General features: G+C 53.2%; 2 protein-coding genes and 1 long non-coding RNA gene across 4 annotated transcripts; 1 reads left to right on the top strand and 2 right to left on the bottom strand.

Moving 5' to 3' along the window:
* Positions 1-108,346: 108,346 nt before the first annotated feature.
* KLHL29 (kelch like family member 29) lies at positions 108,347-269,976 on the top strand. 2 transcript variants are annotated; one of them, XM_051974077.1, is made up of 14 exons: positions 108,347-108,541; positions 151,423-151,521; positions 201,381-201,695; positions 205,716-205,857; positions 207,153-207,665; positions 244,367-244,505; positions 254,966-255,162; positions 255,826-256,085; positions 259,616-259,814; positions 260,091-260,273; positions 260,467-260,647; positions 265,310-265,503; positions 266,891-267,035; positions 268,291-269,976. In XM_051974077.1, exons 3-14 carry the CDS (start codon positions 201,426-201,428, stop codon positions 268,472-268,474), a joined length of 2,607 nt encoding a protein of 868 aa, XP_051830037.1. In that variant the 5' UTR covers positions 108,347-108,541; positions 151,423-151,521; positions 201,381-201,425; the 3' UTR covers positions 268,475-269,976. The 2 variants fall into 2 exon arrangements, with proteins under 2 accessions (XP_051830037.1, XP_051830038.1); XM_051974078.1 differs by lacking the exons at positions 108,347-108,541; positions 151,423-151,521 and adding an exon at positions 198,507-198,632.
* Positions 208,016-208,795, bottom strand: LOC127547279 (uncharacterized). Its single transcript, XR_007950145.1, has 3 exons — positions 208,733-208,795; positions 208,590-208,685; positions 208,016-208,298 (listed from the first exon to the last, which is right to left on the bottom strand). It is a non-coding gene; the product is annotated as an uncharacterized LOC127547279 (long non-coding RNA).
* Positions 269,977-278,007: 8,031 nt separating the features above from the next.
* Positions 278,008-279,042, bottom strand: LOC127552314 (saposin-like protein 11). Its single transcript, XM_051982884.1, has one exon. The coding sequence runs from the start codon at positions 279,040-279,042 to the stop codon at positions 278,008-278,010; it is 1,035 nt and encodes a 344-aa protein (XP_051838844.1).
* Between the last annotated feature and the right edge of the window lie 3,641 nt (positions 279,043-282,683).

Genomic DNA, 282,683 nt, shown 5'->3' with positions numbered 1-282,683 from the left:
GCCAGGGAACAGAGGGTTGGGGGAAGAAGGGAGAAGCCGGTGGCTCCTACTTGTAAAAGAGCAGACCTGGAGGAAAGGGGGCCTGTCAGAAGGGGAGAGGCAAGGCAATGAGAGGGCAGTGTTAGGAGCCCAGCAGGAGCAGAACCAAGTTTTCAGCCCTTTGAGCCTCGGAAGAATTGCAGGGGCCGAGTTGGGGAGGGGTCCGAGGGGGAGGAGGGTGCCTGCAGGCTTGGCCACTCAGGCAAGCTCTGCTCACTCGCTCAGCTCCCAAGCAGAGGCTCAGGAGGCTTCTTCAGCAGAGAAACAGAATCCGAAATGAAAGGAAAGGAAAATAAATAAATCCAGGACGGAGCAGGAGGAGCAAGCCCAGCTTCCCCAAGAACAAAGTCTTGCCAAAAGCCCCATCTTAATGAAGCTTCCTTCCTCGGCTGGTTCTGGGTTCGGGAGCTCAGCCCCACCCTTGCTGGACAGCTCCAAGGGCCCTGATTGGAAGCTTCTGATCACTTCACTGAGACAAAGGATGAGGGCCTCTCCCAGACAAACCCCCACCAGTGGAAGGACAGATGGATGGGCTGGCTGCTGGATGCAGAGGCAGAGAGATCGGGCTGGGGGGGATAGAGCTGCGCCTCCTACCAGCTCTTCACCATTTCTCCCTCCTTTCCTTGTCACTCACCGGCACAAATTTACCATGGACCCAGCCAGAATCAGGAGCTAGAAAGATGGGGCAGAAACCCCAGCCTGGCCTGAGGGGCCTGAGACTGGTTCCTCCCCCCTCTGGAACCTGAGCCGCCTCCCCTGTGATATGAGAATGTCAGAATCCCCAGTCTTCCTGGTTCCAAACAGCTCTAGGTCCAAGGGTCACTAAGGAATGGGGGCCTGCTCCAGCGAGGAAGTCCCCACCTTACCCCCAGGACAGCAACTGGGGGTCTGGCTCAGAACTATGAGTAGGGGACCAGGCCTTCTACCAAAGACTGGTCTCGGTCAGGATGAGAAGGGAGGGGAAGAAGGAAAAAATGTTTCCTTTTGGCTTTGTTTTCCATTTCTTCCTGTTTTCAGGGAGGGGAAAATGTCCCCCCACGCCCTCTAGAAAGTGGCCTGCCCTCTGGTTTGGGACCCCCTGGCAGGGTGGGATGGCAGGGATTTCATCTGGGAAGGAAGTTAGGGAAGAGCTCCCAGAGATGTCCTGAGCTTCAGCTCTAATGGCTCTGGGGAGGGACAGAGGAGGAATCAGGGATTCTTCAGAGAAAGGAGACCCATGTTGTCTGCTGGATGTGTGTGTGTGTGTGTGTGTGAGTGTGTGTGTGTGTGTGTGTGTGTGTGTGTGTGCGAGAGAGAGAGAGAAAGAGAGAACTTGGGTGTGAATGTCTGCATGTGTGTGTGAGTGTGTGTGTATAGTTGGGTGTGTTCCCATAATAACTAAAGGAGGGCAGCTACCAGGAGCCTGGCTAGTGATTAAGGAGAAGGTGGCCAGCCTCCTGGAAAAGAGAGGGGCCCTGGGAAATGCCCTGGGTCTGAACAGAGCGAGCCAGCGTAGGCAAGGCCAGCTTCCGAGGACGCGTGCCCAGGCAGAGGGAAGGAGCCCGAGTTCCTTGGGCCCTTCGGAGGGCAGAGTCTCCCTTCCCACCCCAGCTCAGGAGCAGTCCTACCAGCTGCTTCTCTCGGCCCCCTGCCCACAATCCTCTCTCCACCCCCTCTGCATTGTTTGTGGGAAAACAGACTCGCTCCTTGCTTTCCGTCCCCTGGGAAATCAGACTTCTCCAAACATTTTGCTCGGATCTGTGCAGCCGTGGCTGGAAGCCCGACGCCCCTGAGCTGCCCAGCCTGGGGCCTTGTCCTTGGCAAGCAAGACGCCGCCCAGGTGCGGCTCCCAAAGGCCAGACCTGGGCATTAGCAGGGACATTTCTGAGGGAACATCTGGCCCTCTGCAGACCCCACTTGGCAGTTTCTCCTTCTGCCAGGGGGACTCTCTCTGCCAGGGGGGCTCTCTCTGCCAGGGGGGCTCTCTCTGCCATGGGGGCTCTTTCTGCCATGGGACTCTCTTTGCCATGGGGGCTCCCCCTGCCATGGGGGCTCCCTCTGCCATGGGGGGCTCTCTCTGCCATGGGGGCTCTTTCTGCCATGGGACTCTCTTTGCCATGGGGGCTCCCCCTGCCATGGGGGCTCCCTCTGCCATGGGGACTCTCTCTGCCATGGGGGCTCCCCCTGCCATGGGGACTCCCTTTGCCACGGGGATTCTCTCTGCCATGGGGACTCTCTCTGCCATGGGGACTCTCTCTGCCATGGGGGCTCCCTCTGCCATGGGGGCTCCCTCTGCCATGGGGACTCTCTCTGCCATGGGGGCTCCCCTGCCATGGGGACTCTTTCTGCCATCGGGGTTCTCTCTGCCATGGGGGCTCCCTCTGCCCTGCTCTTCTTCCCAGTATCGGTCACACTGGGGCTGCCCCAGCCGGCCGGCAGGGAGCCTTTTTCTGCTCCTCACGAGCCTGCTCAGGCTGGGTCTTTGGGCTTTGGATTCTCACGGCGTCATATCCCAGCAGCGGAACGGTGAGAAAGAGGAACTGGACAGACCACTATCGACTGCCATCTGCCCTTGGAGCCTGGAGCCTGAAGCCATGTCATTTAATGGTCAGAAGGTGGTGGTCAAGGAACCACCTTGACTTTCTTGGCTTTCTCTCCCAGAAGCCACGGCACCGGGGGATGAAGGCTTTCTCTCATTCCTCATATGGGCCCGTGGATTCCCCCCCACAACCACATCCCAGCAGCGGTTTGGGGGCTGGAGCTGCTGCATCCCTGCCAAGGGTAGACTCACAGGAGCACATCTGCAGAGCTGGCCATCAAAGCCAGCCCCCCCGTTTTACAGAGGGGGAAACTGAGTCCCAAAGAGAAGTGACTTGCCCTCCTAGGAGAAAGGAGCAGAGTCAGACTCCCAGCCACAGATCCAACAGTACACGTCCCCTCAACACCTGGTTCTTCTCCCTGAACACGGCCCCTGGACCAAGAACTTGGTTAATTCCGTCAGGGCACAGTCCATTCACAATGGCCCCGGGGGGTGAGCTATTAATGGGACAGCCATCATAAGGGAGCCTTTCCCCACTAGCAGCATCTCCTCCGACACGCCTGGAGACCAAAGGACACTCGGGGAACGAGGGGCTCCCCCTCCCCATACTGCCTAGACCTGGGGCCCGAGATGGTCCCCACTGGCTCTCCGGCATGGGCTGTTAACATCGTGAACTTCCAGAATGCAAAACTGAACAAAGTCTTTTCTCTTAACCAAAATATATTGTTTATGCAGAGGTCTAATGGTCCATAGCAATCCAATTTACATGTAAAATATGCGTGTTCAGATCAAATCAGCTTTATGAGTTTGTGGGCGGCTATATCGAGCAGGAGAGGCAAGGCCCGGCGCCCACTATTGGCAACAAGAACACTCGCAAAAGATTTATCGGGTTTCTGCTCGAGATGAGGGCAATTGATCAGCCCAATGAGAGGAAAGAAAATTGTTCATTTGTTAAGGGAAGGGTCATAGAATCTTCGGGCTCTGGGGGCTCCGAGGGTATCCAGTCCAGCCTCCATTCTCAGAGCATCCAAATCCTGGCAGGATGCCTCTAACGATGAGGAAGTCACTCCCTGTCAAGATCATGAGGTCTGTCAGCCCTCCTCCCTCGGAGTCGGGATGTTCATCGCCGGGGGATCTTGGGGATACATACCAAATTTGGCACCATCTATACCAAATCCCTAAAGCAGATCTCTGTCCATTGCAAGGTCTTCTAGTCCAATTTACTTAGGATTGATTAAAACTGATTGATTGTTCTCAACAGTGACCAAAACGGCATCATTATGTGGGGTGAAGGGACGGCGTGTCCAACTGTGGCTAGTCAGACCAATATGAGCTGGAAAGGCTCTCCCACAGGTCGGTCCCAAATAATCCAGAGAATGTCCCTTGCTCATAAATTGGATTTAACGGAGGCAGAGGTGCACAGGATCGTCACCCTCGCTCTCTCCCAGAGTCACCCAAGTCCAGAGGCGGGACAAGGTCATGAAGAGAGGCAATGGCCTGGGGGGCGGCGGAAAGTCTAACCAGGCTCTAAGCTCAACCACCATCAGGGCTGTTAGAACACAGCGTTCTCACCCGTTCCACTGGGGAAGTTTCCACATACTGGGGAAGACTCCACACACTGGGGAAGACTCCACACACTGGGGAAGACTCCACACACGGGAGAAGACTCCACACACTGGGGAAGACTCCACACACTGGGAAGACTCCACACACTGGGGAAGACTCCACACACTGGGGAAGACTCCACACACTGGGGAAGACTCCACACACTGGGGAAGACTTCCCCCTGACTAGGGAATGGGTTTGAAGCCCATGGATGACCCTTATCCTGCTCCAGCTGCCAAGTCGGTTCACTGGGATGTGGTCAGCGCACGTTGCTTCTGGGAGCAGGGGGGAGATTTGGGTGAATTAGGCGGCTGCTGAGGGCGAAGGAGAGGTCCTGAAAAGCCCTCACACCAAAGCTGCTGGTCCCCCCGGAGTGCCCCCCGCCCTTAGCTGAAGATTAAACACCTACTGAGACTGGCAGCAGGAAGACGGGGACAAGACAGAAACAGCCTCGAAGGGCTCAGATTCCACTGAGTGAATGCAGCTTGAGTGCAGACAAGTAAAGAAATATCATTTGGAAAAGAGAGCGGCGGAGGTATCAAAGAAGGGCTGGCATTTGTGGTGATACCCGAAAGGAACTAGGGCTGCTAAGGGGAGAGAGCATTCGAGGCTGTGTTGGTAAGAGACACTCATCTGCCATCAAAGACAGGACATTTACTTTTCCCAACTATATCTGTGAACCCATAAAGCATCTCTACAGTGAGCTGGAGTACAGCGTGGGAAGTCCCTTCTCCAATGCAGAACGCTGTGACGTGGTGAGTGGGTCCTAGAGAGTTGCCCAAGACCCCTAAATCTTGCATATGTTCAAGGACACACAGTGAGAGCCAGAGGAAGACTTTGAACTCGGGTCTTCCTGCCTCCGAGTCTACTGTTCTTCCCATCCTATTACCTCTGAGTATAGTCAGGGTTACATCAACATGGCAACTATTACATCTTAAAAAGGGAGAAAAATAAGGGGAGGGGAGGGTCTCAATATTGGGAAACAAGGAAGGAGAAACTAGGGCGAAATAATGTTCAGGGTCAGATTAAGCTAAATGAGGAAATAAGATGCAGGACCGTTACTGGGAAAGCGCTTTGGCAAAATTCGGGAAACAAGATGGAAAAGGGGAGAGAAGTGAGGAAGGAACGAGCATTTATTATGTGCCGAGCACCGCACTAAGCACTTCACAGATACTGTTTCCTTTGATCCTCGCAAGAACCCGAGAGGGAGGTGCTGTTAATATCCTCATTTTACAGACGAGGCACAATGACTTGGCTGCGGTCACACAACTAATAAGTGCTCGAGGTCCCATTTTCATTCAAGTCTTCCTGACCCCAGACCCCGAGTTCTATCAGCTGCACCACCCAGTTGCCTCTTCTGAGGGTTTGAATTTTTAGAAGATGGAGCAAATAATGGAGCAAATACTGGGTTTGGCTTTCACAAACAGGGGATGAAAAGAAGAAATCATGAGGGGAAGGGAGACTAGTGGAGAATTTCTGAAAGAGAGGAAGTCAACACAGACAGACATGAATTCTGGATGTCATGAGAACGATTTCAAAGGGTTCAGAGAAGAAATAGGCACGGACACGCTTCAGGAAAATGTACCCAGAGGGACGGAGAATGATCCGAAGACAAAACAAGGAAACGGTTCCAATAAGGAGGGGGGAAAGGGCAAGCTGTCTAAAGAGACCCATGTGGAAACACAGGGAACTTCCCAACCAATATAAGAGATGCTAAAGAGACATGCCCAGAATATGCAACCCATGGCAAACAATGGGGGATGGATGGATAGAGAGATAGATAGATGGATAGAATGTTAGATAAATAGAGGGAAGGAGATAGATAGATGAATACATGGATGGGTTGATGGATAGATAGATAGACAGACAGACAGATAGATGGATGGATAGATAGATAAATAGATAGATAGAATGGATGGATAGACAGACAGACAGACAGACAGACAGACAGACAGACAGATAGACAGACAGACAGGCAGATAGATGGATAGACAGACAGATAGATGGATGGATGGATGGATAGATAGATAGATAGATAGATAGATAGAATGGATGGATAGACAGACAGACGACAGACAGGCAGGCAGATGGATGGATGGATAGATAGATAGATAGATAGATAGATAGATAGATAGAATGGATGGATAGACAGACAGACAGACAGGCAGATAGATGGATAGACAGACAGATAGATGGATGGATGGATAGATAGATGGATAGATAGATAGATAGATAGATAGATAGATAGATAGAATGGATGGATAGACAGACAGACAGGCAGGCAGGCAGATAGATGGATAGACAGACAGATAGATGGGTGGATGGATAGATAGAATGATAGATAAATAGAGGGAGGAAGATAGATAGATAGATGAATACATGGATGGATGGATGGATAGATAGATAGATAGATGGGTAGATGGAGGAATAGGTAAATGGATAGATTGATGAATGAATAGATGGATAGACAAATAGAGATGGATAGGTAGATAAAGAAAGATAAATGCATGGATAGCATAGAGAGGGTGGATTATGAATGGATACCTAGATAGATAGAAAGGAAGAAAGATTGATGGATAGAATATATACACGTATGTATATGTGGGTATGGATGTGTATGCATAAAGGTATGTGTGTGTGTAGAGACAGAGACAGAAACAAAGCGTTCTCATATTGGAAAAGTCACTATATAGCAGACTGTCAGTCACTGTGTTATGCAATGGGGATGCAAAAGAGAGCAAAAATATGGTCCATTGGGGCATCTAAGTGGTGCAGTGGGTAGAGCACCAGCCCTAAAGTCAGGAGGACCCGAGTTCAAATCTGGTTCAGACACTTAACACTTCCTGGCTGTATGACCCTGGGCAAGTCACTTAGCCCCAATTGCCTCAGCAATATATATATATATATATATATATATAGTCCATCACCTATTCTGTATTCTAATGGGAGAGACAACACCAAAATAACCACATAACGCAAGGTGTAGCCAGTGTAAATGGGAGGGAGTCTCGGAGGGAAGGTACTGGTGGTGCCAGGGGCGGGGATTTAGCAGAAGAAGGAGTTGGGGCTGAGTCTTGAAGGAAAGGGGGAGACCATTTCAAGTATGGAGGACACAATGAGCTGGTGGCTGAAGGAAAGAGCAGACTGTAGAATAACTTCAAGGAGGCAAACTTGGATGGCGGAGAGCAGGGAGGTGCCCAGAGCGGAGAGGGGCGGTTTGGGAAGAGGCTGTGAGGGGAGCAGGAGGAGGAGGGGCGTGACGAGCCCTATCTTGGCTGTGCTGACCTGGGGATGCCACGGGAACATGGGGCTGGGGACAGCCAGCTGAGGCAGCAGCTCGGGCAGCCCTGCAGTCAGGCTGGTGGAGACACTCGTTTGCTTAAAACGATCCCTGAAGACAAGGAAACATTAAGAGAGCCCAAGCTGTCCCGGTGCAGTTCAAGTGCTTTAGCCCAGGAGAAAGAGTCTTCCGAAGGGGTGGGGGGGTGGGGAGGGGGGCATTGCTGAGCTGCTGTCCAAGATTCTGAAAAACTGTTGAAATGGGAAGGTCCAAGGAGAAATTGGGGGCGACATGATGGGGATCTCCAAGTATTTGGAAAGCCGACTTGTGGGAGAGGAGCTAGATACTTAAGGATCGGGAACACAATTGGAAGGGACCTTAAGGATCCTCATTTACAGATAAAGAAACTGAGTCACAGAAAGATTTTTTTTTTAGCCTAGAGGAGAGAACTAGAAGCGAAGGTAGAGAAATGGTGAGAAAAGACTCCCACCAACACTGTCTCCAGACAGTGAGCGCACTGCCTCCAGAGGGGTTGAAGACCAAGGGCCGGGCGGCTCTCTGGAGAGGGCCCTCGATCGGGCAAGAGCTGGGCTCAGAGCTCCCCTCCGGCTCAGAGAGTCTGGGATTCCATGCCGACGGCTCCCGGGTCCTCGGCCCCCAGGGTAATTGCCCAGGACTGGTTCTAAGGGAGGTGCCGGCTCTGGCTGCGCCCGCAGGCTCCATCTCAGGCAGGGATGAGGAGACCGATGAGGGAGAAGAAATCACAGGGAGTGGGGCCAGACTTCCTTCCCTCTGGCAGCCCTGGCTGCCCCTGAGCTGGCCCGAGGATGCCCGCCCCGGGCCCACGAGGGCTGCCCTGACATCTCAATGCCTTCGTCCGGCTCTGAGACAGTCTCACCCAGGGCACAAAAAGAAAGCGTGAGAGCTGCTCCCCCCAGGACCGTTTCCATCCGAAGCCCGTCAAAAAGAAGAGAAATGGAAGAGGATGATAATAAAAATGGCACCCACGCCAGCCGCCTGCAGCCAGCCGCTCCCCTCCGTGCCCATCTACAGCTGCCCAGGGAGGCTGCTCCCAACAGGGGAGCCTTTGAGCCCCCTCTGCCCAGAAAGAAGGCTTTGGGCCATTATCATTGATGTTGGCGGGGACCACAAGGGCCGAGGAGAAGGAAGGGGAGGGTCCATGCATAGTGGGTGCTTAGCAAATGTTTGCTGAAGGGACTGTGAGTGAAGACAGCCTCGCAAGGTCTCTCTCTCTCTGTCTCTCTGTCTCTGTCTGTCTCTGTCTCTCTCTCTCTCTCTCTCTCTCTCTCTCTTTCTCTCTGTCTCTCTCTGTCTGTCTGTGTCTCTCTCTGTCTCTATCTCTCTCTGTCTCTCTCTCTCTGTCTCTCTCTCTTTTCCTCCCTCCCTCCCTCCCTCCTTCCTTCTCTCTCTCTCTCTCTCTGTCTCCCTCTGTCTCTCTCTCTGTCTCTGTCTCTCTCTCTCTGTCTCTCTCTCTGTCTCTCTCTGTCTCTCTATCTGTCTCTGTCTCTCTCTCCTGCCCCCTCTCCTCCTCCCAGGATGATATAGCACAAGATTCAACAATTTCCTTCCCTCACTTATGGAAGCAGATGGTCCCATTGGCTCTGCTAACCCTTTTGTTCACACCCCTAGGTCCATTTGCATAATGCGCGCATGGATAAGTTACTAAGCAGCATTTATTAATCACTTACTTTGTGCCAGGTCCTGTACTAAGCGCTGGGGGCACAATGACAAGAGGAAGGCAGCCCATCTCTCAAGGAGCTCACCCTCTGGTGGGGGAGACAACACTTAGGTGGCTTCAGCTGCAGATCACAGGAAAGACCCCACAGGTCTGGGGGTTCGGCAGCAGGTGGAGGCAGACTCGGGAGTCCTTGGAGTGAATCTAACACCTTCCCCGCCACTCACGGTCCCAGGATGACTGGCCCATGATGAGCTCGGCTTCCTCATCCGTGCCCAGGACGAAGGGAGCCCAACCAGGCCCCTCCTTCCCTTCCTGTCCAAAAATCTCACATTCTATTTCCTCTCTGTCTCTCTCTTTCTGTCTCTGTCTCTGTCTCTGTCTCTCTCTCTCTCTCTCTCTCTCTCTCTCTCTCTCTCTCTCTCTCTCTCTCCCTATATGTATATAAAATCTCTCTGTGTCTCTCTCCTTCTCCCCTAAGAAGTTAGCTGGGTTTCTCTCTCCTCCTCCCTCCAGGACATACCAGGGACCCGAGAGATTGGAGGAACCTCTGCCTTTGCTGTGGCTCCTATGGACGAGTCGCTCATGTTGCCTGGATGTCCTCGGGGGGCAGCAGGATTAGCGCTGATGGTCACCCCCGGGTCCCAACGTCTTTGGTAAATGGGACACTTCTAGCCACGGGCAAGAGCAGCCCCCACGTTCCCCGGGCTGAGGGAAGCCCATTTCCCTGAACAAGATCAAACAAACCAGCCCAGCGCGAAGCCCCCTCCCCATACACAACCTGCTAACTTTTAACTGCTTTCCATCAGAAAATCCTCCCTGGAGCTGCCCTAAATCCCTCACGCTGAGTCTGAGCTCCTTTGCCGGCCTCCAGCCCTCAGGGTGATGGGGAGCGGCCAGTGTCCAATCCCTCCAGATCCCCCCTTCTCCTTATTAGCTTCCTCTTCCCCATCCCCAAGTCTTCCCTTCCCAGACATGGATAATCCCTGCTCCATTAACACTTCCTCCTCAGTTCTGTTTTATGGATCCACGACTGGCCACTGCAGCCGGCCACTGCCCCTCGCTAAGCTCGGCCTCTTCAGTGCAGACAAAGCTTGGGCTTGGACCTGGGGAGGGACTGGCGAAGGGGGCCGATGGGTGGCCAGCCCCACAGCTCGGGACATGGATCGTTGGGAGATGTCTGGTTTGGGTAGTGGATCCCACGATCCACTGGCCCCCCAAGGCGGCGAGCCGCCCCACGAAGGCCATTTTAGGGGAAGGGGGAGAATCCACCCTGGATTCTGCCATGGCCGGTTCAGTTCCGCGGTTCACCAGAGGCCAGCGGGCGGGCAGAGCTGGGCAAGAAGCCCCCTCCTTTTCCCCGCCGTGCCGCTGCAGAGCCACTGGGTTTCCCAGCCAGCGCGGGCCTCTCCCCACTCTGTTTGGGAGCTGAGTGTGAGTGGCCTTGAGCAGGAGAAGCGCCTTCATTTCCCTATCCACAGTTCTGCCTCCCTGCCTCCCATAGCCAGAGGCTGCTGGCACCTCCCCTGGCCTCTGGCATGACGGATGATGAGCAGAGAGGCTAAAGCCAAAACTATCCCTCAGCTGGCACAGAGCAGAGGCCGTGGAGGCTGGTACAGAGAGGAGGCCGTGGAGGCTGGCACAGAGCGGAGGCCGTGGAGGCTGGTACAGAGAGGAGGCCGTGGAGGCTGGCACAGAGCGGAGGCCGTGGAGGCTGGCACAGAGAGGAGGCCGTGGAGGCTGGCACAGAGCGGAGGCCGTGGAGGCTGGCACAGAGAGGAGGCCGTGGAGCCTGGCACAGAGTGGAGGCCGTGGAGGCTGGCACAGAGAGGAGGCCGTGGAGGCTGGCACAGAACGGAGGCCATGGAGGCTGGCACAGAGAGGAGACCATGAAGGCTGGGGAGCCTGCTAAGCCAAGCCAGGGGGGCCGGGCCTTTTCTATCAGTCTATTCCATGGCCTTCCCATGGGGCAGGCCTCTGGCAGCGCTCAGGGAGCTCCCCCCCATCTCACTTTCTGCTTCTGGTTATCAGTTTTCCCATCTGTAAAGGGTCAGGCTCGGACTAGGCTATTCCAAGCCCGGTAGTATCCTGAGGGTTGAGGCAGCCGCCTGGTTCTGGCCACACCTTGTCATGGGCCAGTGGGATCCAGATGCCTCGGGCACTTCTCTGGGCCAAAAACCTCAGCATTCTCCTCAGCCTCTGCCCTCCGGCCTCCAGCAGGGCTCACCCCCTTTTTCTCTGCTGGGAAAGTGGGAGCCGGAGGGGCTGCAGGGGAAGGTCCCCACTGGGGCCTGCAGATCCAGGAGGGCAGAGCTCCCCTGCTGAAGCCTGGGCATGGTGACTGACAGTGGAGATCAGAATGAATGGGGGTCTGGGGTCTCCCCCGGTGTCTTGGGAAGCTGAGCTTTCACGGGTTGTTTTTAAGTCTGTTTTTCTTTTCCATTAAATGTAACATCAGGGGAGCCACAAGGGCACCCGGAGACACAGAGGCCCGAGCAAACTGGCCCCATTGAGGGGGTGCCTGGGCGAATATTCTCCAACCTGAAGCCACTTTTGAAGGAACTGGAAACTCCCCAACATCTAAAACCCCCAAAATATATAGGAAATAAGGCGGAGGGAGGGGAACAAGAGTCGGGGAGACGGGTGGGCCAGCCTGGACTGGAGGCTGCAGTGAATGACCCCATAGCCCTGCAATGGCAGCCACAAGGTCTACACCAGCCCAGGTCTTAAGATCAGAAATACTCAGAAACCATCATCGTCAAGATCAGAGCAAGCATTTGTAAAGCGCCTACTGTGTGCCAGGTCCTTGCTAAGTGCTTCACAAATATTTCTCACTTGATCCTCACAGCAGCTCTAGGAGATAATAACAGTTATGGCTCCCATGTACCGGGCACGATGCTATGTGTTTAACAAGTTTTTCTCAATGGATCCTCACAGCAAGTCTAGGAGATGCTCAAAGTCATCACAATCACAGCCATAATATTTACATAGCACTTACTATGTGCCAGGTCCTATGCTAAGCACTTTACAACTATTGTGACTTTGCACAGCTCTCCCTCCTTGATGTCCTAGTCCTCTTCAAGAGTGGAGGAAAAGTACCAGATCTGATGCTGATACCTAAACCAGGTAGGGCTGAAACAGAGAAAGAAAATTATAGATCAATTTCCCCATTGAATATTAATACAAAAGTCTTAAATAAAATATTAGCAAAGAGACCAAAGCAAGTTATCACCACGATAACACACCAGACCAGGGATTCAGGTCTAGTTCAATGTTAGGAAAACTATTAGCATAACTGACTATATCAATAACTAAACTAATAGAAATCATATGATTATCTCAATAGTAAAGCATTTGACAAAATCCAACACCCATTCCTATTAGAAGTACTAGAAAGTGTAGGAATAGATGGAATTTTCCTTAAAATGATCAATAACTTCTATTTAAAGTCATCAGCAACCATTATATGTAACAAGGATAAAGTAAAATCAATTCCCAATAAGATTAGGGGTGAAACAAGGTTGTTCCTTATTATCATTATTACTCAATATTGTATTATAAATGCCAGCTTTGGCAATAAGAGAAAAAAGAGATGAAAGGAATTCGAATAAGTAATGAGGAAACCAAATTATCACTCTTTGCAGATGATATGATGATATACATAGAGGATCCTAGAGAATCAACTAAAAAACTTTATCAAAGTTGCAAAATATAAAACAAATTCACATAAATCATCAGCATTTCTATATGTTGCCAATAAAGTCTAGCAGCAAGAGATACAAAGAGAAATTCTATTTTAAATTATTGTATATAACATAAAATATTTGGGAGTATTCCTGCCAAGACAAAGTCAGGAATTATAGGGACAAAATTACAAAACACTTTTTACACAAATAAAGTCAGATCTAATCAATTGGAAAAATATCAAATACTCATGGTTAGACCAAGCTAATACATTAAAAATGACAATTCTGCCTAAATTAATCTACTTATTCAGTGTCATAACAATCAAACTCCCAAGAAATTATTTTATAAGGCTAGAAAAAATAATTACAAAGTTCACCTGGAAGAACAAAAGGTTAAAAATTCGAAGGGATTTAATGAAAAAAAAAAAAGTAAATGAAGGTGACCTAGCTATGCCAGATCTAAAATTGTATTATAAAGCAGTGGTCATCAAAACCATTTGATACTGGCTAAGAAACAGAGTAGTTTATCAGTGGACATGATAATCAATAGCTATATTCATCTAGTGTTTGTAAAACCCAAAGACCCCAGCTTCTAGGATAAGAACTCACTATTGACAAAAATTGCTGGGAAAATTGGAAATTAGTATGGCAAAAACTAGGCATTGACCCACACCTAACACCCTACACCAAGATAAGGTCAAAATGGGTTCATGATTTAGACATAAAGAGTGATACTATAAACAAATTAGAAGAACAGAAGATAATCTATCTCTCAGATCTGTGGAGAAGGAAGGAATTTGCATCCCCTCCCCCCTCAAAAAAAAAAAACTTGGAATACATTATGAAATGCAAAATGGATAATTTTGGTTGTATTAAGTTTAAAAGGTTTTGTGCATAAAAACCCCAAAACAAAATAAAAGCAAAAAAAAAAAAAAAAAGGATTAGGAGGGAAGCAGAAAACTGGGGGGAAATTTTATATCCAAAAGTTCTGATAAAGAACTCATTTCTAACTGGAAAATGAATGGATGCCCATCAATTGGAGAATGGCTGGGTAAATTGTGGTATATGAATGTTATGGAATATTATTGTTCTGTAAGAAATGACCAGCAGGATGAATACAGAGAGGACTGGCGAGACTTACATGAACTGATGCTAAGTGAAATGAGCAGAACCAGGAGATCATTATACACTTCGACAACGATATTGTATGAGGACATATTTTGATGGAAGTGGATTTCTTTGACAAAGAGACCTAAGTTTCAATTGATAAATGACAGACAAAAGCAGCTATACCCAAAGAATGAACACTGGGAAACGAATATGAACTATCTGCATTTTTGTTTTTCTTCCCGGGTTATTTATACCTTCTGAATCCAATTCTCCCTATGCAACAAGAGAACTGTTCGGTTCTGCAAACATATATTGTATCTAGGATATACTGCAACATATCCAACATATAAAAGACTGCTTGCCACCTAGGGGAGGGGGTGGAGGGAGGGAGGGGAAAAAAATCGGAAAAGAAACGAGTGCAAGAGATAATGTTGTCAATATAAAGTAATCATTAAATAAAAATTAAAAAAACTCATTTCTAAAATATTGCAAAAACCAAAGTTATAAAATTATAAGTCATTCTTCAATTGATAAATCATCAAAGGATATTTCTTCAGATGAAGAAATTAAAACCATTTTTAATCATATGAAAATTTCTCTGAATCATTATTGGTCAGAGAAATGCAAATTAAGACGACTCTGAGGTACCATTACACATCTCTTAGATTGGCTAAGATGACAGGAGAAAATAATGATAAATGTTGGAGGGCATGTGGGAAAACTGGGATACTAATACATTGTTAGTGGAATTGTTAACTAATCCAGCCATTCTGGAGAGCAATTTGGAAGCTCAAAAAGTTGTCAAAGTGTGCATACCCTTTGACCCAACAATGTTTCTACTGGGCTTATATCCCAAAGAGATCTTAAAGGAGGGAAAGGGACTCATATGTGCAAAAATGTTTGTGGCAGCCCTTTTTGTAGTAACAAGGAACTGAAAACTGAGTAGATGCCCATCAATTGGAGAATGGCTGAATAAATTGTGTTATATGAATATTATGGAATATTATTTTTCTGTAAGAAATGATCAGGAAGATGATTTCAGAAAGGCCTGGAGAGGTTTCCAGGAACTTATGTTGAATGAAGTGAGCAGAGCCAGATCATAGCATGGGCTGGACCCCAGTCTCTTGGGTCATCTTGTGGAGTTGGTCTGGAGCCTGGGCAACAATAAGATTATACAATAATCAGTTCTGATGGACACGGCTCTTTCCAACAATGAGATGATTCAGGCCAGTTCCAATGGTTTTGTGATGAAGAGAACCATCTACATCCAGAGAGAGGACTTTGGGGACTGAGTGTGGATCACAATATAATTTTTTCACTTTTTGATTCCTGTTTACTTGCATTTTGTTTTTCTTCTTTTTTTCCTTTTTGATCTGATTTTTCTTGTGCAGCATGATAATAGTGAAAATGTGTATAGAAGAATTACATATGTTTAAAATATACAGGATTGCTTGCTGTCTAAGGAAGGGGATTAGGGGAAGGGAAAGAGAAAAAAAATTGGAACACAAAGTTTTGCAAGGCTGAATGTTGAAAACTATCTAGGCATGTGTTTTTTGGGGGGAAAGCATTACTAAAAAAAAAAAAAAGAATGAAGGATAAACAACAATGGCTATGAACATCTCCTCCCCATTGTCCTGGTCCACTTTAGAATGAAAGACACACAACAATGATTGTTCTGGCATCTTCTCCCCAATGTCCTAGTCCTCTTCAAGAATGAAGGACAAACAACTCAACTTTTTGGGCATCTCCTCCCCAATATACTGGACCTTTTTAAGAATGAAGGACACACAACAATGGCTGTTCTGGCATCTCCTCCCTGATGTCCTGGTGCTATCTAAGAATGAAGGACACACAACAATGACTGTTCTAGCATCTCCTCCCCAATGTCCTGATCCTTTTTAAGAATGAAGGACACAGAGCAATGACTGTTCTGGCATCTCCTCCCTGATGTCCTGGTCCTATCTAAGAATGAAGGACACGCAACAATGACTGTTCTAGCATCTCCTCCCCAATGTCCTGATCCTTTTTAAGAATGAAGGACACAGAGCAATGACTGTTCTGGCATCTCCTCCCTGATGTCCTGGTCCTGTCTAAGAATGAAGAATACACAATATCTCCTCCCTGATGTCCTTTATAAGAATGAAGGACACACAACAATGACTGTTCAAGCATCTCCTCCCCAATGTCCTGATCCTTTTTAAGAATGAAGGACACAGAGCAATGGCTGTTCTGGCATCTCCTCCCCGATGTCCTGGTCCTGTCTAAGAATGAAGGATACACAATATCTCCTCCCTGATGTCCTTTATAAGAATGAAGGACACACAGCAATGACTATTCTATCATCTCCTCCCTCATGCCCTGGTTCTCTTTAAGAACAAACTACAACTATGTTCCAGGTACTGTGTCAAGGGCTTTACAGTCATGATTTCATTTGATCCTCACAATAATCATGGGAGATGCTATTATTAGCCTTCCTTTACAGATGATGAAACTGAGGCATACATGGGGTTAAGTTGAGTTGTTCAGGATCACACAGTAAGTGTCTGAGACAATATTTGAATTCAGATCTTCATGACTCCAGATGTCCAGCACTCTATCCTCTCCCTAAGCAGTTGGGGGGAGGGTCATGCAGAAGGGACCCTCAAATTCCTGGGACCCCCAAGTCCCAAGTCTCAGAGTCTCCTGGTTCCAGCTGAGGGGCATGCACTTAACAGTCACTAGTGAGACTGCACTGAGCCAATGAAGTTTTCAAGAAGACGAGGGGAGAAGAATGGCTTCCACTTTGTCCTTGGACCTCCAGGGAGGTCTATCTGACTGGACAAACTATTTGTGAGCCCCTAAGGGGGTCTGTTCTCCAGCCTGCCTCCATTCTCTAAAGCTTGTCTGTGCCCTGCAGGTGACCCTGAGGGTGCCCGCCTACCTCTGCACTGTCCTCCAGGGAGCTCGGTGCCAGCCGGCAGCTCTGACCAGACCAGCCCCTCCTGCTGGGACAGAGGGCAGCTGAGGTTTGGCCCAGTGCCTCCAGGACTGCGTTGTGATGTCCTGGGGGATGGGTGGTTGAGTCAGCTTGTTCTCTGCCCAGTGGGCAGAGAAGGTTGGACACCAGGACCTTGGGAAAGGCAGCCATGCTGTGGCTCTGCTGGCCATGCTGGCTTGCTGCCCCGTGCTCCCCCAGCTGCTGAGTCAGCAGGCTCCTCTGCTACAACCTTGCTGGGTGGTCTGCCTCTTGTCCTGCCTCTCCCAGCCCCAGCTGATGGGAGCCCAGGGGAAAAGGCTGCCTTGGCATAGCGAGGGGCCTGCAAGCTTTCCCAGGCACTAATCTGATGGGAAAGGACCCAGGCCTGGGTCATTAGCATCCATTGCTCCCTTCTGCATGGCCTTGATAACCCAACCTCATACCCTATTCTAATTCCACCGACTTCCAGTCAAATCCGGCTTTAGTCCTTTCTAGATTGACTTCCATTTTTTACAGAGGCTTTGTCTTTCAGAAAAAGGTCAGGCACTATTTGCCTTCTGTTTGCTCTCCAGAGAGCCAAAGGGACTTATGACAAAGCATTTATCCTCCCGCTCCTGGGAGCTGATGACCCGGTGGCCTTCCCGGGAAGACGCCTCCCAGAGTCGCTAATAGGAGTCAGGAGAGGGGAGGATGGGGTGTCTCAGCCTGATGTGGGCACCAGAGACAGTTGGGCAGTAGCTCCAACTTCCCGAGCAAACGCATGATGGGAGGGATTGAGGACAGCGTGACTCAGGGCCAGCCACAAATTTCATTTCCCCAGGGATCTGCTACTGAGTCAGCACCTTGGACAGAGACAGGCAAATTCCAGTTTCTACAAAGGGACAACTTTGCTACTGTCTGTGCTGGGCACTCTTCAGATCAGGAGACAGTTCAGAATCACTGCAATCAGGAAGATACATCCTTCCAGGCCCATTAGGGGAGCATCCTGGGATGCGGAAGCTAATCCTTTTGACCTTTTTGAGATCTCTTAAGCAGACTGGGGATGAAGTTGGACCTAATGTCCCTTGGGAATGGGGAGAGTTCCACACAGAGCCCAGGTTCCAGACCAGCTCCACAGGATTACCCAAGAGACTGGGGTCCAGCCCATGCTATGACTGCCAGATAGTAGTCTCTACAGAGTGATCTGAGTGTGAGCATTTTCCAGAGGTAGCACAGAGAGGGCATAAAGAAGTAGGGGGATAAGTTTTCCAAAAACTTGGCATCGGAGGCAGGTGAGAAGATCCTTACTTGGGGGAGAAACATTAAGCAGAGGTTTTAGGAAGGCTTTGAGAGACCCAAAGAGTCTCCGTGGCACAGAGTTAAGTAACTAACCTTAACCCTTCATACTGTTGACTGTTTATTGCTGACTGGCTGTACCAACTCCCACTGTCACAGGCAAGTGAAGTCCCCTAAGCATGATTGCTACATCCCATGGCAGGGTCCACCCCGAGAAGTGGAAAACCAGTTTTCTAATGTAAAAAGCTCATAAGCCCCCACCAGTGTGTTTCCCCCCAAGATCATCAATTGTTACCTTTTCAACCCAGCCACATAATTAGCTTTTAGGAAAGGCTATTAGGAAAGAATTTAGGAAAGGCAGAAAGAGTTGTTACAAGCTATCCCATCCCTAAAGTCTGTGATGTGCACATCCGTACATACAGGATCCAAGGGAAAGTGTTCCATCTTAGAGAACAGATGCTCCTGACTACTAGAAGTGCTTTCTTCCCTTTGTGGGGGCTCCAGAAGTTCCCTTTGGGCATGACATAGGGTTCTTGTGAAGCCTGCAGATAGATCCTGACTCCCAGTGCAGACATCGCCTCTGCGAGGCTGCTGACAGGAAGATGTCCACCTGTTGAGGCACTTTCCCAACAATGCTTTCACAGAGGTGACTCTTCTCCACTTCACTACCAAACACACATGATTCCCGATGTATCCCAACTGGAACTATGGGATCCTAGTTAACGACCCCTGAGTTATCACCAAGTTTCCTCAGATTCTGAACTGTCTCCTGAGCTGAAGAGTGACCAGCTCAGACAGAAGCAAAGTTGTCCCTTTGTAGAAACTGGAATTTGCCTGTCTCTGTCCAAGGTGCTGACTCAGTAGCAGATCCCTGGGGAAATGAGATTTGTGGCCTGCCCTGAGTCACGCTGTCCCCAATCCCTCCTGTCATGTGTTTGCTCGGGCATTTCATTCAATAGCTCATCAGAGACATTAAAATTTGTCAAGGTTTTCTCACACTAATATGGAAGACCTTTTATTGGTGTGATTCAATAGAGATGACATTAAGGATACAAAGGATAGAATTTTTTTCAATAATAGCTTTTTATTTTCAAAATACATGCAAAGATAATTTTCAACATTCATTCTTGCAAAACCCTATGTTCAAAAAAATTTCCCCTTCCCTTTCCCCCACCTCCTCTAGATGGCAAGCAATCTATGTTAAACATGTATGATTATTCTATACTTTTCCACAATTATCATGCTGCACAAGAAACCTCAAAAGGGAAAGAATGAGAAAGAAAATAAAATGTAAGCAAACAACAACAAAAAGAGTGAAAATGTTATGTTGTGATCCACACCTGGTTCCCACAGTCCACTCTCTGGGTGTAGATGTCTCTTTTCATCACAAGATCATTGGAACTGGTTTGAATCATCTCATTGTTGAAGAGAGCCATATCCCTCAGAATTGATCATCACATAATCTTGTTGTTGCCGTGTATAATGATCTCCTAGTCCTGCTCATTTCACTCAGCATCAGTTCCTGTAAAGTCTCTCTGAAATCCTCCTACTGATCATTTCTTACAGAACAATAATATTCCATAACATTCATATACCACAATTTATTCAGCCATTCCCCAAATGATGGGCATCCATTCAGTTTCCAGGTTCTTGCCACTATGAAAAGAGCTGCCTCAAACATTTTTGCACATGTGGGACCCTTTCTCTCCTTTATGATCTCTCTTGGGTACAGAAAGGGGTGGGATGTTATCACATCCTTCCTCATATTTGTATTAACCAAAACAAAGTCAGCAATGAGAGACCCTTTGAAAATGCATGTGAGACAACTCTTCATTTAGATTTTCATAGTTGGCTCCTGATGACCTTTTCCCTCCACAAAGGAGAATAATCTCCTTTTTCTGCTCCTTCTTTTTATCTCTCTCCCTTTCCTTCTCTTCTTCCTTTTCCTTCTACACTTCTTTCTCTGCTTCCTCCTCTTCTTTTCCTCCTCCTCCTTCTCTTCCTCCACCTTTTCTTCCTTCTCATTATTCTCAAAACTTACCCACCCTCTCCTCCCTCATAGCAAAGGACTTAGATAATTAAATGAGAAAATTGAGGCCATTCACTGTGATCTTCCTCTCATCCTCAGGTCTCCAGCAAAACCTCCTCCCAAGATCTCTCCTCCTTGGCCCCAGACTCAGATGAAAGAGCCCTTCTCCTCAGCAAGGCAAACCTTTTGCATTTCACCCAGGATCCCATTCCTTTCTACCTCCTCTTAAAGCCAATGTCTTACCCCACTCCTTTAGTCTCCCTAACACTTAATTCCGCCTTCCTGGCTTTCTCTCCAACTCCCTACAGACCCACCCAGGGCTTCCTTGTTTCTTAAAGACTCTCACCTTCCCAGAACCTCTCATCCAGAATCCTCTGGCCTTTCACAGACAAACCCCTGAGATACAATATCTCTTATTTGGTGCTTCTGCTTCCTCATCTCTCACCCGCAGTCCTCTGCAGCCTGACTTAGAGCTGCCCTACCCAGCAGAAGTTACCTTCTCCCATAACTAATGCTTTCTTCTCTGTCACCAAAATGGCAAGACTTTCTCATCCTCATTCTTCTTGCCTTCACATTTCCAAGCTCTGTACCCCCCCCTTCTCACAGATACCTGCCATTCCCTTCATCTCTGTGTTCTGACCCCTTCTTCTGAACCCTCTTTCTGACCTCACTTCAGAAACATCTCTCAGCCCATCCCTTAGGCTTGACTTTCCTCTGAGGATTTGTCTGGAGCCCTCTCCTCTTGACCTTTGTCCCACCATCTATTCATGGCATGCAAAGGAAGGAATGTGAACTTAATCAGAGAGCCAGGTCTGAATGCCGGTTTTGTTATTTCCTCCATATTTTTCCTTGGCCACATTTCTTTTTCTCACAAGGGCTCAGTCAGTCAATCAGCAAACGTTGATTAAGCCTTACTATGTGCCAGGCACCATACTAATGGAAAGAATACAGAGCAAGGAAATAGCACAATCTGCACTCAAGGGGCTCATAGTATAAGGGGGACACAAGATGTAAATGGGGTACCTACAAGATATACACAAAGGAAATGGAAAGTCACCTGAGAAGGCAAGACATGAACAGCTGTGCTGAGGAGGGGAGGGACATAGGGAAAGGTCTCCTGTAGGAAGAGAGAATGAGTCTCCCTCAGTGTCTTCAGAGTCTGTTCAGTGATGAATAGCTATGTCTCCTCCAGTCCACCAGGATCTCCTAGATGAGACAGTGACTTGGGGACATGGCCCTTTTGTGGATGGTTGTCTCTTCCTAATTGTTCCCAGCATCCCTTTCAAAGAGAGAGCAGAGATATAGGCTTTTCACCCCGTAAGGCAGGCAGGGTCACCTCAGTGCCTTTGTTGACAGGGTGATAAAGTGGCTATTTCAGGAAAATGCTGTGGATTTGGTCGGTCAAGAAGATGGATGCTGCCATGTCCTGAGATACATTGGGAATAGACTGAGCAGCCTTGGGTGAAGACTGCAATGCTGGACTCATTCCCTACCCTATGAGAGCTCCCTTTCCCTCCAAGCTCTGTGGCCAAAATCTTTGTGGATTACACATTGGATTATAGAATGAGAGCTAGAAAATGGTTCTTCTCCTTTGTTGGACAGCTGAGAAAATACCTAAGGTGGTAGTCAAGATTTGAACTCAGTTCCTGAGATGAGAGTTTAGAAATCTTGGTTTGGCACCCCATTTCTGGCTAGCAAACTCTGAGGGATACCTGAAAGCAGGTTGGGCGGTAGAATGAGATGACTTTTACTCTGAAATCTCATGACTGTGGATCCTATCACTTCTCAAAATAACTGAACTAGAAATCTTTGTGCATCCCCCAGACACTCCCTTATTCGTGGGTTCTTAGAATGCAGGGCTTGCATTCATCAAGACCCTTCATGGCTGACATCCACTCAGAATCGAAGCTTGTATTTACTTCCACTACAACATATGGCTGCTGAATATGGAAGACTCAACCCCACTGAACATGGAAGGCTCAAGTCACTGAACACGGAAGGCTTGAGCACAGTTTTCATTATGGCCGAGTCTCCAAAGTGCTCTGTAGCTACATTGCTGGGCACCCATTGAAGCTTTCTGCTGTCCTTTGTAAGTTTAGCCCGGGTGTTCCTTTCTTTGAAATCACTCCCAGATATCTTCAGTGGGTCTTCACCTGTGGAGCAACTTCTCCCCCATCAGAGAAGTCCACCGGCTTTTTTATTTTTAGTGCCAGGAGTCCCACCAGCTCTTCTTTGATACAGCCCCAAGACAGCCACATCCAGTCAATTAGCATGAAATTTCCAAATATATGTCTTGAAACCCAACTCCTTTTCCCAGATGGTTCCTCAGAGCTTCTCAATCTAAACTTTTAGTTGAATTAAGGACTAAAAATTTCTTTTATTTCCTGTTGAATCCTAACCCTAGCCCTAAATTCATCAAAATTATCCAGTAACTTATTCAAAGACTCTGTGGCACCCTTTGAATGAGCTCCACGTAGAAACTGCAGTTTTGCTTGAGCGATCTGTCCTGAAGTCAGCCCAAGAGCAGTAAGACCGACTTGGAGATCTCTTGCCCTGTGCCCCACCAGGAATCAGATCACTGTTCTCCCTGTTTCCACAGGAGGATCTGAGCATCACATCATGAATTGTAAGGTCCACACCTGCTTGATTGGCTTTGTGTGTGGTCATCCCCATTATAATGTGAGTTCCTGGACAATGCGGACAGCCTGATTTTTCTGTCTCCCTGGTGGCTAGCAAGGGAAATGCTGGGTACATGTTTTTTAATGCATTCATTTAGATACAGCTATACTTTTTTTCCTTTTTTTCAAACCATAAATCAATAGTATGTCATGATCCAGTGCGGGGGGAGCACTGGTGAATTGGATTGTAGCTTTTCTATTTGCAAATTGAGTCTCCTCAAATTTCTCTGTTCTGAATCTCAACTTCTTGATACACAAACATGATGCTCTCTCGGGGTGTATCTGGGTCTAAATCTGAAGAAAAACTGAACTGAAGGAGAGATTCCCAGAACCGTAAATGTAGCTATAGAGATAAACACATGCTTATATTGAATAAAGCAGATGTTTCAGAGTAACTTAGGAAGAAAAAAACCTCCCTATATACAAGTTGGTACCTTCCTAACTAACCCTAACTGCTCTTTCATCAGGAAACTTGACCCGAATTTAAAGTTGGAGTTGGAAGTCTTCCCCAGAGGTCTTTCCTCCACGTTAATGATTCTTGAAGTATCAAAGGGGGCAAGTCAGCATCTGTCTCAGCGCCAGCTCTGATATCCCTGTGTCAGCCACAGGTGGTCTCCTCGCCCTGCTCGGGCTATTGGAGCTCATTAATGGAAAGTGTCTTTCAAAGACATTGAGCTCACTGCCCTCCCTCCCACTAAGACTCCCCGCTCGCTCTCTCCCATGCGGCAGGAGGGGGAAGAGAAGCCTCAACCCAGAAAGGCGATGTACTTGATAACATAAAAGCATCCCCATCTCTGCTCTCGAGGCAGCTCCCTCCTGCCTCTGCCTCATCAGCTTTCTCCAGGGGGATCTCTTGGCTCAGTCTGCTTATAATCATTCTTGCCTAAAAGCCTGTGGCTAACAGCAAAGTTTTCAGAAGTTGGATCAGGGTCACCAGCCTTTCCCAGAAATCATTTCTTAAGGGGCCAGGAGCCATCAGAGCGACCTACAAGAGCATATTAAACCTGGCTCTCTTCCCGGACACCTCCTGTTCTTTGGGGATGGATCCGAAAATCTTCCCGGCCGGGATGTTGAGAATCTTTGCAGATTTCATATGCTTTTTCAAACCTCCCGGCATCCCGAGCAGCCCAGTGCTGGCTGGACAGCTCCAGGCTCCTGCTTCCAGTTTTTGTCTCTAGCACTATGGGGAGACTTGTCGGTGATTTACCCAGCTTGCTCTGGATGCATGAGGCAAAGGGGTGGAGAGTGATAAGAGGTGACTCAGACACTTTCTGATTGGACATGTCCCTTCCTTTCTTCTCTGAAACTCAGTTTCCTATTCTGCAAAGTGAGATGTTTGGATTGAGTCTGAATGGATGGTCCTATGAAACGGCAGACTCTGAAATGATGTTTGGAACAATTCTTTTATCTGGAAGAATCATCCCACCCCAATGTTGTCTCCCAATCTTCACTTCTAGGAATAGTCTGCCCTGATCCGGAAGCTGCTTCTTCATTTTCCCTACCAGAGCATCCAAATGGACAGTTATCCGTGTCAGCTGAAAAGCCACGCCAAAAAACAGCCAATCTGCCGGAAGGCCTACTATGTGCCAGATACGGGGCCACGTGCTGGGGATTCAAAGGCTCCCAAAGAGCTCCCGTTCTATTTGGGGAGACAACACACAAAAGGATGAGTAGGCACGTGGGTGAGTCCACTGGGCTCTGGGTGCTAAAGACATGAAAAGCAGCAGATCCCGTCCTCCAGGAGTTTGCCTTTTCCTGGAGAGGGTGTATAGGGACCAAACAGAACTAAATCAATTAGGGGGAGCATTAATGCATGTCACTACCAGCCAGCACCCGGGGGCAGGGGGGCAGGTCTTCTCCCAGGCCTCCGGGCTGGGCGAGCAGCTTCGGGTCAGGGGATCCAGGAGGCGGGCCGGGAGCTCACTGAGGGACTAGACCAGGCGCCGTCCCCGGCAGCCCACGATGACTTGCTGGTGCCCATGAACTTTACACAAGCTCGGGGCAGCCTGTTCTCTCGTAATCTCCCCCCTGCTGTCCACTCTTTAATTATGGCTTTAATTAACCAACATGTTAGCTGAACAGCCCGTGGGGGAAAAGTGAAGCAAGGGTCATCAAAGACCCCCTTCCCCTGCACGCTCCCAACCTTTGCAGCCGGGCAGACTCCTCCTGGTGTGAGCCCCCCACCACCGGCCTCATTCAGGGAAAACCTCAGCATCCTGCGGCTCCCTGGGGACGCGTCCCCGTGCTCCGCTCCGTGCTGATGCAAGAAGATTAAGCAGAAACCGTGTCAGATGGCTGCTGGTGTGGAAGTGTGCTTTTGTTCGGGTTTTTCAAAAGGACTCTGGGTCTGGCTCGTTCCAGACCTCCCTGACGTCAGCGGGCTGTCGGAGAGAGCCCCGGAGCGCCGCAGGATGTCCACGGGCAAGCAGACTCGAGGGCTCCGGGGGTGGGGGAGGTCAGAGGAGGAATACATAGGTTTAGGGGAGCCCCCTCCTAGAGCCCGGCAGGGCCAAAGGAAAAAGGCAAGCTCCTATCCTGACTGGGAGGAAGCTTCTGAGGCAGAGATGCATTGATTGAGCACCTGCTATGCACATGCTGCACCTACTATGCACCGTGCTGCCCCTACTATGCACCGTGCTGCCCCTACTATGCACCGTGCTGCCCCTACTATGCACATGCTGCCCCTACTATGCACCGTGCTGCCCCTACTATGCACCGTGCTGCCCCTACTATGCACATGCTGCCCCTACTATGCACCGTGCTGCACCTACTATGCACATGCTGCACCTACTATGCACCGTGCTGCACCTACTATGCACCGTGCTGCACCTACTATGCACATGCTGCACCTACTATGCACATGCTGCACCTACTATGCACATGCTGCACCTACTATGCACATGCTGCACCTACTATGCACCGCGCTCACTGCTGGGAATCAAAGAACAAGTCCACAGAGTCCTGGGACCAAGGACAACACTCCGTGGAGGAGGGCTTGGTGCTGTCACTTGTTCCGGTCACACTGGGGGGTGAATTAGTCCGGGCTCCGTGGGAGGGACTCCCCAGCTCAGCCCCGCCTTTGCTGAAATCTCAAGCCGGAAGATGCGCTTCCAACTTTGAGGCGCATTTATTGTGACTGAGCTGTTATTCATGTCCTAGAAGCTTCCCTGACGCCCGACCCCCCCCCCAGCTTGGACCCTTTTCCCTCCCAGATTCCCCCCGTCCGTCGGGTCCGTCCTGCTCCCTCGCATTCAGTAGGACGGGCTCCGGACGCACCCAGCCGGTCCATCTGCTCCTGGCTGAGGTCCCGAGGGCAGGGGGGGTGACCCCGACCTCGATCTGCCCAGAACGGGGACAGCCCAGCTTCCCCCCACCAGCCCCTCAGAGGCGTCATTCCCCCTGGGATGTGCGGCTCGTGCACAGAATCGCTGCTCATCGCGGTGCTTCTGCGCAGTGGACGGCGGAAACAGGAAGTAGGCGTTTCTCAACTCCACCAATCACGTTTCAGTCACTAAACAGGCGGCTCCTAGTTTGCCTTCTCCAGGGGCCCAAACCAGCCTCAGTCCCCAGCAACGAGCCGCCGCCTGGTTCCACCAGGACCCAAGGGCCCGGACTAGACTCGGTGCAGCCAAAGCGGAGCCGCCTCTCTCCAGCCCCTTCTGTCTGATGTCCTGGCCAGTCCGCCATCACCGCTGCCCAGGGAGCGCAGGGGCGGAAGCAGTGACTGACTGAGCCCCGGGCCCTCCCTGGAGATGAAGCCCTCAGGCCAGCGCCCCCCACGGGCTCCCGGCAGCCTCTTCTGCGTCTGCTGCGGGAACAAAGAGCAGTGGAGCCTTTTCAAATCTCGAGTTCAGCCAGAACCGTTACCCACCAGGTGGCGCTATTGGCCACTAGCCTGATCTCGTGCAGTTATGAGCCCGGAGCTCAGGCTCCTCCCCCCGCTCAGCCCCCAGGACGGGAGGGGGGAGGGGGCGGCTGTGGGCGGCTCAGGGGGAAGGTCTCACTCACCTGCCAGCGTTACTGAGCCTGATGGCCAAGCACGGGGCTGGGGGGGATACACAGCAGCCCCCGCTCATTCTTCTCGCATCCCTTCTGGGAGCGGCCTCGGGCGCTTCCATGAGTCCCGATAAGGGAATAAGGCCAGAGGCGGGTCTTATTCCGTGTTTCATAATCCAGGAGTTCTGCCGGAAGGAGGTGCCCCAGGGGCGGAGCCAGCGCAGAGCTTTGGGCAAGGTCAGGAAAGCAAGAGGATAAAGGGCAACGTCTCGGGGACCCCATTTAATAAAAATGTACGGGAGGGGGAGGGGGCATCGGGAGGCAGCACCAGGTCTCAAGGGGATCCCACCTCACACGGGTCCGGGCCTGCCTCAGTTTCCCCATCCGAGAAAAGAGGGGCGGCCTCTGAGAGCCCTTTTAGGTCAAAATCTCACCATAGTCAGTCTGCAAGTTTACTGGGCTCTCACTGTCGGCCTCTGGCCATACCCCCAGCCCCGGCAGGGGGCGTTCCCCATGTCCCGCCATGACTACTCAGCACCTGCTCTCACCCTGTGTGCGCGCTCAACGGGACCCTCTCCCCCGCGCTCCCCCACGCACGCGCAGACATGCTTGCACACGCACTCCCACACGCACTCACACTCACACACACGCACACACACACTCACACACACACATACACACACATACACTCACACACACACACTCTTACACACACATACACACACACACACACTCCCACACGCACTCACACTCACACACACACTCACACACACACATACACTCACACACACACACTCTTACACACACACACACTCACACACATGCACACACACATACACACCCACACACTCACACACATACACACACACACACACACACATACACACACACTCACACACATACACACACTCACACACACACACATACACACACTCACACACACACACTCACACACACACTCACACATGCACTCGCATACACACACACACACACTCACACACACACTCACACACACACTCACACACACGCACACACATACACACACACACTCACACACCCCCTTACACAAGCACTCACACAGGCTCCGCCCTCTCCCAGGCCTCAGTCTGTAGTCCTCGCTCACTTTTTCCGAGCTCTACATGTCTGCTCCAGACAAACCCAAACCCCGGCGCTGCTCCCGCCCCGCCCCCCCCCTTCCTGGGCACCTCTACCCGGATCACTGTGGGCCCCTCAGACTCAAGGGTCCCAAACTGAGCTTGTTCGTCTTTCCCCAAATCCCTCCCCCCACCCTGGGCAAAAGCCCCTCCCAACTGGCCAGCTCCTTTCAGACCCTGCTCCCGCCGGCCGGGCTCTTGCCCTCGCTCCTCTCCCAGCTCTGCTCCCGGCTGCCCGGGCTCCTCCCGCCTTGCCGCCACCTCCGTCCCTCCCGGAGCGCCCTTGCACCCGAGGCTGAGAGAAGGCCTTCTCCCCCTGGCTTGTAAGGGGGGCGTTGCCTGGCACACGGACTTGCTGGATGGATGCTTGTGGACGTGGTTTCCCGCTGCTGTAAAGGGCGCCTCCCCATCTGTCCCCCCTGACTTCCCGTTCTCTCACCCCCTCAATCCAAGCTGTTGCTCCTCCCTTCACCCCCGCTTCCCTCTCCCCAAGACAAACCCTCTCCGAGACTCCCAATGGCAATAGTTCATCCTCCATTCAAGCATCAGAGGATTGTTAAGGGCCGGGCCGGACACTCCCCACCGGCAAACTTCAGGGCTCCGTCTGCGCTAGGATCAAGCAGAAATCTCCCTGCCCTTCCGAGCCCTTCACAGTCTGGCTCCTCCCAGCACACCCGCTCTTCACGGATTCTTCCGCAACCTTCGCCTCTTTGCCTTCCTCATCCCCCGACAACGATCTTCTTCTGGGGCGCCCAGACTGGGACGTTCTCCCTCCTCATCTCCACTCATCCCAACAGTGCCAAGTGCCCGAATCTGTCTGCCTGAGACTGCTGACCCCCATCTCTCATCGCCAAGGGCCATCAGGACACCTCAAACTGGCCGCCGGGTAGACATCTTCTGGCTTCCTCCACCTCCCCTGCGGCCTTCCTGGGCTCCTTCACATCCCAGCTAAACTCCTCCGCTAGGAGCCTTCGGGAGCCCTCGGTTCCAGTGCCTTCCCCCTGTTTCCTGTTTATTCTGTGCAGAGCTCGCTTGGGATGTGTTTGTTTGCGTGCTGTCTCCCCCATTGCCATGGAAGGTTTGGAGGTCAGGAGCTGCCATTTGCCTCTTTTTGTAGCCCCTGTGCTAGCATAATGTCTGGCAAGATGAGGACAAATCCCTGTCTCTTCCTGGAGGCTCGTTTACTCTCAGTCTTGCTCCAGATCACTTCCTTTTGGACCGTCCATTATTCCCGGGGCTGCCGATCTGGCTGACTAGAAGGATCATTGTTCTTCTGTGTAGTTAGAAAGAGGAAGGTCTACAGGGAAACTTGGTTTAGGGGGAAAGATAGAGTCTGAAGGGGACACATTGAGCTTCTGGTGCCTGTGGCACATCCAGGAGAAAATCGGGGGCTTCCAGGAGGCTGTTGGGGGGGGGGGGGAATTCCGGCACTGAAGTTGGTCCCAGAGTCTCCAGGTAATGATGACCCAGAGAAGTCATGGCAGCTCGCATGTCTGGCAGTGTTTGGAGACAACCCCGCGCCATCCTAGGCCTCGGAGATGATACTCCAAGTAGCTTGGACAGAGCCCACTGAACACGGGGAGGACTTCTATTCCAAATGTACCTCTAGGGAGCACCACTCCCCCGGGGTAGGATTACACAGCAGAAAGGCCTCCCTCTGTCTCCAATAATTACAGCTGGAGTTTGTGTAGCTCTTTAAGACTTTAAAGCACTTTACAAATATTATCTCATCTGATTCTTGGGTCAACTCTGAGAAGCCATTATTATCCTCATTTTGCCTGTGCTGAGAGACTCTACAATGCACCTGAGATGGAGGACAGAACAGCCCTCCTCTCCCCCTCTCCTTTTCCAAGAGAGACTTTAATTCCTACCAGGAAGTTAGGGTTAGAAACCACTCTGCTTTCCTCAGAGAAAGGGGTACCAGGTTGGAATTATATCTAGCTGCCCCTTTAAATATTGTTGATGCAAGGAATATGATCGGGTTCAAGCTAACTTCCAATCACTGTGTCATTATTGGAGGAAGGAGGATCCCAAGCTCTATATCCAAGACTTATTCCCATTCCAACCAGGCAGCACCTCCACAATGAACCAACGTAGGAAATAGCAAAGACATCCATTTATATAAAACGGAAATCAGAGAAAATCTACACAGGAGGACACAGAGCAGAAATAGAGAGGAGTTCTCCCTTAAGTGCAGCCGAGAGAAAGGTCCTGGATCTCACCCAAATGGAAGCTCCCTGCATTCTCTAGGGTAGCAAGCTGGGAATGCAGACGTGATGGAGAAAACCAGCTCCTCTCATGCCTTTTCCTTCGGCAGCCTGCTGTGGGATTTGCTTCCTCCCCTTTCCCTGGAAGCCAGAAGCCAGAGGCACCCAAAGTGACTCCAAAAGTTCCCAGGATGACGTAAGAAAGCTGGAGATTCCCCCCTCCCAGCTCCCCCAGCCTGTCACACAGGGCAAGGCCATCATCTCCACCGATAAGGAAGGGGTCTCCTGACAATAGACTCTGTGCCCAAGCTTGCTTTCAGATGAGGAAACCAAAGCGAATCGAGGTGCAGTGACTGGGTCATACAGTTAGGAAGTGTTTGAGGCTGGACTTCGGCCCAAGGCTTCCTGACTGCAGGTCCAGCATCTATGCACTGCGACTAGTTCCCAAGAAGGAATCCTCTCCTCCTCTGCTCCTGCACTTTCAGCAGTGGCCAGCTCCACCTCCTTGGCTCCCCTACCCCAGCTCAGGTGCAGCATCTCCCCAGTCTTCCTCAGGAAGGAGCAACCTTTGGACAAAACGTGTCCCCTCCTGCTTCTTTTATGGAAGAGAGCCTTCCTGCGCCTGGAGTCTGTGTCTGCCTGCTTCCCCTGCTCCTTGAGAAGGAAGCTCCCTCAGGACATGGCCAGAGCGTAGCCACAAGCGTGCATCAGAGCCAGAAATAATCCCCAGCCCCTGTGGTCCAAGCTGCCTGTGCTCAATGCCAGCCCCTGGGGAAGTCTGCTCACAGCTTCTGTCCTGTGTGGTCTCCATTCCCTCCCCCTTCTCTAAGCTGTGCCTTTGATGTGTGGGAGGAGAGCTCAGTATCTCCTGCAGTCTGTGGGGAATGGCTGAGGAGGGGACAGAGAGAAGAGGGTGTGAGACAGGAAGGGAGAAGAGAGACAAGATGAGATGGAGCAACAGGAGGATAGGAGGAGGGATTCAGGAGAAAAACTGAGAAATAAGGAAAGGAGAAGTGGGAGAAGGGAGGACAGGAGGCAGGAGAGAAAGGAGAGAAAGGAGAGGTGTGAGGAGGGGAGGACAGGAGGTAGGAAAGACAGAGTAAGGAAGCACAGAGGAGAGGAGGAAGAAAGTGCAAAGGATGAGAGGACAGAGATGGTAGAAGAAAGGTGTGAGAGAAGAAGGGACTGGGCAAAGGATGAAAGGAAAAGGTGAGGAGAGAAAGCAGAGACAATGAGGAGAAGCAAGGAGGAAAAGAATGAGGGAGAGAAGAATGGTGATAACCAGAGAAAGAAAGACAACAAGAGGAAAGGGCAAAGAGAGATGTGTAGATAGGAGGAGACCAGCAGATGGAAAGGAAGGGTACCAAGAGGCAGTTGTCAGTAACCACTTGGGCAGCCCCCATTGTAAGGTGGCCCTCCTTGCTGCGACCCTGCAATGTGGGAAGAGTGGAGGAGGAAACTGAGGCTCACAGTGGGAGTGCTGGCGGAGACAGTTCACGGGGTCAGGGCTCTGGCCTCTAAGCCCATCTCTGTCCCCCCACAGCAGGATGTTGGACCTTCTCGGGTCACAAAACATTCGGTAAGTGTGTGTTCAATCTTCCGAGGTGCTCAGCACATTTCTGGGGGCAGGAAGCAAAAGTGCTACGGCTGTTTTTGGCGGCAGCCAGGTGGAGCAGTGGATAGAGCTCCAAGTCTAGAGTCAATCTCAGAGATGGTCCTGGTGACCAGGACAAGTCCCCCAAAGGGCAGAGCTCACACCAATGAGACTGGATCCATTCCCGAGAACCACCTTCTGGGAATGGAGGCATCGGGAGTGCCCAGAGAAGAGGAAAGGACCTTGAGAGCGTGTCAGCTTGGACAGTTTGGAGAAGGGAAGACTCGGAGAGAGGAGGGGGCTGTCTCCAAGGGCTGTCACATGCAAGAGCAGTGAGCTGTGTTCTGCTTGTTCACAGAGGGGAGAACCTCTGTTTGTAAGCTTGGGGCATCCTATGCTGGTCAGGGAACAGAATGGGAGATAAAAGGCAAAGGCAATAGGGAAAGGACTCTCCGCAGGCTCCCACCTTTGGAATGTCAGTGCTGGCCCCTCCACCGGAAGTCCCCACTCTTCACTTCCTTTGACTCAGCTCTTGCAGAGAGCTTCCTCTGAGTACATATTGGGAGGCAATGGGAGGACAGTGGGAGGGGATGTTAGTGAATGTGGTCACCCCACATAAAGCAGCCTTGCCTCAGACAACAAAAGGTTCTCTGACTCGTTTTACCCCGAGGAACAGCAAGAGAATCCTAAATCCCCACGTCAGTCCTATCTTTGGGGAAATTTATCCAAAATGAATAAATCAAAACCATAAGACTCCCTCTCAAATTGGTGAAGCCCCCAGCCAGGAGAAAGCCTGTACTTCTCAGGGACAAGAATTCAAACCCTGGTCTTTTCATGCCAGAGTGCACTGGCACTGTGACCCCTAGCTGTCCCACATAGGTGCTATATAAATGCTTACTCTCTTCCCTTTCCTCTTTTTCTCATGGGTCTTGAGGTCCAACTTAAATATGTCAGACTCTGTGACATAGAGCAGTTGAATTTTATAGTTTCAATAACAAATAAATTTTTTATTTGACCATGAGGAACGTCTTCAGAAATGAAGGAAAGGCAATGAGAATAACGCAAGATTATTCCACATTCACAAGAAATGGGAGAAAGGAATGGAAGAACATGGTCCAAAGTAAAAAGCCTGAATTTCAAATTTGGCAAGGCCTGAGAACTACTCCTGAAAAAAGAAGAAATTCTGGACATGACAGATCTCAGGGTGGACAGACTTGGGGGAGGTAGTGTTGCCCTCCCGTCCCCAGTCCTTGGAATGACAAGCTATGGGAGAATGCCCCCAGGACATCTAGTGAGGGCCAGACTTGGAGAGGATGGCAGGTGTGGAGGTAGACCCTCACCTGTTCCAAGGTGAGCATCTTCAGATGGGCTCCCCGGGCTCAGCCCAGCTGCCCCCTTTACCCATGGCAGTGCACTTCTCTGTATCTCCCATCTCTACCATGACAATTTTACACTAAATGTGGAATGCATGAGCCAGCTTCTCTCCCAAGTCTCACGCCCCAAAGGCAGTGATAGAACATGAAAAAGCCTGACAGCAATGGGGCTGGTAAGGCAGGTGGAGGTAGGTCACGGGAGGACTCGCATGCTGGACCTCCGGTCTTGGGCTCCCCATCGGATCCTCCGCAAGTGGAGACAGGACAGTGTCCCAGGGACTCTGAGGCTGCTAGTGGCTCCTCCCAAGACTTCTTTCTCCAGGACAAACCCAGAATGTCCAGCATCCTCCCTGCTCTTTCCTTCAAAACTTGTCTCAAGAGCCACCTGCCACAAGAGGTCCTTCCTGACTCTGTTTTCTTCCCCCATTAGAATGGAAGCTTTTTAAGGCCCAGGACTCTTCTTTGCACTAAATCTGTATTCTCAGCACTTGGGACAGTACCTGGAACATAGTTGGTGCTTAATAAGTGTGTGCTATTCATTGAATAGCCTCATTCCACCACTGATTCCTGCTGAGTCTGCAATTCCCTTGGGCCCCGGAATCTTTTTCAGGGAAGGGTAGAAGGTGGCTGAAGGAGGGGGAGCAATGTATGTTGGAGGATGGAGTTGGGCCTGGGCTTAGAGGTGAAAAGATGATCTCAGTCCGTGGCATCCAATGTTCTACAAATCCTGTGACCTGAATGCTGCAGGAGAGACTAGTCAGAGCTGATGAGGACCTTGCCCTGTCCACGCAGGGGAGTGATGGACAGCTGCAGGACAGGACCTGACTGGAGGACCGAAGTGTGCTCATTCTGCTTTCCTGGCCAGAGAACTCTCTGGAGGCAACATGGAGGATGAAGCCATGGGTCACTCCAGAAGGAGAGGACCGAGGTGATGACATTTGTGCACCTCTGGGATCCAGTCTCTTCAGTCCCGGCTACCTCTCTTGCTGGATTCAGACCCAGGAGCCTCCCATGCTGGATTCCAGCCTCCATGACCTGGATCGTGCTCATGTGGTCTGTGCACACTCACACACACTCACACACACCCATGCTTTTAAGGGGAGGCATTTCAGACCTAGGATTCTATCAGGCCACATGGTTTATTAGGATAATTACAGATTATTTATGCCATAATTACAAACTGGATTATATGGCCATGTAATTATGCCCATATTCGATCTTTATTAACCATAAAATAGCATTTTTGTTTTTATGAGGAACGTTTTTTTCAAAGATTTTAATTATTTTTAATTTTATACGAATGCACCCTAAGGCTTTCAAATGAAGGATGTGGCTCTAAAAATCCCAGAGATAAATAAACACCAAGATCTGCTTCTTTCCAGAAGCCTGCGGTCTTGAAGAAATAGGCCCACCATGTTTGGAGGGGAAGAATAATCCCTGAGGTAACCTACCGGGGAGGGAATGGTTTATAGTGAATCCCAAGGGGAGAAAGAAAGGGAAGGCGCTGGTGGAGGAGAATCCAGGAGATCTGGCTTCCCTCTGCTACTCTACCTGAGGCCCTAGAATGACCCTTTTTGGGTCCAGCTTCCCCATTTCTAAGGTGGAGGTAAGGCAGCAGGTTAGTGGCTCTAGTTCAGCCCCCCGGGACTGGGTGGGGAAGATCTAGCTGATTTAGAAAAGGATAGCAGCTCAGCTCAGGCCTAGGGAGCTCCCAGACTGGAACAGTGCCCACCTAGAGGCCCACTAAGTAAAGGCAATGCCAGAAGCTTCTTTTTGCATCCCCAAAGGAAGCCATACAATTCCTCTGTGACACCCAGCTACAAAGAACGAGCTTTGTCCACCAACCCAAGTAGGACATTCACTACATACAGGCCAGAGCTGGGAGGACCCTTAGAACCCGGGAGGTCAGAGCTGGGAGGGCCCTTAGAACCTGGGAGGTCAGAGCTGGGAGGGCCCTTAGAACCTAGGAAGTCAGAGCTGGGAGGGCCCTTAGAACCTGGGAGGCCAGAGCTGGGAGGGCCCTTAGAACCCAGGAGGTCAGAGCTGAGTGGACCCCTAGAACATAGGATATTAGAGATGGGAGGGCCCTTAGAATATTCTAGATCACTGATATAAACTCACATGGGAAGTGATCCCTGCTGGCCATACCTTGACTTTTATTGATTATAACATTAATAATTGATTACCATGAATATTGATGACTTAACATTAGCATCTGCTCCTGGTCACAGCTGGAGAGACAATTTGCCACAGCTGCTGCCCCCCCCCTCACAGGGGAAGTCCACGGCCAAAGCCCAGAGTTCCTGAGGCCACCGGGCCCCCCTCCCCTATGGATACAAAACTGGTGGTTGGACAACTCCCAGCCCGTCTGGGCCCTTGCAATCACGCTAACCCCCTGCAGAAAGACCTGATGAAGGCACTCCATTTTCATTTCTGCCTGTGAACAAAAGCAATCTATTTTTAGAAAGCCAGAGGGGATCAGTTGGGGAAATGGTTCCCAGGCTGGGTATTAGCTCTGAATCTTCAGGACTGGTTTTACCTCAATGTTAGGAAATCATCACAGAAAGACCCAAGCCCAGAACTCTGACAAACAGCCCCTGGGCAGGGCATAATTCCCCCTCAGTGCCTAGCCTGAGGCTGGCCCTCATATCCAGGTCATCTCTGTCCCCTCATGGAACCTAGACCCTCAGGGATGCTTCTCAGCACCATGGAGAGCAGTCTCTCTCTCTCTTTTTTTTTAATGTATTGCTTTTTTTTTCTGGTTATACATGTATATTAACTTTTTAATGCACATTTCTTTATGAATCATGTTGGGATAGAAACATCAGAACAAAAGGGAAAAACCACAAGAGACAAAAGAAAGAGAAAAAGGAAATTAACATAGCATGGGTTGTTTTACCCATGCTCTCTGGTTGCTGATGTTTTTTGTTCAAAGTTTACTGGGATTGCCTTGGATCACTGAATCACTGAGCCAAGTCTTTCCTCATTGATCATTATATAATCTTGCTGTTGGACAATGTCTTCCTGGTTCTGCTTGTTTCCCTCAGCATCAGTTCATCTTTCCAGGCTGTTCTGTAATCAGCTTGTTCATCACTTTTTGTAGAACAATAATATTCCACTACCTTCATATCACGGCACTTACTCATCCATTCCCCAATCAGTGGGCATTTTCCAATTCTTTGCCACCCCAAAAATAGTTGCTACCAACATTTTTGCATGTGTGTGTCCTTTCCCCTCCTTTATGATATCTTTGGGGTACAGACCCCCTAATGGCAGAAAAACAGTGATTTTTCTTAAGAACTCTGCCTTAAACCCAAATCACTTTGGCTTTTATTTATCAATTAGTAATAGGTCTCAAGCTTCATTGGGTCATTGTTTGGGGCCCTTTTGGCTCAGAATGAATGCAAATAATAATCATTTCTCTTTTGACCAGAAATCCTGAGGGAATCCTCTAATGTTCTTCTCTAAAAATATAATGTTCTATGGGAGCAGGTTTCTTGGGGGCTTTTGGAGGCACTCATAGTTTCAGTTCAGAGTAATAATCACCTCAAATACAACCAGCTGTTAAAAAATCCAAATCCTTTATTGTCTCCTTCAAAATAGCCTCGTTAGCTTTCTTAAGAGTCCTATCTCTCACCTTGGTTCCAAGAGCTCTTGTTGCTAGTCCTTTGCCTCTGCCAGCATCAGCCTCTCGTCTTCCCAATGTCTCCAGCCAGCACAAAGGTGGAAGTTGGAATGAATCTGCTTCTGAGAGAGTGGACTTGTGGGTCTGGCTCTGAGAGCTTCTTGCTTATATGCTGTACAGTGAGTATACTCCAATCATTAAATCACTAGGAAACCATTATAGTTGTAGGATTAAATCAGTTCGAAACTAGATTTAACCATTGTCTCCTTGATTCCATTTAGTACTTTGTTTCAAGTTCTGGCCCATAACATCTCCTTTTGGATCAGATCAATCATACTGAACCATGATAAATTACATAATTATTGTCTCTATCAATTCCACTGTCTTAGGACATTGTAAGAATTCTAACATCTCCCGCTTTCTTTTGATTTAGAACATAGGTGGTCATGACCTCCCTGACTTCTCAAGGAGGTGAGAACCCCAAAAAGAAGGTGATCACGCCTTCCTTGACTGCTCAGAAAAGAAGTGAAAACACCATAAAAAGGAGGTGATCACACCCTCCCTGACATATCGGAAGGGAGATGAAAACACCAAAGAAAATGGGAAATCAAATCAGATTAGCAGGTTTCTGAAGGGGCTCACTTGAAACAGGTATACATAAATCCATCAATATGGGAGGTATTACACATAATTACATAAATTACATAAGCACATAGTAACATAACACAGGCTAGTAGTGATGTAACAAATAACACGAATCAACATGAGGACTTACACATATTCATAAGTCCCAGAAATAGTCCAAAACCAATCTATTTTCCATTAGTTCATGTGCTAGGAATCCAATAATTCCTGCAAGCTTTGAAGTCCTGCAATTGTCTCATCAACAATTTTTCATCTCATGGAATCCAATGATTCCTGCTGGTTTTAAAATCTTTTAACAGTCTCATTATCAGCCATGCTCCTTCAAGTGTCAGATGCTTTTTAGGTCTTCTCCTTTGTTTTGAGGTTTTTCTCTTTTTCTGTCTCTCTCCAGGTGCTCATTGCCACCCATCTGTTTCCTTCTCCATCTGTAGGAATACAAGCAAACCCTCTTTCCCAAGCAGTTAACCTATCTAGTCCCTTCTATTCACCTCTTTCTAAATCTTTCCTCATCATCTGGCAGTTACATTGGAGCTGTTTGCACTGGACACTGCCCTGTTGGTTTAAAAAGCCTGCATTCTCCCTAGTTGTAATCCCTTTCTGCTATCTGATTGCTTTTTGTCTGATAGATCACATGATTGTCCTGACCTTCTAAAGACTCTCTGGGTATAAGCTCAGCTGCCATCATGCCCCATCTATCTTTTGTATGATATCTTGGGTCTGGGCCCTGCCTCTCATTTCCCTGGGTCAATCTGCATTCTGAGGCCCAGTGGAAGCCCTTGTGGCATTTTAGATATGGGGTTTGGGGTTTTATTCTCTCACTCTTTCTCCATATCTACAATAGGCTCTCAGATGTCCCACTTTTCCACACTGAAAACATCAACGATTTTCTCTAACAGTCCCTTGCCAAGAGGAACCCTGTCTTCCCATATTCATCATAGTCTGGGTATAATAAGCATTTTGCCCACTATGGCACAGGGTCTTATGATCTCCTCTAAAGGAGTATCTTTGTGTAGTCCCCATATAATTCTTTTGCAAATCTCATTAGCATTTTCCTTAGCCAGTTGTCTGATCATTATTTCTGTAGCTCCAATGGTTCTTGTTACATCTGTTTGCAAACGTCCCACAAAATCAGCAAAGGGTTCATTGGGACCTTGCTCTATTTTTGTGAAGGCTTTACATCCATCTTTCTGTCCGGGGAGAGAACCCCAAGTTTTTATTACAGCCTTAGAAATTAGCTTATACACTGTTATGGGATAATTAATCTGTGCTGAATTCTCTCCATATTGATCTTCACCTGCTATTTGGTCAAAAATGATTTGTATGTTAACTCCAGTTTGCTTATTGCATCTGGCTTGAATCCTACATAATTCATGATACTCTGAAAGCCACAACCGGTTTTGTCCAGGTTCTAAACATGTCCTTGCTATGGATTTCCAATCATTCGGGGTTAAGATTTCATAAGACAAGTTATATAGTAACATCTTAACCTAAGAAGATGTAGCCCCATAAAGAGTGCAACCCTTTTTCAAATCCTTAATTTTTTTCCAGATCAAAAGGAATGTATCTTCTCCTTGTTTGACCTGGAGAGTCAAGCTCTTCAATTACAGTGTATGCATTTATAAAATCAGATACATCCTGTCCTTCATTTTTTGCCTTAACCAATGCCTTTTGTAATCTTGTCATAGGCTGCTTAATAAGTGGTTCTGTTTGTCACTGCCTCTCCCCCTCCTCCTCCCTCCACCCATGAAGAGTTAATTGAGGGAAGTAGATCAGGGGAGGGGAAATGCTCCTACTGTGAAGTGCCATACTCAGAATTGTACTTAACTCCATTCTTATCTGATTCTTCATCCTTTTCCCCTAGTTTAATTGGCACCTCCTCCTCTTGCTCTTTCTTCTTTTTCCTTATTCTAACACATATAATTTCTTAAAGCCAGGTTGATTTGGGGGTAAGATTTTTTAAAAAGCCTTAATCTTTGTTTGAATAGGTAGTGCCTCAAACTGAAAGCAGTTGAAGACTTTGGCTTAAAAAGACCAAGCTCCCCCCCCCCCCGGATCTGGGACTATCTCCAGTCATCCTGACCTCTCTCTGAACACTGGACCCAAATGGCTCCAGAGAAGAGAGAGGCTGGAGATCTGGCCCAGCCCTCCCTCCCTTAAATCCAATTCTCTGGCACAGAGAATGCAGAACACACAAAAACCTCCGTGATTGGGAGCTGCCCTATTGGAGACCATCTGGGCAACTCAACACAACTCACCTAGCTTCTGGAACATTTAAGTTCAAAGCCTTTTTCATGTTACCTTTGCATGTGATCAACAAAGACATTCTCCCTAACCCACCCCCCAAAGAAATCTGCCATTGTCTTCTTCCCATCCCCCAAAGGAGTCTGCCATTATCTTCTTCCCATCCCCCAAAGGAGTCTGCCATTGCCTTCCTCCCATCCCCCAAAGAAGTTGGCCATTGTCTTCTTTCAAGCCCAAAGCCCACCTTCTGGTGCCTTTTCTATAACCCATGTTCATATCCCCAACACGCTTGTCCTCTCCCAGCTCCCTGAACTTCCATGAGCAGCAATGAGAAAATAAGGCCAGTATCCTCCTCCTCATATTCTTCAGTGTTTTGACCATTATTTCATGGTTTTGAGTGGTGATTTCTAGGTAACTTCAGGCAGCATCATTGGTACCCTAGGGAATCATCTGAATGGGCAACAGTCATTGGTTAGGGTAATTTCATGTCCTGAACACGACTTAGGGAGACCTCCAGTGCATGAGCAGAGCACCAATGGCTGGAGCCCCTCTTCCCTGGAAGCACCTCCCTGATTGGTCCTTGGAAGCCAAGAAGCTGCTTCTTCCTCAGAGTATCTGGCTCCCTCCTCTTTCCCAGGAGCCTCAAATCTGCTAGCCTAGGATGCCCTCTTCCCTTCTTCCAAAAAAGGACATTTTCCTCCTCTAATTTCCTGGCATCAGGCAGCTTTTACTCAGTCCCTCAAGATTCTTTCTGTTCTTAAACTTTGTTTGCAAATAGAGATCCCTCTTCTGTTCTATTGCTCCTAGAGATGGGATAAATCCCTCTTCTGCTCTATTGTCCCTAGGGATGGGGTAAGAGGTAGAGAAGATTCTCCTCTGCTCCGTTCCCACTTTCTTCGGAGGAGGGAGGCTCCTCTGGCCTGAAGACCCAGTGTTGGTGGACTCTCACTCCAGTTTAAAGAACTAAGCACAAGTCTATGGTGCTAAAATCCCTCCCCAAAGATCAATGGAAATACTTCCTAATACCTTCTAAAGCATAATGCTTTGGGCTCTTTCTGAATAAAGCCCAAGCTGAAAATAAACATTGAAGCAATTAAAATAGACCATTTTTAATAATCTCATCCAGTGGAATAGAGGGATATTTTGTCTCTGTGGACAAAACTCCACGGCCGTCTCCAATTTGAGGCTGTCGGGGCTTTTGCATGTAATATCCCCCACAAAGCCATGATTAGCACTAAGGTCCCATCCTCCACCCTTGACCATCCATTATAAACCACAAAAACGAACTCCGCCGTGGGACCCAGACCACAGAAGCTCCAGTGTGGGACTCAGACCACAGTGGTCCCCAGCTCCCACCACCAGCGACATGCCTTCCCAAGTGATGTATTAAGTCCAATTAGATTAACATTAAACCTAATTCCTGTTCCATTATAATCTGGAAATGCTCTAATGACATCTCACCATCTGAAATGTGAACAGAGCAACCCTATGTTCCAAACAGAGATCTAAATTATCTGGGTGGAGAAAGGCTGGAACAGGGCTGGGCTTAGGGAGGGGTCGAAAGCTTTCTGGTCCCTCTGCAATTGCTCCACTTTTGGGGTGTGGGGACCCTTCTCTCTCCTTCCTTTCCTTTAACTGAGAATTTGTCTGGCCTCCTGTTGGGGGAGGAGTTTCCTTAGAGGGACACCGAGATACCCAAGACGATTACCTCCAAAGGAAAGAATGACTGCTCCTTTCTGTCTTCCCTCAAAGCTGCGTGCTCATGGCTCGGCTGTGGAGGGCCTCATGTCTAAATTCATTTGATCTTCCCCTTACTTTGGGGAAGTTGTGGGATAGAAATCTATGAGATTCTCTTTCATTTAGCTCCTGAGCCCCCAGCAGGGAAAAATCCCACCAGGCTCCCACTGCCTGTCTCTCTCACCCCATCCCAACTTCCAATGCCAAAAATAAGACATATCCCCCTCAGAAGTCAGAGTGGTCCCCACACTGTTTTGCTGCCCCTCATTTGCCAGAATTACAAACAGACCCGAAAGAACAAGCAGCTTTGAACCTCACCCAGGCTCCCCTGAGCTAACCAGTCAGCTTCATCCCGGGGGTTTTATCTCCCTGGTCAAGGCAGGGCTTTGTAATCATCAGCCAGAGGGCGGCACCCAGTCCTGGAGGCTCACCTGCCCACCTCAGGTGTCTCATGGGCTGCCAGTGACCTTTCTAAACAAAAATTCTTCATCTGTGAAAGCAAACTGGACAAGCTCTAGGAGTCTCTCTGGATCTCTGAAATCGTCTCTCCGGATCTCTGGAATCGCCTCTCCGGATCTCTGGAATTTTCTCTCCCGATCTCCGGAATCGTCCCTCCTGGAATAATCCCCTTGCCCAGATAGCTGCCAGCAGCTGCACAATGCCTTTTCTCCTGGTGGGATGACCTTTCTCTCCTACGCTGTATAGATTAGCAGTCGTAGTTAACATTTAGAGAGGGACTTTATGGGGATCATCTCCTTTTATCCTCATGACGGTCCTGTAAGACTAATGCATTTTTGGGCCCCATATTATGGGTAAGGAAACTGAGCCAGGTAGAGTTTAGTGAACATGGCTGGGGTTCCATCTGAACTAAGACCATCCTGACCTCAAGATTAGGACTCTACCATTCTGCCACCTGGCCGGACCCTTTGTCTTTATCATTTCTGTCCCCTCTCCAGCCATGGAACTCCAGAATGTGGGGGTCAGGAGGGGCTGCTCCCATCGGCCGACGGATCTCCCACCTCCGAGATGAGCCAGCCCCAGGAGGGAAGTGGGGGTGGCGGGCTGGCTCAAAGGCGCCTTCCAGACCCGCAGGCCTCGGGGCGAGGGCACGACTGTGAGGACAATAAGCAAGGAACAGGCACCTCCAATGCTTATTGATTGGAGACCTTAGGCCAGTCACTTAATCCTGTTTTACCTCAGTTTTCTCATCTGTAAAATCTACTTAATGACTGAACAAAATGAAGCAAAGAGGAGAAAGGGGGGGCATGGCTCTCCCCCACCCCCGCAACAGCCAACGCGGGTGAGAGCAAGGCTTGGGGGGCCCAGGGGAGCAGCCCATGTGGGGTGTCAGCAGAGCCAGGGTCAGCACTGACCCAGAAGTGTCCCAAGCTAATGAGTGCCCACTCAGTGTCCCCAGCTAATGAGTGCCCACTCCAACTCGGGGACCCCGATCCCGACACCCGAGGAGATCATACCCTTCCCTAGTCTGAGCTGCCTGGGGTCTTCTTCCCCCTTTTAGCTAGATGGGCCCCAGCCCCCTCCCCCAGGGAAGAGCTCTGCAGCCCCTCGAGACAGATGGCAAAGTCCTCCCTCCCTCGGGCCCCGATAGTGGGGACCCGCCAGGGTAGAGACAAAACCAGCTCCGGCCTCAGCCTGGCCAAGGGCATCCCTGCCCCTGCTGGGAGGCAGCTGGGAGCTCCGGGCCAGCCCCCACTGACCCTTGCGCTGGGGTGGCCACTCCCCGGGGACAGTGCTCAGCCACGAGCCCTCCAGGGCCTCCATGGACTTTTCTGAGGACCTTCAGCTGGCAGCTCTGCTCCCCCCACAGAGGCACGTGGCTGGGGCCCCAATGTGAGTTATGGGGGGGAACACAGCCATCCGTCATGTCTGCCGTCTCGAGGAGAGCAGGGACGCCCCCGGACCACGGGCCACCCCGGGCCCTGCTCCACTTCCAAATGCTCTTAGTCCTGAGCAGAGAAAACGGGCCGCTGGCACCCTGCTGGGCAGCTGCTGCCCTGGCTCATGTGCCAGCCCGAGCAGAAATGAGGTGATGGGGAGGGAGGAAGGGAGGGAGGAAGGGAGGAGGGAGGAGAGATGGAGAGAAGAGAGAGGGAGGGAAAGAGAGGGAGGAGGGAGAGAGGAAATAAGGAGGGAGGACAGAGGGGAGGAGGAAGTCAGGACTTGAAAAAGAACATATTGAACTCCCGGAAGGGCTCTCCCCTGCCCAGGTGGCAGGAGCCCCTTCTGCCAGCTTTCTCCGAGGGCACAGGGAGGCCCAGGGGCTGCCCTGGCATCTCCCCCTCCTGGTCTTGTCCCTCCCCAGCACACCCACTCCCTCCAGGAGCCCCTCAGTTCCCGGCAGCCAGGCCCGTTTCTAACTCAGACCAAGCCCCCTCTCTGTCATCCTGCCCCAACCCCCCCACCCCGCCCCCACCTCCCGCCCCCTCCTACCTCCAGCTCTGAAAGCCGTAATCCAATCAACTCGGCTGTTCCTGGAAATGGAGAGTCAATCAAATGACCTCTGCCTCCCCTCTCTCTCTTCCCAGTGTTGTGGGAAGGGGGGGGGGGGGGACGGGTAAGCGCCCAGACAAGGGGGGAAGGAGGGAGTGGAAACCGACATCTCCAGGGGGCTCCAGTAAAGGGCAGAGGGTGGAGGGCAGCCTAGGAAGGCTTCTGAGAGGAGGCGCTTGTCCTGAGCTTTACAGGATGTCAGGGACTGGGACCAAGGAGAGGAAGAAGGCCTGAGGGACAGAGCCTGGTGCACTTGGTCTGACCGGCCCACGTCTAGTCAGGGCAAATGGGGCCTCCGTGGAGTCATGGGAACATCCCAGTCCGTGGGAGGCTGACAGGGAATACAGTGGGTCTGAACGCCGCCTTTCTGGGGAGGAGAGCCCAGTGGGGAGAGCTCTGGGCTCCTTGGTTCCCCCCAATGTGAGCTGAAACCAGGCTAGGCTAACAGGGCTGGGCTCCATGGCCCTGACATGTAAAGGGGGTACTGGAGGCTCCTAAAACAGCTGAGCTCCGCACCCAGGGAGCCAGGCTAAGGAGTTAGTGGGTCCCAGCTGGTAGCTCCCGGATGCTGGAGGGTCTGGTCCCCGCCGTCAGGGGCTCTGCCAGCCCGCCTGGCATCGGGGCCATCCTGTGCCACTGAGCCGGCCAGACCGTGTGCTCCCTGAGGGCAGAGGGGCAACGGGCCAAGCAGATGGCTCCCCATCACTCTGAGGGGGCAGTGCCCCCCTTCCCAACCTCCTCCTGGCCTGATGCAGCAGGACGGTCCGGCGTGACCACCTTGCCCCCCGCAGGAGAAGGCAGCCCCGGGAGGGGCCGGGTCCCCCCTCCTCTCCCCCTCCGCCCCACACTCCCCCCGGCTCTGGGGCGCAGACAATCTCGGAGGTGAGAATTTGTTCCATCCCGTGCCGGCTCCAGCCTCCGCTGTTGACAAAGCCTTCCTGGGTGAGGATAATGAGTGTGACTTCTTCGGGGGCGCTTCTGAGCCCCACCTGCTGCTGCGCTGTCACCCCGAGCTCAGCACAGACCCGGGAAGGCGGAGAAAACAGCCCGAGTCGGGAGAGAAGCGAGCTGGAGACTCAGAGACAGAGAGAAAGGGGGGAAGGGGGGAGAGAGGGAGAGAGAGAGAGACGGACAGAGACAGGGAGACAGAGAGATAGAGACAGAGAGAGACAGAGACACAGAGAGAGAGACAGAGAGATAGAGACAGAGAGATAGAGACAGAGACAGAGACAGAGAAAAAGAGACAGAGAGATAGAGACAGAGACAGAGAGAGACAGAGACACAGAGACACACAGAGACAGAGACAGCGAGGGGTGGGGAGAGAGAGAGGGAAGGAGGGGAGAATCTGAAACCCAAGGCTATACAAGAGTCAGTGTTGAAAAATTATCCATGCATATATCTTAAAAATATAAAGCTTTAAAAAAGAAGAAGAAGAAAATGCACCAGTGAGGAAACTCCCCTGCCAATGAGCTTGGAGCCTCTGCAACGGATGGTCTCAGAGAGTTTTCTAGAGATGACACGAGTTACCCACACAGCCATCGTGTGTCCAGAGAGGGACTCGAATGCAGATCTTCCTGTCTCTTAATATAATACTATCCAGTATTCACATAGAACTTGCTTCAAAGTCTGCCAAGTGATTTACATACATTTTCTCACTGAACAGAGCACCTACTAGGTGCCAGGAACCACTAGGTGGCCCTGTATGATTTCTGAGTAGCAATCATGGAGTCTGAGAACTGAAAAGGACCCTGGAGGCAGCCTCAGCCAACCCTGGTCCAAAGCAAGAATCCATGTCCCCAACTGTGGCCTCTCGGAGCCTTGGTTTGGTGCAGTAGATACCTGCCTCCCTCCCTCCCTCCCTCCCCTTTGTGACCGTCCGCTCTCCGCCCGAGTTCAGACCCTTCTTTCCTCTCACTTGGACTATTTAAAAACCTCAGAATTGGCAGCGTCCGACCTGTCTCACTCCCCTCCAAGGCACTTTCCACCAGCTGTTAAGATACTCTCCCCAAGCCACAAGCCTGACAATGTCACTGCCCTCACTGCATCACCTTCAGTGGTTCCCTACAATCTCTTCATCCTGGAATTTAAGACTAGAATCTGGCCCAACCTGACTTTTTAAATGATTTGCTGGTGTCTACATATGAGTCCGTGTCGTAATATTCTGGAAACTCCTCTGGCAAGTACTCATTGCCACACTGATACACCTCCTTAGGGCTTCAGAGTTAACCCTGAAGGACAGGGAGTGTCTTTTTAATTCTCCAGCTGATGAGCCCCCATCAGTGGGCTTCCCACAATGCTTATTACTTGATATTAATTACTCAGACTCAATTAGCTTTTCGAAAATAGCATTTATTAAATTGGTACAATATGAATAGTTGGTACAAAAATCCTCCAAAAGTCTATGACCCATTGTCCTACTAACAGACACAGAATTCAAGGGGAAATGGTGAAAGGAAGGTGAAAAGAGGAAGAAGGAGACCTAGGCAGAGACCAAAGAGCTCTCTCTGGCCACCCTCCGTCTATTGACCAATCCGTTCTTCCTCAGATGTGGCCAGGAGACTCTGGATCAATATGTACCCAAATCTCTCGGGTCCTAGACTTATACCTTCATTTTATACTGACCCCATTAAGCACTACCAAGTCTCTCTCCCAATTAGAACAGACTTCTTGGCCCAGCTAAGGAGAAGTCCAGCCTGTATTCCAAGCTAGAGAACAGTCCTGATGTATTTGCACCACAGCCATGTAGCTTTATGCCTTCCCTTAAAGGGGAAGGAGTGATTATCTAGGTTGACTCCCATCCTTCCACCAGCGTGGCTTCCCCAAGGACAAATCTGGCCATACTAACCTCAGCTCCTTTTGGAACAGGATCACTAGCCTGGCGCAGCAGTAGGACCCGCTTAGATTTTATCAAAGTATTTGACAAAGGTTCTCATGCTACTCTTCTGGGAAGAGGGGGGAATTTGCAGCCCAGATGATGCTGTGATGAGAAGGATTTACTGGATGGGCTACACCTCCCTCCCTCGTTTAAAAGCTGTCTTTTGTTGGTTAGTCTGCTTACAACTCAGATCTCTCGGGGAAAGCGTATTCCTGATATTTTCTAAACACTGGCCGTTGGAAAAACTGGAAATGGAACCTCACAAAATAAAAGTGGGATTTGGCTGGGGGCTGACAGATAACCACCCACAGAGACACAGACAGACCAAGAGAGCAATAGAGACAATGGGAGAGAGATAGAACGCGAGAGACAATAAGAGACACGTAGAGGAGAGAATGGAGGGGCAAGAAGAGAGAAACAGACAGACAGGGGAGAGAGGAAGAGAAAAAGGGAGAGAGAGAAAGAGAAAAAGAGAGAGAAGAGAGGGAAGGAGAGAGAAAGGGAGGAAGGGAGGGAGGAAGATAGAGAAAGAGAGAGGAAGGGAGGGGGATAAAGATAGAGAAAGAGGGAGGGAGGGAGAGACAGACAGACAGACAGGCAGAGACAAAGACAGAGACAGACACAGAAACAGAAAGAAGTAGGGAGGGAGACAGAGACAGAGAGAGGGAGGGAGACAGAAACACAGAGAGAGAAAGACAGACAGAGATAGAGACAGAGAGAGGGAGGGAGAGAGAGACATAAAAAGATAGAGACACACACACACAGAGAAAGCTATTTCCTGGAAATCTCAAGCCCATGGACTCTAGGGGAAATTCTTAGCTCAATAATGAACTTAGCTCAATAAATCCAGTAGGACTTGAGACCTGTCAGGCACACAGACGACCAGGGGAAATTCTTAGCTTAGAACAAGCAATACAACTCTATCAAAAATGTCTCTGATATAATGAAAATAGAATCCTTAACAAAAATCCTAAAAATAGATGACACATAGTTATTCTGGGGAAAGAATGGCAATGGAGTAATGACCAGTACCTGTCATAGTCTCTGATCAGATCATCATGTGATTGCCTGAATGGGGATAGGGAAATACAGAGCCCACCAGAAGAGAGGAAAAGATGGAGACAGAACCTGTAGCAAAGGTCCTTGAATTCACACCATAGGAGGGCAGCATATCTGTCTCTATGGCTATGAGGGGCACTAATCCAACTTCCGAAATTCTAGACAGTCTCTAACTCTGACCTTGAAGTTGAAGAGGCTTTTGGAAGAAAGAGAGAGATGCCAGAGAGGATCTACCATGAGCCACCACTGATCAGAGTCAGTGAACAGGAGTAAAGATCCAGATCTAAGGTCAATGGGACAGTCAAATTATTGGGGGAGGGGAAGATGCAGTATGAGTTCCTTCCAGTTGAAGGAATATTGAACATTTAGTCTGGAGAAGAAAAGACTTGTTCATGGAAGTTGTGGGGAAATGTTATAGTTTCTTCAAGTACTCGAAGGACAATTCAATTCATTCTAATTTGGAACTAGTTGAATGATCACACCCAAAAGATCATTAATGATTCACTTTCATGTTGAAAAAAGGACTTCAGTGGAGTGCCCTGGAAATCTATAATTGGACCTATGCTTTGGGGCATTATGATCAATGACTTGGATAAGGTCAAGATAACACAGTGAAAGGAAGGAGACCAGTAAGATGAAGCTAAGCAATTGAGTTAAGAAAAGAATATTTTTTTAAAGTGGGGGAGTTTGGGAGATAGGTACAAAGTTCTATGCCAAATAGAAAATGGATTTATTTTATTTTTTACTTAGTTTCAGGAGACAAACCTAAGAGCAATGAATAGAAATTACAAAAATGCAGGTGAAAATTGATATCAGGAAAAACTTCCTAAACAAAAGCTATCCAAGAGGAAAATGGGCTGCTGTAAGAACTGGAGATCCCACCCCTCCTTGGAGGTCTTCATGCAAAGTCAATGTTCGGAAAGAACCAGGTTGGGGAGCACTTTAAAAGTTAAATAGAATATTTGATCCTGAAGGTGAAAGGGAACCACTGGAGTTCATTGAGTAGAGAAGGGGATGACATAGGTAGATTTGTGCTTCAAGAAAATCCTTTAGGAAGTTGTAGAGTTTAATAGAGGAAGGTCTGGCAGGAGGAGAGACTAGAGGCAGGCCAATCTATAATCCAAGAGTGAGGTGAAAAGGACATGTGCCAGTCGGGGAGCATGCATTTAGGGTTAGACTTGAGAGGGTTAGAGTCGGGGGTCCAGAGTCAGAGGTAAGGGAAATGGAGAGTGATATAAGACAAGAGACTGCAGAGGCAAAATCAACAAGAGATGATGTAAAGAAGAAATCAACAAGAGATGATAACAGAGGCAAAATCAATAAGAGATGATGTAGAGGAGAAATCAGCAAGAGATGATGCAAAGTTGAAATCAATAAGAGATGATGTAGAGGAGAATAAGAGATGGTGCAAAGGTGAAATCAAGAAGAGATGATGTAGAGGAGAAATCAACAAGAGATACAGCAGAGGTGGAATCAATAAGAGATGCTGTAGAAGTAAAAACAAGAGATGATGTAGAGGAGAAATCAGCAAGAGATGATGCAAAGGTGAAATCAACAAGAGATAATGCAAAGGTGAATTCAACAAAAGATGCAGTGGATGTGAAATTGGCAAGAGATGCTGCAGAGGTGAAAACAACAAGAGATGATGCAAAGGAGAAATTGACAAGAGATGCTGCAGAAGTAAGATCAACAAGAAATTAAAATCAACAAGACATGATGCAGAGGTGGAATTGACAAGAGATGCTGCAGAGGTGAAAATAACAAGAAATGATACAGAGGTGGAATTGACAAGAGATGCTGCAGAGGTGAAAATAACAAGAGATGATGCAAAGGAGAAATTGACAAGAGATGCTGCAGAGGTAAGATCAACAAGAAATGACACAATGGTAAAATCAACAAGAGATGATGCAGAGGTGGAATTGACAAGAGATGCTGCAGAGGTGAAAACAACAAGAGATGATGCAAAGGTGAAATTGGCAAAAGATGCTGCAGAGGTGAAAACAACAAGAGATGATGCAAAGGTGAAATTGACAAGAGATGCTGCAGAGGTGACATCCAGAGCTGTTGCACCTTATTGGATCTGGAAGGTGAGAGTGTGGAGTGCAGGATGACTCCAGGGGTGTGACCCTGGAGGATGGGAGGAGGGTGGGAGTTCCAATACTTCCATGGGGAAGGATTTAGGGGGAAGATAATGGGCTCACTTCTGGGGTATAATCTTTAAGGATATTCTGTCCAGATACAGGATGGATTAATTGGCTGCCGAAATCTCTTCCAACACTGAGATTATGTGATTTGGAAAAGAGAGAAGAATAAGAGGCAAGAGAGGTCAGTCAGTCAATTAGCATTTATTAATTGCTTATTATTTGTCAGGCACTGTGCTAAACACTGAGGGTCTGATCTCCAACAGGGAGAGAAGAAAGGGGAAGAGAATAAAGATATGGGAAAGGCTGCACCTCCACAGGGGAGGTGAAAGAGAAAAAAAGAGAGAAAGAAAAGGAAATAAGGAGAGGCCTGAGTGCTTGGGGCCACACAGATGAAGAAAAGAGAAGGGTTGAATTGCAGGACACAGGTAAATCACTACAAAGCTAACGTGGTCAATAAAAGGGGATCTGAAGCTACAGAGAAAAGAGGAAATGCCAGGGCGGACAGAGCTGGGAAGGAGACAGCCCTCACAGGACCAAGACAACATCCATCTCCTGCTCTGCCCAAGGTGGAAAATCTGATTATTGAGAAAAGCCCTAAGGGGCACCCAACTCAATAGGAGCAACTCTGCTTTATGACCTTATTCTCCAGTGTCTCCAGACACAGAGAGATAAAATCCACTTTTCAAAGTCAAAATGTGATTTACTTCAAACAGCAGGATTCAGAGTTCTCCCTTCAAGGAGGTCTTTTCTTGGGACCTCATGGCTGTAGGTCCAAGAAACAGACCAGTTCCTTGGGCGTGGAGCACTCTACTCAAGCACAGAAACTACCACTTGAAACAAAGTACTGGAATGATCCCCAGAGAGCCAGAGTTAAAAAGTTCTGAGTTCTAATCTAGCCCAAATATTTACTCTGTATAACTCTGTTTGCCTCAGTTTCCTCATATTCATATATGAGGGATAGTCATATGTCTATATTTATATATATGAATATGTATATTCATATATGAGTCAAGAAAATGTTAGTGCCTACCTACCAGGATTGTGAGGATCAGATGACAGGATATTTGTACTTTGCAAATGTTAAAGCAGCACATAAATGCTAGCTATTATTATTAAATCCAAACCCCTTCTATTTACAAAAGAGGAACCTGAAGAAGGAATCGGTCCAAGGACACACAGGTAGCAAGTAGCAGAGAAAGTCCAAGAGATCATAGTTCTGCATGTTCAGAGCTGACCCAGAGTTATTTGGCATTTTTATTACTTACTTGAACAAAGGCAGGCAAGATCCCTCTGCAGGGTTGGGGGGTGGGCCTGGGAGGGAACCCAGCCTTCCTTGGCAGCCATGTATTTGTCCTCTCACTTCTCCCTTTCTAGAGGCTCTCCCAGGGTCTGCCATCCTCCTTCTCTTCCCCCTTGCCTTACAAAAGCCATGACCTTGTTCTCTAATATATTTTGAATTATCTTTTTCCAGGCCCATCTTTGCTCATTCCATAACTGGACTACAATGCCCCTGAGACAGCAGCCAGGAGGCCAGACCCAGAGATGGTGTCTCTGGCAGGTGTGCCGAGCTGTCCCCTGCCTCGACTCTGTGCCGCGCTCTTTAACAGTTCCTTTGCTTTCCAAGGGAGTCACAAGCTTCTCGTTTCCTGAAAATATAATCCTGGGAGCCCTCTTTGATAATGTGTGAAAGTGTAGGAGGAAATCCAGCTAATGTCATCAGAGACATGAGCTGCAGAATCCCTTTCTCACCTTTGAGTGGGGCAGCTACCGGGTGGTGTGATTTAGAGGTGGAACAACACATGGGCACAGCCCGACACAGGGAGAAGGGGTTTCAGCCCAATTAGAGAGTCAAACTGTTGGGATGGCAGAGCCCAAGAAAGCTGGGACATATTCCTGACCCAGGGAACAGATCCTCTCCCAGCTGACGCCCTTTCCCAAAGACCAAGTTGCGGGGAGGAGTCAGGAAGGTCAGCCCCATCCCTTACAATAACGAGGCTGAGTCGGCTCTGGTCACCTAGGGTTGGAGAGAGGGTCTGGAAGGATCTTGGAGGTCCAGCCGCTCAGCTGACTGAGTGGAAGCACCTGGGATCTTCAAGGTTCTCAGTATCCACTTCTCGACTGGAGGGAAAGGAACACAAAGCTAATGATACCTGGCTCATGGCATGTAGAGCCCTCCTCTGGAGGGATCCCCGCTCTCTGCCCCCATCCCCCTGTCATGTTAATGGACCTGGCTGACTGATGACCCCCACCCAATCAAGACAGCCCCAAATATTGCCTTTGTCTGACCTTTAAGTATGAACGCTTTTTAATTTAAATCAAAATATTTCCCTGTGAACTTCAAGGAAGGGGCATTGATTTTCCTCCGTGGAGACTTTGACAAAGAGACGTCTCTCCCATGACAAAGGTTGGAGCCTATTAACGGCGGGGAAGGGCCAGTTGGCCTCTTCGGGGACATTAATGAGGTGGAAACTAATGGGCAAAAAATTGATCTCTTCATAATTTGTCAAGTGAGATGGAGTTTGGCTGAAAATCTCATTATCAACACGGCTCTGCAGAATGGCACCAAAACTCATCAAAAGTCCACTTTGTGACGGGCTCCCTCCCACGTTCCCGAGACCCTGGAGTGGCCCCCCAAATAGCCCCGGCCCAGTGGAATTACAACAAAAATAGACCTGGGGTGCAGTGAGCTACCTTGGGACAAGAAAGGAGCTCCTGGGCTCTCCAGGAGCCGGGAAGCCTCCGTGGCGGGGCCCCTACCCCAGGGCACACCAATCTCTCGTCCCTGCAGCCGCAGTGAGGGTGGAACCCTGAGAAATGGGGAGAGTTCACCCATCGGAGATGAGCTTGGAGGCGGGCCCTCGGCACCCCTATTCCCACTCTCCAGGGGTACGTAAACTAAAAAGGCGGATGAGGATGAGGAGGACAGTCAGAGGAGAGGGCTGCACAGGTGAGTGACTCTAGGCAGCCTGCCCAACCGGGCAGCCCAAACTAGGCGGGGCCAAAAGAAGAAAAGAGAGAAAATGTGGCTTGGAAGCCTGCACAGAAGAAGGTAGTTGAGGGGGAGGAACCTTCAACCCGGGCACCATCATACAGTCAAAGGGGGAAACAGAAGGCACCGAAGGGAAGCAGGAGCTCTGAAGAGCCACCCAGCTCTGTTCCTTAGGGGCTACCCCGAGTCACACAGACTTCCAGGGGGAAGGAAGGCAGGACCCACAGAAACAGGGAAGTCCCTGCTAATGTTGAAAAGGAATCATGTCTCCTGCCTCCCCAGGAAGCAGTCATCCAGCCTCATCCTCACCAACGAGAGCAAACCCGTGACCTCCGGGGTAACCCACTCCCTTTTGGAAGAAGTCGAGTCACCAGACATTAAATTCTCTTCAAATCCAGCCTCTGACACTTGGCACTTACTGGCTGTGTGACCCTGGCAAGTCAATTAACCCGACTGCCTCGCAAAGAAAAAAAATTATCATAAATTCTCCCCTTTGCTACTCTATTCCTCATCCCACCTCCAGTCTCTCTGTTCTGCCTCCAGGGTCAAGCCGACCACATCTAACCCCTGTGGCCTTTCAGGACCTGAAGGTGACCATGTTGTCCACCCCTGCACGTGGAGCAAATTTAGGCAACAGCCACCCTGGAGTGGACTTCCAGAGCACAAGAACCCAGCAAAGGAAAGTGGGATATTGCTTTTATTTATTTACTTATGGTTTAGAGCTGGGGGATTGTGGGAGTGGAAGTTTTGCATGGACTGTCAGATTCAATTGATGAGGCAGTTAGTTTTTCTGAAATGCTCTTTCTTCTCCCTCTCTTTTATTCTTTGTTGAAGGGAAGGTTCTCTAGGTAGGGAAGGGGGAAGGATGTGTTTGGTAATTAGCATGATGTAAAAACAAATGATGGCAATAAATGTTTAAAAATAAAGGAAATAGGAAAACAAACAAAGGTGTGCCTTCCCCGGTGCAAACTTTGCGGTTTCAGAAATCTCTTTGGATTATTAAAAATTGCTGGAAACCTTCACACACACATGCAAAGAGCTTTTGTTTATGTGAGTGACAGCTATCAACATTCATCAGCTTAGAATTTAAAATGATAATTCATGATCATCATGAAAATTGCTGCTGCTGTTCCTTCTGAACTTTGAGGACCGGGGACCTTGCGGGGTCACGTCTCCACTTGTGCATGAACTGGATTGAAGTGAGACAGGGCTGGACCAAGTTGTTCCTCTCTTGTCCAGAGTCACACCAAAATTCAGACAGGACGGCGCGGCCATTGGAACAGCCCGGTCTCATCGGCCCGTTCCTCTTGGGGATGTTTTCCCACACCTGGGGTAGATGCCCCCTGGGTTTTGGACGTGCTTGGTCTGTTGGCCACCTTTGACCCGGCTTAGCCCATTCCCCTGGAGCATGACCACTGTGCAAATGACCACTTCTTGGGGACACACGTAGACCCCCAAAGTGGATGAGCAGACGTCCCACCAGGGGCGCTGGTCCTCTCCACACCTACATCCCCCTGTCACAGAAATAGGAACCTCAGATGATTCCCTCTCCAATACATATGACAAGAGTTCAACAAGTACCTTCTTGAATTCTGCCAGTCAGGGCAGCCCGATCATCTTTTAGATAAAATTTTATTCATTTCAAATAAAATAAAAATAAAATTTACAAATAATAATAAACAATGATCATCAAACAAAATTTAAAATTATAAAAAGGATGTAGGTACTTCAGGGACACCCCTCCCCAGACCACACTTGGAGAACCGCTGCCCAAAAGGATGCTCTTGTTATGTTGCTACATGGGCCTTCCAGTCATAGGAGAGTCCAGATTTTGCCCAGTATTGGGCCGAGCTTCCGGATTCTCACTTCCTCATGAGGGAATCTGCTGTGCGGGGGACAGGACGCTCCCACCAGACTCCAAATGTTGTGTGTGAGAAGCAAGTGTGACCCAGAGGAGCGGCCGCTCTCTGGGCTGTGGGAGCTAAGTCCACGTGTGAGGGGCCCCTCCTCGCAGGAGCCTGATGGGAGACTGAGGCTGTAGGTGAGCTGCCCATGTGGGCCTTGGGCACCCACACACACACACTTGCATGCACATACACAGAGCTCTTCGGTTTTCTGGCTGAACAGTTAACGGACACGTACCCGGATACACTACACACGGGTACGCTACCTGGGCTGGGCTACATGGAGATGGGGATGATGCATTTTTGAGCACCAGCTGGGTCCCTGGGCTTTGCAGGGGCTCCAATAAGAACCACAGGCGAGTCAGTCTCTGTCTGCCAGGTCATAAGCTGGAGGGGACAGTCCCTTGTGCTCCCAGAGCCTGCAGATCTGAAACCAGACACCAGGAAAAAGCAGCTCGAGATGACCCCACCAAGGAAATTCTAGAAGGTTTAAAGGGGACATTGAGAGCAGACAGCTCAAGATTTAACCCCAAAGCAGGTAAGCCAGGTGCCCCCTTTCTCCTCTGCCAGAGAAGCCTGGCCATGGCGCCAATGTGGACTTCCTGGGCTCAGAGAAGCGATGGCCCCTTGGGTACACCAAAGAGCTCACCCCGAGAGCCCCCAGAGACCTGCCAAGACAAATCAGGATCCATTTCCTTGCTGAGGGGGATCCCAGAGCTTCCCAGTGAGGCAAAGAGCTCAGAGGTGGTACAGGGCAAGCCCCACTCATCTGGGCAGAGACTGAGCACTGGCTGCTTCGTACCAGGGCAGTGCAGCACGTCTGCTGGGCCTCCAAAGTTCCTGTTTCTCAATGCTCGGTCACCCTGTTTGACAGGCAAGGACAAATGCCCGAAATAACTAACTAACTAATAACTAGGAACAGTTGTAAACTATAAATAGCTAACTAATTAAATAAATAATAACTAGGAACAGTTACAAACTATAAATAGCTAACTAACTAATAACTAGGAACAGTTATAAACTCTAAGTGGCTAAATAACTAACTAAATAATAACTAGAAACAGTTATAAACTACAAATAGCCAAATAATAACTAGAAACAGTTATAAATTATAACCAAATAATAACTAGAAACAGTTATAAATTATAACTAACTAAATAAATAATAACTAGAAACAGTTATAAACTATAAATAGCTCCATATCTAATAACTAGGAAGAGTTATAAACTATAAATAGCTAACTAACTAAATAATAACTAGGAACAGTTATAAATTTTTATAAATAGCTAAACACATAACTAACTAATAACTAACACATCTGTGACCTCCCAGGTAATCATACCTGTATGGTGACATAATCTCACCTGTCTAGCCTGGGCATAGCTTGCCCTATTTCCAAGCTATACTTTCCCAGGCATCCTGGCCTGCTCAATCTGTGCTTAGTCTGCAGTAATCCGTGTCATTCTGACCCGGCACAAACCCCCACTCCAGTCTGCTCATTGGCCGGGGAGGCTGGGAAGCCTTGGGAACGTTGAGCCGTATGGGAACGGATCTGCAGGAGCGATAAGCCATGGCTAGGAGGAGAGACTGTTTGTCTGAGAATGGTAAAATTTCTCCTTGAACCCAGCTTTCCCCTATCCCCTTCATACACTGACTGATTTATCTCCTTTTTGTTTTAATTTGTGTTTCCTTAACAAGGTTGTGGCTAGAAAGCATTTAAGGATAGAGTTAATAATAATAAAGATCTTTTCTTTTTTACTTGTCTTCCCTTTGGAAGAACACCGGCGTCTTTTTGTCTTTCTGTCACTTTTCATGATCTCTGTGAGAGCTGAAGAAGCCGGTCTGATTCCAGGCATTTGCACGGCTTGTGCATTCCACACACATCCACCTGAAGGAGGGGGTTCAGGAGGTAACCTGCCTGAAAGATCCCCAATTTTCAGCTTATCATTTATAATATAATGCATATAACCTGCAAGAGGAGAGCATTATGAGTGTGCTCCCCAAGTAAACTGAGGCAGAGAAGGGGCTGAGCCTGTGACAGAGCTACTCTGTTGTCCGATCATGTCTGTTCAGTCATGTCTGACTCTGTGATGCCATTTGGGGTTTTCTTGGAGGAGATACTGGTTTGTTATTTCCTTCTCCAGCTCATTTTACAGAGGAAGCTGAGACAAATAGGAGGAAGGGACCTGCCTAGGGTCCTAAGAATGATGGGTCCAGAATTCGGAGCTGAAGTGGGGCTAATGTGAACTGAGCCCGGCACTAACATGGGGAGCCCCTGGGAAGGGGGGGCCCGGGCCACCTGTGGAGCCAGTCCCTGTTGGACGGAGCAGGCCAGAGTTCCTATATCTGTCACCAGTGGGATCGGGCCCACAAATGGCCACAGGAACTGCATCCTGGGTGATAGAGGGAGGCTCAGACCTACTAAGAACAAAAGGACAGGAGACTCACTACCTGTGGAGAGAGCTGGGCAGCGAGCTTCTTTCTTTGGACTCTTCAGAAACGCCCAGAGGAGCACTGACCAGGGACGTCGCAGAGGATACTCCAGCAGGCTGGGCTGGAGGCAGTCCTCCCCATACATGAAGACTCCGGAATCCTTCCCAAGCGGGAGCACTGATCTCCTTCTGGAGCCACCTGGAAGCACCTCACACAGTGGGATGCACCTGGAAGGATGTCTCTGCCTCCAGCTCACTCACATGCCCAAGACCCCACTCCAATGTGACAGCAGAGCACGGGCCGGGGCAGCAGCTGCCGCTCACCATGGACAGCAGGCTTACCTGGGACGGGCCGGCACTGACCTGCCCTTTCGGACCAGCGCAGAGCATCGTCACATCCGGGGCCAGCTCGGCACAGCCATACCTGCCAGACCTGGGTGGGCTCAGTCGCCGCCCCACGAGAGAATGGACAAATCACAGTCTCACCTGCTCCATTAGGGCAATAACACACAGCAAAGTTTCCAGAACAACCCCCACGTGTAACAGGTGGCGTGTTTCATTAATTAATAAAACCACAGCATATCTATCAATTATCAGCTGAGCTCAGAACCTCTGCACGAGTTCATTAAACATTATTTGATAAACTAGAAAAAAATCTCCTTTTTCAACATCAGTCATTCGTATTTCTTCACATAGCACATACCTTAATCCCCTAACATTAAATAAATATTAAAGTAGCGAATATACAATTTATTAGCAATTAGATAAGAAAAGCGAAATAATTATCAGCAGTGTTTCCGCCATAAGAAGGATTCAATTTGTCACTTCAAATCCTAATTGTAAAGACAAATGACTTCCCTTCTGAGCCCACGGTCCTCCACCATTTAATTCTTCCGGGATAACCAAGTTTCTTCTCAAGGATCCCCTTCACTTTCTTTGCAAGATAAAGTCAAGGATTGTTTTTTAAAGGAGGAGGCAAAGGTCTCTTGGGGACCATCTCACAGCTAGCCAAGTTTTCATTCAGCATTTGGGACCCCAATATGAAACCGGTACCTTCCCCTTTTCCTTCACCTGAAGGCTCTGTGCAGACTCACTCCTCGTAAAATTCTCCATTGTGCTTCTTCACTGGGGAACAGGTAACATAATTCTTACAGAAGGTTTTCTTCCCCCTCCTTTCTTTCTCTCTGTCTTCTCCATAGTTAATCTTAGACGTCCCCCTCGACCGGAATCAGATTCATTCCCACTTGTCCTGATTTGGGAAGAAGCAGCTCATCGAGAACAAGATTAACAGGTGCTATGATCCCCACGGAAATGGGCAACAACTTCTGAGGCCTCCAAAGGGAGACTTTTCAAATAGGATTTAGACACGGAACGGCAACATCGCAGGTAAGCCTCGTCCCAGAGACCCCCTCTGTAGCGCTCTCCCGCCTCCCTGGAAATCAGCTCCCCTCGTTCGCTCGTGAATCGGGGTGGACTTGTGGACTGGACGGAGCCAGAGCCAAATATCAGCAGCAGGCGTTCTGGAGCTTCCCCTAGCCAGAGGAGACTCTCCAGGACCCAGGACGGCCACGTCCACTTGGAGACCGCTCTAGGCGTCAGGAACCGTGCATCCCCCCTAAACGTCCCTCTGTCTCTGCCCTGCCCGCGGCTCCTGGTCTGCTCCTCGGGGCCAAGTTGAGCAAGCTTAGCCCACTCCACAGGACAGACCCTTCCCCTACTAGGGGAATTCTCAGGATCAAGCCTTGAGGCTCCTCTCCTGCAGGGTAACCATGGCAAAAAGGGCCGACCCCTGTGACACAAACCAGGAGCCTTTCACAGTCCTATTTGCTCTGTCCTCCTGTTAGCTTGTGAGCAGCCTTCCTAAAATAGGGGCCCAGGACAGAGTTTCTGAGTGTTTTGGGGAGGGTCTCAGTTCACAAATTGGGAACTGCAAGAAATCTCATCTAGCCCAAATTCCCCAGTTTACACTTGAGGAAACTGAGACCCATGGATGTTGCCCAGATCAAATGAGACAACATCTGTAAACCTCAAAGCATCCATAATGTCCAAGCATCATTCCCCAAGGCTCAAAACATGGGGGATCTTCCAGTCAGGTCCTCGGGGTCAGAGACTCCATCCCACTGCCCCTTGCCAAATCCCAAAGGCTGCTGGGACTTCAATGGCCAGTGAGTGGGCCAGGTGGGAAGCAAACAGCCGAAAGGCCTTCTGTCTCACCTGTGGGGGAGCTTGGTTCCAGGCCTCCCTCCCCCTTCATGTGGGAAAATGGAAAAGGCAAGTGGGGGAGCAGAGGAAGGCCCGCCCCAGGATAGCTCGTCCCAGCTGGGTGATTACCCCATGGGATTCTGGGAGGTGCTTGGAGAACTCAGGTGAAGCCCCTGAGTGGGGCCAGAAGAAAGGCCCAAACAAAAGCTGAAGCTGGAGGGGCCGGCTCCCTGGGAGGATCTGCTTCCGGTTATCCAGACAGTGAGGGCAAGCCCACAGGAGAAGGCTGTCGGGGACCTGCTGCTTTGGTCCTTTTCTCTTTCTTTCTCCTTTGCTGGTGGCTCTTTTCTAAAAGAGAAGCCGCAAGAAAAGGCTGATGGGAGCTAGCCCTCAATAAATGTCAGCAGCTGCTCTTCCCTTGGGGAAGCCAGAGCCAAGGCTTTCACTAGACAAGCTGCTGGAGGCAGAGAGGCTCTCTGAGCCGAGGCCTCCAAGGGCCTGAGGACTCAAAGGCAGAGGGCATGCTGTGCCCTTGACCCAAGCGTCTCCTCTGCATGTCCCCTGCAGTGCCCCCCAGCACCCACAGGCTCCTTGCCCCGTCACATCACCATGAAGGCTTTCAGTTTGGCGGAGAACTTTACTTACGAATATGGTCTTTATAACAGCCTGGGGAGGTAGGTGCTCTCCCTGTGATTCCCATGTTACAGAGAAGGAAATCAAGGCTGAGAAATGGATGCCCCTCAGGAGCTAGGCCGTGTCTGCCCAAGGATTGGAAGTGGGATCTCGCTGATAGGCCAGAACTCCCTCCACAGGGCTGCCCCGGTAGTGGGTGCCCCGCCCTGGAGCCATAGTCTTTCTGGCTTTTCAAGACTGAAAACCATTCTCAGGAGGGAAGACAGACAGAATGAGGATGGATGCGCACTGAGCCCTCCTCCCCCCCTCAGCTCCGGCCGTGCTCCTCTTCGACCAAGATCCCTCACCCCTTCAGGGTCTGAGATCCGCCAGATGGGCCGACACACAGACCAAGGGGGGTGGCGGTAATGGAGCTGGGGCCTCGGAGTCAGAGGGCAAGGGACCGGGCTGGAGCCTCAGTGGCTAATGCGCCTTAGGGGGATTTCTGGGCGAGCCCCTTGACGCCGCACAGCATAGGGGTCTCATAACTGGGGGACGGCCTGGGACCGCTCTTGGGATCGGAGCCGCAGAAGCTTGTCCGGCCTGGGACTCCTGCCATCCGGCCCAGACTCGGGCTTCCAGCCACCGGGCTGGGGTCTAAGGAGGGCCAGCCACGGGCTCTGAGCTCCCCCTCACTTCGGGCAGGCACCTCACCATACCCGTGGGGACAGCGTGGAGAAGGCGGAGGATTCCACCCAATGGCCTGATGAGGTAAGCCCCCGTCGCTCTCCCCAGCCTATTACAAATCGGATTGTAAATGCCCGCCCTGTGACTCCCTAACCCTTTGCGCTCTGAGAGCTGGACGCCAAGGTCAGCTGATTTCAATTCCCGGCTACCCAAGCGGCCGAGGAGCCCCCGCCAGGATCCTCAGGCCCAAGAGGCCAAAGGCCGTCCCAGTGGCCGGGCTGTCCAGCGTGGTCCGCGTCGTTGCACCCCATCCGCCAACAACGCCCAGGTCTGGGGCCCTTTTCGTGCAGTCAGCCAGTTCTTACAATTACTCAGAAAGGGAAAGCGGCTCCAGAGTCCGGTGGGAACTGCGCTTTAAGGGCTTTAAGCAGGTTTGAAAAGCCGTTTTTGCCAGCAAAAGCCGGGGTGCATTTGCAGGCGATACGCTCCCAGGGTTGCCCTATGACAGACGCTGCAGCTTTAAACTCTCACTAATCGCCGGCTTCGCGCCATACTTAGCCGGGTCTCCAGGCACAGCGCACGCGTAGGCCGGATCTAAATGCACATTTCCCCTAACTGGGAATATTCCCGTCTCCCCCATCTGATCTTCAGTGCCTCGGCCTCCTAACATGGCTGACAACGAGCCAACGCCACCTGCGCCAGGCCGGCTCCTTGCCATTCACGTGGCTCCCAGGTGGCGCCGTCACCCGTCTGCAGCCTCCCAGCCCTGGCTGCTTCTGCGAGGGTCCCTTAGCTACAGCTCCTTGGGGTGACCCCGAAAGCCCATGACAGGTCATGGCCAAGCCCAGGAGGCGCAGGGCGCGGACTCCCCCCAGGGCCTACTGTGAAGACGGGCCCAGTCCGAGGGTCGATGTGACCTGCGTGACGAGCATTCGTAAAGTTTAGTCTGTTTTCCTTTTCAGGATTAACGCGTACATGGGCAGGAGAGCCCTAAGCTGTTCTTCCGAGGCCCGGGGCTCGCAGAGCCCATTTTGCTAACTATCGGTCTAAGGTTCCGCGGCTGCTCTGCGGGACTGAGACAGAAGTCAGCCCGGAGGCCGGATCGTGCACCAAGGGCCTGGGGGAGCAGCCTGAACATACCAGGAGATGCCAGTGACCCGATGGAGGGAACAGGAGGGAAAGGAAAGGGGCTCCCCAAGGGAGGAGCCGGCCTGGTGGCCCCCCAGTTTCCCCCTGGCCACAAGCAGTCTCAGGAAGGGTGGAGATGAGTGTTCCCAGGGGGCAGCTCCATTCCAGCGAACCCCAGGGGACAGAAAGGGGATAGACCCAGCAGCAAGGGGCATTTGTGAACCAGAGGGCCCGAGGGCACAGGCCAGCAAAGGACCGGGACCCAGGGGGCAAGGGCCAGGGCCATTTCCTGGGAGGAGGTGGGGAGTGGAGGCCGAGTCACAGCAGGTGGGATGAGGTGAAAAGGGCTTCCTTCTGATTGGGGCCGGAGTCATCCTGGACAAGCAGCCCAGAAAGAACATCCCAAAGAGGGGCCAAGGGTGGCTCCGAAGGCCAGGCCAGGAGAGCGCGGGACCGGGGCGCTCATTCTCCTTCACATTGCCTACTCCCCAGGACGCTGGCAGGAAGCCTCTGGGAGAAGCTCCCGAAGGGACCAGGGGTTCGAGTCAGCAGCAGCAGAGGCGGGAGAGAGCCTGCGCCCCTTTGCCCCCCCAATTATCTCAGGTAAGGACGGGATGGATCCTGCTGCTTCAGAAGGGTCCGACAGAAGAGTGGCTTCTGGACTTGGTCTTCATGGCCAGGGAGCTGGCGAGACCCAGGCCCAACGAGGGCTGGGCTGGCAGCAACAGCAAAGCCTTTCTCGGGGTTTGGTGATTCTACAGAAAAGTCTCCCCCCCACAGAGGGGAGTCTCCCCCTGCGGCCTGGGGCCCCAGCTCAGTGACCATCTGCAGGGCAGTGCAGGCCCTTGTGGCAAAAGGGGGAGACCCTGGCCCTGGGCTAGCTGAGAGAACTTGGGGAGTCACTTTTCTCTGCCTCAGTTCCTCACCTCTAAAACAAAGGGGCTGGACTCCATGACCTTTGAGTTTCTTTCAAACCCAAAGCTAAAGGCCGGCCCTAGGAGCCCCAGAAATGGGAGAGACGAGGACATATGTGGTGGGTGGAGGGAGCTTGGGCTTCAGGTGGGACGAGAAGCAGGTGGGAGCTGAGGAGCATGGGGGTGGACACCAGGGAGCCATGGACGCCAGGGAGCCGTGCCCTCCAGGTTGGTCAGCCAGGTTAGCCCAGGCTCTCTTGCCAGGTCAGTGAGAGCTCTCCGGGCCAGGCAGCTTCCCATTTGGGAAGACAGGGTTAATGGGAGGGAGGGTGGGGAGGGAGGCCCCTTGGGTGTATCTCATTGGTTACTCACCTCAAGTCTAATCGCCAGGGGCACAGGAGGGTCTATACATGGGGGAGGTCTGGGAAAGGAGCAGGGCAAGGCCAGGGTCGCCAGCAGGAAGGGGCATTGGGAGCAGTCAGCCTTTCAGGGCAGCAGACCAGAGGGCTGTCAGGCGCTCAGGATGCCTGTTCCCCCACAAGAGCAGATCTCCTTTTGGGCAGAGAATGTGCCATTTATCATCCCCGGAGTCCCAGAGTGCAGGGCAGGGCCCTTCACAAAGTGGGCGTTTGATGAATGTTGGTGGAATGGAATTGAATTATCTTCCTAGCTCCTCACAGAACAGGGGGTTCTCAGGCAGAGAAGCTTTTCTCTGTCCCCGGCTTCTACAATCTCCACCCAGTCCCAGAAATGTGAGGAGGGGGTGGTTCCGGTCCCCCTGAGCTACAGCTTCCAAGTCCTCCCCAATCCCTGAAATGTGAGGAGGGAGTGGTTCTGCCCCCCCTGAGCTACAGCCCCCAAGTCCTCCCCAGCCCCTGAAATGTGAGGAGGGGGTGGTTCTGGCCCCCCTGAGCTACAGCCCCCAAGTCCTCCCCAGCCCCTGAAATGTGAGGGGGGGGTAGGTCTTAGTCCCCCTGAGCTGCAGCCCCCAAGTCCTCCCCAACCCCTAAAATGTGAGGAGGGAGTGGTTCTGCCCCCCCTGAGCTACAGCCCCCAAGTCCTCCCCAGTCCCAGAAATGTGAGGAGAGGGTGGTTCCGGTCCCCCTGAGCTACAGCTTCCAAGTCCTCCCCAACCCCTGAAATGTGAGGAGGGAGTGGTTCTGCCCCCCCCTGAGCTGCAGCCCCCAAGTCCTCCCCAACCCCTGAAATGTGAGGAGGGGGTGGTTCTGGCCCCCCTGAGCTGCAGCCCCCAAGTCCTCCCCAGCCCCTGAAATGTGAGGAGGGGGTAGGTCTTAGCCCCCATGAGCTGCAGCCCCCAAGATTATGGGCTTGTATGGGTCAGGTCCAATGCTGGGAGCTACTAAAGAGCACCATTCTCTCTCCTTTGTGCATTCTCCCTGCCCAGAGCTGCTTCAGAAATAATACGCTCATGGGGTCCCCCCAAAATTCTTATCTAGATTCCTCATTATCATGTGGAGGTGAACCTGAGCTTCCATTAATTATGCCTACATAGCATGAGCTTAGTCCTGGAAGAAGCCCAACTCTGCCTTCTAAAGCCCAGGCAAATGGTTGTGGAGGGGAACGTCACCCGAGGACCACCCACCAAACAAAGAACAATAAAAAATGTCCCTCTGTGGTAGGCAGCCCCTCTTTCTGGAGCTGTGTTAGGGGCACGGGAAAAGGGAGCTAAGAATCCCACCCTTTTAGCCTATCAATAAATGTTAACTTGACTATCAGTCTGCTAAATGTAAGATCCTTGACCAATGGCCAGATATCGAGCACATCGTTGGAGAATATGAACCCTAGAAATCCCGATACGCGTGCTATAAATGAAGCAAAAAGAGAGAAGGGAGTCCTGGCTAAGACTGTCTCACAGGTCCTCCTGGGAGAGGCAGAGAAAGGAGCTAAAGGACTGGGTTCTATCACACTCAAAAGTTATCCAAAAAGCATCACTTCACCAGAAACATCACAGGCCAAGACTGGTAAGGATTGGCCAAAAGACCACTGATGAAATCATTTCAGATGCTTTACCAACTGTGTCTGAAGAGGAAATGGCCGAGTAAAATTTCAAATCAAATCAGCCTTCACGCTGATACTTGGTGACTTCAGTGCAAAAGTGGAAAAGGGGGAGGAGGGGGACGAGGATGTGAAAAATTTGATTCCAGAAGAACAAAAGGGATAAAAGACTTGGAGATTACACAGAAATGTCTCCCCTCCGTACACACCCTCATATCACAGACACTTTCAGCAAAAGAAAACTTGGCAGATATGAAACAAACAACATCCCAAAGAATAAAACTGACTATATTTTAACCAGTGGAGCTTGGTGTTATTCCCTGAATTAGCTGTCTGTGTACACACAACCAGATCAACAACTTATCTGTCTAAGAGAAGAATTTATAGCCCAGAAGAAAGAATAGTAATGAGAAGATGTGAGTATAATTAGATTTAACTCTAAATTGTTAAATAAGTTATTGACAAAAATAGGAAATGGAAAAAGAGGTGACATCGACACCAACTGCCCAATTTCATCCAGAAGTTAAATTGTTGTAAATGAATTGCTACAACCAGGAGAGCAAAAAGGTACAGAAAGCACCTTAGAAAACGTTCATCTTAATTACCAAATGGAGAGCTATGGCTGCCGCATGCAACACTGGGATAAAATCCAAACTCCTTCATAAAAATCGAAGAAAGGATGACAGAAGATTAGGAACAATGTCATCTCTCCAGAGAGAAGCGATGTTGCTTGGACCGGTCTAAGGAAAGGATGCCCAGCTATCCAGCAAAGCAAAGTCATCGCAAGAACACGCCAGAACAAAGATCGAAAGCAGACAACAAACAATAAAAACGGAGGAAAATATTACTACAAACTACTTTCTCCATTAAAGAGTGGAAATCACACACTAGGATATTAACATCAAGAACACGCCAGAACAAGACAACAAACAATAAAAATGGAGGAAAATATTACTATAAACTACTTTCTCCATTAAAGAGTGGAAATCACACCCTAAGATATTAATATCACCACTTCCTTACAAAGGGCAAAAAAAAGGAACAAAAATAGAGAAAGTAGCTTGAAGAGAATATGGTGCAGTGGAGAGAGGACAGGTCTGAAGTCGGAAAGATTCATCTTCAAGAGTTCAAATCAAGTCAAATCAGATGCTTCGCATCCTGGACAAGGCACTTCACCCTATTTGCCTCAGTTTTCTCATCTGTAAAAAGAGCTGGAAAAAGAAACGACAAACCTTTCCGGTGTCTTTACCAAGAAAACCCCAAACAGGGTCACGAAGAGTCGAACATGACTGAAAAGTGACTAAAAACCAACAACAATAGAGAGAGATGATCCATGCTACAGAGGATGTATTTACAAGGACATCAAAGGTCTGACTCACAAGTTATTGAAAGGAAAGAAGAAAACAAGAATGTTCATTAAGTACTTACTCTAAGCACGTTACAAATTTTATCACATTTGACCCTGATCACAATTCTGGTGCTTTTATTATCCCCATTTTACAGGTGAGGAAACTGAGGCAGTCAGATCGAGGTGACTTTGCCGGGGTCATGCAGAGACTAAGTGTCTGAGGCTTGGTTTGAAATCGGATCTTCCTGATTCTAGGTCATGCTTTTTGCACCACCAGCTATGTGAAGAACAAGCAAGGAAGGTCTCTAGCACGTTGGTTATAACCCTTTGGCAAGCGCTGGGGAGAGCCTAGGTGAGAGCCACGTGAGATGGTCAAGCCTGGTGGGTGACACTTTACATCACTAGAAGAATCTAGGTTCTCAATGAGATCACAGAACGGTGTGAGCGTCCACCTAGTCCAGTCTACAATTGGCTCCAAACATCCAGAGGTGATGCCGCCCAAGGAGGCGATGCCCAGGATGGCACCTGCAGCTCTCCTCTGGCTGTGGGCCGTCTCTCCTTCACCCCGAGAGGCCCTTGGGCTGATATCCCGGGCGTTCCCTGAGCGCCGGGGCGGGATCCAGCTACGTGGCTATGTCAACATTTGGGGGGACCTACGACCCGGAACCAAAGCTCCCATAGCTTGAGACCTCCCCGGTGAGCTTCTCATTTACATTAGGTCAGTTAAACCTCATTAACTCTTACACATAAAACATCTACTTGACAGTAAGGCAAGAGCAAGAATAACCGTAACGGTTCCTCAATATGAAGAAACAATGTTCACAGTGTCCAGAGGGAAAGAGGACGCCCACATAGCGAAACCTTACAGGGAAACGTGTGGAACCCCATGGGCTCAGGCCCACTCTGAATTCTAAGCCTCGCTGTCCGTGGTCCCTCAAGGAATAACTCCCCCCCAGAAAGCCGCACCTTTGCCAGCAGCCCCCCTTCTGGTCTCTCTGTCCCGATGGACGAAGATGCTCCTCTCTCACTCTCTGGGGGATGAAGCCTTAATGGGCGCTTTTTGCTCACAACCACTCTTGAGAGGGCTCCGAGAAAGCAGCGATATTGTTGGAACAAGCACCTCCCTCGAGCATTGCAGTGAGCTGAAGCAGTAGCAGAGTTCCGCTCTCCGCCGCGGCACCTCCAGCCGCCTTTTTCTATCCCGTCTGCAAAGCAATGACTCTTCCAATCCATAGGCTCCCGGCAAAGCTGCTGAACCTTCTCACCCATCATCTCTCCCGGTTTCTGTACACGAGGCTCAACAGCTGTTTTTTGTTTGATTGATTGTTTATGTTCCTCCCATTGTCTCAAATCAAAGCTTTCTGGCAGGCAGGGACTCGTTTCTGCCTTATAAGGCAAAGAGCAAAGTCAAGAAATTCACCGATGAACTCAACGTTCCTTATTCAAGCTTCTCAACGCTTCCAAACAGTCGCTTAATGTAGAGGTTTGTGCCTTATTCCCCGTGAACCTCAAACACGCCCATGGTCACTATTGTCTTGGTTATCTCCATACCTTCAAACAGACCATCAGAGGGGCAGTTCTCTATCTGGTCCGCCTAACAGCAATTGCCTTTCCTCCCTTCTGATCTGAGAGAATGTTTGACTTCCCAGTGATTCCATCCTTTTCCTTGTACAAAAGGCCACGGCCTCCTCCCTCAGCAAACAAGCTGTTCACAACAGAAGCAATATTTCAAATTAGATTGCCAAAAGGGGTGATTGGGGCCCATGATCCTATATAAGCACTTTCACATTAGTGATGGGACATCGCCAGGCACCCTGTCCGGCAGAGCAGATGTGGTCGCTCTCTCTCTCTCTCTCTCTCTCTCTCTCTCTCTCTCTCTGTCTCTGTCTCTCTCTCTCCTCTCTCTGTCTCTCTCTCTCTCTCCTGTTTCTCTCTTTATCTGTCTCTCTCTCTTTCTCTGTCTCTCCATCTCCTCCCTCTCTCTCTCTCTCCTCTCTCTGTGTCTTTCTCTCTCTATGTCTCTGTGTCTCTCTATGTCTCTGTCTCTCTCTCTCTCTCTCTCTATCTCTCTCTCTCTCTCTCTCTCTCTCTCTCACACACACACACACACACACACACACCTCTTCCCCAGAGGTTCTCTAACCACCAGACTATGGACCTGACGAGCTTCACGTTCCACCCCCAGTCTGCCCCCTCCCACCAGAGTCCTCATGTCACCACATTGTGCAAGAGCATGGGGTTTGGGGACTTTCTTGGCATCCGGTCCAAACCAATCCTTTTTGTTGCTCAAACACTCTGTGACATCTTGGAGCTTCAGCTTGTATCTCCCAAGGATGTTCCTCCTTGTCCTGCCAGCCCCGTGGGGTTCTGGGAGTGTGCTCTGTAAGCTGCCAAGGTTTTTCTGGGATGGGGGGGTCTGATTTGCTCTTATTTTGGGGTACTTTGCTCGTGGTTTTGACATATCGTCTCCTCATTGGGTCTTCAAACTCCTCAAAGACTTGTTTCGATCTTTGTGTTTTCAGGAGGTAGCACAGTGTCTGGCATACAGTAAGAGCTTAATAAGTGCTTACTGATTGATGGCCTGATGGATGGATTATCAAAAGGTTAGCCTCTCACAGCATCATAAAGGCTGGTTATTAGAGGGCTGGCTGCGGAGGTGAGAAGCGCATCCGTATCCCCACGAGGTCGTGGCAAGGCTCCCCGCCCTGAGTAATGTCCCTGCCAAGCGAACCACTCCTGGTGCAAGGTACCTTATTAATGGCTCCCAGCATTCCTTCTCCCTTCCTTCCCAGCCTCCCCCCTTTCCAGCAGATCTCATTATCCTGCTGCTAATCGCATGCAGCTGGGCCCTTGATCAAAGCGATTGGTTCCGTAACTCACTCGAATGGATCGTAAGCCACGACATTTATGATCGCCTTCTCCGAGACCCCTCTGATTTATCAGCGCGCAGATCGCCAGCGCCGACTGTCCTGGGGGAGCGGAGACATCTCACTTAGAAACACTCCAAAGGCAGCGGGGCCCGGGAGCCCTTTTTAAGGTGCCCCCTCGCTTCCCTCCCCTGAACTCCTCCCCATACGGACACCCGTACAAGTCCGGGAATCTCCCCTTAGCTTAGCCTCAGGAAAGCAACAGATGGTAAGGTTGGTCGCTTTCCTGAATTTTTTCCACCAAGCATTTGCAAAGCACCTACTGTGCGCTAGGCAGTGGGAAGGTGGGGGGAAATCAACATTGTTAAGCTCCTACTAGCAGCAGGCACTGCACTGAGCACTTCACAAATATTAACTCCTTTGGTCTTTTAACAGCTCTGAGGCCGATGCTGTTCTTAGCCCCATTTTACAGAAGGAAACTGAGGCGGAGGATGGGGAAACATCTTGCCCAGTCACCCAGCTAGTAAGTATCAGAGGCGACATTTGAACTCGGGTCCTCCCGACTCCAAACCCAGAATTCTACCCAGCGTTCCTGCAGCTGCCTCTAGGGGAGCTACACAGTGAACTAAAAATTTGACAATTTTCATCAGAAATGGGGAAAGTTTTAGATCTTATTCTAGCTCCTTCCCCCCAAAAAGGGTGGGAGAGCATTAACACTGGACCCCTCCCCTCCATCTGGACAAAGTCTGTTGGAGGTCGGCTCCTCTCCCATCAATGGCGCCCCCACAAGGGCCTTCCCGGGGAATAAGCCGGTCTCCGGGAAAGATGGACGCCCCGAGGCAGCTGCGCCTTCCCTGTTAGCCAAGAGGAGTGAGGGCGATTCCGTCGGGCCCCCCTTTGTCCCGTACAAAAGCGGCTGCTTCTGTCTCCCCCGCGTCCCCCTCGTGGCTCTCTCCCAGCCAATGGCAGGCTTCTCCAGGGTCCGAGCTAAGGGGAGATTCCCGGACTTGTATGTGTGTCTGTATGGGGGGGGAGTTCAGGGGAGGGAAGCAAGGGGGCACCTTAACCCAGTCAGTGACCCTGGGTGTGAACGCGGGGCAAGGCCCCAGATGGGGAGAAGCAGAGGGGCTGGGGGGGCAATCCTGGGAGGGAGGGCCCTGGGGAGGTCCTGGGGGGGTGCTCTGGGGGGAGGGGCCCTGGGGATGGTGACACTGCAGCATTGCCTCCCCCATCCCAAGACAGTTGAACATCTTCACCAAGAAGCGCCCACGGCACATAGCGTGTGGGAATAGCCAAGGCTACTGGCCAGTCTGTGGCGCGGAGCTGGACGGACATCCCACGGAGCCCGGACATCCCACGGAGCCCGGACATCCCACGGAGCCCGGACATCCCACGGAGCCCGGACATCCCACGGAGCCCGGACATCCCACGGAGCCCAGACATCCCACGGAGCCCGGACATCCCACGGAGCCCGGACATCCCACGGAGCCCGGACATCCCACGGAGCCCGGACATCCCACGGAGCCCGCCCATCAGGGCGCGTCCCCAGGACGGACAGCGCAGAGGCAGCGGGCGGGTACAGGGACTCAGTGCTGACCGTGTGAGCAGACACAGCTCTGGGCTTCGGGTCATTTATCTGAAAGATTCCCGGGTGAGCTGAGATGGCCCAAGCTGCCCTTCCCAGCATCCTCTCTGATCCGTGACCTCTGCCCCTGGTTCTGAGCCACTGCTGGAACAAGACAGGACCGAGGAGAAAGGGGGCAGCCAGAGACAGAGACACTGAGGCAGCTCCCGCTATTTTCCAGGCTCTGTACTGAACTTAGCAGGCCCTGACGCAAGGAGCTTATATTTCAGTGGAGGAGACCCCCCCCCATAAAGAGGAGCTGGAAAAGAGCCGGTCCCAAGAGCAGCATGGAAGGGAGTCACCAGAAAACTGAAGCCGGAGTGTCCGGCTAGGACAGAGTCCCACAGGATCCTGGCAGGCCTCCACTCCCCCCGGCTGGGCCTTAAAAACTTCTGCAATGACCCCTGGGCGTCCTTCCCCCTCTGCTCCTGGTCTCTGGCAGGATGTGGCCTCCCAGAATCCCTTCTCTGTCCCAAACCTGCCTGCCGCCGTCTGGCAGGTCTCCTCCAGGGCTGACCAAGGGCTAAAATGGGATCCACCTGCATTTCCGAGAGTCCCGGCGTCCTGCGGCTCGGGATTGGGGTGCTGCTGATGGACTGGAGGGAAGGTGTGGATGGGGGGGCAGGGAAGGAAGGACGACCCCCCCCCATCTCTCTTCCCCCAGCCCCACCTTAGCCGTTCTTCTAGCATCAATCTTGTCCTGGAGAGTCTTCATGACCAGAGTCGGAATCTTTATTCCAGTAATGCAGAAATGTCCCAGTTACAGTCCTCCTCCCCACTGCCCCTGCTCTCCAGTCCATTCTCCACGGTCTTCCTGAGGCACCGTCTGACATGTCACCCACCCCCTCACTCAACAAGCTCCCCTGGCTCCCCATTACCTCCAGGTCTGACCATGTCACCCACCCACCCTCACCTTCTGACGGGTAAAGCTCTTCCCAACCTGGCTCCTCCCTAGGTTTCCAGGATTCTCGCACCTCAGCCCACCCCTAACTCCATGAGAAGCCGACAGTGAGAACTCTGTTAGATACTGATGTCTCTAAATGTACACTGTGTGCCTCTGGGCAAAAGCCCCAGCCTTTTTCCTCCTCTCTTTCCTCCTAGTCCAGGGCCAGAGACAGAGCAGGTGCCCCGGGACTCTTGGGCGACGTTGGGGGCTCTTTCAGAGCCTCGTGGGCCAGAAGTCAGTGGGATCCTCTGCTGGTTGCTGGGCACTATGTGGGTCAGCCCCGGCCCATCTGGAGGAAAGGCTGCTTTTTCACCCCCAAACCACTCCAGGAACCAGCATTCAGCTCGAAATCGCAAGCAGGTGAGCGAGCGTGTCCCCAGCCGAAACGAGGCCCTAGACAGAATCATTCATCTGGGCTTCAGGCTGCTGTCTGTCCCATTAATACGTGTCATCTTGGCCCAACTCTAGAGCACTCAGACGCTGCTTCCTCTAAGTCCCAGAGGGAGCACCTCGGAGGGAGTCTTCCCCCAGCCGTCCTCCCTCCCACAGAACAGCTCAGCCGCATGAAGCCGGCCAGCTGCAGGGAGCAGCGAGGGCCTCCCGCCTCGAGGTTCTGCACGCCGGGAGCTGGGACAGAGAGAACCCGGGGGAAGCGAGCCGAAGGCCGGGCTCACAACGCCCACCCCGTGCCTGGGAAGTCTCCACCGAAGACTCCGCCCGGCAGGAAAAGCCCAGAGCACTGAGTTCCAAACCCAGCTCTCCTTTGTGCGGGGAAGCTGTAGCAGGTCCACCTCAGCTGTGCTGTGGGGCCTTGAGAGGTGATCCCCAAGCTCCAAATCCCTCACGGGATGTCAGAGCCAAGGGCACTGCAGGGAATCGGTCCTGGTCCACAGCTGACAAAAGGAAAGCCCCCCTTCTCGTGTCGTGTCCGGGGCCCAGCCGGCCTCTCCCCGGAGATGATGAGGAACCCATCCCCTGCCGACTCGGCTCTGAGCCAGCCCTCCTGGTCGGGAGAACTTCAGGCTCTCCTGCCGAAATCTGCCTCTGCAGCTTCCTCCATCATTCCTGGCTGGGCCTTCTGGGGCCAGACACGAGTCAGCTGATCCCTCCTCCACGTCCGGACCTTTCAGAAGCCCGGGACGGGTTCTACGACCTCGGACCATTCCCTCCCTTCGGAACGTTATTTCTAGACCCCCCAAAGCAAAGAATCTTCGAACTGAAGCTGCTTTGGGGTTCCCATACCTCCATTTTACAGAAGAGATAATTAGCCAAAGCCTGGGAATGACTTCTGCACAGTCTCGCTGCCGGTCAGTGATGGAGACCAGGCTCGTTTCCCGAAGTGCCACAACAAAGGGTTTGGAGGAAGAAGACGGTTTAGGCCGGGGTTCCGTTCAAGGAAATGAGCACGTCCCGGTCTGGATCCCAGTGTGACCTTGCTCGGGGGGATGCATGCTGGGAATGACCGCTCAGGGGTCACTGCAGCGAGAAGCCGAGGGAGGCGGTGTTACCTTTTGTCCATTTAATCTCATTCCAACTTGCCTTTTTAAAATTCTGAATCCCAAATTATCTTGCTCCTCCCTCCTTGGAAGAGTAAATAACTGATCTAGGTTATGCAAGATTATCTTTATGGGAGTGGAACGATGCAAACCCCGGGAATCATGGGCGTCCGCAAGCTGCAACAGAAGAAAAACAATGAGTGCAAAGACACCGTTAGATTTCCCCAGGCTTCCCCATCGGCCAGTGAGAGGGAGACTGTGCAGGAGTCATTGCTGTTATCTCTTCTGTAACATGGAGTTACACCCTGGGACCTGCACATCAGAGCTCAGTGGGAAGGGGGAGGGCAGGACGGGGCCGACCTGCAGAGACCCAGCGGACGCTCCGTGAAGTGGCCACCGGGCCTTTCAGGGAAAGCCCGAGCAGTGGTTACAGCAGCGGGAAGCGGGCACTGGCCGCACTCCCTATTTGCCTTTGCTAGGGAGCCTCCCAACAAATCTGCCTCCACGTTGGCTGCGTTTCCCTGCTATTTTCAAGAAAACAGTCAGCAGGGGAGGGAAAAATAGACCAGAGAAAACAAATGACTTGAAGAACACACATTAGGAGATGGCCAATTCCCTCCTGGAGGAAGAGCCGAAGCGGCAGCGGGGGCAGATCCCACCCTGCGTCCGGCACAAAGATGTCCCCTGTCCTCCATCCCCGGACGGTGCCTCGGTGGGCCTGGAGTCCCAGTGGCAGCAGCCTCCCCCCCACTTGGTCATGACTGGGCTGTCCCGCTCCGTGGAAGAGCGGAAGCCCCTTCTCCGGGCCCTTGCTCGCCTCTCAGGAGCTTCCTGCCCCATATAATGGCAGGTCCTTTCCCACCCAGTCCTTGAGCCAGAGGACACGGGTTTCCGCCTGGACACGTGAGCATCATCTCCAGCGGAGACACTGCAGGAGGATCAAGTTACGACTGAGGCAAATCTAGAAATTGTTAGTTGTCGGTCAACAAACATTTAATAAGCGCTTCTGTGCGCCAGCCACTGCACTAACGTGCACATAAGGGCATTCGGGTAGCAGAATAACGCCTGAGACCCAGGGTGTCTGGGAAGCAATAGGAGAGGGACCCTCTGCTGGAGGGGAGGAGAGGAGGGAGACCATGCAGACAAGGTGGGGGTGAGGAGGGCAGGGCAGATGGGGGAGGGGGAGGCCCCGTGCCGTGGGAGACCAGCAAGGAAGGCCGCGTGGAGGAGCGGGAGGTGCAGGAGGACGCAGGAAGGGGCCGAGAAGAGCAAGCATTCATTAGGCACCAGGCTAAGCACTGGGATTGCAAAAGGAGGCAGAGAGTCCCTCCCCTCGGACGGACACACTGGGGGATACCACAAGCAAACAGCCGGGGTACCCACGAGAGCGAGCCAGAGCCTCCGCGGCCCCACCCCGCGGTGACCCCCGGATCCTTCCCCCTTCCGCCCGGGGGTCTCTAGCGCACTAAGGACAAAACCGCTTCTCGCGTCCCCTGATCTCGCCCCCCGGATGTCGGCAGGGACGGCGCTGGGAGCTGGAAATGCAGAGGGGAAGGACGCCGGGCTCTCCAGTTGCAGGGAGTCTACAAGTCCAGCGCGGCGTAGCCATCCGCGGCACGTTTCTCTCTCGATGGGATTATCCAGTCGCTTCGTGGATCCCTGGGGACGGGCCACACCCCTTTCCCACCTTGGCCGCCCCAACGAATGAAACCAAACCTCTGGGACGGGCGCTGCCTGAGTCTGGGGAGAGGCCACGGGAGTCAGGGACGTCTCGGGCAGAGCTCACGCTCTAGCTCCAGCCAGGCCCGGCCTTCACACAACCGGGACCAGGGAGGGAAGCTTGTTCCCAGCCCCTCAGCATGTGGACGCTGGTTGGCCAACAGTGACCCTGAGAGGCGCCCCACCCCCCACCCCCGGGGCAGAGGCCGCCAGAGCCGTGGTCGGGGACTGGCCAGAGGAGGCGAGCCCTGCAAAGGCCTCCAGCCGGGCAATGCCCGCCGCCGGCCCAAGCCCAGACGCCTCCCTCATGCAGGTTAACAGAGCAGCCCCCGGAGCCCAGGGACGGGTCCTGCTCCTCCAGCCTATCCCGGCCACTCTCCCAAACCCGGACTCAAGTACCCCGCTGTCTCTGTTCCAGCCTCCCTTCGCTGCGGCCCCACTCCCAGCCCATCGGCTCAGAATGCAGGCCCAATGGCGGCCCCAGGGAGGGCTCAGGACGCTGACATGTCCTTCAGGACCCTGGTCAGGGCCATCGCTCTGGCCCATCTGGCATCTGCGCCCTCCTGTCCCCTCTCCTTGTCTCCTTCACTCCCCACTCCTCCCTCCCTTCCTCTCCCTCTCCCTCTCTCCCCTTTCCTCTCTCTCTTTCTTTTTCTCTTAATTTATCTCTGCCTCTCTCTTTTTGTCTCTGTCTCTGTCTCTGTCTCCCCACGTCTCTTTCCCTTGAGCACAGACGTCCGCCACCCAGGGACCTCCCCAATAAAAAAGTATGTCCAATTATGACCTGGAGCTAAATATGGAAAGTTAGGAAATCTGATGCCGGGTTTTAAAAATCCATCTCAGAAGTGCTAGAGAGAGAAGTGTGGCTACAGAGCAATTTGTTTGAAAAGGATCTTGGCGTCTGAGTGGACCAAAAGGGCAACGTGACGGCCAAGTAGAGGGAGGGGTCCGGATTCCTCCTCAGCCTCTAAATGATGGGGGGCCGGACGGAATGGCCTCCAAAGTCCTGCTCATTCAGGCTTCTCGGGACTCTGCACCCCAAGGTAAGGTACAGAGGGAGGAAGAAGTCGGTCTCTCAGATGAGGATGGTGGGCCAGAGCAGGGCCTTCTAGGAAGGAGGCCCAGGAGAGTCATCCCTGCATGGGCAACCCCACCCCCGCCTCAGGGCAGTGGCAGGCTGCTCTTAATCAACAATGAACTATCACTGAGACCCCAGGCGCAAAGCATAGTCAGTCATGAGTCATCCCATCAGCCTTGCTGAGGGAGGCTCGGCTGTTGCCTTGGATACCACATGTCTGGTCCTGCACTTCCTCCTGCCTGGTGCCTCCATCCCGCCCTGGCCTGGGTGGGGTTGGGGGCTCACCCAGCAGGCCTTGGGAGGAACCCCAGGGCTCCCCATCCCTGGCTGGAGAGGCTGGGAGGGAGGGAGACTCTCTGCAAACCTGAGGCCATTCAGGGTCTGGCTCGGGAGCCCCGCACCCATACCAGGGCTTGTTCTGCCCCTGCCCGCATCCACCTTCTTTCCCGCCAGAGCCCCACTCCTTCGCTGGTCATCCCCCTGGATGTCCAGGGCTTCCTGGAAGCCTCCTGGTCCTGTCAGGCGTCCCCACGTGAGTCTCAGGAGTGGTCTCCGGGCCTTGGGCGGCCACAGGAAGTCCTCCATCATTTCCCAGGCGTGTTCCCCAATCAGCCCCATAGTGGGACAGTTTGTGACCCCCAGCAGGAGGCCACCAGTCCCACTCCTCTCACCTCCCTCCCAGAAGAAGAGGCTTCTGTATGTGACGAAAGGCTCTCGGGGCCTTTCTCTGGGATCTCTGAGCCAGAGCCTCCCGCCCCCAACGGCAGCTTGTGGCTGAGCCCAGGCCCTTCTGCCCTGTCCATCCCCCACAGTTTAACAGAAGATGCTCCCATGCTTGTTCCTTTGCTCTGGGTTTGCTCTTGTTTTTAGGAGAGAGGCGAGAAGTTGGTCTCAGCCACACAAACGTGACCTCGGAGAAACTGCCCGGCCTGTAACGGGCTGGAAAGCCACTGGTTTGTTCTCTAATGAGCTGAAACAAGGGAAGGAAGATAATCCGAAGGTCCCGGGGGAGCTCTGCCGTGCCAAGTCATGCGCTGAAAAGCGTCCCAGGGACAGGCTCTCTCCTCTGGCTCCCCAAAAATGCATGGAGAACCCAAAGATATTCTGGGATATTCCCCCTTGTCTCCCTAAGTCAGCACCCACAGATTTGCGGATGTTTTGGCATGGGGCAGGAAGGAAGGAGGGGAGGGAGAATGACGTTCCCAGGTTCTCGATGACTTCAGTGGAGACATATACTTCAAAACTAGTAACCAGTAAGTGAGCCAAAGATGCAGGGGCCAGGGTGGGCTGGGGAGATTTGCACAGACTCTGCGCCTTGAGGAGCTGCCGGGATGGAGCCGTGTCTGATTCTCCCCCAGACTTCTTCCATATTGTTATCTTCCGAGTGAATACATCAACACAGCCGAAAACGGCACCCCGTCTCTGAGCGCCCGAACGTCCGGGAGCTTCCCCGGGGTCCCTGCCAGCTCGGAGTGGAGAAGCCGCCAGGCTCGGGGCTGAGCCGCCTGCATTTTCTCAATCCACGGGTGCCCAGAGGTGCTGACATCTGCCGGTCGAGGGATTTTGTAGCTTTTAAGAGGGGCCATCCAGGCCCCCAGGAAGGTAGGAAGCCTTGGATTCTGGGGGAAGAGAGGGCTTTAACGCTGAGTCCATCCTTACTCCCGAGACACGGAGGACTGGTCCTTTCCAGGTCTGAACCTCAGTTTACCCACGTGTCTAAGATCCTGCCCTGCCTGAGTGCCAGTTTTGGGAGCCTCAGGGTCTCTGACGCTGGAAGCCAACAAGATACGGGGGCCTCAGCTTGGACCTGTTGGGGGATGAGGGAGTTTCCTGTCCGGCTGTCCCGAGGCTCCTTGCTTGGGGGGGAGAGGGGTCGGTGATTACAATTAAGATGAGTGGCCGTTGCTTGACATGTTGGATGTCTTCCCCCAGAAGACGATCGTAGCTGCGACAAATGAATCAGAAACTCCCGGTGGAAGCCGCCCCATTTTCCCCAGGGCTTCATTAGGCCGGGCGAGCTGAAGTGGGGAGGGCAGCGGTCCTTAACTGTCCCCGCCATTGCCCAGACACACACCGTGCGGGTCCCTAATGAGGGTCTCACCATGCAAGGCAGGCTCCACACTGCCTCCGACGCCCATGCCCTGCTTAACATGCCCAGGGGATGGCTGCGCCAGCTCAGATGCAGTCCCAGGGAGCTAATGTGCCCGCTGGATGCAGACACATACAGGAGGGGAGACGGCCCCCAGACGGTGCCGCTGCTGACCCGGGGTCAGGCTTGCGGGGGTCCCTGCTCATCCACTACAAGCCAAGCCCCTCCCGGATCTGCCCTTCCCAGCTTCTGGGCCTGCGCTGACAGGGCCCACCACGCCCTGCAAGGGCCGGCCCTCCTCCTCCTCCTCCTGGAAAGGAAGAGCTCCTAATCCTTTCCCAACACAAACTGCCCCTTCTCTCCTTTACCGGCCCTGGGGCAATGGCACATGGGACAAACCATACCCAAGCAGCCCGGGAAAACCCCAAGTCAAAGGCTGCAGAAGGGGGATACTGGAGGATGTCCGAGCTGGGAAGGTGGAAATGAGGGAGGGGGATCCAGAGGAGGCAGGGGGAGCTTCTGGCCCCTGCTCAGGACCTGGGGATCCAGGGCCTGGCAGGATTCTCAGCAGTCACAGGAAAGCGGGGAAAGAGTGGATTCGATTGAGTTCGATGGGCCCAGAGGGCACCGGGTCATCCACAGGGCCGACAGCTGCATGTGCTGCCAGGGAGACTGTCTGGCCCGGGGCATGCTGGGGCTGCTCTAGCACCTTCTTCAATTTTCCGCATAAACTTTCCTAGTTCAGCAACGTTCCAAATCGGGGCTCGACTTGGGCTTGTGTGGATGGTCCAGACTTAGGAGGGATGAAGAGTACGTCAATAGTGGAGACGAAACTCCAAAGCGCAGCTCGGGGACTTTTGGAAAGCCAGTTGTTAAACACAGACCAAAACATCCCGGCTCGTGACTAGTTTCTCTGTCAGCATCTTCATTACCCCATTAAGCCTAGCCATGGGACGGAGCCATTGCCCGAGCCCCCAACTCCAAGGTGCAAATGCCCCGAAACGTGGACAGTCGGCCGGCTGGGCTGGCTCTTCCCCGGGGCTCAGGAATGGCCGCCCGCAGCAGCAGGAGGGAGAAGGGGTCTTTCCACAGCCAGCCACCCCCAAGAGGAGGGCACCCAGGCCAGACAGCTGGGAGCCAGGAGGACGTGGCCCCCTCTCAGAAACCCCACCCACCAAGCCCTCCTCTTCAAGGGAGGAGGAAGAGGAGAGGAGGAGAAGGAAGAGGAAGAGGAGAGGAAGAAGAGGAAGAAGAGGTTGGGAAAAGGACCCAACTGGCAACCTTTGCTCCCGAGGGAAGCACCCACCCAGCATGACAAATACTCAAAGGCATGAAGCAGAAAATAGTTTTCTGAGCCTGAGTGTATGAGTAGAGCATGTGGGGAGGACAAAGTGGGGCGAGGGAAGGAGAGAGGAGGCCTGGAAGGGAAGGGAGAACAGAGGAGGGGGAGGATGAAAAGGAAAACTCCCAGGAGCCCCTTCCTCTTCTCCTATCCATCTAGAGTCCCAGGGAGGGAGGGGAAGGAGCCCAGGAGCAAGGCAGGATGGGACAGTCTAGCAGGGGGCCTCTCTGTCCCTATGATGGGGAGTGACTGCTGCCCAGAGGCCCGACAGCTCCTTCCTCTCCTAGACCCAGACCTGGAACAGTGAGCTGGCTTGGCACGGGCTCCTTTCCCCCCTCAGCCAACACCCTTGGGTGCCCACCAGAGTGTGAGGGACAGCTGTGACATCGGGAGGGATTGAAGGGAGCACCTGGCAGCTCTGGGGAAGGGTCTAAGGCACTAGAGGCAACTCCTGGGAGAGCACAGCCGGGCTGGCCCGAGTGAGGGCTGATAGGCAAGGGAGTCTGGGAGTCCTGGAGGCCCTGGGGGACATCTTTTGTGGGTCCTTTACAGTTATTTAATGAGCCTTTGAGAGCACCCAGCTCTCCCCGAGACAAAGTGATCAGGGCCCTTAACCATGCAGAATGAGCCCCCATGGGGGCTTCAGGGATGCTTGGTCTATGAATATAACCTGGAGACACCAGCATTTCCTTTGCGCCCCAAGCAGAAGTGTCAGAAAGCTTCTCCCTCTGCCTGGTTCCTGACAGAATGGAACGCTGGGCTGGGACCCTCCTGCCGGGTTCTCCATCTGTGCGCCGGGCGTGTCAGCAGCCGAGCTGAACCCAACAGCTGGGCTTGATTGTTGGGCATGTCCCAGAGGGAGAAGGTTTCTCCCCACACCTCTATCTGCAGCCCACCAAAGAGTCCTCCAAACTCATTTCTCCGGGCTCTTCAGTCATCCCCCCAAAACGACTCTGTTGGTTGTTGGGAGCAGTTAACCCTGGGAACAAAAGGGTAAACACAATGGCAACTTATCACCTTGAAAGAATCAACAAACATGAAATTTTAAAAGTCTCAGAGTAAGAAGATAACTCAATGGCCACTGTTCCGACCCATACCCCAAGTGAACTTCCTGTACAATCTATAAGACATCTGAAAGGACTCAGCATGAGGGATAGAAGTTCTGGTCCCCCATCAGCCATTAACGTGCTACGGAAACAAAAACAAATCCTGTGACAAAGAATGGAGACACAAAAAGAAAAGGTAAAAACATCCCACCTTTGCGGGGGAGACAACACATAAACAGGAGTGAAGGTCAAGGAAGGGAGTGTCTGGGGCATCACAGGCATGGCGGGCGGATACATGGGGCAACCAAGTTACATAACTTAAAAAATGGAAATGTCGGTCAAATTACTGTGCCAGAAGCGGGGGGGAAAGGAAGGAATAGAAGGTATCTTCTGGGGTGACGTGCCAAATGGCAAGGTGGCCTGGCTGGACAAATCAGCGCATCGGGAAGCGTATCTGATTGTCTCGTTTGGATTCTGCAGCTGGCTAGGTTTAGGGGACTCGATCTCTATTAAGAATTCATTTATGGAGGTTTAGAGAATATGGAAGAACAAAAGCTCTTAAAGATATCTGATCACCTGTGGGGGTGAAGGAGGAGGAAGGTGAGGAGAAGGGGAAGGGGAAGGAGAAGAAAAACAAGAACAAGAAGAACATATTCAAATACCAACAAAAAAATTAACAAAAACAAAGTTAGAATGTCACACAAATACACACACACACACACACAAAGACTACACTACTACCCAAACTAATCTATAGCCTTCATACAGATACCAAAAGTATGCTTTCTAGAAATAAGTAAAATGCTAACAAAATAAATTTTGTTGTTTAGTTATGTCTGACTTTTCATGACCTCATTAGAGATCCTGGAGTGGTTCACTCCATCCTTCTGCAGCTCATTTTACAGATGAGGAAACTGAGGCAAACAGGGTTAAGTGACTTGCCCTGGATTACACAGAGTCTGAGGCCAGGTTTGAGCTCACAAAGATGACTCTTCCTGACTCTAGCCTGTCCCAGTACTTTATCCACTGCAGCGCCACCTAGCTTCCCCTAACAAAGCGAAGAGGGAAGAACAAATAATAACAAAAGATATTTGCATGATTTTTTTAACATTTGGAAACCTTAAAATGTTTTCATAAAACATACATGTAATTTGGGGGACTTTTCCCATGGTCCTAGAAGGTAGGTACCATAGATATGATTATCTGCATGTTACATAGGAAGAAACTGAAAAAGGCTGAAGTAAAATGGTCTGCCCAGGGTCACACTGCCAGTGAATATCTGCAGTAGGATTTGAACTCATATCCTTCTGACTCCAAGTCCAGCACTTTATCCATATACCATATCACCTCTGATGTGCAAGGATAGCAAAGTGAATCATGAAGGAAAAGAAGAAATAAAGAGGTTTATAGAACTGATCTGGTTATGCTAGAAAGATTTCGTTACCCCAAGGTAATGAATTGGATTTTTTTGGGCAAGGAAAATGGAGTTAAGTGACTTGCCCAAGTCACACAGCTAATGAATGTGAAGTGTCTGAGGCCTGATTTGAACTCGGGTCCTCCTGACTCCAGGGCTGGGATTTTATCCACTGCCCCTTCTAGCTGCCCCTGGCATTAGACTTTAAAAAAAAAATGAACCAGTAGGGCATATTGGATAACACAGAACCAAAACCAAAGACATAAAATAGATCAATGTTTGGAAAATCTAGGATCACAAAACAATGAAGAAATTCATTATTCAGTTTAAAAAAATTAAGAAAATTGGTTAGTGTGTGGGACGTAAAAAGACCCTTACCCAAAATGACTACTCAGAGACACTCAAAGTAAAAAGCAGAAAGATTGTTTATTGAACCTTCATGAGGATGAGCAGTCCCACCATGAGATAAGGGAAAGCAAAAACTCGCGGTAGGAGGGCTAAAGAAGTAGTGAAGATACACCGCTTTTGTACAAGAGATGACATCACAAGTAAGAGAGCATTGAGAAGGGAGGGGGAGGCATCTAACTGGTTGTTACTCTCTGGAGAGATTGGAATGGAAGGTTTCTGTTTCCCTGAAATCACCTGATTTCTGGGAAATAAAAAATCGGGCCTTCAGGCTTTAGATAATGAAGCAGACAAGTTTAAACTAATAGTCTAAATATCGATAAATGTCAAATACTGATAAATGTCATCAGCTCGGGTTAAGTAAATATATTTATAGCTGGCCAAGGCTCAAGTAGATATGGCCCTGCACCTATTGTACTTATGCAGGTCACGAAGACACAGAAATAATGAAAATAAAATACAGAAAAAGAATTCACACATTCCTGTAAGTTCTTCACCTTATCTCTCTATTCCACACAGTTAGCATCAGGACAGAAAATAGGGGTAGGTCTATTTCTAGCACTGTAGAACACAGAACATGGGCTGAAAGAACTGGAAAGGGTCTTACAGCAGAAGAAGACAAAGCTGAAGGGTCCCTTAGAACTTAAAATGCAGAACATCATCAGAGGGACCCTTGGACAGAGAATATCATATCTGAGAGAAAAGAGTGTGAAAGGATCTCAGAACAGGAAATGTCAAAGCTAAGACAGAACTTAGAACAAAGAACTGAGCTAAAACAAACATGGAACGCTCAAGTTGTGAGGGGGGGTTATCAGAACATAGAACTTTAGGTTTCAGGGGGAGTTCAGAACAGAGAGTATAGAATGTGACTACTGTGAGGAATATTACTGCAATAGACTATGGATGGCCAGAGCTGGGAGAATTCTTGGAACAGAAAACGTCAATTGGGGGGAGGTTTTAGGACTTGGGACAGAGTGTACTTGCCAAAAAGGACATTCAAGTTCATAGCAACTCTTTGAGATCATCTCTCCCCTTCTTAAACCCTTTATGTTTCCCCCACTCCCTGTCTCAGCAGCTGTCACCATCCCCTATTTCCCAGTATAGAGTCCACCAGTCATTGGCTCCCTCTTTTCCCTTTCTTCATACTTCGAACCTTCCCTATTCATCTCCCAGTTGGTTTCTTTTCTCCAATCTCTGGTAAAGTGAGGTCCTTCTTTTTGTTGTGGCCAACTTTTCTGTCCTTGCCCCCGTCCTTTTCTCTGCCTTTGGGAGCCTGGACCTACGAGACGTGCTCACATCTTCGCTCTCTCCCTTTCTTCTTGATCCTCTCCCACTATCTTCAGTCATACCCAGATCTCCCCTAGAAAACTTCCATTTGACCTTGCCCTCCCTCAGGTTCCCATACTGTAACTCTCTTCCTTTTCATGGCCAAACTTCTAGGAAGGCCCATTTACAGTCAGTGCCTGAGTTTCCTCCCCGTGCATTCTCTTCCTATCTCTGGGCAGCCTGACTGCCCTCCACCTCAGTGCACAGAACATGACCTTTCCAAGGTCCCCAGTAATTTGTTTGCTGCTGAACACAGTGAACTCCCTTCATACCTTGTTCCCCGGGGCCTCTCAGCAGAACTTCACACATCCTTGCGATGGACGGGTCTCCCTCTTATGGAGAGCTTCGAGGGGGTTTGTGGGGCGCTGTGGCCGAGTGGCCACACTGGCTGAACCAGAGCCAAGAGTGATGTCCCAAACGCTGGCGAGACAGCTCGCCTTCCCCCGGAGGGTGGGGCTCCCACGCTGCCCTAGGCCTTCTTCCCTTGGCTGCACACGGTGCTCAATCCTGGGGATTCCATCATCTCTAGACACACACACGCTCACACACATGTACACACACACATACACCGTACACACTCACTCACATGCTCTCTCTCGGGAGCGCCCCAGCCGGCCACACTGCCCATTGTCTATGGACAGCCTGGGCCGTCTCACACTCGGCGCATCCCACACAAGGTCCCTGCTCTTCCCGGGCTCGCTCCTCTCACTCCGCCCCCCTCATTCTGCTGAGCTCTCGGCCTCTTCCCTCTTGTCCAGATCTGAAGCCTCCGACATTTGTGGTTTTTCTCTTTCCTGCTGACCCCGCTCACCACCATCTGCTGAGGGAACCTTCCATTTCTGGGAGGAAAGGGGAGGGAACTCCAGCACTACGGGGCAATCAGGAAGGCTTCATGGAAGAGGCAGCCCTTGAACAAGCCCCACGATATGCCTCCGGTCTGCCCTCTTTGGTCCATTCATATCATCATCAACACTGTAACAAGAATGACTAATGCATTTTAAGGTTGGCAAAGCACCTTACACAGACTACAGGAAGGAAACATCATCCCCATTTTACAGATGAGGGGTCTGAAGCAGAGGGCTTCATCACACAGAGAGCAATGGATTAAGGTCGAATCTGAATCCAGGTGGTCCTGAACCCTCCCTCTCTCCACGGTACCACCGAGCTGCTCAGGCCCTCGCTGCCTTCCGCCTGGACGGTGGCCACGGCCTCCTAATGGAGGCTCCCTCCAGGCTCTCCTCTCCCTAAATCTGAATCTGGCCATGTCCCTCCCCTGCCCCAGATCTCCCCTTATCCCCACTTGCCGGGCTGCCACACACCCGTCCAGTCCATTCCTCAAGGTTTCAGACTCAGACAATCCGAGGTTCGAGTAAATCCACAGCCTCCCCTCCCCAGGCAGAGCAGCAGGAGCACATCCCCCCAAGAGTTTGGAGGCAACAATGGTGATAGTCAAGGCCGATGGGGAGGGAGGGACAAGCCCAGACCCCCTCGCCAAAGCAGGGCTCCCTTCAGCGCCTTCTAGTCTGACCCCTCGGAGCTTCCTGTACTCCTGCTCCAGATCTTTCTCTGGCCTGGGCTCCCCACCAGCCCCATGACCCTGATGTGCCTCATGTCCAGCTCCTGCCTGGGGGAGGAGGCGGGGAGCTTTGTGCCGGCCTTCCTGGCCCATCCCAGGGACTCCTAAGAGAGCTCAGGTGGGAGCTGGGGATTGTAACCCTACGCAGGGAAGTAGCCCAGGGAGCTCTTGGGAACGTGGGGAGCCTTGTGGTCCATATCCTAAGTCACAGTGGCTCAGTTTACAAGCACCTCCCGGGGAGGAGAGACCCAAGCAGAGATTGAGAGAGAAGCAGAAACGGGGAGTACATGGAGGACAGGATGCTCTCCAGGGCAGCCTCCCATCCCAGAGCTGGAGGCCGCACCCTCTGCGGAGCCTCCTTCCACAGACCAGACGGGTATGAGGCTGGCCCCGGTCCCGGGCATGCTCAGCTTTGTGGCAGGCGGGACGGGTCTGCTTCTCTGCCTCCCAAAGTGAAGGCTCTGCCCATGGCTCCCCGAGGCCCAGGGCCTCGCACAGAGCTTGGAGTCAGATTCCGGGCCTCTCCCTGGCCCTCACACGCCTGTGGGCCTCTGCCCGGGCTTGCCAGCCCATGGCTCTGTTCTTCAGCCTTTGTTCCATGAGGAACTCCCAGCCGGAAGCCCAGGAAGAGCAACACCCTAATCAGCAGCAGCTCCGGGAGAGCTCCCCCTTGTCCCACTAAGCCGCAGCCCCGGGGCTCTCTCTTTCCCCGCTCCTCGAGTGTTCCCCAATCGAATTTCCTTTGCAAAGAAACCTTTCCTTCCAGGTAACTGCCTCCTGGGGCCTGCCAGGAGCTGCGGAGACGGGGGCGGGGTGCCTCATCAGACTGGGCTGAACGCTCGGTGTACTGCCAGCTCCCAGCCCAGGACACCCACGCCTTTGTTCCCCAAACAGTCTGGGTGCCAAAGGCCATCCTTTCCTCTGCTTCTTCCCCTTTAAAGCCTAACTCACCTCATGCCCTTCTTGTTTCCTTCCCCCGAGGCACCCCCAAGCTTGGCTCTCCCCACTTTTGTCCCTGCCTCCCACCATCGCGGGCTTAGAATGGGGCGTTTTCAAGGTGACGTGAACCACGATCCTCGACTTCTGCTTGAGGAGCTGGACCAGATTGCTGACTGAGTGAGTCTGGGGTCAATTCAGCCCAGGAATACACAAAAAAAGCCAAGGAACACATATAGAAGATCATGGATTCCCATATTTAAGGCTGGTGAAGGGCGTCCCAGAGAGCAGCCCCCCAGACTCAAGATAACGGGTAGAGTCCTTGTCCCAGAGGTACAAGGAGCTGAGTTCCAATTCAACCTCAGGTGCTCACTAGCTTGGGCAAGCCACATAGTCTCTGTTTACCTCAGTTTCCTCAGCTGTAAAATGGGGTTAATACAATGACATCGACCTCCCGGGATGGTTGTGGGCTCCAAATCAGGCGAGATAATATTTGTGAAGGACTTGGCCAGTCTCGGAGTTCTGTGTAAACACTAATTATTCCTATAACTCTGGGGCTTCCTGTGCTCTGAAATCCTGGCTCGTTAGCCTTAGCCAGTCGCTTCTCTCTCATGGTCAGCTGGAGGATACAATTAGTGTAAAACTCAGGCTCATTAATGAAATGGAATCGCAATCCATCAGAAAGCAGAGGGACTGATAAGTGGCTGCCACCGGCCAGGCTGGAAACCCAGAGGCAGGGAAGCCGGGGGCCCTCGAGGAGCCCACGGTGGAACACGGGAGCTTCCCTCAAAGCAAGACCCATAGGGAAGGTGGCCTCTGCAGGGGAGGCCTTCTGGGAGGGCAGGCTCAGAAGGGAGCCTTCCGGGTGGAGGGGACAGGCGGGCCAAGGGACAGTGTCAGGGAGGAAGAACAGGCTTGGCGTGGAGGCAGGGGGGAATGGTACAGGAGCCTGAAAGGATAAGCAGGGCCAGGCTGAAGTTATTAGCTTGAAGAAAGGTGGATAAATGAAGGCAAAAGAAAGGATGGCCAAGACAGGGCGGGCCAAGGGCAGGGCGGACCAAGGGCAGAGCCCCTAGGGAGGCTGGGCAGAGAGCTGCCGCTGTCCGCGGTCCTGAAGCCAGCCGTTCCCAACCTCTGGGTGTGACTTCCAGCTCTGCCCCTCACCCCAATTCAGCCTCTTGGGAGGATTGGCCGTTGTACAGTGCAGCCCTCGTTCTAAAGCCCTGTGCTCTTTCCCACACTGAGCCCTGGCCCAGTCCAAACCGTCCCTGCTTTCGCTGGGCCATCACACTTTCCTGACAATGCTCCTTTGTAGAGATCATAAAAGAGGAATTAAGATGCATGACGCAGAAAAAGGCACATCTCCCATGACCACAAACTACGCCTGCCCCACAGCTTGAACCACTGAGCCAGGCTACCAAACACCTTCTGAATACGATGTGATTAAGACCCCCAAAAAAGCTTGAACTATTTTTACCTTTAAAAGAGACAGCCCTATTTGTTTTCTCTCTAGTTGAGAGGAGCACACAGTCTTTTACTCCTTCAGGTATATTCTAAAGAGTTCTTAATCCCCACTTCCTACTTAAGAAAAATATTGGCTCAGAAGGATGTGCTGAACTTGGCTGCAGCCCTCTGCAGAGTCTTTGTGACTGAATAAATGTGAAGGCTCTTATGAGGGAGGAGGCCCGATCCAGTTCCACAGACATTGATTAAGCACCTGCTGTATAGTAAGCCCCGGACGCTGGGTCCTGAGAATGTGGCCAGATTGCAGAGAAATTCCAGCCCCCACATCTGGAAGCTCCCACTGGAGGAGGGGCAGTTAGAATATAACACACACTTTGACATGAGAAGTGCATCAGAGACGTCGGGTCCCCATATTCTAGGAATAATCGCTGAGGCGACAGAGCATCCAGAGCTTTACGATAACTCATTTGTTTCCTTATTTGTCAAAGGGGATAATATTAGGAGTTCTATTTACCCTTCATGGTCATTATGAAGCTTTAATGGAAGCAATGGTTAAAGAGCTTCTCAAATGGCGCGAGGCTTCAGGGATTTGAGGCACAGTAAAAAATCTCATGAGGGTATTCATGTGCCAGGTACACTGTCAAAACAAGCTTTGGAGGGTCTCATCAATGGGATCAAAGTGTAAGAAAAGATCCAGAGGATTAGTTGGAGTCTGCAGGTCTCATTAGCCCTAGAAGAGAAACTGGATATGGTAGAAATGGAAGATTTGAGGTCAGAGATTCTGGTTGGAATTCTAGATCTGTCACTTAGAACCTCTGGGACCTTAAGGTCAGTGAAGTTCTCTGACATTCAAGTCCTTCATTTGTAAAAGGAGAGAGTTGGCACTAAATTGCCTCTAAGCTTCTTTCCCTTTTCTTCCAAATCCCTCCGTGTCTCAGCTCTGGGCTTGTTCTCTTGGGTCCCCCACGCCCAGAATGTTCTCCCTTCTCTATTCTGAGAACTGACTTCCTTTCAGTCCCAGAGAAAATCCTACCTTCTTCCAGAAGTCATTATATTGTGAACTCCTTAAGAGCAGAGACTTTTTCCCTCTCTGTGGAGCCTCAGCTTTTAGCACAGCGTTTGGCAAACAGAAAGCACTTGATAAATGTTTATTGACTGACTTAAAGGGAAAAGACTTGTCCGTCCACTTTTTGCAGCCATTCATCTCAAAACCTGAGATCCCAGTGTCTGTATGAATAGGAGAGGCCTCCCTGGGTAAATAGGAGCACTTTGGAAAGGGTGTTTTTTCCAGGCGTAAGTAGCTCTGACTGCCCCCTCCAGTCTGCACTGATCTCTCTCCTCTCAGAGCAATGGGAAGGATGGGCAACCCCAACTGAGATCTCGCCCACACCTGGCTTTTCTCTTCATGTGTATATGAAGTTCCCTGTCCTAGTCTATCTTTCTATGGCTTCCCTGAGTTCAGGGCTGTCCAGGCAGGGATCATGATGCTGATCTTCAAGAATCTCAAAGCTACCCATGAAAGATCCAACTTTTCTGTTTGTCCCCAGCAAGCAAACTTAAGAGCCAATTTTCAGACTCAGTTTCTTCATATCCCGTAATTTATTCAGCCATTCCCCAACTGCTGGGTGTCAGTTTCCAGTTTCTGGCCACTACAGAGAGAGCTGCCACAAACATTCTTGCACATACAGGTTCTTTTCCCTCCTTTAAAATCTCTTTGGGATACAAGCCCAGTAGGAATACTGCTGGGTCAAAGGGTATGGGCAGTTTGATAATGTCAATTGCTTAAAATGAGAGTTGTTCCCTAGTGGAACCTCAGCAGAGGGCTCCAAAGGAGCTACGGGAGGGCCGCTCACCAGGGATTCTGGAGAGGTGCTAGGTCACATGTGGCGAGGTAATGCTTTGTGTGAAGGACTAATGGCTGCCTCTGTTGGGGATTCCTCCTTCTCAGTATCTCTCTCCCAGCTTTAGGCCCCTTTCCCAATCACAATAGATTTTTGAGCTTCACTTGCCGTCTCCAGAACCTAGCAGAGCATTTTCTATTCCCAGGTCATCCCTCGGAGTAATGCTTCCATACCTGGGCGTCAGAGATGGGGAACCAGTCAGGCACTGCTTAGGAAGAGCCCTACGAAACCCCCGGCCCCTTTCAGCAACCTGAGGCATGAGTGAGAAATGGTGAGCCAAAGAGGAGGTTCTCTATGGATTATAATAGATTGCCTCTTCCCTCCTGCCCAGGACTCTGGAGAGCTCCCTGGCTGGGTCCCTCCCCTGTCCTTCTTTGTCCTTCCTCATCCTATTGTGCTGTCAGCTGCTGTCCCAGTTTAGGAGGTATAGGCTGCTACCCTACTGGGGATAGGGGGAGGATGGGCCAGGGCTGTTCCAATGCCCTGCCTCTGTGGCACTTGTCTCCCAGCTCCGTTCCCAATCTTTGAGTAGAGGATGGGGGCAGGGAAGAAGCCATGTCAGTTCTCTGAAGCACCCTAAATAAACGAACCCATTGTTTTGTTTTAAAAAAAAAAGGAGAGAGATTTTACATACACACTCACAAACTCACACACACACACACACACACACACACACACACACACTTCAATTGCCATGCTTACACAAGGCACAGAACAAAATCCCAAGGTACTAGACCAAGTACAAAGAAAGACCTCTGTCCTACCTTTTATGAGATGCAAACTTTTCTTGCATTGAGTTAGAAGGAAGCAGGAGAGGCTGAGCAAAGAGCTTCCCCATACACACCCCAGGAGCTAATAAAGAGTCAACCCTGGACACATTTCTGAACTCAGCTTTGAGATCTGGAGAGCTGGAGGCAGCTATGGAGAAGCCTCTTTCGCCCACGCCAGAGGGCAGCAAGAAAGAGAGATCTCACTTCCCCTCCCATTAGCTACTTGTAATGTAGCTACTGTCCAGTAGAGACTGTCCAGCAGTGAGAAGGGACACTCACTCCAACAAGACCCAGTATAGAGAGACTCTTACCTGAGCAGGGAAGCAACCTCAAGAAATAAGAAGTCCGGCATCACAGAGAGCCAGAAATGGAGAGAACCACACAAGGTTGGGAGTGATCCAGAGCGAGTGTTCTGCTTGCATCATCTCCCTTCAGCCTCAGGAGCAGATCAGTCTCTTGGTTGCCCTCTCCCCCTTCCTACTCATCTCTGCTAAAATAACCTTGCAGAAGTGCAAATATGACCGTGTCACTCCCCTACCCAAGAATCTTCAGGGTGTCCCTATTGCCTAGAGGCACCAAATTGTCAGCACAGTGGGATTTTGCATTCTTTGCACCTTTCAGTCATTTGTGTGACTCTGAAGATGTCACCATCTGTGGTAAAATGCTGTTTGTCAAAGCTCGCCTAATCCCTTCTCAAATCTTCATCAAGTATTCCCTCAGTATGTAAAGATGTGCTAGAGGAGAAAGTAAGCATAGAGGCCAAATGTTCCAAATGAGCTCCACTTTCCAACTTTAAGTAATAATACTGTCCACACATATTAAAAAAATGATTCCGTCTCCCCTTCGTTGAGCTCTCGAAAACCTACCACTCTCAACGCTTCCAACGCTGTCACCTCCAGAATGGAATCAGCACCCCCAGATTCCTGCCATATGTCTTGGATCTATGCCAGCGTCACTTCCCATCTTCTTAAAATACAAACTAAAGAAACGATTAGAGACGTTGGTCAGGAAGACACCGGCAAAGCGTCGTCAGCCACTGACATTTCTCCCACTTAATAGTCAATCTCCCCTTGCCAAGATTGGCAGGGCCGGAGAGCCTTGGGTTCAGATTGCTCTGCTGGGCCAGTTTCCTCAGTGAAGGAAGTGTTGAACTGACTGAATAAACCTACCCACTCGTGGGTCTGGATTTCCTTTTCCCCAGTGAGCACTCACACCTTAAGTGGAATTAAGCAGGAGAATCTCTGTTCAATCATGCTGAGACTATAAGCATGGACCTTTGGAGGAACCTGAGGGGTATCTCTCTAGAGAACATTGTTGACAAGACAGAAAGTTTCAGCTGATTGGATAGATGGGTGAGACCCACTATGCCTTCTTTGGGGTAAGCTGTCCCTCTCTGGGGTATAGGAGGGTGACCTTACAGACTACTTCTGTGTGGGATGTGAGGGACTTGGAGAAGACCAAATGGAGAACCACAGACCAGCTCCTCATTTGGAAGACTGGTGGGGACCTTTTCTCATATCTGATTTTTCTCCCCAGGGGAGCACTTGGTGAAGACTTGTAGCAGATGCATGTGGCAGAGGCAGGGAAATGTTTGTTTATGCCTGAAAGGGTAGCCTCCAAACAATCGTTCTTAACTGTGTAGAAGAGGAGAGAATTTGAATCCCCTGGGCCATATAATCCCAGAATCTGGTCATGTGATGAGAAAAGAAAGTTTCTTTGGATGGGTTAGTTTGGGGGATTGATTCATGAGTAGGTCAAAATCCAGGAGCCCTCAAGTTGAAGAATTCAGACAATAAGAGAGAGGGGAGAGAAGGAGGAGGAAGAGAAAGAGGAGGAGAAGGAGGAGGAGGAGGAGGAGGAGGAGGAGGAGGAGGAGGAGGAGGAGGAGGAGGAGGAGGAGGAAGAGAGGAAGAGGAGAAGGAAGAAGAAGAGGAGGAGGAGGAGGAGGAGGAGGAGGAAGGAGGAGGAGGAGAACAAGAACAAGAAGAAGAGGAAGGAGGAGGAGGAGAAGGGGAGGAAGGAAAAAAGAAGGGAGGGAGAAGGAGGAAGAAAGGAAGATGGAAGGAGAGGGAAGGAGAGAAGGAGGGAAGGGGATGGAAAGAGAGAGAGAGAGAAAGAGAGAGAGAGAGAGAGAGAGAGAGAGAGAGAGAGATTTCCTAATGCAGTCAGTTCTTTGGAGAAAGAACAGTATTCACACAGTTCCTAAATGAGATCCTACCAAAAAAAAGCAAAAGTGCTGAGTTACTCTGACGGCGCAGGTTCAATAAGAAGGAAATGTTTTTTTCCAGAGGTCCCAGAACATGTTTGTCTTTCAAGGGAAATGGAAAGCACTGGTTTTCACTAGAAGATAGGAAGGTGTGGGAAAAGAGGAACTCATCAGGATGTCAAAGGTTGCCCAATAGTAATTCCAAGTTCAAGTCCCATATTTCCCTATTTCTGTTCATGGAATTCAGGGAGTCCCTTGCATCTCTAACTTGCTTTTTTCTTGGGGAAGATGAAATAAAAGCTGTCTGATACCCAATTTGCATGTTCTACCTTGAGAGAGGAACTGGGATTGTCTCTTGCCAATATCTGAGGAAAACTAACATTACCAGGAGTAAAATAGGAAATCTCCTGGCATAATCCCAGATCATGGTAAAGCGTCAGAGAGAAATGAGCGCCTCTGGGTCAGCTCTCAGCATCAGGAGCCATCTACCCGAGCCCATGTCCTGGGCTCCCGGGTCCTGGAAGGGAAAGGGCTCTTCTCACTTCCAGTGAAAGACTGAGTGGAGAGTTTGAGTTTGGCCGACGGTTTAAAGGGCCAGTTTCAGTCATTGGGTTTGGCTCCATTTAATCCCAGCTCGATAGGGCTCCTCTAATTGCTTTCACAAGTCCCAGAGAAAAAGTGCTAACTCTTGCTGCCAACTGGAACCAAGCACTTAGGCCAGCTCTGCTTTTTCACCCAAAAGGAGAACAAAGTTTCCCTTCCCCCCCCGCCCTGCTTTTGACAGCTCTATTGAAGCCCAAGCCCAGGGCCCGGGCCCGGCCTTTGGAGCGGCCCAGTGTATTTCTAACAGCCTTTTACCGAGTTCATGTGTCTTCTTTATTGTTCTTCATAAACAGGCTATTGGATCGCTTTCCTTGGCAATGAAAGAAAGGGAAGGATTTCCTCTCATCGCCGTCTCTCTTATCTATAATTGTTTGTTCTGGGAGGAGGGGAGCCCCATATCGATGTCCTGGCTGCTTTCTGTGGCCTCCCGGCTCATTCACGCCTCTCTCCGGGGCACCAGGCCTGGCATATGGGCTCCATTCAAGGTCTCTCTATTTACTGGATGCCCTGGGAGCCCCTGAGCCCGGGGCACGTGAGGTTTTGGGAGCTAGGACGCAAAATGGGTAAAAGGCTGAACGAAGCATTTTCAAAATGCCGTGGTCCTGAGCCCAGTCGGGATTAAGAGCGGGCCAAGAGCCGGGGCGGGGCAGGGGCGGGCAGGAACCTCAGCCCTGGAGCCATCCCTGAGATTGTCTCACACTTCCTGAAGGTCTCCCAGAACCTCCAGTTTGAACATGCTTCCAGGCCAGCCATTCTTCATGCTCCAAGCTCCACCATCATCCCTCTGGTAGGAGTGTCTCACCCCTTACACACACAAACACACACACACACACACACACAAGCACATGCACAAGAGACACACTTACACACACGTGAGCACATGCACAAGAGACACACTTACACGCACACATACACACACACGTGAGCACATGCACAAGAGACACACTCACACGCACACACTTTGTTTTTGAGGGTTTTCTCTACCCCGGCTGCTGTTCATTTCTCAGGTTCCCGGCTCCACAGTTTCCCAAGCAGAGCCTCGTGGTCCCGGGGCAGCCCGAGAGTGGGACACCTCGCCCTACGTGATCCCTGGGGTGGCCCCGGTCATTAACTGACATGTCAGCAAGCCTAGGAGGGCGGCAAGCAGACTGGAGTGTGGGCAAGTAAGGGATGACTCCAACCCTGACATGGAGGCAAGGGCAGGGAGGAAAGGAAGCGTTTGAAAGCGCGGCACAGAGGCCCCAGAACGGCATCAGGGAGATGAAAGACAACGAAAGAAGTGGTTTGTTGTTTAAAAGAACTCTACTTGGGAAAGATCAAAGGCGGAAGAGAATGGCCGCTCATGTTGGACAGACCCGGGATAACAGACAACAGAGCCGGCAGGGCTCTCTGAACCTTATTTGTAATTTCCCTGCCCGGAACAATGACCTTGGCCATGGAAAGGACAGAAGGAAAAAGGCTCCTCCAAAGTGGATCCCCAAGACAGGTGAGGAGATAGCAAGAGCAAGCCCACGTGCCCCAGGCCTGGATGAGTCTGGGGTCCTGACAGACCCAGAGTAAAAGAAGATGGTCGAACCATCGTCGGTGATAGGTGAAAGACGCTGGGGAAAGGGAGGAAGAAACCCACGATCGGAGTGGGAAAAAGCGCTGTCCCTACTTGCCCAAAAGGGAAGAGAACAAAGTCTGGAGACAGTGAGCTAGGGAACCTGGTCCTTTTTAGGATGCGGCATGAAAGAAATATCAACCTGGAAAGGGAAACAGGCGTCCAGCTCATGGCGGGGCAACTTCGGCTCATTTCCCCCAAAGGCTCTTAAATGGAAGACCAGGAGAAGCTGAGGTTACCGCTCGCCTAGAAATCCCCAGATCTACCCGAGTGTCCCCTCATGGGTTCTTGCTGGAAGGCAATCAATAAACACTTGTTAAGTGCCTACTATGTGCCCCTGGGGGCATCTCGGTAGCACCATCATGGAACCTCTTACAGATAGTCACCATGGACTCCAGGAAGCAGTCTCATTTCTTAAGGTTCTGCAACCCTTTTCTAATTATAGAAAGGGAAAGAGAGGGAGGAGGAAAGGGAAAAGATGGGGGGAAGGAAGAAAGAAGGGAGGGAGAGAGGAAGGTAGGAAGAAAAGAAAGAAAGAGAGGGGGGAGGGAGTGAGGGAGAGAATCCACTTTGAAAGGCCATCTAGCCTGGAGTGACAAATCCAAGGGGAGGGAACCCAGATTCCTCCTCCGTTCTATGCAGGTCCACGTACAAGGCATAGGAACAAATGCCAGCGTCTCTCACCTGTAGAACGTCTCCCTGAGGTGCTTTGAGATTCACAATGGCACAGAGTCCAAGTGTTACCTTCCCCTGTACTGAGGAAACTGGGGCACAGAGAGGTGGAGATACCCACCCAAAGGCAAACAGGCCCAGCTGATTATACTGTGCCATCCCCTTGGGACATGGAAGTCAGACTCCTCCCTCTCTTGGAGCTGCTCTTCTCTGGACGTCCTGAGTCCAGCAATGTCCTTCCAATGCCGTGGTGCCCAGGAAGTATTAAGTGTCTAAGACCAGATTTGAACTCAGGTCCTCTGACTTCAGGGCTGGTACTCTACCCACTGTGCCACCGAGCTGCCTTTTCCTGCAATATTTCCTTAGTGTTGGTAGCCATCCCCTCCTTGGCTGGCTCTCTCTGACCTTACAATCCATCCAGACTAACAGCTCTTTTTCAGACCCACCGATGTCTCTCCCCAGTCCTCCCATCAGGAACTGGGGAAGGCACTTATCCGACTGTTGTATTCCTGAGTTCATCCCAATGCTCTGGCCTGCCAAAACTCTCTTGGGATCCCGACCGTCACCCACTATGTGGGCAACTCCTCCAAGCTTTGCGGCATGGGGAAATGGAGCCCGCGTACCTGCTGGGTCCGATTCAAATGTGGACAAGTTCAGAGCCAAGCACGCATCCCGGGTCACTCCCCTGGAACCTGCCGGCCGTGCTGACCATTAGGGACGCTCTTGGAGCATCTTTTTTGCCCAGTTCCCAAGTCATTAATCATATTGTTTAGGTCTCCATCTCTCTCACTTCTCTAGGAGAAGACATTATGATATATTATCAATAGATTTGCTAAAATTTAGCCAATTTAAGTCAGTTATTTCCACCACGTTGCCCAGATTTGCTAGGCTGGTAACCCCCTCATGAAGGAAGCGGGGCTGGTCGGCCGTGACGTGTTCTTGGCTCAGTAATCACCGATCTCTTCTCCGGTGTTGACCAAGCATCTCTTCAATGGCCCTGTTGGGGATTCCCCAAGAATTAAAGTCAAGCTCCCTGGCCACTCATCTGTAGACTTTGCCGTGTTCCCCTTTTAAAACCAGAAACACGTGCCCTTTTCCGATGTGGAGACCCCATCCCTTTTGCCACGACCTCTCCAATGATCTGGGGAGTGACTCTGCCATCCCCTCCATCAGGGCTCCTCCAGCTCCATCAGCATCTCCTCAAGAGTCTCGGGCATGTGACTTCTGTTGGGCTGCTTTTGTTGGTAGAGGAAATGGAAGCAAGGACCCGAGAGCTGTGTGGTGTCCAGGGCAGAGGAGGGTTGACTCCCTGCCTCGTTCTGGACCCAGCGGCCTTCCCATCCTGCCTTGTGCAGAGCGGTCTCTCGGGGCCCGAATGCCTGGCCAGCTGAGGGTCACTGAGTGGGGTGAGTACCATGAGCCTCCAGGAATCTTTACATACTGAATGGCGATGTGACTCTTGGATGGGGATGGGTGTCCACAACGGTCAGCTGACCCATTACAGTAAGGAAGCTAGGGGAGCCTGGACTCGGTAGACCCCAGGGAACTCCTGAGGGAATCCCACCGAGACTGGCTGGGGCAGCCTCCTTGGAGGCAGGAAACCAGGAAGGGCCAGAAAGAATTTCAAAAGAAAACAAAGCTGAAGAACAGAAAAGGGGAATGAGGGGCTCCCCGGCTTCTCGGCATTATCATGGAGGACGCCAAGGCAAGCTAGGATGGTGAATGACCATGAGCTTGGAGTCTCCAGAGGCTTCCAACCTGACAGTCTTATCCGCTCCCCGCCCAACCCACTCTAGCCCCTAAGCCGAGCACCCGACGGAGAGATCGAGGAAGGCTGGGGGCCTCGGCGTCTGGCAGAAAGGCCCCCGCCCCCTTCCTGCTCTGGGACTGAAGGCCGATCCCAGATTCCGCTGCAGAAGAGCCAGGGATCACTAACCTGCGCTTCTGGGCGCCTGTTACATCTTCGAGGTGGGCAGCTGCGGCCCTTTGGCCTTAAGTCTGACTTTTGCAGCTGCAAGGCCTTTAGTGCACAAACCCAGTCAGACATGAGGTCAAGAAATGGCTCGACTCCCACCTTCTGTCAGGACCCAGGTCCAGAGCCTGAAGTTCAGGAGGAAAAGGAGAGAGCATCGCTGGCCAGCAAGGTCAGGGAGAACTGCCCGGTCGGGCCGGCATCCTCCCCTCGCCTGCGCAAGTCACCAGGACCGGCTCCTCCCAGAAAGTCTCCTGTATGATGTCATCCCCAAAGTATGAGGATTCCAAAAGCAGAGCTGGAGCCGGGCTGGGGAGCCAGGCATCTGCTGCAGGGATGCAGGGAAAGGCCCAGATCTAGCATAGGCAGGGATGGCCCAACCTTGGGCCGACGACCCTGAGCGGGCAGAACCACTGAGCCCTGGACCGCTGAGACTGCGCAAGCAAAGCTCCGGGAGGCAGAGAATGAAGAGGCTGAAGTGTGCATGAGAGTTCTGAGTCCGCTGCTCAGCCCCCTCAGGAGCCCAGAAAAGTGTTCACCTTCCTGAACCTCAGTTTCCATTTCTGAACCATGAAGGCCTTAGTCAGGGATCTTAAAGGCAACTCCCCACGTGGATTTTCTTCCTGCATTTCCCAGAGTGGGAGACAGCCACACCCTCCCCTTCACTGGACAGAGGAAGAAACCAAGACCCAGATTTGAGAAGGAATATTCCACTCGTTCTCTTTCCAACTTCTTGAGGAGCCATTTATGTGTTTGAAGGGACTGATTGGAGATTGGATTGGAGATGAAAGATTGGACATGAACAAGGGGATCATAGATGGGGGCTCCATCAGTCAGTCCCTAAACATTTGACAAGTGCCTATTGTGTGCCCGGTACCAGGCTGACACTTTGCACTTATAAAGGAGCCAGAGATTGAATTCAGAAGCTGAGGAAAATCTGAGGGCTCACTTGTCCTAGAAGAGAAGAGGGAAAAGGACTGAGAATGATCTGAAGGGGAGAAGGGGGGTTAAATTTAAGGAAGCAGATGCATAATGTAGCTAGTAGTTGTGTAGCCCCTTCTATGTGCCAGGAACTTGACAAGCACATTTACAAATAACATCTCACTTGATCCTCACAATCACTCTGGGAAGGAGAAGCTACATCACTCCCATTTTAGGGTTGAGGAAACTGAGGCAAACCAAGGTTATATGACTTGCTAGGAGTGATGAGCAAGGAAGCGTTTGAGGCTGGATTTATACTTGCCTCTTTGTGACTCTATTCTTTCTTCCCCAAGAAGGTGAGGAAGGAAAGGAGATAAGATGACTGATGGGACATTGGAAAGAGGCAAGGGCATTCTCCAATTGATAAATGGTCAAAGCATATGAACAGACAATTTTCAGATGATGAAATTGAAACTATTACCACTCACATAAAAGTGTTCCAAATCACTATTGATCAGAGAAATGCAAATTGAGACAACTCTGAGATACCACTACACACCTGTCAGATTGGCTAAGATGACAGGAAAAAATAATGATGAATGTTGGAGGGGATGCGGGAAAACTGGGTCACTGAAGCATTGTTGGTGGAATTGTGAACACATCCAACCATTCTGGAGAGCAGTTTGGAACTATGCTCAAAAAGTTATCAAACTGTGCATACCCTTTGATCCAGCAGTGTTACTATGGGGCTTATACCCCAAAGAGATACTAAAGAAGGGAAAGGGACCTGTATGTGCCAAAATGTTAGTGGCAGCCCTGTTTGTAGTGGCTAGAAACTGGAAATTGAATGGATGCCCATCCATGGGAGAATGGCTGGGTAAATTGTGGTATATGAATGTTATGGAATATTATTGTTCTGTAAGAAATGACCAGCAGGATGAATACAGAGAAGGTTGGAGAGACTTACATGAACTGATGCTGAGTGAAATGAGCAGAACCAGGAGATCATTATACACTTCAACAATGATACTGTTTGAGGATGTATTCTGATGGAAGTGGATCTCTTTGACAAAGACTCAATTTCAATTGATTAATGACGGACAGAAGTAGCTACACCCAAAGAAAGAACACTGGGAAACGAATGTGAACTATTTGCATTTTTGTTTTTCTTTCTGAGTTGTTTTTTACCTTCTGAATCCAATTCTCCCTGTGCAACAAGAGAACTGTTCGGTTCTGCACACATATATTGTATCTAGGATATACTGCAACATATGTGACATATATAGGACTGCTTGCCATCTGGGGGAGGGGGTGGAGGGAGGGAGGGGAAAAATCGCAACAGAAGTGAATGCAAGGGATAATGTTGTAAAAAAAATTACCCTGGCATAGGTTCTGTCAATAAAAAGTTATTATAAAAAAATTTTAAATTTTTAAAAAAGGAAAGAGGCAAGGGGAGAGAGACATGGCAATCAGAATGGTGATGATGGAAGCCCCACTACCCACAGGGAATGGGAAGGCAAGACAAAGCTCTTACCACCAGCAAGAAGGAAAAGCTGGGAGATTGCATGGGAATGTGATGATTTTATTTCTGTGGTGTCCAGTGAACAGGCCCACCAGTGGCTCTCCCTTCTCCTTGTTACCAAGGACAATGAAGTGCTCCTTAAAATCACCTTTAGGCACATATCTGAGAAGACCCAGAGAGATCCCAATGACACTTATCACCAGATCACCTCTATAAGTCACTTGGGCTCTGATGACACAGGTGGCAAGCCAGAAAGCCTTGACAGAGATCCTAATAGTTACCACTTATATAGCACCTACTGTGTGCCAGGCACTGTGCTGAACCCTTTACAAGTAGAACTTTATTTAGTCTTCACAACAGCCCTGGGGGGTGGAGGGAAGAGATGCTATCATAATCCCCATGTTACCAATGAAAGAACTGACGTAAGCGGGCTCATTGTTGTTAGCCATTTCAGCCATGAATCTATCTGGAGTCTTCTTGGCAAAGATACCAGAGGGGTTGGCCATTTCCCTTCTGCAGCTCATTTTACAGATGAGGAAACTGAAGCGTAAAGTGATTTGTCCAGGGTCACACAGGCTGTATCTGAAGCTGAGTTTGAACTCACATCTTCCTGAATCTAGGTCCAGAGAGACTGGAACTCACAAAGACAAAAGTACTCTTTTTATCACTGTTGCCCACTGAAGATGGATACAGAAACAAAAAGCACATATGAGAAGTGACAACTGGCCTGAGACCAGGATTTAGATTTCTGGACTGAAGTTTACAATGTAGGAATGACAGATTCCCAGCCAGGGATGGAGTACACCCAAAAAAGACTGGGAAGAATGTGGTTTTTAGGCACATTACACACCTTTTCCAAGCTGAGTAGATAATGGAGTCAGCAAACTCTAGCCAGTGAACTTGCCTTTGGTTCCTGGGAAGAGTCTAGAGTGGTTCATTGGAGAGAGGATTCACAAGGCAGGAAGCGTGATCCTCATGAAGGGCCATCTTGGATTCTGCCAAAACAGACCTTGTATATCTTGACAGATGAGTTTTTAACCTGATTGCTCAGAGAAAGGGGTAAATATCATTTACCTGGATTTTAGGAAAGCATTGGATAAGAATTCTCATGCTTTTCTTGTGGAAAAGGGAGAAAAGGGTAGGGATGGATAGCCGCTCAAATAGAAGGCCTAAAAGCTGGAGGAATGACTAAATCCAAAGAGAAATAATGAATGGTCCAATGCTGACTTGTCAGGTCTCCAGTGGAGGGCCTTGAGGATCTGTACTTAGTCTTTTTTTTTTGACCAATGACTTAGAAAAAGACCAAATTGTCATGTTAATTAGATGTTCAGATGGTCAACCCTAAAATGAGGAGAGGAGATAACACCCTGAAGGACAGATTTGGAAACCAAGCAGATCCTAATAGGTTAGAACTGTGGGCCCCACACTTAACTTACAATGCACGAGGTCTATGGATAAATTTAAAGAGGTCTGTGAACTTGAATAGAAAAAAAAATATTTTCACTAATTGAAATATATCACTTTCTTTGATTGGGAATTTTAAAAATGCCTTTCAAAGCAGGGTCCATAAATCTTGCTGGATGTGACATTTTTTGGCTGCAGGCTTGATTCTTTTGATTGCTGGTATACAGAATTCCAGGAACTGCAGTCTTTTATTGTGGCTATTGAGAAAACCTGTACAATTCTAAATGTAGCTCCAACATACTTGAATTGTTTTTTTGCAAAATTTTCTCTTTGATCTGGGATTTCAAAATTTGGCAATCATATTCCCATGTGTTTTCCACCAAAAAAAAAAAAAAAAAAAGCAGGAATCCATAGGCTTCCCCAAACTGTCACCTGTCAAAGGAGTCCATCTCACATACACACACACACACACACACACACACACACACCCCAAAAGTCCATGGGATAGAACAGTATGAAAGAATAAACACCAAGTCTCACAGTAGGTATGCAAAAATCAACTTCATCATTACAAGGCAAGGGAACTTAGATAGTGACTGTTCTAGGAAAAGATCTGGGGGTTTGAATGGACTGCAAGATCCCAATGAAAAGCAGTGAAATGGGGCACCAAAGGGGCTGCTGGGATACTGGAAAGCATTAAGAGTGGTAGAGCTCCCAGTAACAGAGAACTTTCAAAGGACACAGATAAACTGGAAGGTGTCCAGAGGAAGGTATCCAAGGTAGAAAGGTTCTAGAGTCCACATGATGTGAGGATGGGTTGAGGAAGTACAGCTTGGAAAAAAAAACGACTAAGAGCTAACATAAAAGGGAACTAAGAAGTGAAGGATTATTCTGTGGAGTATAGTATAGTCCCAGATTGGCCTCAAAGGGCAGGGCCAAGAGCAGTGGGAAAGTGGAAAAATAGAAAATGTTTTTCTCGATAGTATTTTATTTTTCCAATTGCACGTAAAGATGGTTTTCAACATTTATTTTTATAAGATTTCAAGGTCCAAATTTTTCCCTCTCTCCCTTATTTTCCCAAAGACAGCACACAATCTGATATAGGTTTCACATGTGCAATCATTTTATATATTTCCATATTTGTAATGCTGAGAGAGAAGAATCAAAACAAAAGGGGAAAACCACGAGAAAGAAAAACAAAGAAAATAGTAAGCTTCGATCCTCATTCTGTCTCCAAAGTTCCCGCTCTGTATGCAGGTGGTATTTTCCATCCCAAGTCTATTGGAACTGTCTTGGATCATTGCATTACTGAGGAGAGCCACGCCCATCACAGTTGATCATCACATAAAAGCTTGTTGTTGCTGTATACTGTGTCCTCCTGGTTCTGCTCACTTCACCCAACATCTATCCCGGCTTTTCTGAAATCATGCTGCTGGTCATTTCTTACAGAATGATAATATTCCATTACATTCACATACCATAACGTACTCAGCCATTCCCCAAATGATAGGAATTCACTCAATTTTCAGTTCCAAAGAAGAAAATTTAGTCTGAATGTCAGAACCAACTTTCCAACAGATAATAAATCGAGTGAACTGAAAGGCTGGCCTCCTCCTCCAAGTTCTTTGACAGAAGGTGGATGATCACTTGTTGGGAATATTAGAGTGGGGAATTCCTTGGGGGTCTGGATTGGATTAAGTTGTTTTTTGCTCTCTGTTGCTTCTATATTATGAGGTCATGCCATCCATCCCTAATTTCATGAGATTTTATAAAGAATATTCTATTGTTTATCTATACAGTATTCCAAAATATCAGTCTTCACTGCATATCCAGTCATTTGGATCTGCTGACTCCAGTTCTTAGACTTTCTCGGTTTCCTTGTTATGCCCATTGATTTACATTGGTTAGATTTCTTCGTGAGGTTATTTTTTATCTTGTTTATATTTTGTATTCTGTCCATTTCCAGTTTTTCATCATCAATAACTTGTTTAAATACATTAGAAGGGAGTTGTTTTATCTGTGTGCTATACCTTTTGCTTATTTTATTCATTCTTTTAATTTAATACTAATTTTGATCTGACCACACATAGATGCCATTTCAGGAACTCCTCCCATAGCAATAACTTGTCATTTTCAGTCTGCTAAAGTATTCTCAATTTCATGCCTTGTGATGTTTTGGGGTACCCAAGTCTGATGCTTACCAATTCAAAGAAAGCTTCATGGAATATTGGGAGTAGGTTGGGGGGGGGGGAGATAGTTCATCCCTAACCAACCACCCCAGCCAAGAATGTAAAAAAAAAAAAAGTAAAAGACAAATAGTGGGAGACCATTGACTGGGAGAAAAGATTGTTGAATCACTGAAGAAGAATAGTTGAGATGTATCCAGCAGGGATCAGAAAAACATACTTTCTATAAAGACACAGTCACAAAGAGGAAAATCATTCTAGACAGGAAGCAGCATCAAGGACTGATACTTCGGGCAGCAGAGAAGAGAGCCAACTGTGTACTCAAAGAGAGAATTGGAAATAGTGGGCTGACCAAGTGGAAGAGACCCTGGGAACCCAACTGAGTGACCTGTTGGGCAGAGTAAGGACTCCATGAGGAAAAACTAACATCAGGGCCGGTGCTAACGGAGGCGTGACCTGCCATGCTCCCACGCTCATCGTCATCATTGTCATCAAAATAATAACTAACATTTCTATAGTGTTTTAAGGTTTGCAAAGTACTTTACAAGATGCTACCAACAGCCCCAAAGATAAGTACTATTATCTTCATTTAACAGATGAAAAGCCGAGACAGGCAGAGGGGAAGTCCAGTGCTCTGTCCACTGCACTACCTGGCTATCATTGTGCTCTAGGTTTGTGCCTTCTCTTCCAGAGAAGTCACATGTATCCGTGAGAGAGAGCATCCCAGGTTCATGGGAGTGATGCCTTTTAACTATCGCTCCTACCATACCATCTTAGTAAATACCCGTTTAAACAACTTGTGTCGACTGGCAGTCGTTTAAGAAAAATACACTGATGGGAGCTTGTAAGCTATGCTTTTAGTAGTACAGATCCACAGTTTAGTCCTGAACCCAAAGTTGGAATCACCCTGCTCATCCCCGGAGACCCAGTCAGCAAACCTATACATGCTGAGTTTGGGGGGAGCTCCACAGAAGGTGGGACAAGGCAAAAAACCTCCTATCAATCAGCTTTCGCCTATTCCTAATCTATGTTTTCCAACATATGTTTCTCCATCCCTTCAATTCACTTGTACTGAAGTCACTGAGTACCAGCGTATATTTTTACTTAATATAGGTCTTTTCCAACTCTTTGGAGCACTTCTATCCCTTTTGGTCTTTTTCTTAATGATGATGGTCCATAGCCTCCAATGATTTCATAATAGTCTTTTTTTTTTCAAACACTTAAGTACTTTATTTGCTTCTCTGAAGAGGCCTCCTCTAAGGTAGTTATGACTTCCTTCTTAAGGTTCATTTAACCTAAGAAGGTCAAGATCAACTGATAGAATTCTGTTCTTCCAGTAAGGAGCCCACTGATTGGTCATTTGATTATGCATCTCACATTTCAATAGCCAAGTTAGAGTTTAGGGATGATCTTTTAAAAAGTGATTCTTGATATTCTTTGACCTCTTCCTTGTCTTTCTACCATCACTGAAGAAATAGGAGAACTCCTCGAGCCAATTTTTATTTTTCTTTGTCTCCTGGGTCGGGACCCAAGGACCAGTCTCTCTGCACTTGGTCCTCAGAAACTGTTTTGGAAACCCATTACAATAACCGACTCATGGAACATTTAGGGGGCAACATGGTGGCCCTCCAGATTTACTTGGCTTCCTCTGCTATGTCAGGGATTTTATTATAGATGAAAAGTTACTAGAGTAACTAGTTTAAAAAAATTCCTAAATTCTTGACAGGGGTCAGGTTCTTTGCCCAACTGATAGTTTGCTAGTTAACCACCAGCCTCTTTGTGATTAAGGCAAAAATCAGGTTATTGGGAACACTTGGGTAATGAGATTATATAAAGATGGCTGTCGATAGAAAGAATCAGGGAGAGACAGTGGAGAGAAGGTTGACCTTTTCTGGAGGCTTGGGTTCTCCACTTCTGAAAACCTCCCTTTTCTGCCACCATTCAGAACTCCCTCTGCTCTTCAGAAGTGGAATGGCAATGCCAGCTGGCTCTGTTTCACATTCAAGCGCTCTGAATCTCCCCCCTGTGTCTGGGCTCGCTTCTTCCTTCTCTATGAATTTACTTTGAGTAGACCCAGTCTTTCATACAGTGGCTTTGATTGATTCAAGGAGGGGTACAGGCCCTGTTCACACTCAGTTCGGATTGTAAGATTTAATCAAAAAGCGTTCTTACTTATCCAAGACACACAAATGGTTTCAATCCCACCCTTATACTATCACTGCTAGAAAAATTTTACCCTGCAGAGTCTGGAAGAAGTTATATGGAATTAACCAATCAGGAGGGGCAGCGTGGTGCGGTAGATGGAGGGCCACCCTTCGGCCTCCCTCCGTGTGACCCGGGCTGCCCTGGGCCCCAGAGGTATAGCCAAGCAGTGTCCGGACCAAGAGCTCTTTACTCTGAGGGGATAAGCATCTTCCTCACTGCAACCAGGGTTCCAGGGAAGTCCTAAAGCCTCCAGTGACCAGTAACGGGATAACACAATGTTTGAAATCAAAGCCCTCCTAGGACTCCAGCAACTTGAATAGCTCTGCTGACCAGGCAGACTTTTTAGGACTCGTCCTTTCCTCCTCCATTCAGCAAGATGTGACATTTTTCACATGGGAGATGGATAATTAATTGGAAAGGGAAACCGGTGGATTATGGAGTGAGCACCCGGGATAAACAATGGGCAGCCTGGACATGTTGGAGAGATTCACCACAAAGGACTAAGGGAATGTAGACAGATTCCCATTGGCAACAATGAAGGGGGGGGTGACATCTTGATGAGAACCAGATGCCCCTGGGGGGTCAAAGGCAGGTCAGCAAAAACACCCAGCTGACAAGGGACATCTTCTGTTCAAAGGAGCAGCTAGCCCCCCAAATGACAGGTCCAGCATCCCCTTTGTCTCTCTTCAGGTCAAGGTGCTGACCCCTCAGGCTGAAGGCAGTGCTGAGGCCCCTGGACCACCCTGGTTCACGTTATAGGAACATCATTCCTCTTTCCAGGGACACTTATCTACTGTGTCTTCACAAGGATGGGCATGTTATCCCCCCTGGACTCTGGGGTGAGGCCTTTTCTCTGCTTGCCTTCCCTGTCATCCCCGACCTCCATGAGGAGGCCCCAGAGGAGGACTGGGAAGGAGGCGCATGGGAGCCCTTCTCCTGACCCCCAGAGCCCATGCCCACCATTGCTTCTCATCCCCTCCTTCATGTGTCTCTCCTCAATTTCATGATCTCTCCACTTCCTTCTCCCAGGATACTTGAAGAACTGGCCCGCCCCTGCCCCGACTTCTTTCTCCTTCCATGCTGATCCTCACTTTGGACATCATTGGTCACAGAGATCCCCAGCGAACCCCAATCTCCCTCCCCTCTCCCCTGAACCCCATGCTCTCTTCCGGTCCCTTTCCCTCCCAAATCCCTTCACCCTTAAATACACAGGGAAAGAAACTTTTTCTGGACGGTTTCCAGAAACTATATTCCTTCTTTGGCCATTCATCTCCTGGTCCAGATGGTCACTGGAGAGCATAGACTGACTGTGTGACAGCGGACACCCCAGTAATGACAGAAAATCTGTCCTGGGTCGTAACGGAGGGACAGACCCAAGGACAGACCGGCAAAGAGAAGCAGCAAGAAGAGCAAAGCCGGTATTTACTGGGCTGAGAGCATCTGGCTGGCAAATCCTAGTGGAGGGTGGGCTCGGTAGGGGTGGGAGGGGGAGGGCGGTGCTCTGTCAGAGCAGGGCACCCCTTGGGCAGGCCGGGCTCTGCAGCCAGTGTTCTGGCCTCGGGTGGCATCCAAATCCAGGCCAAGGACCCCACTCCAGTTTCTCTGCCCAGCTTCCCAGGGAGGCTCTTGGTGCCCCTTCCCCTTGTCCTTTGGCCCTTTAGAGGGTCCCCAAGACCCCAGCTTTGGGAACAGCAAGCTGGCCCTAGGGGCTCAGAGAGCCTAGTCTCCAGAAGCCCTGGGCACTGCCTATCGGCTCCAGATCTTGCCCATTGGAGTTCATGGGAGCTCAGTGCCCCCACCTGGCCATCCATAGGGCCAGGCAAAGGGCTCCAGGTCAGGAAGGAAGAGAAGGGGAGGAGGAAGGTGAGAAGGAGGAAGGAGAGAGGGAGGAGGAGGAGGAAGAGGGAAGAAGGGAGAGAAGGGAGAAGAAGAGGAAGAGGAGGAGGAGGGGAGGAGGTGGAAAAAGGGGGAGGAGGAGAAGGAGGAGGAGGAGCAAGAGGGGAGGAGGAGAAAAGGGGGAGGAGGAGGAGGAGGAGGAGCAGGAGGGGAGGAGGAGAAGGAAAAGAGGGGAGGAGGGGGGGAACAGAGGAGGGGGGGAGCAGGTGGGGGAGGCGCTGGCGACGGCGGTGACGGGGTTAGCCTTAGTGTGGGAGGGTAGGAGGAAGGGTGCGGGGGACGGGGAGAGGCTACCGGGCCGCGAATGGGGAGCCCTTGGCAAGCCATCCCGGCCGCCCCCGCCTCGCGCACAGTCCACGCACGGGGCTGGCTGCCTGCCGGCAGTGGGCCAGAGCCCCCACGGACAGACACCCAGCGGCAGCTCGGCGGTAGCTCCGAGCCAGGCCGGGGCAGGAGAGTCCCGCCGCGGCCCCGCCCCCTCCCCCTCCTCCTCGCCCCCTCCCCCACTCCTCCGCGGCCCCGCCCCGCGCGGCCCCCCCGGCGCCCCGGATTGGCCGGCCCCGCCCCCTCCCTCCCTCGCTCGCTCAGTCTTCGCCTCGGCAGCCGAAGCAGCCAGACAGGCGGGCGGCCGGTCCTCGGAGCGGAGGCACCAGCGGGAGGCATGGTCTCCGCGCCATCCCCGCCGCCGCCGCCGCCGCCTCCAGCCCGCAGCCTCGGCCGGCCCGAGCCGGAGCCCGCCACCCGCAGCTCCCGGAGCCCCAGTCCGGGCCCCGGCCGCGGCGGCGGCGGCTAAAGAGCGCCCGCCTCGGGGGAGCCGGGGTGGGGTGGGGGGGCGCCGGGGGCGAGATGGTGCGGCCGCTGCCCGGGCTGCCGCTGCCGCCGCCACCGCCCCGGTGACCCGCGCCCGGACTCTCCCCGCGCCAGCCCCGGGACGGCGGCAGAGCCTGTGCCGGGGCCCCCCGAGGGCGCCCCGAGCCCGAGCCGACCCGCCGGAGCGACCCCTGCGCCCCAGCCGGGCCGGGCCCCGGAGGAAGAGGAGGAGGAGGAGGACGAAGAGGAGCCGCCACCCCCAGAGGGAACCTTGCAGGTCAGTGGAGCCGGACCCTGGGCCCCCGCGCCCCCCCCACAAATCCACTCCAGGAGGGCGGTGGGGGGGGGGGGACCTGCGCCTGCGCTGCCTCCGCCACCACCGCCGCGGCTGCTGCTGATGATGGAAAAGGGGAGAAAAACTTCCTGCGTGTGTGTGTGTGTGTGTGTGTGTGTGTGTGTGTGTGTACACGCGCGCGCGCACAAGCGCGTGCTCGCTTGGGGCGGGAGTCCAGGCTGAGCCCCCCAACAGGCGTGAGTGTGTGTGCGCGCCCGAGTGCCGGTGTGTGTGTCTGTGTGTGTGTGTGTCCGTGCCCGCGTCCGCGCGTGTCTACGTGTGTGTGCGTGTGTGTGGCGGTAGGACCCTAGCCGGCTCCGGCAGCTGCTTCTCGTGGGCCCCTTTCCCCGCTCTAACTTTGGTGGCCTCTGAGCAGGAGCAGGCAGGGAGAGGGGCGCGGTGGGCTGAGTTTCCTTCTCGCCGCCGTCGCCACCCCCACGTCCACACACCTGATCGTGGCCCTGGGCCGGTTTGTTTATTCCTGGCAGCTCCGGTGGCTGGCTGTCTCTCGTGTGTGGGGCTGAGAGACCGGGATCTAGGCGCGGGCTGGGAGTGGGAGTGGAGAGGGGGGTCGGGCCGGGGGGAGGGTTAGGGGGGGTGCGGGCCGTGGCCGTGGCCGTGGCGCGGCCCGTGGGCTGGCCTGAAGTGGCAGCGGGCCCTGCCTCCCCGCCGCCTCCTCCTGATGGGACTGCCCGTGACCCTGCCTTCTCCCTCCCCCCCTTCCCCCTCCCCCCCGCTGTCTGAGGATGAAGTTATTCCCGGTTTCGTCCCCGGCGCCCCCTACCCCCACGCCATCGAAGGCTAAGGGGGCTTTCGGGGCGCTGGGGCTGCGGGCTGCGGGGCTCCGAGCTCCCGGCTTGGCGGCATCGGTCGCTGGGCAGGGCCTGCTCCTCCTCTGGGGCCTCCATCCCTCTCCGAGCGTATGCTGGGGGTGGGGGTGCCCTCCGTGGTGATCGCAGCCTCTGCTCTTGCCGTCAGCCACGTCCAGACACTGTTTTCCCGGCTGTCACTGTGGGGCTGAGGCAGGTAGCGAGCTTCTCGTCGGTCCCCCGGCCATCCCATCGGCCCCCTCTCCCCGAGCCCGCTGGAGATGCCCCCTTTCATCAGGGCTGCTGCATCCGTGCCTGCTGGGAGGCGCGCGCTTGCCCGCCGGCCCGGGCCGCCCGCTTCCCGGCCCCTGCCTGGGAGCAGCCGCGGCCACTGCGGGAGAGAGCCTGGGCCCATCGCAGGCGGCCGGCCGGGCGGCCAGGCCGGAGCTCCGGGCCGGGGAGCAGCCCCGCTTGGGCTCCGGCAGCTTCCCGGGGAGCCCCCACGGCCCGAACCTCTCAGACCCCAGCAACTGCTCCCTCCCTGGACTGCCAGGGCACCTCCGTGCCCTCTGGGAGCTCCCCGGGAGCTTTCCCGAGGCAGCAGCTGCCGCCGCCGCCTCTCGCTGCCGAATGCAGAGGCAGGCAGCCGCCTGCCGCTGGGCGGGCAGGGGAAGGCAAAGGAAGGGAAGGAAAGGCAGGGGAAGGCAAGGGAAGGGAAGGGAAGGCAAGGGAAGGGAAGGGAAGGCAAGGGAAGGAAAGGGAAGGGAAGGCAGAGGAAGGCAAGGGAAGGGAAGGCAAAGCAAGGGAAAGGAAGGGAAGGCAGGGGAAGGCAAGGGAAGGCAGGGGAAGGCAGGGGAAGGCAAGGGAAGGCAGGGGAAGGCAAGGGAAGGCAGGGGAAGGCAAGGGAAGGCAGGGGAAGGCAGGGGAAGGCAGGGGAAGGCAGGGGAAGGCAAGGGAAGGCAGGGGAAGGCAAGGGAAGGCAGGGGAAGGCAAGGGAAGGGAAGCTCGAGGGGGCTCTCCTGGCCAACAGACAGCACTCACCCACCCTCTGCCTCACCTCCACTCGGTTCCCTAGGAAAGCACTAGGCGCTGGGCTAGTTGCTTTGGGGGAAGAGATGGCTGCGAGATTGGGTCTGGGACCAGCTTCCTTTGCTCTCCCTCTCCCCTTTCCTACCTTCCCTCCTCCCACTCCCTGCATTGGCTCCCAGTGGGACGATTTCAAAGCCATTTCGCTAGTTCAGGGTGAAGGGCTGGGAACTGAGGGAGCTGGAGGTTGCTCAGTCCCGGGACAGGAAGCAGCAACCCCCATTGCCCCTCTCCTGGCCTTTGGGGCTCCAAACCACTCCCCTGGCCCAGGAATTGGGGGAGGGGTTCCTCCTGCAAATGTAGCCACCGAGCCATCTCCTGCACCTTCCTCTTGGCAGCTTAGTGGTCTGAGCATTTCCAGGGGCACAGATGCTCCTTCTTTCACCCGCCCTGTGGCCAAGGCTATGAGAGCTCACTTTAGGCCCAGCCGCCAGCCCCGGCCTCCCAGCCCATGGAGGGCCTTGTCCTCCACCGATCGGCAGAGCCTTCTAGGCCAGGGCAGAGCCTCCCAGGGCAGAGCCTTCTGGGCCAGGGCAGTAGCCGGGGTCCGGGCCCCTCCGGCTCCTGGCTGCGTGTGAGCGGGTCCGGTCGGCTCCGGGCAGGCGTGGGGGACTGTAAGCTCGGCCCGGGCAGAAGGCACCTGCCCCGGTGAAGGGCCCGGCTCTCATGGGAGAGGGAGCGGCAAGGCGGCTCCCCTACAAGTCAGGGAGGGCCAGTGTTTGGATGCTTCTGGAAAGTGGTTCCCAGGCTGCCATAGTAACCTACCTGGACGGATCCCGGGCACCTTTGCCTAAGCCTGCTCGGCCGCCAGGACGCCTGGCCCAGTGCTTTGGTTCTCTGGGGCAGCCACGCAGGACCCGGCGCCAACTTTCCTGTCCCCTCTCCCCAGCCACACACATACCTAGGGAGGGCCGCTTTTGCTGAAGTGAAACACCCCACAGTTGCCATGGTAACAAAGGAGCTTAAGGGTGACTGGTTTTCATCTGTATGCAATGGGGTGGGGGCTACCCTTTTTGTCACTTTTTAATTACGTCTCCCTTGGGGGGGGGGGGTTATGCTCCCGAGTGCTGCCACAGGAGCTCAGCAGATCTGGAAGGCTTTTGGAGGAGGTTTCCAGGAGCAGAGTGGGGGCTACCCTCTCCCCGACTCCCTTGTTAGCTCCCTCCCTCCCTCCATTGCTTGCTGGGGAGATTGGTTTCCCTGCTACGGTACTGTTGAAGGTACTTCCTCAGCCAGAAAACAAGTGGATGAAAACGGTTTGTTTTTCATACAGAAACCCATTCAATCAGCCTCCAGTGCACCCTCCCTTCCTCCCTCCCTCCCTCTCTCTTTCCCTCCCTCTTGCCCTCCCTTCCTCCCTTTTTCCCTCCCTTTTTCCCTCCTTCCCTCCCTGCTCCCTCCATCCCACCTTCCTCTGGAATTGAGAGTGCATTTGCACGAAGCTGCTGCCCAGAGCTTCCAGGGCTCCCGGGTTTGCTGGGCCTTCTGGGAGTCAGTGCAAAGAGCCATGTTGGGAGGGAGGGGGCAGTGACACCTTGATTATCAGCACCTGTCACTTTAAAGGGGACATAGCCTGAGCCTCTTCCGCCCCCTCCCCCCACTTCAGCACCTGGCTACGGGGCAGCTTTGCCATCTCCTCGGCTTACCTCATCCACGGATATTACCGGCATCCTCTGCAGCGTCCTGGCCCCCGGCTTTCCTCACTGGTGCGTCGGTCCTTCGCCGTGGACGCGGGGCTCTCCTGAAAGGCGTACGGATCTCCCTGGCCACGCTCCCCTCGGCCGGTCGGGAGTCTCGCTCGTGGCCGGGCGGGGGGCGGTGCTTCGCTCGGCAGTGTAGGGGGGCAGGAACCCTCCATCTCCTTGCAGCGGGCCAGCCGTCCAGCGTCCTCTGCTTCAGACGGCCTCGCGGAAGCCGGCAGGGCCGGCCGGGTTCAGAGGCCCAGTTCCATGGATGGCTGAGAGGGAGCATGCTGGGATGGCCAGATAAGCGATCCGGCTCCACGTTTCTCTTTCCCAGAGGGATCCCACTCTAGAACGTTCAAGAATGGGCTGGTTCGGCATACTCAGAGCCCAAGGCGAGAGGCCGCCGAGCCCCTAACCCAGTGAGGAGCATCCCCGAGACCGCGGCGTCCCTCACATGACCTTTGAACCTTACTTAGTCATGCTGAGCTTAGGGGGGCCCAGTTCTGTTTCCAGCGGTCAGTGCCTGTCAGCTAGTGGTTAGGGGCCGATAAAATTATCATTGTTGGGGGGGAGGATGGAGATGATTACTGTTCAAGATTGACAGTTCAAAGGGAGAAATGAGATCACCCCCAGCACTGTGCTCCTGGAATCGAAAGCCCAGAGTATTTATTAGGCACCTAGAGCCCCAGGCATCATTCTAGCTTCGTGCTAGAAAGCAGGACCCCAACGAGCAGACATGGTGCGAGAGGACGTGCAGGGCCAGGAAGCCCCCAAAGAGCAGCTGAGCGGGGATGCTCCCTTTGCCGAAAGAGGCCCAGTCGTGGCTAGTTGGCTGCAGGACAGAGAACCCAAGACTTGTAATGACGCTGGTGGCCTCGGGTGGCCCTGTTTTCACTTTGCTGGTTAAAAGCTTAAGGTCCCATCTCTGAGGGACTCCAGGAAAGGGGTTGGGGAGTGGGGTGCCACTGAGTGGGGGGCACTTAGGGGGAGAAGTGAAGGACGGCCAAGGAGAGACGTACTCCCGGACTGGAGGCTCTTGGTGCAGGAGGAACGCGACCCGCGGGCACCTCATCCCCTCCACCAGAGGCCCTGCAGCCTCCAAGACAAGCTCCCTGAGAACTGGCCGAGCACGGACCCCGTGGCTTCTGGAAGCGGGACCATGGCTCGGAGCCGGAAGGAATCTAGGCGGGCACCCAGGCCGAAGCCTACCCGAACAGGCCTCCGATGGCCGGGGGGCTCATCGGCATGGAGGCTTCTAGTGGCAGAGAGCTCAGTGCCTCCCCTGGGGCCTCAGAGTTAACCCGGAGTAACTGCATGGAATCTGCTGGGGCATTTTTTAAATTTCTGGAAAACCAAAATATCCTCGTGGTCCTGGTCCTCTGCCAACAATGGCAGGGCTGGACTGGATGGGCTCTGGGCTCCTCGGAGCTCTGGGCTGAGGGCTCTAGCCCTGAGGGCTCTAGCTCTGAGGGTTCTAACCCCGAGGGCTCTAGCTCTGAGGGTTCTAGCCCTGAGGGCTCTACCCTTGAGGGTTCTAACTCTGATGACTCTAGCTCTGAGGGTTCTAACTCTGATGGCTCTAATTCTAAGGGCCCTAGCTCTGAGGGTTCTAACTCTGAGGGTTCTATCCCTGAGGGCTCTAACCCTGAGGGTTCTAACTCTGATGGCTCTAGCCCTGAGGGTTCTAGCCCTCAGGGCTCTAGCTCTGAGAGTTCTAGCACTGGGAGCCTTTGAACTGAGTAAAGTTGGCCGGTGCTATGAGAGAGGACACCCCAAAGAACAAGTCCGAGCTCAAGGAAGGGGAAGTTGCTGTGGGATGTGGGGAAGAGAAGCCTTTCCCCTGCCGTAAGAGCAGAAAATCTCCCTGCAGAACCAGACAGTGGCTGGGCTCTAGTCGGCAGCAGGGAGCACTCCCTCTCCCCCCCCCCCCCAAGCTCGTCGGGAGGCTGCATGGAGGAAGGCAGCTGCCGAGGACTGATGGAAACGGAGAGCAGCGAGCACCTTGGAGGGGGTGCCCGGGCTTCCTCCAACTCCGCCGCTCGCGATTCCAGCTGCACAAGGCTCGGGCTTCCCGGATCTTTGACTCGCCCAGGAAGTGTTTTGCCAATTCTAACAGCAACATATTGTGTGAAAATATTCCATTTGTGGTGCTCGCCAAAAGCACAATCAGATGAAAACTGCGTCAGGCGTGTGCACACGTGTGTGTGCGTGTACAGCCCCTACCGTGCTCCTCAGCCTGCCTCCGTGGGACCGTTTCCGTGGGACCCCCCCCAAAACCTGAGTGCATGCAGGCCCCTGATGGGGGGAGCCGTGCCCGACCCCGACCGCTTCCCCTCTCCTGGAGCGGGACTCCCCGCGGCCGACCCCGGGAGCTGCCGGGCTCTGGGCTTGCTCATCAGGCCCTGAAGTGGCTGCTCAGAGAAGTGTCCCCGCTTCAAAAAGAACGGCCCATGTCTTAGAGCTTGTCTGGCCTGATCATTGAGATCCCAGGGGGCAGATGATTCTCCCTGTATAGTCCCCCCCCCACCAGGAAGCATCAGAGATCACAAGGACCTCGATCATAGTTAGGACTGACATTTCCAGGCTCCCCAGAGGAAGCGAGGACCCGCACCCCCGGGATCCCAGAGGAAGCAAGGACCCGCACCCCCGGGATCCCCCAAGGAAGGCGAGGACCCGCACCCCCGGGATCCCAGAGGAAGCGAGGACCCACACCCCCGGGATCCCAGAGGAAGGCGAGGACCCGCACCCCCGGGATCCCCCAAGGAAGGCGAGGACCCGCACCCCCGGGATCCCAGAGGAAGCGAGGACCCGCACCCCCGGGATCCCAGAGGAAGGCGAGGACCCGCACCCCTGGGATCCCAGAGGAAGGCGAGGACCCGCACCCCCGGGATCCCAGAGGAAGGCGAGGACCCGCACCCCCGGGATCCCAGAGGAAGTGAGGACCCGGGGGTGATCCCAGAGGAAGGTGAGGACCCGCACCCCCGGGATCCCAGAGGAAGGCGAGGACCCACACCCCCGGGATCCCAGAGGAAGGCGAGGACCTGCATCTCCTAGAACCTCCAAAAGGAAGCTGTGCTAGGATCACCCAGTGCCTGAGGCAGGACTGACTCCAGCTTGGCTTAGGGCTCCCAAGACCTCTGCACTCCTTGTGCAGAGAGGCCCAGAGAGGGCCAGGGCTGTGCCCACGGCTGCCCATCAAGTCAATGCTGGGCAGGCCCTCTGACCAGAGGGCTGCTGTTGCTCAGATGCATGGGTTGATGTCAAAGGCCTTCCAGGCTCGGGGTTTTTTCTGTCACACACGAGCCAGGCGTGTCGCCACAGCCCGCTCCTGGGGGTTAACCGCAGGCCTTGCCCTCCTGGAGGAGGGCTCGCGGGGACCTGCCCTCCTCTCGGTCCTGCCCCTCCTGCTGTGGCGAAGCCGGGTTCCTGCCCGTGGGCGTGCCGGCCTTCTGCACCTCTCTCACCCGAGGAGTGGCCTTCCGGAGACCTTGATTCTTGCAGCGTCAGAGAAATGGGTGCATCCGCCCGTCTCCCCTCCCTCCCCTCCCCCTGGTGTACACACAGCTGCACACACTGTCCCAGCTCCAGCAGCGCAGTCACAGAGCCCGGGCCTCGGATCCCCCAGACTCCTCCGGGCCGGGGCTCCCCCTGGCGTGACTCTGGCCGGCCCGGGCGCAGCCTCTGCTTCTCTGAGCCCAACCTTTCTCCCTGCCTCCTGATGGGTTTGGGAGGAGCAAGGATGAGGCGAGCGGGTGGGAGAATGTGTGAGAGAGAGAAGGCTCCCACTCACGTGAGTGCACAGTGCTGCCCTCTGGCGGCCCCACATCCGTGGCCGTGGCTGGAGCCCTGGGACTCCCTCTGCCTGCCCAGGGTTCCGCCTTCCTGCATCCGGGTGTCCAATGCGGGCTGGGGCAGCCCCAAAGTGGGGGGGGGGGGCATCCAAGCCCCCACTGCTGATTGGCCTCATGAGGAAAAGCTCAGAGGCTCCGGGAAGCCCATTTGTTCCCGAGGCTGTCGGGGCTCTGTGTGTCTGGGAGAACCAGGAGCCGGAGGCCCTGGCGGGAGGGGACCCCCAGTTCTACTCGGCACCCCGAGATGCTCCCAGCTCCCACCTGGAACTAGATCTGAAGGAACAAGAGAACGGCCCCTCACTGACGACGAGGTAAACGGGATTCTGGGAGCCGAGGCTCCAAGCTGGACGGGACCTCAGGCTTCCCCCGGGCACGGAGGCCGCTCCGCAGGCCCAGAGCTCCAGCCCCCCGGGCCGGCGACCCGAGGACCCACACGGCACAAAGGAGCATGGGAATCTCGCTGAAATTGCGAGCTGCAGACACTCTGCACTGAGGACTGGGAGCCTTCCTGAAGTAGGAAAATGGGGTAATGAGTTACCCATCAGTGGGGGCATTCAAGCAGAGACTCGGTAATAAGCAAGCACTTATTGACAGAGGGAACGCTTGTGTGCGTAATGGGCTGGACGGAGGGTCTCGGAGGAATCTTCTAGTGCTGAGATTCTAGGCCACGGCTCCCACAAGCCTCTGTTTGCACAAAGAAAGAAGTGCTGGGAATGGGGCAGGGAGGATGCTGCTCCCAGAGGTGCTTCCCAGGGCCCGGGGGCTCAGGCCCGTGCACATGCATTCTGTTCCCTCATCCTCCATGTCAGTGTGTTCTGGGCCTTGAGTGCAGGGGTCCCAGGGTCTCAGAGCTAGGGGGGCTGTGCTGCCATCCACCCTGGACTTGAACCCCTCTTCCTGTCTGCGGCCCTGCTAGCAGCTGGTCACTTGGCTTGTTCCTTCTCAATGGGCAATCTGGAGGCCTGGGCACGAACCTGCGGGCATAGCATGCATGTGTCTCCAAGGACAAATCCAGGAGTAGCAGTTTGGGGGGAGGATCTGGGCCTTAGCTCCGGGTGGTGAATGGGCTGGGGGGGGGGGTCAGGCAGGTGGGCCAGGGGCAGCTGGGCCCAAGTCCCGACTTCACCCTCTAAGAATTCCCACCCTCCCCTCAGATGGAGGGCATGGAACAAGAGCCTCCTTTCAGGGAGCCCCGAGGCTCTGGAGCTGCGTCATAGGCAGGGCTGCGGGGGTTGAGGGGCTAGGAGAAGGTACTTGCTGCATCGGGAAGGCAGGAAATGGAGTTTTTGCCAAAGCCGCTTTTTCTTGCCACGGTAAAGCTGGTGCCCGGCTCCAGGATCTAATTTCCAGAAACATTCAGGGTCCCCGGGACACAGCCCCGGAACGTCAGAGGCAGGACCCGGGCAGGCTCGGGATGGGAAGGAGGCCGGGGCCGGGGGCCGCTCTTAGGAGCTGGGCGAGGGAAGGAGGAAGAACCAGCTCACCCCGAGCATTTATTAAGCACCTCCGATGATCCAGGGGCTTGCCGCGTGCCAAGGATGCCGAGAGACAGCCGCAGGCCCCTGGGAGCTGGTGTTCTAGAGGGAAATAATATTTGCACACATTAAGGCTCAAAACTGAGCCTTTGGGGACTCCCTGTGTTAAAATCCCAAGTAAAGACACTTGTTAGAGGTGAGGAGGAGGAGCCACAAGTAGCCGGGTGGGCCGGGACCCCAGGGAGCCCCCGGGAGCATCTGCAGTTCGACAGACGTTGAACTGGCGCGAATTTGGTGACTCTCAAGAAGGATGAGACGAGCTGAGTCCCACCGGAGCCTCAGACCCCGATTTTCAAAAGAATAAGGTGGGGAGACGTAGGGCTAGATGGGGCTGAGGAGAAAAGCGGGGGGTCTGAGTGGGCCAAAAGCTGCGCAAGAGTCAGTTGTGCCCAGAGCAGCCGAGAGGCAGTGAGCTCTCCAAGCAAAGGGGTCCCGTGCAGGCGCAGTCCTGCAGGAGGAGGGGCTCGTTCTTCGGCTCTGTCTGCCCATCAGACCCGATCTGGGCCCACTTTATCCCACCCCGAGCTTGTGGGACCCGCTGTTTGCATGTGCCCCCGAGTGAGCTTCTTGAGCGCAGAGGCTGGTTCTTGCTGTGTTTGTGCCGCCCCCCCCCAGCACAGTGCCTCGCACTCCGTCAGGTCCGACTCTTGATGACTCATGTGGGCTTTTCTTGGCAAAGATCCTCGAATAGTTCCTTCTCCAGTTCATCTTACAGATGAGGAAACTGAGGCAGAGTCCAGTGCCTTGCCCAGGGTCACACAGCTGATGAGTATCTGAAGTCTGCCTGACTCCAGGCCTGGTGCTCTAGGCCCCAGCTCCCACAAGCCTCTATTTACAAAAAGAAAGAAGTGCTGGGGATGAGGCAGGGAGGATGCTGCTCCCTGAAGTGCTTCCCAAGGCCTGGGGACTCAGGCCTGTGCATGTGCATTCTGCTCCCTCATCCTCCATGTCAGCATGTGCTGGGCTTTCCCAGGGTCTCAGAGCAAGGGGGGTTGTGCTGCCATCCACCCTGGACTTGAACCCCTCTTCCTGTCTGCGGCCCTGCTAGCAGCTGGTCACTTGGCTTGTTCCTTCTCAATGGGCAATCTGGAGGCCTGGGCACGAACCTGCGGGCATAGCATGCATGTGTCTCCAAGGACAAATCCAGGAGTAGCAGTTTGGGGGGAGGATCTGGGCCTTAGCTCCGGGGTGGTGAATGGGCTGGGGGGGGGGGTCAGGCAGGTGGGCCAGGGGCAGCTGGGCCCAAGTCCCGACTTCACCCTCTAAGAATTCCCACCCTCCCCTCAGATGGAGGGCATGGAACAAGAGCCTCCTTTCAGGGAGCCCCGAGGCTCTGGAGCTGCGTCATAGGCAGGGCTGCGGGGGTTGAGGGGCTAGGAGAAGGTACTTGCTGCATCGGGAAGGCAGGAAATGGAGTTTTTGCCAAAGCCGCTTTTTCTTGCCACGGTAAAGCTGGTGCCCGGCTCCAGGATCTAATTTCCAGAAACATTCAGGGTCCCGGGACACAGCCCCGGAACGTCAGAGGCAGGACCCGGGCAGGCTCGGGATGGGAAGGAGGCCGGGGCCGGGGGCCGCTCTTAGGAGCTGGGCGAGGGAAGGAGGAAGAACCAGCTCACCCCGAGCATTTATTAAGCACCTCCGATGATCCAGGGGCTTGCCGCGTGCCAAGGATGCCGAGAGACAGCCGCAGGCCCCTGGGAGCTGGTGTTCTAGAGGGAAATAATATTTGCACACATTAAGGCTCAAAACTGAGCCTTTGGGGACTCCCTGTGTTAAAATCCCAAGTAAAGACACTTGTTAGAGGTGAGGAGGAGGAGCCACAAGTAGCGGGTGGGCCAGGACCCCAGGGAGCCCCCGGGAGCATCTGCAGTTCGACAGACGTTGAACTGGCGCGAATTTGGTGACTCTCAAGAAGGATGAGACGAGCTGAGTCCCACCGGAGCCTCAGACCCCGATTTTCAAAAGAATAAGGTGGAGAGATGTAGGGCTAGATGGGGCTGAGGAGAAAAGCGGGGGGTCTGAGTGGGCCAAAAGCTGCGCAAGAGTCAGTTGTGCCCAGAGCAGCCGAGAGGCAGTGAGCTCTCCAAGCAAAGGGGTCCCGTGCAGGCGCAGTCCTGCAGGAGGAAGGGCCCGTTCTTCGGCTCTGTCTGCCCATCAGACCCGATCTGGGCCCACTTTATCCCACCCCAAGCTTGTGGGACCCGCTGTTTGCATGTGCCCCCGAGTGAGCTTCTTGAGCACAGAGGCTGGTTCTTGCTGTGTTTGTGCCCCCCCCCCCAGCACAGTGCCTCGCACTCCGTCAGGTCCGACTCTTGATGACTCATGTGGGCTTTTCTTGGCAAAGATCCTCGAATAGTTCCTTCTCCAGTTCATCTTACAGATGAGGAAACTGAGGCAGAGTCCAGTGCCTTGCCCAGGGTCACACAGCTGATGAGTATCTGAAGTCTGCCTGACTCCAGGCCTGGTGCTCTAGGCCCCAGCTCCCACAAGCCTCTATTTACAAAAAGAAAGAAGTGCTGGGGATGAGGCAGGGAGGATGCTGCTCCCTGAAGTGCTTCCCAAGGCCTGGGGACTCAGGCCTGTGCATGTGCATCCTGCTCCCTCATCCCCCACATCAGCGTGTGCTGGGCCTTGAGCCCAGGGGTCCCGGGATCTTGAAGCAGGGAGGGGGCTGTGCGGCTCCCTCATCCCCCACGTCAGCATGTGCTGGGCCATGAACCCAGGGGTCCCGGGATCTCGGAGCAGGGAGGGGGCTGTGCGGCTCCCTCATCCCCCATGTCAGCGTGTGCTGGGCCTTGAGCCCAGGGGTCCCGGGATCTCGGAGCGGGGGCGGGGGGGAGACTGTGCGGCTCCCTCATCCCCCACGTCAGCGGGTGCTGGGCCATGAACCCAGGGGTCCCGGGATCTCGGAGCGGGGGCTGGGGGGGGGGGCTGTGCTGCTCCCTGTAGTTTAAGTTTAATCTTTCTTAGGAATATTTTCTCCAGCACTTAAGTCACGGTGACCAGCAGAACAAGGCGACTTCTGATTTGTAGCATTTGCTGATTTGAAGGATAAATGTTTCCCCTGAACATTTAACCACCGGCTTGCTGGCCGGCTTGAGCCGGCACGCCCAGCGTTCTCTGACTTAGAACTGAGCTGCTCCCCAAATCCCCAAGTGTTTCCTGCAGCAGAGCTAGGGGCAGACACAGAGCTCCCAGCCCGGGAGACGGGCTCTCTGCCCTCTGGGGCTTCGCGGGTGGGAGACAGGGCTCCGTGTGAAACACTTAGGACGGTGTGGGTGACCCATGACTCGACCTCGCAGCCTGGCGTCCTGACACGAATCTGCACATGGTCAGACACGCGCCAGGCCGGGCCGGGCGCTGCCCCCTGGAGCTGGCAGCAGGAGGGAGGCTTCCTGTGGGAGAACGCCTCGAAGGAGGCGCGTATTGGGGAGCAGGAAAGGGGAGTGGTTGGTCTACTTTTGATTCATTCAGCATGTATTAAGCACCTACTTCGTGCGCAAGGGCCTGACTGAGTGTAGCTAAAAGGCGGGCTCTGGACTTCGGGGAGCTCCGGGGGCTGGCCGGGCGGGACACGAGAAGCCACCACAACCCTGGTGCTGGGTAAGTGCATCGGAAAAGGGAGCAGCCACGGGAAGTTTGTGGGCTCCCGTGCCCCGGCAGCCCGGGCCCGCGCCTCAAACTGGCAGCTTCGGACCTGGCGGATAACCTCGGCTGTCGGAGTCTTTACTTATGATTGTTTCAAGAGACGGGCTGGAGAACAGCAAGTTTTCTGCTTGTTTCCCATGGAAAATGTGGTAAACAATCTGATTGGCTTGTCGTTGATCCGTTAGCCAGGCCGGGGAACCTTCCGGCTTCCCGGAGCCCCCCAAGATCTGGGCTGCGAGAAAGGCCTTTGGGAAGGGAGGTAAGGGCTGGAGTGAGAGCTCCTGGTGGGGGACGGGGAACCTGTTGGGCCTTCGTATCCCCAGTGTCTGGAACGTAGCGGGGGCTTCATCGGGACTCGGGGGGTTGGATTTCTTAGCTGGAGAGAGAAATGGACTTGGAGACTGTGCCCGGGCGGAGCCCTGGGAGGTCTCCCCGGTACCCTGAGGCAGGGCCAGATTCTGGGGGCCAGGAGAGGCCTGTTTGGGGGTTAGGATTCTCCCCTGCTTGGGATTTTCATCAACCCCGCTCCTGTTCTTGAAAGGAGACTTAGAGGCTTCCTGGGGGAAGAAGAGAAACTTTGTGTCTCCTTGGAGTCAGGGTTGCAGTGATACATTGAAGGTTGCAGAGGATCCATGGAAGGTTGCAGAGGATACATTGAAGATTACAGGGAATACATTGAAGGTTGTGGGGATACATTGTATCTTTTTTTTTAAATTTAATTTTATTTAATAATAACTTTGTATTGACAGAATCCATGCCAGGATAATTTTTACACAACATTATCCCTTGCAATCACTTATGTTTCGTTTTTTCCCCTCCCTCCCTCCTCCCCCCCCCCCAAGATGGCAAGCAGTCCTATATATGTTAAATATGTTGCAGTATGGGATACATTGTATCTTGAGGAGAAGGAAACAGTAGTGAAAGGGAGGCTACCCGAGGTCCTGACTGTGGCGGGGATGAATCGAGCTTTGTCAATCAATACACGCTTACTAAGGGCCTACTGTGCTAAGTGCTAGAGGTACAAAAAGAGACAGGAGACAGACCCTGGCCCTCAAGGAGCTTACATTAATGCAAACAAACATACAAACCAAACTAGATACGGGATAAATAAGACATAATTAATAGTGGAATGGGCACCAAAACTCACAGAGCGCCAGGTTCATCTTTCTGAGTTCAAATCTGGCCTCAGACACGGACTAGCTGTGTGATCCTGGGCAAGTCATTTTATCCTTCTTGCCTCAGTTTCTTCATCTGTAAAATGAGCTGGAGAAGGCCAGCCCCTGGAGGATCTTTGCCAAGAAAACCCCGGATGAGGTCAGGAGGAGTTGGACGTGACTGAGAAATGTCAGAACTGAGCGACAAAAATAAGTTAGCAGAGGGAAGATGCTGAAAATAAGGAGTTGGGGGAGGCTATGGAAGGTTGGAGCCTGGGGGGGGGGAGGGAGACTGTGCGGCTCCCTCATCCCCCACGTCAGCGTATGCTGGGCCTTGAACCCAGGGGTCCCGGGATCTCGGAGCAGGGAGGGGGCTGTGCGGCTCCCTCATCCCCCACGTCAGCGTGTGCTGGGCCATGAACCCAGGGGTCCCGGGATCTTGGAGCGGGGGGGGGGAGGGAGACTGTGCGGCTCCCTCATCCCCCACGTCAGCGTATGCTGGGCCTTGAGCCCAGGGGTCCCGGGATCTCGGAGCAGGGAGGGGGCTGTGCGGCTCCCTCATCCCCCACGTCAGCGTGTGCTGGGCCTTGAGCCCAGGGGTCCCGGGATCTCGGAGCAGGGAGGGGGCTGTGCGGCTCCCTCATCCCCCACGTCAGCGTGTGCTGGGCCTTGAGCCCAGGGGTCCCGGGATCTCGGAGCAGGGAGGGGGCTGTGCGGCTCCCTCATCCCCCACGTCAGCGTGTGCTGGGCCATGAACCCAGGGGTCCCGGGATCTTGGAGCGGGGGGGGGGGGGAGGGAGACTGTGCGGCTCCCTCATCCCCCACGTCAGCGTATGCTGGGCCTTGAGCCCAGGGGTCCCGGGATCTCGGAGCAGGGAGGGGACTGTGCGGCTCCCTCATCCCCCACGTCAGCGTGTGCTGGGCCATGAACCCAGGGGTCCCGGGATCTCGGAGCGGGGGGGGGGGGAGGGAGACTGTGCGGCTCCCTCATCCCCCACATCAGCGTGTGCTGGGCCTTGAGCCCAGGGGTCCCGGGATCTCGGAGCGGGGGCTGGGGGGGGGGGGGCTGTGCTGCTCCCTGTAGTTTAAGTTTAATCTTTCTTAGGAATATTTTCTCCAGCACTTAAGTCACGGTGACCAGCAGAACAAGGCGACTTCTGATTTGTAGCATTTGCTGATTTGAAGGATAAATGTTTCCCCTGAACATTTAACCACCGGCTTGCTGGCCGGCTTGAGCCGGCACGCCCAGCGTTCTCTGACTTAGAACTGAGCTGCTCCCCAAATCCCCAAGTGTTTCCTGCAGCAGAGCTAGGGGCAGACACAGAGCTCCCAGCCCGGGAGACGGGCTCTCTGCCCTCTGGGGCTTCGCGGGTGGGAGACAGGGCTCCGTGTGAAACACTTAGGACGGTGTGGGTGACCCATGACTCGACCTCGCAGCCTGGCGTCCTGACACGAATCTGCACATGGTCAGACACGCGGCCAGGCCGGGCCGGGCGCTGCCCCCCTGGAGCTGGCAGCAGGAGGGAGGCTTCCTGTGGGAGAACGCCTCGAAGGAGGCGCGTATTGGGGAGCAGGAAAGGGGAGTGGTTGGTCTACTTTTGATTCATTCAGCATGTATTAAGCACCTACTTCGTGCGCAGAGGGCCTGACTGAGTGTAGCTAAAAGGCGGGCTCTGGACTTCGGGGAGCTCCGGGGGCTGGCCGGGCGGGACACGAGAAGCCACCACAGCCCTGGTGCTGGGTAAGTGCATCGGAAAAGGGAGCAGCCACGGGAAGTTTGTGGGCTCCCGTGCCCCGGCAGCCCGGGCCCACGCCTCAAACTGGCAGCTTTGGACCTGGCGGATAACCTCGGCTGTCGGAGTCTTTACTTATGATTGTTTCAAGAGACGGGCTGGAGAACAGCAAGTGTTCTGCTTGTTTCCCATGGAAAATGTGGTAAACAATCTGATTGGCTTGTCGTTGATCCATTAGCCAGGCCGGGGAACCCTCCGGCTTCCCGGAGCCCCCCAAGATCTGGGCTGCGAGAAAGGCCTTTGGGAAGGGAGGTAAGGGCTGGAGTGAGAGCTCCTGGTGGGGGACGGGAAACCTGTTGGGCCTTCGTATCCCCAGTGTCTGGAACGTAGCGGGGGCTTCATCGGGACTCGGGGGGTTGGATTTCTTAGCTGGAGAGAGAAATGGACTTGGAGACTGTGCCCGGGCGGAGCCCTGGGAGGTCTCCCCGGTACCCTGAGGCAGGGCCAGATTCTGGGGGCCAGGAGAGGCCTGTTTGGGGGTTAGGATTCTCCCCTGCTTGGGATTTTCATCAACCCCGCTCCTGTTCTTGAAAGGGGACTTAGAGGCTTCCTGGGGGAGGAAGAGAAACTTTGTGTCTCCTTGGAGTCAGGGTTGCAGTGATACATTGAAGGTTGCAGAGGATCCATGGAAGGTTGCAGAGGATACATTGAAGATTACAGGGAATACATTGAAGGTTGTGGGGATACATTGTATCTTTTTTTTTTTAATTTAATTTTATTTAATAATAACTTTGTATTGACAGAATCCATGCCAGGATAATTTTTACACAACATTATCCCTTGCAATCACTTATGTTTCGTTTTTTCCCCTCCCTCCCTCCTCCCCCCCCCCAAGATGGCAAGCAGTCCTATATATGTTAAATATGTTGCAGTATGGGATACATTGTATCTTGAGGAGAAGGAAACAGTAGTGAAAGGGAGGCTACCCGAGGTCCTGACTGTGGGGGGGATGAATCCGAGCTTTGTCAATCAATACACGCTTACTAAGGGCCTACTGTGCTAAGTGCTAGAGGTACAAAAAGAGACAGGAGACAGGCCCTGGCCCTCAAGGAGCTTACATTAATGCAAACAAACATACAAACCAAACTAGATATGGGATAAATAAGACATAATTAATAGTGGAATAGGCACCAGAACTCACAGAGCGCCAGGTTCATCTTTCTGAGTTCAAATCTGGCCTCAGACACGGACTAGCTGTGTGATCCTGGGCAAGTCATTTTACCCTTCTTGCCTCAGTTTCTTCATCTGTAAAATGAGCTGGAGAAGGCCAGCCCCTGGAGGATCTTTGCCAAGAAAACCCCGGATGAGGTCAGGAGGAGTTGGACGTGACTGAGAAATGTCGGAACTGAGCGACAAAAATAAGTTAGCAGAGGGAAGATGCTGAAAATAAGGAGTTGGGGGAGGCTATGGAAGGTTGGAGCCTGGGGGGGGGGGACTCCTCAGGAAGAACTTAAGTGATTCCTTCCTTTGTGACCCTGCTAGGGTTAGAAATCAATCCCACCAGGAGACAGAAAAGTATAAACAGTCTTTGCCGTCCTGGAGTTTGCATTCTAATGAGGGACATTCCACAGAGGTCAGTGGGGGTCAATTGAGAAAGTTACCAAGAAGGGAGAGAGCTCCTAGTCAACAAACTGGCAGAGATCCCGGCAGAGACTCCGGCAGAGACCCCAGCAGAGACCCCGGCAGAGCCCTGGCAGAGACCCTGGCAGAGCTCCGGCAGAGTCCCCGGCAGAGACCCCAGCAGAGACCCCGGCAGAGCCCTGGCAGAGACCCCGGCAGAGCTCCGGCAGAGTCCCCGGCAGAGACCCCGGCAGAGACCCCAGCAGAGACCCCGGCAGAGCCCTGGCAGAGACCCCGGCAGAGACCCCGGCAGAGCTCCGGCAGAGTCCCCGGCAGAGACCCCGGCAGAGACCCTGGCAGAGACCCCGGCAGAGCCCTGGCAGAGACCCCGGCAGAGCTCCGGCAGAGTCCCCGGCAGAGACCCTGGCAGAGACCCGGCAGAGCTCCGGCAGAGACCCGGCAGAGCCCTGGCAGAGACCCCGGCAGAGCTCCAGCAGAGACCCCAGCAGAGACCCGGCAGAGCCCTGGCAGAGACCCAGGCAGAGCTTGTGCTTCCTGGTTCAGAAGGTTCGGGATGAAGGAAAGGGGGGTCTGTGAGGTGGTGGGGGGTGGGGCTTTCCCTATATGGGGATCTGGGAGGGGAGAGTTAGCCAGAGTCTGCCCGTGGTCCAGATCTCTCTAGAGCGCTGGGCAATCGCAGGAGACGGCCTGACAGGAGGCACCAGAAAGGGAGGCTGGGAGGAGGAGGCGCCTTCCTTGGAAATAGTTGAATGGGATACAAGAATGTCTCAACAGGCTCGGATTTGCTGGAGCAAAGGAAGTCAATTGTTAGTTGTGCTTCAGAACATCCCAGGCCAAGCCCGCGGGAGTCAGTCCTGATTTCCCAAGGGGCGGGGGGCGGCCTGCGCACGTGGGCTCACGGCCGCTCGTGTCACCCTCACAGTCATCGGCGTCACCCTCACAGTCATCAGCAGACCTTCCGAGTCTAGAGCTAGCCCTCTCTCCTGGGTGATAATGGCCCTGCGGTGGAGCCGGGGGCGGGGGCTCGGGACCTGTGACCTGCCCCAGCTAGCTGGCCTGCCCTTGCACTCAGGCAGAATTTCCCCTGAGTCACTTCTGGCACTGATCCTCACCTAGCCAAAGGCCTCTCGTTGCTCCTGCAGCCTCACGGGGCTCAGAAGGACCAGCCTCCTTAGCTTGGCATTCGAGGCCCCATCTTAAATAACTCTAAAGGTAGTTTAACCGTGGCCTCAGACTGTGGCTATTCTGGCGCCGGTGCTCTCCTGACTGAAAGCCCCTCCCCCCTTTGTCACCACCATAGAGGACTGCTCGCTGTTCGTGCCTCGAGTTAGCCCTTGTGGTCAGAGGCCTTAGGGATGCTCCAGGGGCTTCCTTCCTCAAAATTCCCTCCACAGTAGTACCGCGGTGACGTTCTTTGGCTTGAATGTGTCTACTTTCGTCCACCTCATCCGGGCCCCTGGGCCCCTCCGTGGAGCTGAGGGCCCGTTCTCCACTAGATCCCGTCTTGCTGTTTCTGGCATTCCCCTGCCCCTCCTCAACCCTCTCAGATCTTTTCCTCTTGGATCTTTCTAAGGGAGCCCCCCCCACATGCCATCTGTGATTGGGCCATTGATTGTTTGAACCCAAGTCCAGGCCTTAACATTAGTGCAGATTTCCTGGCATTCTCCCCCACACCCTCGTCCCTTCTGCTCCCGGGTTCAGAGATCTCGCTTCCTTCGGGACCAGCTGTGGCTCTCCCTGCTCCAGGAGACCCGGAATGGGCCAGGAGTAGGGCAGCGGGCTGGAGCTCGGGAGCTTGCTCCTCCTCCCCAATCTTGGTTGTACTTCCCTGCCCTCCTCGAGAGAGCGGAGGCTTCCCGTGGGTGCGGCTGCTTCACTTTTGTCTTAGGATGGCCAGAGCCTGGCCCGGCTTGTGGGCGATGCCTTTGTGTGTCCGGAGGCGCCCCAGGGGCTCCCGTGGGCAGCGGTGACCCAGCCGAGGGTTACACGGGTGAAAGGTGTCTCCACAGCGGGCTTCGGACATAGAGATGGAACCGAGAGGGCTCGTGCCGAGGGGCGGGGCCTGGGATGCGGGCTCTTCTTCGCCAGGGGCTGGGCCCACGAGTACACTCCGCCTCCCTTCCCCCCTTGAGCAAGCCCCCAGAGTGCCTCCGATTCCCGAAGGGAGGGGCCCTCAAAGGTGTCTTTGCCAGAGCTGATATCTTTCTGCGTGAGGTCTTCCCCCGGGCCCCCCTACCCCGCCCGCCCTCATCGGCCGCTCCCCGCCGTAGCTGTCCTTCAGGGCACGGTGCCCAGTCTGCCTTCCAGCCCAGAGCCTCAGCATCTCCCCCCCGCAGTGGGCCTCGCGCTCCTCTGACACTTAGAGCTTCCTCGTGTTTGTGCTGGGCTGCCCTATGGGTAGGAGACTTGTCTCCCCCCGTTTGTGAGCTCCCAGAGGCCGGGACTCGTGTCTCCTCTTCGGCCCCTGCATCCCCTGACCCTCAGTGCTCGGTCCGGGATCTGCTGCCAAGTGCTAAATGTGGGTGGAACTCTGGGGGCTTCCACAGACGGGCTGGGGTGACCAGTGGCTCCCTCGGCTCACCGGCTGTGGGCCAATGGAGGTGGGACTCCTCCGGCTGAATCCTGAACCGGTTATAAGAGCGATCCCGAGCCGGAGCTGAGGAGCTTGGCTACAGCTCCCTGGTGGCCGGGATTCGAACCTTAAGTCACTTGGGAATATCTCTGGGACTTTCAAAGCCAGACGAGGGGGAGGGCGAGGGGGTGGCGAGCTGAGCTGCCGAGAGTCACCTCCCCCACTTCTCCCCGGGCCTCTCTGAGGCCTGCGGCTCCTCTGTGGCCCCACAGCCCTGCCCATCGTGACCGGCCGCGTCTGACTTCTCGCCTCCCTTCCAGTCCTCGGGCTGGCTCCTGCCCTGGAAAGCTGAAGAAAAGGATCGTTCTGCAGGGGGAGCTCAGAACCCTATGGCCTCTGGCACTGGTGGCTCAGGCCCGGACTACCTGGGGCTCCGACACTGGCACTGGTGGCTCAGGCCTGGGCAACCTGGGACTCCAGCACTGGCGCTGGTGGCTCAGGCCCGGACTACCTGGGACTCCAGCACTGGCGCTGGTGGCTTAGGCCTGGGCTACCTGGGACTCCAGCACTGGTGCTGGTGGCTCAGGCCCGGACTACCTGGGACTCCAGCACTGGCGCTGGCGGGCTCAGGCCTGGGCTACCTGGGCCTGCCAGCCTGAAGAGAACCAAGCTGGAAAAGCAGCCAGCCCAGCCCCTTGGCTTGTTCTTGAGAACGGACTGGGCTTTGTCCGGCTGAGCGGGCGCCCGGTGGGGCCTCCTCATGGTCTGGAAAGGGTTTGGAGGGATCTCTCTGAAAAAGCTTCCTGGCCACCCTGAAGCAGGCCAGCCTGCAGCATCTGCTGGAGAGCTGCCCCTCCCCTAAGCTGCCTTCCCGCCCCACGCGGCCCCTGCTGGCGGGGACTGGGGGGTGGGAAGAGAACCCAAAGATCTGCCGGCCTGGGGCTGGGTCAGAAAGCAGCTTCCCAAGAGTGTTCTTGGCTTCTGCCCCTGCTTTCTGTTTCTGCCCCTGCCCCCTCTGCCTGTGCCCTTTCTCCCTGCCCCTGCCCCTGCCCTTCCCTCTGCCCCTGCCCCTCCCTCTACCCCTGCCCCTCCTGCCTCTCCCTCTGCTGCTCACCACGTTGACATCATCACACCCTTGACCTCCCCCCACCCCCCAGGGGCCACTGGGACCTGGGAAATCCCCCTGCCTGGGATCCCGGCCCCTGCAGTTTTGCATTAAAAGCAGAGATAATAAACGGCCCCTCAGACAATGGGCTGTCTGTCTGCAGCCCCCCCTCCCACTGGGGCGCTGCTGGGAGCTGGTGCTGGCAGAAGTCCCGCCGAGGACCGCAGCCCTTCCTGCTCCTTTTCCTCTTCTCCTCCCCCTCTGCCCGGCGCTCGTGGCCCCCACGACCCCCCCATGTCCACCGGGAGGCAGGCTGTGTGGACGCGGGGCCGGCCCTTACCCTAAGGCTTCACTGGGGCCTGGATGCAGGGGAGAGGCTGAGAGGGGGCCCTCGGAGGCTGGGCCAGATAGAGGCTTGTCACCTGTCTGGGCCTCCCAGTGCTTGGCGCGGGTCTGCTTCGGAGCCGAGCTATGGAGCTGAAGGGGGACGGCTTGGGGCACGTGCGAGTGAGCGCACACATGTGTACACACACACATACGCACACATACACACACACACACACACACCCAGAGCAGTTCCAAGGAAGCCTTGTCTCCCCGGGCCTGAGGATAGCCCTTCTCCCCGTCTGCCTCCCTCCCTCCCTCCCGCCCACCTCCCCAGCCCGGCCAGAGTGTCCATGGGACAGAGGGTTCCCCTTTCACGAGGCTCGCGGGTAAATCTCGAGGAGCCACTCAAGAGCCTGAGGCCGGGGAGGCTGGACTCCCACCCAAAAGAGGGCCTTTCTCAGTCACTGCTGGGAGAGAGAAAAAGGAAGTTTGCTGGTATAAGGTGCCCCCTAGAGTGCAGAGGGGAGAGAGCCGGGTGGTCTCCCCAGGCTGGGCCAGGTCTCTGAGGCTCGGGGCCGCCCCTCCCCCCGGTGGCCAGCAGCACTGGCCGGCGACTCGGCCTCGGGCCCACTGTGGTCTGCCTCTGGTTTAACGCCCTGCCCGCAGAATGCCTCAGAAACCAAAGGAATTCTTGGCTGGAGCCTCCCCGGGCCCTCCCCACTGGCGCCCTGAGGCAGCCGCCCCGGCCGTCGGCCCTGCCACCCGGGAGCTCCCAGGCGGCATGGGAACACAGCTCCGAGGGAGCTCCGGCACAGGTTTCTCCTCCTGTCCTGCATCTCCTGGTGAGGGGGCAGACGTACCCCTAGGGCACCTCAAGACACCCCCCCAAGGGCTGTTGTAGCCACAGCCACTGCTTCTGGGGGAGGGGGGATGGCGATGGCTGGCATGGGTGGTGGCTGGCCTGGGCATCTGTCTGCCGGTCAGCCTGGTGTGAGTGAGACGAGAGACCCGGACCGGCCGCCGGGGCGACACAGAATGGGGCCGTTCGCATCACGCCCACCTGTCAGGGACGCCCAGTGCCTCATCTGGGACAGCGGGCCGGGGCTCTCCTTCCTTCTAGTCCCGGGACCCCCAAGCAGTGGCTTTGCAGCCCTTGGCACCCTCCTTTCCAACAAGCACTTTCAGTCCTGCTCCCCGTCGCCTCTTCTGCCGGGCAGGGGCGGAACACGCTTTTCTCCGCTTTGGCCCGTGTTCCCAAGAGGCCCGAGGGAACGGTGCCGAGTCTGCCGGAGAGATTTGGGGAAGGGGGAGAGGAGGGACGGTGGGAGGTTGGAGGGTGGGGCGTCCTGGGGTCAGTTCTGCTTGACAATCTATTCCTACACTGTACCCAAGGCGTGTGCAGACCCTCTGAGCCAGCCGTCCCACTGCGCCGTGTCCCAAAGAGATCCTAAAGTGGGGAAAGGGACCCATGTGTGCAAAATGTTTATGGCAGCCCTTTTTGTAGTGGCCAGAAACTGGAAACTGAGGGACTGCCCATCAGCTGGGGAATGGCTGAGTAAGTTATGGAATATGGATGCTATGGAATATCATGGTTCTACAAGAAACAATCAGGAGAATGATTTTGGAGAGGCCTGGGGAGACTGACAGGAACCGATGCTGAGGGAAGGGGCAGAGCCAGGGGATCATGGCACATGGCAACAGCAAGATTAGGTGATGGTGCTCTCTGATGGCCCTGGCTCTTCTCACCAAGGAGCTGGTTCAGAACCATTCTGGTAGTCCTGTGCTGGAGATAGCCACACACCTCTGGGGAGGGCCACATGCCCTTAGAGAGCTGTGTGCCCCCAGAGAGAGCTGTGTGCCCCTGGAGAGAGCCACATGCCCCCAGAGAGAGCCACGTGCCCCCAGAGAGAGCTGTGTGCCCCTGGAGACAGCCACGTGCCCCTAGAGACAGTCATGTGCCCCCGGAGAGAGCCATGTGCCCCCAGAGAGAGCCACATGCCCCTGGAGAGCACGCTGTAGGGACTGAGGGTGTCCCACAGCACAGCATTCCCGCTCTTCGTGTTGGTGTTTTGTTGCTTGGGTTTTCTCGTCTTGTGTTTTCTCTCTTTCCCCTTTGATCCGATTTTTCTCGGGCCGCGTGCCGAATATGGGAATATGGTCTGAGCTGCCCATGTTTAACCTGTCCTGGATGACTCACTGTCGGGGCGGGGGGAGAGAAATATTTGGAACCCAAGATTTGCGAGGGCGACTGTTGAAAACGATCTCTGCGTGTAGCTGGAAAAACGGAGGCCGTTAAAAATAGAATCTCAGAAAGTCTGGCCGTCCCTGCTCGCCGCCTCGTTTCTGGCCGTCCCCAAATTCCCAAGCTGGGGGAGAGCTCCGAGGTGCCGAGACCGACCTCGACCTGAGCTGTACCTGGAAATGAAGAGCCCCGATGGAGCTCAGACCGGACGCCAGAAACGAGGCGCCCCAGTAACGAGCTACCCCGATGGATCTTGGGCCAGACCCAGAAATGAGGCTCCCAGTGCAGCTTGGGCCAGACAGTCGCCTTCACCCAGCTGGAGGCCCGGGATAACATGATTTTGCCAGAGGGTGGCTAAGGAGGGCCTCGGTAATGGCCTTCCAAGGGCCCTCAGGTGGGGGCCGCTGAAGACCTGTTCTTTGTCCTCAGGGCCACCAACACTCCAAAGTGAGGGCTCAGGAGGAGGGAAAGCATTCTGTGTTGTGGGGGGAGGGGGCTCTCCGCTTCCCAGAGGGCCGGGCCCAGAGGCATCCTCCAAAGCTGGGGCAGGAACCACCCAGCCGATGCCAGTGGGGGACAGAGGGACGGGTACCCGAGCCAACAGAGCCCCCTTTCTCCTTTGGGGGCCCCTCATGGCCCCTCCATCCCATTCCGGATCCCGGCCCTGCCAAGGGGTGGCCACTGAAAACCTGGGCAAACTTCTTGCTCTGGGCCTAGCAGGCTGTGCGACCGCACACAGTAAACGCCTCATAAATGCTGCCTCAGCCCTGCAGGATGGAGAAGGGGCTCTCTGTCCTCTCAGCCCTGTGTGTGTGGAGCACAGAAACAGACCGGGGGGGTCAGTCCAGTCATCCCACTTTACTGAGGAGGGCACTGAATTCAGGGGGCAGAGGTTGGCTTAGAGTCACATGACTCAGAAGTGATTCAGGGCCCCTTTGGGGGCGAGGCCGGGCCTGTGGGCAGGCTGGACCTTTGGGCCTCTGGGCTGGCCACTGAGCACCATGTGGGGTTCCTCTAGGGGCAGGCTGGGCCTTTGGACCTTTGGGCCTCTGTGCTGTCCACTGGGTGCCATGGGGGCCCCTTTGGGGGCAAGGCCGGGCCTGTGGGCCTCTGGGCTGGCCGCTGAGTGCCACAGGGGCCCCTTGGTGGAGGAGGCTGAGCCTGTGGGCCTTTGGGCTGGCCGCTGAGTGCCACAGGGGCCCCTTGGGGGAGGAGGCTGAGCCTGTGGGCCTCTGGGCTGGCCGCTGAGTGCCACAGGGGCCCCTTGGGGGCAGCAGCCTTGCTGAGCTCTGGGCCCTGGCCACCCAGCCTCTCCACACTGAGTGCGCTCTTTTGGTTGAAGGGAGACCCGTCCCTCCCCGCCCCCCTGGGGGGATCCTTCCTCAGTATAATCCCCGCATTCTTCCCACATTGGTCCCGGTCACATAACCGGGTCAGGAAACCTGAGCTGGTGCCAAGGCGATGGAGGGGGGGTGGGGAGGGCCACCTCCTTGATGCTGGTCCGGCCTCATTCCATCCTAGTCCCCTCCACACCCAGAGAATATGGGGAGCAACCCCCAGAGCACCCCCAGGAGGACCCAGGCCGTCCCCCAGAGGGAGGTGCAGCCTCTGGCCAGTCGGGCCCTGACTACTATTTGTTGGCACGTTGTGGCGCCCGTGGCCTCCTGATGGAGGGGGAGGGAGTCTGCAACAGCTGCTGCCCGCCCGCCCGCCTTCCCAGCCACAGCAAGGGTCAGTGCTGAGTCACGCCAGCCCTGCCAGGGCCCACAGACAGTGCAAATGGATGCCCACTGTTCCTGCTCGGCCACGGTCCCACGCGGGCGTCCCGCTCGGCCGACCCATCCGGAGAACACGCTTCCTGACCACAGGGTCCCCAGCAGCCTGGACCAGAAGTTCTCTCCTGGGTTTTAAGGCACAGCTTCAGTCACCCCTAAAAATGCACCTTTGAATCTTTACTGAAATGTTGCAGGTGACCCACACCCAGGCCCCCACCACCACATTCACCACATCGTCTCAGCTGATCTCTCCCTCCCTGAACCTCTGGAAGACAGAACAAACAGCCTCAGGCCTCCCAGCCCAGGAGCCTTCTTATGCCCCTTATCCCCCAGGCTCCTGGGATAAGGAGCCCGTGGTAGAGGCTGGCTGGGACAGGCTGCTCTCCCTCGTCTGCCCTCCTCCCCCACCCCCTCCTTCCTCATAATTAGGTACATGGTTGTGGTGTGAGGAGTCTGGGTAGAAATGGGGCAATTGAGGGAGAAAAGCTCCACCCCTCCCCAAGAGTCCTATCAGGAGTGCCCCCTTCCCGGTCCAAGTCCTTCGAAGGCATCTCCTCACTCACCCAGAGCTGAGGAGCTTGGCCAAGGGGAGGGCTGAGCTCTGAGCGAGGTCCCCGGGGGCCAACGTGAGGGCAGGTCTTTGCCAGCCGGGACCCCCGCGGGCGCCCCGCCGTTCGTGGCCGGCCGCCGGCTCCTCGGCCGTCGAGATCCCCCAAAGCTCGGCCGGAGCGCTCCGGCTCCCGCCGCTCATCCCTTCTGCCAAATTGCCACCTTTCAGTGCTGACGGACAGGCGTGTGCGCGGGCCGGGGAAGATCGCCCGTGTGCTCGGGCATTTGGGTGTCACGCAAAATTGGCTAAACACAGGCTTCCGAGCCGCTCGGCCGGCCCGCTCGTCGCCTCATTGAGGTAACGCGTCCGCTCGGGAACATTAGTAAAGATTCTGAGATCTGTCGGCCGATGGCTGGGGACTCGCTGCTGGCCCATGGGCTGGAGGCTCGCTGCTGGTTTGTGATGGGCTTTAGAGCCCGGGAGCCATCAGAGAAAGTGGCAGGGCGTCACGCCAGGTCCCTCCTGGTCTTCCGGGCCGGTCACTGGGCCCCTCCGGGCAGTGAGTCCCTGCCTTGGTGATTCCCCGTGGGCCCCTGATGCTCAGCCAAGTCCGGGCCCTTGTGCCGGCCGCTGACTCTCGTTCTTCGTGGCTGAAGCCCTGAGGGGGACCGGTCACCTGTCCCTCACACCCAGGCCATGGGGCCTCAGTCTGGCCCTGGTTGCCATCTTGCAGGATCTGAGGGCTATGGCTGGACCGGGCAAGGGCAGAATTCCCCGAGAGTTAGGCTGGGGAAGCCCCACGGGAGACGAAGGGTCTGGGATCCACCCAGGAGTCCCCGGGGCTTGTGGGGAACAATGCCAGCAGCCGCCTGCTCCCTTTGCCCGCCGGCGGGGACTCAGCGAGCTCCCTGTGGACTCCGGACGACTGTGGTAGTGAAGGCAGAGGGAGGGAGTGTGTGTGTGTGTGTGTGTGTGTGTGTGTGTGTGTGTGTGTGCGCGTGCACAGGGCCTCCTCGGGGAGACCGGCCTCATTAGGAACAGCCCAGAGCCACAGATGTGGAAGGCTGGGCCCAGCTCCGAGGGAGTCTGCTTCTGGTGCTGAGAAGGGCCCTGGGGTGGGAGCGGGGGCGGAGCTGGGCTGGCAGCACCGGGCAGGGAGCAGCGCCCAGAACCCTGAGCCCTCCAGAGGCCCGCCTGAGGGCAGGGACATGAGAAGCGGGCGGGAAGGCCGGCCCCTCGCTGCCCACCCACCAGGCAGGCCCTCGGATTTTCTGGATTCCACTGCGACGCCCTCTCCCAGCGGAAATGACCCCTGCCACTCATGTGATACCCCGGCGGCTCTGTCTCATCTCCCCAGCACGGGCCTAGGGGGTCAGCTCCTGCCAGCCTCCTCTGGGGCCCAGAGCGGGTGTAGGACCGGGCGGCCCCCGCCGGCCGCAGCGTCCCCCAGAAGGAGCCGTTCCCCTTCAGGCTTAGCGGCCGCCAGCCTCCTGAGCTCAGAGCAGGTCCCCAACATCGGGATCGGAATGATCATCTCTTCGGCTCTTCCGAGCCACCGACGGCTCCAGGACCACGGGGGGTGTTCGTGCCGCGAAGACGAGCGGTCCCACGCGCCTCAGTCTCGGGGCTGGCCCGTCCTGGCAGGCGAATGAGTACCAGGGCTGGCGCTCCAAGCCCCGCTCTTGAGTGGAGAACTCCTTCCCGCGAGGGCCGACCCCTCTGGCTAATGGAGGATGAAATGGAGGGACGGCGCAGGCTGAGCCTTTGTGGAAGGGGGTGATGGGAGACGGGGGTTCTCCCTCCTACCCCCCAAATTGGCCGTAGTGTTCGCTAGTGATTTGTCTCCTAAGACAAGGCAGAGCCCCTCATGTGTAGTAGCTCATGGTGAGCTAGCATTGGAATCAGGGAGGTCTGGACTCCAATCCTACATCTAACACTGTTCTCGGAGTCAGATTCCTCATCTGGAAAATGGGTATAATAAGGCCTCTGGTGCTTCCTTCATACAGTGGTTTGGGAGGCTCAAATAAGGTGTGTAAAAGCAGTCTGAAAAGGGAAAAACCCATTTAAAGGTAAATCACGGTCCCGCCTTCACTGGTCTTCTGTCTTCTCCAGAAACCACAATGTGCTTTGGGAAAACAAAAAGTGGGAACAGGAAGCTGGGAGCCAAAAGAAATAAGGAAAGTGAAATGGCGAGTCTCACTGTGCTGGACAAACTGAAGTCTGAGGTTGCTGAGAAAAGGAGGGAGGAAGGGAGAGACAGAAAGAGGGACAGAAGGAGGAGGAAGAGGAGGAGGAGGAAGAGGAGGAGGAGGAGGAGAAAAAGGAGGAGGAGGAGGAAAAGGAGGAAAAAGGGAAAGAAGAAGAAAGGAGAAGGAAGGAAGGAAGGAAGGAAGGAAGGAAGGAAGGAAGGAAGGAAGGAAGGAAGGAAGGAAGGAAGGAAGGAAGGAAGGAAGGAAGGAAAGAAAATAAAGGGAGGAAATGAAGGAAGGGAAAAGAGGGGGAGAGAAAAGAGAGGAATGGAAGAGGGGAAGGGAGAGGAGAGGGAAAGTGGGGGAGGGAGAAAGATCTTTGAAAGCTCCTGGAAGACAGAGGTCTCAAAAAGCCTGGGAAAGGGCAGGAGCCACCTCAGTTTCCCAAATGGGGAAGAGTAGATTCTGGAAGCACTGGGTCAATCAGCTTCATTTCCATTCCTGGCTAGTTGCTAGAACACTTTAGTAAATGGCTATTCAGTGAAAATTTGGAGCTCCCGGGGATGAAGATCACCAGTGTGGCTCGAGCAAGATCGCGCCAATCTGAGCGCCTTTCCTTTCTATTTTAACAAGGTCGGGAACCTGCTAGATCAGAGGAACGTTGTCGAGATGAGTTGGGGAGATTTTAGCAAATCATCCGGCAAAGTCTCTCAGAACTAGAGATGTGGGTCCAGCGGCATTAGGGCCTTCGGAACCTGTTGAGTGACCGGACCCGCAATAGTGATTCCTGGTTTGCTGTCAAACCAAGTGTCCCAGAAATCGGGGACCGTGGATGTGAATGGAGACAGAAATAACGAATGGCTTAACGCTGGAAGGGGGAGCTGATGCGTTGAATGATAAAATCACAACCCAAGATCTTGGCTAAATCAAAGATGAAACTGGGCAGCGAGAACGCCGAGGCTTTTCCTGAGATCCCGCGTACTGGACGCCTTCATCTGCCCACAATAGCTAGTGCTGCCCCTCCCAGAGTGCCTTGCATCCATCTGGTCTGTGTCTCCCTCTACATGTGTGTGGCTCCTACTAAAACATGAGATCCCGGAGCGGGGACTGGTCTGCTTCTGTATATTCAGGGCTGAACACGGTTCCCAGTGGGGCTCCACGGAACAGATCCTTGTTGTCTGATCAAAATTCCCTTCAGGCCACAGACATTTCTTTAACAGGCGCTTCGTCAGATCCCTAGGCTACCCAGGCAAACTCGGGGGTCCCTGCCTTTCCACGGCAGAAAACCAAGGTTAGTGCAGGGAGCAAGCTCATGCCCACTTATTCCTTCCTTCTCTGGACCTTCCTCTCCCTCCACGCCCCAGATGTGCTCCTGACTCCAGTGACACCAGACCCCTCGCTGTTGCTTGTGGACGGCCTCTTGTTTCCCATGCCTTGTTTCCTCATCTCTGGAATGCCCTCCCCACTGACCACTGGCCTTCCTGGTCCAGGAGTTCCAAGTCTGTCGTTTTAGTTCTTCCCAGGCGTGGTCTTTGGGAGGGGCAGAGGCCCAGGCAGAATGAAGGATGAAGAATGGAGAGCTCCTGGCCATTTGGGAGCTGGTTTTACCTTTTGCTCTGCTGGTGTAGAATTGTGATAGTTTATAGTCTGCCCTTGTCAACATTTCTAGGTGACTTGGATGAGATTCCTTGAAATACAAAATTCAGGTCATTTTCCCCTCTAAAAATATAAAAAATCTGATCATTTTAAGTTTCCTCCTCTTCTGGGTGCTCCCAAACCATCATTTTTATCTGTATGGATTCTAATTCCTTTTCTAGTGGAGTACTTTCTTGCCTTATTTTTCTCCCTCCCTGCTGTTTCCCCATCGTGTCCTCCAATGAAATAAGTTGACTTTTCACCGAATCTGCTGTTTTCTTCATATTTTCCATGAATATTTTAAACCGTTGGGTTTCATCATCGTCATCGTCATCTTGTTTTGCTATTTCTTTGTCCCAGACACTTCCTTTCCACCTCATGATAATTTTGCCAATGTCGCGTCTTTGTTTAATTCATTCGGTGAGTTTTTTATCCCTCTGAGTTCAGAAAAAAAGCTCTTCCTTTTGTTTCTGGTGAAATACTCCTGGGGTTTCGGTTCCTTTTAATGGCATCTTTGCCCTGGTCTCTTTTAGACTATAACAGCTTTTCACTGAGTCAGAACTTGTGCTTTCTGAATGTAAAATGGAGGATTATTGTGAAGACTGAAGGAGATCATGTTTGTAAATAATTTAGCACCTCACATACAGTAGGCACTTACTCTGTGCTCATTCCTTCCCTTTCCCCTCCTTTGTTTGCTTATTTCTTTGAATGTTTTCCCCTAAAAGACTTCTGGTTTGGGGCTTCTCGGATTGAAGGGATCTCCTGTTAGTGCCCTCACTATTTTTCTGGCTAATAAACGTGTGCGACAGGAAGTTTGTCGGGTCTTTTGGCTTTTGGAGGGAATGTAAATTCAGGCCCCTGGCTGCTGAGGCTCTGGGCACTCGGGGAGGCCGGCGTCTCCTCGTGCCCCATGGAGGCTCTTTTGGATGTCCGTCATTAGCCATTCAGTGTGTTCTCCGGGATAATTTGTGTGTAATTGGACGCCGTTCACCCACAATGGCTCCTTCTCCTCCCAACAGGATCACAGACAGATCCCTCAGTGGCCGTCCAGAACGGGCTTGTGCCTCCGACAATGTTGGTGCGAGGCTCAAGGAGAGAGCAGATAATCTTATTACAGACCTGTGTGAGGGAGCCAGGGCTCCCCGCTGGGGATGGGCACGTGGGCTCTGTGGAGGGGGCCGGGCAACCTCCCAGAGACGAGAGCAGCTCACGCGGCCCGCGGGATTTGCCGTCCGAGCCCCAGCCCGGCAGCAGCCTTGCTCTCAGGGGGCGGCTCCATATTTCGGCCCACATTCACACCCAGTTACCTTGGAATAAAGAGTGGGGGGGTGGGGGGGCCTGTCTGATTCTGAAGCCCTTTCATTTCTCTAGCCCTGGGACTCAAGAACAGGGATTGCCCCCCCCGCCCCCAAGCACTAAGAAATAGTTGCCAAACCAAGGTTCAAATCCAGGTCTTGTGCTCAAATGGGCCCCCCGGCCACGGTAGCCTAGCAGGGGCAGAGTCAGTCCCTTAAATGCAGGCTCCCATGGGCAGAGGAGGGTGAGCTGGGACCTGGGGAGCAGCTAGGAGGAGAAAACTCCTTTATCTCAGAGATGGCCAGCCTGCCCTCAACATCCAGAGGGGCCGGACGCAGGGTGACTTCCCTGCTCCTCCCAAGCCTATCCCCAGGAGGGCCTGTCCTTGGTGCTGAAGCAGCCTCGGAACCGGAACCGGTAGCCCGACCCCCTCCTAGGCGGGACTGTGGACATGGACAGAAGGGTCTGGAGAGGTCTCGGAGGTGCTCCTCCATGGGATGAACAATCAGGAGTGTGTGTGTGTGTGTGTGTGTGTGTGTGTGTGTGTGTGTGTGTGTGTGTATGTGTGTGTGTGCATGTATGAATATCTTATGTGTGAGTGAGTGTGAGTGTGTGTGTGTGTGTGTGTGTGTGTGTGTGTGTGTGTGTGTGTCCTGGAAAGGAAGGGCGGTTCCTGAAGCCTCCATCCAGCAGTGTGAAGGTGTGAGGTTCCAAGCAATCGAGCCCGGCTCCTTCTGTTAATAGCCTGTTTGGGCAAATGGCCGGAGGAAGGGCAGAAAATAAAGGAAGAACCCACGGGACTTGGTCTGGACCCGGCTCTGTGCCGGGTGCTGGGAACACGAACACGGGAGCACCCCTCAAAGACCTTGCTTTCTCTGGTCTCTGATGTGCCAGGCAAACCCGAGCTCAGATCTAGCCTCGGGCACTTGCCCATGTGACCATGGGTGAGTCACTTTGCCTCTGTTTGCCTCAGGTCCCTCATCTGTAAAGTGGGTATAATGATAGTGCCAGCCTCCCAGAGTCGTTGGGAGGATTGCATGAGACAGATTTAGCAAAGCATTTGGCACAGTGCCTGGTATACAGCAGGTACTATATAAATGCTGGTTGTTAGGTTCATCATCATTTTCATTGTCAGGAGGAGGAGGGACACCCCACAGACGGGGTCCTCAGTTTCCCCTGTCTTAGGTGAGTGGGAGGTGAAAGAGCCTTCTTCTCACCCTGTTGATCTGTGGTGATTCTAGGACCTGCACTGCCCACAGGCCCTTGCTGGTTTGTAGCATGATGCTGATCATGGTGGATTTGGGGGGACTCGGGCTTTTAGCCTCTGAAATGGGAAGAACCCCAAGAGCCAGTCATTGCTCTCTGAACAGACAGACTCAGGGAACCCTGGTGTGATTGTAGAAACTGTAGTTCAAATACTGTTTTAATGTACCGTGTCCTTGTGACATGTCTGACTCCCGGTCCTCCCTCCTCATCCTCCCCTGCCCCGGGTCTCCTGTGTATGCTCCCCATTGGAGTCATTGGGTTCCATTGTGTGGGAGCGGGCAATCAGGACCAATTGGCTGCTGGGGGGGGGGGGATGCCTTTATTGTTCCTGTAAAGGAGCGCATCTTCTTTATAGAGTGGTCCCTCCCCAGAAGACTCTTGCAGCTGGCGAGAAGCTTGCTTTTACAACACCTGGCAGGGAATGGGCAGAGGGCTTCCCACGAAGCAAGGAGCAAAGTTCTCTCGGGTTAGAAGGACTGGCCCACGCCTTCTGCCATCAGAGGGCAGAGGGCAGGGAAAGGCATGGACGTGGCCCCCAGGTTGCCATCTGGGTCCTTCTCTAGGGGGTCGGTGCCTCCGCGGGTCCCCCCAACTCGGCCCTCTTCGTTTCCCGGCTTCAGACCCCTAGATGCTTGGGTGAAACCAGCCGACGAAGCTCCATTGGGTCGGCGTCGTGAGATTGCTGTCCAACTTCTACCGATGAGGGTGGGACGGCAAAGACTGACCGTGTGCTCGGCTCCCACCCTTCTGGACTGAGTATGACCCAGTGCTCCACGGGCCAGCTCTAAGCACTTCCTGTGGGCGACAGCACATTCTGCCAGCAGAGGAAGTGGCAGGTTTTTCTAATCCGAGTGAAAGCTGTCCCTTAGCCATTGTGGAGGCAGCGCCACAGTGGGGGCTTTTCCCCATGGGCAGCGTGGGGCTGCAGAGCCCGTGCCTTTTGGCATCTGGCTTGAAGTAGTGAGGATTTCTCCCAGGGTCCAGGGGGGACCCCGAATGTGAAGGCAGGACCAAATCCCTGTGCATTCCCCCCAGCACTTTGTTTCCTCATCAGAAAGGCTTCCTTGAGCGCCTTCCCTTCTGACCTGACTCTCCTGGGAGGATTTGGCTCCCCTGCCCTGCCCCTGAACATCTTCAAATACACTCCCTTCGAACCCAGGGGGCCCGAAAAGCCAGGCCCGACGTATGCCGTGTTGCCACCTCAGCCCGGCGTACGTCGCGTTGCCACCTCGTAACCAATTCCTCTTCTAGAGAGATCGAGAATCATATCTGTGAGCGCCCCCTCTCCCTGCCCCTCACCCCACTTGTTGGTTAATCTGCTTTTCAAAGGAGAAAATTATGGTTCAGGAAATCCTGCCCTTGGCCGTCATTTAGCACGATATTACTTTGGTACAAACGTTGGGGTCTGCCGGGATAGTGTTGTGGGATCAGCCGAGCACTGGGAAGCGTGCCCCGTGCCTTCCAGAGCTGCGGGGGGAGTTCTTGGGGAGTGAAGCCCAGAGACCGGGCCGCAGGTCCCCAGTAGACCAGGCAGCTGCACTTCAAAGGCAGTTGTTTACAACCCTCTCCTCCGCGTGTGCTTCCGATCCCTTGGTGTGAGCCAGGAGTCTGAAACCGCTGGGCCCCAGGGACTGTGGTGGGTGGCGGCAATACGAAACCAGGGATGGCAGGATCCTTGCCCCGGGGACTCACTGTGGAGGATGGGGGGAGGGGGGAGGGCACATGGTGTGGGTCCAGGGACTGTGTGTTCTTAGACTAATAAATACAAAAGGAATAAGCAGTTTTTAAGGAAAAAACTTTTGGGGACTCAGGGGAGGTCTCATGGAGGTCATGATGGCTGAGCTGAATCTTAAAGGAGTCTGGGAGGCAGATTTGACGAAGGGAGGGCATTCCCAGCGGGAGGGACAATCTGGGCAAAGCCAGGGGCTGAGAAAAGCAGTGGCTGAGGGCAGCGAGGGGAGAAAGGGGAACAAGAGACCCAGCAAGTGGAAAACCTTAACCGATGGTGGAGTGTGCATTTCATGCTGCGGCAAAGAGGAAGCTTTAGAGGCCTGGAGGCCAATCGGGAGGCTAATGCCAGAGGACTCAGAAAAGAAAGGTCGCACCCAAACCTTTTCTGCCTCTTTATAATAAGAATAAAATCCTCCCTCTATTTTGAGGGACCTTTTGGTCTCTGAGCTTCCAGTCTGATAGGAGATGGGGAGGGTTCCGGCACTAATGGATGAAAGTTCCCCCAGCCTTGGCAAGTTGAGCCTAGTGAGCCTTTCCTCAGAGCCACAGACTAGAGGAGGGACCTGAAAGCTGAAGTTCTGGGGGCGATCGAGGGAAAAGGAGGTCATGACAGTGGTATGGATGAGGGGAAGAGCAGCAGAGGCTTATTCGGTGTCTGGGAAGTTCGTGGGTTTTTTCCTATGTAACATTATCTAGAGTGAACTAAAGATCTGTTATGGAAGCAAAGCAATATGCTTGTTGGTGAGAGGGGTAGGGCAGCCCACACCCTACTTCCAGGAGAGAGAGACAGAGGAGGGAGGAAGAGAGGGAGAGGGAGGAAGAGAGGGAAAGGGAGAAGGAGAGGGGAATGGAGCCACTGAAGGCTGGGAGGGTATCTGGGAAGATGGGAGGCGTCCAGATCCGGGACTGACACCCTTAGGTACCTGTAGGAAAAGTCTGCACAGCTGTGCTGGGAGGAGGAGAAGCAGTGGCAGCTGGGCAGGATTTCCAGGAGCTATAAGGGACAGAGCAAAGCTTTCCATTAAAACCAAATCTAAGGCAAGGTCTGGTTGGTTGGATGGTCTGTTGGTCGGCTGGTTGGTTGATTGACTGGTTGGGGGGTCGCTGTTTGGTCGGCTGGCCTCATCCGGATGTGAATCACTCGAATACTTTGTGAAAGTTTCTCATCCAGATGTTTGCAGGGGAATAGCAGAGGCCACAGTCAGACCCTAGGAAGAATTCTTTCAACAAACTCGACAGTGTTGGCCGTGGGCACACCCCTGGGCCAAGGGCCGAATTTGGGGATGCCAGAGCCTCTCCAAAGCCCAGTCCTGGCTGGATCGCCTGCTAGAGACACAGAGGGGATCTTATTAGAGGAGAGCATCTTATTAGCTGAATCATCTGCTTAGCTAGAAGTCACCCAGCCCTCTCCGGTGGACCTCATCTGTCAAACATTTCTCTGAAATGTCGAGGTCCTGCTAAGAGCTCGGAGGCACCCACCCCAATCTAAGCCGGTTACCTTCTTCCCAGCCACCCCCCTCCAGCAGACCTAAGCCTTCTCCAGAGAAGCCATCATCATTCTTCCAGCTACTCTGGCTGAGCTTTTCCCTTTTAATAAGTTTGTATCGACATCTCATTCTTGTATCATCTTTGTTCCCCATTTCACCCATCCTAGAGATTCCTCGGTGTTGGCTGAGTGGAGGTGAGATGGATGAGCCTCACTCCTACTCCATCCTGTCTCCTGACAAATAGGAAATCCAGCTGGGACGGCAGGATCTCTCGTGGGGCTCTGGAGGCCTCGCTTCCACCTTCTTCTGTCACATCTGGAGATGGGCGGGGGTGGGCGTAGGACCTAAGACCCGTGCCAAGCCCTGGAAGCTTTTCTCCCCGGGAAGCTCCTGCTTGACTTCTCGTGGCCTGCCGTCATTTTGCCTTCTTGTCCCAGTCCCTCAGAGACACGGGGTAGAGCTGGCCTGCCTGAGAGCCCCGGGGTTTGAGACTCTTGTCAATAGAGACATTGACCCCCATGGGAGAAGGCGAAGGAGCAGAGCAGCAGTTCCCCGTGGGGCGCAGGGTTGTCAGGAATAGCACATCAGAGGGAAAAGTGGCCTAGGGAGGTGAGCGAGTCTGATGCAGCTTAATAATAAGTGTCATCAGCCGGGCTGAATTCCCATATCCCCAGCAGAGAATCCTCAGGCCTTGAGAGAAGGAAGGGTCAACCCGGCCTCGGCCAGGAGGCAAAAGGGAAAGGCGGGACAGGCCTGTGAGTCACAGGCCGAGCCGGTCTGGGAGGAGGAGCCCAAGGCCGGGCCGGGCCTTTCGTGCCGCCTCTTTCAGGGTGGGATGGAAATAGAAGTGCCAACGTTCCCATTAGCTTCCATGGCGCCGGGACTCGGCGGCAAGCCGAGCTTCCAGAAAGAACTGGCTGCCCGAGGACTGCAAGCACAGGCTTGGCAGGTGCCGTCACCCAGTTAGGAGGATAAATCGCAGCTCTCTTCCTCCGCCAGGTAGAGGGAAACGGCGAGGTGACGGTGGAGCTGGGGGTCGTGGCGCCGCCCACCTCTGCCCGTGGAGGCTCGGCGCTGGTATCTTTGTTTTCCTTTTCAGAAGCCAGTTGAATCCAGATGCCTCCTCCCAGGAGCTGTTGATAGAGCTGATGGATAAACCTTCTGTGAACATTTATTTTTTCTTTGTCAAAACGTTGGCTAGGCTTCTGTGGACTCAGGGTGGATGTTATTGATGGCTGGTGTGTTTCTCCCCTGCCTTTTAAAGAGCACTGAACGTCCTAGCAGGGCTATGCTCTGAACAGACCGCCTCAGCCTTGCGCCAAGAATGTCACTTCTCGAAGCCCTGTGTGGGGCTGACTCCGGGCAGGGGAGTTCGAGGGAGGGGTCCTGGGTGCCGGCCCAGCACGTCGCCATCTCCACTTTGGGTTTCTGTTTTTAAGCAAACAAACCAGACTTCTCTTTTCCCAGTTGTCGTGAGCGATGTTGTTTATTTGGTTCCTGAGAGTGCAGGGCACTCTCTCTGTCTCTGCCATATTGAGGAGGGGGGGTGCTCAACACCAGCCAGGTCTGGGACACAAATAGACGATGGGTTTCTGATCCTGTATCAGTCACATAGCCAACCAGTTAATTGGTGCCTCTGCTCGGAGGCGCTCTCCTGGAAAAACTGATGATACCTCTTACCGAGCTCGGTCTGAGAAGCATTGCCTCTTGTTGACAATTCTTCTGCCTCCCAGCTATTCTCTGAGGGAGAGGTGGTGAGAGGCTGGGCCTCAGAAGTCGGCATCTGCCTTTGGAAAGTTCCTACCACTCCCAGTGGTGGAAGCCAGAGGCTTCCCATACTCCCAAAGAGGCTGGTCAGAGTCCTAATTCATGCGGTCTCGCCAACTCGTCGTAGAAAATTAAGCTGCACCCCCATGAAGAGAAGGTGAAAGTGCAACCGAGGGAGCCCTGTTCCTTGTCCAAGAGCAGCTGCTTGGGTCTGGCCCCATGCTCTGCAGTAGATTTCCTTCCATTCTCCTGATACCTGGCTCTGGGCCGTCCTTCCAGAGTGAGGGCCAATAAGAGGGATGGGAAATCAATGGGGGATGTTGTTGTGTTCTTAGGATGGTCAGGGAAAACTTCCCAGAAGGGGAGGGACTTGCCTGAGACCTAGACAAAAGAGCAGGGCTGAGAGAGAAGAGAAAACATTTTCCAATAGAATGTAGGAGGGCTCTGAGAGTTTTAGGGCTCTCTACCACCAGCTCTGGTCGCATAAGAGGTTGTCAGTTGGCTGAGAATTCTGAGAAAACAACTCCATCGAGTCAGGTTTAATTCTCCTGTTGGTCATCTTTGTACCGATGTGTTTTTTAAACTTTTTTAGAATATCCTTTTCTTTTTAAATTTGGTTTCCAAGTTCTCTTTCTCCCTCTCCCCTTTTCCTGTACCCATCAAGAAGGTAAGCAATATCAGTTGTACATGCAAAATATATTTGTGTATTAGCCAAATTGCAAAAATTAATAGATAAGTAAAAGGCAAGAAAAATTAAAAAGTAAGAAAATCATACCCATTTGCACTCGAGCTCATCAGTTCTCTCTGAAAGTGGATAGCACTTTTTCAACACGAGTCCTTTCGAATTGTCTCGGATCATTATATCGAAAGGCAAGTCTTTCACGGTTGATCATCATTACAACATTGTTGTTACTGTGCACAAGGATCTCCTGATTCTTCCCACTTCACTTTCAATTAGTTCATATGGATCTTGTCATATTTTTCTGGAGTCATCCTCTTTGTCATTTCTTATAGCATAATAGTACCTCCATCACAATCATGTCACAACTTATTCAGCCACCCCCCGCTGATGGACATGCCCTCGATTTTCAGTTCTTTGCCAACAATAAAAAGAGCTACTGTAAATATTTTTCTCCAAATAGGTCTTTTTCTCTTTTTATCACTTTGAGGCACAATAATGATATTAATGGATCAAAGGGTATGGCAGTTGTATAGCCCTTTGTGCATAAATCCAAATTACTCTCCAGAATGTTTGAACCAGTTCACCACTCTGTCAACAATTAATTAATGTGCCCATTTCCCTGATCCCCTTCAGGATTGGCCATTTCTGAGAGGTGTGAAGTGATATGTCAGAGTTTTTTTTTCAATTAGCATTTCCCTAATCATTTTAGTGATTTAGTGCATTTTTAAGAAAAAATATCCTATCGATAGCTTTGACTTCTTCTGAAATTTTCTTCTTCTATTCTTTGATCATTTATCATTTGTGGGATGATTTTTATTTTTATAAATTTGATCAGTTCAATATTCAATATATATTTGGGAAATGAGGCCTTTATCAGGGAAACTCAAATTTTTTTTGATATTACTTCATAGTCCATGGTACCTTTTAGCATAACACAGTTTCCCTGCTTATCTCTTTAATTAGATGTTTTTGCATTTGCTTTGTTCAAAATCATGATTGCTGCCTCTGCCTTTTTTCCTTCAGTTGAAGCCTATTCGATTCTGCTCTCTCCTTATTTTGAATCTGTGTTTGTCCTGTGTCTCTCTTGTAAACAACATATAGTCGGATTCTGGTTTCTCATCCATTCTACTGTTTCCATTTTAAGGATGAGCTCATCACATCCATAGTTATGATTACTGTGTATTTCTCTCCTTCCTATTTTCCTCCTGCTTAACCCTCTCTCTTTTTATCCTATCCCTTCTCAAAAGTTTCCTTAATCTGCTCTCCTCTTTGCCATCCTCCCTTTTTATAATTCCCTTCCCCTCTTATTTTCCTAATGGTCAAGATATATTTTATACAAAGTGAGTGTATGTATCAAGTCTTCCCTCTTTGAATCAATTCCAATGAAAGTGAATGTCAAACGTTGCCCACCACCCCTGCTATTTTCTCTTTCACCTTAAAGACGCTTCCTTGAATACCTCTTTTATATAAGAAAATTTTCCCATTCTACTTCTCCCTTCCTTCTTCTCACAGTACAACTTTCTTACCTCTTCATTTTTTGGGGGAGGGAGGGAATCATTTCCAACATAATTTTTGAGGCTTTGTTTATGCCCATTTCTCACACCATCATCTTTTTCTGAGTTTATGTCTTGGTCTTCTCTGCTACCACATTAGCTTTTTTATGATCAGTTCTTTTGTTGTGATGGTTTGCTCATTTTTTCAGCTTATTTCTTGACTTTGAACTTTATGTTAAAGTTGAGCTTTGCTTACTTTGGGTTAGGGAAAGACTGTCCTATCCATGTCCTTTGTCTTTATGTACTCCTTTAAATATCCTAATTTTAATAAAGTTCTTGAGAGTTACAAGTATAATTTTCCCATATAGGCATGTAAACAGTTTAGTTTTATTGAGTCCCTTAAGATTACTCTTTCATGTTTACCTTTTCATGCTTTGCCTGAGTCTTGTCTTTGAATGTCAGATTTTCTCTTCAGCTCTGGTCTTTGCATTTAGAATGCTTGAAAGTCCTCAGGGTCATTAAATGGCCATTTTTTCCCTCTGAAAGTTGAGGCTGAGTTGGTTATTCTTTGTTGCAATCCTAGTTTCATATTGCAAACCAAATTTCTTGAAATATGTCATCTAGGCTTTTTATCATGACTTTCATGTAGTCCAAATAATTTTAAAATTCTCTCTCTATGGTCTATTTTCCTGACTATTTATTTTTCTTGGTATTTTTCACATTTTAAAAATATTTTTTCCATTCTTTTCACTTCTTTTTACTGTTTCTTAATGCCTCGTGGAGTCATTAGTTTCACTTTTCCAATTCTAATTTTTAAGGAATTATTTTTTTCAGTGAGGTTTTGATTCTCTTTTTCCATTTAGATGGTTCTGCTTTTTCTTCAATGAATTTTTGTGCTCTTTTACACATTCTGTAAATTCTGTTTTTTAATGTCATTTTCTTCAATATTTTTATGTCTTTTTTACCAAACTATTAGTTTTCTTTTCAAAGTTACCTTGCATCACATTTCTTTTTTCGTTTTTTCCACTACAACTCTTAATGCTTTGTTTAGGATTTCTAGAAATTTTTGTTTGTCTTTGTTGCGATTAGTATTTTTTTCTGACTTTGCTTATGCCTGTTTTCCACATTATTGTCATCTTCTGAGTTTGTGTCTTGGTTCTCCCTGCCACCATGGTAGTTTTTTTTGGTCAGGTTCTTTTGTTGTGGTTATTTGCTTATTTCTTCCAGCATATTTCTTGACTTTGAATTTTATGTGAGCTTTGCTTACTTTGGGATAGCTTAGGACCAAGTTTTTTTGTGCTGCTGTTTTCAGAGCTAGCTCGGAGGTCTGCAAGCTTTCCGTGCTTCCAAGGTCTGTTTGAGGAGAGATATGGTCACTGTCCTCCTAGTCTGCACTCTAGTCTTTCCCAGGAAGGGCCCCTGCTCCTCTGGAGCCATAAGCACTAATGCTCCTGAACACCCTGGGACTGGGACCTGGAACTACCTGTGGGCCATGGACATGCCAATAAGTGTGCACTTCTTCCTAGTGAATACCTGAGGCCTGCAGCCTGGAGGAGGTGGGGAGGGAAGGAAGGAGGGAGAGAGGAAAGAAGGAAGGAAGGAAGGAAGGAAGGAAGGAAGGAAGGAAGGAAGGAAAGAAGAAAGGGAGGAAGGAAGGAGGGAGAGAGGAAGGAAGGAAGGAAGGAAGGAAGGAAAGAAGGAAGGAAGGAAGGAAGGAAGGAAGGAAGGAAGGAAGGAAGGAAGGAAGGAAGGAAGGAAGGAAGGAAGGAAGGAAGGAAGGAAGGAAGTAGAGAGGAAGGAAGGAAGGAAGGAAGGAAGGAGAGAGGAAGGAAGGAAGGAAGGAAGGAAGGAAGGAAGGAAGGAAGGAAGATAGATTTTTCTGCTTCTTGTGGTTCTTACGTCAACTCACTCTCAGGACCAAAAGTGGGTTCAGTTGAGAACTCAGAGCCTTTGACAGGAATGTTACCTGGTGGATGGAGTTAGACCTGGATGATGCCCCTGATACTTTTTAGCTGTATGACTCTGGCCAAGTCATTTCAGTGTCCAGAGGCTCAGTCTTCTCATCTGTAAAATGGGCATAATAGGAGGGCCCTGCCCCTGAGGCCTTTCTCTATAACACTGATCAGATCAGGCTCACCTTAGGTGACTGGGATGTCCTTGAGACCAGGGAGCAAATCATGTTTAGATAATATTCTCTCAGTACTATCAGCACCACCCTCCCAGCCCAGCTGTGCACACACTAGGTGCCCACTAGGTGCCGATGGGAGTCTGTTTTCCCAAAGCCCCTCCCTCCCTCCCTCTGAGCTCCCATTCATCAGGGCAGCCCTGTAGGCCTGGAGCCCGGTGGACATAAGCGATCCCTGTCCCTCCCTCATCCTGGCCTTGTGGGACCGCAGCTGCTGCTTGGATGCAGGAGGGGATGCAGCCGGGAGCTCCCCCGGGTTTGGTCCGCGTGGAAGGGATTTCTTCCTCTTCCAGGGGACATAGTCCTGGTGCAGCCAGCACCATCGCCCCCACCTCATCCGCAACGCGGCGCTTGGGGCGGCTCCCCGGCCTCTGTCAGAAATGCTGAGTGGGAAGGGCCCGAGACACTGCTTTGAGGGGCTCGCTCTGCCAGGGCTGAGTGGTCTGGAGCTTCTCTGTGGCTCCTGGCCCGGCCTCCGTGGGCCGCCCGGAACTCCAGAAAGCTGGGGCCGCATGGGGGCAGGGAAATCAATGGAGGATCATATAGTCTGTCTAAAAGTCGATCGATCCCGGATGCAGACGGCCACGGCGTGGGCAGCGGGAGTCGCCATTTCTGCTCATGGGCGCTGCTTTCCAGCCATTGCCCTGGTGAGGGAAATGGGTACAGAGCTCCCTTGCCATGAGGGATCGCCTCCCGTCGCTGGGGATGGGCTCAGTAGTTTTAGGTCAGTCGTCTCTCGGGCCCCTTTTATGCCTCCTCAAGGTCTTCTTGGGCATCTTCGGGAGAGGTAGTGATCGGCTCGTGTAACAGTGGATCAGGCAGCAGTATGGCAGGATCTCTAGATCTGTATTCAGTGTCAGAACACGGCTCTTGTCCTCATCCCTCTCCCCATCTTTCCTCCTTCCCTCCACCTGCTCCTCTCCCTCTTCTTCTTCCTCTTCCTCCCCTTCATCTTTCCTCCTCTTCTTCCTTCCCCTCCTCTTTCTCTTCCTCCTCCCATCTTCCCTCCTCCTCCTCCCCTCTGTCTTTCCTCCTCCTCCTCTTTGGTCTCCCCATCTCATCTCATGGCTCAGCCCACCCCTGCTGGAGCCCCATCATTTTGGGGATGCGAGTGCCATACAGACCACCTTCCTGTTCTCTCTCCCATCCAGCCTGGGGACGTTGGCATCCCTGGGGCTGGGGGGGAGGGGTCCTCCCTCACCTTGTTCCGTTCCCCTGAGATCCTTTCTTTAGGGGATCCCGCGGGCTGCCCAGCTCGGTTCCCATCTGGGCTCATCTCCTGATTGGGTGGGACGGGCCCTCCGGTTCCAGTGCGCGAGCTCCCTCTGGCCCCCTTTGCGCGGGCAGCGCTCTGACCCGGGTCTGCTTTCTCTCTCCCAGACTGGCTCCTCGGAGGTTCTCGCCAGGACGTGAGTGCGGCCGCCGGCCTGAGGGCGTTTCCTGGACCTGATCTCGAACTCGTCGGGACAGAAGCCGGCGGTAAGTCTCCCCCATTTAACTGGCTGTTTGCTCGGCTCCAGGGAGCTCGTCTGGTTCTCCTGGGCCGCTGACCCTGACCAGGAATGAGCCGCCCCCGTGGGGAGGGGGACAAAAGTGCCAGACGTCATCTAGAGCCTTCCCTGGGCCAAGCTAAGGTGCGCACGTGCAGGAACCCGCGCCTACGTGACCCTTCATTGGTCAGCCCCTCCTCACTGGGCCTGCAGCGCTCCCTCCACTGTCCAAGCCTGGGGGGAGGGGATGCCGCCATGGCCAGCTCCCCCCGGGATGAGGATGCTCTAGTGGGCCGCCGTGGGCACAAGGGAGAAGGCCCCAGGACGTCACCGGCTTGTGCCAGCTGGCCCACCCAAGGGAAACGGGAGGGGGAGCCCAGGCCCAGCCCTCAGGGCGCTCCCAACTTGGGGCCCAAGGAGCGGACACTGAGCCCTGACCTTTGGGTCTCGGGGGACAGCAGAGCGTCCAACTCAGGCTCTCCCCAGTGAGAGAGCTACAAAGGGAAACCCGTAGCCCCTGCAGGAGCCGGCTCTGGGCACTCCGGGAGGCACTTCCCAAAGAGAGGGGCCGGAGGCGGGGCCACGGCTCCCATGCCTCCCCAGCACGGGGCGGAGGGGCTCCACTTGTCATGCGTCCCTCTGGGGTCCTAGGACTGTGTCTGGCCAGTTAGGTGGTAGAGAGCTGAGGGGGAGACCCCGCTTCCGAGAGGAGTCTTTGGATGATCAGCGATCAGAAGCAAAGAGTGATTAATTCCTTAATGGAGCAGTGGTGATGGGGGAGGGAGGTCTCCGGGGGGGCAGCCCAGGGCTCCGTGGGCAAGGCCGCTGATACACATGGCGGTCTTCCTGCTGGAGCCCTGACACAGAAGTGCCCCGGGTGGTCCGGCCGTCGCCTCTGCAGAGGAGGCTGAGCCGGGGGACGGGCTGACGGGGCGGTGGGCCTGGGAGCATGTGGCTTTGACAAGCCGGCCCCGCCAAAGGGAGGGGGACGGGGAGGCCGGCCTCCAGGGTCGATGGGCAGGGATCTCGCCCGCTGTGGTCCCGGGCTCTCCCTCCCCGCAAAGCCAGGTCTGCCCCTGCCCCCCGTTCTCCTCTGGGCTCTGCCCGGCGCCCGGCACCAGACGGCTGCCAGCCCTGGCTCCCGCTGCTGACCAGGTCATGTGAGCTCAGGACAGCGCTGGGGTCACGTGCACAGCCTCGTGTCTCTCCAGGGCCCTCGGGAGCCCAGCATTCGCCACAGGGCGACGGGCTTCGGGACCCCGGCTTCCTCCTTGGGCAATTTGAACTAAGGTCATAATTTTCAGGCAGTGGGTGGAGCTCAGGGCCTGGGGTCGGGGACACCGAGTTCAGGCACTTCCCAGCTGTGTTTGCCTCTACCTCAATAGCCTCCTCTGTAAAATGGGAGAAATGAGAGCACCCAGTCTCAGGGGCCTGGGAGGATCAGGTGAGATAATGGCTGCAAAGCACGTGGTGGGTGCTATATAAATGCCGTCTGTTGTTGTTACTTTCCTGGGGCTTGGAGTTGGGAAAACGTGAGTATGAATCTTGCTTCAGACGCCGGCTGTCTTCCCCTGGGCAAACCCCTGTCTGCCTCAGTTTCCTCATCTGTAAAATGAGTCAGCAACAGCCCCACCACCAGTGGAGCTCCCATCTGAACAGTACTTTGCAAACCACAGAGCAAACATCTCGAAACACCGATTGTAATCAGACGCTTCATTGGGTTCTTATTCTTTTCTTGGTCTTTGCATCCTTATCCCTGCCCTATCTCCTCCCCCCTCCTCATCCCCTCAAAAAAGCTCCCTGGGAACCAGTCATCGTCATCAAGCAAAGCCGCTTGTCGGCTGTTCTGCCCCTGGAGCTGGTCCGTGGGACCCCACCTGTGCCATCGAGCAGCTTTTGGGGGCATTCCTGACCATCTGCCTTTCCGGTGCCGCCATCCCTGGTCCCGGTGCTGCCATCCCTGGTCCCGGTGCCTCCGTCCCTGGGTCCGGTGCCTCCGTCCCTGGTTCCGGTGCCACCGTCCCTGGTCCCGGTGCTGCTGTCCCTGGTCCCGGTGCCTCCGTCCCTGGGCCCGGTGCCTCCGTCCCTGGTTCCGGTGCCGCCATCCCTGGTCCCGGTGCCTCCGTCCCTGGTCCCGGTGCCGCCATCCCTGGTCCCGGTGCCGCCGTCCCTGGTCCCGGTGCCTCCATCCCTGGTCCCGGTGCCGCCATCCCTGGTCCCGGTGCCGCCGTCCCTGGTCCCGGTGCCTCCGTCCCTGGTCCCGGTGCCGCCATCCCTGGTCCCGGTGCCGCCGTCCCTGGTCCCGGTGCCTCTGTCCCTGGTCCCGGTGCCTCCGTCCCTGGTCCCGGTGCCGCCGTCCCTGGTCCCGGTGCCGCCGTCCCTGGTCCCAGTGCTGCCGTCCCTGGTCCCGGTGCCGCCATCCCTGGTCCCGCTCCCTCACTCTGCCCTGACTGACACGGATTTCTCCGAAGCATTCCCTTACTCCCCTACGCCACAATGTCTTCAGGCCTTCTCCCGAAGGGTGGACTCGCGCTTTCGCCCGGTTCCCTGCCACACAAACAGCGCTCCCGTGAATTGGACGCAGAGATCCTTCCCTTCTTTCTTCGATCTTGGGAGAACGGGCAGCGGATTCATCGGGCTGCACCGACAGCTCGCTGCCTGGGGGTCATAGCTCGAAGCACTTCCCAGAGTGATTGGACCCAATCACACCTCCACTGAGTCTCCAAATAATTGGGAAGTTGTGCGTCGGCACAGGTGTAACCACAGCAACTAACACTTAGCTGGTGCTTTAAGATCTGGCAGAGGACTTTATGAATATTATCTCATTTGATTTTCACAAAGACCCCGAGAGGGAAGTGTTCTCCCTGTTTTACATGTGAGGAAACTGAGGCAAGTACAGCTTAAATGTCTTGCCCAGAGTCATATAGCTGGCAACTGAATGAAACTAGATTTGAACTCAGGTTTCCCTTACTCCAAGCCCTGTATTCCATTCACTGCATCATCCAGTGACCTGTCCTCAAGAAGCTTATATTCTAATGGGGGAGAAAGCATTAAAGATGCTATAAAGTGGGCAGAGGGACATACATGATGGAGAACCAAGTCCAGAGAGTCAGAGGCAAAGATGGAAAAGAGTGAAGGAGGGATGAGCATAGGGGACCTGGCCAATTCCTTAACACAGAGGTTCCAAGAGGACCTCACCAATCAGAGGACTTGCCGGGGTGTCGGGGCCGGGGAGAAGGTGGAGGAAGAAATCCTGAAAGTCCGAAGTGAAATAGGATGATGTGTTAGTGTGTCTGTCTCCCGACAATTGTGGTTTTCCTTTCTTGTCATCTTTGCCCCTCAGATTGGCGTGAGGTGGTGCAATAGAGCACCATGCTTGGAGTCAGGAGAACCTAAGTGCAAATCCAGCCTCAGACAAATCGCGTGACCTTGAGCAAGTCCCTTCACCCTGGGTGCCTGTCTCCTCATCTGCAAAATGATCTGGAGAAGGAAATGGCCAACTGCTCTAGAATCTTTGCCTAGAAAACGCCCCAAAGGGGTCTCCAAGTCAGACACAACAAATGACTGAACAACTCCAATCGATGGTGTTTTTGCACTCACTGAACCCTAGACTGCTAGGTTTGTTTGCTTCTGAATGTTTCACTCCTTGGGGCCACTGATCAACTCTTTTACCTTTTAACCAGCAGCAGTTTTTATAATTACTACTTTGTATCCACGTTTGAGGTCTGGTATCCAGCTTCCTTTCTTCCCCTCATTTCCCTTGAAATTCTTAACCATTTGTTCTAGATGAACTTCATTATAAAGTCTCCTGCTCTTTAAAGTAATCTTTTTAATACTTTGACTGGCATAGCACAGAATAAGCAAATGAATTTAGGTGAAATTGTTATTTTTATTATTTTTGGACCATCTAACCGTGAGCAATTAATATCTTTTTGTCTTTGTTTCTGCAAAAAGTGTTTTGCAGTCATGTTCGTATAATTCCCGAGCCCTGATTATTTTCCCAAGTGTTTTATATGTTCCATAGTTAACTTCAGTGCGATTTCCCTGCTGGATTGTGTCTGTGCTATATAGACAGGCTGATGACTTGTGTGGGTTTACTTTCTATCCTGTTTCTTTTATTTAAATCATTGTTTCATTTAATTTTAGTCGAGTCCTCAATGTTCTTTAAGTAGACCAAATATCTTTAGTAATGAGTGATGTTTATTCCTCTTGCTTCTTGCCTTGATTTTTTGTTTTCCTACTTTACCATCTAGCATTTCTGTAAACTTACCGATTCATAGTGGTGCTAATGGATGTCCTTGCTTTACCCCTGATCTTATTGGAAATATCGATGATGTTTCTCTATTACATATAATTCTGGCTCTTGATTTTAGACAGATGCCAGTTGCCATCTTAAAGAAAGGTCAGGTTTCTTCCTGTTTTCAATGTGTTGTGGTTTTTACTGAAAATGTGTGTTGTATTCGAGCGAGAGGTTTCCCAGCCAATTGCCATCGTCTTCTGGTTGGCTTCCCAACCCTTTTCCCGCTCTAGCTGTCAGATTGGTCTTTTTGTAGGATGGCTCTGCCCGTGTCATTCCCCATTCAGTAATCTCTAGTGGCTTCCTCTTTCCTCCAGGATGAAATGTGAAGTCCACTGTGTGGTGTGTCAAGCCCCTCTTAATCGGGCTATTGCTCCCTTTCCTAGTTTTCTTATACTTTTGCTCTCCTTGTGCCCTGTGACTCCTGGGTACTGACCTCCTTGCTGTTCCTGACCCATAACCCGCCAACTTTCATTGCCTCCCTTCTCTCTTTTCATCTTTGCATCAAAGGTCCCAGCTACAACCCCATCTTCCACCAGGAGACTTTCCTGCTCCCCCTTCGTCACCAGGCTCTTCCTTTTCTGCCTAGTTTGTACACAATTCTTTGCATGCTCTTTCTCCCATCAGACCGCAAACTCCTTGAGAACAGGGACGAGGCTGTTCGTGGGCAGGTTTGCCTTTTTTGTATGCCTAGTGTTTACGCTATATCTGACACATGGGAAATAATCAGTTAATAATTTTTGACTTGCTAGTGTGTGATTTTTCTCATTTTTTAAATGGATATTGCTTATTGTGTTTTTAGTTTTCCTAATAATGAACCAACTGCATTTGTCAGGTCTTGATATTAATGATCAGAGTCATCAACAAATTCAGTAAACATTTATTAAGTACCTGCTGTATGCCAGGCAAGACCAGGAATGCAAATAAGAAACAGACAGCTCCTGTCCTCGAGGAGCTTATGGGAAAGGCAATACGTATAAGGAAGTAGAAGAGGGCAGGGGAAGACTGGGGACATCTGACTCTGTGGCATTCAGACTGAGTGGAGCTGCCACCTGCAGCCCATATCTGGAGCTCGATAAAGGAAGGTTTTGGGGAGAGGTGAGCGTTCCACCCTGCAGCCTCCATTTGGAGGGGAGGGAAACCTGAGGGAGGTGAGGAGGTGTTGGGTATCCAAGATAGAGTTAAATAGCAGTAGGAGGAGGCTTCGGGCCGTGCCGTCTCCTGGGAAGGGCATCTTGTTCCATGGACTTCACACCAGGCAGAGATGCAAACGTTAAATATTTCAACAATCCTATATTCAATCCCACGAGCATGTTGCAAGAACCTGAGTGCTGAGGCTTCACAGGGGCAAATAAAGTAGAGCCTGTACCTTTAAAAGTTTATATTTTGGGGGTGGGGTAGGTGCAAAAATGGCACAAACAGAAATAATTTGGATTTAGTTCCATCTATTATAATTTGGGGGAGGGGACCACTAACAATCGGGGACATTTGACTTGCCACACATATGTTATACATTAGTCACCAAGGGCAGAGGAGCGAGGCCTTGTGGGTGGGAGCAGGCTGCAGCCCATGACACCCAGCTCTACTCCAGAGGAGGACCCAATAGTCTCCCAGCTTGTTCCTCCCTCAAGTACCTGCGTGTCTGGCTCCCGAGGCCTCCCGTCTCCTCCCCGTGAGGCTTTGGGGGCCTACTTTCCGAGCCCTCTCACGGAACCACGTTGTGGCGATGGTACTCTGCCTGCCATTGCCGCCCCATCGCCGTGGCAGCGTCTCCCGCGGCTGCAGCTTTCCGGGTATGGCTCGTGGAGGCCGAGGCGCCCAAAGCCCGTGCCTCTTGCTCTCAGGCAGGCCTCGGACCTTTGAGGGAGTCTCCCAATCTGTGGGGTTAACTTTCCTTACCAGTAATACCTGAAAGTTCCCCCAAGTACCCCAAAGTCCCTGAAGTGCACCCGGAAACAGAAGTGGTCTGCGGTGTCGAGCTGAGGAAGCGAAAGTGAGTGATGACCAGTAAGGAAGGGGCCGGGAAGGGCTTCCCCCAAGAAAGAGAGGGCCCTGTGGAGCATCTGGGGAGCCATTCAGGGACAGAGCCTTCACAGGTAGATGTCCCTGCTGCTGCTTGCAATCACAGAAGACATCCAGGAGGAGGTGAGATGAACTGCCCCCAAGGATGAGTAGACCGTGGTCCCAGCTCCCTCTGTGCCTCCAATTCAAAGCCTAGCAAGGAAATGCTTTTCAACATTCGCCCATTATGGGGTGATTCCCCACTTACTATTAATTATTAGTGATGAGGAGACCCACAGCCTCCCCGGGGGGCTGGAAAATGAGGGAATCTCAGGGGGGTCAGTGGAGATGGAGGCTCTGTGTGTCCCGTGTCCCAGGCTGGGATAAGCGAATCAGAAGGCAGATGCTGGGCGTCTCATGTTTGCTTCCCACACAGGAAGATGGGGCAGGCAGAAAGAGCTTTGCAGCATGGCAGCTGGACCCCTGAACCCTGGCTTTCTCAGTAATAGTCCTAAGCCCTGCATCCATCCTCAGGGACGGTCCTGAGCCCTGACCCCTGACCCCCGCGTCCATCCTCAGGGACGGTCCTGACCCCTGACCCCTGTCTCCATCCTCAGGGACGGTCCTGACCCTTGACCCCCGCATCCATCCTCAGGGACGGTCCTGACCCCTGTCTCCATCCTCAGGGACGGTCCTGACCCCTGACCCCCGCATCCATCCTCAGGGACGGTCCTGGCCCCTCGTCAGTCCTCACCCCCACACTCAGGACGTGTGTACTCGAAGTGCCCGTGGTATATTGGAGACCAGGGCATAGGCCATCCTGGAGCAGGAAGTGGCTCCTGGGCCTGGATTTCTGGCCCAGGCTCCGGCGGCCTTGGGGAGCTGGCCTACGTGCCCTCGCCTCCTCTGGGGACTCCTCAGCCACATTTGGCGCAGCCCCTGTCACTGGATGTGAGCTGGGTGTGACTGGATTTCTCTGATGGATGAGAGAGACGGCCCGGGCTCTAGGAAGGCAGAGGCAGAGGCCCTGCGCTGTCTCCTGCACCCGGGTCTCCTGCAGCCCTACTGCGTGACAGCCGTGTGTGCCTGGGCTGGCCGGTGTGAGCCTGTCATCCGAGGGGAACGGGAGCCGCGTCCCGGGCTGGGAGCGGCCGGGCTCCAGACAACTGAGGGGCGCCCTGGAGGATCCCCCTGCCGAAGCGAGGAAGCAGCCACCGGGCTCCTAAGGATCCGCGCAGGCTGGGACTTCCTAGTGGGTCCAGCCTTGGAGATGCCCTGCCCAGCCTGCCCCCATGCCCTGTCCCGCCCTGCTCTCTCCCCTCTCCCTTCCTCTCTTCTCCCATCCCTCCCGATGTTGGAATCTTTACAAACTGCTCACTCATTAGAGTTGATAGATTATTGATCTGATCTTACAAGAAGATGTTTTGGGCAGAACCTGAAACAAGGTACTAAGTAGAACTTATTAGTACAATGCTTGTGTTTGCACCTTTACTCATTGGAGTTCACAAGTTGGGAGATTCACAAAGTAAACTTTGTAATTTTGTGAGTTCACACCTCCCTTGAAGCTCTTTGGGCCAGAGAGCACTATGGGAGAAAACCCATAATCCCTCTCTCTTGTATCCCACAATTCCTCCCTCTTGTATAAAAGAAACAGACAGAGGCTCTCGGTCAGATTTCAGCAGAGTTACTCCAGAAGCCCTCTCCCCGAGGCAAGGCAGAATATTTTCCACTTGGCTGGCTGGTCGCAGAGGAGAGTTCAGCTGGATTGGAGAGGAGCACTCTGGTGCAGACACAGAGCACTTTGGGAGATTTCACCGGAATGACATGAAAAGTGGAGCTGGCTGGAGGCTGAAGAAAGCAGAGGCAGAGGCTGAAGGACAGAACCTTTGGATTTGGAGACATTCGGAGGGCTCTAAGCTAAACCGGCTGTGTTTTGAGAAGAACAAGAACTTCAACATTTGAACTCACCACACTCCCTCCTCTCCCTTCCCTGCCCACCTCTTGCTTCCTCTCTTCTCCTTCCTTCCTACCCTGCCCCCTCCCTTTCCCTCCTCTCCCCTCCTCCATTCTCCCTTTTCTTCTTTTCCCCTCCCTTCCTCCTCCCCCCTTCCATCTCTCCCTCCTTTCCCCTCTTCCTTCCCCTCCCCTCCCTTACCCTCTCCCTCTTATCTCTCCTCCTCCCCTCCTGGCTGCCCCAGCCTCCCCCTGGCCCCTTCTCCAGACTCGGGCTTGTAACCGAACCTTGCGGTCATGACCTTGAAGCTCGTTTCCAAAGGGTTCCGGGGAAGGAAATTCGCCCCTCCCCAAGTGGCTCCTGATTCTCCCCGAGCCTTTTCTTTATCTGACCTAAATCTCCCTCTCTGCAATTCAAGCCAGTTTCCTGGTCCGGAGCTCTGGGGCAAGGGCAGTGAGTGCTCACTGACTTTCCCCAGCCTCACTGACCCTCCCCCCAGGCTCGCTGACTCCCTCAGAGGCTCACTGACCCCCCCCAGGCTCGCTGACTCCCCCAGAGGCTCACTGACCCCCCCGGAGGCTCACTGACCCCCCCGGAGGCTCACTGACCCCCCCCAGGCTCACTGACCCCCCCGGAGGCTCACTGACCCCCCCCCAGGCTCACTGACTCCCCCGGAGGCTCACTGACCCCCCCTGGAGGCTCACTGACCCCCCCGAGGCTCACTGACCCCCCCCAGGCTCGCTGACTCCCCCAGAGGCTCACTGACCCCCCCGGAGGCTCACTGACCCCCCCCCGGAGGCTCACTGACCCCCCCCAGGCTCACTGACTCCCCCGGAGGCTCACTGACCCCCCCCAGGCTCACTGATTCCCCTGGAGGCCCACTGACCGGCCCCTGGGTCCAATGCATACCCTTGGGCTTGGGGAGAGGGGAAGGAGCTGCCCTTACCTCTCCCTCAGCCCCTGCACCCTCTGGGGCCGCAGAGCCCTCTCTGTCTGCCCGTGCTCGGCCCAAGAGGAGAAGCTCTCCCTGGCGGCCCAGCCAGCTTCCCCCAGTTCAGCCCTCACTGCGCTCAATCCTGATGCCCGTGAGCTGTGAGACTGGAGAGGAGGAAAGGTCCCCATGGCCGGTCGGGGAAGGCTTCCCAGAGGGGCAGCACTTGAGCTAGGCCTTGAAGGCAGGGAAAGATCTGGAGAAAATAGTGAACCTAGACCCAGCACACGAGACTGAGTCCCTGCTCTCCCCCCCCCCCCCCCCCCGGGGGTCACTTTGAGCCAGACTGCCCCCTGCTGGAGCCTCAGGGAGACAGGGCAGCCCACATGTCCACAGACACTCAACAGCTATTCTGTGTGTGACCCTGAGAGGCACTGGGGGAGGGGCGGGGGTCAGCATCTGAGGAGATCTGAACAGCCGGGCCACCCGAGCCAAGATTTGTCCCACTAAAATCCACCTCCTAGGGACCCCCCAGCCCCTCTCCATCCCAGGGCTTGCCCTCCAGCCAGGATTTCCAAGGGCCCCGTGTCTCTTCTTGTAGCTCTGGCACCGGGCAGGTGGTGCTTAATAAGTGTTTGTTAAACTGAATTCAGAACCTCTTTAAACCTCACTTTTCTTATCTACTAAATGGGGGGGGGGTCACTGCTAAGGTCACGGCACTGTCATGATCTTCAAATCAGCAAGCACTTCTGAAGCACCTACTGTGTGCCAGGAGTCCTGGGAAGACAGAGAAAGGCAAGAAGAGGCCCTCCCTCCCCAGAGTTCCCAGACTAATGGGGAGAGAACAGGCCACGTACCAGGAGCTAGAGTAGGGGAGAGGCCACAGGGCAGAGGAGAAAGTGGAGAGGAAGGGTTTCTCGAAGCTTAGGGGATGAGTGACCATCAAAAGTAGCCACTGCCCTCTTCTTCATTGCTCTCCTCTCTATCGTGGTTTCCGCTGCCATTGCTCTCTCCACCATTGCTCTCTCGACCATTGCTATCACTACCATTCCTTTCTCCTCCATTGTTTTCTCCATCATTCCCCTCATCTCCACCACTGCTTTCTCCACCATGGCTCTTTCTACCATTGCGGTCTCAAACATTGTTGTCATCTCCACCGTGGCTCTCTCCTCCATGGCTCTCTCCCATCTTTGCTCTCTCCACTACGGCTATCTCTACCATTCCTTTCTCCTCCGTTGTTCTCTCCATTCTTCTTATCTCCTCCATTGCTCTCTCCATTCTTCTCATCTCCTCCATTGCTCTCTCCATTCTTCTCATCTCCATCATTGCTCTCATCTCCTCCATTGTTCTCTCCATTCTTCTCATCTCCTCCATTACTCTTATCTCTTCCATGGTTCTCCCTATCATGGCTGTCTCCACCATTGCTCTCTCCTTTCTTCTCATCTCCATCATTGCTCTCATCTTCACCATTGTCCTCATCTTCATCATTATTATCATCTCTGATATTGCTATCTTCACCATGACTCTCTCCTCCATTGCTCTCTCAACTATTGCTATCTCCATTTCCTTCTCCACCATTGCTCTCTCCATCATGGCTCTCACCACCATTTCTCTCTCTACCATTGCTCTCTCCATTCTTCTCATCTCCACCATTGCTCTCATCTCTGCCATTCCTCTCATCTCCACCATTGCTCTCTCCATTCCTCTCATCTCCATCATTGCTCTTATCTCCGCCGTGGCTCTCTCCATCATGGCTCTCTCTACCATTGCTCTCTCCACTCTTCTCATCTCCACCATTGCTCTCATCTCTGCCGTTCCTCTCATCTCCACCATTGCTTTCTCCATTCCTTTAATTTCCATCATTGCTCACTTCTCCACCATGGCTCTCTCCTCCATGGCTCTTGCTGCATCTGTGTGTGTGTTTCTGGGCGGTCCCACTCTGAGCCAGCAAAGCTTCCCATCAGAGATCACGGCGCCGTGCTCCGGCTTCCCCGGCCCCCTCCGGCCCCGCCCCAGCTCAAGGACAAGACGCCTGCAGACGCTTCCCAGGATGTTTCATCCGGTCCGGATGAGATGCTTACATATATTCTCAGGTATAAAACCTCCCAACAACTTATTAATTTGCCGGAATTATTCATCTTCTCCTGATGATGCTCCTCATGTATCTAATCAGAGAGCTCATGAATAGAAATGAAGCCATTTAAATACAGATCTGCTGCTGTCGGGAAGCATTGTTTTTCAAGCTGCTTCCTAAATTTATTTCTTCTGGAAACAGATTTCTGCAGCCATCGCGCGGGGCTTTTGATCCCAGATTCAGGGAACCGTGTTTCCTGGTGGTTCTGTGCGTCTGTCTGTCAGCCTGCCCATGGAGGAACATGGAGGGGAAGGGAGTTCTTATCTCCTTTCTTCTGTGGGGGAAGGAGGCGGAGAGAGAGGAGAAAGAAGGTGACTCTTGTATCCTGCTTTAGGATGGGTGGAAATCACAACCTAAATTAAGTGCCCTGAAATCCTTGGGCTCACAGTTAGGACATAGGGTGGAAAAAGAAGCTGCACCTTTTAGGGTTAGGCTTGGCGAAGAGCAGAGAATCTAGGCAGGATCTCCTCCAGCCCCCAGAGCCCCCCAATACCATCCCAAATGAGCAGCGTCATCTTTTAAGACCTCAGCAGAGCTGGAGCCAAACGACTTAATTCCATTAACCGCACACTGTTAGCCCAGCTACTAACAGGGAACGTGGCTGTGGAGATGGGGCCAAGGGCGGGTCAAGGTCCGCTCTTCTTCCCTACTCCAGTTGAGTCCCCTACTTGTCATCCAGAGATTGGATTAGTTCTGGGAACAGAGGATGGGATTGAATAACAGGAAGAGCTTTAGAAAATATTGAGGTTTCATGGAAGAGTACAGAAAGCTTCCAAGGAGTAGGGTAGGGAAGAGAGGGGGAGGGAGGAGGAGGAAGAATGAGGCTTCCCAGAGATAGCCCAGCTACAGCTCAGTCCCTCTATTCCTCAGCGAGACTTTCCCAAGACCTAACCCCTCTCTGAGCCTCTGCGCAGCCCTTCGTCTTACCAGAATTGTCCTGGTGTGCCATCAGTCCTGAGAGGTCTCCCTGCAGGCTCTAGAGCTGGGGCCCTTGGAGACCCATGCTGTGACCCTCCCTGTCCCTGGGCCTCCAACCCACCATCTACTAATACAGCATCTCCCACTTCCGTGTGGGTCACCCTCCGAACTTGGGGCTCGTGCCCTCCCAAGCCCAGCCTCGCAGAAGCTTGCTTCCTCCACCATGCCTTCAGCGCAGCTCATAATATGTATTTAGTAACCACTTATGGAAAGAGAGAGCTCAGAAATGGCGCCCTCTGCTCAGCCCGTGTCCAAGCCGTCAGCTCGGAGTCTCCGGCTCCTAGGAAGGTGATGGCTGCCTCAAAGAAGCAGGGGCCACTGCCATGCTTCCCACTTTGTTTCTCCTTCTGGATGAGCCAAAGTCCAAACCGAAGGAGCTGCCTCCGAGAAGAGTTGTCCCTGATCTTGAGGAGACAACTGCAAAAGATAAGACCACATTTCTATGTGAGAGAGAGACAGAGACAGAAACAGATGATAGATGAAAAGATAGATGGATAGATAGACAGACAGACGGATGAATAGATGGAAATATAGAGAGAAAGAGAGATGATAAATGAAAATATAGATTGATAGATGGATAGATGGATGGATGGATGGATAGATGGATAGGTAGATAGACAGACGGACGGACAGATGGATGGATAGGTGGAAATATAGAGAGAAAGAGAGATGATAAATAAAAATATAGATTGATAGACAGATGGATGGAAATATAGTTAGAAGTGATAAATATAGATTGATAGCTAGATGGGTGGATAGGTGAAAATATAGATGGATGGATGGATACATCAAACTATGGGTAGAGAAAGATGATAAATGAAAATATAGTCAGATAGATGGATAGATAGATAGAAGGAAATATAAATAGATAGATATATGTATATACACATTTACACACACACATATATATACATACAGGGGAGTGGGAGGTAATCTCAGAAGGAAGACACTGGCAGAAGAAGAGGGAAGGAGAAGGTAAGATTGGCAACAAGGGATCCCAAAGGCTGGAGAGCTTAGGGAAGGCCTGGGCTGACAACTGCCTGCTTAATCCAGGAGCAGCAGCCAGTGTCCATCTAGCAGAGTTTCCTCTTTAGGTGTTAACTGATTGCCTGATGGAGAGAGGGTTTTGTGTTGCTCTTGGTCTTGGAGGACAGAAGCAGGAGCAGGGAGGGGGAGGAAGATGGGCAGAGTGGGGTTGCAAGGAAACAGGTTGAGATTTGCCACAGGAATGGCTTTCACACCCTAATAGCTGCCAACACGGCCTGAGCCTCCCCTGCCCCACACCAACGTGGCAGGAACCTACCCTGCCCACACCGACACAGCACAAGCCTCCCCTGCCTGCAACAACGCATCATGAGCCTCCCCTGTTTGCACCAACGCATCACAATCCTCCCCTACCCACACCGACGCATCACAAACCTACCCTGCCCACACCAACACATCATGAGCCTCCCCTGCCCACACCAATGCATCACAAGCCTCCCCTGCCCACACCAACGCATCACGAGCCTCCCCTGCCCTCACCGACACATCACAAGCCTCCCCTGCCCACACCGATGCATCACGAGCCTCCCCTGCCCACACTGACGCATCACAAGCCTCCTCTACCCACACTGACGTATCACAAGCCTCCTCTATCCACATCGACGCATCACGAGCCTCCCCTGCCCGCACCGACGCATCACAAGCCTCCCCTACCCACACTGACGTATCACAAGCCTCCCCTATCCACATCGACGCATCACGAGTCCCCCCTGCTCGCACCGAAGCATCACGAGCTGCCCCTCCCTTTCACCGGCTGTCTTGAAGCACAATGTGTGGGCTTGCTAGTGGGAATCTTCTCTTCGGGGCGTGGCTGCCCTTCCCGCCCCAATATTCTGGGGTTCTTTCTGAGCTGATGTAGAACTTCTTGTCTCTGAAAGATTAAGGGCCGTGCTCCTCACTCAGCCCAAATGTTCAGACCCGTGCAGCTGAGAACTAGGCAATTCCCCGGTGCCAGGGTGCCTTGGGCATTGCATGGCGGAGATGTTTGACCACAGGAGCCAGGAAAGAAGGGGGAATTCTGCCAGGTCCCAGGCTCCTCGAGCCCACCTCTGAGGACCCCCCACCTGGAGCAATCTGGGTGCACAGAAAGCGGTGCGGGCTCTAACTCTTCTTTGGGAATACCAGGGCAGCCAGGTACTTTCTGGACTCTGCCTGAGCCCTACATGGCCTGAGCCCCAACTCACCTACACTTTGTGGCAGCTGCAGATGCGTCCTAGGAAGCCACGCTCTGCTGCTCCCAGAGCCAGGAGGAAGAGGGGAGCCAGTAATGGTCTGGAGCAGGCTCCAGGGGCTCTCTGCGTGGCTGCTTCCTGCTCCTCAGAACTCAGAAGCTGGCTCCCCAGGAAGCCAAGCCCTCACCAAGATCAGGCCTTTGACTCCATCAATCAGAGAAGTCAGAGGGGGGAGATCCAAACTCAGGGTTCTCCCGAGTCCAAGCCCAGGCCTGAGGAAGCTAAGGGGGTGACTGTGTGGACTGGACAGAGAAGCCTCAGTCCCGGCCTGCAACCAGCTCGCCTTAGTGGAGGGATGGGGTGGGCAATCCGACAAGTTAAAGGGGCAGTAGCAGTGAGTCCGCGAGGCCGGCACCGGCAGGCCCCGGCCCGGGCTGAGCGGCCTCAAGCAGGGAGGTCCCGGATCATTCTGCCGGGGGGATGGGCACTTAGTCACTTGGCCTGCCTACCCCCGGGACAAGGGGTTCAAGGCTCTGGGGCTCCCCGGGCCTGCGCTAGGGGAGCGTCTGATTGGGGCAACTTCCCCTCCAAGCTGCTTCCACTTCATCTGGGGGGGAGGATTCCCGGGCAATGATGGGACCGCTAGGAGGGCCCCAGCCCATTTGAGAATCCAGCTGTGAGTGGAGGGCACTTACCTACCTGAAGGGACCCCCAGGAGGGGTAGAAACCAGAGGCTCTGGGCAAAGCTGGGCTCCTGGGGAGTGAGACACAAAAGCGTGGGGGCTGGGAGTGGGCAGCCAGCAGTGACCACTTTGAAGAGGCAAGAAAAGAAGTAGGGGGTCCAGTCATGTCCAGCTCTCGGTGACTCCATTTGGGATTTTCTTGGCAGATAGTGGAATAGTTTGCCATTTCTTTCTCCAGCTCATTTTACAGATAAGGAAACTGAGGCAAACTTGCCAGGATCGCACAACTAGTGAGTGTCCGAGGCCAGGTTTCACCAGAGCGGCACCCCCTGCTGTCCTAGAAAAAAAAGAAGGACCACACCGGGCTTTAGAGACAGTATGTAAGTGGGTAAGGAGGCGGGGGCAGCCATCCCAGGAAGGGCGCCAAGCTCCCCGGGGCTGCGTCAGGTCTGGCGGAGGAAGGTTTGAATCATCCAGAAGCGGGAGAAGGCTTTTTAGCCGGGAGCTGGCAGGCTGATGGGCCCCCCAGTGCCTCGGAACCTCTGCCCACCTCCCCTCAAACACAGCTCGATCCCAGAGAGAAGGGAGCTTGCTGGGGAAGCCAGGAAGGGGCCAGTTGGGGGGAAGGAGGAAGGGAGGAGAGCTGAAGGAAAGCTTTCAATGTTCTGATCCAGAGGCAGGAGCAGGACCAAAGGGAGTGATGTCCAGTAGGAAACTGCTCTCGGGCCTAGGCTCTAGGAAGCCCTTGCCGCGGCCACCTTTCACTTGCTGTTTCCCATGGGGAGGAGGGAGCAGTTGGAGCCTGAAAGAGTCCTTCAGTTTGCAGGGAGGAAGGCCCAGAGTAAGCACTGAACCTGGGACTGAACCCAGCTCCCTCCATCGGGGTGTCTGCCGGTCGCCGGCTTTCATTTGCCAGGAAGCCACGATCTGCCCACCCAAAGGAAGACTCCTGGGAAATGGCCGGTGTAGCTGTAATGGCCGATCTGATAGGTTTGAGGCTGTTTTAATTTGTGTTTCTCTAATCGTTAGTGTTTTAGAGCATGTTCTCATTTGACTATACACAGTTTGGGTTTCTTCTTCTGAAAATTAGCCGTTCATCCTTTGACTAGTTATCAGTCGGGGAGCGACTCGTATTTTTAAGATTTGACTCCTTTCCCTATATGTTAAGAAACGAGACCTTTATCCGAAAAACTTCCGTGAGGATTTTGCCCTCGGACTTCTGCTTTGCTTCTAATCATGACTGCATTGGTTTTGTTTGTGCAAAACCTTTTTTAATTTAACATGATTAATTTTACTTCCCATGATTCTATCTCGTTTGGTCTTAAGTTTTTCCCTTATCCCTAGATCGAACAGGTAAAATTTTCCACGTTGCCCTGATTTGCCTGTGATGTCATCTGTGACATTTAAATCACGTTTGTCTCGGTACGTGATGTGATGTTGTTCTGCACCTAGTTTCTGCTAAACTGCTTTCTATGCTCCTGGCAAGTTTGGTCGAATAGTAAGCTCCGTTTCCAAAATCTTGGGTTTTGGGGCTTATCAGCAAGTTGGTTACCTTGGTCATTGACTCCCCTGTTTTGTGGGCCTGACTTATCCCACTGACCTCCCACTCTATTTCTTACACTGGATTGTTCCGATGACTACTTTGTGGAACAGTCGGAAATCTGGACTTGCTGGCCACCTTTACATATTTTTCATTGAATCCCTCCTCGATTCATTTGACTTCTCGTTTTTCCAGGTGAATTTTGTTATTATTTTTCCTAGTCCTATAAAGTGATTTTTGTTGGTTTGATGAGACTGAATTAAGTAGAATTGTCGCCTTTGATATTTTGGTTTTGTGAAGTTGATTTTTTAAACCAAACATAAGATTTTGTATTGATCATAATAAAGTTTCTTATATGATTTACCCAGCATTCCAAGCTGTGATGATTTTGAGGGATCCTGAGGTTTGTGATGAAGATGTCAGCTTCATGTCATATGCATATTTTTCTCCAAATCGTTGAGAAAACTGTCTAACATCCCAGATGCAAGGGGAGCTCTACTGGAGATCTCCTGCCAGGTTGACATCGAGTCACAAAGTCCTGATGTTTCTTGGTTTGTTTGTTTGTTTGTTTGTTTGTTTGTTTTTTTACCAGTTCCATATCTACATCACTGATTCTAATCAGGCCGTATCTTTCCATCCCATGCATGAGGCTACAGCTCAGACCCGTGTTCTGCCGACAGTGATGGGCCCTTTGTCTCCAAGACAGCTCCAATCCAGGAACTGTGTGTGTGTCTGTGTGTGTCTGTGTATGTGTGTGTGTCTCTCACGTACACACACTCACACTTACACACTCACACTCTCACACTCACACACATACTCACACACACATCCAGGGATTGTGTGTGTGTGTGTGTGTGTGTCTCTCTCTCTCTCTCACATACTCTTCCCACTCACACACACTCACTCACATACACACACACTCACACTTACACACTCACTCTCACACACATTCACACACACTCATACTCACACACACTCATACACACATCTAGGGACTGTGTGTGTGTCTCTCTCTCACATACACACACACTCACACACACTCACATTCACACACACACTCACTCTCACACATACTCACACACTCACACACACATACACACACACACACACACACACACACACACACACACACACACACACACACACACACACACAGAGCAGCCTCCACCTAAGGAGTTCAGAGAGTGCTCCAAAGCCAAGCGTGGACTGTGGTAGCTGGGTGGGAGGCCGGTCTGTCCTGCAGGGAGAGCCGGGCCGACACCAGACAGGCCGGGGTTCGTGGGGAGCCTCTTTCTGGGGCCTCTGGAGCCCGGCACATTTAGGGTTTGGGGCTCTTCTGTCCGTCCCTCGGGCGTTTTCAGGTTTGAATTTTCATATGCTCCTCTGTCTCCCTTTGATTTCCTCTTCTGATACCTTGAAGTCCGGGGAGAATCCTTTTCAAAAGCTTCTTCTTGTCTTTAATCTTCCCTCTGGGAACAAATTCCGTAATCCTTTGTCCCATTTCCTATTATTCTTGATTCTCTCTGGGAAGATTTCTCCTCCTATCGGCCCCCCCTGTGGCGATGCTCACCTCTGCCCCCTCGCCCCCTTCTTCTGCTGGCTCCTCACCAGGCAGAGCCCCCTCCCCTTATTCCCTAGATTGGGAATGAAAATGCCAGGAAAGTGGGTCACTGCCCGAAGTGGCGGCTCCCGCCCGGAGCCAGGGTTTCCGGGGCTGCCCCTGCTGCGGACCCCCCTCCTCGGGCCTCTCCTCCACCTGCCCCTCCCCTTCCCCGCACCATTCCTTCTCCATTGTGACCCCAAGCCCCTGTCCCGCCACTGACAAATGGCCTCCGTCTCGGAAGCTTCCCTCTTGCCCTTGTTCTTGACTCGCAGACCCAGGCCCCCCAGCCCAGAATCAGCACACCCCTCCCCCCACGGGGACAGCAGGAGCAGCATGAGGGGCAGAGGGATCTCCCCTCCCTGCCCCTGGCTGCTCGTGCCTCCCTTCTTTCTCTCCCCAAATGCCCTCAGGGGCTCCCTCAGTCACATCCTTCTGCTGGGGTGCTGAGCTTGGGGGTCCCCCAGCCCCCGGCTCCTTTTTGGCCTGGAACGCCCGTCCCACGCTGGGGAATTGGACTTCCCGAATCCCAGGGTTAGACTTGACATTTGCCTGCTCTTCGATGCCCTTTCAGGGCCCTGGAGGCTGGTGCTCTAATAACCACGATGACGATGATGACCACGACCACGACCACGACCACGACCACGACCACGATAGCAATAGTCATAATGATGATCCGCGCTGTATGTTTACACAGCACTTCCTGCTGCCGACCGCTGAGCTAAACACTGTATAATTATTTTATTTGCTCCTTGTCACAACCCTGGGGGAAAGGTGATGTTACTCTCCCCATTTTATGGATGAGGAAACTAAAGCAAACAGTGGAGAAGTGACTTCCTGGGTCGTCCGCCCAAATGTCTGAGGCCGGACTTGATTCCCGACTCCAGGCCTGTCACTGTGTTCCCCGTGCTGCCTCTGCCTCCGACGACGGCGTTCTTAGCACAGTGGGCACTGCCCCCAGAACCGGCCCCTTCCCCCGCCGGGTGCCCCAGGCCAGCGGCTCTCTCCGTCGCCGAGGGATTCCCTGCGGGTGCCCAGCACCGTGCTTGGGATGGCTCTGGGAGCACAGGTGGGCGCCACTCTCCGTTCTGGGTGGCCGGAGCCCGGCTGTCTAGGAGCTGCTCTCCCGGGCCTGGAAAGGCTTTGCAAGCAATTCAGTTGTCATTAAGCACGCAGCAAGCGTTTGTGGGGCCCTGGGGCTAATCCTGGGGGTGTGTCTGTGTGTGTGTGCGAGTGTGTGTGTGCAGAGGTGTGTGGGTGTGTGTGAGAGTGTGAATGTGTGTGAGTGTGTGTGCAGGGGTGTGTGTGTGTTAGAGTGTGAATGTGTGTGAGAGTGTGAATGTGTGTGAGTGTGTGTGTGCAAGGGTGTGTGTGTGAGAGTGTGAATGTGTGTGAGTGTGTGTGAGAGTGTGTGTAAGTGTGAATGTGTGTGTAAGAGTGTGTGTGTGCAGGGGTGTGTGTGAGTGTGAATGTGTGTGAGAGTGTGCGTGCGTGTGAGTGTGTGTGAAAGTGAGAGTGTGTGTGTGAGAGAGAGTGTGAGTGAGTGAGTGTGTGTGTGTGAGAGAGAGAGTGTGTGAGAGTGTGTGTGTGTGAGGGTGTGTGTGTGAGTGTGTGTGAGAGAGTGTGCATGTGTGTGTGTGTGTGAGTGTGTGTGTGTGTGAGAGAGAGTGTGAGTGTGTGTGTGTGTGTGTGTGTGTGTGTGCAGGTCGTTCCAGGTTCTGCCGACAATGCACCTGAGACTCCGTGCCATGGGCATTGAGGCTGCCAGGTGGGTGCAGAGGACGGGGCCGGCCCTGCGAGGGCTTTCTCAGGAAGAAGGGGTGCCCAGGCCCAGAAGACAGGCCCGGCTCTTTGGCAGAAGCAGGCGCCCCACCATCATTCCCGACGGGCATCTGGGACTCACCTGGAGCATAGTCTTGCCAGGCTCAGCCATTAACCACCCTGTGACTTTCCCCACTCCGTGCCTCAGTTTCCCCTTCTGTAAATGAAGAGCTTTGTACTCTGTACCCCCTGTGATCTCCCCCAGGAACAGACACTGGACCAGCATCTCTTCAACATAGACTGGAGAGTTAAGGGAGTCGTGCAGATGGGATGTGTCAGGATTTGAATTCAGCTCTCACTGGCCCGTATACCGGCTCTCATGCCCTGAGCCGGCTGCCTCTTCTGGGCACGTTAAAGCTTCCCTGTGGAGGAGGGCGCACCAGCCCCGGGTCCTCCAGGGAGAGGCCTCGGGGCTCCAGGCATATGCCCGGGCTTGGGGCCTGAGAGTCCAGCCGAGCCACACCAGGCACAGGAAGCTGACCGAGATTGGGGGGGGGGGGGCTCAGTGTTTCCCAGACCTTCGCTGAGACTCTGTGACCCATTTCTGGAGTCGCTCTGAAGGTCTCGAAGGACGCTCCTGCCTGTTGCCTTCAGGCCCCGCCAGGGGGGATTAAGTGCCCGTGGCCACCCTCACTCTGCCAGGTTCCCACGCTCCGTGACAGCCGGCCCCTGGGCCAGAGGCCGTGGCCACACACACATGAACATACGTGGTCTGTTTGCCCATTTAAAAAGGAAGCCGCAAAGCATCCTTGTGTCTGGCCCATGGCAGTGACCCCCACCCCGAGCCAGGCCGGGAGGGATGGGGGGCAGTCCCAGAATGGAGCAGGCTGCCCACCGAGGCGGGAGGCCACTCCCCCTGCATGACCTCCGCTCAGGCTTGGGGCTGCTGAGCCCCCAGGGTCGCATCCTTTGACTCCCCGGACCCGGGACCCTGAATCTCCTTTCGTGGCTGCTGCTGTAAGCTAGTCATGGAAATCAGAGGAAGCTTCTGGGAATCATGGGGAACCGATCTTTGGATCTGCAATCGAGAGGACCCGGAGCAGAACCCAGATCAGTACACCCAGAACCAGACTGCCACATCCAGAACCTGGATCAGTACACCCAGAACCCGGATTAGTACACCCAGAACCCAGACTGCCACACCCAGAACCCCAAGGTGCCAAGCAACAAGTCCGGCCTCTCCTGGAACCTGAATCACCCTGGAGCATCTGCCCAGGAAGCGCTTGTTGCCGTGGGCGCTAAGGGCTCTTTGCGGCTGGGAAGTCCAGACTGACCCCAGGGACAGATGGTCCCACCTATGGTAGCGCAGGGGCTGAGCTTGGGCACTCTGGGAAAAGGGTGAAGAGGGGGGAAAGAGGAAAGGGAGAAAGAGGGAGAAGAGGAGGAAGAGAAAGTGGAAGTGGAGGAGGAGAAAGAAAAGGGGGAAGAGAAGGAAGAAGAGGAGGAGGAAGAGGAGGAAAAGGGGAAAGGAAGAAGAAAAATGAAAGGAGAAAGAGGAAGAGGAGAAGGAGGAAGAAGAGGAAGAGAATGAGAAGCAAGAAAAGGAAAAGAGGAAGAGGAGGAAAGGGGGAAAAAGGAGGAGGAAGAAGAGAAAGAAGAGGAGGAAGAAGAAAAGGAGGAAGAGGAAGAGAAGGAAGAAGAGAAAGAAGAGAAGGAAGAAGAGGAGGAAGAGTTTTGAAAAGGAGGAGAAGCAAGAAGAAAAAGAGGAAGAGGAGAAAAGGAGGAAGAAGAGAAGGAAGAAAAGGAAGAGGAGGAGAAGAACAGTTTGGGAGCATTGAATAGGATAGATGGGAGAGGCCAGCTCTACAGACCAACCCCAGCAAAGGAGCAGCATCCCCGGGAGAAGCACCCATTTCCAAGCCCTCGGTCTACACCTGTTCCTCTCGGTCCCCCAGCCACCAGCAGGCCTCGGCAGTGATGAGGGCACGGTACCCTCAGCCCAGGGCAGCGGCTCCTATGACCCAGCGTGCTGTCTGGAGGGAAGAACTTTTCCACCACCTTTCCCTGCAGAGGAATCCACACACTCCAGAGGGTCGCACCCCCATCCTGAGGGCAGGGAAGAGCCCCAGCCCCCGAGGCTGGCAGGGCCCCGGCCCCCGAGGCTGGCAGCGCCCCGGCCCCCGAGGCTGGCAGGGCCCTTCTCAGACTGAAGCCTGGGAAAGTCCCTTCTCTCGGGAACTGAGCAGTGAGGCGTTAGGGTGACAGGGTCTCTCTGCCTGACAGCCCCTGATGGCCGAGGTCTGGCTTCCCTGGAGGTCCTGGCCCTGGTGATCGGCCCGCACGCCCACGCTTACATGGACACACACTTCCTCTGTTTGCTTTTATTGTCTCACTCTGAAATGCACTGACATGAGTGTTTCTTTACCAGGAAGTCCTTCAGAAGGGTCCTGACCCCTGACCCCTGACCCTTGCCATCCCAAGTTCACTAGCTGTGGGCAGCCAGGCCGCCAGCGGGCCTCAGCGGGAATGGGGTTCGGCCCCTGTGGCTCCCCCTTTTCCCCTTCCCTGCCCCCTCACCCTGTCTCCCTATGCGCCTGCCACGATGGAGAGCCCCGGGCCTGCCCCACACCCACCGAGCCGGGCTGGTGCCCTCTGGAGACAGACAGGGAGGCCTCCTGGTGCCCGGAACGGCCCCGTGGATACTTAGGGTGACCAAAGGCTGTTCCCTGGCTCGGCCCGGGACCCCCGATGCAGGCTTTCCCCCCCACTCTCCGCAGCCACACCTGGGCTGGGGACCCCCAGAAACTCCTCCTGCCCCATCGGGCTGCACTCCGAGCCCCTCGCTCCTGCTTCCTCAGCTCCGGCAGGTGCACCGGGGGGTCCGTGACCCCAAGGACCAGGCCTCAGGGTGCCCGAGGGGGCCGGCCGCGGCCGTGGCCAGATCCCAGGGTCCGGCAGGTGCAAGGCCGCTGAGCGATCCAGGCTCTAGCACTCATCGACGGCCCCACTGCCAAGTTGCTTAGCGGAGCGGGCCGGGCACATCGCCAGGGGAAACGGGAGGATTCTGCCCAGGGTTCACTGTGAGTGATGAAGGATCCTGCAGCAGCTTGGAAACGTTGGATGAGATTGTTTCTAATGTTACTAAGTACCTGGCACTGTGCTGGGCAGGGGGAGGGGGGATGAGAGGAGACCATACCCACCCTGGCTCCTTCCCCGGAGAGTTTGCCTGGCAGGATACACAAGATCGTGCCTCAGCCCTGGGTCACTCTCACCGTCCACGGCTGAACAAAGTAGAAACTGCACCGCCGCTCAGGAAGGACGCCCTACAAACTGATGTGGAACCACCTCCCCAGGATCCCCCTGCTCCTCGGCAGCCCTACCACACCTCCCTCATCTCCACAGTGACTCTCCCAGACCCTCTCATCCCGCTCGAGCCTCCCATAGCCCCCCCTCGCCTCCACTCTCAGGCCGGCCCTCATTTCATATTTTACCTAAACTCCAGGCCATTTGTCACAAGCTTCCTTCCCTCCTCTCCCTCATCCCCCATTACCAAGTTGCCTTCAGCCCCTTTCTTCTCCTTCATTTGAATCTCCCAGGGTGAGGTGACCTTACTCCCAACCAAGGCTAACCTCAGGCGATCCCATCCCAAGCCATGTCCTCCGACAGATTGCTCCCCCGGCACCCCCTCTCTCATTTGTCTTCGATCTCTCCCTCTCTGCTGGCACCTTCCCCACTGCCCACAGACATCCCAGGTTTCCTCCCTCCTCCAAAAAGATTTGATCCATCCATCCCTGCTAATTATTGTTCTTTATCTCTCCTCCCTTTTGCAGCCAAACTCCTTAAAAGAGCCATCTGCAATTATTCTCCTTAACTCTGCTGTCTGACATCTGACTTTATCATTCCATTCACACCGCCCATTCCTGGGTGACCAGGGATCTCTTAGTGGCCAGATCCAACGGCCTTGACTTCTCTGCAGCCTCTGACACTGCTGGTCACTCTCTCCTCCCGGATCCTCTCTTCTCTAGATCCCGGCCCTCCTCCTACTTTTCTGCTGTTTCCTTCTCTGTCTCACTTGCTGGATCCTCCTCCAGTTTACACCCTCTCACTGCAGGTGACCCTCGAGATCCTGTCCTGGGCCCTCGTCTCTATTCTTTCTGTATCACTTTGTGATCTCATCAACGTCTATGGATTTCATGACTTTATTTGTGTAGATCAATCAGTTAATAAACATTTACTAAATGCCGACTAAGTGACAAGCACTGTGCTAAGTACTGGGGACACAAAAAAAAAGACAAAAATCAGACTCTTCTCTGAAGGAATCTCATGAGGGAAACAAGCAAATTACATCAAAGTTAAATGAGAAATGATTAACAGAGGAAAGACACTAGAATGGAGGGGTTGGGGAAAGCTCCCTGTAAAAGTCAGGATTTTCATCGGTATCTAAGGGAAGCTGATGAATCTCAAATCTACTTAGCTAGCCCTAACCTCTCTCCTTACATACAGGCTCATTTTTCCAACTGCCTCAGATACTTTGAACTGAAGGTCCAGGAGACATCTTAAACTCCATATGTCCAAAGCAGACCTCGTGATCTTTACTTCCAAACCCTTCCTTCTTTCCAAACCTCTGATTGTAGAGGTCAACACACTCCTCCCAATCCCTCAGGCTCCCTACCTAGAAATTATTTCTTTCATTGCTGCCATCCAATGCACGCCATCCAATATGGTGCCAAGGCCTCTGCTGCACCTTTCATGGATTTCACATCTGAAGCATCTCTGGTTGATTTCACCTCTGCTGCATTTTTTGTGGATTTCACTTATGAAGCATCTCTGGTCAGTTTCACCTCTGCTGCATCTTGCGTGGATTTCACTTATGAAGCATCTCTGGTTAATTTCATCTCTGCTGCATCTTGCGTGGATTTCACTTATGAAGCATCTCTCGTGGATTTCACCTCTGCTGCATCTTGCGTGGATTTCACTTATGAAGCATCTCTTGTGGATTTCACCTCTGCTGCATCTTGCGTGGATTTCACTTATGAAGCATCTCTCGTGGATTTCACCTCTGCTGCATCTTGCGTGGATTTCACTTATGAAGCATCTCTCGTGGATTTCACCTCTGCTGCATCTTGCGTGGATTTCACTTATGAAGCATCTCTGGTTAATTTCACCTCTGCTGCATCTTGCGTGGATTTCACTTATGAAGCATCTCTCGTTGATTTCACCTCTGCTGCATCTTGTGTGGATTTCACTTATGAAGCATCTCTGGTTAAATTTCACCTCTGCTGCATCTTGCGTGGATTTCACTTATGAAGCATCTCTGGTTGATTTCACCTCTGCGGCACCATTCATGGATTCCACTTCTGAAGCATCTCTGGTCAATTTCTCCTCTGCTGCATTTCTTGTTGATTTCACCTTTGTGGCATCTCTGCTACATCCCCTCCTCTGCCCTTACAGTGCCATCACCTGGTGCAGACCCTCATTTCCTCACACCTGGACTATTGGCTACTGGGGGTTCTGCTTGCCCCAATTCTGCCCCACTCCAGTTCCTTCTTCATTCAGTCACTAAAATGATTTTCCTAAAGCACAGGTCCAGTTGTGTTACCCCCTACTCAATAAACTCTATTGGCTCCCTATGGCCCTGACAGCTGAATCCTCCAGGGAGGTAAATGGGGAGGGGTCCTGGGAGTTCCCATCAGAGCAGGTCATTGGCATCCAAGGTGCAGCAGAAGTGTCAGCCGTTGTCCCCAGTGTGTACAAGGGAAAAGTGACCTGAAAGTCCCATGCCAGATCATCCTACGAACAGAGAGACAGTCCCTTCCCTCGGTGAGCTCCCATTTTAGCTGGAGGCTATGGTGGTGTCTTGGTCGTGGCATCTTTAGGGAGCACTCCTTGCTCCCCAGCAGGGAGCTCCCACGATCTGGGAGCAGGATCTGTCTGTGGCAGGCCAGGATGCTCCTCCCCTGTCCTTGGAGACAGGGGAGAGGGCTGCTTCTTGGGGGCTGCGGAGGGGATAGTCCAGACCTCTTGGAGAAGGACCAAGCTTTCTAAACAGACCCAATGTACTTTTCTTTCTGATAACAATTGTCTTAAATTAGGGCACCCTGGGTCCCACCTTGTCCTTAGGGATGCTGTGGCCAGCCCCGAGATCACCTTCCCAGGGCCAGTCAGGACATCCCTGCTTGGGTGGTCCCCATTCCCAGACAAAGCCAAGCAGGTTCCCTCTTTCCAGAAGGCTCCCCGGCCTCGCAAGGAAAGTCCACTGAGGTGACCCAGCTGTGGGAGCCACAGGGCCCCCTTGGGGGGGGGGGGGCAGAGCGTCCTGGCCGGCTGATAAGGCTCATCCCGGCTGGCTCACTCCTCATGCAGGGCGTTCCCATCCGGCCTCTTGCTGTCTCTGGCTGGGCCGGAATCCCTCCCCTTCTATGGAGTGGCGCACTGTCCCTGCCAGCGTGATTTATGGTCTCATGACAGCTGTGGCCTGCTGGATGATGGGCCCCAGACGAGAGCCTGCTCTCACTGGCTCCTGAGACCCTCAGCAGGGACACTTGTCAGGTAAGAAGGAGGTCCTCTTGGGCCGAGGTGCCAGGCCTTGGGCCGCCGGGCTGCAGCAGGGATGGAGGCAGAGGCCGGAGGCTTTGGAGGAGAGGCTCTATACCCACAAGTGCCTCAAAGATGTGGTGAGTCCTGCCCGCTGCTCGTGGCCGAGGTGACAGCAGGCCAGGGCCTTCCCTCTCTGAGCCCCACATTCTCCCTGTATGTAACTTTCCTTTCAGTTTGATAAGTCATTCAGTGACATTCAGGGGCAGCGCCCAGCCCAGGTCCGCCGGGGAGAGAGGACGGCCTGGAAGGCCGATGCCAGGAGCTACTCAGATGTCCCCTGGAGGAGCCTGGCCCTGGAGCGGAACAGACTCAGGGGTCACCTAGTCCCACCCTCACACTGCCCAGAGCGGGGAAGGCTCTGGCCCACGGACACCCATCAAAGATGATTCACCCCCAGTCCTCAGCCAGGGCTCCGGTAACCCCCCCCCGTGGGGGCCGGGGCACTCTAGCCCAGGTCACTGTGGCCCAGCCTCTGAGCACGGGGCAGAGCTAGGCGGCGTGGGGCCGGCCAGGGCCCCCATCGGTCAGTCCCGAGTGTGCCTCGCTCCCAAGCCCGAGCTGCTCCAAGGGCCGCCCTGGGATGCAGAGAAAGGCCAAAGGCAGCCCCGGCCAGGGAGCTCACGGTCCAGAGGGGACATCGTGCAGATAAAGATTGTGGGAGATAATCCCCAACAGGAGGGGCCTCCTGCAGAGGGGGAGGCCGGAGGCAGGGAGGAAGGCACGAGGCGCTGCCAGCGCAAAGGCGTGGGGAGGACGGGGAGCATCTTGTGGGAGGAGCAGCCGGGAGGCCCACGTCACTGCGTGGGAGACAATGTGGAGGGGAGTCAAGTGGAAGGAGGCAGGAAGGAGTTGGGGGCTGCTTCTGAAGGGCCTTGAATGCCAGCAGGGCGTTTTGTATTTTATCCTGGAGGTTATAAGTTCATTGGGGGGGAGGAGATGATGTGGTCAGACTGCAGATGAGGGGGAGGGGGCTGATCTCAATGCACGTGGGCCCAAGGGGATGTGGGGCAGCTTCCTCCTGACCACAGAATGCCTGAGCAGTGGGCAGGGTTGCCCCCACCACCAGCCTCTGCCTCCTCTTCTAAGGCTTATGTGGAGTTCAGGGGCCAGAGGGACAGGGCCTGACTTGCCTACAATTCCCATCTTCCCCCTGGGCCCTTAGCTGTTGTACAGCAGGCCTCTAAGCACGGTTCACATCCCCCACTCCGGCAGCTATGTTCCCTCGGACCCAGGTCCTGCTCTTGGGAACCCAGAGGACACCTGGGGGGGCTGGGCAGGCAGCTGCTCGTCCTTCTCTATGAGGGACTCACCAAGTCCCAGAGAAACCCGCCTGAAATCCGAGAGGCCGGTGTCCGGCCAGCGCCGGCTCTGATGGGGAGTCACCAGAGACCTCACAAAGCTCGAAATAGCTCTCCGGAGGCAGCGCGAACAGCCCCTGGGCCCCCGTCCCTGCATCCGTCTCCGCGAGCCGGGGAGCTCTTTCTGACTCCTCCCTGCATAGAGAGATCTTTCATTATTCTCTGCTGGCTTTTTCTCTGTCGCTTTCTGTCTCTCTTGTCTGGCTCTGTCTCTCTCTGGCTCTGTGTGTGTGTGTCTCTGTCTCTGTCTCTCTTGTCTGGCTCTGTCTCTGTCTCTCTCTGTCTCTGTGTGTGTGTGTCTCCCTCTGTCTCTATCTCTCTTGTCTAGCTCTGTCTCTGTCTCTGTCTCTATCTCTCTTGTCTAGCTCTGTCTCTGTGTGTGTGTGTGTGTGTGTCTGTCTCTGTCTTTCTTGTCTGGCTCTGTCTCTCTTTGTCTCTGTCTGTTTCTGTGTGTATGTGTGTCTCTGTCTCTGTCTCTTGTCTGGCTCTGGCTCTCTCTGTCTCTGTGTGTGTGTGTCTCTGTCTCTGTCTTTCTTGTCTGGCTCTGTCTCTCTGTCTCTGTCACTCTTGTCTGGCTCTGGCTCTCTCTCTGTCTCTGTCTCTGTGTGTGTGTGTGTGTATGTCTCTGTCTCTCTTGTCTGGCTCTGTCTCTCTCTGTCTCTTGTCTGGCTCTGTCTCTGTCTCTGTCTCTGTGTGTGTCTCTGTCTCTGTCTCTCTTGTCTGGCTCTGTCTCTCTTTGTCTCTGTCTGTTTCTGTGTATATGTGTGTCTCTGTCTCTGTCTCTTGTCTGGCTCTGGCTCTCTCTGTCTCTGTGTGTGTGTGTCTCTGTCTCTGTCTTTCTTGTCTGGCTCTGTCTCTGTCTCTGTCACTCTTGTCTGGCTCTGGCTCTCTCTCTGTCTCTGTCTCTGTCTGTGTGTGTGTGTATGTCTCTGTCTCTGTCTCTTGTCTAGCTCTGTCTCTCTCTGTCTCTGTCTCTGTGTGTGTGTGTCTCTGTCTCTGTCTAGCTCTGTCTCTGTGTGTGTGTGTGTGTGTGTCTGTCTCTGTCTTTCTTGTCTGGCTCTGTCTCTCTTTGTCTCTGTCTGTTTCTGTGTGTATGTGTGTCTCTGTCTCTGTCTCTTGTCTGGCTCTGGCTCTCTCTGTCTCTGTGTGTGTGTGTCTCTGTCTCTGTCTTTCTTGTCTGGCTCTGTCTCTGTCTCTGTCACTCTTGTCTGGCTCTGGCTCTCTCTCTGTCTCTGTCTCTGTCTGTGTGTGTGTGTATGTCTCTGTCTCTCTTGTCTGGCTCTGTCTCTCTCTGTCTCTTGTCTGGCTCTGTCTCTGTCTCTGTGTGTGTCTCTGTCTCTGTCTCTCTTGTCTGGCTCTGTCTCTCTTTGTCTCTGTCTGTTTCTGTGTGTATGTGTGTCTCTGTCTCTGTCTCTTGTCTGGCTCTGGCTCTCTCTGTCTCTGTGTGTGTGTGTCTCTGTCTCTGTCTTTCTTGTCTGGCTCTGTCTCTGTCTCTGTCACTCTTGTCTGGCTCTGGCTCTCTCTCTGTCTCTGTCTCTGTCTGTGTGTGTGTGTGTATGTCTCTGTCTCTGTCTCTTGTCTAGCTCTGTCTCTCTCTGTCTCTGTCTCTGTGTGTGTGTGTGTCTCTGTCTCTTGTCTAGCTCTGTCTCTGTCTCTGTCTCTGTCTCTTGTCTAGCTCTGTCTCTCTCTGTCTCTGTCTCTGTGTGTGTGTGTCTCTGTCTCTGTCATTCTTGTCTGGCTCTGTCTCTGTCTCTGTCACTCTTGTCTAGCTCTGTCTCTCTCTGTCTCTGTCTCTGTGTGTGTGTGTGTCTCTGTCTCTGTCTCTTGTCTAGCTCTGTCTCTCTCTGTCTCTGTCTCTGTGTGTGTGTGTGTCTGTCTCTGTCTCTTGTCTAGCTCTGTCTCTCTCTGTCTCTGTCTCTGTGTGTGTGTGTCTCTGTCTCTGTCTCTTGTCTAGCTCTGTCTCTCTCTGTCTCTGTCTCTGTGTGTGTGTGTGTCTGTCTCTGTCTCTTGTCTAGCTCTGTCTCTCTCTGTCTCTGTCTCTGTGTGTGTGTTTCTGTCTCTGTCTCTTGTCTGTGTCTGTCTCTCTCTGTCTCTGTCTCTGTGTGTGTCTCTCTCTGTCTCTGTCTCTCTCTCTGTCTCTCTCCCTCCTCTCTGTCTCTGTCCTCAGGCCAGGAGGGGTCTCCAAGACCACCTCAGCAGGCCCCAAACCAAAGCCCTGCCATCCTGCTGAACGTCTCTACCCCATCCTGGGCTCCCCACGTGGACCCCTCCTCCTTCCCCCTCCCCAGCCTCCTGTGGCCTCCCTGACCCACGCCCAGAACGCTCTTCTGCTCTCCTCACTGGCTGCCCCGCGTGCCTGGGACGCTTCCCCTCCTCGGCCTTCTCCCCTGCTTCTGTCCGCCCGCGGATGAAATCCCAGCTTCTGCTCAGACACTGGCTTCCTGGGCCTCTGGGCCCCCTCTCTGGCAAGGCCTCCGACTGCCCCGAGGGTCCCAAGGTTCCAGGGGAGGCCCAGGCTTGCCGCAGGGCAGCCGGCCTGTAGCTCTCTGTCCCCTTGTGGGTCTGGTGCTCTAGGACTTGGGGGCTGGGTCCGGGGGCTCCTCTGTCTGACTGCGCCCCCAGCCTGTTTAGGGAGGAGACGTCCTGGCTCTGCTCTCCGGCCCTTGTGGTCCTCCTCCGGGTGCCCAGATGAGGGAGGGCCCCGGCCTCCCGCTCGGTACCTGACTCAGGAAAATGCTTTCAGGCCTTGTCAGCTGCCCCAGAACAGCAAAGCAGGACCGGGCTCGGGGCCAGAAACCGGGAGCATTAAGTCCTGGCCCTGACTCTCCCTGGCTGAGTGTTTGGTGGGGGTGGGGGGGGGGGTGAGGGGGCTCTCGGGCTTTGCATACCTCCTCTTCCTTCTCCTTCCCTTCCCCCTCTGTCTTTCTCTCCCTCCCCTTCTTTCTCCTCTTCCCCCTCCCCCCTCCTCCTCCTCCTCTCCCTCCTCCTCCTCCATCTTCTCCCTCTCCCCCTTCTCCTCCTCTCTTCCCCATCCTCTTCCTCCTCCTCCCCTTCTTCCCCCCTCCTTTTTCTCCTCCACCATAACTTGGGGGATACGGGACTCCCTCAGGAGCTTGGATGGAGAGCCGCTAAGAGGGCCCCCTCACTGCCTCAGCTGATGAAAGCCCCACACTCTACCTCATTAATAAAATAATCCTGGGGCCTGCCCCCCCCCAGAAGGGAGGCGACCTGGCTATTTTTAGAAGCTATCAGGTTTTATCAGGGAGAAGCCTCTGCCCTGTTCCACTGGGCTCGAGAGCTCGGCCCATCCCCACACACGCCCTTATGGTCCCAGGACCCAGCCAGGTGCTGCTGGGCTCCCTCCCGAGGGGCTCTGGCTGAGGAAGGCAGGCCGAGGGGAAATGACGAGATCCGGTGTCCCCAGGCCCCACAGGCCCCCAGATTCCCGGGTCTGGTCAGCAGCCAGGCCGAGCGACAGCCCCGGCAGTGGGAGTACATCTCCCCCGGCCCCGGCCCTCCTGGTGGGTGCCCCCCTTCCCCCAGCTGTCGGGCCTTCACAATGCAGAGATGGCAGGCGGCCCTGCCTGCCACCCAGCACGAGGTGTTTTTCCCCCTCCGTGCCCCTGCTATGTGGATGTCTCTCCTCCTAATTGCCTTGATCTGTATTTTTCAAAGGTCACTGTGTAAAATCCAGACAAGAACAACTTTTAATTGGGAGCAAATAGTGAAATCAGAACATTTGATCTGCCAGCCAGGCTTTCACAGGAGCTAGGGAGGGGACCTCCCAGCCTTTCCCCAAAAAGAGCCTCAGTGGGTAGCAGGCAAGTGCCCCCCAGCCCCCGTCAAGGCTTCTCCCCAGGTTAGCCCAGCCCACTCAGGGACAGCTCTCCTCGTTGGTCTTTCCCTACCCGGGTACCCCGGGTCTGTCCTCCCCCCACAGCCCTCTAGCCCTGCCCCACTGCTCTCCTACTCCAGTTTAAGCAGCAGTAGCTGAGCTCCTACCCCAGGCCAGGAATACGGAGACCAGCGGGAAGTGGTTGCTTTCCTCCAGGGGGATGGGGGAGAGGGAAACCCATAAACGTCATTAAATACTATAAGTCAATGCAAAGGAACTTAGAAGTATGAGGAGGAGGCAGGAAGAGGGAGGGACTCCTAGTGCTACAGGAGAGCGTCTGACCCAAACAGACCAATAAGAATTAAAGCTGCCAATATCCCCGGTAACTGTCACTCTCCCCCAGCCTCGCTGTGGAGAGGGCCCGACCTGTTGCTCTTTTTTCAGGATGTGATGTTTACTGTTCACGAATCTGTTGGGAGCTTGTCGCAGCGTGTGTGGTAGAAGCTCTTGCTCTAAACCTGATTTCTGCCAAATTACTTTCCGATTTTCTCAAGAAATCCTACTCAGAGGCATAAGGAAATTCACATCGAAATAATTTATATTCTGAACTTTATGGTTGGGTTCGTTTTTATTGTCTCGACCCGGTATATTTGTATTGGCACATGTCATCCCTTGTTTCAGGGAGGAGACCTTTGTAACGGCAGCCATCCTATGTTCTTTCATAGATTGGCCCTCTTGCGGATGCTTCCTGTAGTTGTTTGGAGTAGGATGTGCCTTTCTATTATTTCCCTTCATTTTGTTGTCTCTACATAGAAATGCTTTTGATTTTTGATGTATTTATTTCATATCCTGTCATTTTACTGAAACTATTATTTCTTTTTTCTGATTCTTATGGGTTTTCTACAAAAATAGGTGGTCTTCACTGCCCATTTTACCTCTCTTTTGACTATATCTATGGCTTTGTCTCTTTTGCCTTATTACTATCGACAATGTTTCTAGAATGATATCAAACAACAGCAGGGAGAGGGGGAGATGGCCTTGTTTTAACTCTTGGAAACACTTCTCATGTTTCCCCACTGTTTAAAATGATAATTTTAGGTTTTAGGTCTTTTTTTTATCATTTAAGAAGATCCTTCTCTACCTCTGCCTCATAAGTTTTGAGTATAAATGAGAGCTGTGCTTTGCCAAAGACTTTTTCTGTATCTTGTGATATAATCATATGGTATGTGGTTGGAATTTTTCTTGGTGGTTTTTTTTTATTTATTTAGTAATTTATTTTTCCCCAGCTACATGTAAAAACAAATTTTAACATTCATTTTTAAAACTTTGAGTTCCAAATTCTCTCCTTTCTTCCCTCCCCATCACTCCCACCCATTGAGAAGGCAAGAAATTTGATACAGATTATATATGCAGTCATGCAAAACAGTTCTATATTAGTCATATTGTGAAAGAAAACACAGACTTCCCCCCCCAAAAAAAAAAAAAAAACCTCAAGGAAAATAAAGTACTTGAGAATTGTCTTGGATCCCATTGTGTTGCTGAGAAAGCTGTGAATACAGCTGATCCCCTTAATATTGTTCTTATTTTGTGCATAGGAATCACTTTGAATCAGCTCATGGAGCACTTTCCAGGTTTTTCTGAGAGCATCCTGCTTATCATTTCTTATAGCACAATAGTATTCCATCACAATCATATACCACAGTTTCTTCAGCCATTTTCTAGTTAATGGGTACCCCCTCAATTTCCAATTCTTTGCCACCAGAAAAGGGAGGATATACATATTTTTGTCCTTTTTTGGTTTTCACCTCTCTTGGGATACAGACCTAGTAGTGGTATCGCTATCAAAGGGTATGAATGATTTTATAATCATTTGGCCATAGTTCCAAATTGCTCTACAGAATGGTTGGATCGGTTCAAAACTCCACCACCAGTACATTAATGTTTCGTTTTTCCACATCTCCTTCACCAATTGTCATTTTCCTTTTCTGTACTATTAGACAATCTAATAGATATGTGGTAGTAGCTCAGAATTGTTTTAATTTGAATTTCTCCAATCAATAGTGGGTCAGAACAGTTTTTCATATGACTGTGGCTAGTTTTAGTTAATTCAATTGAAAACCATCCATATAGTTTGATAATCTATCAATTGAGGAATAACTCTTATCTTTATAAATTTGACTATATGTTTAAAAAGTAAGGCCTTATCAAAGAAATTGATTCAATTTTTTTCCCAATTTTTACAATTGCTAACTTTGTTTCTTTCCATTCTGTTCTCCCCCCCATTTGTTCTATTCTTTCTCTCCTTTCATCCTACTCCTCCTCAAAAGTGTTCTACTTAAACCAGGAGATCATTATACATGGCAACAACAAGATTATACGATGATCAATTCTGATGGGCGTGGCTCTCATCAACAATGAGCCATCTACATTTAGAGAGAGGACTGTGGGAGCTGAGTGTGGACCACAACACAGCATTCTCACTCTTTCTGTTGTTTGTTAGCATTTTGTTTTCTTTCCCAGTTTTTTTTCCCTTCTTCATTGGATTTTTCTTGGGCAGCAAGATAACTGTGAAAATATGTATACATTTATTGGATTTAGCATGTAATTTAACATATTTAACATGTATTGTACTACCTGCCATCTAGGGGAAGGGGTGGGGAAATTTGGAACAGAAGGCTTTGCAAGGGTCAATTTTGAAAAATTACCTATGCATATGTTTTGTAAAAAAAAAAAAAAAAAAAAAAAAGCTTTATTTAAAAAAACATGTTATGCTTCTGACTACTCTCTCCCCCAATCTTCCCTCATTGGTACACCCCCCCCTTATTCTTACTTTCTTTCCCTCCTATTTTCTTGTAGGGTAAGATAAATTTCTATGCCCAATTGAACATGTATGTTATTCCCATTTTGAGCCAATTCTGCCAACAGTAAGGTTCATTCATTCTCTCTCAACTTCCCCCTCTTCTCCATTATACAAGCTTTTTCTTGCCTCTTTTATATAATTTACTCGATTCTGCCTCTTCCTTCTTCTTTTTCCTAGTACATTTCTCTCTCACACCCCTTAATTTTATTTTTTTAAGATCTCACCCTGTAATATTCTCTCTAAAATGTAATATTCCTCTGGAAGCAGGTTTCCTTGGGGTCTCTGGAGGCAGCCTTCGTTTCAGCTCAGTAATCACCCCAAATGCAGCCAGGTGTTAAAGTTCATAGCCTTTACTGTCTCTTTCCAAGTCCTGTCTCCTTTCCTGTGGCCCAGTTAGTTTTTTTAGAGGCCTTCTATAGTCTTGGTTCTGAGAGCTCCCGCCTTCTCTGGCTTCTGAATCTCCCCAACTGAATCCTGGTTGAGGCTCTTAGCTTATATAGGCACTTGAAGTGTGAATCTTGTGGAACTACAGTAAGTACTAAGTACATGTACTGAACTAGAGAACTGTTAAGCACCATGCTAAATTAGACCAATTCCACTGACTTAGCACCTTGTTTCAAGTTCTGACCCATAACATCATCCCTTCTTATTCAACACACATCCAGGCTTTCTATGTATATCTATTCCTTCTAAGTGTCCTAATAATGAGAAACATCTTATGAGTTACAAGGATCACCTTCCCATGTAGGACTATAAATAGTTTAACCTTCTTAAGTCCCTTATACTGTTGCTTTCCTCTTTACCTTTTCGTGCTTCTCTTGAGTCTTGTATTTGAAAGTCAAGTCTTCAGCTCTGGTCTTTCCATCAAGAATGCTCAAAAATTCTCTGTCATTGAATGTCCATTTCCCTTGAACAGGGATTATACTCAGTTTTGCCAGTAAGTGATTCTCATTTGTAATCCTTGCTCCTTTGCCCTCCAGAATATGAGTCCAAGCTCTCTGATTCTTTAATGTGGAAGCCCCTGAATTCTGCATTGTCCTGCCTATGGCTCCATGATACTTGAATTATTTCTTCCTGGCTGCCTGCAATATTTTCTCCCTGATTTAGGAGCTCTAGAATTTGGCTGTAATATTTCTGGGAGTTTCTATTTGGGATCTCTTTCAGGAAATGATTAGTGAATTCTTTCACTTTCTGCTTTACCCTCTGGTTCTAGACTATCAGGACAGTTTTCCTTGATGTTTTCTTGAAAAATGACACCTATAGTTTTTTTGGAGGGGATCATAGCTTTCAGTTAGGCCAATAGTTTAAAAATTATCTTTCCTAGGGACCTGTATGTGCAAGAATGTTTGTGGCAGCCCTCTTTGTAGTGGCCAGAACCTGGAAATTGAGTAGATGCCCATCAGTTGGAGAATGGCTGAATAAATTGTGGTATATGAATGTTATGGAATATTATTGTTCTCTAAGAAATGACCAGCAGGAGGATTTCAGAAAGGTCTGGAGAGACTTACACGAACTAATGCTGAGTGAAATGAACAGGACCAGGAGATCATTATATACTTCAACAACAATATTATATGATGATCAATTCTGAGGAACCTGGCCATCTTCAACAATGAGATGAACCAAATCAGTTCCAATGGAGCAGTAATGAACTGAACCAGCTACACCCAGCGAAACAACTCTGGGAGATGACTAAGAACCATTACATCGAATTCCCAATCCCCATATTTTTGCCCGCCTGCATTTTTGAGTTCCTTCACAGGCTAATTGTACAATATTTAGGAGTCCGATTCTTTTTGTACAGCAAAATAATGGTTTGGACATGTATACTTATTTTGTATTTAATTTATACTCTAATATATTTAACATATATTGGTCATCCTGCCATCTAGGGGAGGAAGGAAGGGAAAAATTGGAACAAAAGGTTTGGCGATTGTCAATGCTGTAAAATTACCCATGCATATAACTTGTAAATAAAAAGCTATTAAAAATTTTAAATTAAATTAAATTAAATTTAAAAATAAATAAATAAATGAAATTATCTTTCCTGGATTTGTTTTCCAGGTTGGTTGTTTTTCTAGTAAGGTAGTTCACATTGTCTTCTTTTTTTTTTTCATTATTTTGATTGTGGTTTGGGTTTTTTGATTTCTCATAAAGCCATTAGCTTCCATTTGCTCAATTCTAATTTTTAAAGAATTATTTTCTCCAGTGAGTTTTTGCACTTCCTTTTTCATTTGGAAAATTCTATTTTTAAAGATTTGGGGTTTTTTTCTACTTCTCTTACTAGATTTTCAGAATCCTTTTTGAGCTCTTCCGTGGACTGAGACCAATTCTTATTTTTTGTGGAGGCTTTGGATGTAGGAGCTTTGACTTTGTTATCTTCTACTGAGTGTTTTGATTTTCCTTATCCCCATAGAAACTTTGCATTATCAGAATTTTTCTGTTGTTTGCTCATTTCCCAACCTATTACCTGACTTTTTAGACTTTGTTAAAGTAGGGCTCTGCTTCCAAGGTAGAGAGGGAGATGTAACAAGCTTCAGGGGTTTTGTGCAGTCCTTCTAGGGCCTTGCATGAGTTTTCAGTTCTTCCAAGGTGGTATACTCTAAGGATAGGTACATCTACTGCTCTCCTGGCCTGGGGTCCGGTCAGTGACAACCACAAGCCCTCTGTTCTGCCCTGGGTCTGTGAGGAGGGTCTCTGTTCCACTGTGACCACAAGCTCTGGCGTGTTAGTGCTCCTCCTCACCCTGGCACTGCCACTCAGCAGAGTGAGCTGGATAAGAATGAGGACAAAGCAGCAGAGTCCTGCCTCAATGCCAGCAAAGAGGTCCCCGTAATTGCCTTATGAGCAGTTGTTCGACCCCTTTACTGGGGGCCTGGTTTGCTGGGGCTGGGCTGGGCCGGTCCTGTGTGTACAGGACCGGGCTCCGTTCTCACCCTGGTGGGACGTCACTTTCCTGCTGCCCTTCTAAGCTGTCTTTGTGCCCGTGGGCTGAGAAGTCTGGAACCCCCCACTGCTGCCTCGGATTCCCTCCCCCCAAAGCTTGTTCCTGGCTCACCGGGGCTGTGCCGTGACCGTGCTCCACTCTCACCCCAGCGCGACAGCTCTTTCCTGCCAGCCCTCTGAGTCATCTCGGCTGAAAATTGTTTCACTCCATCTTTGTGTCGGTTCTGCTGCAGCTGTTTTATGGCATTATATGTGGGGGTTCGGGGCACGCTCTGCGAGTTCTTTGCTCTGCCGTCTTGGCTCCACCCTCTCCGGGCTTGTTTTTAGTGTGATTAATTATGCTGCTGGTTTTCCTCATGTTGAACCCTCCCCGTATCAGGATAGAAATCCACCTTTTGTCGTGAATCATGTTTTGGATATATTGTCGTGGTGTCTTTGCCAGGCTTTCATTTAGCATTTTTATTAGATTTTTACTAATAGAGGGACTGAGAGAGGGGGGAGGGAGAGAGGAAGGGGGAAGAGCGAGAGACAAAGAGAAGGAGGGAGGGAGGGAGACTGAGATAGCTCAGAGGTCCTGCCTCGGACACAGACTGACTGTGTGGCTTTGGCTGAGTCACTAACTTCAAGGGATGGTAGGCAGGTCCCCAAAAGGGGGAGGGAGAAGCATTTAAATCCCTCCTGCAGGCCGGGCCCTGTGCTGAGGGCTTTATAAACACTTGGTCACAACGACTCTTCGGGGTTGGGGCTGTATTTGAGCCTATTTTACTGACAGGTAAACTAAGGCAGCAGAGGTTGATTTGCCCAGGGTCTTTGGAGATACTCCAAGTTAGCGGATTGATATTGCTTCCTCATCTGGGAGTCTCTGTGCCGGGCCTGATGCCTTTTTTTAAGGAGGATTTCTCAGCCGGAGGAGAAGAGGAAGCGGGCGGGAGGGGTACGGGAGGAAGGCTGCCCATTAGGGTGGGGGCAGGCCTCAGCCCATCCCAGGGCCAGAGCTGCTCCCTGACCTCAGGGTACTTGGGAGCAAGTGACCCTGCCCAGCCCGGGGAGCCCAGCCCCCAACCGCGCTGCCAGGTAGAGCCTCACCGACCTCCCGCGGCCTCCTTTATAAGGGACTTTGTCTCCAACTGAAGATAAGCTGGTGTTTATGGCATCCTGAGCCAGCGCTGGCTCTGAGGGAGGGAGGGAGTGCTCCATGGGGAAGGGCACCGGGGGGCGCTCTGGTGCCCCGGACATCCGGGGGGTCAGTCCGGGGAGTTCTCCCTCCCTTTCTCCCCCCCTCTCTCTCTCCTGTGCAAACACAGAGGAGGCTCCATGGCTGTGACCATTGTACCTCCTGCCCCCTCCCCAGGAGCCAGGCCCCCTTTCAGGAGGTGGGGGGGGGAAGTCTCCTCCCACCCAGCCTGTCTCCCCAGCCCCGCTCCAGGATTCAGGCCTTAGTAAGGAGGGAGCCAGAATTCCATCAGCTGCCCTGGGTCCTTTGGTTTTTTCCTTAAAAGAAAACGACTTTTAGTCTTTTGATTTGAAATGTTTCTCTTTGCTTTCCACATCTCACACACACACACACACACACACACACACACACACACATAATCATACACTCACACAATCACACATACACACAGACACACAATCATACACACACACATAATCATACACTCACACACTCACACACACATAATCATACACTCACACACTCTCACACACACACAGACACAATCATACACACACACATAATCATACACTCACACAATCACACAGACACACAGACACACAATCATACACACACACATAATCATACACTCACACACTCACACACACATAATCATACACTCACACACTCTCACACACACACACACACACATAATCATACACACACACACATAATCATACACTCACACAATCACACAGACACACAGACACACAATCATACACACACACATAATCATACACTCACACACACACACACACAATCATACACTCACACACTCTCACACACACACACACACACATAATCATACACTCACACACTCTCACACACACACACACATAATCATACACTCACACACTCACACACACATAATCATACACTCACACACTCTCACACACACACAGACACAATCATACACACACACACATAATCATACACTCACACAATCACACATACACACAGACACACAATCATACACACACACATAATCATACACTCACAATCACACACTCACACACTCACACTCATACACAGACACAATCATACACACACATAATCATACACTCACACAGACACACAATCACACACACACATAATCATACACATACACACTCACTCACACACACACACACACAACACACACACACACAATCACACATACTCACACACTTATACCAGACCACACTGGGAAGGACTGACATTTTAAGAAGGTCATTAATAAATTGCAAACCCTCCCAGGGAGGCCAGCAGGCCATCGAAGGGTCTGCGCCCCATGGGATCCTTGGGAGGTGCCTTGCATGGCAGAGCCGGGCTGTAGAGGAACCCGAGAGCCACGGCCGAGGGATCCGGGCCTGGCCCCCAAGCGCATAGCCAGTGGCAGCAGAAGGAAAGTGCCGAGGGCCAGTCCGGGCCGGCGTCCCCCAGTGGAAGGGGTTTCCCACGAGGACTGGGCTCCCCCTCCTCGGGGGCTCCAGGCAGGAGCTGGACAATCACTGCCAAAGCGGGGGAGTTTCTCGGTCGGGCTCTGTCAAGGTCTTTTCGACTCGTGATTCTGGGCTGAGATCAGTTCTGGCATCCGGGACAGGCATCGGGGTGAGGTATTGAGTGACTAAACCACCCCCTTTGTCCTGGTCAGCCGCCCGGTCAGAGGTCATCCCCGAGGGATTGTTCCCATTCTGAGCAGTGGTGGTTGGGAAGTGCTTCCGTGCAAGCCGCTCACTGTGTACTTACTTAATTTTGTGTTTATTCCCGATGCTTCTTACCTGCTGACCCTTTTCCATAAGTGGCCAGGCCCGTTCCCCCGGACCGTGCCCCGGCTGGCCCTAGTCAGCCTTGCTGCTGCTCTGAAGGCTCCGCCCCTGCTGCCGAGGGCCTGTCCCGTCCATGTACTCCCTCGGACAACGGGTGGGGGAGGGTGTTAGTTTGCAGAAGGCCGAGCTCTTCTCTGGTGAGAGAGCCATAATCCCCGACCTTCTCATAGAACAGACCCCGTCATTTGGCTTGCTTGTCCCCCGATTCTTTGTTGGGAAGCTCGATGGGCATCGGACACCCGCTCACAGGGGCCGGGGAGCCTAGCAGAGGTCGCACCATCCTTACCCGCTTTGCTGGAAACTTGGCGAACGTCCCAGAAGGGCTTTTTCTGAGCCGAGCTGTGCAAGGCTGGGTGGGGCCGTGCCAAATGTCCCAGCAGCTCCTTACAGAAGGGTCTTCTAGAGCATTCTCAACAGCCCCACCCATCCCCGGGCAGCAGAGAGCGGGCGTCTGGCCGGGACCCTCCCAGCAGCCTCGCTCCGGCCGTCGCCCTGTGTCTCCCTGGGGACGAGGCCGGCGCCTCCCAACCCGCAGGTAATCCTGCTTAAGCTACACCCGGATTGACCACTCCAAAGGCAAAGGGCAAAGGGAGGCTGCCAGGGACCCCGGGAGGGGGGGAAGGGAGGGGTTCTCTTGGAGCTCCCTGGTCCGCCGCCTCTGGCTGGCCCAGAAGCCAAGGTCTTCCCTGGTGTTCTCTGACAGCTCCAGGACTGAGCTCAGAGCGGGAGGTGGCGGCCCCGGGGCTGCAGCGTTCACCGTGCTCGTGGCTTTGGGGGCTTTACAGAGGGCAAGGAGGGGGAAACAGCCAGCCTGAGGACTCCTCCAACACACACACACACACACACACACACACACACACACTCACAATCTCATATACACTCACACACACACACACATTCACTCACACACTCACACATGCAATCTCTCTCACACACACAATCACACATACACTCACACAATCTCACTCACACACACACACACACACACACACACACCCCTAGCTCAGCTGGGAGGATGACCACCCACTGCACAGCCTGGCTGATCGAGGTCAGCCCAGCCCTGCCCAGCTCAGTTCTGTCCTACTTAGCCCGCCCAGCCCAGTCCAGCTCTGTCCTCCCCTGCCCTCCCCTGCCCCCTGCCCAGCCCTCCCCCCGCCCGGCCCGTCCTTTCGAGGTCAGTCAGTCCCCATCCTCCTCCCGGCCTCCAGCTGTCCAAACTAGGCTCCAAGCGACAGGTGGGAAGTTTTAAATCACGTCACTCAGCTGGCGGGGGGAGGACCTCCCTCTTGGGCCGGGCTGCTGTGTGGTACACGAAGCTAATGAGGCCGTGGCTCCAGGTGGCCCCGGGAGCCAGAGATTAGCCTCCCCTCCAGCGGGATCGAGCCATCGGACGCAGAGAACACCTGCTCCCGCAGCCCTGTCCTGGGGCCAGAGGAAGCCCCCCCAGGGCCCCCATCCCTCCAAAGCCAAGGCTGGCAAGTGATAAGCCCTTGATAAATGTGGTGAGGGTTGGCAGGCCCGCCCGGGGAGCGCACAGCTGCCCGCCTCGGTGCCCCGGGCCCTGCGGCCCAACGGCCCGGAATAGCCCAGCGAGGCTCTGGGGACGCCGGGGGGCGGTCCTGGGGGTGTCCGGTGGCCAGTGAGTGCCAGAGAAGGGGGCAGGGAGACCCCAGAATACCGCTGGCCTCATTTTCCCCACATGTCCAATAAGCAACAGGAACAGAGACTCCTAAGCTCGTTCCTGGTCTTCTGGCCCCTGTCTCAGGCTCTTTGGGAATAAGGCTCTGGTGTCCCTGTGCTGGGGCCCGAATCTGTGAAATGGGCCTCCCTTGGCTCTCAAAGGGAGAGGAAGCCTGAGGATCAGAAAGAACCTGATCTCCAGGAGGCCCAGTGAGCCCTGACATGGTCCCCGGGATCCAGAGGGCCCATGTGATCCTCAGAGAGGGCCAATGGGAGCTCTGGCACCAGCCTGGCCTGAACCCGGTTGGCTTCTTAGGCCAGGGCCCAGGGCCTGGGCAGTTTGGCCTCTGAACCAGCGGGCAGAATGGAGTGGCATCTGGCCTAGAGAAGGGTACCCCACCCAGTGGAACGTTCCCTGCCCATCTTCTTGCTCTGAGCTGGCCAGTGGCAGAGGCGCAGCCTCCCGGTGATCGCCCTCGCAGCCGTGGCGGGACGTGGCCGGGCCCTCCCTGCTGTGGCCCACGCTGCAGCCGTGGCGGGACGTGGCCGGGCCCTCCCTGCTGTGGCCCACGCTGCAGCCGTGGCGGGACGTGGCCGGGCCCTCCCTTCATTTTGTCCTCATGTAACTGCCCCCTCCCTCTGTGTTGTTGTTCAGGGGTCTCAGGTGTGTGACTGACCACATTTGGGCTTTTCTTGTAGAAATACTGGGATCTTTCTCCAGTTCATTTTACAGATGAGGTCACTGAGGCAAGCAGAGGCCATATTTGAAGTCGGCTCCTTTTCACTCCAGGCTGTGTTCTGCCCACCGTACCATCTTGCCTTCTAACCGTAGCATGGAGTAGTCTCATTATTAGTGGGGCTCCAGTGGAGCCGGGGGCACAAAGCCATATACAGCAGGTACTTAGCACTTGGTGTCAGGGCCTTCTGGCCTTTTCCACCCACCAGCTTTTTGCCCCCCAGGATGCGTCTGAGTGCGAGCCTCTGATGGCCACATGTGTCCTCAGAGCTCCAGCCATCACCACCCTGAGCCCCAGCAGTCCCTCGCCCTCTCCCGAGAGGCTCCCGCAGGGTCCCATCCCCCACCCAGAGCCCTCCTCCACATGGCAGCAGAGCCCAAGCGCCAGCTTTGCTGGGGAGCGCTGTCCCACACATCATTCCCGATGGCGGAGCTGCGGCCGTGCCCTCTGGAGCCTCCCCAGAGCCTGCGGTGTCTCGCCACAATATGTGTCAGCACGGAATCTGCTGCCGGCAAAGAGAGGCGGAGCCTGGGCCCTCCACGCTGTTTGTGGGCAGGACGGGCTTCCCCCAAGCACCCAGCCCGTCCCTCCACTCCCCTCCTCCTCACTTCTCCTGCTTTTTCTGTTCTTCCTCTTTCTTCTTGTCCCCCTCCCCCTGCCACCCTCTGGGCCCCGCTACAGTCCGACCCTATTTCACTAATTGACTGCGGATAAATGTAAAGTAAGTTGGTTCAAAAACATAACTTCAAAGGACACCTTGAGGGAGACAAAAATGATCAGGGGCCCATAGTGGACCACAAGTTCACAATGAGTGTGACCAGCAGCCAAAATCTTCCCCCAAAGGGGGAACATTTTCAGAAGCCCAGAATCCTGCTGGCCTTGCTCTGATCACAGCATTCCCAGTACATGGGGTCGTTCTAGATATATTTGTCTTGAGAAGAACAAGCGGGGAGAAAGAACAGGTGGGGAGAAGAGCCAGTGTGGGGCAAGGTCTGCAACCTGTTCTAGACCAGGAGCTAGAGGTGTTCACCCTGGAGAAGGGAAGGCCTCCTGCAGAGGGAGCTATGGCCAGTACCTCTGGGGGAGCTGTCCGTCGCCACGGTGCTGAGCCTTGTCGGCTTGGACCCGGAGGCTGGATGGCAGGAAGGGATCCCCAAGAGCAAGCCCAGAGTGAGCCAGGCCGCCCTCCAGAGTGACCCGAGCTATGGGGGGGGGGATGGCCCAGGTTGCCCTCCAGAGTCACCTGGACTATCAGGCTGTCCTGAGCAGTGACCCAGGCCGCCCTCCAGAGTGAGCCAAGCTGCCCTGGGGGTGGCCCAGGCTGTCCTGTAGACCGGCCCAGTTCTCTTTCCCCGTCCCCCACTGCAGGGCTCAGGCAAAGTTGGACCCCCCCTTACCCCCTATGTTGTACATACACGGAGAGGTTCTTGGCGGGCCCTGGCAGGATTAGCCACCCCCGGCATCCCTTCCTGCTCATAGACCTGGGATCCTAAGTCGGGGAGCGGCTCCCCCGTCCCCCTGCTTCGGGTCAGCTGCTGCTGGGAGACTTTTTCTGGATGTGCTCCCGGCGTGGAGGCTGCCACTCACCCCCTCCTCCCCGGCACCTCCTTAACCCAGCACTGACTGAGTCATTCTCACTCCCAGGCATCACATCTTGTGCATGTAAACCCAGCAGGAAGTGGAGTTTTTCCCCATCGATCTCCACATAATGTGCCTGTTTCCAACCGGAAGAATCGCAGAGCCCTCGGCAAAAAGCAAGGACAGGGGTGCTTGGTGGCCCCGCAGACTCTCGTAGGGCTCCCAGCCGCTCCCTGCTCCTGGCCCCATCCGGGGACGCCCAGACTGCAAACCTGGCTCCCCTGAGAAGCAGGCTAGCTAGAAGGGCCATAAAAATGGACCAGGATCCAAAGAGGCTCTTGCGGGAGGCAAACCGAGAGGCACCAGTGGGGGGTCACGTGCCGAGGAGGCCCCTGTCCCACTGGAGCGGAGCCCAGGGCTCGGAGCTTCTCCCGGGGAGGAGCAGCCCCACCCTGGCCCACCAAGCCCTGCTGTCAGAAGGGAAGGCCTGGATTTGGAATCAGGAGACCAATTTTAAGCTCTAGCTCACCACATAGTGGGGGCCGTGCAAATGCTGATCCCCATCCCCAAGCCTCAGTTTCCTTCTCTAGTGGGAGTGGCAATCATGGCAGTCTCTCCCTCACAGGACTCTGGCAGCACAGCCAAGCTGCTGAGATAGGTGCCCACTGGGCAGCTGGGGGCCAGCGCTCAGGCTCACCCCCATCCTGGGACGCGTGTTCCAGGGGTTTCTCCCTCCCCCTCTTCCTGTTAGATGAGCTCCCCGGGCAGGCTGGAGCTTTTCACCATCTGTGGTCCCCAGAGAAGTGGCAGGAAGGCCGCCCGCTGTCCAGGGTGGTCCTTCCCCATCCTGACTGCGCCCCCCAGACCTTGCCACCTCATCGGTGGCCTTCCTAATACGTGACACCTGGGACTGTGGATGAGCCTGTGGATGACAAATGAGGCTCAGCCAGGGCAGAACACAGTGGGTCTGTCGCCTCCTTCCCCCATTCCTCAAAGCCATACTCCAAAGCAGCTTGGCCCTGGCCCAGAGCAGGCAAATCCAGGATGTTTTGCCATTACTAGCACCAGTCCCACTACTACTGCTGGTATTAATAATAATAATGTAGCAATTAATGTAGTAATGGCGTAGTATTAATAACAATAATGTAGCTATTAGGGTAGTAATAATAATAATAATGTAGCTATTAGTGTAGTAACAATATAGTGTTAGTATTGATAATAATAATGTAGCTAGCTATTAGTGTAGTAATAGTGTAGGATTAATAATAATCATGTAGCTATTAGTATAGTAATAATGTAGTGTTAGTATTGATAATAATAATGTAGTGATTAATGTAGTAATAGTATTAATAACAATAATGTAGCAATTAATGTAGTAATAGTGTAGTATTGGTAACAATAATGTGGCTATTAGGGTAGTAATAATGTAGTGTTAGTATTAATAATAATGTAGCTATTAGTGTAGTAATAATGTAGTGTTAGTATTGATAATAATAATGTAGGTAGCTATTAGTGTAGTTATAGTGTAGGATTAATAATAATCATGTAGCTATCTAAATACTTTGACATCAGTGGGAATTGCAATGATTATTGTAGCTGATGTAAAATATGCTCGTGTGTCTACGTCCAAGCCAACAGTAAATATGTGATGAGCCCACACAATAAAACCTAAAAAGCCAATGGATATTATTGCTCAGACTATTCCTGTTAGCATAGTAATAATGTAGTGTTAGTATTGATAATAATAATATAGTGATTAGTGTAGTAATAGTGTAGTATTAATAATAATAATGTAGCGATTAGCATAGTAATAATGTATTGTTAGTATTGACAATAATAATGTAGCTATTAATGTAGTAATAGTGTAGTACTAGTATTAGTAATAATGTGGCTATTGATGTAGTAATAATTTAATATTAGTATTAATGATAGCATAGCTATTAGTCTAGTAATAATGTAGCATTAGTATTAATGATAATGACAGCTATTAATGTAATAATAATGTAGCATTAATATTAATGATCATAATGTGGCTACTTGTGTAGTAATAATTTAGTATTAGTATTCATAATTATTGGAATACATGAGAGAGCTGTTGGCATACATGGGAGCTTCCTGACAGTGGATGCTGGAGATCCAACCCAGGATGGATCTCCTCATGTGAGAGAATGATGCAAGGAGACTGAGAGGCTGTTGCTGTTTTCTGACGTTTCTGACTGAGAGGCCGTTGCATTGTCTGACCTCTCTCCTCTTCCCTCTCCTTCAGTATATCTCATTTCCAGTCCGCAACATCTGTGTCAGCAAAGGCTGCCCTGCAACTCCTTCAGATGCTGTGATCCACAGCTGGGGAGGCTCTCAGAGAACTGACCTGTCCCTTAACCTATGATAATAATGTAGGTATTGGTGTAGTAATAATGTAGCATTAGTATTAATGATAATAACAGCTCGTGGTGTAGTAATAATGTAGAATGAATATTAATGATAATAATGTAGCTATTAGTGTAGTAATAATATAGCATGAATATTAATGATAATAACACAGCTATTAAGGTAGTAATAATATAGTATTAGTATTAAGAATAATAATGTAGCTATTACTTTAGTAATAACATAGCAATGGCATTAAGACTAATAACATAGCTATTAATATAATAATAATGTAGCATTTGTATTAAAGATAATGGCATAGCTATTAGTTAGTAATAATGTAACATGAGTATTAATGAAAATAATGCAGCTATTAGTGTAGTAATAATGTAGTATTCGTATTAATAATAATAGCATAGATATTATTAGTGTAGTTACAATGTAGTATTAGTATTAAGGATAATAACGTAGCTATTAGACTAGTAATAACATAACAATGTAGCCATTAGTGTCGTAATGATGTAGCCTGACTATTGATGATACCAATGTAGCCATTAGTGTCTTAATAATGTAGCATGAGTATTAATGATAACAATGTAGCCATTGGTGTAGTAATAATGTAGCATGAGTGTTAATGATAACAATGTAGCCATTATAATAGTAATAATGTAGCTGAGTATTAATGATAACAATGTAGTCATTAGTGTTGTAATAATATAGCATGAGTACTAGTGATAGCAATGTAGCCATTACTATAATAATAATGTAGCTGAGTATTAATGATAATAATTAGCCACCAGTGTAGTAATAATGTAGCTGAGTGTTAATGACAACAACATAGTCATTAGTGTCCTAATAATGTATCATGAGTATTAATGATAACAATGTAACCATTAGTGCAGTAATAATGTAGCTGAGTATTAGTGACAACAATGTAGCCATTAGTGCAGTAATAATGTAGCTGAGTGTTAATGACAACAATGCAGCCATTACTGTAGTAATAATGTAGCTGAATGTTAATGACAACAACATAGTCATTAGTGTCCTAATAATGTATCATGAGTATTAATGATAACAACGTAACCATTAGTGCAGTAATAATGTAGCTGAGTATTAGTGACAACAATGTAGCCATTAGTGCAGTAATAATGTAGCTGAGTGTTAATGACAACAATGTAGCCATTACTGTAGTAATAATGTAGCATGAGTGTTAATAACAATGTGGCCATTAGTGTAACAAAATGTAGCTGAGTGTTAATGGTAACAATGTAGCCATTAGTGTAGCAATGATATAGCTAAGTGTTAATAACAATGTAGTCATTAGTGTTGTAATAATGTAGCATGAATACTAATGATAACAATGTAGCCATTACTATAGTAATGATGTAGCTGAGTGTTAATAACAATGTAGCCATTAGTGTAGTAATAATGTAGCTGAGTGTTAATGACAACAATATAGCCATTAGTGTATTAATAATGTAGCTGAGTGTTAATGACAGCAATGTAGCCATTACTATAGTAATAATGTAGTGTGAGTGTTAATAACAATGTAGCCGTTACTGTAGTAATAATGTAGCTGGTGTTAATGATAACAATGTAATCATTAGTGTAGTAATAATGTAGCTGAGTATTAATGATAACAGTGTAGCCATTACTGTAGCAATGGTATAGCATGAGTATTAACTGGTAACAATGTAGCTAGTGTGTACAGAGCTCCTCTGGCCTGAGCTCGGGGCTCTCCCAAGTCTGCTCCCTTTCGCTTCTGCCGCCCGCCCTGCCAGCTGAGTGCCAGTATGGCCTGGATTAGCCAGCTAGGAAGTGTGGGAGGCTGAATTGGCATTCAGGTCTTCCTGCCTAAACCCAGGGCTCTGTGCCCTGTGGCGCCCCCTGGCGGCCCTCCCAGTCACCTGAGGACACAGCTCCCACTGTGGTCTAAGGCCCAGCCCCTCCCCTGTGCCCTCTGGCCCCAGGATACAGGAGGAGAGGGGACAAGGCCCCAGTGTCCTCCGGCAGCCGGGAGCAGCCAGAGGGGAGTTCATTATGAAGTCTGGCCCAGGACAGGAGGCCATTGTGCAGCCGGTGCCTGGCGCCAGTACCCTGGGTGCGGCAGATGCAGCTGTGCCCCTGCCAGTACCCTCCCATTAGGGATAGGGATGCACACGGGTATCCCAGGGACCTTCCTGGGCATGCGTGGCCAGGCATGTTGGGGCAGGGGTCTGTCAGCCCTAGGGGAGGGGCTCTGCCTGAGGGACCCTCTCCAGGTCTCCCCAACCCTTGCCGCCACCCTGGGAGGCCGGTGCTCCAAGTCTGATCCCGGCTGGTCTGACAAGGACCGAGACTGAGAGCTGGGGCCGGCGGAGCAGCCTTCCAACCCGGATCTTCCACCTATGCCTCCCGGGCCTGACCCCTGCCCAATACTGTGCTGCGATAGACTAGGCCCCACAGAACAGGGCTCAGTCCTTCACTTGCCACATCAAGCCTTGATGAAGCACCTACTGTGTGCCAAGAACCGGGTCTGCAAAGACCAAAGGAAAGCCGCTTCAGGCAGCTTGTGCCTTGGTTTCCCCATCTTGCAGCCTCTTATCCAGGACTATGGGAGAACATCTAGGGATGCCCAAGAAAGCTGCCGGGGTATTCTGGGTGCTCTGACAGGTCAGGGAGAAGGCTGGCGATTTGGGGGGCTCCCCGGGAGCATCACTGACCACCATGCCCCTGTCTGGTCCCCATGGAAACTAGTCCTCCTAAGGCTACTTCTCTCTGTCCCCTTTCTCCAGGTGAGCCCTCAGTGGTCCCGTGCACACCCGCCTCCCAGCCCCGAGATGTCCCGGCACCACAGTCGATTCGAACGAGAGTACCGCGCCCCTGGCTGGGATCGCCGTGAATGGAGCGCCAACGGCACCCACGGGAGCCTGACCAGCTGTGGTGCCGCGGCCGCCGGTGCCATCGGCGCCCGGCCCGGCCTCCTGCCCCTGCCCATCGTGCCCTCCAGACTCCCGGCGCCAGCCGCCCCTGGGGCTCCCTGCAGCACAGGCGCCGGCGACACCATCACCAGCCTTGCGGTCAGCTCCTCCTCCGGGGCCGCCAGCAAGGTAGGAAGGAGCTCCTGATGGGGGAAATTGCAGGGGTTGCTGGGGCGGTGGGTGGGCCGGTGGGGCACGGACGGGCAGCGGCACCCTGATGTTGGGATCCGCTCCTAGGGAAAGACAACAGTGTTTGAAGCACATGGTGCGGGCTTGGGAAAACCCTTTGAGGTGGTCTGCCCTACGCCAGGAGCCCTCGGTAGCAACCATGTCGGGGGCTCGCCATCACAGGAGGCATCCTGTGGCATTGTAGGATAAGGGGAGTCCACCCTTGGTGACGCCGGTCGGTCCCTCCGTCGGCCCCTCCATCAGCCTCTGCCGGCCCCACTAGGTCTCGATGCTCCAAAAACGGATGGGAGCTCCCCATCTGCGAGAAGCATGTTCTCGTGGGCGAGACAACGAAAGAAAACAGGCCCAAATACCAAAAAGTTTTAAAGAAAAAAGTGGAGATAAGTCACAGAGGGAAGCCGTGGAGGGGCTGGAGATGAGACTCAAGGGAAACTTAAAGGAAGCCAGCAGGCTCAGCGGTCGGGGAGGAAGAACAGCGTTCAAGGCATGGAGGAGGCCCGAGCTGAGATGGAGGAAACCAGAGCTGAGAGATGGAGGCCAGAGTAGTGTTGGAATGATGAGAGCCAGATGGTCAGGAAGAGAAGAGGTCACCAGTGTCAACGGCCTCCTGGCGACTTTAGCCACAAGGAAATAGAACGATAGTCAATTGGAAGGGTCAAAGGAGGGCTGTTTCAGGAAGGAGTGTGGGGCACGTCTGTAGATAGATGGGAAGGAACCAATAGAGAGGGAAAGAGTGAAGATCAGTGAGAGAGGGGGATGGCAGAGAGGCTAGCCTGCTGGAGGAGGCGGGATGCAGAGGGGCTAGCCCACTGGAGGAGGCGGGATGCAGAGGGGCTAGCCCACTGGAGGAAGTGGGATGCAGAGGGGCTAGCCCACTGGAGGAGGCGGGATGCAGAGGGGCTAGCCCGCTGGAGGAGGCGGGATGCAGAGGGGCTAGCCCGCTGGAGGAGGTGGGATGGCACAGAAGGAAGGCCTCTTAGAGTTGCAAGAGAGACAACGGTTGTCTCAGAGAGACTGAAAGGAGGCAGAGTTGGGCACCCTTTCCAGAATCAGTGGTCGAGGCTCATCAGGGCCTCATCATCAGGAAGATAGAAATGGAGAGATGGAGGGAAAGGGAGAGAGGGAGGGAAAGGGAGAGAGGGATGGAGGGAGGGGAAAAGGAAGAGGGGGGGATAGAGATGGAGGGGAGAAAGGGAGCAATGGAAAGAGAAAGGAAGGAAGCTGGAAGAGAGAAATAGATTTTTAAAAAGAGGAGGTGGAAGAGAGGCAGGAGAGAGAAAAAGGGAGGAAAGAACTGAAAGGAGAGCTGGGGGGGTGGGAGGTGAGGGGAGGAGTGCAAGTGAGAGAGGGCAGGGAGGAGGGAACGAGACGGCCGGCAGCAAGTCTGGGGCCCTTCAGAAGCCGAACACGCTCCAGCATTGCGTTGGGGGCTCTCAGGGACACAGCCCCCAGAACTTCAGGGAACCCTGGCCTGTCCATTTTTTCCTCCATTAAGGGCTCTGGAAGGTGGGAGAGACAAAGGAGGGGACGCTGGGTCGGCACTCAGGGAGAGTCCATCCCAAAGTCTGCATGATTTCTTCTGGCCCAACAGTGATGGGAGGGAAGGCTTCCTCTTGCCCTCCTCTTGACGGGTTCAGAGCATAGGTGGTAATTCCCAGCCTGTGTGCCTCAGTTTCCCATCATGTAAATGAGAGAAGAACTCCAGGGAGAAGCTGTGTGTGCCATGCTTTGCCAGTCTGAAGGGGCCGTTGACCTTCTGGGGACAGGCACGTCCCCCGCCACATCAAAGGGAACTGAGTAGATATTTAAAACGACAAGATCGAAATTAAAAATTAAGCAAAATTCACCTTCCTGCGAGTCGCCAGGAGAAAAGAGGCTAACGGCCCGGGCGCTGATGGAGAAAAGGGCGCCCGGTTCCTTCGGCCCCCGGCAAGCCGTGGGTGCTGGCTCCAAGTGTCCAATTTAACACATCATTGGTTTGTATTATTAGAAATTTGGTTGGGCCGTGGAGCGCGCCGGCTCATGGCATGGGAAATCCGGGGCCCGGGCTGCTGGCGGAGGGGCCTGCCTAGGGAGTCCTTGGCTGCTAATGCCCTTCTCTCCTGCCTGGTAGAGTCTCTAGGGCACAAATCTGTGCCCGGGCCTGAGCAGCATGGGCGCAAGCAGTGTCCCTCTGCGCCACGTTTCCCATGCTCCTTCTGGGGAGATAGCCTAGAGCTGGGGAGGGAAGAGGGGCAACAGTTCAGGAGCATAAGGGAGACAGTGAGGGCCCCGAGCTCTGACCCTTCAGTGCCCAGTGCCTGGAGATAAGGGGGTAGGGCCACAGGGGAGGGGAAGCCCCCAGGCTCAGCCCTCAGCAGGGGGGCCAGGAAGTGCCCGCTTGCTGGGTGGGCATGAAGTCAGAGAACATTAGGGGGTGCTCAGCTCTACCACTTTCCATTGTGACTTTAAACAAACCACCTCTCTGGACCTCAGTTTCTTCATCATAAAAGGGGGGTTGAACCCATGTTCGTGTGATTTGAGCTCCCCAGCACGACTTAAATTGGAAAATGGCCCGTTGGGGCTGCTCATTGCTCTTTCTTGGGTGTCCTTTGAAACCCTGCATTCTCATGGGGCTTCCCACCCAGCTTCCCCCCAGGGTCACCAAGCATGGGAGAGGGTGACAGTCCAGAAGTGGTTCTCGCCTCTGCCTGGCAGGGGAGTCCGGCTGCCGCTGGGGGTCATTGACGTTAGAGCCTCCCCAGGCCCTGCCCCGGGGTTACCCTAAGCCAGCCTTGATTGGAGCAGGGGGCGCAGCCTCCGGCCCAGTGATGAGAGATGGCCGAGCCCCTCTGGCCAGAGAGCTGGTCCCCTTCCCCCCTCCCGGTTCTCCCCAATTTCCCGCTGCCAGAATGGATTTGTCCCAGCGGCTCTGTCCCCCGGGGAGCCTGGGGCCAGGAAGGAGCCCATTTCTCAGCCCCCTCCAGCCTCGGCGGCCAGAGCTCGGGCGTCAGCCACTGGCCAGCTCCCGAGGGCAGCCGGGGTGTGTGCGGGCACGTGTCCGGGCCCAGCAGGGGGCGCCAGAGCCGCGTTCCCCGGCCCAGAGTCCGCCTGGGCATCAATGGGGAACCGGAGGTGGTTTCTCAGGCACCGGAGGGGGGGGCGGAAGGGGGCTGACCTTCGTTGCGGCCCCGGGGCTCCGAGAGCCAGCCCTGCCTCAGTGGGGCTTCCATTAGCATCTCTTTGCGGAGCCGCCAGCCTCCCGGTAGGAGCCCCAGCCCGCAGGCCCCGCCCAGCCTGGCCGCGGGGCCGGGAGCAAGCTGACGGGGCGGGCGCTGGCGGGGGGCGGACCCACGCAGGGGGCAGGGTGGGCGTTCCCGCGCAGCTGCTGGGGGCGGGGCCTTCCTGACTCCCCATGGGAAGTCTCGGCAGCCTCCCCAGAAGGAGCCTCCCTCCCGCGGTGGGGGGAGTGGGGGGGGTCCCGGCCCCCGGCCCGAGGCCTGTGACCGGCACCTGGGTCTGCGCTTCCTGCTCTGTGCGATTCTCGGCCTTGGACCCAGACTCTGCTTGGCCCAAAGCGCTGGGGGAGGGAGGAAGGGCCAGGGTGGAGGCGTTGGGGGTTTTCTCAGCAAAGCTTCTCCAGCTCATTGTACAGATGAGGAAACTGAGGCAAGGAGGGGCATGGGGGTCTGCGAAAGTAGAAATCCCGCCAGCGAGGGGGGGAGCTTAGCTTGCGGGCTTCGTTGGGGGCACCCGGCTGCCCGCTCTGGCCACTGGGAGAGCCCCCACACGCTTCCCCTCGTGGGTCTGGCCGCCACGGGGCGCTCCCAAGAAGGGCGGGGGCCGCTCCTTCCCTGAGCCCCGGGGGATCCTGGGAAGGGAGAGCAGGGGTCGCTGCAGGCGTCCAGGGCCCATCCCGACCCACTAGCGAGGGGGAGAGTCTGCAGACTCCAGGGACCTTTCCCTGCTCTCCCGCTGCAGGTCCCCGGGCTCTCCAAGGTCGAGACTCCTGCGCAGGGACTGGCGACCAGTGTCAGGTGGGGGCAGACGCCCATCAACCAGTCCACGCCTTGGGACACGGATGAGCCGCCACCCAAGCAGATTCGGGAGAGTGAGAACCCAGGTATCCGGGGCCATCCCCCCTCCGCTCCCCTCTGGAGCTCCTCTTCCCTCCTTCCCCAGGTCTGGCCCAAAGGGGGCCATGGTCCCCCAGAGAAGTCCAACACACAGGGGATCCTCCGAGGAGTCTGGCATGCAGGGGACCCCCCAGAGGAGTCCAGCAGGCAGGGGACCCTCCCCAGAGAAGTCCGGTGGGCAGAGACCCCCCCCCAGAGAAGTCCGGCAGGCAGGGGACCCCCCAGAGAAGTAAGTTAGGCAGGGGACCCCCCCAGAGAAGTCCAGCAGGCAGGAGGAGTCCAGCAGGCAGGGGACCCTCCCCAGAGAAGCCCAATAGGCAGAGACCTTGAGCAGGATCCTCACTGTTCCCTGCCCCCACATCCCCCTCCAGTCCCTCTTCCCCTTCCCTGCACCCCCTCCCTGGAGTTCAGAGCGCAGCTCACAGCATCCAGAGCCCCAGAGTAGAAAGGGGCCCGCCAACAAGCCCAGCCCAGACAAGGGGGCCCCGGCCTCTGCTTGCAGACAACCAGGGTTGAGGAGCTCCTTGTCTGTCCCAGCCCCCCTTCCCTCCCTGCCTGCCCCCCCAGGGACAGGTTCTGGGCCTCTGGCTGGAGGTCCTGGTGCTCAGGTTAAACTCCTTTCCTGACGCCCCCAGGTGAGCAAGGCCTGAGGCAGGAGCCGGAGCCTGAGCTCGGGGCGTTAAAGGGACCTGCGGAACCTGGGGGCCCCCTCCCTGGGAGCCGGCCCCTCCCCGCATCGTGGGCAGCCGTGGCAGTGGGGGGCGGGAGGCAGGGCCCACATGCCCTGCTCCTTGCTAGGAGCAGGAGCTGCTCTGGGTGCCCCTGTGTATCCTCCTCCCTGTCTTGTGGGTGGGGAAACAGAGGGACTCAGGCCCAGTGACCTGCCCGCTGCCCCCCTGACTCCACAGTGCCACGTGGCACACCTGAGCATGGCAGAGGTCCCTGTGACCCTGCTGGGGCGCCCCGAGCTCAGAGCCCAAAAGGCTGAGGGCCTGCTTGAAGCTGGGGGCCGGCCTCTCCCATCTCCCAGCCTCCACCCCCCCACAACAGTCCCCCTTTCTGGCTTGGGCCCCCTTCCTGGGAGTGCGTCCCACCTGACCCCTCTGAGCTCCTCAGAGGCTGCCCTCGCCTCCGGAGGCCCCCCACCTCAGGGTACCCCACAATGAGCGCCTCCACTACCCAGAGCTTCGCCCCATCCCCCGCCATCTTGGGGCTGGCCCGCTGGCGCTGGGCCCCAGGGGAGGGTGTCTGGTCAGCTCATGCTCGCACCCCTCTGTTCCAGGGACCACGCCTTGGGTGACCGCCGTGACCGCGGGGAGCCAGCCAGCCCTCCTCGCCCACTCCTACGGGATGACCCAGCCGCCTGCCTTCAGTCCGGCCGTGAGCGTCCCGGCCCCCGTGATCGGGGTGACCCCCTCGCTGCCACTGATGCCGGCCCACTACCAGCTGCAGCCTCAGCCTCCGCAGCCCTTGAGCAGCCTGGTGGTCACCCTGCCCAGTCAGAGCCTGTACAGTGCCAGCCAGCCCTTGAGCTTGACTTCAATGCCCGGCGTGGGGCCGGTGGCCCGCCCGGGCCCCACGGCCGTCGGCAACGGGCACATGCCGTGCCCCGTCCTCCCGCCGCCGCCGCCTCCCTCCGTGCCTGTGGCCGCCCTGCCCAACAGCGTCCCCACCACCAACGGGCCCGTAGGGCCCCCGGCGCCCGCCCCGGACTCTGGTCAGGGCCAGAACGTCCAGATGCTCCGGACGATAGGCATGGGGAAATACGAGTTCACAGACCCCTGGCATCCGAAAGGTAGGTCTCGCGGCCGTCCCGCTCGTGGGCTCGCATGGACCCGGCCCGGCCAGAGGGCCCCGAAAAACACGCTGTCCTGGACCGGGACCTCGGCTGGGCCGCGGAGAGGGAGGAGGAGCTCCCAGGGACCAAGGCTCGAGGCCAGACTCGGGCAGAGGGGCCGGAGCTGAGGAAGGGGCAAAGCATTAAGGGAGGGACGGCAGGAAGGAGACTGGGAGCTCAGGGGAAGAGCAGTGCACCCAGGGTAGGGAAGGGGAGAGGAATGAAGGAGGCGCTCTGACCACCCCAGTGGTTCCCCCGGACACGCTGGCTGGGAGGGGAGAGCCGCCCTCTCCTGAGGAAGCTCCTGATGCCTTCAAGTGCTCCTGGTCCAGGGAAAGCATTTGGACACCCATCACTCATGGACCAGATCCATCTGCCAGGTGCCCCATTACAGGCAAGGGCCGGACAGACCTCAGACAGAAGGCACCTGGGCCGGGCAGAGATAGGGCACCTGGGCCGGGCAGAGATAGGGCACCTGGGCTAGGCGGACAGAGGACAGATGGGCCAGGCAGACTGCAGACAGGCCGGGCAGAGATAGGGCACCTGGGCCAGGCAGACAGAGGGCACCTGGGCCGGGCAGACAGAGGGCACCTGGGCCGGGCAGAGATAGGGCACCTGAGCTAGGTGGACAGAGGACACATGGGTGGGACAGACTAAAGGCACCTGGGCCAGGCAGACAGAGGACACATGGGCCAGGTAGACCTCAGACAGAAGGCACCTGGGCCGGGCAGACAGAGGGCACTTGGGCCGGGCAGAGATAGGGCACTTGAACCAGACAGACTAAAGGCACCTGGGCCAGGCAGACAGAGGACACATGGGCTAGGCAGACTGCAGACAGGCCAGGCAGAGATAGGGTACCTGGGTCAGACAGACAGAGGGCACCTGGGCCGGGCAGACAGAGGGCACCTGGGCCGGGCAGACAGAGGGCACCTGGGCCGGGCAGACTAAAGGCACCTGGGCCGGGCAGACAGAGGGCACCTGGGCCGGCAGACAGAGGGCACCTGGGCCGGGCAGACAGAGGGCACCTGGGCCGAGCAGACAGAGGGCACCTGGGCCGGGCAGACAGAGGGCACATGGGCCGGGCAGACAGAAAGTACGTGGTCCAGGCAGACAGAAAGTACTGCAGACAGGCTGGGCAGTCAGAGGGCAAATGGGTCAGGCAGAGATAGGGCCCCTAGGCCGGACAGACAGAGGGCACATGGGGCAAGGAGACCGCAGACGGGCCACAGACAGCCTGTTCTCCTGGGCTAGTAGCCCGGTTCTGCCCTTTGGGCCCTTGCTGCCCAGAGCTTCTAAGAGCCACGTGAGAGGCCATGTTTTGGCAATGGGCAGAACAGCTGCTTCTCAGGTCTCAGAGCCCTCTTATTGGAATTGAGTGGCGGGGGCTAGGAAGGGATGGCAGCAAGGTCCCGGCTCTTCAGAAGGGGAGAGCTGGGCTTTTGCCCATGCTGCCGGAGCTCTTCGTTGGGGATTGCAGCCTGGGGCAAACCCAGGGGTTCCATCTCTAACCTCACAGACACTGAGCTCTAACTACTTGGCAGTCGCACCACACCTGGCCTCTATCTCATTCAGGGCTTCCAAAGTAAGCTAGACAACCCAAACCCCTTATCCTCCTCCTGCCTTCCTCCCATCGCTCCTGGAGATTGGGGAAAATGGAGAAGTGAGCCTCAGAGACGGGTGCAGAAGGGCCCGGAGGGCCGGGGAAGCTCTGGGCTGCCTCCCTGGGCTGTGAGAAGAAGGCCAGGCCGGCTTTGGGTCTGCCCCCATGCCTGGTGAGAGGCCAGCCTGCTGCTTTCCCCACCCGGTCCCATGTTTCCTGAGCAGGTGCATGTGTAGAGGCCATGAGCTGGCTAGGAACTGCGGCACTGGGTGGGGGCCACCCTGTCTCCTCTCCCCAAGGCTGAAGAGGGGCTGGGGTTCCCCAGGAGAGCAGGGTCCACGATATTCCCAGACTTCCTCAGCATCTGCATCCTTCTGAGCCATTTGACCAGGGCGGGGTTAGCCGGTTGCAGTCAGAGATTCACCAAAACAGGCAGGAGTATTCAGTGGCTACTTTAATTGGAAAATTAATCAGTGGAAGCGTAATGGGAGCCCTATAGGCTCTCTGATTTCCCAGAGGATGGGGGCTCGCCTCTCCTGACTGCAGGGAGCTCAGTGTTTACGAAAACAGAGGATTAGTCCCGGCCTTCCTGCAAGGATGGTGGGGGGTAAGGGTAGGGGAGGAAGGTGATTTTCCAAATTACAGGGGGAAAACTAATGGAAACTGACATCACTGGAGAGGACCAAGGAGGGTTCCGGGGCAGCACTTCAACCCCTTTCACCAATGAGGAAATTGAGGAAAAGAATCCAAGAGTTCTGGCACCAAGGGAGTCCCTGCTGTGTTCTCCCATCTAGAGAGTCCTGACTGTTGTCTCGTCTAGAGAGTCCTACATTCTGGCATCTGGAGGCTCCTGACTGTCTTTTGGGCTCTAGAGAGTCCTGACTCTGTTCTGGTATCTAGAGAATCCAGGACTCTCTGAATGCCAGAAGAGTCAGGAGCTTCTAGATGCCAGAATACAACCAGGACTCTCTAGGTTACAAAATATAGAACTCCCTAGGCACAAGGTGTTCTGGCGTCTAGAGAGTCCTATATTCTGACATCTACAGAGACCTGACTGTATTCTGGCATATAGACAGTCCTAGGTTCTGGCGTCGAGAGAGTCCTAACTGTGTTGTGGCGTCTAGAGAGTCCTGACTATTCTAGAGACTAGAGAGTCCTGAGCATTCGGGCATCTAGAGAGTCCTGACTGTGTTTTGGCGTCTAGAGAGTCCTGACTATTCTGGCGTCTAGAGAGAACTGACTGTGTTTTGGCGTCTAGAGAGACGTGACTGTTCTGGCGTCTAGAGAGTCCTGACTGTGTTGTGGCGTCTAGAGAGTCCTGACTATTCTGGCGTCTAGAGAGTCATGACTGTTCTGGCGTCTAGAGAGTCCTGACTATTCTGGCGTCTAGAGAGTCCTGACTGTGTTGTGGCGTCTAGAGAGTCTTGACTCTTCTTGCGTCTAGAGAGTCCTGACTGTGTTGTGGCGTCTAGAGAGTCCTGACTGTGTTGTGGCGTCTAGAGAGTCCTGACTGTTCTGGCTTCTAGAGAGTCCTGACTGTGTTCTGGCGTCTAGAAAATCCTGACTGTTCTGGCGTCTAGAAAGTCCTGACTGTGTTGTGTCATCTAGAGAGTCCTGACTGTGTTGTGGTGTCTAGAGAGTTCTGACTATTCTGTCGCCTAGAGAGTCCTGACTGTGTTTTGGCGTCTAAAGAGTCCTGACTCTTCTTGCGTCTAGAGAGTCCTGACTATTCTGGCGCCTAGAGAGTCCTAACTATTCTGGCGTCTAGAGAGTCCTGACTGTGTTTTGGCGTCTAGAGAGTCTTGACTATTCTGGCGTCTAGAGAGAACTGACTGTGTTTTGGCGTCTAGAGAGACGTGACGGTTCTGGCGTCTAGAAAGTCCTGACTGTGTTGTGGAGTCTAGAGAGTCCTGACTGTCTTGTGGCATCTAGAGAGTCCTGACTGTGTTGTGGCGTCTAGAGTCCTGACTATTCTGGCCTCTAGAGAGTCCTGACTGTGTTGTGGCGTCTAGAGAGTCTTGACTCTTCTTGCGTCTAGAGAGTCCTGACTATTCTGGCGACTAGAGAGTCCTGACTGTGTTGTGGCGTCTAGAGAGTCCTGACTGTGTTGTGGCGTCTAGAGAGTCCTGACTGTTCTGGCTTCTAGAGAGTCCTGACTGTGTTGTGGCGTCTAGAGAGTCCTGACTGTGTTCTGGCGTCTAGAAAGTCCTGACTGTTCTGGCGTCTAGAAAGTCCTGACTGTGTTGTGGCGTCTAGAAAGTCCTGATTGTGTTGTGGCGTCTAGAGAGTCCTGACTATTCTGGCATCTAGAGAGTCCTGTCTGTGTTTTGGAGTCTAGAGAGTCCTGACTATTCTGGCGTCTAGAGAGTCCTGACTATTCTGGCGTCTAGAGAGTCCTGTCTGTGTTGTGGCGTCTAGAGAGTCTTGACTCTTCTTGCATCTAGAGAGTCCTGACTATTCTGGCGCCTAGAGAGTCCTGACTGTGTTGTGGCGTCTAGACTGTCCTGACTATTCTGGCGTCTAGACAGTCCTGACTATTCGTGCGTCTAGAGAGTCCTGACTGTGTTTTGGCGTCTAGAGAGTCCTGACTGTGTTGTGGCATCTAGAGACTCCTGACTGTGTTGTGGCGTCTAGAGAGTCCTGACTATTCTGGCGTCTAGAGAATCCTGACTGTGTTTTGGAGTCTAGAGAGTCCTGACTATTCTGGCATCTAGAGAGTCCTGACTGTGTTGTGGCGTCTAGAGAGTCCTCACTATTCTGTCATCTAGAGAGTCCTGACTGTGTTGGGTGTCTAGAGAGTCTTGACTATTCTGGCGTCTAGAGAGTCCTGACTGTGTTGGGTGTCTAGAGAGTCCTGACTATTCTGGCATCTAGAGAGTCCTGACTGTGTTGTGGCGTCTAGAGAGTCCTCACTATTCTGGCATCTAGAGAGTCCTGACTGTGTTGGGTGTCTAGAGAGTCTTGACTATTCTGGCGTCTAGAGAGTCCTGACTCTTCTTGCGTCTACAGAGTCCTGACTGTGTTGTGGCGTCTAGACTGTCCTGATTATTCTGGCGTCTAGAGAGTCCTGACTATTCTGGCATCTAGAGAGTCCTGACTGTGTTGGGGCGTCTAGACTGTCCTGACTATTCTGGCGTCTAGAGAGACCTGACTGTGTTTTGGCGTCTAGAGAGTCCTGACTGAGTTTTGGCGTCTAGAGAGTCTTGACTCTTCTCTTGCGTCTAGAGAGGCCTGACTATTCTGGCGTCTAGAGAGTCCTGACTGGGTTTTGGCGTCTAGAGAGTCCTGACTGTGTTGTAGCGTCCAGAGAGGCCTGACTATTCTAGCGGCTAGAGAGTACTGACTATTCTGGCATCTAGAGAGTCCTGACTGTGTTGTGGCATCTAGAGAGTACTGACTATTCTGGCATCTAGAGAGTCCTGACTGTGTTGTGGCATCTAGAGAGTCCTGACTATTCGTGCATCTAGAGAGTCCTGACTATTCGTGCGTCTAGAGAGTCCTGGTTGTGTTTTGGCGTCTAGAGAGTCCTGACTATTCTGGTGTCTAGAGAGTCCTGACTGTGTTGTGGTGTCTAGAGAGTCCTGACTGTTCTGGCGTCTAGAAAGTCCGGACTGTGTTTTGGCGTCTAGAGAGTCCTGACTGTGTTCTGGCGTCTAGAGAGTCGTGACTGTTCTGGCGTCTAGAGAGTCCTGACTGTGTTGTGGCGTCTAGAGAGACCTGACTGTTCTGGTGTCTAGAGAGTCCTGAAAATTCTGGCGTCTAGAGAGTCCTGACTGTGTTCTGGCGTCTAGAGAGTCGTGAGTGTTCTGGCGTCTAGAGAGTCCTGACTGTGTTGTGGCGTCTAGAGAGTCTTGACTCTTCTTGCGTCTAAGAGTCCTGACTATTCTGGCGTCTAGAGAGTCCTGACTGTGTTGTGGCGTCTAGACTGTCCTGACTATTCTGGCGTCTAGAGAGTCCTGACTGTGTTGTGGCGTCTAGACTGTCCTGACTATTCTGGCGTCTAGAGAGTCCTGACTATTCTGGCGTCTAGAGAGTCCTGACTATTCGTGCGTCGAGAGAGTCCTGACTGTATTTTGGTGTCTAGAGAGTCCTGACTGTGTTTTGGCGTCTAGAGAGTCCTGACTATTCTGGCGTCTAGAGAGTCCTGACTGTGTTGTGGCGTCTAGAGAGTCCTGACAATTCTGGCGTCTAGAGAGTCCTGACTGTGTTGTGGCGTCTAGAGCGTCCTGACTGTGTTGTGGCGTCTAGAGAGACCTGACTGTTCTGGTGTCTAGAGAGTCCTGACTGTGTTGTGGCGTCTAGAGAGTCCTGACTATTCTGGCGCCTAGAGAGTCCTGACTGTGTTGTGGCGTCTAGACTGTCCTGACTATTCTGGCGTCTAGAGAGTCCTGAATATTCTGGCTTCTAGAGAGTCCTGACTCTTCTGGCGTCTAGAGAGTCCTGACTGTGTTTTGGAGTCTAGAGAGTCCTGACTGTGTTTTGGAGTCTAGAGAGTCCTGACTATTCTGGCATCTAGAGAGTCCTGACTATTCTGGCGTCTAGAGAGTCCTGACTGTGTTGTGGCATCTAGAGAGTCCTGACTATGTTTTGGCGTCTAGAGAGTCCTGACTGTGTTGTGGCATCTAGAGAGTCCTGACTATGTTTTGGCATCTAGAGAGTCCTGACTATTCTGGCGTCTAGAGAGTCCTGACTGTGTTGTGGCATCTAGAGAGTCCTGACTGTGTTTTGGCGGCTAGAGAGTCCTGACTATTCTGGAGTCTTGAGAGTCCTGACTGTGTTGTGGCGTCTAGAGAGTCCTGACTATGTTTTGGCGTCTAGAGAGTCCTGACTGTGTTTTGGCGTCTAGAGAGTACTGACTGTGTTGTAGCGTCTAGAGAGTCCTGACTATTCGTGCGTCGAGAGAGTCCTGACTGTATTTTGGCGTCTAGAGAGTCCTGATTGTGTTTTGGCGTCTAGAGAGTCCTGACTGTGTTGTAGCATCTAGAGAGGCCTGACTATTCTAGCGGCTAGAGAGTCCTGACTATTCTGGCATCTAGAGAGTCCTGACTGTGTTGTGGCGTCTAGAGGGTCCTGACTATTCTGGCGTCTAGAGAGTCCTGACTGTGTTTTGCCGTCTAGAGAGTCCTGACTGTTCTGGCGTCTAGAAAGTCCGGACTGTGTTTTGGCGTCTAGAGAGTCCTGACTGTGTTGTGGCGTCTAGAGAGTCCTGACTGTTCTGGTGTCTAGAGAGTCCTGACTGTGTTCTGGCGTCTACAGAGACGTGACTGTTCTGGCATCTAGAGAGTCCTGACTGTGTTGTGGCGTCTAGAGAGTCCTGAGTATTCTGGCATCTAGAGAGTCCTGACTGTGTTTTGGAGTCTAGAGAGTCCTGACTATTCTGGCGTCTAGAGAGACCTGACTGTGTTTTGGCGTCTAGAGAGTCCTGACTGAGTTTTGGCGTCTAGAGAGTCTTGACTCTTTTCTTGCGTCTAGAGAGGCCTGACTATTCTGGCGTCTAGAGAGTCCTGATTATTCTGGCGTCTAGAGAGTCCTGACTGGGTTTTGGCGTCTAGAGAGTCCTGACTGTGTTGTAGCGTCCAGAGAGGCCTGACTATTCTAGCGGCTAGAGAATCCTGACTATTCTGGCGTCTAGAGAGTCCTGACTGTGTTTTGGCGTCTAGAGAGTCCTGACTATTCGTGCATCTAGAGAGTCCTGACTATTCGTGCGTCTAGAGAGTCCTGACTATTCTGGTGTCTAGAGAGTCCTGACTGTGTTGTGGCGTCTAGAGAGTCCTGACTATTCTGGCGCCTAGAGAGTCCTGACTGTTCTGGTGTCTAGAGAGTCCTGACAATTCTGGTGTCTAGAGAGTCCTGACTATTCTGGCGCCTAGAGAGTCCTGACTGTGTTGTGGCGTCTAGACTGTCCTGACTATTCTGGCGTCTAGAGAGTCCTGAATATTCTGGCTTCTAGAGAGTCCTGACTATTCTGGCGTCTAGAGAGTCCTGACTGTGTTTTGGAGTCTAGAGAGTCCTGACTGTGTTTTGGAGTCTAGAGAGTCCTGACTATTCTGGCATCTAGAGAGTCCTGACTATTCTGGCGTCTAGAGAGTCCTGACTGTGTTGTGGCATCTAGAGAGTCCTGACTATGTTTTGGCGTCTAGAGAGTCCTGACTATTCTGGCGTCTAGAGAGTCCTGACTGTGTTGTGGCATCTAGAGAGTCCTGACTATGTTTTGCCATCTAGAGAGTCCTGACTATTCTGGCGTCTAGAGAGTCCTGACTGTGTTGTGGCATCTAGAGAGTCCTGACTGTGTTGTGGCATCTAGAGAGTCCTGACTGTGTTGTGGCGTCTAGAGAGTCCTGACTATGTTTTGGCATCTAGAGTGTCCTGACTATTCTGGCGTCTAGAGAGTCCTGACTGTGTTGTGGCGTCTAGAGAGTCCTGACTATTCTGGAGTCTTGAGAGTCCTGACTGTGTTGTGGCGTCTAGAGAGTCCTGACTATGTTTTGGCGTCTAGAGAGTCCTGACTGTGTTTTGGCGTCTAGAGAGTCCTGACTGTGTTGTAGCGTCTAGAGAGTCCTGACTATTCGTGCGTCGAGAGAGTCCTGACTGTATTTTGGCGTCTAGAGAGTCCTGATTGTGTTTTGGCGTCTAGAGAGTCCTGACTGTGTTGTAGCATCTAGAGAGTCCTGACTGTTCTGGCGTCTAGAAAGTCCGGACTGTGTTTTGGCGTCTAGAGAGTCCTGACTGTGTTGTGGCGTCTAGAGAGTCCTGACTGTGTTGTGGCGTCTAGAGAGTCCTGACTGTGTTCTGGCGTCTACAGAGACGTGACTGTTCTGGCATCTAGAGAGTCCTGACTGTGTTGTGGCGTCTAGAGAGTCCAGACTATTCTGGCATCTAGAGAGTCCTGACTGTGTTGGGGCGTCTAGACTGTCCTGACTATTCTGGCGTCTAGAGAGTCCTGTCTGTGTTGTGGCGTCTAGAGAGTCTTGACTCTTCTTGCATCTAGAGAGTCCTGACTATTCTGGCGCCTAGAGAGTCCTGACTGTGTTGTGGCGTCTAGAGAGTCCTGACTCTGTTGTGGCGTCTACAGTCCTGACTATTCGTGCGTCTAGAGAGTCCTGACTGTGTTTTGGCGTCTAGAGAGTCCTGACTGTGTTGTGGTGTCTAGAGAGTCCTGACTGTGTTGGGTGTCTAGAGAGTCCTGACTATTCTGGCGTCCAGAGAGTCCTAACTATTCTGGCGTCTAGAGTCCTGACTGTGTTTTGGAGTCTAGAGAGTCTGACTGTGTTGTGGCGTCTAGAGAGTCTTGACTCTTCTTGCGTCTAGAGAGTCCTGACTGTGTTGTGGCGTCTAGAGAGTCCTGACTATTCTGGCATCTAGAGACTCCTGACTGTGTTTTGGAGTCTAGAGAGTCCTGACTATTCTGGCATCTAGAGAGTCCTGACTGTGTTGTGGCGTCTAGAGAGTCCTCACTATTCTGGCATCTAGAGAGTCCTGACTGTGTTGGGTGTCTAGAGAGTCTTGACTATTCTGGCGTCTAGAGAGTCCTGACTGTGTTGGGTGTCTAGAGAGTCCTGACTATTCTGGCATCTAGAGAGTCCTGACTGTGTTGTGGCGTCTAGAGAGTCCTGACTATTCTGGCATCTAGAGAGTCCTGACTGTGTTGTGGTGTCTAGAGAGTCTTGACTATTCTGGCGTCTAGAGAGTCCTGACTGTGTTGTGGCGTCTAGACCGTCCTTATTATTCTGGCGTCTAGAGAGTCCTGACTATTCTGGCATCTAGAGAGTCCTGACTGTGTTGGGGCGTCTAGACTGTCCTGACTATTCTGGCGTCTAGAGAGACCTGACTGTGTTTTGGCGTCTAGAGAGTCCTGACTGAGTTTTGGCGTCTAGAGAGTCTTGACTCTTCTCTTGCGTCTAGAGAGTCCTGACTGGGTTTTGGCGTCTAGAGAGTCCTGACTGTGTTGTAGCGTCCAGAGAGGCCTGACTATTCTAGCGGCTAGAGAGTCCTGACTATTCTGGCGTCTAGAGAGTCCTGACTGTGTTTTGGCGTCTAGAGAGTCCTGACTATTCGTGCATCTAGAGAGTCCTGACTATTCGTGCGTCTAGAAAGTCCTGACTGTGTTGTGGGGTCTAGAGAGTCCTGACTATTCTGGCGTCTAGAGAGTCCTGACTATTCTGGCGTCTAGAGAGTCCTGACTGTGTTGTGGCGTCTACAGTCCTGACTATTCTGGCGTCTAGAGAGTCCTGACTGTGTTGTGGCGTCTAGAGAGTCTTGACTCTTCTTGCGTCTAGAGAGTCCTGACTGTTCTGGCGCCTAGAGAGTCCTGACTATTCTGGCGTCTAGAGAGTCCTGACTGTGTTTTGGCGTCTAGAGAGTCCTGACTATTCTGGCGTCTAGAGAGAACTGACTGTGTTTTGGCGTCTAGAGAGACGTGACGGTTCTGGCGTCTAGAAAGTCCGGACTGTGTTTTGGCGTCTAGAGAGTCCTGACTGTGTTGTGGCGTCTAGAGAGTCCTGACTGTGTTGTGGCGTCTAGAGAGTCCTGACTGTGTTGTGGCGTCTAGAGAGTCCTGACTGTGTTCTGGCGTCTACAGAGACGTGACTGTTCTGGCATCTAGAGAGTCCTGACTGTGTTGTGGCGTCTAGAGAGTCCTGACTATTCTGGCATCTAGAGAGTCCTGACTGTGTTGGGGCGTCTAGACTGTCCTGACTATTCTGGCGTCTAGAGAGTCCTGACTGTGTTGTGGCGTCTAGAGAGTCCTGACTATTCTGGCATCTAGAGAGTCCTGACTGTGTTGGGGCGTCTAGACTGTCCTGACTATTCTGGCGTCTAGAGAGTCCTGAGTATTCTGGCATCTAGAGAGTCCTGACTGTGTTTTGGAGTCTAGAGAGTCCTGATTATTCTGGCGTCTAGAGAGTCCTGACTCTTCTTGCGTCTAGAGAGTCCAGACTATTCTGGCGCCTAGAGAGTCCTGACTGTGTTGTGGCGTCTAGAGAGTCCTGACTGTGTTTTGGCGTCTAGAGAGTCCTGACTCTTCTTGCGTCTAGAGAGTCCTGACTATTCTGGCGCCTAGAGAGTCCTGACTGTGTTGTGGCGTCTAGAGAGTCCTGTCTGTGTTGTGGCGTCTAGAGAGTCCTGACTGTTCTGGCGTCTAGAGAGTCCTGACTATTCTGGCGCCTAGAGAGTCCTGACTGTGTTGTGGCGTCTAGAGAGTCCTGACTGTGTTTTGGCGTCTAGAGAGTCCTGACTGTGTTGTGGCGTCTAGAGAGTCCTGACTGTTCTGGCTTCTAGAGAGTCCTGACTGTGTTCTGGCGTCTAGAAAATCCTGACTGTTCTGGCGTCTAGAAAGTCCTGACTGTGTTGTGTCATCTAGAGAGTCCTGACTGTGTTGTGGTGTCTAGAGAGTTCTGACTATTCTGTCGCCTAGAGAGTCCTGACTGTGTTTTGGCGTCTAGAGAGTCCTGACTGTGTTGTGGCGTCTAGAGAGTCTTGACTCTTCTTGCGTCTAGAGAGTCCTGACTATTCTGGCGTCTAGAGAGTCCTGACTGTGTTTTGGCGTCTAGAGAGTCCTGACTATTCTGGCGTCTAGAGAGAACTGACTGTGTTTTGGCGTCTAGAGAGACGTGACGGTTCTGGCGTCTAGAAAGTCCTGACTGTGTTGTGGAGTCTAGAGAGTCCTGACTGTCTTGTGGCATCTAGAGAGTCCTGACTGTGTTGTGGCGTCTAGAGTCCTGACTATTCTGGCCTCTAGAGAGTCCTGACTGTGTTGTGGCGTCTAGAGAGTCTTGACTCTTCTTGCGTCTAGAGAGTCCTGACTATTCTGGCGACTAGAGAGTCCTGACTGTGTTGTGGCGTCTAGAAAGTCCTGACTGTGTTGTGGCGTCTAGAGAGTCCTGACTGTTCTAGCTTCTAGAGAGTCCTGACTGTGTTGTGGCGTCTAGAGAGTCCTGACTGTGTTCTGGCGTCTAGAAAGTCCTGACTGTTCTGGCGTCTAGAAAGTCCTGACTGTGTTGTGGCGTCTAGAAAGTCCTGATTGTGTTGTGGCGTCTAGAGAGTCCTGACTATTCTGGCATCTAGAGAGTCCTGTCTGTGTTTTGGAGTCTAGAGAGTCCTGACTATTCTGGCGACTAGAGAGTCCTGACTGTGTTGTGGCGTCTAGAGAGTCCTGACTGTGTTGTGGCGTCTAGAGAGTCCTGACTGTTCTGGCTTCTAGAGAGTCCTGACTGTGTTGTGGCGTCTAGAAAGTCCTGACTGTTCTGGCGTCTAGAAAGTCCTGACTGTGTTGTGGTGTCTAGACTGTCCTGACTATTCTGGCGTCTAGAGAGTCCTGACTATGTTTTGGCGTCTAGAGAGTCCTGACTATTCTGGCATCTAGAGAGTCCTGTCTGTGTTTTGGAGTCTAGAGAGTCCTGACTATTCTGGCGTCTAGAGAGTCCTGACTATTCTGGCGTCTAGAGAGTCCTGTCTGTGTTGTGGCGTCTAGAGAGTCTTGACTGTGTTTTGGAGTCTAGAGAGTCCTCACTATTCTGGCATCTAGAGAGTCCTGTCTGTGTTGTGGCGTCTAGAGAATCCTGACTGTGTTTTGGAGTCTAGAGAGTCCTCACTATTCTGGCATCTAGAGAGTCCTGACTGTGTTGGGTGTCTAGAGAGTCTTGACTATTCTGGCGTCTAGAGAGTCCTGTCTGTGTTGTGGCGTCTAGAGAATCCTGACTGTGTTTTGGAGTCTAGAGAGTCCTCACTATTCTGGCGTCTAGAGAGTCCTGTCTGTGTTGTGGCGTCTAGAGAATCCTGACTGTGTTTTGGAGTCTAGAGAGTCCTCACTATTCTGGCATCTAGAGAGTCCTGACTGTGTTGGGTGTCTAGAGAGTCTTGACTATTCTGGCGTCTAGAGAGTCCTGACTGTGTTGGGTGTCTAGAGAGTCCTGACTATTCTGGCATCTAGAGAGTCCTGACTGTGTTGTGGCGTCTAGAGAGTCTTGACTCTTCTTGCATCTAGAGAGTCCTGACTATTCTGGCGCCTAGAGAGTCCTGACTGTGTTGTGGCGTCTAGACTGTCCTGACTATTCTGGCGTCTAGACAATCCTGACTATTCGTGCGGCTAGAGAGTCCTGACTGTGTTTTGGCGTCTAGAGAGTCCTGACTGTGTTGTGGCATCTAGAGACTCCTGACTGTGTTGTGGCGTCTAGAGAGTCCTGACTATTCTGGCGTCTAGAGAATCCTGACTGTGTTTTGGAGTCTAGAGAGTCCTGACTATTCTGGCATCTAGAGAGTCCTGACTGTGTTGTGGCGTCTAGAGAGTCCTCACTATTCTGGCATCTAGAGAGTCCTGACTGTGTTGGGTGTCTAGAGAGTCTTGACTATTCTGGCGTCTAGAGAGTCCTGACTGTGTTGGGTGTCTAGAGAGTCCTGACTATTCTGGCATCTAGAGAGTCCTGACTGTGTTGTGGCGTCTAGAGAGTCCTCACTATTCTGGCATCTAGAGAGTCCTGACTGTGTTGGGTGTCAAGAGAGTCTTGACTATTCTAGCGTCTAGAGAGTCCTGACTCTTCTTGCGTCTACAGAGTCCTGACTGTGTTGTGGCGTCTAGAGAGTCTTGACTCTTCTTGCATCTAGAGAGTCCTGACTATTCTGGCGCCTAGAGAGTCCTGACTGTGTTGTGGCGTCTAGACTGTCCTGACTATTCTGGCGTCTAGACAGTCCTGACTATTCGTGCGTCTAGAGAGTCCTGACTGTGTTTTGGCGTCTAGAGAGTCCTGACTGTGTTGTGGCATCTAGAGACTCCTGACTGTGTTGTGGCGTCTAGAGAGTCCTGACTATTCTGGCGTCTAGAGAATCCTGACTGTGTTTTGGAGTCTAGAGAGTCCTGACTATTCTGGCATCTAGAGAGTCCTGACTGTGTTGTGGCGTCTAGAGAGTCCTCACTATTCTGGCATCTAGAGAGTCCTGACTGTGTTGGGTGTCTAGAGAGTCTTGACTATTCTGGCGTCTAGAGAGTCCTGACTGTGTTGGGTGTCTAGAGAGTCCTGACTATTCTGGCATCTAGAGAGTCCTGACTGTGTTGTGGCGTCTAGAGAGTCTTGACTCTTCTTGCATCTAGAGAGTCCTGACTATTCTGGCGCCTAGAGAGTCCTGACTGTGTTGTGGCGTCTAGACTGTCCTGACTATTCTGGCGTCTAGACAATCCTGACTATTCGTGCGGCTAGAGAGTCCTGACTGTGTTTTGGCGTCTAGAGAGTCCTGACTGTGTTGTGGCATCTAGAGACTCCTGACTGTGTTGTGGCGTCTAGAGAGTCCTGACTATTCTGGCGTCTAGAGAATCCTGACTGTGTTTTGGAGTCTAGAGAGTCCTGACTATTCTGGCATCTAGAGAGTCCTGACTGTGTTGTGGCGTCTAGAGAGTCCTCACTATTCTGGCATCTAGAGAGTCCTGACTGTGTTGGGTGTCTAGAGAGTCTTGACTATTCTGGCGTCTAGAGAGTCCTGACTGTGTTGGGTGTCTAGAGAGTCCTGACTATTCTGGCATCTAGAGAGTCCTGACTGTGTTGTGGCGTCTAGAGAGTCCTCACTATTCTGGCATCTAGAGAGTCCTGACTGTGTTGGGTGTCAAGAGAGTCTTGACTATTCTGGCGTCTAGAGAGTCCTGACTCTTCTTGCGTCTACAGAGTCCTGACTGTGTTGTGGCGTCTAGACTGTCCTGATTATTCTGGCGTCTAGAGAGTCCTGACTATTCTGGCATCTAGAGAGTCCTGACTGTGTTGGGGCGTCTAGACTGTCCTGACTATTCTGGCGTCTAGAGAGACCTGACTGTGTTTTGGCGTCTAGAGATTCCTGACTGGGTTTTGGCGTCTAGAGAGTCCTGACTGTGTTGTAGCGTCCAGAGAGGCCTGACTATTCTAGCGGCTAGAGAGTACTGACTATTCTGGCATCTAGAGAGTCCTGACTGTGTTGTGGCATCTAGAGAGTACTGACTATTCTGGCATCTAGAGAGTCCTGACTGTGTTGTGGCATCTAGAGAGTACTGACTATTCTGGCGTCTAGAGAGTCCTGACTGTGTTTTGGCGTCTAGAGAGTCCTGACTATTCGTGCATCTAGAGAGTCCTGACTATTCGTGCGTCTAGAGAGTCCTGGTTGTGTTTTGGCGTCTAGAGAGTCCTGACTATTCTGGTGTCTAGAGAGTCCTGACTGTGTTGTGGTGTCTAGAGAGTCCTGACTGTTCTGGCGTCTAGAAAGTCCGGACTGTGTTTTGGCGTCTAGAGAGTCCTGACTGTGTTCTGGCGTCTAGAGAGTCGTGACTGTTCTGGCGTCTAGAGAGTCCTGACTGTGTTGTGGCGTCTAGAGAGACCTGACTGTTCTGGTGTCTAGAGAGTCCTGAAAATTCTGGCGTCTAGAGAGTCCTGACTGTGTTCTGGCGTCTAGAGAGTCGTGAGTGTTCTGGCGTCTAGAGAGTCCTGACTGTGTTGTGGCGTCTAGAGAGTCTTGACTCTTCTTGCGTCTAGAGAGTCCTGACTATTCTGGCGTCTAGAAAGTCCTGACTGTGTTGTGGCGTCTAGACTGTCCTGACTATTCTGGCGTCTAGAGAGTCCTGACTGTGTTGTGGCGTCTAGACTGTCCTGACTATTCTGGCGTCTAGAGAGTCCTGACTATTCTGGCGTCTAGAGAGTCCTGACTATTCGTGCGTCGAGAGAGTCCTGACTGTATTTTGGTGTCTAGAGAGTCCTGACTGTGTTTTGGCGTCTAGAGAGTCCTGACTATTCTGGCGTCTAGAGAGTCCTGACTGTGTTGTGGCGTCTAGAGCGTCCTGACTGTGTTGTGGCGTCTAGAGAGACCTGACTGTTCTGGTGTCTAGAGAGTCCTGACAATTCTGGTGTCTAGAGAGTCCTGACTGTGTTGTGGCGTCTAGAGAGTCCTGACTATTCTGGCGCCTAGAGAGTCCTGACTGTGTTGTGGCGTCTAGACTGTCCTGACTATTCTGGCGTCTAGAGAGTCCTGAATATTCTGGCTTCTAGAGAGTCCTGACTATTCTGGCGTCTAGAGAGTCCTGACTGTGTTTTGGAGTCTAGAGAGTCCTGACTGTGTTTTGGAGTCTAGAGAGTCCTGACTATTCTGGCATCTAGAGAGTCCTGACTATTCTGGCGTCTAGAGAGTCCTGACTGTGTTGTGGCATCTAGAGAGTCCTGACTATGTTTTGGCGTCTAGAGAGTCCTGACTGTGTTGTGGCATCTAGAGAGTCCTGACTATGTTTTGGCATCTAGAGAGTCCTGACTATTCTGGCGTCTAGAGAGTCCTGACTGTGTTGTGGCATCTAGAGAGTCCTGACTGTGTTTTGGCGTCTAGAGAGTCCTGACTATTCTGGAGTCTTGAGAGTCCTGACTGTGTTGTGGCGTCTAGAGAGTCCTGACTATGTTTTGGCGTCTAGAGAGTCCTGACTGTGTTTTGGCGTCTAGAGAGTCCTGACTGTGTTGTAGCGTCTAGAGAGTCCTGACTATTCGTGCGTCGAAAGAGTCCTGACTGTATTTTGGCGTCTAGAGAGTCCTGATTGTGTTTTGGCGTCTAGAGAGTCCTGACTGTGTTGTAGCATCTAGAGAGGCCTGACTATTCTAGCGGCTAGAGAGTCCTGACTATTCTGGCATCTAGAGAGTCCTGACTGTGTTGTGGCGTCTAGAGGGTCCTGACTATTCTGGCGTCTAGAGAGTCCTGACTGTGTTTTGCCGTCTAGAGAGTCCTGACTGTTCTGGCGTCTAGAAAGTCCGGACTGTGTTTTGGCGTCTAGAGAGTCCTGACTGTGTTGTGGCGTCTAGAGAGTCCTGACTGTGTTGTGGCGTCTAGAGAGTCCTGACTGTGTTTTGCCGTCTAGAGAGTCCTGACTGTTCTGGTGTCTAGGGAGTCCTGACTGTGTTCTGGCGTCTACAGAGACGTGACTGTTCTGGCATCTAGAGAGTCCTGACTGTGTTGTGGCGTCTAGAGAGTCCTGACTATTCTGGCATCTAGAGAGTCCTGACTGTGTTGTGGCATCTAGAGAGTCCTGACTATTCTGGCGTCTAGAGAGACCTGACTGTGTTTTGGCGTCTAGAGAGTCCTGACTGAGTTTTGGCGTCTAGAGAGTCCTGACTGTGTTGTAGCGTCCAGAGAGGCCTGACTATTCTAGCGGCTAGAGAATCCTGACTATTCTGGCGTCTAGAGAGTCCTGACTGTGTTTTGGCGTCTAGAGAGTCCTGACTATTCGTGCATCTAGAGAGTCCTGACTATTCGTGCGTCTAGAGAGTCCTGACTGTGTTTTGGAGTCTAGAGAGTCCTGACTATTCTGGCGTCTAGAGAGTCCTGAGTATTCTGGCATCTAGAGAGTCCTGACTGTGTTTTGGAGTCTAGAGAGTCCTGACTATTCTGGCGTCTAGAGAGACCTGACTGTGTTTTGGCGTCTAGAGAGTCCTGACTGAGTTTTGGCGTCTAGAGAGTCTTGACTCTTCTCTTGCGTCTAGAGAGGCCTGACTATTCTGGCGTCTAGAGAGTCCTGATTATTCTGGCGTCTAGAGAGTCCTGACTGGGTTTTGGCGTCTAGAGAGTCCTGACTGTGTTGTAGCGTCCAGAGAGGCCTGACTATTCTAGCGGCTAGAGAATCCTGACTATTCTGGCGTCTAGAGAGTCCTGACTGTGTTTTGGCGTCTAGAGAGTCCTGACTATTCGTGCATCTAGAGAGTCCTGACTATTCGTGCGTCTAGAGAGTCCTGGTTGTGTTTTGGCGTCTAGAGAGTCCTGACTATTCTGGTGTCTAGAGAGTCCTGACTGTGTTGTGGCGTCTAGAGAGTCCTGACTATTCTGGCGCCTAGAGAGTCCTGACTGTTCTGGTGTCTAGAGAGTCCTGACAATTCTGGTGTGTAGAGAGTCCTGACTATTCTGGCGCCTAGAGAGTCCTGACTGTGTTGTGGCGTCTAGACTGTCCTGACTATTCTGGCGTCTAGAGAGTCCTGAATATTCTGGCTTCTAGAGAGTCCTGACTATTCTGGCGTCTAGAGAGTCCTGACTGTGTTTTGGAGTCTAGAGAGTCCTGACTGTGTTTTGGAGTCTAGAGAGTCCTGACTATTCTGGCATCTAGAGAGTCCTGACTATTCTGGCGTCTAGAGAGTCCTGACTGTGTTGTGGCATCTAGAGAGTCCTGACTATGTTTTGGCGTCTAGAGAGTCCTGACTATTCTGGCGTCTAGAGAGTCCTGACTGTGTTGTGGCATCTAGAGAGTCCTGACTATGTTTTGGCATCTAGAGAGTCCTGACTATTCTGGCGTCTAGAGAGTCCTGACTGTGTTGTGGCATCTAGAGAGTCCTGACTGTGTTGTGGCATCTAGAGAGTCCTGACTGTGTTGTGGCGTCTAGAGAGTCCTGACTATGTTTTGGCATCTAGAGTGTCCTGACTATTCTGGCGTCTAGAGAGTCCTGACTGTGTTGTGGCATCTAGAGAGTCCTGACTATTTTTTGGCGGCTAGAGAGTCCTGACTATTCTGGAGTCTTGAGAGTCCTGACTGTGTTGTGGCGTCTAGAGAGTCCTGACTATGTTTTGGCGTCTAGAGAGTCCTGACTGTGTTTTGGCGTCTAGAGAGTCCTGACTGTGTTGTAGCGTCTAGAGAGTCCTGACTATTCGTGCGTCGAGAGAGTCCTGACTGTATTTTGGCGTCTAGAGAGTCCTGATTGTGTTTTGGCGTCTAGAGAGTCCTGACTGTGTTGTAGCATCTAGAGAGGCCTGACTATTCTGGCGTCTAGAGAGTCCTGACTATTCTGGCGACTAGAGAGTCCTGACTGTGTTGTGGCGTCTAGAGAGTCCTGACTATTCTGGCGTCTAGAGAGAACTGACTGTGTTTTGGCGTCTAGAGAGACGTGACGGTTCTGGCGTCTAGAAAGTCCTGACTGTGTTGTGGGGTCTAGAGAGTCCTGACTGTCTTGTGGCATCTAGAGAGTCCTGACTGTGTTGTGGCGTCTAGAGTCCTGACTATTCTGGCCTCTAGAGAGTCCTGACTGTGTTGTGGCGTCTAGAGAGTCTTGACTCTTCTTGCGTCTAGAGAGTCCTGACTATTCTGGCGACTAGAGAGTCCTGACTGTGTTGTGGCGTCTAGAGAGTCCTGACTGTGTTGGGGCGTCTAGACTGTCCTGACTATTCTGGCGTCTAGAGAGTCCTGAGTATTCTGGCATCTAGAGAGTCCTGACTGTGTTTTGGAGTCTAGAGAGTCCTGATTATTCTGGCGTCTAGAGAGTCCTGACTCTTCTTGCGTCTAGAGAGTCCTGACTATTCTGGCGCCTAGAGAGTCCTGACTGTGTTTTGGCGTCTAGAGAGTCCTGACTCTTCTTGCGTCTAGAGAGTCCTGACTATTCTGGCGCCTAGAGAGTCCTGACTGTGTTTTGGCGTCTAGAGAGTCCTGACTCTTCTTGCGTCTAGAGAGTCCTGAATATTCTGGCGCCTAGAAAGTCCTGACTGTGTTGTGGCGTCTAGAGAGTCCTGACTGTGTTGTGGCGTCTAGAGAGTCCTGTCTGTGTTGTGGCGTCTAGAGAGTCCTGACTGTTCTGGCGTCTAGAGAGTCCTGACTATTCTGGCGCCTAGAGAGTCCTGACTGTGTTGTGGCGTCTAGAGAGTCCTGACTGTGTTGTGGCGTCTAGAGAGTCCTGACTGTTCTGGCTTCTAGAGAGTCCTGACTGTGTTGTGGCGTCTAGAGAGTCCTGACTGTGTTGTGGCGTCTAGAGAGTCCTGACTATTCTGGCATCTAGAGAGTCCTGTCTGTGTTTTGGAGTCTAGAGAGTCCTGACTATTCTGGCGACTAGAGAGTCCTGACTGTGTTGTGGCGTCTAGAGAGTCCTGACTGTGTTGTGGCGTCTAGAGAGTCCTGACTATTCTGGCGTCTAGAGAGAACTGACTGTGTTTTGGCGTCTAGAGAGACGTGACGGTTCTGGCGTCTAGAAAGTCCTGACTGTGTTGTGGGGTCTAGAGAGTCCTGACTGTCTTGTGGCATCTAGAGAGTCCTGACTGTGTTGTGGCGTCTAGAGTCCTGACTATTCTGGCCTCTAGAGAGTCCTGACTGTGTTGTGGCGTCTAGAGAGTCTTGACTCTTCTTGCGTCTAGAGAGTCCTGACTATTCTGGCGACTAGAGAGTCCTGACTGTGTTGTGGCGTCTAGAGAGTCCTGACTGTGTTGTGGCGTCTAGAGAGTCCTGACTGTTCTGGCTTCTAGAGAGTCCTGACTGTGTTGTGGCGTCTAGAGAGTCCTCACTATTCTGGCATCTAGAGAGTCCTGACTGTGTTGGGTGTCTAGAGAGTCTTGACTATTCTGGCGTCTAGAGAGTCCTGACTGTGTTGGGTGTCTAGAGAGGCCTGACTATTCTGGCATCTAGAGAGTCCTGACTGTGTTGTGGCGTCTAGAGAGTCCTCACTATTCTGGCATCTAGAGAGTCCTGACTGTGTTGGGTGTCTAGAGAGTCTTGACTATTCTGGCGTCTAGAGAGTCCTGACTCTTCTTGCGTCTACAGAGTCCTGACTGTGTTGTGGCGTCTAGACTGTCCTGATTATTCTGGCGTCTAGAGAGTCCTGACTATTCTGGCATCTAGAGAGTCCTGACTGTGTTGTGGCGTCTAGAGAGTCCTCACTATTCTGGCATCTAGAGAGTCCTGACTGTGTTGGGTGTCTAGAGAGTCCTGACTATTCTGCGTCTAGAGAGTCCTGACTGTGTTGGGTGTCTAGAGAGTCCTGACTATTCTGGCATCTAGAGAGTCCTGACTGTGTTGTGGCGTCTAGAGAGTCCTCACTATTCTGGCATCTAGAGAGTCCTGACTGTGTTGGGTGTCTAGAGAGTCTTGACTATTCTGGCGTCTAGAGAGTCCTGACTCTTCTTGCGTCTACAGAGTCCTGACTGTGTTGTGGCGTCTAGACTGTCCTGATTATTCTGGCGTCTAGAGAGTCCTGACTATTCTGGCATCTAGAGAGTCCTGACTGTGTTGGGGCGTCTAGACTGTCCTGACTATTCTGGCGTCTAGAGAGACCTGACTGTGTTTTGGCGTCTAGAGAGTCCTGACTGAGTTTTGGCGTCTAGAGAGTCTTGACTCTTCTCTTGCGTCTAGAGAGGCCTGACTATTCTGGCGTCTAGAGAGTCCTGACTGGGTTTTGGCGTCTAGAGAGTCCTGACTGTGTTGTAGCGTCCAGAGAGGCCTGACTATTCTAGCGGCTAGAGAGTCCTGACTATTCTGGCGTCTAGAGAGTCCTGACTGTGTTTTGGCGTCTAGAGAGTCCTGACTATTCGTGCATCTAGAGAGTCCTGACTATTCGTGCGTCTAGAGAGTCCTGGTTGTGTTTTGGCGTCAAGAGAGTCCTGACTGTGTTCTGGCGTCTAGAGAGTCGTGACTGTTCTGGCGTCTAGAGAGTCCTGACTGTGTTGTGGCGTCTAGAGAGACCTGACTGTTCTGGTGTCTAGAGAGTCCTGAAAATTCTGGCGTCTAGAGAGTCCTGACTGTGTTCTGGCGTCTAGAGAGTCGTGAGTGTTGTGGCGTCTAGAGAGTCCTGACTGTGTTGTGGCGTCTAGAGAGTCTTGACTCTTCTTGCGTCTAGAGAGTCCTGACTATTCTGGCGTCTAGAGAGTCCTGACTGTGTTTTGGCGTCTAGAGAGTCTTGACTCTTCTCTTGCGTCTAGAGAGGCCTGACTATTCGTGTGTCTAGAGAGTCCTGACTATTCTGGCGTCTAGAGAGTCCTGACTGTGTGGTGGCGTCTAGACTGTACTGACTATTCTGGCGTCTAGAGAGTCCTGACTATTCTGGCGTCTAGAGAGTCCTGACTATTCGTGCGTCGAGAGAGTCCTGACTGTATTTTGGCGTCTAGAGAGTCCTGACTATTCTGGCGTCTAGAGAGTCCTGACTGTGTTGTGGCGTCTAGAGAGTCCTGACAATTCTGGCGTCTAGCGAGTCCTGACTGTGTTGTGGCGTCTAGAGCGTCCTGACTGTGTTGTGGCGTCTAGAGAGACCTGACTGTTCTGGTGTCTAGAGAGTCCTGACAATTCTGGTGTCTAGAGAGTCCTGACTGTGTTGTGGCGTCTAGAGAGTCCTGACTATTCTGGCGCCTAGAGAGTCCTGACTGTGTTGTGGCGTCTAGACTGTCCTGACTATTCTGGCGTCTAGAGACTCCTGAATATTCTGGCTTCTAGAGAGTCCTGACTATTCTGGCGTCTAGAGAGTCCTGACTGTGTTTTGGCGTCTAGAGAGTCCTGACTGTGTTTTGGAGTCTAGAGAGTCCTGACTATTCTGGCGTCTAGAGAGTCCTGACTATTCTGGCGTCTAGAGAGTCCTGACTGTGTTGTGGCATCTAGAGAGTCCTGACTATGTTTTGGCGTCTAGAGAGTCCTGACTGTGTTGTGGCATCTAGAGAGTCCTGACTATGTTTTGGCATCTAGAGAGTCCTGACTATTCTGGCGTCTAGAGAGTCCTGACTGTGTTGTGGCATCTAGAGAGTCCTGACTGTGTTTTGGCGGCTAGAGAGTCCTGACTATTCTGGAGTCTTGAGAGTCCTGACTGTGTTGTGGCGTCTAGAGAGTCCTGACTATGTTTTGGCGTCTAGAGAGTCCTGACTGTGTTTTGGCGTCTAGAGAGTCCTGACTGTGTTGTAGCGTCTAGAGAGTCCTGACTATTCGTGCGTCGAGAGAGTCCTGACTGTATTTTGGCGTCTAGAGAGTCCTGATTGTGTTTTGGCGTCTAGAGAGTCCTGACTGTGTTGTAGCATCTAGAGAGGCCTGACTATTCTAGCGGCTAGAGAGTCCTGACTATTCTGGCATCTAGAGAGTCCTGTGTTGTGGCGTCTAGAGAGTCCTGACTATTCTGGCGTCTAGAGAGTCCTGACTGTGTTGTGGCGTCTAGAGAGTCCTGACTGTGTTTTGCCGTCTAGAGAGTCCTGACTGTTCTGGCGTCTAGAAAGTCCGGACTGTGTTTTGGCGTCTAGAGAGTCCTGACTGTGTTGTGGCGTCTAGAGAGTCCTGACTGTGTTGTGGCGTCTAGAGAGTCCTGACTGTGTTTTGCCGTCTAGAGAGTCCTGACTGTTCTGGTGTCTAGAGAGTCCTGACTGTGTTCTGGCGTCTACAGAGACGTGACTGTTCTGGCATCTAGAGAGTCCTGACTGTGTTGTGGCGTCTAGAGAGTCCTGACTATTCTGGCATCTAGAGAGTCCTGACTGTGTTGGGGCGTCTAGACTGTCCTGACTATTCTGGCGTCTAGAGAGTCCTGAGTATTCTGGCATCTAGAGAGTCCTGACTGTGTTTTGGAGTCTAGAGAGTCCTGACTATTCTGGCGTCTAGAGAGACCTGACTGTGTTTTGGCGTCTAGAGAGTCCTGACTGAGTTTTGGCGTCTAGAGAGTCTTGACTCTTCTCTTGCGTCTAGAGAGGCCTGACTATTCTGGCGTCTAGAGAGTCCTGACTGTGTTGTAGCGTCCAGAGAGGCCTGACTATTCTAGCGGCTAGAGAATCCTGACTATTCTGGCGTCTAGAGAGTCCTGACTGTGTTTTGGCGTCTAGAGAGTCCTGACTATTCGTGCATCTAGAGAGTCCTGACTATTCGTGCGTCTAGAGAGTCCTGGTTGTGTTTTGGCGTCTAGAGAGTCCTGACTATTCTGGTGTCTAGAGAGTCCTGACTGTGGTGTGGCGTCTAGAGAGTCCTGACTATTCTGGCGCCTAGAGAGTCCTGACTGTTCTGGTGTCTAGAGAGTCCTGACAATTCTGGTGTCTAGAGAGTCCTGACTGTGTTGTGGCGTCTAGAGAGTCCTGACTATTCTGGCGCCTAGAGAGTCCTGACTGTGTTGTGGCGTCTAGACTGTCCTGACTATTCTGGCGTCTAGAGAGTCCTGAATATTCTGGCTTCTAGAGAGTCCTGACTATTCTGGCGTCTAGAGAGTCCTGACTGTGTTTTGGAGTCTAGAGAGTCCTGACTGTGTTTTGGAGTCTAGAGAGTCCTGACTATTCTGGCATCTAGAGAGTCCTGACTGTGTTGTGGCATCTAGAGAGTCCTGACTATGTTTTGGCATCTAGAGAGTCCTGACTATTCTGGCGTCTAGAGAGTCCTGACTGTGTTGTGGCATCTAGAGAGTCCTGACTGTGTTGTGGCGTCTAGAGAGTCCTGACTATGTTTTGGCGTCTAGAGAGTCCTGACTATTCTGGCGTCTAGAGAGTCCTGACTGTGTTGTGGCGTCTAGAGAGTCCTGACTGTGTTTTGGCGTCTAGAGAGTCCTGACTGTGTTTTGGCGTCTAGAGAGTCCTGACTGTGTTTTGGCGTCTAGAGAGTCCTGACTGTGTTGTAGCGTCTAGAGAGTCCTGACTATTCGTGCGTCGAGAGAGTCCTGACTGTATTTTGGCGTCTAGAGAGTCCTGATTGTGTTTTGGCGTCTATAGAGTCCTGACTGTGTTGTAGCATCTAGAGAGGCCTGACTATTCGTGCGTCGAGAGAGTCCTGACTGTATTTTGGCGTCTAGAGAGTCCTGATTGTGTTTTGGCGTCTATAGAGTCCTGACTGTGTTGTGGCATCTAGAGAGTCCTGACTGTGTTGTGGCGTCTAGAGAGTCCTGACTATGTTTTGGCGTCTAGAGAGTCCTGACTATTCTGGCGTCTAGAGAGTCCTGACTATTCTGGCATCTAGAGAGTCCTGACTGTGTTGTGGCGTCTAGAGGGTCCTGACTATTCTGGCGTCTAGAGAGTCCTGACTATTCTGGCGTCTAGAGAGTCCTGACTGTGTTGTGGCGTCTAGAGAGTCCTGACTGTGTTTTGCCGTCTAGAGAGTCCTGACTGTTCTGGCGTCTAGAAAGTCCGGACTGTGTTTTGGCGTCTAGAGAGTCCTGACTGTGTTGTGGCGTCTAGAGAGTCCTGACTGTGTTGTGGCATCTAGAGAGTCCTGACTGTGTTGTGGCGTCTAGAGAGTCCTGACTGTGTTCTGGCGTCTACAGAGACGTGACTGTTCTGGCATCTAGAGAGTCCTGACTGTGTTGTGGCGTCTAGAGAGTCCTGACTATTCTGGCATCTAGAGAGTCCTGACTGTGTTGGGGCGTTTAGACTGTCCTGACTATTCTGGCGTCTAGAGAGTCCTGAGTATTCTGGCATCTAGAGAGTCCTGACTGTGTTTTGGAGTCTAGAGAGTCCTGATTATTCTGGCGTCTAGAGAGTCCTGACTCTTCTTGCGTCTAGAGAGTCCTGACTATTCTGGCGCCTAGAGAGTCCTGACTGTGTTGTGGCGTCTAGAGAGTCCTGACTGTGTTTTGGCGTCTAGAGAGTCCTGACTCTTCTTGCGTCTAGAGAGTCCTGACTATTCTGGCGCCTAGAGAGTCCTGACTGTGTTGTGGCGTCTAGAGAGTCCTGACTGTGTTGTGGCGTCTAGAGAGTCCTGTCTGTGTTGTGGCGTCTAGAGAGTCCTGACTGTTCTGGCTTCTAGAGAGTCCTGACTGTGTTCTGGCGTCTAGAAAATCCTGACTGTTCTGGCGTCTAGAAAGTCCTGACTGTGTTGTGTCATCTAGAGAGTCCTGACTGTGTTGTGGTGTCTAGAGAGTCCTGACTATTCTGTCGCCTAGAGAGTCCTGACTGTGTTGTGGCGTCTAGAGAGTCTTGACTCTTCTTGCGTCTAGAGAGTCCTGACTATTCTGGCGCCTAGAGAGTCCTGACTATTCTGGCGTCTAGAGAGTCCTGACTGTGTTTTGGCGTCTAGAGAGTCCTGACTATTCTGGCGTCTAGAGAGAACTGACTGTGTTTTGGCGTCTAGAGAGACGTGACGGTTCTGGCGTCTAGAAAGTCCTGACTGTGTTGTGGGGTCTAGAGAGTCCTGACTGTCTTGTGGCATCTAGAGAGTCCTGACTGTGTTGTGGCGTCTAGAGTCCTGACTATTCTGGCGACTAGAGAGTCCTGACTGTGTTGTGGCGTCTAGAGAGTCCTGACTATTCTGGCGACTAGAGAGTCCTGACTGTGTTGTGGCGTCTAGAGAGTCCTGACTGTGTTGTGGCGTCTAGAGAGTCCTGACTGTTCTGGCTTCTAGAGAGTCCTGACTGTGTTGTGGTGTCTAGACTGTCCTGACTATTCTGGCGTCTAGAGAGTCCTGACTATGTTTTGGCGTCTAGAGAGTCCTGACTATTCTGGTGTCTAGAGAGTCCTGACTGTTCTGGCGTCTAGAAAGTCCTGACTGTGTTGTGGCGTCTAGACAGTCCTGATTGTGTTGTGGCGTCTAGAGAGTCCTGACTATTCTGGCATCTAGAGAGTCCTGTCTGTGTTTTGGAGTCTAGAGAGTCCTGACTATTCTGGCGACTAGAGAGTCCTGACTGTGTTGTGGCGTCTAGAGAGTCCTGACTGTGTTGTGGCGTCTAGAAAGTCCTGACTATTCTGGCGTCTAGAAAGTCCTGACTGTGTTGTGGTGTCTAGACTGTCCTGACTATTCTGGCGTCTAGAGAGTCCTGACTATGTTTTGGCGTCTAGAGAGTCCTGACTATTCTGGTGTCTAGAGAGTCCTGACTGTGTTGTGGCGTCTAGAGAGTCCTGACTATTCTGGTGTCTAGAGAGTCCTGACTGTGTTGTGGCGTCTAGAGTGTCCTGACTATTCTGGCATCTAGAGAGTCCTGACTATTCTGGCGTCTAGAGAGTCCTGACTATTCTGGCGTCTAGAGAGTCCTGTCTGTGTTGTGGCGTCTAGAGAGTCTTGACTCTTCTTGCATCTAGAGAGTCCTGACTATTCTGGCGCCTAGAGAGTCCTGACTGTGTTGTGGCGTCTAGACTGTCCTGACTATTCTGGCGTCTAGACAGTCCTGACTATTCGTGCGTCTAGAGAGTCCTGACTGTGTTTTGGCGTCTAGAGAGTCCTGACTGTGTTGTGGCATCTAGAGACTCCTGACTGTGTTGTGGCGTCTAGAGAGTCCTGACTATTCTGGCGTCTAGAGAATCCTGACTGTGTTTTGGAGTCTAGAGAGTCCTGACTATTCTGGCATCTGGAGAGTCCTGACTGTGTTGTGGCGTCTAGAGAGTCCTCACTATTCTGGCATCTAGAGAGTCCTGACTGTGTTGGGTGTCTAGAGAGTCTTGACTATTCTGGCGTCTAGAGAGTCCTGACTGTGTTGGGTGTCTAGAGAGTCCTCACTATTCTGGCATCTAGAGAGTCCTGACTGTGTTGGGTGTCTAGAGAGTCTTGACTATTCTGGCATCTAGAGAGTCCTGACTGTGTTGTGGCGTCTAGAGAGTCCTCACTATTCTGGCATCTAGAGAGTCCTGACTGTGTTGGGTGTCTAGAGAGTCTTGACTATTCTGGCGTCTACAGAGTCCTGACTGTGTTGTGGCGTCTAGACTGTCCTGACTATTCTGGCGTCTAGAGAGACCTGACTGTGTTTTGGCGTCTAGAGAGTCCTGACTGAGTTTTGGCGTCTAGAGAGTCTTGACTCTTCTCTTGCGTCTAGAGAGGCCTGACTATTCTGGCGTCTAGAGAGTCCTGACTGTGTTTTGGCGTCTAGAGAGTCCTGACTATTCGTGCATCTAGAGAGTCCTGACTATTCGTGCGTCTAGAGAGTCCTGGTTGTGTTTTGGCGTCTAGAGAGTCCTGACTATTCTGGTGTCTAGAGAGTCCTGACTGTGTTGTGGTGTCTAGAGAGTCCTGACTGTTCTGGCGTCTAGAAAGTCCGGACTGTGTTTTGGCGTCTAGAGAGTCCTGACTGTGTTCTGGCGTCTAGAGAGTCGTGACTGTTCTGGCGTCTAGAGAGTCCTGACTGTGTTGTGGCGTCTAGAGAGACCTGACTGTTCTGGTGTCTAGAGAGTCCTGAAAATTCTGGCGTCTAGAGAGTCCTGACTGTGTTCTGGCGTCTAGAGAGTCGTGACTGTTCTGGCGTCTAGAGAGTCCTGACTGTGTTCTGGCGTCTAGAGAGTCCTGACTATTCTGGCGTCTAGAGAGTCCTGACTGTGTTTTGGCGTCTAGAGAGTCTTGACTCTTCTCTTGCGTCTAGAGAGGCCTGACTATTCGTGTGTCTAGAGAGTCCTGACTATTCTGGCGTCTAGAGAGTCCTGACTGTGTTGTGGCGTCTAGACTGTCCTGACTATTCTGGCGTCTAGAGAGTCCTGACTGTGTTGTGGCGTCTAGACTGTCCTGACTATTCTGGCGTCTAGAGAGTCCTGACTATTCTGGCGTCTAGAGAGTCCTGACTATTCGTGCGTCTAGAGAGTCCTGACTGTATTTTGGTGTCTAGAGAGTCCTGACTATTCTGGCGTCTAGAGAGTCCTGACTGTGTTGTGGCGTGTAGAGAGACCTGACTGTTCTGGCGTCTAGAGAGTCCTGACTGTGTTGTGGCGTCTAGAGAGTCCTGACTATTCTGGTGTCTAGAGAGTCCTGACAATTCTGGCGTCTAGAGAGTCCTGACTGTGTTGTGGCGTCTAGAGAGTCCTGACAATTCTGGCGTCTAGAGAGTCCTGACTGTGTTGTGGCGTCTAGAGCGTCCTGACTGTGTTGTGGCGTCTAGAGAGTCCTGACTATTCTGGCGCCTAGAGAGTCCTGTGTTGTGGCGTCTAGACTGTCCTGACTATTCTGGCGTCTAGAGAGTCCTGAATATTCTGGCTTCTAGAGAGTCCTGACTATTCTGGCGTCTAGAGAGTCCTGACTGTGTTTTGGAGTCTAGAGAGTCCTGACTGTGTTTTGGAGTCTAGAGAGTCCTGACTATTCTGGCGTCTAGAGAGTCCTGACTGTGTTGTGGCATCTAGAGAGTCCTGACTATGTTTTGGCGTCTAGAGAGTCCTGACTGTGTTGTGGCATCTAGAGAGTCCTGACTATGTTTTGGCATCTAGAGAGTCCTGACTATTCTGGTGTCTAGAGAGTCCTGACTGTGTTGTGGCATCTAGAGAGTCCTGACTATGTTTTGGCGTCTAGAGAGTCCTGACTATTCTGGCGTCTAGAGAGTCCTGACTGTGTTGTGGCATCTAGAGAGTCCTGACTATGTTTTGGCATCTAGAGAGTCCTGACTGTGTTGTGGCGTCTAGAGAGTCCTGACTATGTTTTGGCATCTAGAGAGTCCTGACTATTCTGGCGTCTAGAGAGTCCTGACTGTGTTGTGGCATCTAGAGAGTCCTGACTATGTTTTGGCGTCTAGAGAGTCCTGACTATTCTGGCGTCTAGAGAGTCCTGACTGTGTTGTGGCATCTAGAGAGTCCTGACTATGTTTTGGCATCTAGAGAGTCCTGACTGTGTTGTGGCGTCTAGAGAGTCCTGACTGTGTTGTGGCATCTAGAGAGTCCTGACTATGTTTTGGCGTCTAGAGAGTCCTGACTATTCTGGCGTCTAGAGAGTCCTGACTGTGTTGTGGCATCTAGAGAGTCCTGACTATGTTTTGGCGTCTAGAGAGTCCTGACTGTGTTTTGGCGTCTAGAGAGTCCTGACTGTGTTGTAGCATCTAGAGAGGCCTGACTATTCTGGCGTCTAGAGAGTCCTGACTATTCTGGCATCTAGAGAGTCCTGACTGTGTTGTGGCGTCTAGAGGGTCCTGACTCTTCTGGCGTCTAGAGAGTCCTGACTGTTCTGGCGTCTAGAGAGTCCTGACTGTGTTGTGGCGTCTAGAGAGTCCTGACTATTCTGGCGTCTAGAGAGTCCTGACTGTGTTGTGGCGTCTAGAGAGTCCTGACTGTGTTGTGGCGTCTAGAGAGTCCTGACTGTGTTCTGGCGTCTACAGAGACGTGACTGTTCTGGCATCTAGAGAGTCCTGACTGTGTTGTGGCGTCTAGAGAGTCCTGACTCTTCTGGCGTCTAGAGAGTCCTGACTGTTCTGGCGTCTAGAGAGTCCTGACTGTGTTGTGGCGTCTAGAGAGTCCTGACTGTGTTTTGGCGTCTAGAGAGTCCTGACTGTGTTGTGGCGTCTAGAGAGTCCTGACTGTGTTGTGGCGTCTAGAGAGTCCTGACTGTGTTCTGGCGTCTACAGAGACGTGACTGTTCTGGCATCTAGAGAGTCCTGACTGTGTTGTGGCGTCTAGAGAGTCCTGACTATTCTGGCGTCTAGAGAGTCCTGACTATTCTGGCGTCTAGAGAGTCCTGACTATTCTGGCATCTAGAGAGTCCTGACTGTGTTGGGGCGTCTAGACTGTCCTGACTGTGTTTTGGAGTCTAGAGAGTCCTGATTATTCTGGCGTCTAGAGAGTCCTGACTGTTCTGGCGTCTAGAGAGTCCTGACTGTGTTGTGGCGTCTAGAGAGTCCTGACTGTTCTGGCATCTAAAGAGTCCTGACTGTGTTGTGTCGTCTAGAGAGTCCTGACTGTTCTGGCGTCTAGAAAGTCCTGACTGTGTTGTGGCGTCTAGAGAGTCGTGACTGTTCTGGAGTCTAGAGAGTCTTGACTGTGTTTTGGCGTCTAGAGAGTCCTGACTGTGTTGTGGCGTCTAGAGAGTCTTGACTCTTCTTGCGTCTAGAGAGTCCTGACTGTGTTGTGGCGTCTAGACTGTCCTGACTATTCTGGCATCTAGAGAGTCCTGACTATTCTGACACCTAAAGAGTCCTGACTATTCTGGCGTCTAGAGAGTCCTGACTATTCTGGTGTCTAGAGAGTCCTGACTATTCTGACACCTAGAGAGTCCTGACTATTCTGGCATCTAGAGAGTCCTGAGTGTGTTGTGGTGTCTAGAGAGTCCTGACTATTCTGGCGTCTAGAGAGTCCTGACTATTCTGGCGTCTAGAGAGTCCTGTCTGTGTTGTGGCGTCTAGAGAGTCCTGACTGTGTTGTGGCGTCTAGAGAGTCCTGACTCTTCTGGCGTCTAGAGAGTCCTGACTCTTCTGGCGTCTAGAGAGTCCTGACTCTTTTGGCGCCTAGAGAGTCCTGTGTTGTGGCGTCTAGACTGTCCTGACTATTCTGGCGCCTAGAGAGTCCTGTGTTGTGGCGTCTAGACTGTCCTGACTATTCTGGCGTCTAGAGAGTCCTGACTATTCTGGCGTCTAGAGAGTCCTGAGTGTGTTGTGGTGTCTAGAGAGTCCTGACTATTCTGGCGCCTAGAGAGTCCTGTCTGTGTTGTGGCGTCTAGAGAGTCCTGACTCTTCTGGCGTCTAGAGAGTCCTGACTCTTCTTGCGTCTAGAGAGTCCTGACTGTGTTGTGGCGTCTAGACTGTCCTGACTATTCTGGCGTCTAGAGAGTCCTGACTATTCTGGCGTCTAGAGAGTCCTGAGTGTGTTGTGGTGTCTAGAGAGTCCTGACTATTCTGGCGCCTAGTGAGTCCTGACTGTGTTATGGCATCTAGAGTGTCCTGACTGTGTTTTGGCGTCTAGAGAGTCCTGACTGTGTTGTGGCATCTAGAGAGTCCTGACTATTCTGGCGTCGAGGGAGTCATGACTGTGTTGTGGCGTCTAGAGTCCTGACTATTCTGGCGTCTAGAGGGTCCCGACTGTGTTGTGGTCTCTAGATAGTCCTGACTGTGTTGTAGTGTCTAGAGAGTCCTGACTATTCTTGCATCGAGAGAGTCCTGACTGTGTTGTGGTCTCTAGATAGTCCTGACTGTGTTGTAGTTTCTAGAGAGTCCTGACTATTCTGGCGTCTAGAGAGTCCTGACTGTGTTGTGTCGTCTAGTGAGTCCTGACTCTTCTTGCATCTAGAGAGTCCTGACTATTCTGGCGTCTAGAGAGTCCTGACTGTGTTGTAGTGTCTAGAGAGTCCTGACTATTCTTGCGTCTAGAGAGTCGTGACTGTGTTGTGGCGTCTAGAGAGTCCTGACTCTGTTGTGGCGTCTAGAGAGTCCTGATTATTCTGGCATCTAGAGAGTCCTGACTATTCTGGCGTCTAGAGAGTCCTGACTATTCTGGCGTCTAGAGAGTCCTGACTATTCTGGTATCCAGAGATTCCTGAGTGTGTTCTGGTGTCTAGAGATTCCTGACTATTCTGCTGTCTAGAGAGTCCTTGCTGTGTTCTGGTGTCTAGAGATTCCTGGCTGTGTTCTGGTTTCTAGAGAGTCCTGGTTGTGTTCCAGTGTCTAGAGATTCCTATGTTCTGGTGTCCAGAGAGTCCTGAATGTTTTCTGGTGTCTAAGTTCTGATGTTCTAGAGTTTACAGTCTAATAACCAAATCCTCCATCATCTGTGGCCTCCATCTGTCTTGGTGTACTGTAGTCTGTCCCATATCCTTATGGCCAGAACACAGCCAGGACTCTCTGGACACCAGACCAGTCAGGACTCTCTAGACTCCAGAACATATCCAGGACTCTCTGTACACCAGAACACAGTCAGGATTCTCTAGACGCCCAGAACACAGTTAGGGCTCTCTAGACGCCAGAATAGTCAGGACCCTCTTATCTCCAGAACACAGCCAGGACTCTCTGTACACCGGAACACAGTCAGGACTCTCTAGACTCCAGAACAATCAGAATTCTAGAATCCAGAACACAACCAGGGCTCTCTGGACACCAGAACACAGCCCTGACTTTCTAGACACCAGAACATAGCCATGACTTTCTAGACTCTAGAACACAGCCAGGACTCTCTAGACACCAGAACACTCAGGACTCTCTAGACAGCAGAACAATCAGAACTCTAGACACCAGAACACATCCAGGACTCTGTACATCAGAACACAGCCCGGACTCTCTGTACATCAGAACACAGCCCGGACTCTCTAGATACCAGAACACAGCCAGGACTCTTTAGACACCAGAACAGTCAGGACTCTCTAGACTCCAGAATACAGCCTGCACTCTCTGGACACCTTAACTGTCAGGACTCTGTAGACTCCAGAACACAGCCAGCACTCTCTAGATACCAGAACAATCAGGACTCTTTAGACACCAGAACACAGTCAGGACTCTCTAGACGCCAGAATAGTCAGGACTCTCTAGACGCCAGAACACAGCCAGGACTCTCTGTACACCAGAATACAGCCAGGACTCTCTGTACACCAGAATACAGCCAGGACTCTTTAGACACCAGAACACTCAGGATTCTCTGGACATCAGAACAATCAGAACTCTAGACACCAGAACACATCCAGGACTCTCTGTACATCAGAACACAGCCCGGACTCTCTAGACACCAGAACACAGTCAGGACTCTCTAGACACCAGAACACAGCCAGGACTCTCTGGACACCAGAACAGCCAGGACTCTCTAGACACCAGAACACAGCCAGCACTCTCTGGACACCTGAACGGTCAGGACTCTGCAGACTCCAGAACACAGCCAGGACTCTCTAGACACCAGAATACAGTCAGGACTCTCTAGACGCGAGAACACAGTCAGGACTCTCTAGACGCCAGAACACAGCCAGGACTCTCTAGTCGCCAGAACACAGCCAGGACTCTCTAGTCGCCAGAACACAGCCAGGACTCTCTAGACGCCAGAACACAGCCAGGACTCTCTAGACGCGAGAACACAGTCAGGACTCGCTGTACACTAGAACACAGCCCTGACTTTCTAGACACCATAACAAAGCCAGGACTCTCTAGACAGCAGAACTCCAAATTTGTACCCCTCACAGTTCACCAGACCTACTCAGGTTTGTGGGGAGGAGCAACGGCTCAGGAAGTCATACAGCAAATATGTCCATTTCTTGGGTGGAGAAAGGCCCAGAGAAGGAGCAGCTCCTCTCCATGCCCACAGGGGGCTTATGGACTCCTCTGTAGGAGCTCCCCCCATAAAAAGTTGTGTCTTCCAACGTAGGACATCCTTGGGGATGGGGGAGGGTCATAGACATACACAGGGCTCCCCCCCCATTCCTGCCTTGGCAGATACGTCACCGCTCTGGCCCTTCAATACAATGGCCCCTGCATACCAAGTGCCCCCAGTGGCTCTGATCTTTGGTTTCTCTTTTTTATAAACCCCAAATCAAGTGACCTAGACAGGAAATAAGTTCACTCTGACAACTGAGCAGAGGATAAATCCAAAGAGATGACTCTGTCTTCCTTCCACTGGGTTGGGGGGAAAGGGGGCTACCAGACTTAAGCATAACCCTCTGGGCGCAAGCTGACCCATTCCCCCTCTTGGAATGAACTCCTAGAGATAGTAAGACCAAGTCCAGCCAGTCTTAGCTCTCGAGGAGTTAATATCCTAATGAGGGAGACAGCATGCCTAAAGTAATGGCTTGTCTACACCGATGAGGGGTATAGACAAGTATAAAACAGATAAAGGAGAACCCCCAGGAAGTTGCTGGCAGTTGGTGGGCCCGGGAGAAGTCTCCTGCACACAGGGGTGCCTGTGATGAAGTGTCAGTGAGACTAGGGATTCCGAGAGCAGGAGGCAAGAAGGGAGAGCCTGGCGGGCGGGGGGGATGAAGGGCTGGAGAGAGGAGATGCACACGAGGTGCTCGGTCCTTGCTTGCTGGAGTATCCCTTCTTCCTCCTCTTCCACACCCTCTGGCCTGGCACAGAACAAGGCGGCTCGACTGCTTTCAGGATGACAGTCCCCAGACAGGTCTATTCCCTGGGTCATCCGCTTGTGGTTCTCCATCTGGAGCGGTTTCTCGGATGAGGTTCTTAGATCTAGCAGCCTGCTTTCCCTTTGTTCACTCTTTGCTGTTTCCTGAAAGTTTTACTAGAGCTTTTCTGTCTTTCCCCCGCACTTCACACAGTCATTTACACTCTCAGCTGCCACGTCTTTCTGCGTGGCAACAAGTCCGAAGGTTTTTCCTTCCGTAGCCTCCTCATAGTCACAAATACTTTACATCGGGTAAACTTTGCTAGGAAATGGAGACAGTCGGAGTCAATGTCTTTTCCTTTATCCATTTTCTTGTTTTTCTTTTTTAAGACAATAAAAGTCTGTGCGAATTGGTCAAGTTGGGACTGTTTGTGATTTGTCACAGAATCTTCTCGTCTTTATGCTTTTATGCTTGCCCATCTTTCTGACACACTGCTGACTCTTGACGGCCGTGCTGCACACAGAAGTAAATGAGTGACCAGTCGGCCCTTCCCTGTGTGTTGTCAGTCTCACTGTTGGAATAGGACCATTTCTAGAGCCTCCCCTTTCCTGGACATTTCTGAGTGGTCTGGCCAGGACGTTGATACACTCTGGGCACGTCACCTGCTTTCTCAGAGTCTGGAGGGGTCGTGGTAGTTTCGTGGCTCTTGTGGACTTTATCGCCTTTGACCCCAGGCAGAACCATCCCGACCGCTCCTTGGCAAGCCGGCCAGGTGCGCTCGTTTGAGCTGGTGCAGCTCCGGTCCCATTTTTTAGTGAGGATGGCACTCTGACAGTGGTTCAGCCCCACAGAGAGTCAGAGCTCTCACTGTTAAAGACTGCCAGGTAAGTCGTGGGAGCCCCCTCGCCCTCTCTTCTGCCACGAGCGAAGGTGCAGCCGCAGACCCAGACCTGTTTTGTGTCCTTGGTCGCAGTGACCGTTTCCCAGTGGCTGACAGCTGAGAGCCTGAGAACAGGACGGATTGTTAGGGCTGTCTTGATGCAGCCACAAAGAAGCCTGGCTTTGGAGCTCGGGGCTGGGGTCCAGACCCCTCCTCCGAGGCTTGCTCCCTGTGTGACCTTAAGTAAATAATTGGTTGTCCCTGAGCCTGCAAACCGGGCTCGGTGGCCTGGGAGCTGTGTGAGGGCCTGGATGCAGAAGAAGAAGCTCCCACGGGGCCGGGTCATTGTGGTGCCAGGTGAAGCGGGACAGGTCCTAGGAGAGGGCCCAAGTGGCAGTCGGGACTGGAGGCGGCGAGGTGGGCTTTCCGGAGCAGGTGGAAGTGGGTCAGGGCCATGGAGCATGGCTTAGGTTTGGCGATATAGAGGAGTTGGGGTGGGAAAGGCAGACACGTCCGGAGCCCACCTGGGAGAACAGACTCTCGGATGAAAGCCCTGGAGGGGGCCCAACACTCCCCCTGGACTGGCGGAGGAGTGGTTTCTCACCCCCAAGCAATAAGGACCTTCTGGAGAAGCCGGGTGCTGCACTGGCTGCCAGAGCCCCAGAGGCAGGAGCAGCTGAATTCAGATTCAGCCCAGACACTCACTAGCTGAAGGACCAAGTCACTCCCCCCCAAGGGGAGGCTTTGAGGGAATGAGGAAGGGAACCTTGCGGTTCAGGGAGCTCATCTTGGCAGGGTACAAAGGAGGAATAAATACAGAGCAGAAAGCCCAAAGAGACCAGTGGGAGGTGGTCCAGGTGAGAGGCCGGGAGGGCCGCACTAGGAAGATGGAGCCGATTCCGGGAGCACCGATAGGACTCGGTGGCGGGAGGGGGAGGCGAGAGAGAGCAAGGTTGTGGCCCTGGGTCCCTCCACATTGGGGGTCTGCCCGTCTGCTTCAGCTGAGGTGATTTAGGTACTCCTGGCTGAGCCCCCGCTGCGGCAGCCCGGCCTCCTTCCTGCCCTCCTCCCAGGCAGGGCCTCCCCCACTTGTTGGGGGAGTCTCCAAGAGGGTGCCGTAGCCTCCCGGGGGGGCACCTGGGGCCGGAGACCACAGGCAACATATGCTTTTCTGGGCAGTGGGTGCCAGGCGAGGGTAGGTAGTGCTGCCCCGGCCCTCTCCTCTTCTGCTCCCCCATTCCTGCTCCTCTGCTGCAGCTCTCGGGGCTCACTGGAGCTGCAGGAGCAAGAATACCTCCGAGCTAAAAAAGCAGAAGGGGTCCTCGTCCACACCTAGACCCCCTTGCGACACGGGAGGAGATGCAGGAGGGGCGCCAGTGGCGGCGGCTCTGGCGGGCTCAGCCCCCCCAGCTGCCGCCAGATGCCCCTGCCACGCTCGCCCATGAGCCGCGCTGGCTCTGTGCCATCCCCTGCGCCCATCGCATCCTCACCCATCGTAATCATGCCATCTGGTGGGAGAAACGCTGTCCCTTGGGCGGGGGCAGCCGCGGGCTCCCGAGAACGAGCCCTCTGTGTTTCTGACTAATCCGTGGGGAAACCTCGTTTATGTTTTAACTTTTCCGGTCCGAGTGGTTTGCTGCTTGCTTTTAAAAGTGCTGGTCCTGGGGGCTCTCTCACCCCCAGCTCCTCCCGCCGCTGCCTGTCTGACACCTCTTGTCTGTGACTCCTTTTGACCGTCAGTGTTGAGTCAGTCTTGCCAAGACAGTGTCCGGTACTTCCGATTTCTCGCCTTCTCGGCCCCCCAAATCGGAAGCCGAGCCCCCCGAAGCCGCCGGCCCCTCGCCTTAATGGGATCTGGCCTGTCTGTCTTCTCTGTTCTGCAGAAATGTTGAAGGAGTTGAACCAGCAGCGGAAAACGAAAGAGTTCACAGACCTGAAAATTATTGTTGACGGCAAAGTGTTTGAAGTCCACCAAAATGTGGTAGCTTCCTGCAGCTTGTATCTCAAGGACCTGATCAAAAGGTTTGCTCCCCTCCAGCCGCGATCTGGTCTCCTCCTCTGTAGGACGCATTGTGTGGCTTCTCTCCCCCCTCTCTTGCAGGTCCCGAAGAGTGACTCTCCTCTCCCAGAGCCAGCAGCCAGGCTGTCCGCCTCCGTCACGGGGGCCCCGCCCCGCCTCCAGTCCGCCCCTTCCCCTCATCTCCGCCACCCCTAAAGGGACTCAGAGAGCCAAACTCAGCCCAAGGGAAGCGCCCGCAGAGGCGGCCCAAGGGAAGCTCGCTGCAAAGGCGGCCCAAGGCTGCGGGGGCCAGACCCACAATAGCAGGCGCCCCATCACATCCCACTTCCCACCGGCCCTCGGGGCGCCGCTCGTAGAGCACCGTGGGCTGCGGGCGCCTCTGTCTGGGAGGACCGGCACCCAGCCCCTCCCGCCCCTGGACTGCTCCTGGAGTAGCGGCCGCCCCTGCTCTCCCTCTGAGAGTGCGGGCAGACTGACCCTATTGCATGCATGCAAGCAATTTGTCTCCGTCCCACTGACTTCTCGATTCCCGTCCTTCGTGTCCTGGCAGAGAACCGTGGGCAGCCCCAGCCCGGGACCCACCCGGTGAGTCAGAGTGGCAGGTGCCCGTCCCCCGTCCCCCATCAGCACATTAATGCCACCGGACGCTTGCCTTGCAGCACCCTCCCAGCAGATGCCGGGCCCAGAACACGCTGCCAGCCACCAGCTAACACCCCCGTGACTGCCTTTTGTTTCAGGGCGGCCCTTGGGCCGGTGTCTCCTTTCCACACGGTTGTGTCCCGAACCTAAAGCTCTACCTGGATCTGTGTGACTCCTCTGATGTCATCCCACCCTGGCATTATCCACCTTTCAGAGCGGGTCCAACCCCAAGGAGGGCTGGGGAGAACTCGGGAGCTGGGCCTTCTCCTCCCCCCTGCCTCCCTTTCATCAACCAGCATTTATTCAGCTCCTACTATGTGCAAGGTTATGCTTGGTCCCAGGGAACACAGGCAGCAGTGAGCAGTCCTTGTCCTCCTGGGGATGCATTCATGTACAAAGATGAGTGGAGGGTGGGGAAGGAAAGAACTGAGTTCTTCCTAAAGTCCCTGCCTAATTAGGAACGGAGAGAGGGAGGAAGTGGGGAAGGGGGGGATGAAGAAGGAAGGAAGGAGGGGAAGGAGGGGAAGGAAGGAGGGGAAGGAAGGAGGGGAAGGAGGGGAAGGAAGGAAGGAAGAAAGGAGGGGAAGGAAGAAGGAAGAAAGGAGGGGAAGGAAGGAAGGAAGAAAGGAGGGGAAGGAAGGAAGGAAGAAAGGAGGGGAAGGAAGGAAGGAAGAAAGGAGGGGAAGGAAGGAAGGAAGAAGGAGGGGAAGGAAGGAAGGAAGAAAGGAGGAAGGAAGGAAGGAAGAAAGGAGGGGAAGGAAGGAAGGAAGAAAGGAGGGGAAGAAGGAAGGAAGAAGGAGGAAGGAAGGAAGGAAGAAAGGAGGGGAAGGAAGGAAGGAAGAAAGGAGGGGAAGGAAGGAAGGAAGAAAGGAGGGGAAGGAAGGAAGGAAGAAAGGAGGGGAAGGAAGGAAGGAAGAAAGGAGGGGAAGGAAGGAAGAAAGGAGGGGAAGGAAGGAAGGAAGAAAGGAGGGGAAGGAAGGAAGGAAGGAAGGAAGGAAGGAAGGAAGGAAGAAAGGAGGGGAGGAAGGAAGAAAGGAGGGGAAGGAAGGAAGGAGGGGAAGGAAGGAGGGGAAGGAAGGAAGGAAGGAGGGGAAGGAAGGAAGGAAGAAAGGAGGGGAAGGAAGGAAGGAAGAAAGGAGGGGAAGGAAGGAAGGAAGAAAGGAGGGGAAGGAAGGAAGGAAGAAAGGAGGGGAAGGAAGGAAGGAAGAAAGGAGGGGAAGGAAGGAAGGAAGGAAGGAAGGAAGAAAGGAGGGGAAGGAAGGAAGGAAGGAGGGGAAGGAAGGAAGGAAGGTGGGGAAGGAAGGAAGGTGGGGAAGGAAGGAAGGAAGGAAGGAGGGGAAGGAAGGAAGGTAAGGAAGGAAGGAGGGAAGGTAAGGAAGGAAGAAGGTGGGGAAGGAAGGAAGGAGGGGTGGGGAAGGAAGGAAGGAGGGGAGGTGAGGGAAGGAAGGAGGGGAGGTGAGGGAAGGAAGGAAGGAAGGTGGGGGGGAAGGAAGGAAGGAAGGTGGGGAGGGAAGGAAGGAAGGAAGGTGGGGAGGGAAGGAAGGAAGGAAGGTGGGGAGGGAAGGAAGGAAGGAAGGTGGGGAGGGAAGGAAGGAAGGAAGGTGGGGAGGGAAGGAAGGAAGGAAGGTGGGGAGGGAAGGAAGGAAGGAAGGTGGGGAGGGAAGGAAGGAAGGAAGGTGGGGAGGGAAGGAAGGAAGGAAGGTGGGGAGGGAAGGAAGGAAGAAGGTGGGGAGGGAAGGAAGGAAGGAAGGTGGGGAGGGAGGAAGGAAGGAAGGTGGGGAGGGAAGGAAGGAAGGAAGGTGGGGAGGGAAGGAAGGAAGGAAGGTGGGGAGGGAAGGAAGGAAGGAAGGGGGGAGGGAAGGAAGGAAGGAAGGAAGGTGGGGAGGGAAGGAAGGAAGGAAGGTGGGGAGGGAAGGAAGGAAGGAAGGTGGGGAGGGAAGGAAGGAAGGAAGGTGGGGAGGGAAGGAAGGAAGGAAGGTGGGGAGGAAGGAAGGAAGGAAGGTGGGGAGGGAAGGAAGGAAGGAAGGTGGGGAGGGAAGGAAGGAAGGAAGGTGGGGAGGGAAGGAAGGAAGGAAGGTGGGGAGGGAAGGAAGGAAGGAAGGTGGGGAGGGAAGGAAGGAAGGAAGGTGGGGAGGGAAGGAAGGAAGGAAGGTGGGGAGGGAAGGAAGGAAGGAAGGTGGGGAGGGAAGGAAGGAAGGAAGGTGGGGAGGGAAGGAAGGAAGGAAGGTGGGGAGGGAAGGAAGGAAGGAAGGTGGGGAGGGAAGGAAGGAAGGAAGGTGGGGAGGGAAGGAAGGAAGGAAGGTGGGGAGGGAAGGAAGGAAGGAAGGTGGGGAGGGAAGGAAGAGGGGGGGAAGGAGGGGAGGAAGGAAGAAGGTGGGGAAGGAAGGAAGGAAGGAAGGTGGGGAAGGAAGGAAGGAGGGGAAGGAAGGAAGGAAGGAAGGAGGGGAAAGAAGGAAGGAAGGAAGGGGGAAGGAAGGGGGAAGGAGGGAGGAAGGAAGGAAGGTGGGGAGGAAGGAAGGAAGGAAGGTGGGGAGGAAGGAAGGAGGGGAAGAAGGAAGGAAGGAAGGAAGGGGAAAGAAGGAAGGAAGGAAGGGGGGGAAGGAGGGGAAGGAAGAAGGGGAAAGAGGAGGGAGGAAGGAGGAAGAAAGAGAAATAAGGAAGGAAGGAGGAAGAGGAAAGGAAGGAAGGAAGGGGAAAGAGAAATAGGAAGGAAGGAAGGAAGAAAGAGAAATAAGGAAGGAAGGAAAAGTAGAGAAATAAGGAAGGAAGGAGGAAGAGAAATAAGGAAGGAAGGAAGGAAGAGAAATAAGGAAGGAAGGAAGAAGAGAAATAAGGAAGGAAGGAAGAAAGAGAAATAAGGAAGGAAGGAAGAAAGAGAATAAGGAAGGAAGGAAGAAAGAGAAATAAGGAAGGAAGGAAGAAAGGGAAATAAGGGAGGGAGGGATGGAGGGAGGGAAGGAGGAAGGAAGAAAGGAAGGAAGGAGGGGAAGAAGGAAGGAAGGAAGGAAGGAAGGAAGGAGGGGAAGGAAGGAAGGAGGGGAAGAGGGGAAGGAAGAAGGGGAAGGGGAGGGAAGGAAGGAAGAGAAATAAGGAAGGGAGGGAGGGAGGAAGAAAGAGAAATAAGGAAGGGAGGGAGGAAGGAAGAAAGAGAAATAAGGGAGGGAGAAAGAGAGGGAAGGAGGGGAGGGAGGGAGGGAGGAAGGAAGGAAGGAAGGAAGAAGGAAGGAAGGAAGGAGGGGAGGGAGGGAGGGAGGGAGGGAAAAAGGAGAAAAGGAAGGCAGAAGAGAATGAAGTCTCTCAACTATTTACTATGTACTGTGCCTATGCTAAGTGTCTGAAAGTCCAGCTACACCCAGTCCGTGCAGGGCTCTAAGAGCCAAAAAAAGCAGCCTCTATTTGATCCCAGAGGCCCTACTGAGGCCAGAGTGACTTGGTCAGACCTAGGTCTTGGGAAGAGCCAGGCTGCGGCTCAGGGCAGGTGCTTTGAAGGTGGCTGACCCAGCTGAGGGTTCTGGGCTGATGGAGACGGTGGCTCTAGGAGCAGAGAGATGTTGGATTTGAGCCATTGTGGAGACTGAGTCAACAACACTGGGCAAAGGCCTGGAAATGAGAGGTGAGAGGAAAGAGATGGGGATGACACCACAGAAGAGGGGCTGAGCAACATGGTCACCACTTTGGCTCTGGAGGGGAGGGGTCACCAGGCCCTCCAGTCAGAAGTGCCCTCCTCTCCTGTTTCTCTTCATTTCCCCGGACTTCCTCCCCCCCTCAGCTTCTTTCCTCTCAATGTCTCTGCTTTCCTCTCCCTCTCTCTTTATCTCTCTGTATCTCTGTCTGTCTCTCTCTCTCTCTCTTCCCCCTCTCTCCCCTCTTTCCCCTCTCTCCCCTCTCTTCCCTTCTCTTTCTCTTTCCTCCTTCCTCTCTTCCTTCCCTGCCTCTTTCTCTCTCTCTCTCTCTCTCACTAAGACTGAGTTTCCACAGACTAGGGAATCTCTCACCAGCCCCTGGGCCTCCAGCAAGACCCTCCCAGAGCAAGGAGAGAGAAGTGGGATGAGGGTTTGCAGGAAGCCACTGTCCACCTAAGGGCCAAGCAGTGATCCAATGGGATGTGTTTGGGGAGAGAGTAGAATCAAGGAAGCTGGCGAAGTCTCTTTCAGGAGAACAGGCCAGAGGGGCGAGTGGGGCTGCCTTGGAGGACATAGCAACCCTGCCCTTCGGGCCTTCAGGCCCTTCTGGGGACAACAGAGACCGCCCAGTGAGCCATAGAGCCCCTTCCAGCCTGACAGACTCCTGATAGGAGCCTCTGAAAAAAGAGGCATAACCCCAAGCGTGGTGCTTGGTTTGAGGCTTTCTTTGGAGGAGAGCAGCTGAATCAACTCTGGAGGACGTGGGTCATCCCTTCCAGCCTCCTTTCTTGCTGAGTCTCCCAGGATGACTCCCAGAATAGTTAGGGCCTCCACCTCATCATCTCTATGTGCCTGGCCACGGACCCCCCGCTTCCCTGAAGGTCCAAGGGAGCCAGAGGACATCTGTTGGTCTGGCCAAGTGGTCTTGGGGGTGAGTGGGCAGCTGCTGGTATTGCTGCTCCCAGAGGAGCCCAGCACAGTCTGGGCTGGAAAGGTCAGGAAGGTTTCCTAGAGACTTGGAGCAGGCCTGGGCCAGAGGAGAACACTTCAGCCATAAGGAGCTGCCTGGAGTGGGGCAGGGAGCGAGCGTGTGAGCTCGGAAGAGCCCAAGGGGGCTGGGCCAGAACCAAAGGTTCCTGGGAGCTAGATGTAGAGCTCACCCCATCCTTGGAGCTAAAACCTGGCACTCAGCCCCAACCCTAGAGCTAGAATGTGGAATACAACCCAATCCCTGGAGTTAGAACATGGAACTCGGCTCCATGCTTGGAACTAGATCATGGAATTCAGCCCAACCCCTAGAGCTGGAACATGGAGCTCAGCCCCAATCCCTGGAACTAGAATGTAGAATTCAGCCTAATCCCTGGATCTAGAACTTGGACCTCAGCCCCTTCCTTAGAGTTAGAACATGGAGCTCAGCTCGATTCCTGGAGCTGGAACACAGAACTCAGCCACATACTTGGAAGTAGATCATGGAATTCAGCCCAATCCCTGGAGCTAGAACATGGAGCTCAGTCCCAATCCCTGGAGCTAGACTATGGAGTTCAGCCCAATTCCTGGAGCTAGAATATGGAAATTAGCCCAACCCCTGGAACTAGAACGTGGAATTCAGCCTAATCCCTGGATCTAGAACGTGAACTTCAGCCCAATCCTTGGAAGTAGAATGTGGAGCTCAGCCCAGTCCCTGGAGCTGGAACATGGAGCTCAGCCCTATCCTTGGAGCTAGAATGTGAACCTCAGCCCTATCCTTGGGGCTAGAACTTGGAGCTCATCCCATCCCTGGAGCTAGAACATAGAGCTCATCCCATCCCTGGAGCTAGAACATAGAGCTTATCCCATCCCTGGAGCTAGAATGTGGAGTTCAGCCCAATACTTAAGAGCTAGACTGTGACCCTCAGCCCCACTCCTTGGGGCTAGAACTTGGAATTCTTCCATCCCTAGAGATAGAATGCGGAATTTGGCCCCCATCCTTGGAACTAGAATGTGGAATTCAGCCTAATCCCTGGATCTAGAACGTGAACTTCAACCCAGTCCTTGGAAGTAGAATGTGGAGCTCAGCCCAATCCCTGGAGTTGGAACATGGAGCTCAGCCCAATCTCTGGAACTAGAATGGGAACCTCAGCTCCGTCCTTGGGGCTAGAACTTGGAGCTCAGCCCATCCCTGGAGCTAGAACATAGAGTTCAGTCCAATCCTGGAGCTAGAATGTGACCCTCAGTCCCCCCTCCTTGGGGCTAGAACTTGGAGCTCATCCCATCCCAGGAGCTAGGACATGGAGCTCGCCCGGTTCCTGCCAGAACAAGGTACCAAATGGGCAGACAGCTCCCAGGACAGAGCTCTGGACCCAGTCCCACTCTGGAGACAAAACCTTCCCACAAGACAGGTGCCTCCACGTGGCCCCGGGTCACGCCACTTGCTGGGAATGTTGCCCTCTCTGTCCATGCATCCACGAGCAGGAGGCCCTCTCCCGGTGCCGGGCGAGCTGGCCCAGCACTGGCTTGGGGGGGACCTTTGGCCCCGCCTGGAAGACAGCTCACGTTGGAGGTTGCACTGATGCTCTCGTCTCAGGGGGCCACGCCAGAATTACTGAATGCTCCTGAGAGCCGGAAGGAACGTGGAATCGGCAGTTTGGAGTGGCCCCAGGGGAGGCTGGGAGGTCTTCTGCACTTCCTGGAGGTCCCATCCACAAGAGGCACCAAGCTGCTGTCAGGGTTCAGGGAGGTCTCCCCGTCCCATTCCTGCCAGACCAGCCAGGGCTGAGGTGAGGAGCCGGCTGGTTAGTTTTCTGCTGGAAGAATTGGAAAAGGTTCCAGAGGCTCCCGGGGCCCCAGGCCCCAAGGGTTGGCAAGAGAAAGGATGCAAGGTCTGACCTCAGGAGGCTTGACCAAGTAGAGGCAGCCCTGCCCCAAGGCTGACCAGAGAGGTCAGTAATAGGTGGGAAGACCCCAGTGCCCCAGGATAAAGCATGGCTCCAACCTCTCCGATGTGAGGATGAACAGAGTTCTAGGCCCATCAAGAGGAAAGGTCTCCCTGGGCTGACTGTCCCGAAGGCTGAGCCGTGTGGTTCCAGGATGCCTCCTCTCGGCTCTGGCCACTGCCAAAAGTGTGGTGGTCTGGGACATCCGGAGAGCTGGGGGATGGAAAAGCCAAAGGGTCTTCTGTGCCGGAGGGATGAGCCACTCTGCTTGGCGACTCTCCCAACCAGGGGCTCCGGGTCCCGGGTGGGGTCCCCTGGTCCAGAGGACCCCGGTTAGAGTGAAAAATGCCGCTCGCTCAGCTGCTTTACCGGGACCATCGGGCGCCTTCGTATCGAAGGTATGTGTTCATGGGTCAGCGCACGTGGAGTGCCGCGGCCGTTTCAAGAGCTGACTGCTCAAGTCCAAAATTTCACAAAGAAATTATGTTTTTGCCAAACTCCAGATACCTCACTTAACCAAACACGACCCCTAAAGAGCCAAAAATGAATTAAATCTTTTCCTGAAGGAAAAAAAGTCATTGAAACTTTTCCTAACTTGGTGGTTTCTGAAAGCAGTCACAAGAGCACGGAATGGTGAAGCCAGAGGATCTTCCAAGAACTCTGAGCCAACTCCAGCCTCCCGTACGCTTGGAAAGCTACCGGCCTCGGGGGCACAGCAGAGGCGGGCTGCAGGCCTTCAGGAAGCTGAGCATCCTGTCTTTATGGGGCAGAACCCCAAGGGTCATGTTTCTGCTCAGGCTCAGGCTGTCCGCTGACCTGCTCTTCCTGGAGTCAGCCGTGGGGTCCAGCTATCGTGGGGTCAGGCCCCCGCGTCCACATGCCATCCATCCAGATTTCTCCTCCCAGATGCTCTCTGCCTTATTCCCTATCATGGAATGCTCCAGATGGGCACGGGCTGACCAGGACAGAGCCCAAGACTGTCCCCACACCAGTCATGGATATGGCTTTGGACAGCCTGGCCCAGCACTGGGATCATCTGATGAACCCTACGGCCCTCTCCTAGAGATGGCCATCCCACGGGCATCATGCCCCGGGTCTGTAAGCCAGTCCTGACTCCGGGTGGCTCTGGGTGCCACGTCAGCTGACATCTCTCCGCTGCGCTCACAAGGCAATCACGAGGGGAGCCCGTCGGACCCGGGCCCAGGAATTCTGCGTCCTTGTCTCTAGAGGAACAGTGACAGAGAAACCTGGAAGAAACGCTGCTAAGCTCAGGGGGATGTGACCGTGGCAGGATTGGCCCATAATAACCAACAGCTCAATCCCAGTTATTGTTACTGGCGTCATTTATGCAGCGCGCTCAAGTCTGCAAAGTGCACCCTGGGAAGTTCGTGCCGATGTCTCCATTTTACAAAAGAGGACATGGGGGCAACATTGATGGGACTTGGCTAAGGCCACCAGCAAGGATGGGTGCCCGGGACTCCAGGCCACGGGAGCAGAGCTCAGCTCTCTGCTTCCTTTTCCAAAGCTTCACCAACCAGCCTAGACTTTTTTCAAGAAGTTGAGGCGATCTCCCTTTAATTTCCCCCTGTTTTTGAAAATGGAGTCACCTACTCTCCTTTGATGGGGTGCCTCCCCTCAGCCAGGAAGGGAAGCAGCGTGAGAACAGGATCCAAGGCTCAAACACCCCGGACACTCAGCACACCTCCTTGGGCCTCTGTCCCCTCTTGGGCGCTGACCAGCTCTAGATTTGGGGTCCTGGGACCCTCCGAGGTCAGTGGGTTAGATTCATTGAGGGCAATCGGGCACTTTCCTCCCTTCTTTTACTTTGGATCTCCTAGAGCCTCTGAGCAGAAATTAAAGTGACAGAGAGAGTGGGGAACAACATTGGGACATAAACAGGCTAAGTCATTTCACAAGGTGGCAAGTTGCTCGATTCTAGATCTGCTCCATTGAGGACTGTAACTATTTGGTCCCCAGTGGTGGGGGGAAACGCTGTACTCAGGGTGACTAGTGCCCACGGTCGGGGAGGATGTCAGGGCAGCCCTGGGACGGTTGTGGAGAGGGCTGGAAGGAAAACAGGAGCCGGGAAGGGGAGATTCCCCATTACCCCCATGCCTAGAGACCCTTCTTCCTCAGGCAGCAGCAGCTATGTCAGAGGCAAAGAAAGCCGGGGGCCTGGAGACAGTTCCTGGCCCGGCCGGTCTCCCCTCACTGCTTTTTGCCCCCACAAGGATCCAAACCATGACCTCTAAGCTCTGAGGAGCTCCTCTAACAGTGGCTCTGCAGCAGTGTGGCAGGGCTGGGGGCGGCTCGGGCCTCCCTCACCTCCACTCGTGGCACACGAGAACTGTCCGGGGAGCGAAGGGCCCGCAAGGGTGTTCCCTGGCCGACCCACCCAGGGAGCGGGGGCACCGCTGGCCCGCAGACAGGGCCGGACCGGGCAGCGGGCACAACCTCTGCTGGGACTGGGGGCCTCTCCACGGCCAGCCCCGGGGGTTCCTGCGGGGGTGGGGCCGGGTTTTCATGCTCCGTCTCCTAACCCCCCCTCTTTGCTTCCTCCTCCTGCTCGTCACCGGCTTCCCGGTTGGGTCGGGGCTGGGCTTCTTTCTCTGTTTCTGTCTTTAGGTCCTCTCTAGGGTCGCTGCCGGTGCCCGCTAGGCGCCCTCTGTCCCGCTGTCTGTCCCTCGTCCCCTGGCAGCCCTCCCCGCCCCCTCTCCCGGCATCCCCCCCAGGTTCACCAGCACGAGCGCCCCCCACAGGCCCCGACGCTGCCCCAGCCCCCAGACGAGGCCCCGCGGGATGGATGGCTGCTGGCTGCCTGTGGCGGAGGGAGAGGGTCGCTCCCCCTGCCCCTCCTGGCTCTAATCATTCTGTCCGTCTATCTCGTCTTGTCTTCCGTTTCCCAGCAATACCATGAAGGGCTTCCTTTGCCGGGCCCTCCAGGGAACAATATGTTTTGGGGCCCCGGCCCCGCCCCAGGGACCCAAAGGGTATTGTTTCCCTGGGGAGCCGCCCCTCATCTCCATCCGTGTGACTCATCCTTTTTGGTTCGCACCCTTTTTTGCATGAAAAGCAGACTACTCCCCGAGGGCTTTGGGGGCCCCTCGGGCTCCCCGCGGGTCACCTTCTCTTGCAGATGCGGAGCGGGGCCCTGGGGGCAGGTGTGCCATGCTTTCTGTCCCCCCCAAGAGAAGCACGTGACTGAGGCTGGCCGGGCGCGGCCCCGCCGGGGAGCGGGGGGCCGGGCCGCGCCGGGGCGCTGAGGAGGCTCTGGTCTGCTGTGCCTAGGTCTCCCCGCGAGCGCGACGGCCGAGACAAGCTGGAGCTCAGCCTGCCCGACCTGCGCGCCGACGTGCTGGAGCTGCTGCTCGAGTTCGTCTACACCGGCTCGCTGACCATCGACGCCGCCAACGCCAAGACGCTGCTGGAGGCCGCCAGCAAGTTCCAGTTCCACACGTTCTGCAAAGTCTGCGTGTCCTTCCTGGGTGAGCTCGGCAGCGGGAGGCGGGGCTTAGCGCAGGAAAAAGGCCCGACTGGGTGTGGACGCCCCAGGGCGGGGATCGTGGAAGGGGGGAGGGGCTATGTCCCAGGGACCAGATCCTTTCGCTAACCATCCACAGGCTGACCCCTCTCACTCCCGACCCAGCCACAGGCTGACCCCTACGATGCCTAACCCAGCCATAGACTCCTCTCACCCCTAACTCAATCACAGGCTGACCCCTATGATCCCCAACTCGGTCACAAACTGACCACAGTGTCTAGCGCACAGTAGGTGCTTAATGTTTTTTGAGTTGTTGAACTGAACTGACCTCTCCACCCCTAGCCTAACCACCAACTATCCCCAATCCCTCCTGCCACACTGACCCAACCTAGCCATAGCTTGACCCTTCCTGACCCCTAAACTAGCCATAGGCAGAGTCTTCAACCCTTGGCCCCAAACCAGATGAACCTCCCTCCTAACTCCACCAGGACCAGCAGGGTTGAGAAGCACAGGGAGGGAGGGGCTTGGAGACCCCCCAGCTGTCCAGAGCCCTTCACCTTGAGGGTGGTTCCCGAGCCTGGGGAGGTCTCTGGCCAGTCTGCGGCGGGAGTGGGGGGTGGGAGGGCTCCCAAGTCAGTGGAGTGACCGGGTCCCGCTCCACCCCCAGAGAAGCAGCTGACCCCCGGGAACTGCCTGGGAGTGCTGGCCATGGCGGAGGCCATGCAGTGTGGCGAGCTGTACCACATGGCGAAGGCTTTCGCGCTGCAGATCTTCCCCGAGGTGGCGGCCCAGGAGGAGATTCTGAACATCTCCAAGGACGACTTCATCGCCTACGTGTCCAACGACAGCCTCAACACCAAAGCGGAAGAGCTGGTCTACGAGACCGTGATGAAGTGGATCAAGAAAGACCCGGCATCCAGAGCCCAGGTGAGCTGGGGCGGGCAGAGGGAGGCAGGAGCAAGGCCGGGTGCAGGCTAGCAACCTGGAGGGGAGGGTGCGAGAAAATGAAAGCACCAGGACCACCAGCTGAGGACCCACTGAGCGCCAGGTCCACCAGCTAGGGGACTGACAGCACCAGGACCGCCAGTGGGAGACTGAGGGCCAGGTCCACCAGCGGAGGACTGAGGGCCAGGTCCACCAGCGGAGGACTGAGGGCCAGGTCCACCAGCAGAGGACTGACAGCACCAGGACCGCCAGTGGGAGACTGAGTGCCAGGTCCACCAGCGGAGGACTGAGCGCCAGGTCCACCAGCAGAGGACTGAGCGCCAGGTCCACCAGCAGAGGACTGAGCGCCAGGTCCACCAGCAGAGGACTGACAGCACCAGGACTGCCAGTGGGAGACTGAGCACCAGGTCTATCAGCAGAGGACTGAGCGCCAGGTCCACCAGCAGAGGACTGACAGCACCAGGACTGCCAGTGGGAGATTGAGCGCCAGGTCCATCAGCAGAGGATGGTGCCAGTGGGAGACTAAGTGCCAGGTCCACCGGCTGAGGATTGGGTATCAGCGCACCATCAAGTTGCCACAGGTGCCCCATCAGAGCCTCCAAGACCAAACGGAGATTTGGAGAAGACACTACAAAGTCAAGACCACATTTGCCCTCAGTCCCTTCTCTCCACCATCTTGTCACTCCCTTCGGCCACATCCACCAGGATGACCAAGAATGAGGTTTGCCTGAGCCTGGTGACCTGCACTTCTTGAGGGAATGCGGGGCTCTCTTTTGTTGGAACCTCATTTCTCTCACTGACCACTTAATTGCTGACTGGGGCCGACACGTAGCTGGCAATGGTGGAGCTGAGAAGGAGGGGTGGCTTTCAGAGACCTGGCGGGTGGCATTTGCTCGTCTGGGCCAGGACACTCACAGACATCAAGACTGATTTGACAAAAACGATGGGAAAATCCAGAAGCTGCTCGATGAAAAACGAGAACTGCACAGGTGGACCAGCAAGATAATTCCTCCACCTCGAAGAAGGCAGCATTTAACTCTGTCCAAAGTAAAGTGCAATGCGGAACCTATATCAGATTGCTTGCTCTTTTAGGGAGAGAAGAGTGAGAAAATATGAAACTCAGTTTTTCAAATGAATGTTAAAAATTGTCTCCATGTAATTGTAAAGATAAAACATGATTTTAAAAAAGCAAAGTGCGAGCAAAGTTTAGAGAGATGCAGGATTTTTGATTTCATCAGGCAGACGGATGAAATTCAGTTTCATGCTGCTAGTAATAATCCAAAGCACTTTTATGATGTTCTGAAGGCGATTTATGGGCCAGAGACCTCTGGAGAAAACTCAACTATCCAGCGATGACAGAGCCACGCTAATCAGTGATAAGGGCGTGATCCTGGAGAAATGGACTGAACATGTCCATAGTGTTCTCAATAACCCGTCATCAGTCAATGCTGAAGACACTGTTTACCTCAGGTTGAAGTCGATCTCTCCTTACTTAAACGTCCAACTGAAGAAGTTTTGGATGTCCATCAGGTTCCTTTCATGCAGCCAAGTGCCTGGTGCTGAGATCTGCAAGGCAAGGGGTACACCGCTCATTAAAAAGTTGACACAAATCTTCTGGGTTAGATGACAAGAAGGGGTCATTCAATTCCCCAGGAGTTCGAGGATGCCTCCATTGACCATCTCTGTTAAGGTCAAGGAAATAGATTGTCCTGTGACAGTGATGGGGAGGGCAGGTCTCTGTCTTAGTTATCGCTGGCAAGATTCTTGCCACAGATCTCCTTATTGGGCCAACCCTTCACTTAGAAGATGGCCATCTACCTGACGGCCAGTAGGGCTTCAGAAAGGGCGAGAAATGGTCGATGTTGTGTTTGTTCGCCAACGATTCCGGGAGAGTTGCCAGGAGCATTTTTGGAATCAGGTCCCAGCACTGCATTCATCAGTCTGACCAAGACCTTGGATACTATCCAGAAGAGGGACGACCTGGGTGAAATTTGGCTGCCCAGAGAAGTTCCTCGGCATCGTACGCCAGTCTCACAACAGCACGCTCGCACAAGTTCTGGATGATGGAGGATGCTCCAGCACTTTCCCGATCGCCGTGCAGCAGGGCTGTGTATTTGCTACTGTGCTTTTATCATGCTGTTTCCAGCCATGTTGTTAAACACTTTCAATGAGGACAAAAAGAGGTCAAGGTCAGCTACCACACGGGTGGTAAATCATTTCCCTTGAAAAAGCTCAAGCCAAGACTAAAGCAGAGGGAGGAGTCCAGAAGCTCTTGGTTATTTGAGGAGGAAGGGTCCTCCAGGCACAGGAGACAGCCTGGTGCCAAGGCGTGGAGTCAGGAGGTGGAGGCTCTTGTTTATAGGACAGCCAGGAGGTCACTGGATAAGGAAGCGGGAGTGAGGCATGAGAGGACAAGAAAGGCATTTGGATGACAAACAGCATCTTATATTTGCTTCTGGAGGAATCAGGGGAGTTTATCGAGTAGACGATGACATGGTCAGACCTGGGTCCCTCAGAACTCATGGGTCACAGTCACCTTCAGTCATCTAAAATGAAAGAACAAACCCCAAGGCAGGGAATCAAAGGCCATTTCTCTGCATTGACCACTTGTCTGCCTCAAGTGAGGGGCTTAAGGGCTCTCCCCTTACAGCACCATTTCCCTTCTCTCACTGGTGCTCTCACCAGGCAGGGACAAGTCAGACAAAGAGAAGAGACAAGTCTCTCATGGACTAGTATCGCTTAACCACACCTCCCCAACTGTGTTCTGGCTCCCCAGCCCAGCCTTATACCTCACGGTGGGGAGACTGCACTGGTTCATCAGGGCTGGGCTCAGGGGCAGTCCCCCCTCCAGCTCCCCATAATGAAAACCCTTTGAGGACAGGGGTTACTTCATTTGTTTCTCTTCACCAAGCACAATGACCATGTCCTGATGGCCAGGAGGCACTTGGCTGGATGAGCGAGTGTTCATTGTCCAGAAATTGGCCAGAGGACTCTGGGAGGGAAGACACAGGCGGAGCTCTGCTCCCAGGGCCCTTGGTTCGTCACTCCAGCTAGGGTACCTACCCCAACATCAAGGCGGCACATGGCCCCCTACATCACATAGAATTCAGACAAAGGAACGAGGACTGTTCCACAGGAACACTGGGCTAAGGTTAATCCCCTGGCTCTCCAGGGGCATCAACCCTTGGGGTGGTTGGCAGAGACCCCACTCCTGACACTGTGTGGCCGCAGAAAGCAAAAATTGGAACCCATCCTGTAGAAAGGCATCGGCGGCAGAGGGGAGAGCTGAGGGGAGAGCGGCACGTCACTGGGGACCGGGGACCCAGGAAACCCAGGGGCTGCTTTTAGATGGGCGGTGGGAGGAAACCCCTCCCTTTCTTCAGATCTGAAAGAGCTGCTTAGCGCAGCCCAGGTGGGGAGCTGAGCCAGAAACATGCAGGGCCCGGGTTCTCCTCTCAGAGTCGGGGCCCCCCTTTGCCTTCCCGGGACGAGCCTGCCGCCTCTCTTCCTAGCACGCCGCCGAGCTGCTGGCCGTGGTGCGCCTGCCCTTCATCCACCCCAGCTACCTGCTCAACGTGGTGGACAACGAGGAGCTGATCAAGTCGTCCGAGGCCTGCAGGGACCTGGTCAACGAGGCCAAGCGCTACCACATGCTGCCCCACGCCCGCCAGGAGATGCAGACCCCCCGCACCCGGCCAAGGCTCTCGGCAGGTAGGGCCCAGATTGGCTCCTTCACGCTCTGCCAGCAGAGCTCCGACCCTCCGGGCTGGCCACGCCCCGGCTCAGCTGGTCAAGCCCCCCACGGTGGCCATGCCCTTTCTCTTTCTCTTGCCCCCTCGCCCCCCCATGTCTCTCCCTGCTTTCCTCTTGGTCTTTCTGTCTCTCTCTGTCTCTCTCACACATGCACTCTGATGAGGGGGTTGGGGGGAGTGTCGCCCTGGAGCTCAGGGAGGGTCCTTATGGGCTTGCTGGGATGTGTCCCCACAGGGGTGGCCGAGGTCATCGTCCTGGTCGGGGGCCGACAGATGGTGGGGATGAGCCAGCGCTCACTGGCTGCTGTCACCTGCTGGAACCCACAGAACAACAAGTGGTACCCCTTGGCAGCCCTCCCCTTCTACGACCGGGAGTTCTTCAGTGTTGTCAGCGCGGGGGACAACGTCTACCTCTCTGGTGAGCCCCCGTCCTTAGGGACCAGAGGATGGCGGCTCCCAGTCTGAGCCCCCCTCCCCCATTGTGGGGAGGGACCCCCCAGGGTCAGCAGCTTCCTGGGGTCAGGATGCCCACTCCTGCTCCAGGGGTTGGTGGGGCTCCTTGCCCCCACGCTCACCACGAGTCTCCTTCTGACCCCGGCTGCCGGCTCTAGGTGGGATGGAGTCAGGGGTGACTCTGGCTGATGTCTGGTGTTACATGTCCCTGCTTGACAACTGGAACCTGGTCTCGAGGATGACGGTCCCCCGATGCCGGCACAACAGCCTGGTGTACGACGGCAAGATCTACACCCTAGGAGGCCTTGGCGTGGCTGGAAACGTGGACCACGTGGAAAGGTGAGGGGGTGTCCTGGAGGAGGGGGCGCAGCCCCCCAAAGCCAACCCATGGTGGCCGGAGGGGAACCCTCATCCAGCTCCTTTGGGCTGGGCTGGGGAGCCAGAACAGGATTGGGGAGGAGTGGTTAAGAGATACTAGTGCATGAGACTTGTCTCTTCTCTTTGTCTGGCTTGTCCCTGCCTGGGCTATGGTGGGAGGTCTCTCCCATGGGGCTGCCATCACCTCACCGCCTGAGGAGAGCCCTTCTTGGTCAGAGTCCTGTGACTGGCCCAGAGCCTGGCCTGGCAGAACCAACTCACCACTGGGTCTTGGCCATGAGGCGAGGCGCCCCCACATATGCCCCCACTTGTCTTCTGGTGCCCCCTGCTACCAGGCCAGCCCCACCTTCCTGCCCAGCAGCGCAGGCCTCCACTCTGCCCGGCCCAGACAGGAGGGGTGGCTCAGCCTGCCACGGTGGCTAGGCCAGGGGACGCCAAGGTGGGAGAACTTGTGCCCACAGCCATCCCCCAGGTGGGCAAAGGGGCGCACCCTCTGACTCAGCCCAGCCACGGAACAAAGGAACGAGGGGGCTGGGTGGAAGACCGGGATGGGGGCTGCCCGAGCCTCAGGGTAGGGGCTGGCACCCAGGGAGGCCGGCCCTACACCCAGATACTGCCCGGGGCAGAGGGAAAGGCAAGCCCCGAGGGCTCCAAGGCTCGGGGAAACCCAGAGCACGAGCAGGCGGACCACAGGGCGAGGGGTGAAGGGACGGCGAGTTAGGAGACACCTGAAAGGCTTCCGAGAGACGGCAGGAATCCTCCCGGCCAAACCCAGAAGCCTCCGAGAGCACGTGGAACGTGCAGCGGGCTCTAGAACTGCCGGGAGAACCAAGATGGCAGGTGAAGAGCAGAAACATTACAGAGGAGGAGCGTGTGGGTCCCCGGGGTGATGAGAAGAGATGCAAGACTCAGCCTGGCAGGCGCGGGCCCCCGCATCCCGGTCCCAGCCTGGCGGTCCGGTCCGGCGCGCTCCCGCCAGAGCCCTGTGCCTTCGAGAAGGGCCCCAGGCCCCAGCAGGAAAGTGGGAGGCCCCGAGCCACCAGAGAGCAGCGCCCCTGGGGACATTTGAGTGCAGTGCTGTCCATGGCTGCAGGGGAGGGTGCCCCAGAATCCTGCAATTTGTCACCCATACCTTTCAAGTTGAAACAAGACTTGGGAGGACCCCAGGATCCAGGACTCGAGCCCAGGCTCTGCTCTCAAGCCCAGCACAGTTCCCATCATGCTGCCCAATGGGAAGGCGCGTCCCCCCAGGTCACCCGAGGCAGCTGAGAGATGGGAAAGGATCGGACCCTCGAGTTCGCTACCCGCAGAACAAAGGCCGGCTGCTCTGCCGAGTCCCACCCTTCCCAGCCCCGGCATAGGGCTGCCTGTCAGGGGCTCTGCACCCCTGTGCCTCCTCCTCCTGGCAGCCCTCCCAGCATAGGCTCAGCTCCAGAACAGCTCTGGCCCCAAAGGCTCTGAGCGTGGCCCCAGCTTCCCAAGTCCTTGGGAGCCCTGCTCCAGGCTGGGCACCTTGGGGTCGGGGGGGGGGTCAGGCTGGGCACCGGGGGGCTCGGGGGGGAAATTGGGCACCGGGGGGCTTGGGAGGGAGCTCAGGCCGGGTGCCGGGGGGCTCGGGGGGGGAGCTCAGGCCGGGTGCCGGGGGGCTCGTGGGGGGGGGATCGGGCTGGGCACCGGGGGGCTCGTGGGGGGGGATCGGGCCGGGCACCGGGGGGCTCGGGGGGGGAGCTCAGGCCGGGTGCCGGGGGGCTCGGGGTGGGGGGATCAGGCCAGGCGCTGGGGGGCTCAGGGGGGGCTCAGGCCGGGCACCGGGGGGCTCGTGGGGGGGGGATCGGACACCAGGGGGCTCAGGGGGGGGGATCGGACACCAGGGGGCTCGGGGGGGGAGGAGCGGGCCAGGCGCCGGGGGGCTCGGGGGGGGGATCGGGCCGGGCACCGGGGGGCTCGGGGGGGGAGCTCAGGCCGGGTGCCGGGGGGCTCGTGGGGGGGGATCGGGCCGGGCACCGGGGGGCTCGTGGGGGGGGATCGGGCCGGGCACCGGGGGGCTCGTGGGGGGGGGGGGAAATCGGGCACCAGGGGGCTCGGGGGGGGAGGATCGGGCCGGGCGCCGTGTCTCCAGGCCCTCGCCTCCCACGTGGCTGTCACTCTGAGCTAAACAGCGGCAGCAGCATCGGCTTCTGATCAAGCCTGACTTCAAGGCCATTTGTCATCCCATAATAAACACACGAGAGAAGAATCTTCTGTGTGTGGGAGGAGAAGGGGCCGAATCTGTCATCCTGTCCCTGCGCTCCTCGGCTCTTTTTAATCTTCGAAAATGTCGATTACTCATTTTGAAAACTCACGCTGGCTGACTAATACTGAGCACCCTTCGGCGACTGGAAAGGAGCCAGGAGAGAAGCCAGGCCGGCCCCCCTCGGCCCCTCACTGGACGTGGGACAGCGCCCGGCACTCGCACGACTCCCCAGCGGCCGCTCTTCCTCTGCCCTGCCCTCCGTTGCTCCAGCTGGGAAGAGGGGTAGACCGTCCAGATCCGAATCCAAGCCTCGGTCCCCGGCTTCCCCTGCTCCCTCCCCATGGAGCTCCCAGGCTGATGTTACGTCACTAACAGATTTCCTTTCATCTCCGTCCCAGCAGAGGGGACTCTTCCAGGGGAGCCAGGGGCTCCCGGCCCTTAGTGTCCTGGGCAAGGTGGGGAACTGCCCCTGAGAAGTTAAAATTCACCAGGGGAGAACGCGCTCCGTTGCCTCAGTGAAAAGAGAGAGGCGACTCCTTCCTCATCGAGCGCACAGAACCCAGGTTATTGAGCCCGGCGCTCCGCTCCTTCCTTTTTAGCCCAAACGACGGAGAAAAAAGAAGCAAAGTCCAAGTTGAGCCGCTCGCCGTGCGGCCGTGTCCGTCGACCCCCCTCCTCCGTGGCCTCGTCGCGTCCCTCCCTGGATCCTCCTCTTCCTCCCAATATCGCTCCTTGTTCAAAAAGCCCTCGTGCAGGAGTGTGTGAAGCACACGTGGCCCGGGGGGAGAGGGGGGGATCCCCTCCACCTCCCGTTCCCAGTTCATTATTAATTCTGCTCCCAGGCTCTCCGGCAGTGAAGGCTACGTCCTGACACAGCCTTCCCGACTACCCCGAAGTCCCCGGCTCTCCATTAAGGATTTGCTTCATCGTTCTAGCTTATGAGCTGGCATCGAACAATGGAAATTCCCTTTCCCATAAGTTCTTCTCGTTTCTCTCTCCATGTCACATTATGTATAAAACATTACGCACGTTCTATTTTCTCTGCCTGTCTCAACGTCTCTCACCCTCAAACTTGAACATCAGAGTGGTTATACTATTGGTTAACAATCAAGACTAAAACAAAGATGATGATTTACAATCTGTCTACCATGAGAAGAAGCCACAGGTAGCCTTTAGCAGCAAGCGCCAGCGACCCCTCACTTCTGGAAGTGCGGCCCTGCCATTCCCTTCCTTTCCCCCAACTTTCCCTAAATGTTTCTTCACAAGAGGAACGTGACTTCTCGGGACAAGTTCTCTCAGTCCCCTTTTCTGTAGCTTCTCTCCAGGCGAGAGTTACCCACAAACTCTCAGCGAAACGGAAACGGCCCGAAATGCTCGGCCGAAGCCGCGAAGTTCCTTTGTCTAGATCTGCGATGGGCCTTATGCAAATTCATTTTTACTGAAAGAATTCTGAAAGAAATCTCCATTCCAAAAAGAACCCCACCCATGTTAGGGCCTCACCCTAAATCTAGCTACTGGACTCCCTCTCTTTGCTCCTGCCCTTTGAACTGGCCCTCCCTGGTCTCCCACCTCCTTGCCCCCCCCCAAAAGAAAACAACTTTTAAAACCCTTCAAATAAAGGCAGGATGGTCAGAGAGACCACCAGCACTGCTGTACCCCCACCGCCCCCAGATCGGGGGCTCGGCTCCCATCACTGAGAGGAAGCTTTCCCCCTCTGCGTACCCATCTCGTGTGTGTCCATGGCTGTCTGGCTACAAGTGTCAGCATCTCCTCCCACCTGGGGCTGGCTCTGGCCTTCACAGTCTTCCTCAGTTCTGGCCAGGCCCTGGGTGGCTGCCCCCAGCCCGCGAACGGTCTTCCTTCTGCTCTCACTTCTCTGGCCCCAGCCCTCATGTGCCCTTCAACTGTGTGCCAGCCTTCTCCCTCTATAGGCAGGCAGCCCCCAACCAGCCTCCCTCCCTCCCTCCACACGGGCAGGCAACGTGCATTGTGTAAAGCTGCCCATATTATGTGGAGGACTTTGGAAGGGTCCGCATGTGGACGAGCATCCTTGGTCACCGCTGAGGCTCTTGGGGCCGGGCTGCAGCCTTTTGGGCCCTGGTGCCAGACAGACCTCTGAAGTATCATAAAAATCCAGTCCTGAGCGCTGAGGGGAAGGGGGCTGTCAGTGAGGATGAGGAGGAGAAGATTGTGGGAAGAGGAGGGGGAAGGGGCTTTTCTACCCAGCAGGAAAAGTGTAGGAGCTTGCTCTCCTGGGGACCCACTCCCACCCACCCTACCCCCCGTGCCCTAAGTGTGCAGGGATGCCGGAGCCATCCTGGGAGGGACAGTGACTCGGGCATCCCCCTCAGTGGCTCAGGCGTGACTGGGGCCCTGTGCTCTGCCCACAGGTATGACACTATCACCAACCAGTGGGAGACGGTGGCCCCCCTCCCCAAGGCTGTGCACTCGGCTGCAGCAACCGTGTGTGGGGGCAAGATCTATGTGTTTGGAGGCGTGAACGAGGCCGGCCGGGCAGCTGGGGTGCTGCAGTCCTACATCCCACAGACCAACACGTGGAGTTTCATCGAGTCCCCAATGATTGGTGAGCAACAGTCACAATGGAACATGGCTGAGGGGGCCCAGCTCTGCCTCTCTCCCCCCCCCCCGGGGCTCTGGGGCCCGGCTCTACCTCTCCCCCCCCCGGGGCTCTGGGGCCCGGCTCTGCCTCTCCCCCCCCCCCGGGGCTCTGGGGCCCGGCTCTGCCTCTCCCCACACCCCCCCGGGGCTCTGGGGTCCGGCTCTGCCTCTCCCTTCCAGGGCTCTGGGGCCCAGCTCTGCCTCTCCCCCCCCCCCGGGGCTCTGGGGCCCGGCTCTGCCTCTTCCCCCCCCCCGGGGCTCTGGGGCCCGGCTCTGCCTCTCCCCCCCCCCCGGGGCTCTGGGGCCCGGCTCTGCCTCTCCTCCCCCCCCCCCGGGGCCCTGGGGCCCGGCTCTGCCTCTCCCCCCCCCCCGGGGCTCTGGGGCCCGGCTCTGCCTCTCCCCCCCCCCCGGGGCTCTGGGGCCCGGCTCTGCCTCTCCCCCCCCCCCGGGGCTCTGGGGCCCGGCTCTGCCTCTCCCTTCCAGGGCTCTGGGGCCCAGCTCTGCCTCTCCCCCCCCCGGGGCTCTGGGGCCCGGCTCTGCCTCTTCCCCCCCCCCCCGGGGCTCTGGGGCCCAGCTCTGCCTCTCCCCCCCCCCCGGGGCTCTGGGGTCCGGCTCTGCCTCTCCCTTCCAGGGCTCTGGGGCCCGGCTCTGCCTCTCCCCCCCCCGGGGCTCTGGGGCCCGGCTCTGCCTCTCCCCCCCCCCCGGGGCTCTGGGGTCCGGCTCTGCCTCTCCCCTCCTGGGGCTCTGGGGCCCGGCTCTACCTCTCCCCCCCCTGGGGTTCTGGGGCCCGGCTCTGCCTCTCCCCCCCCCCCGGGACTCTGGGGCCGGCTCTGCCTCTCCCCCCCCCCCAGGGCTCTGGGGCCCGGCTCTGCCTCTCCCCCCCCCCCAGGGCTCTGGGACCCGGCTCTGCCTCTCCCCACCCGGGGCTCTGGGGCCCGGCTCTGCCTCTCCCCCCCCTGGGGCTCTGGGGCCCGGCTCTGCCTCTCCCCCCCCCCCGGGGCTCTGGGGCCCGGCTCTGCCTCTCCCCCCCCCTCCCGGGGCTCTGGGGCCCAGCTCTGCCTTTTCCCTCCGGGGCTCTGGGGCCTGGCTCTGCCTCTCCCCCCCGGGGTTCTGGGGTCCGCCTCTGCCTCTCCCCTCTGGGGCCCAGCTCTGCTCTCCCCTCCAGGGCCCAGCTCCTCATCTGTGAAGTCCAGGCTTTGGAGCCCACGGTCACTGAGAACCCTCTAGCTGGGGTGGTCTTAATCCCTATGATGCTGGGACCCGAGAGGAGGCAGAGAGACCAGGGGAATAAGAGCCCACCACCAGGGAGCCCTCCCAGCCTGACTCTGGATTTGCTCTTCTCCCCCACCCAGATAACAAGTACGCCCCAGCCGTCACCCTCAATGGCTTCATCTTCATCCTGGGGGGCGCCTATGCCCGGGCCACCACCATCTACGACCCCGACAAAGGCAACATCAAGGCAGGGCCCAACATGAATCACTCACGCCAGTTCTGCAGGTGAGCCGAGCCTCCCTCCTGATGCCCTGGGACAGCCGGGACCCACAGACACACCTGCCCCCACGGCCACACACACGCGCGCATACCTGTGCAAGAACACTGTAGATGACCTCAGGACACAGATACACCTAAGCGTGTATGCACAACTGACCATAGGGCATGTATATACCTGAGCACGTGGGTACAGGAACACCTATTATGACCACAATATACCTGAGCATATGTGTGCACACCTGTGTGTGATCACATGGATATGTATGTATATACCTGGTAATGTGTGTAATCACAGGGACACATATACACCTGAGCAGGTATGCACATCTGACCACAGGGTACATATATATCTGAACATGTGTGTGCACACTTGTGTGTGACCATAGCACACCCATGAACACACACCCCTGTGTATCGATACATGAACACATGTAGTGACACCTGTGAACATACAGACACAGAGCCTGGTGTGCCGACTAGGGTGGTGTGATAAGGTAAGTAGATTGATGGGAATGAGATTAATTGGGGGGGGGGAGCGGCAAAGACAAGAGGGAGACCAAAAGCCCGACCAGTTAAGGTGCAGAAGGAAAGCACAGAGTTACAAGGAGAGGGAATCAGAGCTGCCCCAGAGCTGCAGGGAGAGGAAACCAAGACACAGAGAGCGGGATCAGGGAGAGGAACTCTAGACACGGAGAGCGGGATCAGGGAGAGGAGCTCGAGACACGGAGCACGGGATCAGGGAGAGGAGCTCGAGATGCGGAGAGCGGGATCAGGGAGAGGAAACTGAGACGCGGAGAGCAGGATCAGGGTTAGGGTTTATAGGAGAAAACCATAGGGCTCGTAATCACTGCAAACCAAGATTCAGTTGGGAGAGAGATTTCTATTACCTCCCACACACACACCCATCACATTCATATCGTTTTGGATGCACATTTGCATCCAAGCTAATGCGTGTGTCCATGTGTGGGTCTGAGCATGTGTACATGCACGTGGTTCTGTATATACATACATGTGGGGCTATGCATGTGGGTCTGGGGATGGAGGTGAACTGTGTATATAAATACATCTGGGCTGCCTCAATTTCCCCATGTGTCAGAGTCAGAGGTCAGAGATTTCACCAAGAGTCCTCGGACACTGCCCTCCCCCCACTCTCCTGAGATGAGACGAGACGCCGAGGGGCGTCCGCTCCCACAGAGACTGGTGCCGGGAGCCGGGGAGCCATCAGCCGGCATTCACTCTCCCTTTCCTCTCTCCTCCACAGTGCAGTCGTGCTGGACGGAAGAATCTACGCCACGGGCGGCATCGTCAGCAGCGAGGGGCCAGCCCTGGGCAACATGGAGGCCTATGAGCCGACCACCAACACATGGACCCTCCTTCCACACATGCCCTGCCCCGTTTTCCGGCACGGTTGTGTGGTCATCAAAAAGTACATCCAGAGCGGATGAGGCCCTGGGACACGCGTGTGGGGCCGTGAACACGGCCAGGGAGGCGGGCCACACGCCACAATGGCGAGAAACGCAGCGTGACGGACGGACAGACGCAGAATTCCCTGCACTGGACTCTAGAGCATTCTCTGCATCGAATGTAGAACGGTCGCCCCCCCCTCCCCGTATTTGGGGAGCTGGGGTGCGGCTGGTGCTCCGTGCCAGGGGTGCTCGTGTCACTTGTGCCCTTCCCGGGAGTCCAGGCATCACCAGCCCAGGTGCAATAGAAACGCCTCCTTTCCACTCATGGGGTGGGAGGGACGAAGCTGCCTTCCCCCTCCCAGGGGAGCCCGGCTCTGGCCCGGGAGCCCCCCGCTCGCTTCGACTCCCAGCTCAGCTTTTCAAACATCTCAGGCTCTCGGTGGCTGGGTGCGGGGGGGGGGGGGGAGGAGGGGGAAAGCGCAAGGGAGTTGATGGCGGCCCTGGAGGTACGTGGGACCAGAGTCCCGTGCCCAGCTCTGAGCGGGGCAAGCCAGCGGCACCAAGGGAGAATGGCAAGGCAGCCCAGCCCCCTCCCCGGGCAGACTGGCGGGAGACCACCAGGGCTGCTTCCTCCAATCCCTTATGAATCCTTGACCTTTCTGAGAGCAAAAGGCCACTTTAGGGGACTGAAAAGAGGAGGTAAGTAGAGAAAGGGGTGGGAGTGAGAGACTGGCGGTCACAGCCTTTGGGGCCATCCCGCTCCTTTTCTACATGCAGATTAGAGATTCCTGGCTGCTCTCAGAGGCGCACCCCAGCTTTATTTTGGGGATCCTTTCTAGCCCAACAGCCTGTGGAAGCTGTGCCTTGTGGGGGTGCCCCTGGAGAGACTGGCACTGAGCCTGCGAGGGAGCCGAGGCGAGTGGGGGGCCGGGCTGGGGGCTGGGCAGAGAGAAGTGTCTCTACAAAGCACAGGAGATTATTTTTGATATTGATAGCTATCTATTGATGGGCTCCCGGGAGAGCTCACGGTGGGGACAAGCCTTTTCCCGTTTTTAACTAGTCCACGGCAAAGGCAGCTCCGGGCTGGCCGGAATGCCCCCTTTCTCCCCCGGGGGGCCATGGCCCCCATCAGCCACCGGCTCCCAGACCACGGGGCAGCCACAAAGACATGGCCAGGACGGAATCTCTGTGTCCCAGGACTTGCGCCCCCACTCGGACCTCCGATCTGCCCGATCCTGGTTATGCAGCGATGTGGGAGATTATTTATTCTTTCTTTTTTAAAGTAATAAGCACAATGAAATTCCACCCGTCCTCCATCATCGCGTCCTCGTATTACCGGGGCGGCGCGTCCCAGCGGGACGGCGCGCAGGCGATGACCGACGACGTGTCCAATTCCCCTCCTCTCCTCATCAGTCACACTGGAGCAAAGCTGGCAATTTCTGTGAGCTCTCTGCACAGGGTTCTCTGGTACAGGACTGTATATAGCTACGTTTATTGGTTAGCCCTTGGTATACCGTAATAAATCTATTTATAGACCTAGACTTATTGTCCCCTCGTGCATTCTTGGGTGGACACTTTGGGTGGACACTGTGGGCAGACACCGCCTCCTGTCCCCAGCTCCCCACCCCCCACTGCAGAAGTATCACAGAGATACAAAGTCGAGGGCCCCAGCTTGCTAGTACCCCTGTCCCCTGGGGCCAGCCCCCATGGGCGTTTCTTCTCTAGAAACAAAGGGTTCAGATGGGCACCGGGTCCCTCAGGAAGAAGGGAAGGGGCTATCAATACACATCTGGACTGGCTGTGGCGTTCCCTTCAGAAGCTGGCAAACCAGCTTCCTCTCTCCTCCGGGCCATAGACTGAGTCATGAATCTGCCATCCAGCCGGGGCTGACTCCAGGTGGGGCAAGCCCTGGACTTTGGGGGGCCCTACCCTGTCTGGGAGTGCAGTTATCTGGGCGTGGGCCCACAGGGCCATCAACTCTCAGCAAGGAAGACTTTAGTCCAACTGCTCGAGGGGAGGCAGCTAGACCCCACAGGAAGCAGACCCTGACTCCAGTGTTCTCGACCTCGGACCACCCTGCTGTTTGTTGCTCAAAGACCCCCAGTCTCACTAACTGAGGCAGTGATGGTGAACCAGCCCTGAGGAAGAGGAGGAGGGCTCCTGGGAGAGCACCCCCAAACTCAGTAGGGGTCCCGAGGAATCCAGCTCTCCCAGGTATCAGGGGCATTGGGATGCCTACAGGAGGCGCCCACCCGAGCCAGCAGGGAAGCTGGGGCCCAAGAATGAGGGAGACACCATTCAGCCTCAGCCCCCCTGGGCTCAGCCTGGGGCCCTAGGAGATCGGCCACGGTCTTTACAAATGGGCCGATCCCATTACATCAGGTCCTCGCAACCAGGACAGAGGGGCCATATCCTGCCCAGATCAGCTTGCTCGGAAGTGTCCAAGGCTGGATTTGCATTCAGGGCTTCCTGATTCCAGACCCCGGGCTCTGGCCACACAGGCTGCCTTAGGTACGGTTTTGCCTAATCTTTCCCACAGGGAGAAGCTGGGGCGGGAGGGGAGGCAGACTGCTGGAGACCCCCAAGAGCAGGGCAATCCAGGGACCCGGAGAGGCACAGAGATGCTCCCAAATCATTACAATCTCAGATTTCCCACCAGCTGCGCACTGTAGCCCCAACCCTGGGCCCTCTGTCACTTTGTCCCTGCCCAGAATCTCCGCCCTCATCCATCCCCTTCATCTCCAGCTCCCTCGGCCTTTTGGCCTCCTCTATTAACCTGGAGATTCCTTGAGAGCAGGGACTGTTTCTTTCACTCATTTGTATCTCCAGTATTTAGCACAGCACCTGGCACCCAGCACCTGGCACACAGTAGGCACTTACTAAATAGCATAGAGCCCTTTCGAGCCTGCAAAGCTCGTTTCAAATCTCACAGAAACAGGAGGCAGGGGCCGGTGTTATTCCCTTTTACACTTCTAGCCCAGAAGCTCACAATTAACAAGTTTCTGAGACAACATGGGAACCCGTGACTTTCCCAGTTCTAGCTATGATCCTGGTCTAGATGTTCACCAGATGATAAAGCAAGGTTCCAATAAACATTAGGCTGGAGCCAAAAGAACAGAACGCAACACAGAGCACTGCAAAGTGATCAAAAATCCATTGCCTAAACATGATAAACTGCCCTTGTCTGGAAAACAATCCAGGGGTCTGGGTAGACTACCAGTTCCCACGTGGTGAATGCTCTCTATCAGCCCCCAAAGCTCCTGGCATCCTGGGCTGTCGAGGAAGCTCCTAGCTTCCAGGACCAGGACAGTGCTGGTCGCTCTGCTCTGCCCTCAGCAGAGCTCGCCCGGGCATCAGAGCGGAAGACAAACTTGGGCCGGCTGAAGGACCATCCTATGGAGGAGGAATGAGCCTTGCCCTCCTTGGTCCCAAAGGGCAAGACAAGAGCACAGGGGAATGCTTAGGCTGGATATCAGGAAAAGTTGGCCCGGGTGCGAGGGCTATCAGGGAAGCCAGACATCTGCCAAGGATGCTTGGTCTGGGCTGATTCACAGATCCTGACTGAGACTGCTGGGTCCCCGCTGCTTTCTCACTACCTTTGTTGGGCACCTGCTGGCAGCCAGCAGCTCTCTGCCTTCTTCACCCTGAGGGCCCCTGCCCCTGGGCAGAGCCACCCCCAGGCCACCACACCCACCCTGGCAGAGGAGCCGTGGCCCCCAGAACCTAGCAGAAGAAGGATGGAACATCCCACAGGTGGGCAGAAGGGATGGAAGCCGGAGGCAGGGGTGAGGGTCGGCTCTTCCCGCTCATTACACCTCTGACAGCACCGCCTCAGTGGGGTTCTGGGCCGGGTTCCAGAACAGAGAGCACGCCTCTAAAAACCACAGTCATCATCGGGAACCAGAGAAAAATGGAAAGTATTGAGATCTATTTGTTCTAGAGCCCACTAGTTCTTCCAGGAAGTATATATTCTATGTGTAAGCATATGTTCGCCTCTGGGTGAAAGGAAGGGAGGAAGGAAACATGAGCCAGGTCCTGGGTACATTACTGATCCTAACAATTACTCGGGGAGGGGCTGTGCTCCTCCTCACTTTACGAGTGAGGAAACCGAGGCAAGTAGCAGCAAAGTCACCCAACCAGGAAGCGTCCAAAGCCAGGTTTGAGCTCAGGTCTGACTCTGCGCTCAGCCTTCTACCCACTGGGCCACAGCTATGAGATCTGTGGAAGAAAGAATTGGAAAGGCAAGAAACAGCTGGCAAGGGACACTGCCAGGCAACAATTCCCTGGAAATGAGATTAGACCAATTAGGAGCCAAAGATCCCACGAAATAACAAGAAATATTAAAGTAAAACACTGAAAAAGAGAAGAAAACCTGCCGTGTCTCAGAGCAAAACCAATGACCTGGAAAACTCGGGGACAGGATCACTGAACTACTTGAAAGCCACAGACAACAAAAGGGCTGTAACATCAGACTCCAAGGATATTCAAAGAAAACTGGCCAGAGCTCTCCAGACTGGAGGACACCAGTGTAGTCACCTCTAGGGGAAACCCCAAAAGGTAAAGTCTCAGAACCAAGCAACATCCAGAGCTTCCAGGGAACAGAAAATGCCACAAGCAACCAGCCAACAACAACCACCGCAATTCAAACACCTAAGAGTCATAAGAACTTAATAGCTATCACTTTATAGGAGCAGGGAGCTTGGGATATTCCAGAAGTTCAAAGCTACAGGCTTCCAAGATTAACCTGGAATGTTCCTGGGGGCCGGTGGGAGGAGGGGGAGAAGGGATGTGTGATGAAATAGGAGCTTCTGATTACAAAGACCAGAATTGCCTAAAAGCAAGAGTCAAGAAAAACATAAACTAGTCAACATTATACCATGAGGAGAATGACGTCTATATCCCACAAGAACTTCATCATCTTCTGCTGGAATCATCTTCTGACAGCAGCTGCTGGAGACCCAACCCAGAAGGAATCTTCTCATGTGACACAAGGAGCCTGAGAGGCAGTCGCTGCTCTCCGAGCTCTCTGACTGAGGCCTTGGCGTTGCCTGATCTCCCTCCTCTTCCCCTCTGCCTCCAATTTATCTCATTCCCAGTCTGCAGCACCTGTGTCAGCAAAGGCTGCCTTGCAACCCCTTCAGAGGCTATGATCCACAGCTGTGGAGGCTCTCGGAGAACTGACCTGCCCCTTAACAATCACTGAGCATTATAGAAAGAGTCCAATCAGATAATGGGTCTGGGAGTAGCATGTTTCATGGGCTCAAAGGCAGAAAGGAAAGAGGAATGCATTGGGGGAGGGAGAGATGGGAGAGGGAGAGGTGACAGTTTAATCTCATTTTCATTTAAACTGGGCAAATTAGGAGAAAGAGGGAGGGAGAGAGGGAGGAGAAAGTTGGATAAAAAAACATTTTACTCGACAAAGAAAGAAAAAAGAGAAAAAAGGAGAGGGAAGGTGAATTAAGGAAGGACTTAACAAGCAAAATAAAATTAACTATGGATATACAAAATTATTTATAGCAGCTTTCTTGGTGGTGGTAAAGAATCTCCTTTCTTCTTCAGAATTCATTCAGGTTCACTGAGGGGATGACCATCAGTTGGGAAAATGAACAATTTGTGGTGGATGAATGTGGTGGGATATTTGTGCTAAAAGAAATGATAAAGGGAATAGTGTCAGAGAAACCTGGGAAGACTTGCATGAACTGATGATACACAACAAAAACATAAAGACAAACAATTCCAACCTTAAGAACTCCAACTGCACAGAACTCTAACCAACATCATGGCCAATCTCAATTTCAAGGCATGATGAAACAGGCGACCCATCTCATGATACAGAGCTGAAGGATCAGGATGAATTGAGATTTTCCTTTTTGGACACGGCCAAGAGAGAATGAATTTGTTTTACTTGACTATACATGGTTGTAACAACGATTTTGTTTCTCTTTTTCTCAATATGAGAGGTGAGAGAGTGAAGTGGAAAATCATCAGTAAACTTGCTTGCTATGTGTCATTTGCTTTGCTACACAAAGGCAGATTTTTGCTTATAGGAAAAAATGGAATTTAATTTTAAAAATGAAATAATGGATAATGGAACAGTGGAGCAATCCCAATCTCAGATAAGACAACTGGAAAAATACAAATAGTTAAAAGAGGTAAGTAGGGAAACCATCATAGACAATGAAACCTGTATGTGTGTGTAGATAATGAATGTATATGTGTATGCATAATTAAAGCTAGATAGACTTGTGATTATTTATGTACATGCATAATTATAGCTACATTCCTAACTATATGTTTATATCCATAAACATGTATGTATAATTATACATTCCTATGATTATATATATGTGTAGGTATGCATATAATTATGGATAAATATATGTACACATGTATATATGTATGTATAATTGCAGGCATGTCCCTATAACTATGTGTATACATGTATATATGTATACATAATTATATATTCCTATAACTATATATCTAATATAAAATTATGCATTGCTATAACTCTGTAAAGGAATGAATGTAATTCTAGATGATACATTCCCATAACTCCATAAGTGAATAAATGTATAGATACATTCCTATAATATATATATATATGTATATATGCCAGATTAGTGGTAGATATCTATACATATAATACATTCCCATAACTCTGTAAGTGAATGAATGTATAGATACATTCCTATAAATATATATATATATGTATATATGCCGGATTAGTGGTAGATATCTATACATATAATACATTCCCATAACTCTGTAAGTGAATGAATGTATAGATACATTCCTATAATATATATATATATGTATATATATGTCGGATTAGTGGTAGATATCTATACATATAATACATTCCCATAACTCTGTAAGTGAATGAATGTATAGATACATTCTATAAAATATATATATACATGTATGTATGCCAGATTAGTGGTAGATATCTATACATATAATACATTCCCATAACTCCGTAAGTAAATGAATGTATAGATACATTCCTATGATTATATATATGTATATATGTCGGATTCGTGGTAGATATCTATACATATAATACATTCCCATAACTCTGTAAGTAAATGAATGTATAGATACATTCCTATAAATATATATATGTATATATGCCGGATTAGTGGTAGATATCTATACATATAATACATTCCCATAACTCCATAAGTGAATAAATGTATAGATACATTCCTATAAATATATATACATGTATGTATGTCAGATTATTGGTAGATATCTATACATATAATACATTCCCATAACTCTGTAAGTGAATGAATGTATAGATACATTCCTATATATATATATATATATATGTCGGATTCGTGGTAGATATCTATACATATAATACATTCCCATAACTCCATAAGTGAATGAATGTATAGATACATTCCTATAAGTGTATATATATATATACACACACACACACACACACACACACACACACACACACATATATATATATGTATATATGCCGGATTATTGGTAGATATCTATACATATAATACATTCCCATAACTCTGTAAGTGAATGAATGTATAGATACATTCCTATAAATATATATATGTATATATATGCCGGATTAGTGGTAGATATCTATACATATAATACATTCCCATAACTCTGTAAGTGAATGAATGTATAGATACATTCCTATAAATATATATATATATGTATATATGCCGGATTAGTGGTAGATATCTATACATATAATACATTCCCATAACTCCGTAAGTGAATGAATGTATAGATACATTCCTATAAGTATATATATTATATATATATTATATATATGTATATATATGCCGGATTAGTGGTAGATATCTATACATATAATACATTCCCATAACTCCGTAAGTGAATGAATGTATAGATACATTCCTATAAGTATATATATATGTATGTATGCCAGATTATTGGTAGATATCTATACATATAATACATTCCCATAACTCCGTAAGTGAATGAATGTATAGATACATTCCTATAAGTATATATATATATGTATATATGCCGGATTATTGGTAGATATCTATACATATAATACATTCCTATAACTGCCCATCGATCTGTCTGTCTAATTATCGATATCCCATAACTGTATGTATACATGCACACACACACACACACACACACACACACAGATCCATGCGTGCATGACTTCCTCTCGGGACGCCACAGAGAAAAAGAACCACTGAGAGGTGATTGGCCAGTTCTGGCCCCAGAGCCGAGGGGGCAAAGGCTGCTCCTAGGCCGGCATCGAATGTCTGCTCTCTGTAAGTCAGTCCCTGGTGTTCTCCCCCCGGGCGCCTCCATGGGAGGTGGACATTTCACACTCTCAGGGCAAGAGGCTGGAGGCTAGGCAACGGGCGGGTGGTGAGGAGAAGCAAGTCACAGGGGTACAAATCCCAGCACGTGCCCGGCAAACCAAAGACACCATTCGATCCCAACGGGAGCCTGGAATCCTGAGCCCAAGATTTGGGGGGTAACCGTGAGACTTGTTTCTAATCCTCAGTCATCACTGGAGGAAAAAGTCACCCTGGAGAGGGGTCCCCACCTTCCTCTCCATCACAAGCAGCAAATCCCGGCCAGCTGCCGCCGCCGTGCAAGCACAAAGCCCTGACCGAGCAGCGCGTAGCCCCCGCCACCACCCACTGCCCAGGTCGTCTGCCCGGTTCTAGTTCAACCCTCACGGCCAACGTGCAGGGCAGCAAGTCTGTGCCCGAGAGGCCGGCTTTCTCCACCAACTGCCCATTCACTGCCATCGTCGGGACAGACGAGCTAGCGTACGTGGGGCAGCAGCGGGCACCCTGAGAAGGGCAGAGCCTGTGCCGGGTGAGTCAAACCGCCCTCCCCACCTCGACCCCCCGTGGAGAAGGCCCAGGCTCCTGAACCGAGGGCTTTGGGAAGGAAGCCAGTGGCCCCGGCCCTCTCCCTGGCACCGTGACTGCTCCGGGAAAGGAAAGCTCTTGTTTCTGAAGCCCTGGATCCCATCCGATGGCTTCACCTCGAAAACCGTTATCGTTGTATCCGTGGGAATGACACAAAAGACGGCGCGACCAAGGCTTTCGCCTCCGCACCGAGGACTCGGGCACCTTTCCGGTTGCTTTGGGAGGGAAGAAGGGAATAAATATCTATAAAATGCCTACGCCGAGCCATGCACTGGGCTAAGTGCTTTGTAATTCCTACCCCAAGTGGTCTTCATGACAACCCTGGGAGGCAGAGGCCACTGTTTCCATTTTACAGGTGAGGAAACTGAGGCAAGGTAAGTGCTTTCTCGGGGCACACAAATCGCTAGCTATGGGAGACTAGATTTGAACTCAATGCTCTTGAATCCCAACCCAGTGAACTCTGCATTGTGGCGCCCCCTGGTGGCCTCAGACTTGGAGCTGAAACCTCGGCGTGTGTTGTCTCCCCATTAGAAAGTGAGGACGTTTTCCCACCTGAACCCCCAGGACTTGGTGCAGCGCTTTGCTCCGAGTCAGCACTTCATAAATGCTCCTTCCCGCGAGGACTGAGCTCCAGGGCTGGGCAGATTCAGCCATAAAGCGGTTTTATAACTGGCGTGAAACAGTCCTTGTCCCGGAGGGGCTTAAAATCTTAGCCAGGGCCCATCGAGAGGGGTCCCGATAATCGGGGGGATCTAGGAGGGGCGAGAGGAAAGGGGAGTCGGGGAAGAGATGAAGAAGGGAGCCACTGACTGCTCCAACCGAGCTCTGAAGGAAGCCGAGGGTTCTCAGGGGCAGGGCCGAGGAAACCCTCCCTGTGCCGAGCACAGGAGCTGGGGCCAGGCAGACAAGAGGCAGCAGCGAGGTAGGCAAGCCGGTGAGTAGGCAGCCAGGTAGGCAAGCGGGCGGGTAGGAGGCAGGCAGGTAGGCAAGCAGGCGGGTAGGGTAGGAGGCAGGCAGGCGGGTAGGAGGCAGGCAGGTGGGTAGGGTAGGAGGCAGGCAGGTGGGTAAGTGGGTAGGCAGGCAGATGGGCAGGTGAGTAGGCAGCCAGGTAGACAAGCGGGCGGGTAAGAGGCAGGCAGGTAGGCAAGCAGGCGGGTAGGGTAGGAGGCAGGCAGGCGGGTAGGTATGTAGGCAGGTGAGTAGGCAGCCAGGTAGACAAGCGGGCGGGTAAGAGGCAGGCAGGTAGGCAAGCAGGCGGGTAGGGTAGGAGGCAGGCAGGCGGGTAGGTATGTAGGCAGGTGAGTAGGCAGGCAGGTAGACAAGCGGGCGGGTAAGAGGCAGGCAGGTAGGCAAGCAGGTGGGTAGGAGGCAGGCAGCCAGGTAGACAAGCGGCGGGTAAGAGGCAGGCAGGTAGGCAAGCAGGCGGGTAGGGTAGGAGGCAGGCAGGTGGGTAGGTATGTAGGCAGGTGAGTAGGCAGGCAGGTAGACAAGCGGGCGGGTAAGAGGCAGGCAGGTAGGTGAGTAGGCAGGCAGGTAGACAAGCGGGCAGGTATGTAGGTGGTAAGTAGGCAGACAGGAAGGTAGGAGGCAGGCAGACAGGTGGGTAAGTGGGTAGGCAGGCAGATGGGCAGGCATGTATCTGCTGACAACTGTCGATGATCTTGGCAACCGCTGGCGCAGAACACTGGAGGCTGCCATCACTGTCTTTACGCGCGTCACTGGTAAAAGTATGACAGAGCCTAGGGCTCTCCCCCTGAAGGCTGCCCACAGGTGGCCGTCCACCCCGAGTTCTCTTTCCCGTTGCCACCGGGCAGTCCCATGCCCGTCTCCACAATCTTCCCCTAACACTCCTGACACTGAGCAGCTTGACCATCCCATCTGCCAACTCCCCCAGGAGCCCAAGCCGGGGTCCCCGGGAGGGACGGCTGGGGGGGAGGGGGAACTGCTGGCCTGGGGCTAGCTTCCCACACCCCCATGGATCTCAGAGTTCCAAACTCTACTCTTGTATCCACCATGTGACCCGGCCCCTCTCCGGCTTGCAGTGTGAACAGGAGATCCAATCTCAGTGAAAACAGAACCCGAATGTGGAATCTGGATTGGAGACGAGACCCAAAATGTGGGTCTAAAGTTTCCATCGCATCACTGGAAAAAATGGCGTGGCCACAGTCCCCACACAACAGCCCCGGCCAGGGCGCCAGGTACACGAAAGGCCCCGTGGAAAGGGTCCATCTCGTCCCCAGGGAAGGGCGGCCGGCCGCAGCTCCCTCCCTCCAGGGCCGGAGGGCGGGGGGAGTGACCGTTGGTCACTGACCCTGTGGTGGTCTTCTCTTTCTTTTTTTAACTGTCAGAATTAAACAATACTAGGGAGGGGAGGAGGAAAATTGATATAATCAGAACAGGAAAAGGCAAGAACATGAAATGAAAAGGGGTTCGTGCTTTTCTCATGGAGAGAATGGAGCAATAACGCAGGCTCGGTGTCAAATGTAGGAAGTAGCCCAAGTGCCCGGGAGCCCGGGTTCGGCTCTGCGCTGCCTACCCCGGCACCCACGGGCCGGGGCCTGGTCAGATCTCCCATCTACACTGGCTCCATTAGGCAGGACACCTCGGGCACCGTGCTCAGGGATGAACGAAGGCTCGTCCACCCGAGGCTTCCCGAGGTCCGGGGTCCCGGTCGTTCCAGCTCTCCCGTCCCTGGACACCTCTTCTTGGTCCAGCCACTCAGTAAATCCTGAGACTCCTCCCCTACCGTCCAGTCCCTCGCTCCTCCTCTTTTCTCCTCTGGCGCAAGGAGCGCCTGCCAGACAAATAGCCAGGGCAGCCTTCTGCATGATCTCTTCCCTCCCCGGCTTCCAGGCCCAGTCAGACCCGATTCCTCCAGCCAGCCCCGGGACCGTGCTGCCTTCTGGAGAATCATCCCTCCCTCTTTCACCGGCCAGGGAGGGTGGGTGAGCTCGCCGGACGGGGACACAGCCAGAGCTCGTCCCACTCAGGATGCCTCCCTCAAAGCCGTCCAAGGCTGCTTTAGCCGCTGCGTCAGTCATACCCAAAACCCCATCTTTTCCTATCCAAAATCCTCATCTTTCCCCATGAGCTGCTCTCTGGGCGAATTGTCCCCATCCTGAATTTGTGAAAAAATCACCTGCAAGCGTGGTTAGCGATCATTCTAATCGCTGGCATTTTCCCTCAGACTGAGGCATAATATTTGATTAGAGATTTTCCCCCCATCTTGATTTTTTTTATTTTGGATAATCTTTGTTTGGAAAATCTTTTTGAAGTCCTCAAATCCATCAGTTTCGTCTCCGATAACTGCCTTCCACGCCTTTGATCAGGATTTCTTTCTTCACAATAGAGACATCATTCCTTTCTCTGATTTTCATTCTCTTCTTTATACTCATTGACAAAACAATCAAATAGAGAATGGGGTGGATTATCTTGCATAAAAGAAGCAAGAAAAAGTTTGGACCGTGGAGGATGAGAGGGAGGCTGGAGCGGGCTGTGTAGCAGGAATCTTACTCTCATCAGAACTGGGTTTAGAGATCTAGCTTAACCTACAGGGAAGTAGGAGGGGGAGGGGATAAGAAGGGAAGGCAGACTGGAGGAAACGTCCCAAGAGAGAGAAACAACCAAAGGAAAAGGGCCCACAAGTACAGAAATGTTGGTTAGTGCGTTTCTGAGAGCAACAAATTGGAAGGTGGAGGGAAGCCCATCAATTGGGAAATGCTTGAATGAGTCGTGCGTGGGATTGGGGTGGAAAATGACTGTGCCATAAAAAACGATGAGCAGGAGCAGCTGGGTGGTGCCGTGGACAGAGCCCCAGCCCTGAAGTCAGGAGGACCTGGGTTCAAATCTGGCCTCATACACTTACCATTTCCTAGCTGTGTGACCCTGGGCAAGTCACTTAACCCCAAGTGCCTCAGGAAAAAGAAAAGAAATGACGAGCAGGAAGCTCTCAGAAAACCCTGCCAAGCCTTCCCCGAGCCGAGGCAGGGAAACGTGCGGGCTCTTGCCAGCCCATCGGCTCCGCTCAGCCACAAGGCCCCGGGCCGGCCCGAAGGACGCGGGAGACCCAGAGACGGCTCGGCCGGCCCGGCTCCCCGAAGCACCCGTTTTGACCCCTGGGGTTCGGGTCTCTGATTTCTTTCCCGATGGGACTAACGTGGAGATGTTACACGAGGAGAACCTTGAGCAAACTGCTCATCTTCTCACGGGAGGGGCTAGTGAGGGCAGGAGAGGATGAAGGACCTCAGCTTTAAGGACAAATGTTAAAAATGGCTCTGACACGTAAAGGGGGGAATCAGACACTCGATCACACCGGAAAGCGGGAGAATCAGACGAATCGGACCCAAGCGCAGCTTGCCTGGTTCTGCTCCCTCTGCACTTGTGAGCAGCTCCTCTGCCACTTAGCTGTGTGAGGGCTCTGCTGGAGTCCCGGCCGTCCGTTCTCCGGGGCTGCCCTCAGCGGGGCAGGAGAGCTCTGTAAGAGGGCACTGGGGGGCCTTGGGACGGGCATCTCTCCCTGACCTTTTGTGACTCTGCATCAAGGGAGGGGCTAGTGAGGGCAGGAGAGGAGAAGAGGACCCTCCAGCGGCCCAGGGCGCCGGCCAGGGTCCCCAGAAGCCCCAGGAACGAGCTGCCCCCCAGATGCGAGCTCGGGGTCGGTGACGCCCCTCGACGTTTTGGGCCTTCTGACAAGATCGGGTGCCCAGCAGAAGACATTTCATCCCGGGGCTCCCTCAGCAGTGAACTAGAGTTCCCATCCACCAAGCTGCTTTTTAAATCCTCCTTCCCAGAAGTCGATTGTTTAAAAAATAAGAAAAGCCATCGCTTGAGTCTAGAAAGTGGCCAACTGTTACTTTGATGGGCAGTGAGTTATATCCACAAACGAAAGGTATTGAACGAGCAATTGTGCGAGGGACCCCACCCCCTGCAAAAGTCCATAGTGTCTGCAGAGGGGCTTCCATCCCAAGGAGAAGTGACCGGGCCTGAGGGAGGAGGCCTTCGGGGGCGCGGGGGCTGCTGGGACTTGTCGCTATCCCGAGGACAACTTGCCCAGGTGCTTTCCGAGAACGCAGAGCTCCTGAGGGCTTCTCCGCCCGGCCCGGCTCCTCCCCTAGCTCGGTCCTGCTGCTTCTAAGGAGCCCGTCACGACCCAGAAGGCAGTGGGACTGCCAGGCGGGCAGACCCTTGGGTTCGGGGCGGGGACGTCCCCGGCCGGCTCCGGGCTCATCCCGCTGTTTCCCGGCTCGTGATGAGCGCTTCTGGAGCCGCAGAGGCCCTTGTCCCCACCGCCTGAGCAGTGAAGTCCTGGGCGCTTGGGCCGGGGCTCCGGGAAGGAGCCT

Source organism: Antechinus flavipes, chromosome 2 (genome assembly GCF_016432865.1).
Source record: "Antechinus flavipes isolate AdamAnt ecotype Samford, QLD, Australia chromosome 2, AdamAnt_v2, whole genome shotgun sequence".
NCBI classification, from domain to species: domain Eukaryota; kingdom Metazoa; phylum Chordata; class Mammalia; order Dasyuromorphia; family Dasyuridae; genus Antechinus; species Antechinus flavipes.
Note: the sequence above shows the minus strand (reverse complement) of the source record. Positions and strands in the feature narration are given on the sequence as shown.

What these genes read in the sequence shown, in the direction of transcription:
- LOC127552314 (XM_051982884.1), bottom strand. Translation starts at nt 279,042, where the DNA reads ATGGCAGCCTCCAGTGTTCTGCGCCAGCGGTTGCCAAGATCATCGACA.
- KLHL29 (XM_051974077.1), top strand. Translation starts at nt 201,426, where the DNA reads ATGTCCCGGCACCACAGTCGATTCGAACGAGAGTACCGCGCCCCTGGC. An exon ending in CCGGCCAAGGCTCTCGGCAG is followed by an intron (nt 259,815 to 260,090) that starts GTAGGGCCCAGA and finishes GTGTCCCCACAG; the next exon opens with GGGTGGCCGAGGTCATCGTC. An exon ending in AACGTGGACCACGTGGAAAG is followed by an intron (nt 260,648 to 265,309) that starts GTGAGGGGGTGT and finishes CTCTGCCCACAG; the next exon opens with GTATGACACTATCACCAACC.